The sequence below is a fragment of the Marmota flaviventris genome, chromosome 8 (genome assembly GCF_047511675.1).
Source record: "Marmota flaviventris isolate mMarFla1 chromosome 8, mMarFla1.hap1, whole genome shotgun sequence".
In the NCBI taxonomy this organism is placed as follows: domain Eukaryota; kingdom Metazoa; phylum Chordata; class Mammalia; order Rodentia; family Sciuridae; genus Marmota; species Marmota flaviventris.
The window spans coordinates 112,300,671-112,589,028 of record NC_092505.1 but is presented as its reverse complement, the minus strand read 5'-3'; the positions used below and the strand labels follow the sequence as shown (position 1 = coordinate 112,589,028).

The 288,358-nt window shown below is 42.0% G+C and overlaps 2 protein-coding genes across 3 annotated transcripts; one reads left to right on the top strand and one right to left on the bottom strand.

Annotated features, from left to right (window-relative positions):
* Window positions 1-55,804: 55,804 nt before the first annotated feature.
* Window positions 55,805-266,698, top strand: Veph1 (ventricular zone expressed PH domain containing 1). 2 transcript variants are annotated; one of them, XM_027933954.2, is made up of 13 exons: window positions 55,805-55,942; window positions 80,614-80,829; window positions 92,305-92,479; window positions 119,152-119,318; window positions 128,121-128,330; window positions 152,511-152,731; window positions 172,597-172,806; window positions 179,450-179,847; window positions 209,717-209,856; window positions 212,659-212,793; window positions 244,141-244,258; window positions 260,705-260,841; window positions 266,462-266,698. In XM_027933954.2, the coding sequence occupies exons 1-13, from the start codon at window positions 55,805-55,807 to the stop codon at window positions 266,696-266,698; spliced, it is 2,502 nt and encodes an 833-aa protein (XP_027789755.1). The 2 variants fall into 2 exon arrangements, with proteins under 2 accessions (XP_027789755.1, XP_027789756.1); XM_027933955.2 differs by lacking the exon at window positions 212,659-212,793.
* On the bottom strand, window positions 106,542-111,580 carry Ptx3 (pentraxin 3). Its single transcript, XM_027933957.2, has 3 exons — window positions 111,451-111,580; window positions 110,666-111,028; window positions 106,542-107,152 (listed from the first exon to the last, which is right to left on the bottom strand). The coding sequence occupies exons 1-3, from the start codon at window positions 111,578-111,580 to the stop codon at window positions 106,542-106,544; spliced, it is 1,104 nt and encodes a 367-aa protein (XP_027789758.2).
* Window positions 266,699-288,358: the final 21,660 nt, after the last annotated feature.

Below are 288,358 nucleotides of genomic sequence, written 5' to 3'. Positions count from 1 at the left end.
CTTGCTAGGCCCGGTGAGGGACACATGGATTAACTGGCTACATAAATGAAACATCAATGAATTTAAAATAGGATATACTAGGGATAAGGCTCTTAGAAAACACAAATGAAGGACATCTCAAGATGGTGGAGGCCCAAACCATCTCGCCCCCCATGAATACACAGCTTCAACAATATGTAGAGCAAGTCTCTTTGCAAGAAATCTGGAGACCAGTGAGCAGCCTTTGTACCCCAGGCAAGTGTAAAACCAGTCACACCAAAGCCAGTAGGCAAATCCATGGTGCCCACTGGCCAGAGGCCCTCTCCCCAGCACCATGTCATGTGTAAGAGGAAACTCCCACTCCAGCTTCTCCCCTGGAAAGGAAAGAGAAGACTAAAACAAGTGTCTACCATTCAGACTTCCCAGGCTCTATCTGAGGGACCGAATCCCAGTGCTGATCAGAAAGCACATGGGGTGAGGGCTGCTAAGAACAAAGGTGACCTTTCAAACTAGCATGCACCCACTGCCATTGTCCCTCCTCCACACTCAGCATGAGCAGGAGAAAACTTCAGCTCCTGGTTCTTCCCTGGGAAGAGAAAGAGTTGCAAGTGTGTCTAGTGTTCCAGATTTTCAGAGGCTGCCAGGGAGACCAGTTTCTGTCTTGTCTGACTCAAAGGTTTGATGGATCCCAGCGTACTCCAGGTGACTGAGCCACTGAAAGGGACAAAAGAGCTGGGTGGCTTGTTGCCACTCCAGAAAACCCATGGTTCAACAGACAGAGGTCAGAGATCAAGACAGCTTGCTGACTACTCCCTTGGCAGGCGAAGAGAAAAGTGGAGCATGTATTCAACGTCCCATCTTTCCCAAGGTCTCCCCAAGAGAGTGCTTTCTGTCTCTCCTGACATGGAGCTCTGATTGGTGATGCTGCGTATGGACGAGAGCTGGGCGGCTTATGGCACTTCTAGATAACCTGCAGAACTGCAGACGAGCAGAAGGAGCATGACATTATGAACCCATGATAAAAGAAATTGGAAAGTCCTTTTTAATTGGAAATTTACAAGCCTTGAAATAATCTGATTTTCAAACAGAGTAACTGCTTGTCCCAGCAAACACATATGCTTTTTGAAGTCTTAAGGGAACTGTCACATGGCTGCGCATCATGTACAGCATCTAAACAAATATTAAAGAAACACAAAGAGGAAAAGTGACTCCTAATGAGAAAAATAAATCACTCTCTACAGACACCGAAATGGCAGAGACATTGAAATTAATACCTACCTTCCTGTTACAGATATCTTCCTATGTTCGAGAAGCTACAAGAAAACATGAATACGGTAAAAGATAGAATAGGAGATTTTAAGGAGATTTAGGTAGAATGTCTATAGATAAAAGAAATTACTGTTTGAACTTAACACCAGATGAGCTATTACAGAGGAGACACTACAGGCTATATAAAAGTACAGAGAGAAAAAAAGGATAAAGCCAAAATGAACAGTGCTTCAGTGTCCTATGGAATAATACTGAGTGGTCCAACATAGGTATAACTGTGACTTCAAGTAAAGGGGGGGCGGTGGCAGGGAAGGAGGAGTATCTGAGGAAAAATGGCTAGAGGTATATTATAATTGATTAAAAACATTGTTCCACAGATTCAAGAAGAACATGAAACCTTTACATATGATAAATAAGAAGAAACCATACGTAGCATATTCAGCTCACAGTTTTTTGAAAATGACTGGTAAAAATGACAAAGAGAAAATATTAAAAGCCGTCAGGCAAAAATGAAAGGAAAAGAATACACACTTCACATAGAGAGGAACATTTATAAGAATAACAAGTGACATTATCAGAAACTATGTCAAGTAGAGCCAGGGGAACAATTCTTTTAAGACAAAGGATGATAAAAACCATAAAACAAAAAAAATCCCTTGTCATCATAGAGTTTGATATTAAGTTAAAGCATCAATTAAAAATGGTGAGATGAAGGCATTTAGACCAATGAAAACTGAAATAAATCTTGGCTGGCAGAGCTGCTCTACCAGACATGTTAAAGAAGAGCTTTAAGTTATTGTTTCATTAAAAACTATTTAAATATTACTGGCTGTTTAAAATAAAAAGACCAAACGAGGTAGAGTATAAGCCACACATAGAAATAAAATGTATGACCAATAGTGGCAGAAAGGAGAGGAGACGGGAGACAGCTGTGTTCAGTTTACATAAAAAGTGACGCACATATTATCTACAAGTAGACTACTGTGATTAACTTATGAACTCTGAGACCCTCGAGCAGGGTTTCTCCGCCTCTCCTCTACTGACATTTCCACTGTGTGAGCCCCACAGTGGAGCCACCTGGGCACTGCAGGTGTTCAGCTCTCACCTAGCTTCTGCCCACTAGCTGCCAATGGCACTCTCCCCAAGCTGTTGTGATAACTAAGTACGTCTACGGAGACTGCGAATGCCCAGAGCAAATGGCTGTGAATCTCCCCACTCAGAACCACTAGGAGAACTGAAAAGATTAAATTCCAGAATGAGCCCTGGAAAAACAAATTAAAAACAGCTAATCAACTAATCAGAGGTAACGGTGGAACACCTGACCGACTAATGGACTAGCTAAGGAGCAACTTGAGGACTGAGAAGAAAACCAAAAATAACAACAAAACAAAACTCAATCTAAAAGAAGTCAAAGAAAAGAGAAAACTAGGTAAGCTAAAGAGAAAACAATTAGCAAGATGGTGGGCTTGACCCTGACCAGTGCAGATTCAGGACCCGACCCTCCTCACTCAGTAACTGATGAAACAACTCTGTAAATTCACTCCTCATGGACTAAGGAGTGCTTTGTGTTCCAGATGAACAGCAGGGAACAGAAGGCATAGACCCCGGGGACAGTGGAGGGGAAGGGAGAGAGGGGGACAGCTGGTCCATGGGACCAAGTCACAATTAGACAGGAGAAGTAAACTCTGTATGCTTTTGCCCAGCAGGGTGACTGAAGCTAGTGATAATGCACTTTTTGTTTTAAAAGCTAGGAAGAAAGGATTTTGAATGTTTTTACAACAACAACAAAAGATAAATGTCGACGAAGGTGGATGTTCTTACCATGATTTGAACCTTATGCAATCTGTATGTGTGTTGAAGCATTGCACGGTAGTCCATAAATAATAACAAGTTTGTGTCTCAGTTTGAAAACAAAAAAAGAAAGAAAGAAGGCATGAAGAGTATGATCGAGCAGCTTGACCCTGTTGGCATGTGTAGACCCTTCACCCAACCACAGGGGATACACGCTTTCCAAGTAAACAGACCATTCACCAGCCACCCCGCATTTAATAGGGCATAAACTTTTTTTTTTTGCAAATTTTAAAGTACCAAAATAATTCAGGTTATGTTTTCTGGTCACAACAAAAATAAATTAGAAAAAAATTACAAAAGATATCTGGGATGTTTCTGGCGACTATGGAGTTGGGATTACATTTACCATGATGCTGGAAACTACAAAAATGGACACCATGTATGAAACGATGGCTTTAGGGGCACTGGGCATCAGGCAAGGAAGAAGAGAAACTCTGAGACCAAGGGGGTAAAGCCTGTGACCTCCCAGTGTGACCCTTGGAGGGACTTCAAGATCATGTTATAAGGACAGGATACAGAGAAATCTCCCCAGGAGAAGACATGAGGCTGGGAGATCCAACCTCCAGCCGTACCCTGTACTCTGCACAAGAATTAACTCCAAATGGCTCACAAGCCAGTGTATAATATAAAACCACAGAAGACCAGAAAAACATAGGAGAAAATCTTTGTGGCATTGTACTAGGCAAAGGTTTCTTAAGTTATCAAAAACATGATACATAATAGAAAAAATAAGATACGGATAAGTTGGATTTTATTAAAACCAAGAAAACAGACCCTTTGAAAGACTTTCAAGAGAATAAGTTATTGACTGGGAGAAAACATTTGAAAATAGCTCTACTTAATAAAGGGCTGTGGCAAGAACACAAGTCAATAATAATAATTCTAAAACCCAGTTGGAAAATAAGCCAAAAATGTGGACATTTCACTAAAGAAAATACATAAATGGCAAATGAATGTAAAAAGATGTTCAACATCATTCATTACAGAATTGCACATGAAAACTATGCCTATTAGGTTGTCCCAAATTAAAAAGACCGATTGGAGCCAGACTTGGCGTGTTGTGGAACAGCTGATACTCAGATACTACAAATGGGAGTGAAAAATAGCTCAAACTCTGCAAAAAACATGAAGCTTTAAAATATATATAAAGTTAAGCATACACTTACTTTATTGCCTGACAATTCCATTTGTGGCTATTTAGCCATGAAATGAAAATATGAACCCATCAGGAGTTTGACACAGATGTTCACAGCAGCTGTATTCATAATTGTCAAAATTCAGGAATAAAAATTCAATGGACAACTGGGTAAAAATCGTGGCTGGGTCATACCAGGGAATCTGTTCAGCATGTAAAAAGGAGAAAAATCACTGAACAAAATGGACAAACCTCAAAAGCATGTTGAGTAAAAGAAGTTAGCCACAAAAGAACTCATTTGACTCATAAGGAGTTCTCAAACAGGGAACACCAATTTATGGAGTGAGAAAGCAGATCGGTGGACAGTGGGGTGGGTGCTATAGCTGGTGGTGCGTCTGGGAAGGAGCATGGAGGAAATTTGTGGGTGATGGGAGTGCTCTACATCATGACTGAAGTGGTCATTACGTGGCTGTGCATAAATATCAAATCCTGGATGAATTTTATTGCATGAAAATCATACCTTGGTAAAGTATACATTTTTTTAAAAAATGAGGTAAAACTCACATAACATAAAAGTAACCGTTTTAAAGTTTTCAACTCACTGACTTTCAGAACATTCGTGATGATTGGCAACCACATCCTTTATCGAGTTCCAAAATATTTTCATCTCTCTAAAAAGAAACTCCACGTCCATCAATCAGTTATCTCCTATTCCACACCCTGGCCCCCGACTCTGGCCACTACGGTCTGCTTTCTGTCTCAGTGGATTTGCTTATTCTGGACACTTTATAGAATTAAAGCCAAGTTCTGCGTGACCTCTGTGTTTGGCCTTTTCCACCTGGTGGCCTTCCAGGCTCCTGCCCCATGTAGCCTGCTTCAGGGTGCCATCCCTTTCAATGGGGGGAAGATGCCCACTATCTGCATGCACCACACTGTGCCCAGCCTTTCTTCTGCTGGTGGACATTCGGATTGTCTCCACATTTGGGGTATTGCAAACAGAGCTGCTGTGAACCTGTGTGCACAGGGAGTGTTGAGAAAACCTCTGAGCAGTTCTTCAGCATCTACACCCCAGAGCGGAATTGCCTAGACCTAACTTAAGTCTGTTAATTTGTTGGAGGAACCACTGAACTTTTACCAGTGACTAAATGAGTTTTCATTCCCTCAGAAATACACATGGTTCAATTCTCCTAACATCCTTGTCAACACTTGTTTTCTTTCTTGCTTATTATCCTGGTTGCTGTGAAATCCTCTCTCACTGTGATTTTGATTTACATTTCCCTAATGATTAATGCTGAATATGTTTCCATGTGCTTATTGAACATTAGTATGTTTTCTTTGGAGAAATGTCTGTGACTGGCAAAAATTTTTCTCCCCGTCTGTGGGTTGTCTTTTTTCTTTTTTGATAAAGTCCTTGGATACACAAAGGTCTTTAGTTTTTATAAAGTCCCATTTATTTATTTTTCTCTTCAGTTGCTCGAGTTTCAGGTGTCATATCTAACACTCCATTGCCAATCCAAGGTCCTAAAGTGTGTCCTGGTATTTCCTCCTGAGAAGGTCAAGTCTCTTAGCACTTTCATGGAGGTCACTGGACCATTCTGAACTGATTTTTGAAGTAGGCCTCCAATTTCATTTTTGCATGTGGTTATCCCAGCACCATTGTTGAAAACACCGTTCTTTCCCCATTAAATGGTCTTGGCATCCTTGTCAAAAATCAATTAGCCAACCCACAATAAAAAATTAAAAAAAAAAAAATCAATTAGCCATAGATGTACTGGTTTAATTCCATTTACCTATATGTCTATCCTTATACCTCTACCATGCCATTTTGAGGACCATAGCTTTGAGGTAAGTTTGAAAGTCAGAAAGGTGAGTTCTCCCAATTAATTCTTCTTTTTCAATACTGTCTTGGCTATTTGAAGCCCCTTACAATTCCCTGTGACTTGGAAGATTATCCTTTCCATTTCTGCAAGAAAAGCTGTTGGAATTTTTATAGGGACTGTGTTAAATCTGTAGATCACTGTAGGTAGCATTGCCTCTTAACAATATTAAGTTTTCTAATCCACAAACATGGGGTGGTCTTTCCATTTATTTAGGTCTTCAGTTTGTTTCATAAGTGCTTTGTAGTTTCATGGCTGTGGTTACATTTATTCCTAAGTGTTTTATTCTTTTAGAATACTATTGTAAATGAAATTGCTTTATGACTTCCTATTCAGAGTATTCATTGCTAATGTGTCACAACTGATTTCTGTGGGTTGATCTTTTATCCCCAAACTTTGGGATTCATTGATGAGCTTTGGTTGTTAGATTCTGTAGGATTTTCTGTATCTAGGATGTGTCATCTGAAAATAGAGGTAGTTTGACTTCTTCCTTTTCAATCTGGATGCTTTTGATTTTTTTTCTTGCCTAATTGTCTTGGTCAGGGCTCCCAGTACAATTTGAATAATAGTAGGAAACGGGCATCTTTGCCTTTTTCCTGATCACAGGGGGAGAATTTTCAGTCTTTGCCACTGGGTGTGCTAGCTGAGAGTTTATCATAAATTCCCTTCATCAGGTCAGGGAAGTTCCCTCCTGTTTGTAGTTGTCCAAGTCTTTTCATCATGAAACTGTGTTGGATTATGTCAAATCACTTTTATTTTTCATCATTGCAACTGAGATGATTATGTGGCTTTTTTCCTCTGTTCTATTAATATGGTCTAATACATGATTGATTTTCTTATGTGGACTTGCCCTTGCATTCCTATGACAAATCCCCCTTGTTACGGTACATAATCCTGTTAATTTGCCTTGGTTACATTTTGCTAGTGTTTTGTGAATGACTGTTGCATTCATATTAAGGATATTGGACTCTGGTTTTCTTTTCTTATAGTCTTTGCCTGGCCTTGGTATCGGAGTAATATAGTCCTCACAGGATAAGTTAATTCCTTCCCCTCCTCCTCCTCCTTGAAAAAATGGTGTCAATTTTCTTTAAACATTTGGTAGAATTCACCAGTGAGGCCATTTGGTACTTGACTGTACTTTACTGAGAGGTTTTTTTTTAAATTTCTAACTCAATTTCTGTTCTTTTCTAGATCTATTCAAATTTTCCACTTTTTTCTGAGTCCGTTTTGGTGGACTACATGTTTCCAGGAGTCTGTCCATTTCCTGTAGGTCATCCGCTTTGGTAACTTATGATTGTCTACACCTGCCCATATAACCCTTTGTATTTAATAATGTCTCACTTTCATTTCTGATTTTATTTGCCTCATTTTGCCTTTCAATAAAGTTTTGTCCATTTGTAGGATTTTTCAAAGAATCAACGTTTGATTTGGTTGATTCTATTTTTTTCTATTCTGTATTTTTAATGTTGTGAATGGCATGAGGGACAGAAAAATTAATTCTAAGTCAGGATGTGAGCAGTTATTTTCAAAAGGAATGGGACAGAACTTGGTAAAGAAATCCCTAAAAAAGCTTTAGTTAAAAACTCTCATTTAGACAGATTTGAACTTTTTAAACACTTCAGAATTGTTCTGGAGTAGTATAAAAGCTCACACATCTCACACTGCACGTGCCAATGTCAGTCCAAAACAACCATAAATGTTGTTAGCCAATGAAGCAAATATCTCCAGCATGTATTGGGTGCTAATGTTTCATTTATGTGGCTCTAACACCATTCTGTTGTTAGAAATTCAAGATGCAAATGCGACATCTGTTTGATGTCACTCATATGTGGGTCGGTCCAGTTTTTTAAATGACATCACCATTTACAAAATTCCAGGTAGGTGCCCCACAGGTTGTGTTACGCTGTTGATGCTTTAGGTTACCTTCTAAAAACACTGCTGGCAGCTGAAGTGCTAACTAGGTTTCTATAAATAATCCTGAGTCCCCTCCAGAGTACGTGAAGCCACGACATCAGAACTTTCTTGGAGATTTGAAATGAAATCCAGTCTTCACAGATGTCAATCATCCTAGATTGATCAAAGAGCAATGCAAACACCAGTAAATTTACTGAAGTCACCAAAATTTACCGGAATAATCACTGGAAATTCTGTACCAATTCTCTCTCGTGCTTGAAGAACACAATTTCACTTCTCCAGAGCATATGAGAGCAGTGGATTAAACAGGGCCCCTTGAATAAAAGACCCCAATTAAAGCAAAGTTAGACACATCAAAGAATTTCCATGGCAAAACTGTTTCCGCCCCTAAGTGCTGTTGAAATAGTGAGGGAGCCTTTGCCAGCAGGGGGTTAGACTGAACTCTGTTGTGGCCTGAAAAGCACACATCACACCTCAGGGCCACCTGTGCCTGCTCCGGCCATTCATAGTCATCTGTTCTTTGGTCACTAGTTTGGTCATCTGTTCATATTCACAAGCCACAAGTTGAACAGGCACCTGAGTTTTAGGAAATGCTTGTGAAGGGATCTCTAAACAGGACAGTTCTGCTAGCTCAGTTCCTCTGGGATGTCCACTCTGGCAGGCACTGTGTGGTGCTTTCAGTGTTCAGGGAAGGGACTTTGAGTACTATTGGCCTAGTCACTCCACTGAGGCAGCTTATGACGCATACAACCAGCCCCTCAGCCCTGGAGTGCTGGAAACCTTCCCGCCCGAAGGAGCCAGCTTGAAATCACATCTCCATTCCGTCTAGCCCCACAACTCACGCCCCACTGATGGTAATCAGGTGGGTGCCCCCAACACCTGTGGCATGCACAGCTGGATACAGTGAACATGCATGGGCTCCCACAGTCCCATGCACATACACCTCACGCAGTTGCACACCTACACACTTTTTACTGCATATCATAAAAGCTGGGCTGTTCATGGGAGGCTGAATAACAGCCACTCCGACCCCACTCGAGACGTCCAGATACCTGTGCTGGGAACCTCTGGATGTTACCTCACATGGTAAAGAAGGCTTCTGCAGATGAGCCTAATCTTCAGCGAAAGATTCTAAGACAGCGGATTACTCTGGATTACCCACAAGACCCTAAATGCAATCACATTTAAAAAGGAGGCAGAGAGAGTGTCTCGACTTGGAGGAGAAGAAGGCTGTGTGAGCAGAGGGTGGAGACAGGAGTGATGCAGCCAGGAGCCAAGGTCCCCAGGAACCCAAAGCCAGGAGGGCAGGGAGGCAGCAGGGCCTGAGGCAGGAAGCACCCTCGATTCCTACAGGGTGACTGATTTCAGATCACAGGCTGCAGAATGCAGAACCATGGGAATGAGTCTGTTCTCATTTGCATCTGTCACTACAGGGGCAAGAAACTAACACTTCTCTGGTGACACTTTCACCCTTGGCTCAGCTTGGGGGATCTATGGGATCAGAATTAGGATGGAGCCCTTAATCGCATCCTTGACCCCTGATAGTGAACTGCAGATGGGGCAGGCTGTTTAGAGCACCCCATGCCCACTCTCACTACAGCCTGTGTCCACATGGTCAAGCAATCTCTTTTCTCTCTCCTGTTCAATTTCCATCATTCCATCTCTTCCTTGAGAAATTTCATTAACCTGACTTTTTCTGCCTGGCTCGTGAGAGGCAGAGCTGAGCACAGTCAGGAACCTTGGACCCAGAAGACACTCCTCACACCACTCTGCCAGCTTACTCTCAGCATGCTCTGTCACATGGGGACACCTCTAGCTTTTGGATGGAGCATTTCTTTTACAGTATGACTGTCTTAGCTGTTAAAGGACATTTAGCAACCCTGCCCTTAATCACTAAATTCAAGTAGCACACTGGTACTTGTGACAATCAAGATAATCAAGGTACACGAGGACAGATGATTCCTGTTCCCCTTCCATACAGTGAAGAGGCTGCCTGGCCAGGAACTGCACTTCCCAGTCCCTGCTTCCTTGGAGCCTCTGTTGGGTGGGTGGTTATTCACCATGAGCAAATGTGGTGCATGCAACTTTTTGTTAAAGTGGTTTTAAACTTCCATACCTGCTCATGTCTCCTTTGCTAGCTGGATGTCCGTGCCCAGAACATTCCAGGAAGCCACACACTGCAAATGAAAGAGCGAGGAGTGGATCCTGGGTCTCCATCAGGGAGAACTGCCTAATAGAACTTTTCCTACTGGACTTGGATCAACAAAAAGTTCCATTGCACTTGAGCCATTGTATGTTATTGAGTTTGTTAGGACATTGCCTTAGCTAAACAAGTGTGGCTCTTGTAACTGAATAATGTAAAGCACCAAGGAAATACCTGGTACACAGTGAACAGTCATTAGATGCTGGCTATAATTATAATAATAATTATCATCACATCCCTACATGATTTGGCTCCTGTAGCTCTCGTAGTCAGCATTACATTTGGCAATTACTATACAAGATACTGTCACTCATACTTTACTTGTATGGTGTGCATAGCTTTATTCAGTCAAAAATTATTATCTAGCACCCATTCTATGCCAGGCACTGGAAAAACAGATGAGCAAGGCCTGATCCTTTCCTCCAGGTTTTCACTGAGGGGAAAATTCCACACCTGAGTTGTGTCTGGTGTCATCCACGTTGATCTACTCAGAACCATTCAAAACTCTACCTGCAAGGATGTAGAGGGAGAGGCTTTGGGAAAACAGGGTCACCAGCACAGGAGTTCTACTGGCACTGTGCTTGCCCTGGTATCTCTGTCCTTACTCTTAAGTGTGGAAACTGCCCCAAGAGGAAATGTCACTGCTCCAGGTGCATCGAGAATTTCAAAGACTAAGTTCCCAGCAGGTGGAGGCATTCTCTGTCCTCTGGATATCAGGTGCAATCATGTGTCCTTCCCTGGAAGAACATGCCACCACTGGTCTCTTCTGCAAAAGGATCCAAGGCATTAAACCACAAAGGAGGGAGCAGGCAGGAGGAAGCACGGGTGCAGAAAGTCACCTAGTAGTTGCCTGAGGACTTAGCACGTGGACCACACAAGACAAAAGGAAGTGGAGACACTGTCACTTCTAATTGTCCCCTGGAAAAGCCTCATCCCCAAATGTCCTTCATCCTTTGTGCTATTTGTTGAAGGTTTGCAAAGCTGACTAAGAGTGTTTTATGCTAATTGGCTTTATCTGACATCCTTTATCATTCGAAATTAATAGACAGCCTTGTAGATCTGAGGTTAATGGAATATCTTCTCCACCTCAGATTTGCAGCTTGGCATTTTCCCCAAAACACCACTTTCATCTTTGCCTAAGTGGCCGTGTGCCTTCTGAGAAAGGCATGCTGTCTAATCCCATCAACCCGTCTGTGAGGCCTTCCAGGAGAAAGCGCTCACTGTCATTGCAGAAGGTCTGCTGGCGAGGCTCCTGAATGCCCAATGGCTCTCACATCCTCTTAGCATGGTAGAGACAGCGGCGATGGGCAAGCACCCACGGCTGGCGAGCAGAGAGCTCCTGTTTCCGCAGCCTTCTGCTGCAATGCCACCACGCCCAGCACAGGAAGCTCCCTTGGGCAAAGCCACATTCCACCCTGAGGAGCAGAGGCAAGGGTGTCCTGGGTCCTCTCCACCTGCCTCCATCTTCCTGGGAATACCCCTTGACCTTCATTGGCACTTTGACTATCAGTGTAGGTGAACATCTTGGGTATTTTGTGGCTGTCTATGTTTCCTCTTCTGTAAACTATTTATCTTTTTGTCCTGACTTGCTTTCCCGTTTGGTCTCTTTTTATATCCTGGATGCAAGTCCTTTGTCACTTGCATGTGTTGAAGACACCCCCTCAGCTGGATCATGGTATCCTCTGGTTAACAGCGATTGAAATCACAGCACCATTAAATGGACCAATCGTATTTACAGTTCATGGTTTTTGTTGTAAAGAACACTTTTTAGCCCCAATTCAAAAGGATTGTATCTTCTAAAGATGTTGAAGTTTTCTTTTCTATTCTAATGTTTAACCTAACTGCACATAAATTTTGTTTATTATGTGAGGTGAGGTCACAGTTTCTTTTTCATCTGCCTAATCCCAGCACCATGTGCTGGTTTTGACTTTCCCCCTTGGTCTGCAATGCCAGCTGTAAAATGTACTTTTTCCAAATAGTAACAGGGCCTTTTCTGGTTCTTTTTTCTCTCTTTCACTGATTCCTTTGTCTTGCCTGCCCCAATTATTACAGCTTTAAAATAAATTTTGAAGTGGGTGTATTATTAACAGAAGAATAACCAAGAAAGAAATGGTGGAGGAACCAAAGTTTTCCTGCTTCTCTGTGTACCTGATGACTTTCCATTACGTACCAGACATTTTGAATTTTACCTTTTTGGGTGCTAGATATTTTGGTTTTCCTACAAATATTCTCCAACTTTGTTTGAGAGGCTGTTCAGCCACATTTAAGTAGTTTGAGCTCTCTAGTTTCTTTTTTTTCCCCCCTGCCGGGGGCAGAGGGTACCCAAGATTGAACTCATGGACATTCGACCACTGAGCCACATCCCCAGCCCTACTTTGTATTTTATTTAGAGACAGGGTCTCACTGAGTTGCATAGTGCCTCGTTTTTGCTGAGGCTGCTTTGAACTCAGGATCCTCTTGCCTTGGCCTCCCATGCTGCTAGGATTACCGTTGTGCACCACCACGCCCTACCTCTCCTGTTTTTGATTTTCCAGTTTGTCCGATGGGAGTGGAGCAGTGCTCAGGCAAGGGCTACTTATTTCCTGCTTCTGAGAGAAGACCTCCCAGGTGCTTCTCCAGTGACCAAGGGATCTGGGGTTTTCTCCCTAGTAGTGTGCGCCACCAGGCTCTCTTACCTGCAGTTGTCTCAGGCCTCTCTTTCCTCCATCCGGGCATTTCCTGCAACCTGCATCTGCAGGTGGGTGCTTACCTGTGCACTCCAGGGGCTCTCTGAAGATTTTCCAGGGTACCATCTCTGGGAAGCTCCCTGCTCTCTGGTACCTTATCCTGCATACCCTAGCCTCCCGGTCTCTGGGGACTAGCAGACCCATGTCCTGCATCCACCTGACTCCCCCATGCACCTCTGCACCCTAGTGTAGAAACTCTGGCAGCCAGTCTGGGTGAGCACAGGGCTCGCCTCCTTTACTGTGTCTCTCAGGGACCACAATCCTCAGCTGTCTTATGTCCACTATCATAAATACCAGCATTCCATATTCTTTGTGCATAGTTCTGTTACTTCAGGTATAAGATAAATCTGGTCCCTACTATGCAAGCTTGGCTGGAAGGAATAATCTAGTCAATTCCCATTTTGTCACCATCTATGGAAACTCCAGTTAAGATTTTAATTAGAATTACATTGGATTCATACAATTGACAATATTATGACATTTAGTCTTCTATTCATAAACATGATGCATCTTCAACTTTTCAGGATTTATAGTCTTATATAACTTAATCCACTAAATTAGTCCACATTTTGCTAGATTTGCTATTACTTACATTTATCTGTCCCTACTTTTGTAAAAGCTGTTTCTTAAAAATAAATTTAAAAATATATCTCTATTTTTTTATAATTAGTGTTTTGAAATGTAATTGACTTGTATATGTTGATTTTAAATTTAGCAACCTTGCTAACTGTTTTACAAGCTCTCTATAGAGTCTTTCACTTTTTGGATATAGGTAATTACATCGTCTCTGTGCAATTATACTTTCCCCCTTCTTTCCAATCTTTATATTTTGTCTTCCTCGCTTCCTTCTCCCTCCCTCTCTCCCCCCAATTGACTTTAATCTCCAGTTTAATGATCAATACTGAATACAAGTGGAGATACTAAGTCCTTGTGAGCTGATTTATAATGTTTTTTTCTAACATCTCTCCACTTTGAAGTTTGCTCTAAGTTTTTGTGATATGCTTTATGGGGCTTTCTTTCCCTTAACTTAAATGTTTATTGAACATTCACAACAAGAAAGGCCTTGTGCTAGGTGCCTTAAAGCAGACAAGTACAGACATGGTGCCTTCCTCAGGAAGTCAGCAGGATTATCAGAATTATCAGGGCTTCAGGATGTGAACAAGTACCTGTAACACAAAGCAGATTGAAAGGTGCCAAGTAAAATCTACAAATCAAGAGTTTAGATGTTGCATCGTTTCCCTGAAGGGTGCATCTTAAGTAATATCAAGCATCTAAGGTTAAAAAAAAAAAAAAGCATATATATACACACCCATATGTATACTTTTTATATGCTTAGTATTTCATGTATGCATGTGCATGTGTGTATACACTCAGATACACACATACATACTCCTGTATACATATATACCCACACACATATATACACATCTATATCTATGCACACACACACACACATAGGCCAGAGACAATGAAATCTCTAAAGCCGAACACAAAATGGAAGTGTAGAAGAACGCAAGCTGTAGTTAAGATCTAGAATCAAGAGGACCGGCTGCCCCATGTAAGTTTGGGAAGGGGCGAGGGTAGATATCGGGGTGTCAGCGTATGGGGTTTTGGTCACTGCGCTTGTGTTAGGGCCATCCCAGACCCTGAGGAAACCACACCGTGGGAGGTGTCCGTGCGCTGTCTGTTCTGACCATGGGTTTTCGCGGGGGAGCTGGGAGGCAGGTGGGAGGAGGGTATGGAAGAGGTAGGTGTGAGAGCCATCACACTGCAGGGGCCTTGGGAAGAGTGGGACGCATAGGACTCTGGGCGTAGAAGGACCCCCCATTAGAAGGGGAAGGCTTGGAAAGACTTCCTTCCTCGCGCACCCTGCCCTTCTGTGAGGCGTCCGGCGCCCAGCAGCCTGCGGGGACCCAGCCGCAGCGCTGGGCCTCAGTTCCCCCTCATGTAGCCTCTGGCGGCCTCTCACGTGTTAGTTCTCGACTGCACAAAAAGGCCACTGTGGTGGGCGCCTCTCCCCTCCTTCAGGGTTTGGTGAGAAGTGTCAAGATGGAATTAAACGCAGGCAGGAAGATTTACATCCGAGGGCCAGCCATTCCCCAGTCCTCAGGAACAGTCCAGACTTTGTATTTGGGGCCCTGAGACATAGCAATAACGCAAGCGGAATCCAAATCATCATTCATATTATTAGCAAGCGTTTTTCAGTAATGTTTTGAGTAAGTGCCTAATAAAGTTTAAGAAATAAAAGTAACTCACGTTTATTAAAGAGGAATTACTAGGTTTCCATCCATAAGCTTCAATATCCTGCCTAATGGGTTCCATACCATCTCGCGGAGAAGTCCAGGGGAATGAATTACGGCCCAGCGGACCACAGACAATATATGGTTTCCTTTTCGCTGTCGTTTCCCCTCCGCGTAACAACGAGCGCCGTCTGCACAAGGTCACTTCTGATCCCAGCCCTGGGTGGTTTCCGCCGCTGCAAGGACCGCAGAGCGCGCGGTCGGACGGTGCCCCCTCGTGGCGGCGCGGGGAAGCGCGCTCCTCGCCCCGCAGACCAGGTCGCTGGCCGGGGCAGCGACCCTCAGGAGGAGCGCTGCAGGGAAGGGCACGCCGGGCTCATGGTGCGAGGTTCCAGACCCCTGGTTCATTCAGGAAGACTCAGACTCGCAGAAGCCACCCAGCGAGCTTGCGGACGGTGGAGGAGCCTGCCCCAGAGCTGGGCCCGCCAGCTGTTAATGGCTGCCTGACCCCAGGGGGTCTTGCTGCTCTCGAGCTGCGGACAGAGGACAGGTGCCCGATCCAGCGATGGTCGACGTCTATCAGAGGGCGCAGAGCAAAGGAAACAACCTGCGGGAAGTGACCCAGTGCGGTGACTGATAAAACCACATTGGGATGGGGCACCTGGCCTTCCAACTTCAAAACTGGCTTCCAGAGGAGATGCGCACACCCCTGAGGTCACCCGGCGAGGTCTTGAGGCTGGATTATGCTGAGCCTGGCGGAGGGGCTGCGCTGGAGGAGGAAGCCAGGTTCCACGCGACCCGTGGAGCTGTGTGTGTGTGTGTGTGTGTGTGTGTGTTTGTACACACATGTTCAGGCACATTCGGACTGACTTGTGTTTCATATAGCTGGGGTGAGGGCAGTCAGGGCAGCAGCTGGGCTGGGGTGGTGAGCTGCAGGGGCCCACTCTCTAAGTGACAGGTTACAGCAGAAAGGGCTCAGGGTCCCTGGGACCCCAAAACTGCTCTCCAGGAGGACAGGAGAGAGCACCCTCAGGCGTCACCTCTTGTCCTTGAGCAGGCTCTGCCAGTAGGTAAACAAAAGACGCAGGGTAATTATGGCAAGTTCTCTCAAATGATTAAAAAAGAAAAAATAGTGCTTACCTTCTAATTTCCTCAAATGTGCTGCCAAAAATTCAGGTACTTGAACATTTCAGGAAGCACTGGTATGACCAAGGACTTCAAGCTATCAGGGAGGGAGGTGAGGCCCCTTGTGTTTCCAGTCCCAGGCTTCAGACAGGCCTGCAGTGACGGCTCCCCTCAGAAGGAGGCCTCAAGGACACATGAGTGTCCAGCTCTGCCCACGCCCCATTCAGTGGAGGTTGCCTAATGTGGATTTTAAATGCCACTTTTGTGAAATAGTTATCAGATGGGGAATTCCATTCCAATTAACTAGCACTTGAAGATAGTTACCTTCCTCTCTCTTTAACCACCATAAGAAATAAGTTTCTTGACTTTTCTCAAATCACAAAATGACAGCCCAGTGGGCTTTGAAAATGGCAACGAAGTCAGTGTGAAGACTCTAGTAGACAATCCTGGGCAGCCCTGGGCTTTCCCACCTACAGGCTGTCCTCTGGCTTCACTGGCTGACTACTTGCCTGGGCTTCAGGGTCCCTCTCTTCCCAGTCTCCCTGCAAGCACCACCTCTGGGCCTCCCACACATTCTGTTTTGATCTGTCTGCATCAGGCTGCAAGCATCACTTGGGAGAAAGGATCTCAAAGCCTGGAATCGGGTCCACCATACTCTTGTGCTCTCAAACTTGGATCTGGGACCTGGGAGCCTCCTTCAAACCTTTCTTTCATTCTTCTTTTTGTTCCAGAGTATTATCCACACTGAGCCAGGCAGTGCCTCTGCCCAGGTTCCCAGCCCCAGTGCCCCTGCTTCTTGCTCTGGGAAACTCATTCCCTCCCCTGCTGCAGGACACCTAGGGCAGTTTTTCTTGGCCCTCTTCTGTCCACATGCACTGATGTTTGCTGCTCTGTAAGACATGGTCCAGCATGTGTCCGACCCTTCCTTTCTGCTCTTCTGGGGTCCTGTCCCTCTGAGCCTACTCCAGAAACCTGCCCCAGAGCTCTGCCCCATCAACTGGGCCCCTTCTCTCCCTCTGTGGGTCACTTCCCTGAGGCTTCTTCTCTCTCTGCTTGGTTCCAAAGACAGTCGCCTACTATTCAATTTCTGCTTCTCTTTCAAACATCTTATAACAGAGCTCCATGTTTACCCCCTGTGGCCACTATCTCAGCTGGCCCCTGTTGCTCTATCATAAGCACTTTTGGGGGGGGGGCCACTGGGTCTTTCTTCAGGTCTTACCTTTCAAAACCCCTCTGAAAAGTCTCCTCTGGCCAACGTTTGGTGTTTCTTGACACTCTGTCCTCCCCATCCATGTGATTCTACCCTCTCCAGTGTTTTCTTCCTGCTTTTGCTAGCACTGGTTTTTACATCCTGCCCCCTTCAATCCACTTTCCAGGTGCAGCCAGAGGATTCTATCTACAGTGCAAATCCGAAGGTGTTGCTCCTCAGCCAACAGCATTCAAGCTGCCAGGTTAGGACCCCGCAAACCTTGAATGTGGCCTGAGGTCCTGCCCTCCCCAGCCCCTCTCCCCTTCACTTCCAACCCAACACTCCAGGCATCCTCAATTTTTCCTGTCTGTTTTCTCTAATGAAACCTGGCTTTTCTCACCTTGCTCTCTGTCCCTCACTATCCCCTTGGGCTGGCTGAGTCCTGTGTCTTTCACATGTCAGTTTATTCTCACTTCCTCCTGGAAGCTCCATCGCCTCTCCATGCTGGGGTGGGATGGTTTACAGTATGCCCCTGGGCCTCTCCTGCAGAAGCTCCGGGACCCTCTGTAGGATCTCTGCAGCCTGCCCTCCACAGCCATGGGTTTTGCTCACAGATCCAACCAACCAGGATTCGAAAATATTTGGAAAAAAAAAATCTCATCTGTACTGAACATGTACAGATTTTTCAGACTTTTTTCTTGTTAATGTTTCCTAAAAGTTCAATATAATATCTATTTACATAGAATTTACATTTTATTAGGCTTTATAAGTTGTCCAGAGATGACTTAAAGTTTGTGACAGGGTTACATGCAAATATGATGCTATTTTATACAAGGGATTTGAGCATCTGAGGATTTTGGTATCCCGGGTGGGGACAATGGCTGGAGGGGGGAGTTCTTGGAAGCAATGCCCTAAGAGAACCCAAGGGTGGCTGTATCCCAGAGCATCCTTCTCTCTTTTCTCATCTCTGATCCCACCACTCTGTGTGCTCCTGACAAAATCCTCTGCTGGATTTATTCACAACTGAAGTCCTGGAACCCAAAAATGGCATAGTGTAGGTTTAATAAATATTAGTTAATTATCAGGATGATAAACTAATTGTGCTAAGCAATCCAATAATAACTAATAGTGATACAATTAGCTGACACTTCCACAGCCCTTGTCCTGCACAAGTCCTGGTTTTAAAGTATGTGGGTACAACACACCCCACTCACTGGTTTCCTTCTGATGTCTTCCCAAAGTAGTCACTACCCTGTTTTCCTTTCCACAGAAGAGTTTTAGGATGGTAGAATAATATTCTACACCAAGGTAAACAAATGACTGTCCTTGGTGGAATTCAGCAGATGCCTGATTTTGTGAATATCTTTGGTAAACAGCTGTGGCCACTATTTATGGCATCTTCTACACTGGAACAATTGAGTAGCTGTGACAGAGGACACATGGCCAAAGTAGAGTAAATGTTTATTGCTGGCCCAGTGCAAATTCATATAGTCAACCTGCCCCAAAAGTCTTTGAGAAACACTGAAAAGTCATGTTTAGTGATGCCTCTAATAAGGCAATCCAACTACTCTCAAATGCCACTTTAATTCCTCCTCCTCCTTCTCCTTATTATTATTATTAGTTGTTGTTGTTAAAATAATAAAGCAAAATCTGTCTATAATATAAAATCATTTTCCTTGGTAGATATATTTTAAACCCATCACCTGGCTATTCCTGTTTTATAGACTCTAGAGGTTGAGGTATCTATGGTCATTCCCACCTTTTAAATTACTTTTTTAACATATTTAGAAAATGAATTCTGGAGTCCCTGGTTTATTTTCCAGGAGTCTCCTGAGCGGGTCAAGTGTGGGGCCTAGACAGGAGCCTGCAACCTGGACCTTCTGTGGACGCCCTGGAGGCCCAGCATTCTGCCTCCGCAATGGTGAGGCCCAGGGAGCTTCTCCATCTGAGGCATCACTTGGGAGTCACCGTCTTGAGGTCAGGTAATTTATTTTCCAAAGACACAATTCCTAAGCCCTCAATATCAACAGGATCCAGAAAAGCTGGCCAAGTATTGCCAGTGCCTTTCTGTCTGAGTGAGGCTGGACTCACTCCTTGGCTTCTTTGTTTATCTCATTCATGCCTGGTGTGTGTGTGCGCGCGCTTGTGTGTGCATGCAAGTGTGTACGTATGCACGTGTATGGAGTACTCAGTTTTCATGACTCAACCTTAAGCAAATGAGAAGAATGTCTTAAAGTCTAACTAGGACGAATGCTACTCTAATAAATATTGGTTTTGATAACATCCAAGCCCGAGGGTGCAGAATATGAAATTTCCAAATGGTTATTATTCAGATCAATCAGCAAAGAGCACCTCAGCACCTCAGTGGAGTCGCACAGCTCAATTAGCACACATAACATCTACTCCGCGCTTGGTGAATGCAGCTCACACAGCCCAGGACCCTGCACGAGCAATGCTGTAGTTAAGGATATGTCACCACGGATCAGCAAAATATGCAGTTTGATCAGCTCATCCTGAGAGCAGATCATTAAAATATGCAACCAGATCCCCCAAGTGCATGAAAAATTAACTAACAAGTTTTGTATCTTGATCAGTTTAATGAGCAAGAAGTCGCTGAACAAGAGTGTCAAATTGTACAGTCTGGCAAGGGGGCAGACGACTGTCTGACAGCAGCAGGGAGGGCCAGAGCTAATATTCGTGGTTTTCAAAATACCAATCCTTAAATCAACGGCAGGAAAAGCTGATTAGTATTAAGATGTCGTCCAGCCTGTGTCCAGCCGGAGTGGCGTGATGCGGAGCCTTCTGATGCAAATGCGACATTGATTCTGCGTTTCAGGCTTCACTGGGTCTTAATGGGCTCAGCCATGCGCTGGAAGGCCCTGCCAACGGCGGCGTCACACACATGCGTGGAACTAAGAGGCAGTGGCAGCCTTCTGGAAATATCCAAACCAGCTGACCTTGAAGAATGAGGATGGGGGGGAACCTCTTTCATCAAACTGTATCAGAGATGCCCCATGCCGCTGAGAAAGAAGCCGGACTTTAATAAACAGAGAATGTCCAAGCCGGAGAGTTGGTGGAGAATTTGAGTCAAGTAAGTCCAAGTGGCAGATGATCGCCAGGGAGATGTGTGAATTGGATTGTCACAGAAGACTATGGGGCCGGCTGTCTCCCTGCGATTGGCAGGAGGCTGATGGGGAGGGGACCACTCTCTCTTAACACAGCCGCACACGCCCCAGTGACTTGGCCCGTGTATAAACAGGGCCTGAGCACCAGAACGCGGATTCTGCTCTGCTACTTTATCTTGGTGGACCGGCTGGCCTTGCAGCTGCAGGAATGCTGGTTTCCCAGGGCATAAATTTACCCCTCTTTGATAGGGAGCTGGGCAACGGAAAGATGGCAGTCCCAAATGAAAGAGAGAAAGCAAATTCAAATAGCAAACCTTCTACAGACAAAGAGGGAGATTGGCGGTCTGGCAAGTGCTGGGCCAGAACTGGCTGCGGGTTGCCCTTTCACTGAGCATGTTCTTCTAGAACAACCAGAGAGGGAAGAGGAACAGACTTTGTCTGTCTTTCTAAAATTGATTAGACTTTTCAGAAGTGTAGCACATGAACCTACCAGGACAGGTTGGAGCCCAATGTGGTACCTGAACAGCTTATAAAGATGATGTGATGAATGAATTGACATTCAAAACTGAAGTGAGAGAACATTTTACACTCACCAAATTAGCAAAAATAAAAGAGTCACACAATATTAACTATTGGTGATAATGTAGCCCAATGATGCTTCATCTGTTGTAGAAGAGACTGAGAAACACTTTGGAAAACAATCAAGCATTTCCAGTCAGGTGGAGATGCAGGAATCCTGCCTCACAACTCCATAGCCAGGCCCCCCAGAGACAGGGCCAGGACGAGCAAAGCAGGCTCCATCTAGAACAGCCCAAGAGCAGGCCAGACAGGGACAGAGAAAGGGAAGATGAGGTGGGAGGAAGACATAGAGGGACACTCGCAACTCTAGCCAGCTAGCCACCCCAGTTCTGCATAAGCCACAAAACAGTGCCACAGAGAAACGCAAAGTCTCAGAACAATCTGTGCCACATGATCACATTAGTGTCAATATTTTTAAAACATATGAATGGTTCAGATTAATTATAGGTTATACAACTATAAAAATAAGCAAGGGAATAGTGATAGGCAATTAAACTGCATTGTCTGGAAAGGGAGGGAAATTGAACAGGGGTACCTGTAACTGCTGTAACCCTTCAGCTAAGTGGTACATACATGAGTTTTGATTTTATTATTATCCCTTAAATTAAGTGTATACGCACACATATTACAAACACACACACATATACATTATAGAACTCACAATTTTAAGAATCAATCCAAGCCAGGCACAGTGATGCATGTCTGTAATTTCAGTGACTCAGGAGGCTGAGGCAGGAAGATCACAAGTTTGAGGTCAGCCTTAGCAACTTAGTGAGGCCCTAAGCAACTTAGTGAGATCCTGTCTCTAAATAAAATATTAAAAGGGTTGGGGATGTGGCTCAGTGGTTAAGCACCCCTGGGTTCAATCCCTAAAAAAATAAAAAGTCATCAAACAAGTAACAAATATGCAAATGTTATGCAGGTGCCATTTGATTGGCAGACTAAGGGCCATTCTGTGCCAGAGTGGCTGCAGCATATGCACTGCCCAAGGCTCTGTTAATTCTGTGGGTCACCAGTGCATGCATGAACATGTGGCAGCTGGCACATAATAGCTGTTTATCAAAGTTGGTGAATGAATGGAGGGACGGAGGGAGGGGTGAGAAGAAGCTGGAAGGAAGTAGGAAGAAAGACGAGAAAGAGTGGGGAGGGAAGGAGCCAGCTGCCCTGCGTTTGTGAATAATTGATTCTACACCCTAAATAGAGGCCTTGTTGTTTGGAAAGAGTCCAGTGCTGTCAGGAGGAGGGAAAGCTCCATTCTCGGGTAGATTTTTGCCTACTGCCTCTTCATGTCACTAAAGGCCACACCGACAGCTATGGTACACCGCAGAGACCTGCTTGTCAAACATTCACTAGTACGTATTATAGAATTTTTTTTCCTGATAGTCATTACCATCATTTATGTAGAATGACAGAAGCTGTCTGATAGTATTTAATCAAGTCCAAAAGTGTAAGAAATGGCCCAGCTCTCTGGGACATAGAAAGGACCCAAAGGAATGTTTTTGAAAAGTCAGGACTGGAAGAGACGCACAGCTCACAGCCCCTCTCCACCAGCCAGGACCTCAGCTTTGCCTCCTTGGATTTGGGTTGCAGGTAAATGCTTAACGTGCTGATGCAAACCCGGATCTGCATTTTTTTTAAGGTTAATTTTTAAAAAGTCAAATAGAAACAAAATAATCTTTACAAGATAGTTTTACAATAAGAAATGGTGGCTAAAAACAAAAACATGTTTACATAGTGCACAGCTTTCAAAAAGTAGAACATAATGCCATCTTAGGAGCCTTTCCTATATCATCCATTGTCCCGAGGAAATAATCTTGTTTTATCAGTGCCTAGTTTTTATCTATAGTGTTCCATATTTGGGTGTGCTTGTAAACACTAAATTCTTTTTTGGACACTTTTGAAGTTCATATAAATGCCATTGTTCTGCATGTTCCCACGATGTCTTGGTTGATTTCACCTGGGGCTGTTTTTGAGATTCGTCCACCTTGAGAATGGACAGGTCTCTCGTTCCTTCATTTTGTCGCTCTGCAGAGTCCTGACGTATGAACATCACACCTCACCGCTTTCTCCTGCAGATGAGTATTGAGTGGTTTCCAGGTGCTGTTATTATGACAGTAACATTTTCTGTATGTGTCTCCTTCAGGACTCCACATGGGAGTGAAAGATTGAGCCAGGGAGCATGTATCTCTGCCATTTCACCAGGTAATGAAGGTGTTTGCTAGAGCTGTGTTCTAACGTAGTACCCATCAGCCCTGGCTGAAGGGCCCCACTGCCCAACACTTTCCCAAGTCACTTCTGTGGTAAGCAGTCCTTCTGTCCTCTGAGGTGTGTCCCTCGCCTGGTACTGGGGCTTGAACCCAGAGGTCCTCTGTCACTAAGCTACACCCCAGCCTATTTATTTCATCAGGAGATAGGGTCTCACTGAATTGCCCAGGCTGGCTTCCACTCAGCCTCCCCCCGGAAACTAAGATGACTCCAGCTCGGCCTCCCACTCAGTGCTGTGTCCTCTCATGTCAGATTGTGAAGTCACTGTAGCTATCTATGATTGAGTCACGGTACAAGCCACACACTTGGATTCACACTCACAGTCAGAGGTTCGTGGCCCATTTGAATTGGGTCATGATTCCCCTGGGTATCTATCAAAAAGTGGGGCTTAGAAAGGCAGATAACTACTTTTTTCCAATGAGGTGCTGGTTGATAACTGTAAGGGAAAAATCCTGATGTTAGTAGAAGTGAATACTGTGGTGGTCATGATGGGAAATCACCCACATTATGCAGGTCTCTGCTTTTAACTCCAAGGTACTTGGATAAAAGTGTACTTTCTTTAGGTGACATTTGAATTCATCATCCAAGGGGAAAAGCCTCATAAAAATAACTTACCATTAAATACATCTTACAAAAGAACCATTTAACTTTGCAAAGTATTAATGAAATAAAACACATGGGTTAGATTTCCCCTAAAATACACATTAGAATAAAATGTGCTCCACAAAATGTGCCTTTGCTTTTGCCAAACTAGAACCATCTGAGAATAACCTAAGAGAATTCCTTAAACCATAGCATGTTTCTGGCTTTGTCTACACTTAATTAAGTGCTGCTTTAATAATGAAGCACATTAGGGATGGAGCTGTATCCAGCCCACAAACCATTCTTTAAAACAAAGATAATAATACCAACATGAAAAAAAATATTTAATTTCACGGTGTTACCTCCTTACCACATGTTTCTCATCAACCTTATTAGTCGTTTCCCAAATCCCCACTAGTTAGGAAAGTTACTCATTGTTTGTCCTTGAACTTTTTAGGTGGTGATCTCCAGGGGTGGCTCAAGGACAAAGGAGCCAGGTATGATGTTTCCCTAGAAACCGTAAGATGACTCTAAGGAAGGACCAAGGTTATGCACGCTGGCAAAACAGAACTGGAAATCAGACAGCCTTCAAGGCAAGTTAGGATTTATTCAGAGTCTTCACAATGTAAACTCTCCAACTTTTAAAACCAAGGTTGCAGAAGTGGTACCAAAATATTCATAAATTCCATTGGACAGCAAGTGTCATAAAATTCAGTACAGTCATATCAAAAAACAATGTGCTTTTGAAATAAAAACTTCCCGACTTTAGAATTCCACTTCCAGTAAAAGTGGTCCTGGTTAAAACAGAATGAATGGTTTTGCTGAGGACAATAAAATAAGGGTAAGTTATCTTAAGCGTTTTGGGGAAATTGCTTCAAGGTTTTGAAAATACAAAAAAAAAAGATTGTAAGGTATCAGCAAGTCAGATGTGGAGGAAAGAGAGGCCCCGGACGTGAGCCCAGAGAGCTCTGCTGACTCAGAGGGAGCCTGACATTCCAAGAAGCTGAGAAGCTGAGCCTCGTCTTCATTTGAGTTCAGGACCTACCAAGAACCCTGCAGGGCTGCATCCCAGAGACAGGGCAAACTGGAGATGGAGCACCTGAGCTCAGCCTCAGTGTGTATCAACACCTGAAACTGGGTTGAGACAGCACCAACATCAGTGCCTCCAGGTATCTGCATGAGCAAATACAGATTCTCCTTCAAGGACGTAGCATCCCTGGTCTTAGATTATTCCTACAACACACATTGCAAATACAATGTCCATTCACACACACACACACACACACACACACATTCCTACACACACACACACCACATTATATATATTACACATTATATTCCTCTACACATACACACACACAAATAACACATTTTATATATATATATATATATATATATATATATATATATATACACAAAAACATGGTATACAGATATATATGTCGCATTCTTTGAAAAGTGCTATAAGAATATTAAAAGAGTATACTATTACTGAACTTATTGAGAAAAATTTCCAATCAAAATAAAAGCATAAAAGCTGACAAAAAGAATACTGAAATAGTTGAAACAAACACAAAGATGGTAAACTTAAACCCAAATTTGTAAGTGATGTCATTAAATGAAAATGGTCTGAATTTTTTAAAAGACAACAATGATCAGATTGAGAGAGAGGAAAAAAAACCAACAAACTTTATGATGTAAAAAAGGATCACCTAAAACAAAAGTTGAAGTTGAAATTAAAAGGATGGAATGAGATAGAATGTGCAAATATTAACCAAAAGAAAGATTGTGTGGTTATGGTGACGTCAGGAGGAATAGATGCGGCTGGGAGGATAGGGAGACGGGCCCTGGGTCACTTTCTGGGCAGTAGAGCACAATAAAGCACCTACAGACATTTGCTAAGAAACTTCCAAAAAGGCCATTTTAAAGTCAGGACACACATGACTGGGGTCCATGCCTCTCCAAAGGAGGAAAAATGCCTGATTGATATTTTGATAGGACTGAAGGCAGCATGAACACCTCGTGGACACTGAATGCCTTCCCCAGGGTTGGGCTGGGGCTGACTTCCTTAAACCTCTAGATCTATATAAACCCCCAGACAATAGCCACCCTTCAGCATCTCTCTCGGCACCCCTCCCTCTCTTGGCACCCCTCCCTCTTTGGGAGCTCTGCCTTCTTTCTATGACTGTAGTAAATCCTTTTGCTTTGCTCTCACCCTGTGTCCGTGGATTTCATTCTTCAAATTCATGAGACAAAGAACGCAATCCTACACTCCACGCTATAGTAGTATCATCAGACAATGTTGATTTTAAAAGAAAAACACTGTCATAGGTAAAGGATGCTTCACAGTAATACAACCTTCCAATTCAATTAACTATCTCCAGTTTACCTCAGTACATGATCTGGGTTAAGACAGTCCCATGCAGGGTTGCAGGGAACTGCCTGAGAAAATACAGATCCTCCTTCTATGGTATCCCTAGCCTTAGATTATGTCTACAATGCACATTGCAAATACAAAGTCCATTCACACACAGAGAACCAAGCAGAGACTCAAGAAAAACTGACTCACAATACATATAATTATGAAATAGAATTTCAAAAATTGACAAAGAGAAATGGCCAATTCTTTTTTGTTTGTTTGCTATTTGGTGGTACTGGGGATTGAACTCAGGGGCACTCAACCACTGAGCCACATCCCCAGCCCTATATTGTATTTTATTTAGAGACAGGGTCTCCCTGAGTTGCTTAGCGCCTCACTTTTGCTGAGGCTGGCTGATCCTCCTGCGTCAGCCTCTCTGCCGCTGGGATTACAGGCATGAGCAACCATGCCCAGCAGAAATGGCCAATTCTAAAACATCAGGAAATGCCCGCAATGAAAGATCAGGACTTAACTTTAAAAATCTCCAAATATTTGGAAATCAAACAACAGACTTCTAGGTCAAAAAGGAAGCCACATGAAAAGAGAAGATATTTTAAACTTAATAATAATGAAAATATATCTGAATTTAGGAAGGACAGATAAAGTCACATCTGTAAAGAAATTTGGAGTTTTAAATTCCTGTTCTTACAGCTCTTTCTACTACGAGGAAAGAAGAATGGCTGATAGTCAATAGCCTCCATGTCACACTCAGGAAAGTGGAAAAAGAACCGCAGAGTACATCTAAAGAAAGGAGAAGGGAGTTTTCAAGATGGTGGGCCAGAGGGAGGCAGCATCTGTGTTGCTCTGTGATCCAGATCTCATCTAGTTGGAATCCTGCATCTCTGAGAGTGTTAGAGGACCCCTATCCAGCTACTCTCTGCAGAAATCACCAGCATTGTGGCCCCATGTAGGGCTCTGGGCCTCAGGGTTCGAGCAGGAGCTAAAACTCGAAGTTCTAGCCCACATAAGACTCAGCAAGTGCCTTAGCAGAATCACCTCTCAACACATCTGCAGACCGTCAAGACTTTGCTCTGCTCCCACGCAGGTCACTCAGTTGCTACCTACCCACAGCACAACGCCAAAGCCCAGCTTCCCCTACCTCACCAGACACCTCAGCGCAGAAAGCAGACCGCTGCTATCTTGGCTCCATATTCTCGCCATATTGGGGGGGGGCAATTCCTATCTCCTATCTCCAGGGCCAGTGGATTTTCACAGAAATCACCAGCGCTGTGACCACCCATGCAGAAATCAGAGCCTCTGGGCTCGAGTAAGTCTCCGGACTCCAGACCCAAAGCCCACAGTTCTAGCTCACACAGGGCTCACAAGCGACTTAGCAGAAACACCTAATCAGCACCTCTGCAGAGCTCCAGACTGTGCTCTGCTCCCACGCAGGTCACTCAGCTGCTACCTACCGACAGCACAAGCCATCGCCCAGCACCCCCCACAACACGAGACACCCTGGAGCTGGAAGCAGACCGACTCCATCTTGGAAAACCTTCCTTGCCATTTTGTGATGGGCATGGCTAACAGATGGGATCACCATTTGAACAGGTACCTGATTTCCAATTCCTCCCCCCTCCCCAACATGATTAACTCGGCACAGTGGCCACCCAACACGAGAACAGCTCTCAGTTGGACCAGAGCACAGTGCCAACAGGGTGCCACCCACCTGGTGTAAGCCTGGGGGTGAGAGGTCCCACAGTTGGGAACTGATAAGTGAGAGAGGGAGGGAACTAAAGTCTGGAGCATAACAGAGAGAACAGGATCTGGGAAATCTCCAGGCAAGAGAGGGAGATGATACCTGGGGCTCAAGTCAGACGAGTGGTCACAAAAAAAGACACGTGAGGCGCTATTTCCCTGCTGGGACTGGTGGAGCGTCTGGAAGCGAGGAGTGTCACCCACCAGTACAATTTAAACACAATTGCCTCCCAGGTAGCAGACAAAGCCCACTATAGATGTAGAACCCTCCTTTAAGTCAGTAAGAAGAACTCCATATAAATCCATGAATAGAATATGAATTTGAGCTGGGATTTAAGAGAAGAAATAAATAGCTGGGTATGGTGGCAATACCTATAATCCCATTGACTTAGGAGGATGAGGCAGAAGGATGGCAAGTTCAAGGCCAGCCTCAGCAACTTAGTGTGGCCCTAAGCAACTTAGTGAGACCCTGTCTCAAAATAAAAAAATAAAATAAAAAGGGGTGGGGATGTGGCTTGGTTGTGAAGCACCGTGGATTCAGTCCCCAGTACCAGAAGAAAAGATAGATAAGATAGATAGATAGATAGATAGATAGATAGATAGATAGATAGATAGATAATAAATATATTGAGAATTCAAAATGTTTAATCTCATCACCCATAAGAAAAAGGAAAATTATCACAAAAAAAGATGCCATTTTCATTTGTCAATAGATCAAAATAAGGTATCTTTTTTAAGGTTGCCAGATATTTGGCAAATATACTCACAAAAGTATTTTGGTCAGTATTGTCATTTTGAAGTATAAGTTGTCAGCATTTAATAAAATCAGAAGCTTACACAGCCCTCCCTTCTAAGAGTGGATCTGGGTAAATTTCTGCCTCTGTGCTCATGGAAGCACTCAGGGCTGTGCCTACTGATGAGTGTTCGACAAACACCCATGTGGCTATAGCTACATTCCAGCTATGGTTCTAAGCACTTTACAACTATTGCCTCGTAGAATACTTTAGCAACTTCAGTAGGTAGACATCATTAATATCTCCACTTTACAGGTTAAAAAAAATCTAACTAAAAAAAAAAAAAAGGTGGAGAAGTTTGCCCAAGGTATATGACTAGTAAATGGTAGATGTGAATCCAGGCAGTCAGCCCCACTCCAATGTGCTCTTGCCACCCCATCTCATACTGGCTCAGTAAATTCTTCAAACCAGTTATCACTTCATCTATAGAGAAATGGATGAGTAGACTATGCTATGTCCTTAGGATGAAGTGCTATCAGCCATTGAAAGGATATTCATCCATCCATCCACCATTCATCCATCAATCCACACACACACCATCCATTCATATATAGACATATTATTTGTTTATATATAAGTACTCAAAGCAGAGTAACCATGAATAGAAAAATAAGATATAGACAGTTGTTATGTACCACATGATGCAATTTATGTAAGTTACAAAAACACACACACACAAAAACATGTTTTATGCATACATGAGTGTAAAACTGAACATTTAATGTTACACACCAGAGCTGGGGATATAGCTCAGTTGGTAAAGTGCTTGCCTTGCATCTGCACAAGGCCTTGGGTTCAATCCCCAGAACCACTATATGTGTGTGTGTGTGTGTGTGTATGTTCCTGAACTCATTATGATGTTTGTTTTGGGGTGTGTAAATATTGAGTATATTTGTAATTTATTTTGTAGAACTGAAGCTGATGTGACAAAGTATTCAGTTATTAACTATAGATTGTGAAAATATTTACATTTCTTAAAAGACTTTCAGATATTTAAAAATGTTTCTTCTTCACCTGGTTGGAATATTCTAATGCTCTAATTGCTCTTCAGGGAAATGTGTTCCAAATCTAAATACATTGGTAGAAATCTAATTTCATGGTGTTTTCAAATCAATTTAACCTTTTTTTTTATTACTATATTGGGAAGACAAAAATTCAAATCATTTCAGAATTGTTTTTCTGTAGCTGAGTGTGTCCTAGTAATTATTATATAATTTAGTTTCAGGTTTATTGATGTTAACATATTTTTTCTACTTAAAAATAAAATATCAGTATAGAAAAATCCATAGGTTGAAGGGAAATTAAAATAGAAGAAGGCACTCCTGTGACCTCATCAGAGTGATTATCTACCATTAACACCTGGTGATTAGTTGCTATTTATCTATCATCTATCTATCTATTATCTTTCTGGGTATGGTGGCAATACCTATAATCCCATTGACTCAGGAGGATGAGGCAGAAGGATGGCAATCTACCATCTATCAATCTATTATCTGTCATCTATCCTCTTATCAATCTTTCATCTGTTATCTTTCATCTCTATCTATCCATCTATCTATGTATCCATCATTGACCTATTTGGATATTTATCCTTTGAAAATTTTCCCTGTTGCTCATGCATATATAAACATAAGCACTATAGAGCTGATCTCCTTTTTTCAGGTAAGAGTCACTTGATTCTCTCTCTTAGTTATGCAGTAAAGAATGAAGAGCTTCCTCAGTCCCTGAGAAATTTACAGTGGAAATTTTTCTGATCTTGCAGAAGCTGCTCTTCACAATATCCTTGGTATGCACTCCCGCCGGGCAGGAGATGGCTCAGTTTCTATAAAGAACCAAAATATTCAAGTGATGGAGCATGGTTAAAATGAGAGAACTATGGTATGTTTACAAAGTAGAATGTTTTTATTTATTAAAATGATGACATAGATGAATATTATTGATCTGCAAAGGTGTTTGCAATGCAGCTGAAAACAGAAAGCTATAAAATAATGTATACAGTAGAATCCAATTTTGCTTTTTAAAAGCAGATATAACTAGTAACCTATAGGACCCACTTCACTGTTTGGAGAAACAAATATGATTGTCTCAGTTTCACTTTTCTTATCAGTGTTCACATCCTCACAGTTCTTAATAGCAGGAAACACAGTACTTCCCTTTGACATAAAGCACATCCCTACCTGTCCCCAAATTCTCAGCTTAGGAAATGCCATGGGAGCAAAAGTTGACCCTCCCACTGCTGTCAGCAGTCCCTGAGGCCTGGTCAGCAGCATGCTCTTGTCCAGGCTGCCCGAGGCTTCTGCCCTCAAGATGCTGCCCCTGCTGTGGGTAATTTGCTGGGCCACAGGTCTCAGCAACTTGGGTCATGGCCACATACTCAGTTGCAGTGGTCATGTCCTGAGGGATGGCATTGTTGGCCAGAGCTGGACCTGAGTCCTTAGGATGTGGCCACTGAGCCATCAGGCTAGACTCCTCCGCTGCTCAGGTAACCCTTATTGAAGCCATGCTTGGGGAGCTGACCCTAGACTTGTTCCCTTCCTCTGACTTTGGTCTGGGTAGCAGGATTGAGGCTCAGAACCTTTTCAGTTTTCATTATGGTGAGACATTCATGACACCAAAATGAACATCCCTATGTTCAAGTGCTGGAAGTAGAGTGTCTGGATCAAATGGTACGTATTTTTTTTTTTAAAAGAGAGAGAGAGTGAGAGAGAGTTTTTAATATTTATTTTTTAGTTTTTGGCTGACACAATATCTTTGTTTGTATGTGGTGCTGAGGATCGAACCCGGGCCGCACGCATGCCAGGCGAGCGCACTACTGCTTGAGCCACATCCCCAGCCCCATGATACGTATTTTTTAAGATTTTGATGAATACGCCAAATTGACCTTCAGAGAGGATGTAGTGATTTATACTTAGACCAGTGGTATAAGAACATGCCTTTTCTCAATCTTTGCCTCTGCTGGGCATAATTTCTTAACCACTTTGTTGAGGGATATTAAAGTGCACCCTTTGCCAGGTTTTGACATGTGAAGTCACCCCAGTCACAGGAATGAGCATGCCCTCACCTTCAAACCCTCAACAGTTTCTTCAGGCCCTTGCACTCTGCTTCATACCTCCAAGCACCAGCACCCCAGCACATACAAATGACCGCTGCTGCTCTGTCTATAACTACAGATTAGTTTGCACTTTTCCTGAGTCCTATTTAAACAGGAACATGCAGCAGGACTCTTCTTTTCTTGGCTACTGTCGTATTTCCAGATTCGTCAGTGCTGACAGATCTGAATACTTCAGTCCTTCACATGACTGGATATTGTGCCATCGTAGAGATAAGCACAAGTTATCTGTTCGTCTGCTCATAGGCAACGGGATCTTCTCTTGTTCTGGATATCACAAATGCAGCTTCTTACGTGCACTTGTATGGATACATGCATTCACTTCTCCTGGCTAAAGAGCTGCGTGTAGGAAGCCTGGCTCTGTGTGCATAATTTTTTAAGAAACGGCGAGGGGGATTCTGGGAGGATGGCAGAGAAGAAAAGGCAACTTGCTCTGTGGCCTGAGACCAAGGTAGCAGATACACAGCTTCTCCGTGAGGTGTGGAAGAGATTTCACTGGGATTTAATACTGGACACTCAGAGTAGCTTGGGGACTCACTCAGAAGGTTGGTTACAAAAAAATAAGAAAGAAAGAAAGAAGAAAGCTGTGGGCAGTGGCTGCCAGAGCTCCCCTACCACCAGGAGCAAAGGGCAGTGCCTCCGTGCAGAAAAATCTGAGCTCAAAAAGGCCACCCGAACTTCCCTGAGCCAAGAGGGGCAAACTGTGCGGATCCTTGACATCCACACTTGGGTGGTAAATAAGCACACGCTGTATCCTGACTGTCAGAAGAGAGCTGAAGTGGGAGCCACCATGGGGCAAGTGTGCCCGCCAGGACTCGGAGACCAGAAAACACACACACACACACACACACAGTGCCCCAGCAGCGGCCTAGCCAGGGACCTGGGCGCTGTCTGGCCTAATGTGAGAGAAACAGGCATGCAGTGGACTGTGGAGTGGACTGTAGTGTCACTCAAGTTGCAAGGGAGAAGTGGAGCCTCTGTGCCTGGCCCAAGTGACCAGCCCAGCTGAAGCCAGGATTGGAGCTGGCAGGATGAAAACTCCCAGGAAGGCTGAGCTCCTGGGCTACAGTGAGCGCAGGATCAGCCCCTGCCCCACCACTGGATTTCCTGGGAGGCACCTGAGAACCAACCCACGGAAGCAATGGGCCAAAGTGTATGCCTAGGGGCAGGTCAACCAAGTCTCTCTAAAGAAGGCACCTTTCAACCTAGCTTGATTAGATCCGAGGCCTGAATGGACCTCAGCACCACCTGCAGCGTCCCTTCTCACAGAAGGCTGCCTAAATGGTACCCCAAGAACGCAAGCATCTGGTATGAAGGGTCAAAAGGCAAACCGACTGGACATCTTAATATGTCCCACTTCATTAGTGGCTAGAAGGGAAACTGAGTCTTATATCAAACAGCTTCAATCTAAGCCCATTCCAGCAGGTAACTAGGATGGCACACAATACCAGGAAGGGGTTAACTTCCTCACCCCTCCCTCTCTCTCTCTCTCCGTACTTTGCCCCAGAATAACTGGTCAGAAAGGCTGTTTCACAGGGACATTGACCACCCATTGTGGTCAGGTATTTTGAACACTTCAGTGGAGAAGGGCTGTTCAGTCTCACAAAGAAGTTGGATTTTTTTTTCTTTTTCTTTTTAAAATTTTTTTTAAAAAATACACACACACAGAGATTTTTTTTAATTATTCTTTTTCTTATTCATTCCATGTGTGTATGAGAGAGTGTGTGTGTGAGCATGTAAATTCTGGCTGTCCCAACCCTCTTAGGGACATATATACATACACTTATTTTTCTTGTTTTCTCTTATATTCAGCATTTTTTTCAATGTAATTAATTTCCCTGGCATTGTCTTGTGAGGATGAGGGTTCACTGAATTGTAAGTCTGAGTTTGATTTTGTGTTACTTTCATGTGTTTATTTTTCTTATTTATCCTTCTCCTGCTCTGGGTCTAGTTCTACTGTTCTTTCCCCCTCTCTCCCAGCACTGTGCTTCTTCTGTTTTCCCCCTCCCTCTGTATAAACATCTCCTGCTACTGTTTTTCTGCATTATGTCCGTTTACTTTCTGAAATTGTAAAGTCTTTTCTAACTTCCTAACACATTTCCTTTTCCCCTAATTAATTGTATTTTTACTATCATTTAGAACTAAATGGGCCTCCCCCGCCATTAAGGCTAATACAGTCATTACTGCTGTGGAGGACATAGCTGACACCTGCCATTTGCTTTAAAGCCAGAGCTAGTTAATGATTAATGTTTCCACTGCTGGCAATTGCTGAACCCACCATTCCTGTTTATTGGTGACAATTAATGTTGAAGATGTCATAGTAGGATCTGGGTATTTACTTTAACACTGTGTACTGTTTGTTGTTTGCAATAGCTGTCACTATTGTTTATTTTTCTCCATTCTTTGAGGTACTTGGAACCTACAGGGTCACTAAAAGTTCACAGGCAGAGATTCTGCTGCAGATCCCAACATTCCCTCCCATTAGTTCTACCCAAGAAAGGAGGAGTCAAAAAGTCCCAAACCATGAACAAGAATCCAAGGAGGAACAACCAGAGGTCCCACCCATTGGCATCTACTTCTACATCAAAAACAGAGAAGTCCCAAAACAAACAACATAACTACACACCAAAGGATATGTACAAAAAAAAAAAAAAGAGGCAGAAGAATCCACTTCAATTGATGCACAAGACCAAAACCTCTGGAAACACGAGAAAACAGGCAAACAAATCTCCCCTAAAATATACAATTCCAACAAAGGAACCCCATGATAGTGAGGTGGATGAAAACCAAAAGATTATTAAAAAAACTGATTGTCAAAATGCTCAGTGAACTAAAAGATCTAAGGAAGGAATTAAAAGAGCAATTATAGGAGATAAAATACCATTTTAATAAAGAAATAGAAATAGTGAAAAGAAACCAAGCAGAACTCCTAGAAATTAATGATAAGATCAATCAAAATACAAACTCAATTGAAGGTATCAATAATAGACTAGATAGTGTAGAAAACAGTACCTGAGCCCTTGAAGACAGAACTTCAGGCACTGAAGACAGGCAATACAATCTTGAATACACAGAAGGCAGAAAAGGGAAAAAATTATAGAATATGACCAGAATATACAAGAACTCTGGGACAACTTTAAAAGACCAAACCTGAGAGTCATTGGGATAGAAGAGAACTTGCAGATACAAACTAAAGTCATGAAGAACATTTTCAATGAGATAGTTACAGAAAATTTCTCCCATGTCAAAAATGAGATAGCATCCACATACAGGATGCTTACAGGACCCCAAATAGACCCAGACAAATGAGAAGCTTACTGAGATATATCATAATCAAAATGCCTAACATGGAAAACATGGAAAGAATATTAAAATCTGCAAGAGGCAAACATCAGACATTTAGAGGCAAAGCAATTAGGCTCACTTTGGATCCCAAAATCAAGAAGGGCCTGGAATGAGATATTTCAAACACTAAAAGAAAACAACTGTCAGACAAGGTTACTTTAGCCAGCAAAGCTCAGTTTCAAATCCGAGGGGGGAAATAAAAATATTCCACAACAAGAATAAACTAAAAGAATTCATGAGCACCAAACCACCACTATAAAGAATACTCTAGGATAAACTTCCCACAAAGGAACTAAAAAAAAAAAAAAAATCCAAAGCCCACAAAAAGAAGAAGTTCAATAGAAGAACAATCCACTAAATGAGAATCAATACAGGATAAAAATATAACAAAAAAAGAAGAAGGGGAGGAGGAGGAGGAGGAGAAGGAGGGCTGGGTGTGGTAGCACACACCTCTAATCCCAGCAGCTGGAGAATGAGGAAGGAGAATTGTGAGTTCAAGTTCAGCCTCAGCAACTTAGCAAGGACCTAGGCAACTCAGCAAGACCTTGTTCTAAATAAAATATTAAAAAGGGTTAGGGTTGTGACTCAGAAGTTAAGTGCCCCTGGGTTCAATCCCCAGTATTAAAAAAAAAAAAGAAACTAAAACACACATATATATATACTAATGCTGAATGTTAAAGGTCTCAACTCCCCAATTAAAAGACACAGATTAGCAGAATGGATCAAAAAAACAAAATCCAGCTATATGGTGTTTATAAGAGACCCATCTTACTGGCAAAGACACCCACAGGCTGAAGGTAAAAGGTTGACAAAATATATTTCAGGAATATAGTCAAAGAAAGCATGCAGGAGCAGCTGTTCTCATCAGTGACAAAGCAGATTTCAAGCAAAAATTAGTAAAAAAAAAAAAAGTCATTACATTCTATTAAGGGAACAATCCAACAAGAAGATGTATCAATAGTAAACATTTATGCCCCAAATGGTCAATGCACCCAATTACGTGGAAAAAATACTCCATGACATTAAATCCCATATAGAGCCCAACACAAGATCAGTGGGGGATTTCAATACACTCTTATCATCAAGAGACAGGTCATTCAAACAAACAAACTCCAACTTAAATGACACCATAAATCAAATGAAACCACAGATTATTCCACTCCCAAACAGCTGATTTTACCTTATTCTCAGCTGTATATGTAATTTTTTTCCAAAATAGATCATATTCTAGGCTACAAAGCAAATCTTGGCAAATATAAAAAAACTGACGTAATCTCATCTATCCTATCAGATCATAATGGAATAAAAGTAAAAATCAACAAGAAAAATAATAAAAAACACATAAATGTTTGGATATTGAATAATACTCTCTTAGATGAAGAGTGGATCAAATAATAAATGAGAACAGACATTAAGAAATTTCTTAGAAACAAATGAGAGCAAAGACACAGCATATCAAAATCTCTGGGACACTGAAAGCAGTTCTAAGAGGGAAATCTATAGCACTTAGTGTCTACATTAAAAAATCAGAGGGCTAGGGCTATAGCTCAGTGGTAGAGCACTTGCCTAGCATGTGTGAGGCACTGGGTTTGATTCTCAGCACCATATATAAATAAATAAATGAAATAAAGGTCCATCGACAACTAAAAATATATTAAAAAAACTTAAACGATCCTAAATAAATAAGCATATGCTATACCTCAAGGCCTTAGAAAAAGGTGAACAAATTAACTCCAAAACCATCAGAGGCAGGAAATAATTAAGATCAGAGGTAAAATCGATTAAATTTACAGTAAGAAAATAATACACAAGATCAAAGTAACAAAGTTGGTTCTTTGAAAAGATAAATAAACTTGGGAAATCTTTATCTAAACTAACCAAAAAAGAGTGAAAAGAAGAAAATCAATAAGATCAGAGATGAAAAAGAAGATATCACCAAAGACCCCTCTGAAATCGAGAGGATTATGAGATCCTATTAGATCCTACAAATTTTGAAAATTTGCACTCCAATAAACTGGAAAATCTAAAACACGTGGACAAATTTCTAGACACATATGAGCTGCCCAAGTTGAACCAGGAAGATATAAAAATTCTAAATAGACTAATATCAAGTAGTGAAGTTGAAAGAGCAATTAAAAGCCTTTCCCCAAAAAAGAAAAAGAAAAGCCCTGGTCCTGATGGATCCTCAACATAGTCTTTCTCACTATTCCACAAAATTGAAGAAGAGGGAACACTCCCAAATACTTTTTATGAAGCTAGTATAACCCTGATACTAAAACTAGACAAAGACCCATCAAGAAAAGAAAAGTACAGACCAATATCTCTGATGAACATAGATGCAAAAATCCTAAATACAATATCAGCAAAAACATTCAAAAGCGCATCAAGAAGATAAAACACCATGATCAAGTGGATTTTACTCCAGGGATGCCAGGTTGGTTCAACATATGCAAATCAATAAATGTGATTCGTCACTTAAACAAAATTAAGAACAAAAATCACATGATCATCTCTGTAGAGGCAGAAGAGGCCTTTGATAAAATCCAACACCTATTCACATTAAAAACACTGGAGAAGCTAGGGATTGAAAGAACTTACCTCAATATCATGAAAGCCATTTATGACAAATCCAAAGCCAATATCATATTAAACGTAGAAAAACTAAAAGCATTTCCCCTAAGTTCAGGAAGAAAACATTTGAGAGCCATCTGTGGGGAGTGTGTGGACTACATTGGCATTGTAGCCAGCAAGCAGGTAGATCTGGCATTGGGAACTTCCCAAGACAGTCCCACTGGAATAAATTGCCCAAATGCAAGTGAACTCCCCCTCAGCTCTGCTAAGAAGTCCCACATGCACTGAAAATGCTGCAGCCACACAGCCTCTCAGAGATGGGTATGACCTGCCAAGATGCCAATCAACCTGCTGACTGCAAGACACCATGAAGCAAGACTCCACCCCTGAAACCTTATCTCTGCCTTTGATGTATCCCCTTAAATAAGCCACAGGATCCATTTTCTAATTGTCCAGCTCCAGCTCCTGTGTAGGCTGGGCCCATCAGGAGCTCCAAGCTTCCTTTAAAACTATACTTTCTGATTCTGTGTCTTTTGTTCAACACTAATTATTTCTGTTTTATCTTCTTTGGTGGCTTACACCCTCCACTGGCAGGAAGAAGGACTTCTTAGCAAGGCTCTGGCTGCCTCCCCATACAAGACAAGGCTGTCCACTCTCACTTTTCCTATTTAATATCCTACTTGAAACATTAGCCAGAGCAATCAGGGAAGAAAAGAAAATCAAAGAGATACAAATAGGAAAAGAAGTCAAACTATTTCTGCTGACAATATGTTCCTGTATCTAGAAGATTAAAACAAGCTAACAAACAAACCAAACCTCCAGAAGACTTCTAGAGCTTATAAATGAATTTAGTGAACTAGCATAATACAAGAGCAACACCCACAAATCGATATCTTTCCTATACTCCAACAGTGATTCAGTTGAGAAAGAAATCAGGAAAACCAACCCATTCACAATAACCTTAAAAAAATACTTGGGAATTAATCAAACCAAGGAGGTAAAAGAGCTCTACCATGAAAATATAGAACACTGAAGAAATAAATTGAAGAATTGAAGACCTTAGAAGATGGAAAGACATCTTACGTTCTTGGATAGGCAGAATCAAGTATTGTCAAAATGGCCATGCTACCAGAAGCAATATACAGATTTGATGCAATCCCCATCAAAATACCAGTGATATTCTTCACAGAACTAGAAACAACAATTCTTAAATTCATTTTGGAAGAATAAGAGACCCAGAATAGCAAAAGCTATACTAAGAAAAAAAAAAAGTGAAACATAAGGCATCCCACTACCTGATCTGAAATTATACTACAGAGCTGTAGTAACAAAAATAGCATGGTATTGGCACCAAAATAGACATGAAGAATAGTGGAATAGAATAAAAGACACAAAGAAAATCCACAAACCTATACCTATCTGATATCTGACAAGGGTGCCAAAAATATATCTTGGAGAAATGACAGGCTTTTAAACAATCCATATGTAGAAAAATGAAATTAGACCCCTATTTTCACCCTACACAAAGCTCAAATTGAAGTGGATCAAAGACTTTGGAATTAGACCAGAAACCTTACAACTTCTAGATGAAATCATAGGGTCAACAATCCATCATATATGTGCTGGCACAGAATTCCTTAACAAGACCCCCCAAAACATCAGAAATAAAATCAATAATCAATAAGAGGGAGGCTGTTAAACTAAAAGCTTCTGCACAGCTAAGAAAATGATTAAGAGCATCAAGAGAGAGCCTATAGAAGGGGAGAAAATCTTGGCCAGCTACTGCTCCCACAGGGGATCCATATCCAGAATATACAGAGAATTCAAAAAACTTAACACCCAATATCAAATAACTCAATCAATAAATAGGAAAAAAACTAAACAGAAACTTCTTACTAGAAGAAACACAAAAGGCCAACAAATGGATGGAAAAATGTTTCACATCTCCAGCAATCTGGGAAACACAAATAAAAACTACACTAAGATTTTATCTCACCCAGTCAGAATGGCAATGATCAAGAATACAAACAACAATAAATGCTGGTGAGGTCGTGGGGGGAAAGAAACACTTGTACATTGTTGGTGGGGCAGCAGACTAGTACAACCTACCTGGAAAGCAGTTTGAAGGTTCCTCAAAAACCTAGGGATAAAACCACCATATGACCCAATTATCCCACGCCTGGGTGTTTTTCCAAAATATCTAAAATCAGCATACTACAGAGACACAACTACATCGATGTTTATAGCAGCACACTTCACAATAGCTAATTTATGGAATCAACCCAGATGTCTGTCAATAAATAAATGGATTAAGAAAATGTGAGATACACACACACACACACACACACACACACAATGGAGTTCTACTCAGCCATTAAAAAGAAAGAAATTATGGCATTTGCCAGTAAATGGATGGAACTGGAGAACACCAGGCTACATGAAATTAGCCAAATTCAGAAACTCCCGGTTAAAATGTTTTCTCATGTGAGAAAGCTGGAGTAAAATATATAAAATACATAAAGAACCAATCAGATACAAATTAATAGACAAGTGGAAGGAAATCTAGTAGACCAGAGGAAGGAGAAGGGGAGAGGAGTGGGTGGGAAGGAGAAGGAGGTAATGAACTGATATTGATTTCCATGCATATATGAGTTTGTTGGGACGAACCCAACTACTGGGTATAACCACGAAGCTCTAATTTAAAAAAAAAAAAAAAGGAAACTGCTGAGTAGCTTCTCCAAAGTGCTTGTCCCACTGTGCACCCCAAGGTCTGTGAACAGGGTCCCAGCTGCTCCACAATCTTGCCAAGATGCAGTGTGGGCAGCTCGCTTGTTTGTTTAACTTCAAATGTCTTAGTAGGTTTTTGGAGTAGTAGCTCATTCTGGTTGTAATTTTTTCCCCAAATGGCTAATGATGTGGAGTACATTTTCCTGTGCTTTCTTTCCATTCATATGTCTTCCATGGTGAAGTGAGAGTTCAGACGTGTTGCCCACTTTCTGTTAGGTGCTTGTTTTCCTTTACGTGAGTCGCTGCATTCTTCCTATCCTCTGGCCTAAGTCCCTCTTCTGCTACATGTTCTGCGACTACATTTACCGCGTGTGCACCTTCCTTGCCTTTTCGTGCTCTTCACAGTGTCGAGAGATAACTGTTCACAAACTGTAGGACGAAAGTCATTTTTGATGAAGCCCAATTTATCAACTTTTTAATTTTATGGATCATGTTTTTGGCACCACACATGAAAAACCTTCATTTTACCTAAGGGTAAGAAAATTTTGTGCTTTTTTTTTTTTTTAAGAAAATTTAGTTTTAGCTTTTATTGTTAGGTCTCTGTGGTCTATTTTGAATGAATGGTTGTATCCAGTATGAAATATGAATCCAAGTTCTTTTTTTAGCATCTGGGCATCCAGTTGTCCCAGCACTGTGCCCCAGGGACCATCTTTCTTCACCGAAACATTTTGACAGAGACCAGCTGTATGCGCAGTGTGGGTCTCTTTCTGGGTCCCATCCTCCGGACACTAGCACCGTACTGTCGCATTCTGGTATCAGGTTAGTGGTATCCTCCAGTGAGTTGTGAACAGTAGACTTCCCAAGGGACTCTGTGCACAGTTCATATCCCTCATTCTGGAGTATTTGTAGAATTTACCAGTGAAGCCATCTGGGCCTGAAGTTTTCCTCATGAAAATGTTTTAAACTATGATTTAAATTTTCAAATAAATAAATGTGGAGATATCCTATATCCTATATGGTTTCTCTTGACAAATTTTGTCCTTCAAGGAACTTGCCCATTTCAGTTAAGATGTCAAGTTTCATTAACATGACATTTCCATAATATTCCCTATTAACAGGCTAATCATACATATTAATGAGGTGCATGCACTGGGTGTGCATGCTCCTCATTAATATGTGTGTGTGCTGTGTGCATTGGTCATATCCAGCCACCCATGTCCCCTCCCACCAGCACCCTTCCTGGTCCTCAGGAATCACTACTTTATTTTAGGTTGAGTCCTTCCCCTTCCCCTTTTTACTCCTTCTTTTCTACACATGTAATACTTCTGGGAGCCACAGAACCACAGAGTTTCCCCCCATGTTCTTAGTTTACTTCCCCATCCTCCAGTCCTTTGTTGTTGTGGTGGTGGTGGTGCTGAGGATTGAACCCAGGGCCTTGTGCCTGTGAGGCAAGCACTCTAGCAACTGAGCTATATCCCCAGTGCCCCTTTCCTCCAATTCTGAAGGTTGCCTTCCGTTCCTCTGTGTTGCAACCTGGGCCCTCTACAGGGAGCATTCTCAATGGGTTGGAGCAGCCCCTCCACTGAGCCAAGTTGGGTTCATGAGGCGGCCATGTGCAGAGCCAGTACAGGGCCATGTCTGTGGGGTCCCAGGGATGGGAATATGCAGGGGATTCTGATCCCCAGAGCAGTCCAGGTTCAGACTGGATTTGTGAAATCCTTTTCCAAAGCCAGGCTACTGTTCAGATTTCAGCTACTTATCTAGCAGGCCTTAAGAGCTGTGAAACTTTCCAGTCGTTAACATTGCCAATTCTACACTGATAGAGTTTGCCTGGGCTCTCCTTCACACTTCCCTGCAGAGGGGAAGACGATGCCTTCCCCAGCTGTGGAGCCAGGGTGGCAGGTGCTGGGATATTTTGTTTCTCCTACTGTGCTGTTGTTCCAGGTCTCTGGGTCTTACTAGGTGTCTGTTTTCTCCTGTCGCTGTCCTGTGTTCTCCTATGACCGTCACCTCAAGATGCAGCTGTGCACCTGTTGCTTTGGTCTCTTATTCATTAGAGAGGCAGGTGAGTGTGGGGTGCCTCTGTTTCGCCTTCTTGGAGAACCCCCTTTTCTCTTTTTCCTCTCTATTGAATCTTTAGAATCTTTTATTCCTAATATTGGTAATTTGTGTCTCATCTGTGTTTTTCTTATTGGTCTGCATAGCATTTTTTCAGTAAAGGGATATGCTGCCTTTCTTCCTCTTTGCTAGTAACGAGAAGACTAGAAATTTTATGTTTTTACCAATTGGACAAGAAAAAAATTGTCTCTCAGCCCAAGGGCTTCTTTGCTATCCATCTCTCTTTCTACATAAGAATTAATTTAATCATAGAATTATTTCCATTGATGTTTTCATAAAGGAATTTCTTCACTAGTGTGTGATTTTTAAAAAAAACTGAATTCTTCCCTTGTGCCAATAGCGCTAGAGTTCCTCAGATGAATCAAATCCTGGCTCCTCTGCTTTGAGGGTTTGTAAGTGAGTGGGAGTGAATGAGAGTCATATAGTAGATGTCCACACAATTACCCTGTGGAGACAAAAGGAGAAATGGCAGCCTGACCTTTCCAGAGAGGAAGGAGAAGGACTTTGGTTGGGGTATGTGTTGGCATGTACAGACAGACCAGGGTGCTTCAGAGTGAGGTGCCAGCACGAGTGAGGTGCTTGCAGAAGTGGAGGGAGAATGGGCGGACCCCAGTGTCTGCAGCAGAGGGGTCCAAAGCAAGCGTGTAAGGAGAGGAAGCTGAGGAGTGAGAAGGGAAGCTATTCCCTAGAGGGCTCTGCTGACCCCTGAGTGGACTTTGGCTCTGCACCAGGGTGAGACCAAGGGCCATTCCACTTCAGTGGACAGTCAGTTCTGACTTGTATTTTAACGGGATCATTGGGATGCTCTGTTCAGTCCAGGAGTTATTGTAGTAAGCCAAGCTCCACGAGAGATCATGTTCTGATCGCAGCAAGGGCAGTAAAGAAGGTAAAGGCGTAGGCCTTTGATCGTTATCTGAAGGTGGTGACCTCACTGCATGAGGTTGTATGTAAGTGGTGAGACAAAGATGGGGAGCCATGAAGACCAATTACAAAGATCTTTATGTGTTGAGCAAAAGACTTTAGATTTCATCTTGAGGCCCTGGGGTGCCAGGTATGAATTTTAAGTAAAAAGAGGCACACATCAAGTTTTATTTTAAAAAGCTGATTTAGTGGCAGGGTTGAGAATAATGCTGAAGGGGCATGTTGGAGGCAGAAGGAACTGTTGGGAGACTGTGGTCAATATCCAGACAAGAAGAAATGACAAATTAACAGAAAACAGCTATGGCAGTGTGTGGCTTAAAAGAGCACACAGCATTCAATGGATTTCTGAGAGTTACTTTAGGATCTATTGATCCCCAGTCATAAGGAATGTTAAGGACACAGGATGGATAGTTGAATCTGAGAGACTCCCTGCTGTGGATGGGAAAGGGGCAGAGAGGAAGATAGTATGCCCTGGGCTTTCTTGTTGGTGGATGGTGCAGGCCCTTTGCACAGAAGAAGAAGCTAATTCAAGAAAATATAATGAGTTCTAACTTAGGAGAAAAGATATTACTTCTATTATAAGCCTTTTAATCAAAATAGCTCTATAATAATTTAAAAAACTTGATAAACCTTAGCTATCCATACCTATCCACTTGTTCTTAAAAAGCTTGACTCTTACAGTTCAAGCCACATGCTGTTTTGCAGAGTTAAAAGGGATGTGTCTGTGTTTCTATGCTGTTATAGGACCGTCCCAGAACTGGGAGTCTGACCACAGCCACTGTGCACCTGAAAGAGCACTATTCATAGATATTATTCATAGAAAATGAGATCACTCAGGAGTTCTCAATGCCTGTTTGTAATTCGCCCATTTACAGTTACTTAGTATGCACATATTTTTGGTAAAGGAAATACCTTATGCGGAGAGATGATGTTTTTTTATTTCAAATCCCCCTGAGGGGATAAGGAGTGGGAATTGTGCTGGAGCAGAGGAGGAAAAAAAACCAGAGCATCGCTCTCTAAAACTCATTCCCCAAAGAAATGGGCTTGTGCATGGAGGGCTGGATTCCAGGGCCAGGTTTCTGGAGGCCAAGCAGCACACCCTCAGGTGTCGGAGATGAAAGGCAGGTGTAGGACAGCCACCCGGGCTGGCGGGAAGAACCTGGAGCCCACGCTCAGGCCCTGGGTGACAACTTTGCTTGCCAAGGCTGTCCTGCTTCTGCTGGTTGACTGGGGAAGACTGTGGTGGTCAATGAAGTCACCGATGTCACCAATGGTCCAGTGAGTGTCTTGGTCCCCTTGTTCTTGAAGGCATGCTCCCAGGAGGGTCTTCCCCAAACACGGGTTGGACTGATTCTGTCAGGCAAAACCTTTTCAATGGTGAACAGCAGAAAACCCAACCCAAAATCACTTAAATCTCTAGGAAATCTATCAGGGTACATGGAAGGGTGGATCTTGCCAGCTCGAGGGGCAGCTGGTTTTAAGGGACTTAAATGAAGTCACCAGGTTTCTTGGAGGTGAAATAGCAGGAGCAGCCTAACTGTGTTCCCCTGTCATCAGGCCAGCAGCAAAGGCTTCCCCAACCTCTGTCCAAGGCCAAATATTCATTTTTATCTTGGGCCTGGAAGGGGACCACACAGCTCCCCTAAATGAGTCACTATTATCAGGGGAATGCAAATCACTCTGATTGTCTAAGACCAATTGAGGCCCCTCCTGTATATATAGATGTCAACTCTTCCCCAAAGAACATGGTCACCCCAGAGGGACTTGGGTACAGTTTCGATTAGCAGCATAAGTGAATGTTGGGTGGTAAGCAGAGGAGAGGGCAGCCTTTGCCGCGTCATCCTGGCCTGTAATTCAGCCAGCCAGTCGTTCCCACAGCAGTAGGCTGCCAGCCACCAGGGCTTACGGATCTTTCTAGTTTTACACCTCATATCTTCCTCTCCCCCACTGCGCAGCCCTGATGCACTCGCACAGTCTGACTGGAAGCTCTGGGAGGTGGAGGCTCAGAAATATTTTATTACTTTATGTGCAGGCAAAACCTCAGATCAATAAAGGGAAAAAGTTCGCATCATACCCTTAAGGGGGAGAAGAGCCTCCAGAAGTAACATCCCTCTGGGCACTGCGATTAATTTTCACATCCTGAGGTTTCCAAGGGCATCCATTCCCCTTTAGAGAGAGCTGGAAGGCCTGTTGGGAGTGAGGGTGGGAGTGGGGGGCTGCTTGAAGGAATCCTTGGCAGAGGAAGTCAGCCGGAGGAGCCAGTTCGATAATTGCAAGGTAAAAGCAAGTGAGTTAGCAATTTGGGTGGATGCAGGATGGAGCTGTGCTGGCTTGGAAAAGTCCCTCTGCTGCTAGAAATGCTTGGCCAGTGTGTTCACGGTCTCACTAGCTGTAGCTGCACCCCGGCCGCTTGTCTTGTCTTATGGTATTTTTTTTTCTATCATATTTGACCTAAACATCTTCTCATTCCACTTTTTCTGTCCCCCCAAGCCTTTTCCCTGATGCCATGAAAAGGCCCCACATCTGATATTAACCTAAAACTTAAAGTGAGTTAGTCATTAACAGAACCTAAATTACTGGTTGGTAGGCAAATCTTCTAATTCAAACTACAAATCTGCTCAGAGAAGCTGCTGCAAATCTACTATAGAAGTGAGGGAAGCTTTGGGTCAGTTGTAGGATCTAAACAGAAGTTTGGGAGAGGGAGGAGAAGTTGTTCATTCACCGGATTCTGCACGGTGAGCCTGTGGGGAGTCAAGGCCTCTGCAGGCTTGACCAGTGCTCAGGGAGGAGCTGGAGGCCAACAGCAGGGCAGCAGGACAGGACAGGACAGCACCCCTCTCAGCTTGGTTCTGGGTGCCAGCTGAAGCGCTTAGCAAGCATTTTGGCTTCTATTTCCAATGGTGGCCAGCATCCTGTGCTGAGAGGTATGGCTATCTTCTTTCTTGTCCTTTTGTTAGGCAAAAACAAATACTAATTAAAGTAAGTGACAGAAGCCAGGCAGACAAGGAGTTGGGTTGGGGGAGTGGGACCAGGGACTTCCAAGGGCAGGCTAATTATGCAGATTAGTGGAAGCTGTGTGTCCAGCCTGTAAGCCAGGCTTCCAGATGCACAGGCTGTGCAGTGTTGTCTTACTGGACAATAGTCTAGCTGCATTTCCACAGTACTTTTGTTTACCTCAAGACACATTTTGTAGTAGGCGAAAAGCTGTCTCTGCCCGTGATTTTCATAGAAAACTAAGTGACTTCATTGCAGTCAGTGGGCTTGATGGAGTCACCATGGCTCTTGCTGTTGACATTGGTTTTGCTTTGGTATTACAACTATCTTACAAAGCATAATTGAATATAACCATTGTTTGGTTCTTTTGGATATATGTTTAAATTGGTATGATAATCACCCATGAGTTCAATGTCATTTTACATATATTTTAAAATAAAGAGTAAAAAATACTTAGGATATTATATGAATTGGTCATATAGTTGTAGACTGCATGACTACATTTAAGGGTAAATAAAGATACATTTTAACATTGAGTATTCCTCATACTTTGAGAGTTTGGCCATGTTTTCTGGAAAAATCAACCCATGGAATTTGAACTTGAATTTTTTTTTAAAGCAAACTTTGTATGTTTCAGAGTAAATATGACCTATCATGTTAACTTTTAGAGATGAAAATGGACAAATCATGAAATCATTATGAGAAATCACAGGAATCTGATTTCAGAAAATTTGTTAGGCTTGAAGATAAATTATTCTCTGTGAAGGAAAATGTTTCCTATTTGTGTCAAAAGTTGCAACATGCATTCAAAATTAAATATACATTTTAAGCTCTTGCCTAAATGTATCTCAATTTTCTTTTTGCATGTGCTTATAATAGCCCTGCTAAAATGTAGACTGCATGTGTTGTAGCAAAGAGGGCTGGGCCCTTCAGCACCATTTGCAGTAACCCAGGGTCAGAGGCTTGGTCAGACATGAGGGGTAGCAACCTGCCAGGGCAGAGGAACCCAGGATTCAGGGAACAATGGCCATCTGTGGGGAGGTTGAAATATGTGTAGCCCGTTCCCATGGAAACGCCTGTGTTCTCACACTGTGTGAAAAAGATGCTCCTTGTAAAGAATCTGTAATCCTGTCTTTCAAGGGAAAATCTGAGAACTTTATCCAAAGTTTATAGAACTCAAATGGGTCTAAGTTAGTCAATGAGTGTTTTTAATTCAGGTGAATAAAATGAAAATGTTTCGATGCAGAGCAGTTTTGTCCAAAACATAATGTAAATAAATATTGCTATTCTAGAATTTTCTGAAGTGAGAAAACCAGACATATCCTAGTGTGAGTTGGCAGTTAGAGGCTGAATTCCTCAGAATAAATGGGTTTCCTGAGTTAATTATGTTTCTCAAGATCCACTCCCATGCCCTTAGTAAAGCTTTAATTTTTCCACCAGCACTATTACAACTTGGAGGTATGAAGTCCTCCTGCTCACGTATATTTTCATACAGGAAGATCTACAGATGCATAACAAACGGTTAATGCATTTATTAGTGCATACAGAGTGGCAGTCACCTTGAGAAGTCATAAAGAAAGCGCCGGGTGCTCCACCATTTCCTTCTGTCTAACAATTGTGGGGCAAGTGCTAGCTTACATGTAAAGTGGGCATTTGCTTCTCTCAGTTACAACATAGAGCTATGTTGTGCTCTAGTCTGTTTCAGCTCTGTAAAAGCATTCACTGTTTTGTTCAGCTATCCTGGGGAAGAATCACAGAAAGACTATCTCTCCAGGGAATGAGATAAAGTTGCCAAAAAATCAACAGGGACACATTCCAGATAATGAGATGTACAGGTGACAAATGAACTACCCCCCCCCCCCCGTTTAAGAATGAGGAATGTACAACTGAAATATAAAAATGACAGAAATGGAAAAGACCTACGCAAAGTACACTGAGAACCCAATTTAGTTAGCAGTGCAGTGGTTCATTAGCTTTTAAAAGCTAGGACATGAGGATGTTTTAACAGATGATGCTATTAAGGTCATGGCTGGGGGTTGCTCTATGCCAGGCTCTGGGTTAAACATTCAACACAATCTCATTAAATTTCCAACCACCCAGATCACGATCCTCAAGTGCAAGTGAGGAACCTGAGGCTCAGAGAGGTTAATTAACCTGCTCAGTGCACGCTGCAGATAATGGCAGAGCTGAGACTGGGGCCCAGGACTGTCCAGCTTTCCACAGTCTCATCCCTTTGCTCTTCCTACTGGAGTCTACCCAGTGTCCCATTCTAGACCCCACACCCTTTAGAAAGTGTATGAACATTAGATAGATAAAACCTAGGGGGGAAACCAGTAATCATGAAGAGAGAATGAAGAAGAAAAATCTAAAGAAATCTATAGTCTGTTCCCTTAGAAGAGGAGACTTCAGTAGCAATTGTAAGTTGGAAAATGGCTAAGAAAGAACACACCTTCTTTTGAATGACTAGGTTCTCCTTTTCATAAAGGAACTCTTCATAGGCACTGTACCCTACCTGAGGATTGATCACCAGGTGTCTAGGAAGGTTCATGAGGTTACTGTCCTGGAGCATGTGATCTGGTTTACCTCTGTGGGGTGGCTTTTCTGGAGCACAGTGTCCCATACCTGTGTGATAGGGAAGGTGGATTCACCTAAAGGACACCTGCCTCTATGTTTTGCCACCAGCAATTGATCTGATGGGCAATAGACCTACTCAGAAACAGACAAATAAGAATAGAAAAGAATACAGTTTAAAAATGTGGTTTTGTAATTTGGCTATTGTGGATTGTGCCACGATAAACATGGGTATGCAGGTAGCACTGTGGCATTCCAATTTCCTCAGGTATACACGGAGGAGCAAGGGATAGCTGAGTCATATAGTGGTTCTGTTTTCAAAGAATAAGGGAGGGTTTCGGTGCCCTCTTCTTCTTTGAAGTGCCTATAGATTAGGCAAGCTAAACTCCCCCCCCCCCCCCGCCCCGAGTGTTGCTGCAATGTTCAAGAACGTTAAGTCCAGCATATCTGGTCCGTGTAGATTTAAAAAAAAAAAAAACTTCCCAGCAAATAAAGTTGGAATAGTCAGACGCGTGTCTGTGGAGTAAGAATGTTCGCTGCACTAGCAGTTTCCTGCAGCTCAAACTTTCACCAGCCCTGATCTAGAGGCAGAGCAGGACAGTTTCTCCAGGAACTTGACTCACAACAAGCGCTTGGCGTTTCAGGCACAGCGCGCAGTCTCGGGGGCTCCCTGGGCCGCAGGTCCCGGGCGTGGGGCGCCGCGCGGCCACCCACCCACCTGCGCAGGCCGCCCGGCCCGGCCCCTGCGTTCCCCGCCCCTCTTCCAGGCCAAGGGCAGGTTTTTAGGAACACAGGCGGTTCTGTCTGTGAACAACAGCTCTCCTTACTGGGCAGGCTCGAGTCGCCCCAGCGGCGCTCCGCAGGTCCCGCTGGGGAGGTGCGGGTCACCTGATCGCTTCGCGTTCCTCGCATTCCTCCGCCTGCTGTGCCCGTCCGCCCGCGGAGCCGCCACGCAGGTGCAGGTGCGCCCCGAGCTGCAGGTAAACCGAGTCCGTGCGACCGTGGGACTCCTGGGGAGGGTCCCACCAGGCGCAATCATTCCTCTTTGTCCTTCTTCCTAGGGAAAGCTGACTCCAACCAACACCTGCTTAAAAAGGAGCCAGGAACCCAAACTAAATAGTGAGCAGTGGGCCTCAGATCAGAATCGCTTAAAGTTTAGGGGAAGAAATTATGCATCAGAGAAATTAGAAATGCAGATTAAAAAGGAACTTTATAAGCCCTCCTCCTTTTCTGTAATAAGTATGCGACTTGGACACTGACCCACCTAGACTACAGTGTTGGCTGTGTGTGTCTCCTGGGGCACAGGGGCCCTCTCTCCTCATCAGTAATAATACCCCCCTGAACGGCTGATAGGAGAACTAGGAGGAAAGTGTGTAGCGAAGGGCTTGTATTTGAGTGTGCACGCTCAGGTGTGTTTGCATGTGTATACACGGTGTGTACACGCACGCGAGTCTGTGTCTGCATGCCTCTGGATGAGGACATTCATAGGGTTAAGGAGTTTCTCAAAAAATGAGGCAGAATTTGATCTGCTGTTGCTAAAAAGATCCACAGAAGCAGCCAGACATCTGAGCAAAACATTGGCCAGAGCTGCTGAAAAATAAATATCGTGACTCTCAACTCCTCTTTCAGATAAAGGAAGCATGTGGGGTGCTTCTTAAATGAGGGCTGCTAGGAGGGGACACAGCTCATAACAACCATTGCACATGGTTGTTTATGTGTCTTTACAATTCAGGAGAGGGCTTTGTCCTGGGAAACAAGTGCCTTCAGCCCTAACTCTGCCACTTACTCTCCCCGTGTCTTCAGGCTGTTGGTTGTTTTTCTCTCTGAACTTCAGTTTTCCATCCCATGGAATCTTTAGAATAATTCAGTGACTCAGTACTTGGGAAGCACTCAGAGTAGTGGAAGACATGGTAAACATCCTCTGGATATTGGTTGTTGGTTGTGTAGGAGCAAAATGGATCTCTCCAGCCCATCATAAGGGGTCACAGTCGACTCTCTTACACTAAAAGGTTAATAAGGAAAAGCATAGTGAATTGACTTGATCAATTTTATGTAACACAAAAGGCTTTAAATAGAAGACCCAAAGACCCAAGGGTGAAATGCTCATTTTTTAAGCTTAGGTTCAATGAAGTATGGGCAGCCATGTGGAAATCTGATTGGACAGAGGGGTGTGATCTAATTTTAATGGACTGAGTGGTGAGACCCAGCAAGGCCTGTCTGTTCATATCCTTCCTGGCCTCTCTATGCAGCATTCCTTCCTCCTGGGTGCCAGGCAGCACCCCTCTGAAATGGGGGTCTTTTTCCCCACATTTTCTATTGAGTGCATTATAGTTGTACATACTGGTGGGATTTGTTATTACATATTCATACATGCACACAATATAGCAATATAATTTGACTAATATCACTCCCCAGAACGTCACCCCGTTCTCCCTCCCTCCCATCCCTTGGTCCCTTTCCTCTATTGACCTCCCTTTGATTTTTAGGAGATCTGCCCCCACCTTTGTTTTCCTTTTCCTCCCTAAATTCTGCATATGAGACAAAACATATGACCCTTAATTTTCTGAGTTTGACTTATTTTGCTTAACATGAAGGTCTCTAGTTTCAACCATTTTCCTGCAAATGCCATAATTTCATTTTGTCTTATGGCTGAATAAAATCCCATTGTGTGTGTACATATACCACATTTTCTTTATCCATTTATCCATTGATGAACACCTAGGCTGGTTTCTAGTTTGACTATTATGAATTGTGCTGCTATAAACATAAGTATCCATGTATCACTGTAATGTAATTACTTTAATTCTTTAGGATAAATACTGATGAGTGGGATAGCTTGGTCCTATGGTGGTTCCATGCCTAGTCTTTTGAGGAGCCTCCATGCTGATTTCCGTAGGGGTTGTACTAATTTACAATCCCACCAACAGTGTAAAGGTGTTCCTTTTTCTCCACATCCTCTCCAGCATTTGTTATTACTTGTATTCTTGATGACTCCATTCTGGCTGATATGAGATGAAATCTCAGTGTAGTTTTGATTTGCATTTCCCTAATTGCTAGTGATATTGAACATTTTTTTTCATGTATTTGTTGGCCATTTGTATTTGTTGTTTTAAGAAGTGTCTGTTGAATTGATTTGCCCACTTATAAACTGCCTACTTAATAACAAAAAAGTTACTGATTTTTTTTTGGTGTTGAGATCTTTTTTTTTTTTTTTAGTTCTTGACATATTCTGCATATTAATCCTCTATCAGAAGATTAGCTAGCAAAGAGTTTCTCCCTGGAATGGAGGTCTTTATGATCTACTGTCAGACAGGGTAGGTCAGAGAATTTCTTTATGGCTGATTCCAAGACAGAAAGGCAGAGGAAGATTCAGATTTGTAGGCTTTATGGCTTTGTTTAGAGAAAGGGGTTATAGTTCCTATGTCCAGCCTTGGGCAAGGGAAATGCTAGTTTCTACGCTGTGTTTTGGGCGAGAAAAAAGAGAACGTGAGAGAGTAGTGCAGGAGAAGATCAGAGAAAAACTTTGCTTCTGAGGCTTTCACTAGGGCCTCCACCTTGGTGTATAGTTTTCTGAGCCCCAAGAGTGTCGTTATTTTGCAAAGGACTTGTTTGCACGTGATTAGCTCTGATCTTCAAGAAACTGGTGAGAGAGATTAGACATGCATTAGCATCTTGCATATGAAAAAACTGAGACTCACTGAAGGAAAAGCCTGTACCACAGGCCCCACAGCCACCGAGTGGCCAAGCAGGGCCTGGAATCTCAGTCCTCAGACAAGTTTTGATTTAGTGTGTGCTCAGCACCTGGGCATTGAACAGAATCTGAGAAAATCTTACCTAACCTAAAAGGTGCTGCTCCATAAAGCCCTTCCTTATCATCTTCCCCTAAAACTGACCTCTCTCTCCCTTGTACTTCCCCAAACTTCTTTCTCTAGTGCCCAGATGGCTTTTCTCTCAGTCATTGCATTTTGTAGAATGTGTGGTACTGGCCTCATCCCTCCCAAGCTCCTAGATCTGCGAGTGACTTTAAGCGCAGATCTGCTGGACAGCTTGGTGTTTCTGCTAAGGGTTTTGCATACGGTGGTCACTCCAGAGTAACAGCTGACACAGAAAGCATGAATGTGGCATGCCTCACCTGTGTCACCTAAGCATGGAGAGTGAAGGGTCCTGGGAGAGCTGATGGGTGCCCACCTCCACCAGCATATAGGGTCTGCTCCTTGTCAGAGCTGCTTCCCCTGTATATGTGTGGGGCAGCTGACTCTGCTTCCTGAAGTGACCGATGTGGTCCGACAGGCTGACTGGTTGAGGGAGCTCATTTGCATCCAGTCTATTTTCCTGGATGTCATTTCAGTGAGATTGTCCGCAAATGTCTGAGACTGGAAGAAGAATGTGTTCAGGGGAAATCTAGGAAACACTGTCCTGTTTCTCCTCCTCCTCCTCCTCCTCCTCCTCCTCCTCCTCCTCCTCCCCCTCCTTCTTTTGTAGATATTGTAATTCAATTTTCCACATCTGTCAGGTTGCAGGCTACTTTATGGTACCTTCACTGTGCCCCTCCCCACCCAGAAACCCTCTCCACACCCCCTCCCCTTTTCTTCTTCCTGGGCTTCCCTTTCTCGCTCTCCAATTGGCCTAAATCCCAGATGGGCAAGGATACAGAAGAGAAGAGGTATTAATTTTCTTGCTTTATGACCCCGCCCTCATTCCTAAATGTAAATGTTGCTCTGAGGACCTTTACTCCCAATGGTGGCCTCACATCTACACAGAGTCAATGTATCTTAGTGGTTATGAGGTTGTAGTCGGTACTGGAGTCTGTGGGTCTAAATCCTCATTTTCCACCTTACTATCTGTATGGCCAGAGCAAGTTATTTAACTGCTTTGGGTTCCTCACCAGCAAGTAAGGATGACAAGATACAGGTATCTTGAGGATTAAATAAGTCAGTATTTGCAAAACATCTGTACCTGACATATCAACAAGGGCAGGTGAGCCTTTGGCCTTGTATTTCTAAAGCTGGCAGAGAGAGCAAAAATTACATATAGGCAATAATGCCCCTGAAAGCTCTCAAAAGGTCAATCAATTGCACTGTGTGAAATACTGCAGAGAACTTACAGAGTTAAGTATCTCGTGGAAGTCTGGCTTGTACTTAGAGAACACATTGTATGGAGAGTATGTATCTTGAAACTTGAAAGTTGCCTCGAGTACAGGGATGTGCTCCTACAGTGCCAGCTTGGAGGGAAATCTGAGACAGCACCTGGGAACCAGACTTCCTTCTCTCTTTCCACCTATATTCGCAGGAACACAGAGTAAAACGCTGAGTAGAATCATCTGTTGCTTTTTTTTTAAAGTAACTTACTCTAGACACTTACTATCTGGGCACGTGCCTGCACATATGGGTGATTCCTCTTCACTATAGACCCTGGGGAAGCCTCCTGTCTGCCCCAACTACTTGGGGAAGTTATCCTCCCTCCCAGGCCATTGAAGGATTGCTGAGGTCTCTACCAGTGCAAATGGTCTGGGATTTTGTTTGACTAGGAATGAAGCTGGTGAGAAAAGTCAGGTATCTACTGTGTCATTGGCCTCGTCTCTGTGGACTGGCACTGGGGTGAGAAGTACAGTGGGACTTGATTATTCTAACTGTGGGAACAGAGGAGGTTGTCCGATCTCCGAGCATCCCCTCTTTGGCCTGCACTGCAGTGCTCCCCTTCGGACAGTGTTCTGGTTCAGGGTCATGGTAATGTGCAGTGCAGAGTGACCCCACCCTGTCCTTGCAGACAGAGCCCTTCACATCACAGGTCTTTGACTGGGGGATGCGCGGGGGTAGTGGGAGTCTTGAGGCCACCTCGGAGCAGAGCCTGAGGAGGGCTTCTGTTGCCACAGTCACCAGGCACTCCAGGCAGGAGGACCGCAGGGTGCCTGTGGCCAGGCTGTAGAGGAACAAGCGCCCGGCAGTGGATCTCAAACCCATGTCCCTCTTTCCTTCCACTCTCCCCTCTGTTTGATTTCCATGGAAATCTGTTTGAGAACCAGCTGGCAAGTGCTGGGCATGCGCACTGTTTCCTTGAAGCATAGAAGTAGAAGGATGTAGGAGGGAGAAAAGTGGAGAAAAACGAATGTGGGTTTTGTGCAACCTTTGAAGGTTCAAATTAAGTTCTGGAGAAACGTAATGATTTCGACAACTTTCTAAGACAAAAATAAGGAGAAAACGCATTTGAAGACCATTAACCCAGGGTCTGCGACTCTGTCCGTGTCCGAGTTTCTCTCTGCTATGAGTTCTCTACCTGAGCTCTTGTCATTCCGCCCGTGGTTACGTTGTGTCATTTGTTTTCCTTGCAGAGTGTCCACAAAGACCCCAAAATCTGGAGTGACGTGCCCTGGCGTGGATTACGAAGTCCCTCCGGCCGTGTGTTTTCTCTTGCTGACCTCTGCGCGCCGAGTGTATGGCTCAGGGTCTACGCGGAGGGTCCACTGATCAAACTCCTCATCATGCATCAACTTTTCAGATTGGTTTTGGGACAAAAAGATCTTTCACGAGCCGGGGACCTCTTCTCCTTAGATGACTCTGAGATTGAAGACAGCCTGACAGAAGCTTTGGAGCAGATTAAAATAATTAGCTCATCTTCAGTAAGTAAATTGGCTTGTCGATCAGCTGCCTAAAACGGCCTGTCCTAGAGCCTGGGGACTGGGTATCTCCCTGGGGAAGGAGCTTTGCTGGAGGGAGGTGAAGGACAGTAGCCTTGGTCTCTCTGAACTGTCCTAAGAAATAGCACTTGGTCCACCTTTTGTCCACTCATGGAGACCAGAGTGGGCATTCTCACAAATGCATTGTTTAGGGGCTATTTTTGCATTCTTGAATTGTCGTGGAGGGGAGAGGTAGCAAGTTCAAGGAAAAAGCAAACAAAGTGGGGTGCATCGTGGGGGCTGGACAATGGGGGGAGGCAGATGACACCTCCTGCCTCCCAGGAGACAAGGACGAATATCCTCTGCTGCCTTGAGCTGGATAACTCTGTGTGCCCTGTTGCCTCTATTTTGAATTCTTCCTCTGCTCCATTTTCTACCCTCCATCCCCACTTAATTCAGCTTACCTGTTCCTGATCCCAGGTGTGATATGACAGATTTAAAACCTCCATGGAACGTCCCCTTCCCTCTGTATGCCACTCTGCCATGTCAAGGGTCACCTATTCTGAAAACACTTTCCAGAGAAGGCAGAGGGCAAGTGCCCAGTGCAGTTTGAGGTTGACCTTCTCAGTTGAGCTTGGTCCTCTGTGACACTGATCCCACTCAGAGGCCTGGGCCACCAATCCTCCAGTCATATCCCCACAGTGCATAGAGTCCCCAGTTGGCAAACGTGTGTGTATTTCAGAGATGACAGCTGGTTTCTGTGCAGTAATAAAGAGAAGTGTAACAGGCACACTGGCAGCTAGCATGCACCCTCGGAGCTTGTCAGCATGTCCTCTTGCTGGCTGCCAGTGGTATGCCATGGTTCCCCACTGGCCAGTGAAGTCACTGCCCAAACACTCTTCTTTTCTCAGGTCATGTCTTTGTCAGAAATTTCCTGTCCACATTTTTTTTCCAGGACATTAATCAATTTAGTCTGACTCAAAACATACAGTGATCCTGGTTATATTCCCATTTCTGTGCTGTTCCTGGCCACCCCTCTTCACTCCTCTGGAAACAAGTTGAATGAATAGGCCACTCATTTTTGTCTTTCTAATAGGAAAAGAAACAAAACCCAAAAAGCATCTGAGGTCCCTAAAGCCCATTTCCACCAGAGGTCACTAGTGGCCAATGATTTCTTCTGTTTCTGTCACTAAGTGCTTGGTCTCACAGACATCAAATGCAGGAGTTGAGGACTGGAAGGGCCTGTTATGTGTCCTCACTGGTTAACTGTTAAGGCTGGCAGATCCCTTGTCACCAGGAACATTATGGGGATATCAAGCCCTCTAGTTAGCATCGCACCCGACCAGCAGGTCTGAGGGCAAGGTGACCACTTGTCTTCCTCATCCGCTGTCCTCTTTCACGTTTGTCTTCTGTTTAGCTGTAGCCATGGCAGGGAGAGCAGAAGGATGGTGACTTCTAGTTTACATACATTAAGTGTGGGGTGACAAATGCCACTTGCTCCTGTCTTCCTATCCCAATTAATCCACTGAGCCCTCATGCCCACTCTGTAACTACCTACCCCATGAGCTGCTTGTATCCTCTCTCCTGACCAGGCCAGGATCTTTCTTACTGATCTTTCCTAATGACCCTGGATCTCAGTAGTCATGTCTCAGTTCCTCTTCAGAAATGTGGAACAAGAAGTCACCTCCTAGCTTGCCTTCTCAACCTCCCTTCCAGGGCAGAAATTCTTCCTTGGGATTCCTGACAAGCTTCTCCTGCATGTGCAATGGTGAGGACACTGCAGGTTCTGAAACTTCCTCCTGCCTCAGTTTTCCTCTGATAAAACAGTCTCTTTCCATTGCATGGAGCCGTGATGGGCCTTCCTCACTGATGGTCCCCTGCCCTGTCCCAACCCACACTTGTCAATCAGAATTAGTTCCCATAGGGAGAATTAGTTCTCATTAGGGAAGATGTCAACAGAGGGTGATTTGTCATGGTGGTGCCCCAAGAGGCAGTCCTGGGTTTCCTGCCCCCTGTGGCTGTGGTCACCTTGCTGCCTGCCTCTTCCCAGGCCAGACACTCCAGCTGTTTTATCAGATCCCAGTCTGCCTCTTGTCATTATTATTATTATTATTATTATTATTATCATCATCATTGTCACTTGTTGAATCTGTCCACACTTTTCCTGTTGTTTTTGATCAAAAATTCTAACTGGTAAAGACATTGCTGTTCCGCTGTTGAAAGCTCCAATGGCTGGCTGTGCCCGTTTCAGCTGGATTAAATCTTGCTCTTTGAAATTTCTACTCATTGTTCTTTATTCTGTTCTCTGCCTCCAACAATTGAGAGTCTAACTCTGTTCCTACAAGGAAACGTTTGAACCTTTGAAAATAAGCATCAGGTGTCACCTCTGGCTTCTCTCTTTCCAACTTGACATTCTCAGTGAGCTCGGGTTTTCTGTGACAAAGTAGAGGCCTGTGTCCAGGAAGGCTGTGCCACCTGACCCCATAGACCTTGACCCTCAGGTCTGAAGGTTTAAGTTTGTCAGGATACGTGAAATGCAATCCCACTCGTTCTCTGCAGATGCAAGACTTGGAAGTCAAATGAGAATGCCAATTTGTTGATTGAACTATGAAAATTGTTACTCATATGGGTCAGAATTCTTATCCAAGACTGCTGCTCAGCCTTTCTCTAGAGAAGGAGCACAGTTACTAATTATGTTTCTTCCTCCTCTGTTACTGCCACATTCCAACTTCTGTCCCTGAGACACACCCCTTCATCTATACAGACACCATGTGCAGGGGGTGTCTCAAGCCAGGCTGGTAGAGAGCTAGTTCCACTCTGAAGACTGGACCTTGTTAGTTTAATCCTCCCAGGGTGGTCTTGTGCCAAGCCCATGGAGCACACCCCAAGGTAGCTCCCAGTGCTGCTAGGTCCTCCACATCTGGTCACCTCCCTGGAGTGTCCTGATTTGTTGTCATTATTGATCACTATCAGTACTCACTCAGACCAATTGCTTGGAGCACTGGCTGATAACAGTAACATCACACATTGTCTGCATTTATCCTGTAAAGTGCTAAGATTTTGTGGTTGAATCAAATCTTATAAAAATTTTAAGTGGATTATGTGACATTTTAAACCTTTACAAACATCTTCCTGACTGTTGGTCCTCATTCCAACATGTCTGGACTCTTTAAATATCGTGATTCTTTCTCCTTAATCCAAGCCTCCTCCTTTAGGTTCCCAAGTTAACCAGTATCCTGATTGTAATACTCATTCATGCTTGGTTTTATCTCTTTGTTACATATGCATGGTTCAAAAATTATTCAAGCGTTGTATTTCACGTTTTTAAACTTTATATAAACAATGCCAAAAGGCTTAATACTATGCTTTTGAGATTATGCATTCTGGTTCATATAGTTCCATTTGTTTAATGGGCAGAGTATTCCATTGTATGACACACCACAATTTATTTATCCCTCTTTCTTTTGTTTGGCATTTATTATTTAAACAGAGCTACAAGAAATATTCTTACATTTGTCAATTTTGGCAAATGTGTATTTCTAAGGTACACAGCCAAAAGTGCAGCAACTGGTTCTAGAGTTCTGTGTGTTTCCAATCTTACCATTTACGCCAAATTGCTTTCCCAAGTGATTGTACTAATTTATACCCCCCAACAGCAGCGTATGAGAGTATTGTGGCCTTGTACACTCACCAATGCTTTCTTTTACCAGATTTTGAAATTTCTTTTCAATCTCACTGAAGCAGCATGGAACTGTTGTCTAAGCATTTACCTCCCTTGTTATTAGTGAGGTTCACCATTTTTTCAAACGTTCATTTGTGATTTGTCACTTGGGTTTCCTCTTCAGAGAAGTGCTGTTTATGCTTTTTTGCTTCTTCTGTTGTGGTTTTAAAACATTTTCTTATTAACTTGGAGCATATGACATATTCTTGCAGTAATTCCTTGACCCTTAGGCATCTCTCAGTGTAATTTCTTGTTCCAATGTGTAAGCTTGTCTCTTAACTTTGTAATTCATATTTATATCTGGTAGGACAATATCCACAAACTTCTGCTTAAAATCTGCTTTAATTTGTTTTTGTTCTTTAATAGTTTTATACTGAGCTTCTCAAGTGTTATGAATAATCCTGTTGGTATGTTCGTGAAATTTCATTTGTTAATTGATTAACTTAAAGAAAATCCTTATCCTTGTCAACTGTCTTCTTATCTATAGACATTATATTCCATCCATTTTTCTAAATCTTAAATATCATTAATGATATTTTATAATTTTTAAGGATCTTAAAAATGTTGTAATCCTTTGTTAAAAGTATTTTATAGTTCTATCTGAAATGACAATTGATAATCTTTTTTAAATTATATTTTTCAACTGTTTCTTCGGGTGATTATAACATAAATTCTTGTATAGTGATCCAGCAAACTCACCAACTCTCCTGCTAATGCTAACAATTTGTGTACCTACACTCTTCCATTTTTTCAGCCAGTATTTATTAGGTGCAAACTATGTGGCAGATGCTAATACTGGATGTCAGGGTGCAAACATGGAAAATAGACCAAAAAAAAAAAAAAACTTTGACATAACCCATAAATCGGGATAGACAGAAAATAAAATCAATAAGAAAAATAGGTAATATATTAGCAGGTGATATTTAAGTGTTGCATAAGAACATTATCTGTTTGGTCCTGGGTTTTTCTTGGTTGGTAGGCTTCTGAAGGCGTCTTCTATTTCACTGCTTGAAATTGATCTGTTTAACTTGTGTATATCATCCTGATTCAGTTTGTCCAAATCATATTACTCTAGAAATTTGTCGAAGCCCTCAATATTTTCTATTTTATTGTAGTTTAAATTTTCAAAATAGTTTCTAATTATCTTCCATATTTCTGTAGTGTCCATAGTGATATTTCCTTTTTCATCATAAATGTCAGTAATTTGAGTTTTCTCTCTCCTTCTCTTCATTAGCATGGCTAAGGGTTTATCAATTTTTTTTTCAAAGAACCAACTTTTTGTTTTGTCAATTTTTCAATTGTTTCTTTTGTTTCAATTTCACTGATTTCATTCTGATTTTAATTATTTCCTGTCTTCTACTGCTTTTGGTGTAAATTTGTTCTTCTTTTTCTAGGGCTTTGAGATGTAATGATAGGTCATTTATTTGTTGACGTTTTTTCTTCTTTTAAGGAATGGACTCCATGCGATGAGCTTTCCTCTTAGTATCACCTTCATAGTGTCCCAGAGATTTCGATATGTTGTATCAGTGTTCTCATTCACCTCTAAGAATTTTTTAGCCTCCTCTTTGATGTCTTTTGCAACCCATTATTTATTTAATAGCATATTATTTAAACTCCAGGTGTTAAAGTAGCTTCTATTTTTCATTTTATCACTGATTTTTAATTTCATTCCATTATCATCTGATAGAATACAGAGTAGTATCTCTAGTTTTTTGTATTTTATAAGAGTTGCTTTGTGTCACAAGATATGATCTATTTTAGAGAAGGATCCATGTGCTGCTGAGAAGAAAGTGTATTCACTTATTGATGGATGAAATATTCTATATATGTCTGTTAAGTCTAAGTTATTGATTGTATTATTGTGTTCTAGAGTTTCTTTGTTTAGCTTTTGTTTGGAAGATCTGTCCAGTGGTGAAAGAGGTGTGTTAAAAGTCACCCAGAATGATTGTGTTGTGGTCTATTTGACTCTTGAACCAGAAGAGTTTGTTTGATGAATGTAGATGCTCCATTGTTTGGGGCATATATATTTATAATTGTTATGTCTTGTTGGTGTATGGTTCCCTTAGGCAGTATGAAACGTTCTTCTTTATCCCTTTTGATTAACTTTGGCTTGAAGTTTACTTTATTTGATATGAGGATGGAAACACCTGCTTGTTTCTGCAGTTCATGTGAGTGGTATGTTTTTTCCCAACCTTGCACCTTCAGTTTGTGGATGTGTTTTCCTAAGAGATGAGTCTCTTGAAGGCAGCATATTGTTGAGTCTTTTTTTAAATCCAATCTGCCAGTCTATGTCTTTTGATTGGTCAGTTTAGGCCATTAACATTCAGGGTTATTATTGAAACATGATTTGTATTCCCAGTCATTTTTGTTTCTTTGGGGTATTTAACTTGAATTTGTTTCTCTTTTGATTGGTTTTTCCGTTAGTGTAATAACCTCCCTTTCCTGATTTTCATTGTTATTTTTCGATTCCTCCTCATAGAACATTTTGCGGAGGATGTTCTTTAGTACAGGCTTTCTAGTTGTAAATTCTTTTAACTTTTGTTTATCATGGAAGGGTTTTGTTTCATCATCAAATCTAAAGCTTAATTTTGCTGGATATAAGATTCTTGGTTGGCATCTATTTTCTTTCAGAGGTTGGTATATGTTGTTCCAGGATCTTCTGGCTTTCAGGGTCTGGGTTGAAAAATCTGCAGAGGTCCTAATTAGTTTCTCTCTATATATAATCTGATTCCTATCTTGTGGCTTTTAAAATTCTATCCTTATTGTATATGCTAGACATTTTCATTATAATGTGTCTTGGTGTAGATCTATTGTAATTTTATACATTTGCTGTCCTGTGAGCCTCGTGAACTTGATTTTCCAATTCATTCTTCATGCTTGGTAAATTTTCTGATATTATTTCATTGACAAGATTGTGCATTCCTTTCGTTTGAATCTCTGTGCCTTCCTCTATCCCAATAAATCTTAGATTTGGCCTTTTGATGATGTCCCATAATTCTTGGATGTTCTGTTTATGGTTTCTTACTATCTTCACTGTGTGATCAACTTTGTTTTCAAGAATGTATATTTTGTCTTCATTATCTGATGTTCTGTCTTCCAAGTGATCTAGTCTGTTTCTATTGAGTTTTTAATTTTGTTTATTGTTTTCTTCATTTCAAGGATTTCTGATTTTTTTTCCTAGAGTCACGATCTCTTTCTCGAAGTAGTTTTTTGCTACCTATATTTGCTCCTGTATCTCTTTGTTGGAGGGATCAATTTTGCCTGGATTTGCTCATTTAGGTCAGTCTTTAATTCACAGATCATTTTAATTATGAACCTTCTGAACTCCTTCTCTGACATTTCATCAACTTCACTGTCCATGGGTTCTGTTATTGTAGTGTCCTGGTTTGTTTGGGGCATTTTCCTCCCTTATTTTTTCATGTTGTCTATACGTCTTCCTTTCTTGCAGTGCAAATCTGAGGTATTACAGTTTCTACCCTATAATCTTATAGTGTCCCTGCAGATTATCTGTACCTCACCTTGGTGTTGGGCTTTTAGTCCTCAGCTGGGATCTCACAATAAATGCTACTGCAACTAAAGGTGGTGGTGGTAATAGTGCAGATAACTCAAGTCAGCGGTGGGGTGTCCCAAGATGGATGCAACCCCTTTCAGAGATGGGGTTGAAAGGGTGGGCTTTACAATGGCTTGGGGCTGGCTGCCTGTTCTGAGATGCAGCTGCCTCCAGGCCCTATCTGTTGTCTCAAGGTGGAGGCTACTTTGTGGGGAGAGCTACAGCAATGGCTGTAGTTTTCCAAGATGGAGGTGGGGTAGGCCTGGGTTCCAGTGTGGGTCTGCTGGTATTCTGGGCAGTCTTGGGACTAACCTTGTCCTTGGATCCTGTATGGGTCGGGGCGCAGTCCTGGGCTAGGGCCTGGGCCTTGGCTACTGTGCAGGACTGTGGGGTGGTCCCTTAACATTCTAAATTGTCACCTTTGTTTGCGCAGAATCTTTTTAATTTGATACCACCCCATTTATTAATTGTTGGCATTATTTTCTGAGCTTTAGGTGTTGCATTGAGTAAATCATTGCTTGTGACTGTTTGTTGAAGTGTTGACTCTATATTTTCTTCTAAGGGTTGCATAGATCCTAACTCTTAAGTCTTTGATCCATTTGGAGTTGACTTTAATGCAGACAAGAGATAAGGATCTAATCTCATTCTTCTACATGTTAATGACCAGTTTTCCCGGCACTATTTATTAAAAGGCTGTCTTTGGTCCAGTTTATGTTTTTGGAGCCTTTGTTAAGGATCAGATGACTGACTTTAGCTGGGCTGGTTTGTCCTTGTGTCTTCTATTTTGTGCATTGGTCCACATGTCTGTTTTTATGCCAGCACCATGAAGGTTTTGTTACTATCCACTCTGGGGTATAATTTGAAGTCAGGTATTATGATGCCTCCAGCATTGCTTTTGGGGGGTTAGAAGTACTCTGGTTTTTCTGTATCTTTTAATCTTTCAAATGAGTTGTAGGACCATTTTTTCTTAACTCTGTGAAGAATGTCATTGCTATTTTAAAGGCGTGCATATTGCTTTTGGTAGTATAGCCATTTTAACAATTTTAATTCTGCCAATCCATGAACATGGCAGGTCTTTCCATCTTCCTGTTTTTTCTTCAATTTCTATCTTCAGTGTTCTATAGATTTCACTGTAGAAGTCATTCATACCATTGGTTAAATTTATTCCTAGGTATTTTATTTATTTTTCTTTTTTTATATTTTTATAACTTTACTTTATTTATTTATTTTGTATGTGATGCTGAGAGTCGAACCCAGTGCCTCACCCATGCTAGGCAAGTGCTCTACCACTGAACTACAGCCCCAGCACCTATTTTATTTCTTTTTGAGGTTAGTGTAAATGGAATTGATTTCCTGATTTCTTTCTCTGCAGACACATTATTGATGTATAGGAAAAGTATTTATTTTGTAGGTTGATTTTATAATGAGTTTCTTTACAGAATTTATTAGCTCTAGTAGTCTTTTAGTGGAGCCTTTTGGATATTCTAATTATGGGATCATATCATCTGCAAACACTGATAACTGATTTATTCTGTTCCTATTTTAATCCATTTTATTTCCTTCTCTTGCCTCATTATTCTGGCTAGAATTTCTAGCACTGTATTAAATAGGAGTGGTAAGAATGGACGTCCTTGTCTTGTTCCATATTTTAAAGGAAATGCTTTCAGTTTTTCCTCTTTTAGTATAATGTTGGCTTTGGGTTTTTTTAAAAAAATATATAACCTTTATGATATTGAAGTAGTTTCCTTCTATCTCTAGTTTCTTCAATGTTTTTATCATGAATGTGTACCAAATTTTGTTAAGACTTTCTCTGTATCTATTGAGATAACTGTGTTTTCCATCCTTAATTATATTTGTGTGATGAATTACATTTATTAATTTGCATAGATTAAACCATCCTTACATTCCTGGGATAATACTAACTTGTTCATGATGTACAATGTTCTTAAAATGTTTCTGAATACAATTTGCTAATATTTCATTAAGAATTTTTGCATCTAAGTTCATCAAGGATACTGATGTGCAATTTTATTTCTTTGAGTGTCCTTATCTGTTCTTTTTTTTTAAATTTTTATTGTTGGTTGTTCAAAACATTACATAGTTCTTGATTTATCATATTTCACACTTTGATTCAAGTGGGTTATGAACTCCCATTTTTACCCCGTATACAGATTGCAGAATCACATCGGTCACACATCCACTGATTTACATATTGCCATACTAGTGTCTGTTGTATTCTGCTGCCTTTCCTATCCTCTGCTATCCCACCTCCCCTCCCCTCCCCTCTTCTCTCTACCCCATCTACTGTAATTCATTTCTCCCTCTTGGTTTTTTTTTCCCTTACCCCTCTCTCCCTTTTGTATGTAATTTTGTATAACCCTGAGGGTCTCCTTCCATTTCCATGCAATTTCCCATCTCCCTCCCTTTTCCTCCCACCTCTCATCCCTGTTTAATGTTAATCTTCTTCTCATGCTCTTCCTCCCTACTCTGTTCTTAGTTACTCTCCTTATATCAAAGAAGACATTTGGCATTTGTTTTTTAGGGATTGGCTAGCTTCACTTAGCATAATCTGCTCTAATGCCATCCATTTCCCTGAAAATTCTATGATTTTGTCATTTTTTAGTGCAGAGTAATACTCCATTGTGTATAAATGCCACATTTTTTTTTTATCCATTCGTCTATTGAAGGGCATCTAGGTTGGTTCCACAGTCTTTCTATTGTGAATTGTGCTGCTATGAACATCAATGTAGCAGTGTCCCTGTAGTATGCTCTTTTTAGGTCTTTAGGGAATAGACCGAGAAGGGGAATAGCTGGGTCAAATGGTGGTTCCATTCCCAGCTTTCCAAGAAATCTCCATACTGCTTTCCAAATTGGCTGCACCAATTTGCAGTACCACCAGCAATGTACAAGTGTACCCTTTTCCCCACATCCTCGCCAGCACTTGTTGTTGTTTGACTTCATAATGGCTGCCAATCTTACTGGAGTGAGATGGTATCTTATGGTGGTTTTGATTTGCATTTCTCTGATTGCTAGAGATGGTGAGCATTTTTTCATGTACTTGTTGATTGATTGTATGTACTCCTCTGAGAAGTGTCTGTTCAGGTCCTTGGCCCATTTGTTGATTGGGTTATTTGTTATCTTATTGTTTAATTTTTTGAGTTCTTTGTATACTCTGGATATTAGGGCTTTACCTGAAGTGTGAGGAGTAAAGATTTGTTCCCAGGATGTAGGCTCCCTATTTACCTCTCTTATTGTTTCTTTTGCTGAGAAAAAACTTTTTAGTTTGAGTAAGTCCCATTTGTTGATTCTAGTTATTAACTCTTGTGCTATGGGTGTCCTGTTGAGGAATTTGGAGCCCGACCCCACAGTAAGCAGATCGTAGCCAACTTTTTCTTCTATCAGACGCCGTGTCTCTGATTTGATATCAAGCTCCTTGATCCATTTTGAGTTAACTTTTGTGCATGGTGAGAGAAAGGGATTCAGTTTCATTTTGTTGCATATGGATTTCCAGTTTTCCCAGCACCATTTGTTGAAGATGCTATCCTTCCTCCATTGCATGCTTTTAGCCCCTTTATCAAATATAAGATAGTTGTAATTTTGTGGATTGGTTTCTGTGTCCTCTATTCTGTACCATTGGTCCATCCACCTGTTTTGGTACCAGTACCATGCTGTTTTTGTTACTATTGCTCTGTAGTATACTTTGAAGTCTGGTATCGCTATACCGCCTGATTCACTCTTCCTGCGTAGAGTTGTTTTTGCTATTCTGGGTCTTTTATTTTTCCATATGAATTTCATGATTGCTTTCTCTATTTCTACAAGAAATGCCGTTGGGATTTTGATTGGCATTGCATTAAACCTATAGAGAACTTTTGGTAATATCGCCATTTTGATGATGTTAGTTCTGCCTATCCATGAACAGGGTATATTTTTCCATCTTCTAAGATCTTCTATTTCTTTCTTTAAGGATCTGTAGTTTTCATTGTATAAATCTTTCACCTCTTTTGTTAGGTTGATTCCCAAGTATTTTATTTTATTTTTTTGAGGATATTGTGAATGGAGTGGTTGTCCTCATTTCCATTTTCAGAGGATTTGTCGCTGATAGACAGGAATGCCTTTGATTTATGCGTGTTGATTTTATATCCTGCCACTTTGCTGAATTCATTTATTAGCTCTAATAGTTTCTTTGTAGACCCTTTTGGGTCTGCTAGGTATAGAATCATGTCTCCTGCAAATAGTGATAATTTAAGTTCTTCTTTTCCTATTTTTATGCCTTAAATTTCTTTCATCTATCTAATTGCTCTGGCCAGTGTTTCGAGAACTATGTTGAATAGATGTGGTGAGAGAGGGCATCCATGTCTTGTTCCAGATTTTAGAGGGAATGCCTTCAATTTTTCTCCATTCAGAATGATGCTAGCCTGAGGCTTAGCATAGATTGCTTTTACAATGTCGAGGTAAGTTCCTGTTATCCCTAGTTTTTCTAATGTTTTGAACATAAAGGGATGCTGTACTTTGTCAAATGCTTTTTCTGCATCTATCGAGATGATCATATGGTTCTTATCTTTAAGTCTATTGATGTGGTGAATAACATTTATTGATTTCCATATATTGAACCAGCCTTGCATCCTAGGGATGAATCCTACTTGATCATGGTGCACAATTTTTTTGATATGTTTTTGTATCCGATTCGCCAGAATTTTATTGAGGATTTTTGCATCTAGATTCATTAGAGATATTGGTCTGTAGTTTTCTTTCTTTGAGGTGTCTTTGTCTGGTTTAAGAATCAGGGTGATGTTGGCCTCATAGAATGAATTTGGAAGTTCTCCCTCTTTTTCTATTTCCTGGAATAGCTTGAAAAGTATTGGTATTAATTCTTCTTTAAAGGTTTTGTAAAACTCTGCTGTATACCCATCCGGTCCTGGGCTTTTCTTAGTTGGTAGTCTTTTGATGGCTTCTTCTATTTCCTCAATTGATATTGGTCTGTTTAGGTTGTCTATATCCTCCTGACTCAATCTGGGTAGATCATATGACATAAGAAATTTATCGATGCCTTCACTATCTTCTATTTTATTGGAGTATAAGGATTCAAAATAATTTCTAATTATCTTCTGTATTTCTGAAGTGTCTGTTGTGATATTGCCTTTTTCATCCCATATGCTAGTAATTTGAGTTCTCTCTCTTCTTCTCTTCGTTAGCATGGCTAAAGGTCTGTCGATCTTATTTATTTTTTCAAAGAACCAACTTTTAGTTTTGTCAATTTTTTCAATTGTTTCTTTTGTTTCGATTTCATTAATTTCAGCTCTGATTTTAATTATTTCTTGCCTTCTACTTCTTTTGCTGTTGTTTTGCTCTTCTTTTTCTAGGATTTTGAGATGAAATGTGAGATCATTTATTTGTTGGTTTTTCCTTTTTTTAAGGAATGAATTCCAGGCAATGAATTTTCCTCTTAGAACTGCTTTCATTGTGTCCCATAGATTCCGATATGTTGTGTCTGTTTTCATTTATCTCTAAGAATTTTTTAATTTCCTCCTTGATGTCTTCTATAACCCATTGATCATTCAGTAACCTATTGTTCATTCTCCAAGTGATGCATGATTTTTCCTTCCTTCTTTTATCGTTGATTTCCAGTTTCATTCCATTATGATCAGATAAAATGCATGGTATTATCTCTACTCCTTTATAATGTCTAAGAGTTGCCCTGTGACATAATATATGATCTATTTTTGAGAAGGATCCATGTGCTGCTGAGAAAAAAGTGTAATTACTTGATGTTGGGTGGTGTATTCTATATATGTCAATTAAGTCTAGGTTATTAATTGTATTATTGAGTTCTATAGTTTCTTTATTCAACTTTTGTTTGGAAGATCTGTCCAGTGGTGAGAGAGGTGTGTTGAAGTCTCCCATAATTATTGTATGGTGGTCTATTAGACTCTTGAACTTGAGAAGAGTTTGTTTGATGAACATAGCTGCACCATTGTTTGGAGCATATATATTTATGATTGTTATGTCTTGTTGGTGTATGTTTCCCTTGAGCAGTATGTAGTGTCCCTCTTTATCCCTTTTGATTAACTTTGGCTTGAAATCTATTTTATTTGATATGAGTATGGACACTCCTGCTTGTTTCCGAAGTCCATATGAGTGATATGATTTTTCCCAACCTTTCACCTTCAGCCTATGTATGTCTTTTCCTATCAAATGCGTCTCCTGTAGACAGCATATTGTTGGATATTTTTTTTGATCCATTCTACTAGCCTGTGTCTCTTAATTGGTGAGTTTAAGCCATTAACATTTAGGGTTATTTTTGAGATATGGATTGTTCTTCCAGCCATATTTGTTTATTTATGTTACTTAACATGGTTTGTTTTTCCTCTTTGATTATTTTTTCCCCTTTACTGTACTACCTCCCACTGTTGGTTTTCATTGTTATTTTCCATTTCCTCTTCCTGTAGTGTTTTGCCGAGGACGTTTTGAAGAGATGGTTTTCTAGCTGCAAATTCTTTTAACTTTTGTTTATCGTGGAAGGTTTTAATTTCATCTTCCATCCTGAAGCTTAATTTCGCTGGATACACAATTCTTGGTTGGAACCCATTTTCTTTCAGCATTTGAAATATTTTATTCCAGGATCTTCTAGCTTTCAGAGTGTGTGTTGAAAGATCAGCTGTTATCCTGATTTTTTACCCCTAAATGTAATCTGCTTCCTTTCTCTTGAAGCTTTTAAAATTCTCTCCTTATTCTGTATGTTGGGCATCTTCATTATAATGTGTCTATGTGTGGATTGCTTATGATTTTGCACATTCGGCGTCCTGTAGGCTTCTAGCATTTGGGATTCTGTCTCATTCTTCAAGTCTGGGAAGTTTTCTTGTATTATATCGTTGAACAGATTGCTCATTCCTTTGGTTTGGACCTCTATACCTTCCTGTATCCCAGTGACTCTTTAAGTTTGGTCTCTTTATGTTATCCCATATTTCTTGGATGTTCTGCTCATGGTTTCTTAAGAGTCTTGCTGAGCTGTCTATGTTCTTTTCAAGTTGAAATACTTTGTCTTCATTGTCTGATGTTCTATCTTCTAAGTGTTCTACTCTGCTGGTAGTATTCTCGTTTGAGTTTTTAAATTGGTTTATTGCTTCTTGCATTTCTAGGTTTTCTGTTTGTTTGTTTTTTATAACCTCTATCTCCCTGTATAGTTGATCTTTTGTTTCTTGGATTTGTTTACGTAATTTTTTGTCGAAGTGATCTTTCATTGTCTGATTTTGCTGTCTAATGTCTTCCTTGATACTCCAGATCATCTGAAGCATGTAAATCCTGAATTCTTTTTCTGACATTCCATCTGCTGCAGCTATTACCTCTTCTAAAGTTGAGTTGACCTGCATTGCTTGTGGTCCTTTCTTTCCTTGTCTTTTCATACTGCTCGCGTTTCTTTCTGCTTGGTGAAACTGTTGTGTTTTTGAATTTTCCCCCTATATGTTTATATTGCTCTTGTATAGTTGCAAAGTCTCCCTTGCAGGGGCAGGTGGCGGCTGTGCTCCTCCTCCAATTGGGGTGATCTGTCTATCCCACCGGCGGGCCGCTGATCCCCTTCTCCAGGTCTCGTGGTCTGCCTGCCTTGCGGGCAACGGCTGGGACCCTCCTCAAATAGGGGTGATCTGTCTACCATGCTGGCGGGCCGCTGGGCCTGTTCTCCAGGTTGCATGTCTGCCTACCTTGCAGGCGCGCGCGGCAGCTGTGCCCCTCCTCCAATTGGGGTGATCTTTCAATTAGGCTGGCTGGCCGCTGGGCCCCTTTTCCGGGACGCGTGGTCTGCCTACCTTGCGGGCGGCAGCTGGGCCCTTCCTCCAATTGGGGTGATGTGTGTACCACGCCAGCGGGCCCGCTGGGCCTGTTCTCCCGGTAGGTCACAGGTCTGCCTACCTTGCAGGCGCGGGCGGCAGCTCTGCCCCTCCTCCAATTGGGGTGATGTGTCTACCACGCTGGCAGGCCACTGGGCCTGTTCTGCTGGTCGGTTGCAGGTCTGCCTACCTTGCAGATGCGGGTGGCGGCTCTGCTCTGCCCCTCCTCCAATTGGGGTGACGTGTCTACCACGCTGGTGGGATGCTGGGCCTGTTCTGCCGGTCGGTCACAGGTCTGCCTACCTTGCAGACGCGGGCGGCGGCTCTGCTCTGGCCCTCCTCCAATTGGGGTTATGTGTCTACCACGCCAGCAGCCGCTGGGCCTGTTGTCTCCTTATCTGTTCTTAATAAGAGTGTGATATTGGCTTCAAATGATAAATTTGGAAATGTTTCATCACTTTCTATTTCATGGAATAATTTGAGCAGTATTTTGGAATTAGTTCTTTAAAACTATGATAGAATTTGGCTGAGAATCCAGCTGGTCCTGGACTTTTTTCTTTATAGGAATTGGCTTTTTATTTCTGTGTCTATCTCATTGCTAGTTACTGGTTTGTATAGGTTTTCTATATTCTCTTTATTCAATTTTAGCAGGTCATATGTGTCTAGAAGTGTATCCATTTCTACAAGGCTTTCCCACTTATTGGAATATAAGTTTTCAAAATAGTCCCTTCTAATTCTCTGAATTTCTATGATGTCTGTAGTGATTTCTTCCTTTTCACCAACTTTTGTTTTTTTAAATCTGGGTCTTCTTTCTTTTTCTTTTGGTTAGTTTGTCTACGGGTTTATTAATCTTCTTACTTTTTCAAAAAATGAACTCATAGTTTCATTGATTCTTTACATTTTAAAAATTCTCCATTTTATTGATTATGGCTCTGATCTTAATTATTTACTTATATCTACTAGCTTTGTAATAAGTTTCTTCTTGATTTTTAAGGATCTTGTGAGGCATCACTAGGTTGTTTATTTGGGGTCTTTCTGATTTTCTTAATAGTCACTCATAACTATTGAACCTTCCTCTTAGAACTGCCTTAATACTGTCCTATATGTTCTGGTATCACTATTCTCATTTGATGCTGTTATTTTTAAAGTTTTCCCCTTAGTTAGTCTATCATCCACTCATCATTCAAAAGGGTATTGTTCAATTTCCATGTGTTTATATAATTTCTGTATGTCTTTTTGTTGTTGATTTCTAATTTAATTCTATCAGATAAGATACAAGGAATTATATCAATTCTTTTTTGTATTTGCTAAGAGTTGTTTTGTGTCCTAAAATATAATCTATTTCACTGAAGGTTCATAAACAGCTAAGAGGAAAGTGTATTCAGCTGTTTTGGGATTAAACATTCCATAGATATCTGTTAAGTCCATTTGATTTATAGTACTTTTCAGGTCTGAAAAGACTTTACTGAGTTGATGTCTGGACTGTTTTTGGATTAAACATTCCATAGATATCTGTTAAGTCCATTTGATTTATAGTATTTTTCAGGTCTGAAAAGACTTTACTGAGTTGATATCTGACCTATCTATTGGTGAGAGAGGTTTGTACTATTGTACTGGGGTCTCTCTGCGTGTTTAAGTCCAGTAGTGTCTGCTTTATGTAATTAAGTACACTGATGTTTGGGGCATACATATTACTACCATTATGTCTTTTTGTTGGATTTTTTTTTTTTACCACATGAAGGACTTTCTTTGTCTATTCTGTTAATTTTGTCTTAAAGTCTGCTTCTTTGGCAATGAGAGTAGCTACTCCTGCTTGTTTTGAGGCTCTATTTACAAAGTATATTAATTTCATCCTTTCAATTTCAGCCTATGGTTGTTTCATCTGTAAGATGAGTCTCTTGCAAACAACATATAGTAAGGTCTTGTTTTTTAATCCATTCTGCCAGCCTATGTCATTTAATTGAGGAATTGGAACCATTTACATTTAATATTATTATTGAGAGATGTTTATTTATTTATGCTATTTTTATTTACTTTTAATGTTTAATTTGGTCCCATTTCTCATTTCCTTAGCTCCTCTTCAAATGAGATTTATCCATTTGTGAACTTTGGAGTTTATTGTTTAGTTCTTCTCTGCGTAGTATATCTTCAAATATTTTCTGTAGTACTGGCTTAGTGATCATTAATTCTTTTAGTTTCTTCTTGTCTTTGAAGGTTTTATTTCTTTGATTCTCAAGGATAGCTTTGCTAGATGTAGCAATCTTGGTTGATGGTTATTTTCTTCAGGGCTTGGAATGATGTATTCCTCCTGGAGTTCACTTTGTGCTGAAAAATCAGAAGTTACTTTGATGGGCTTGCCTCTAAATGTGGTGGGACATATTTTTATTGAGGATTTTAAAATTCTATTCTGATTTTTCATTATAATGGTTTATTGAGAGGGTTTTTTTAAATCTTGTTGATATTGGGTTGTGAATGTCTCTTGTATCTTAATGTCCATCTATTCTCAAGGTTTAGAAATTTTTATATTGTTTTCCTAAAGAGGTTATCCGTTCCATTAGGCTGTGTCTCAAAACTCTTTTATAATGCCAACAATTCTTAAATTTGTTGTCTTAATGTTGTCCTAGAGTTCTTATATATTCTGGTTATGATTATTTATTTTTCTGTATTTAATACTGTCTGAATGTTCAAGTCTGGCCATTTTTTCCCCTAGCTCTGACTTTTTGTCTTCCAGCACAGTCTACTTTACTGGAGAAACTTTCAACTAAACATTTTATTTGATTTATTGTGTCTTTCATTTTAAAGTTTTCTGTTAATTTTTTTTTCAGTGTTTCTAATGATTTCTATTTGGTTCTTTTTCAATATTTTTATCTCCTTAGTGAATTTCTGTATTGGCTTTCTTACTTCATTCAGTTATTTTTCTGTGTTCTCTTAGGATACATTGATCACTTTTATAATGATTCTTTGAATTCTTTATCTGATATTTCATCACTTTAATATCTTTGAAGTCAGTTGCTGATCAATTATGAACTTTAGCATGTGTTGTACTCTTTTTTTCATATTTCTTGTATTCCCATTTTGTGTTTTATGCATTTGTTGGGTGACTATCTTTTCTACTCTTATATGTGGGTCTTTTTAAGGTACAGCCTTCTCGTACCAAAGTTACCTAGAGCTATACAGATTGAGACCCCTTGTAGGTGTGGTATGCCCCATCTTTTTGTTAATTATATTTTTGCTGTAGGAGTAGATTTCCATGAGTAGGACCTGTATTCCCTTCCCCTAGATATTTCTACTTGGATCCTGGTCATTAGTCTGAGTTTTTTTCTCTTCTCTTTTTGTATAAAATTATAGCTGAAGTTTGAGCACGGTGAGTTTGTGTGTGAAGCAAGATGCAAACAATATACAGCTTTGAAATAAATGCCTTGTGTCTACTATGATGTCTGCAGTACTAATTACCACAAAAAAAAAAAAAAAAGGAATCGTGGGGTCAGCAATTGCCAACAACAAAAACAATAAGTAGCCATAAAGTAGATCTGGCATTTAAAAAATAGCATGTATCAACTATTCCATGCACAGTATAACAACTGTGTGTGGTGTGGCAGGAGTTCTATAAACCAAATATTTCTAAAAATGGTAAAAAATACACTTCTTTAAGAGAAATGAAAATGTGATATGAAGATAGAAGCAAGTTTGCACTGTTTCAATTGTGATCAAAGAGAGTGCAGAAGAGATGTAGCAAGTGATGGTTATAAGGAAGCAGAAGACAAAATAGAAAAAAGAAGTAAAGGGAGAGAAAACAAGAGAATTTGGATTTTAGAGGGAGAATGAACTTGGGAATGAGAAACAAAACAAAACAAAATCAAAATAAGACCAAACCCCTAACCCTCAAAAGATAAGGAAAGATAACTGTCATTTAAAAATGCTAAAAATGAAAAAAAACAATTATGTATGTGCATATATCCATGAACCAGTCAGCACAGAAATAAACCTCAGAAAATGAAAAAGAAGGAGGAGGAGGAGGAGGAGGAGGAGGAGGAGGAGGAAGAGGAGGAGGAGGAGGAGAAGAAGAAGAAGAAGAAGAAGAAGAAGAAGAAGAAGAAGAAGAAGAAGAAGAAGAAGAAAGAAAGAAAGAAGAAGAAGAAAGATTGAAGATTGTTAATAAAAAATGAAAGAATTATCTCCACTGAGGTGGTCAAAACAATCACTAGGAAGGTCATTGCCTATGTCCATCTGTCCTTCTTTCCATTTCTGCTTGAGAGAACAAGTGCTGGGAGGTGTTATCCCCTTACTTTTTCTGTTGCTTACATAGCTGCCAGTTGGAGTGGCCCCAAACTGCAGCTAGTTGAAATAGCTCTCATCGTCTCTTCTCACCTATATAAGGTAGGAAGGAATGGGAAGTATTGTTGATTGGAGCTTTGTCTGGACAGATGAAATCAATGCACTCCCAGGTGAGGCTGTTGCAGAGGTCTAAGTGGAGGGTTCCTGTGGCTGGGGCTTAGGTGTGATCAGGCCTTAGGGACTTTGTTGGGTGGGAGCTGCTCTGGAAAGATTGGATCAACACACTACTAGGACCCAGCAGATGCCAATCTTTGTTGGGAGTCTGGATCTAAAGATCCTCCCAAGAATTCTCATGGGATGGGGAAGTCGACCCTCCACCCTTTCCTATCCATGAATGCGGCCTTCCCAGCTTAGTCCCTTAGTGTGTTCACACTTGCCTGCTCAGATTCCCAACCCTCTTCAGCTGGTCGTGTGAGTCACCAGGTTCAAAGGAAAAGCAAGCTGGGCTTCCCTTCATATTTCTGACTTGAATCCTCCTGGGTACAATCTTCTCTGTCCCTATTTCATTCACATTCTGCTTAGTACACCCTCGGCCACACAGTAGGTGCTTGATGGGGCAGTGTGACAATGTTTGCTATGACCTCTTAGGTTCCTGCAGCAGCAAGCTACAGCATAACCCCCTCAAGATGGCAGACTTTTCTTGTCCCCACATGGACCAGTTGGATTCAGATTGTCCAGATGGAAGAGTAGCTAAGGACACGAGTGCCTTTGTCCTGGGTGGGGTTTGGACATTTGCCAGTGTCCACTGTAGTAGTCCACCTTGACCATCTGAAATCATTGCATTGCATGGTAAGTCCATTTCATATAGACTCTTGGTAATTCCAATTAAAGCAAACAATTTTGAAGCAAAACCATATCACATATTCAGACCTTGTATATAGGCTACATTTTTTTTTGTTACCGTGATCAATTGCCAGACAAAGCATAGAAATGGATACTTTGAGATAGGAAATCAACTGAGTCAAAATCAATCATTTTTAGCTGAATATCGTGAGAACAAGTTTGCCTACTTATTTGCTAAGGCAGGGTCTTCTGTTCTCAAATGAAGATTTGTGATGTATACATGCAGCCCCATCATGCTTAAATTGTTGATTATGATAAATTATTTGGGAATCAAATGATGCTCAAGTGATACTTTCTTACTTTTGTAAACCCCATTATTAGACATGCTTTTGGCTATTGAGAATCATTGAATAATGTCTACTAAATATTTTTTTTGCAAAGTTATCAATCATTCATTCAATGCAGCATAGGCTGCAAAAGAAATTTTTCAAATGAGAATAAAATGGGAAATTGATGCTAGGCAAATACAAACCAAAAGAAACAGAGATGATGATATTTATATCAAACAGAAAAACATTCATGCTAAAAAGCATTAAATAAAACCAATATGTTAGTCAGCCTTTTTGGTCATTGTGACCAAAAGACCTGACAGGAGTGTGTAGAGGAGGAAAAGTTCATTTTGGCTCACAGTTTGAGAGGTTCAGTCCACAGTTGGCTGACTCCACAGCTCTGGGGCCAAGGTGAGGCAGAACATCATGGCAAAAGGGCTTGGAGGAGGAAAGCAGCTCAGGGCATGACAACCAGGAGCAGACAGAGAGCACTCCACTTATCATGGACAAAATATAAACCCCAAAGGCATGCCTCCAACGACCCACCTCCTCCAGCCACACCCTGCCTGCCTACAGTCACACCCAGTTAGCCCCTATCAGTGGATTAATCCACTGCTTAAGTTAAGGTTCTTGTAATCCAATCATTTTACCTTGAAACTTTGTTGCATTGTCTCATATAGGAGCTTTGGAGGAACACCTCATATCTAAATCATAACTACCTACAAAGGTAATTTTTATGCCAGACAGTTTAGATGACAAGAGTTATGGAATTAATATCCCTGCATCAGAGTATTTAACAACAATGTGCACAAGACAAAAACCATAGGAGATACCAGGAAAAATAGATAGGCACGCTAGTTGCAGAATATTTTAATATGCTATTCTTGGGCCATGATACACTAAGGTTAAAAAAAATTAAGGTATAGAGAGCTTAACTCTTTCCAAATCCTGTTATGAAATTAGAGTAAATGATACAAAACGTGACAGATATAAGGACCAAATATTTATGCAAAATATTTAAATAAATAGTAAAAGCAAAATCCCACAGCACATTAAAAAACTATTCCCAGAATTCAGTAAAACACAGTCCAGCAATGTAAAACTAACTGTTTTTTTTTTTAATTTTAATTTGATATGTATGACAGCAGAATTCATTAAATTCATATTAGACATATAGAGCACAATTTTTCATATATCTGTCTGTATTCAAAGTATATTCCCACCATTCGTGACTTCATATATGTACTTAGGGAAATGATGTCCATCTCATTCCACCATCTTTTATATACTACTTTCCCCCTTCCCTCCCTTCCCTCCCATTTGCCCTATCTAGAGTTTGTCTAATCTGCCCATGTTCCCCCTCCCAACCTCACTATGAATCAGCCTTCTTATATTAGAAAACATTCGGCATTTGCAAAACTAACTGTTTTAAGGAAGTTTGTTTCTAAATTTTGTCATAACGATGGCTCTGAGGACAAAAATAAAATGATGTATCTAGCAATGGTCAAAAGGCATTTAATCACCAATCTTGATTAAGAAATAAACTCAACAAAATAGAGATGGATTGAAACTTCTTTAATATTATAAATTATAATATTAAATCAAATTTATGAACTTTAAAAATAGGAAGAAAGTGGTGCGTCTTGTATGATTTAAAACATTTACTGTATTATCTTGGTTCTGGCCATAGAATTTTATATTTTTAAAATTCTAGACTGGGACTGAGGCTGTAGCTCAGTGGTAGAGCGCTTGCCTAGTATATGTGAGTCATTGGTTTGATCCTTAGCACCACATAAAAATAAACAAATAAAATAAAGGCATGCTGTCCATACACATCTACAAAAAGAAAAAAAAAAGGATGCAAACAAAAACTGATTAAAAGAAATTCCAGACTAAACCAGTGTTCTCTCTCTAATCACTTTTATGTGAAATAGCTTAGGGAATTCTTGACAACATATTAAGCTGTGAGATATATCAAAGGGACAGACCTCAGCAGGCCTGCAAAATACAAAAATCTTCCTAGAAAACCCAAGAGAATAATTTGAAAATTTATCATAATTAAGAATAGTGGAGCTCAACAGCTGGCTACAAAATAAATACAAAAAGCAAAAGGTTCACTTAATCAGCAAGAACTAATTAAAATTCCTGATGAGGGGAAAAACAGATTTTGTTAATAGCAACCACAAAAACACAAAATGTATGTCAGGAATCTGGAGCTGACACAAGGAAGACCCCGAGATCCATGGTGTGGGAGAGCTGAGGACCGGCACAGCAGACTCAAGACAGCCCTGAATCCGTACCCCATGCCCGTGAGTCAATTGCCATGAGATGAGCTTTTTTGCAATGGGAGTGGCAAGATGAGATGAGCTCCTCAAAGAAAAGGCATTCTATGTCCTTCCACAAATACAGAGATGGAAGAACTAAGTGGATGGTTAGGAGACTAATTTCTAAAATAATAAATGGGATCCTTTGTCAGGTTGTTGTTAATCTAGAAAAATAAGGGGCAATTCTTATTAGGACTTTCAGTAAGGAAAACTGGAAGCTTCTGTTGTTGTTGTTGTGTTGTTTTAAGGCATTAAAAGGAGCACACAGGAAGGAAGGCTTATGCACAGGCGATTTCTATGTGCTCCACTTCTGGGGAAGGGAACTGGGAATAGGAGCAGGGCACGGGGAAGCAGGACTTCTTGCTTTTCACAGCAAACCTTCTCTTGGCATCCTTTGAATTTCTCTACCATGTCTATTGAATTCATTGTTAACTCTATGAATAATTTAAGCCCATAAATTTCCAATTGAAAACCAGAAAGGAAAAACAATGAGACCCCCCAAAATGACAGATTTGACTATCCAAAACCTTAAAACACCAGTAAATAGAAGCACAAAGCAAAATTAAGCTGGCAGTAGTGAAATATGCAGGCGTATCCGCGTCTCAATGTCAAGTGTCGACTTGGCATTCTCCATGGAAGGAGAGATTGCACCAGAGGAGGATCAAAGAGCAAAGCAAGTCGTGAGGGTAGATGAACCCGGGACACACACGGGTTCCCAGAGGTGGAAATGGGAACACCAACAAACAGGTGAAATGTCTCCAGCTGGCTTTGGGTCAGGGTACCCTGATTAATATGGCAAAGAAATACTGTTTCTCACCAATCAAAAAGTCAAAAATTAGAAATGCTCTGTTCCTGAAAAAGCACAGAAGGAGACCAGGTTCACCCAGATGACCGAGCACCGAGTAGCAAGACTTTCCCAGAATAGTACATGGACATCTCCTGAGCCTGAAAAGCAATCCCGTCCTGAGACTCAGAAGTCCAATTTCTGTAGAATCTAGGCTACAAGTGATTTGCAGGGAAGAGAGTGATTCACGCAAAGGTGTTTACTGTCCCCTTAGTTATAGTAACAATGAGGAGAACGTTCAGAGCAGAACCTGTCATGGACAGAAAAGCCCATCATCACCTCCTGCATCAAAAGACCTCAACGCTTGGAGACACCACGATGTTGTCAGCTTTGTGAGTCAGCCATATGCAGTTCACAGACTGATTTTCAAATGAATGCCAGCAGCATTTTTTCCACAGTTCGATGCTCTGGGCAGTGGTAATAACTCGGTTGAGTGTGGAATCTGAAAGATGCGAAATGGGAGTGGAGGGCAGTTTGGCCAGGGAAAGCTAAACTGGGTTTGGCAGCTACCTGCATGGAAGAGGGAGAAATGACATGATGTCTACTGTCGTGTCCCCAAAGACAGAGAGAGCTAATGAGGGGAAATTGGAAAGGAGTGTGGAAAACTTCATAAGTGGTCCTGAAATGCCAGGGTAACCCTGCCCTGTGATGGGCTGAGAAACCGAGAGAGCCAGAGACTAAGCCTATGCAAGTGCAGGGTTCAGCTCCTCCGCTCTCTCCATCCTGGCCATTGACTGAGGCCCAGCGGCCCTACTGCCCCATCCTAGCACATCTGCTCCCTGCCTCTCCCACAGGCCTGCCTCTTCCAAGGTGGAAGGACAATGGCCTCATTGTAGACTGTGGTTTGCAGCCTCACCCCTTAGCTGCAGCATGGACTGCCCTTTTCTAAATGACAGTCAGTAGTTGGTCTTTGAAGGATAACTTTCTAGGGTCTTATTCAACATGAAGGTTTTCTTTCCAAACAGGATTACCAAACCAATAACAATGACCAGGCAGTGGTTGAAATCTGTATCACAAGAATCACAACAGCCATCAGAGAGACAGAGTCCATTGAGAAGCACGCCAAGGCCCTTGTGGGGCTCTGGGACTCCTGCCTGGAACACAGCCTGAGACCCTCAGGGAGGGACGAGGACCCGCCTCATGCAAAAATCGCATCTGATATCATGAGCTGCATTTTACAGGTATGTCAGTGTTCAATGGCAAGCTGTTTGACACCAGGCGAGAGCACAATGTCTAACCAAGAGTCAGTTTTTCTGTACCCTTTAGATACTATAAAAGACACCATGATCTATTAGCAGCTGATCCAACAGGCTGGTGATTAAAAAACCAAGAAAGGCCTAGTGGGCCCCTGCTACAAGCAAGACCCCCTGTAGGGAACTCAAAGCAATACCACAGCAAGCCTCTTGTCTACTTGGAGAGATAAGATGTGTGCCTATAAAAAGCTAATAATAAAGCAGTATGTCCAGAGAGATCCAAATGCAGAGCACTGGAAAATTCACAAGGGAACTAACTCTTTCATCCTAGGAGACCAAAGAGGGAGTGAAGACTGAAGGGAGGCCGGGAGCTTAGGCCACATGGGAGGAAAGAGGTAGCTTTAAGAGTATTTCTACCAAGCGCAGTGGCAACATGCCTGTAATCCAAGCAACTCAGGAGGCTGAGGCAGGAGGATCTCAAGTTCAAAGTCAGGCTCAGCAATTTCGTGAGGCACTAAGCAACTTAATGAGACCCTGGGGATATGGCTCAGTGGTTAAGCACCACTGGGTTCAGACCCTGGTACAAAAAAATAAATAAAAAGAGTATTTCTGTATGCGCTGTGAATGCTTCATGATGATATCTGCCTGTTCTGACCCTGTTTAATTCCTTTCTCTGATATAGATATGAATTTGGAATTTGGGCTTAGACACAAACCAGTTGTATGACAAAGAAATGTAGGGCATGTCCCAACTTCCTGAGCCATGGTTTCTTCATCCTAAAATGCAGATTAAAGATCATTGTTTAGGACAAATTTTATGAACCAGTGATGTTGGCATGTGTTTCTTAAAAAGGAAGTCTGTGGCCAGGTATGTTTGGAATGCTGACTTCAAGTTTTCCCCTTCGAGCTGTCAAAATGTTTCATAGCAGATTAAAGACCCTGAAAAGTCCTGCAATTAAAAAGGAAAAAGCAAAACAAACTCTTAATTTTGTTTAGTACAGCATTTGCCAACCTGATTAGTCACAGCACCCCTCTTTCTTCTCCTCGCCTTCAATACAATGTTGATGAACATCCCTCAGAGCCCACTGACTTCCACTGTGCCCAGGTACGGACATTCTGGTCACACTGAAGTCCTCGGCACAATATAGTGGATAGTATTAGTTTCCCTCCTCCTCCTCCTGATCCTCCTCCCTTCCTCCTGCTTCTCCTCCTCCTGTCCCCCCTTCCTCTCCTCCTCCTCCTGTTCCTCCCCCTCCTCTACTCCTACTCCTCCTGCCCTCCTCCTGCTCCCTCTCTTCCCACCCTGCTCTTCCTTTCCCCTCACAGTTGTCCACGCTTTGCTGGCCTACATTCTACTTAGTCTGCTCCATCCAGGGACTTGTCAACTCACAGACCACACATGCCACCATACCGTTTTCCTGGGTAGGAATGGGTGGAAAGGTCATGAGGATTTCAGCAAAATCAGTAGAAGATGACTTCTATTTCTACAGAACAGCAAACACCTATCAGATCTCTTCTTCCTTGATTGTCTTGAGTATATCATTGGTGCACATCAGAAACAGATTATTCACTCCAAAGAGCCACTCTGCAGACATTCAGATAGACACGCACAAATCAGTCCTACTTTCCAGCTCCTTCTGCATTTAAAACCACTGGTGTAGACTTGAAAGCAGAGGTATCCAACGGAAATCTAATGTAAGACACAAAATGTGTCATTTTAAATTTTCTAGTAGCCACCTGCAGAAGTAAACAGAGATGAAACTAATTTGATAACATATTTTTCTTTTTTTAAATTTTTTTTTTGAGAGAGAATTTTAATATTTATTTTTTAGTTTTCGGTGGACACAACATCTTTGTTTGTATGTGGTGCTGAGGATCGAACCCGGGCCGCACGCATGCCAAGCAAGCGCGCTACCGCTTGAGCCACATCCCCAGCCCGATAACATATTTTTCTTAACCCAATATGTGCAAAGTAATACCATATCAACATGTAGTCAATACAACAATTAGTGAATGGTTTGCATTTTAAAATCCTGCCTTATAAATCTGCTTTGTATTTCAGCACCTCTTACTTTGGACTAGTCACATTTCAAGTGCTGATGTGCTTCAAGGGGTTAGTGGTGCCACTGTTAGCATGGGCCTAGAGTCGGGCAGGTTGTCTGGGTGGAGGTCGTGTTGGAAAGGTTTTGAGGAATGAGCAGGAAAGTTACCAGATAGGTGAGCAAGAGGACACTCCGAGCAAGCAAAATGAATACACATGTACTTCAGTAATAAATTTTAAAACCAGCTTGTGCAGAAGTACAGATTTGTGAACTAAGACCCAAGTTGGAGAACTCTTAAGTGGGCTACCCTTCCAAAATGCCCGTAGTTCTAACACAAAGGGATGTTTTATTCTGGGCAAGGTGTTTTTGTGTCTCCTATGTAAAAGGGGGGCATAAAGCAAATGCTTTTGAAAAGTAGAAATGGCCAACTCACTGGTGATCAGAATAAATGGATTTGTAGGATTGTTGAGAACAGGGTTGTGAGGTACGGGACTGCTATTTTGGGAAAGAGAAGAGAGAATGACTAAGAAATTGGCTCTTGATTGAGAGGGACAAAGAAGCCAGCCTGCAGGGATGGGGGTGGGGGGGTGGGGGTGTTGGAGTGACCTTCTTGGGTCCCAGGGGGATGCAGAAGCACTGTAGAGATGGCAGGAAGCTGTAAGGGCACATGTCCTTCAGTGTGTCTCCCAGAACCTCAGCAGGCCATGGTGGTCTCACAGTGAGGATTCAGCCTCCAGCCAATTTTAAGGGGAATTTTTGCAGTAAACATTGAAAACATGATTTTTTAGCACTTGTAATTGAGGTTCTTGTGGGAACCAGGGAGAAATTCAGATGACTCATTTTGCTTTGTTTGTTCAGTGAAATAAAACAGATCAACTTTCAAAAGTCAGGGAGTCCGGATTTTTAGCTTGCTCGAAATGGAGAATAAAAAAGGAATGATTTCCTCTCTACCTGGATTCCCACTTCCCAAGATACAGATCAGCAATCAAGATCATCCTGTCTAACCAGGCAAGGGCCAGGGCAAGGGCAAAGGCAAGGACAAGGGCCAGGGCCAGGGCCAGGGCCAGGGCCCTGGCACTTCCCACACCGTTGACCATTTTGATTTGCTTTTTGCTGACTATTCAATAATTTTAAACTGAATGTGAGCACCTATGGTTTTATACACACACACACACACACACACACACACACACACACGTGTACTTTTTGATCTTTCCTTAACCCCAAATGTCTTGTTTTGGCCCACTGTCAACCCTACTTCAGGTATCCACACTCATTCCTCTTTTAATTGATAATCATATTGAATTCCTTCTTTTCTTGGTTCTAAACTTATGAATTTGCTGCACTGACCTTAAAAATAACTTAAAATTCCAGTCACTTTCTCTTCCTCCCTTGATACAAAATCAGTACATGTGCGCGGCAGGCTCGTGTAAGCTCTGGGTCTGGTCTGGTCTGGTTTCACTTGAGGCTTCTGCTTCTACTAACCCATCCTGTGTTCTCAGACAAGTGTCTGTACCTGTCACCTACAAAACAGCTCACCTGCCAGCTCAGGGGAGAGGCGGAGGTAGAAGAGCAGAGAGCTTCAGAGCTTGAAGCCTGAGAGTCTTAGGGACCTTGTTCTTATGTAGATGTGAGACTGGCACGTTACGTTCTCCAACTCACCGTTTTACCATCTGTACGGCGGGAGGGCATTGCCTACATCCCAGGATGCCTAGGGTTATAGGTGACAGGGAGAGTGACATCCTCCACAGTATAGTAGCTTCCTACTAAGTGCTGCGTCTTGTAGGACAGTGGCATCGAGAGTCCTGTCAGCTCCATGCCATTAAGCTTCTCATTGGGAGTGGTGCATGAGAGGGGTGCCCTTTCCTACAGAAGGCTCTCCATTTGGGTCCAGACAGGACACAGAAACACCTGGTCCAAACTACAGCTTCTCTCCAGCTAAGAGCTTCCTCTGGAGGAAGGTTACCTCGTGGAGTCGGCTGCTGTCCCCACAAGGCACACTACTTCTAAGCCATAGACAGACTTGGAGAGGGTTGATGAAGATTAAAATGTGCCTCAGGGATGTTGTGATTATGGACACAGTTGATGTACTGGAGCGAAACCGTAGCAACCAATAGACGGGCCATGATGGAGTCTGAGAGCCGTTGCTGGGTGGACCCCTGATGTCTAGTTCAGGTTCAGCCTCTTCCCAGCCACACTGCTTAGCCCAGCTGTTCCCAGGTGTTGAAGCAGCTCTGCGTCACCTCTTTCCCCATCTCTGCCACCTCTGTGGATGACTGTGTGAAGACGAGGATCACCCAAGAGGGTTGTTGGAGATGGGGTGCTAGGAAAAGCCTCAAGTCCAGTTGGAAAACCAGGAGCCTCTATTTCCCTCCTTTAGAAGGATCCTGGGTCCGTTCTCCTCCATTCCAGGATTTGGTCATCTCAGTCTGAGTCCCCCAGTCAGTGCTGTGTGAAGACACACGTGCTGCCCCTGGCTGGGTCTACCAGGTGTCTTGGATGACCGAGTGTCTCCTCCAGGGCTCTTGGAGGAGGGACTGCTGTGTCAGGGTAGAAGTTTATTCCAGCCAGTCCCAGCTCTCCCATGGACCCATGGTGTAAGCTTGGGCAAATGGACCCTTCTGTGCCTCTATTTCTTGGTCTATAAAATCCACATGATAGGAGTAGCTGCCTCGTGAGTTCTTTGGAGAAGCAAACAAACAGTAAATAAAGACAGAATGTGTAGGACAGGGAAGCACTGCGTGAGTTTCAACTCTGGCTGATCCCGTCATCATCCGCAGGACACTCTAAAATAGCTCTCAACACTTTATAAGAGGCTACTGATTTAATAATTTAGTCTAGCCGTTGTTTACTGCTTATTCCCACCCTGTCCAAGTTGTAGGCTCTGTTTATTCGTGGAATTAGTACCAGCACCTAGAATAGTGTGTGGCACATAGTAGGTGCTCAAATAACATTACCTGAATGATCGATTGAATAAATGGTCTCAGGAAAGGTGCCTGCTCTCTGGCTTCCTACCAGCTACCCTTGTCCCTCACGAGGTGTGAAACCCCAGTCCTTAGACCATGGTGGTCTGAACTGGAAGGAGACTGGGGTGACCACCTGGCTCAGGTTCCTAACACCTGCTGCTTACCACCTGTCAGAAAATCCACTGGGAAGACTTAGGCATGTGTCAATTAAATTTTACATATAACTAAACTGGTAAGAATCTAGCATTTTAGATGGAAATCCAAATCAGTACAATTGTCTGATTGATAATGAATGACCAAGGAGTGAAGTTTATTATTTTTTGAGTTCCATCGTTTTTATGGCTCTTTAGTTGAAGTCTAGACCTGAGCGTCATTTAGCTGCCAAACCTCAGATAATGCCTCTGCTTAGCTTATTCTATTCCATCCTAAAACACTGGGAAATGTTCCCAAAGTGCATTTTCAGGAGGAAAATCTCCACCCACAGCTCCAGCTGGTGCTGATCTAGTTGAGAGATACGATGCTCGATGCTTGGCGGCGTCTGCGGAACAAAGCCCTCTTGTGTCACCTCTGTGGCTGGACGTTGCTGTCCCCACGAGCAAGTCTTTGTGTCCACACTGCCCTTCACTGTGTTCACCCTGAGCACAGAACTGAGAAAGAGGAGACTCAAACCAAGCACTCGCCTCTGCGATGAGGGCACGTCTGTCAGGCTCGGCCATTACCAGCTGCCGCTGAACTTGGACGCCAACCCCAGGACTTCCTCTGCCCCTGAGCCACATCATTCTAGATAAAATAATTTGTGGTTGGACATCTGCTGCAGCAGCAGCTCCTTTTGCTGTCTTTTAAATGAAGCTCAGCCGTGGAAGGCGCTGTTGGTCACCTGTCAGGGGTCCCCTCCTCTTGCTCCCAACCTCTTGCTCATGCCCTGTTGGTGTCAGCAGTGGCTGTGGCTCCTTGATAGGCTAAGAACTGTCGGGGCCCTGTTTGGACCCTGATAGACTTTGCTGTTTACGTGAACTATTTGCTTTTTGCTTAATCTGTCACTGTTTGTGTTACTCAAGAGATCCCCAAATATCATGTGGGTAGAAAAACAGGAAAAAAAAAATGAATGTGTTAAAGTTTGCTTTTTAAAACAATAGCATTATGCATTTGGGGAGAGTTTTATACATTTCACTTGGAACCACACATCAGAAACTTTGTTAGCTGGTCACTATTTTTCTCCAGAACATCTAGAGTTTTCTAAAAAGGACAGCCCAATCTTTCACTGGTGCTGGGAAATGCTCGCTCTTTCTGAGGTTTAAAAACGTCAGTTGCTGGAAACACTCATTTCCATTGATCTCTCCCCATTTCTGTCTGTGTTCACAGGTAGCAGGGAACACTTTCCAATGCCATGATCTTTGGTTTTTCAAGTCACATAGCAGTGCGCTTGAAGATGTGTTCCTCTAGGGGAACTTGTTCTACTGCAAATGGTTTTTGGCAAAAGACTCGGAGTAGATGAAGTAAACTTGGGCATGGAGTTCTTGGTTGGAAAGCACTAAAGACTATGTGATTGTGTTTCACCCTTGAGGCCAGAGTGATGACCCATCACTATGGGGACAAGGGTATGCTGTATTAAAGTTCACCCATCAAAGGCCTCCATGTAATGGACAGACTGGCTGCCTAAAGGAGTGACCCAAATGAGACTGTGGGGTTTGGGAACATCCAGTGCTCTAACTGAAGTGACTTGAATGTAGCCTCAAGGTATAGGATGGGGGCAAATTGAGAAACTGGCCAAGTCAATTACCCTTGTTAAACACCACCTCTGCAGAGTGTGGGAGCACTGGTTTGGCAAGTTTACTCAGCACTGAGGGGTAGGGAGATGGTATGTGGGAGATAGAATGGACTCGATGGATAGAAAGTTGCAGTTAGCAAAGGGGGAGATTCTGCTTAGGACTGGCGTGTTATTAGAATCAGGTTTCACCGAGGTCCTGGATGAAACGTCCCTCAGTATCTCTCTGGTCTGGTCTGCCTTTGTGCCCCCTTTGTGCCTTTGTGTAAATACTCTGGGTCCTGGTCTGGCTCCTTGGTATCCTGAGAACGAGAAAGCAATGCCCAGGGCCTGACCTCGGGAAGTCTCCCTCTGTGGGTGAATCCACTGGATGACTGAGATGCACCAGCTTGAAGTTCTTTGGTGTGAGTTGGATCAAAGAGTTGGCAGATCCAAACATTCTGTGTGGCCTGACCCAGCATCTGCCCAGGCTTCTGAGGCTGAGAGCAGCCCTCCAGGGGTTGGGGGTGGGGGGGAGCAGCCAGTCTCCCAGGGAGGCCTCCTGACTCAGCAGTAGTGACCAATCCAATCAGGCCCACTTTAATTCACCAGAAAAAAGAGAAAATCCAAAGACATTCAGAAGAGTCTGGCTGTAGGCCATGCTCCTGATACTTGGGTGGTGTTAGGAGATGTGAGATGATCTACTGAGTAGAGCTGCAGTCTAGATACATGTTCTGTCACAGAGCCTAGAGTCAGAGGTGGCTTCATGATGGGATACCAAGCTCGGCTGGTAAGGACTCCTTTTTTCTGCCTAGAGGTCAGAGGGACCCATGGGTCTGGAAAATGGATGGAAGTACAGGAATGGATTAAAGATTGTCCAGATGTAGTTTTGTTTCTAGTGACAAGAAGGGAGGGGGAGCTCAAGCACAGGAGATTTGATTGGCTCATTTAGAAAACCACAGCCTCAGCACAGCCACAGCATGGAGCTGAAAGGCATGTCCAGGTCTGGCCCAACTTGTCTCTCAGGGACATCCAAATTTCCTTGAGTTTCATAAGGGTCCCTAGCAGTGAGGTCACAGAGGGTGGCAGCTACTCTGGATCTTTCCCTCTCACCTCCTTGAATCCAGCAGAAGAAAGCCTTTTACACAGCCCTTCTGTGGGTTCTTAATTCTGGTTTTTGTGTCCGAGCCCTCAATACCTCAGATAGAAATGCCACTGTGAGCATCTGGGATGGTTCTTCAAAGGGGAATAAGGGTGGAGTATCAGAGGGAGGATGAATGGACGTCTAAGGAGGTTGAGGTTTGAAGGTGGAAGAAAACCAGAGCAATGACATTTTCTTTGATGTCAGGAAGTATTTATGAACTGGACACCAAGATTGAGTAGTACAACGTCATCCCCCTCAAGATGACCAACACTTGTAGGAGCACACATTGGACTGTCTCAGCCATCCCATAATATGTGCTCAGCATAAGTTAGGGAGTCATCTTCCTGACACTGTCACCACTGTATTATATTCCTGGCTGCATTGGACTTGCCACTGTTGGTCACTGTCATTCATAAGCCCTACAGGAGGTGTTTAGGTATGCTTAAATATTCAGGCCTGCATTTATGCTAACTTTTGAGCTCACTTAAAAAATACATGAAATCTGAATTTACGTGACTGCACCTCTTTTTCAGAAAAGAGGTCATATCACATCTTAATGATTCTCACTAAACACAGCCATATAATCAGAACCCAGACCTAAATTAATAATTAATGCAATTGAGAGAATTTTTGTGTTTGGTCCACTTTGATATCTTCTTGTGTAACATATCTGTTTAAATCCTCTAGTTTTTTATTTGGTTGTGTCTTATCGATTTGGATTTTTTTTTGTGTGTATTCTGGGTGCTAGTAGACCTTTGTTGGATGAATTATTACAAATATTTTCTCCATCTTTGGACCATCTTTTCACTTTCCTAGAGATATCACAGAATGATTAGAAGTTCTTCCTTTTATCCACATTGTGATGTTTCCTGCATTGTTAAGTTTTTGAGCAGGCGGTGGGGAGCCTTTGTCTACCTGAGGATGTTAGGATGTTTCCTGTGCTTTCTTCTCATCTGTAGATATGCATCTGTCTGGAGCTGAATCTCATTATGGCTGGTGTGATGGTTGGTACAAATATCCAGTGGCCCCACCTGCCTCGTTTCTAAGATGACATCCGGTTGCTCAGGGATCCCATGTATCAGTGACAATCCTTGCCTCATGTCCTTCCTGTTATCCTTTTTGTATAATTCCATGTGCAAAAATTGAATTATACATTTTATAATATTAGGATATATAACGTTCCCTTTAAGCTTAGGGGAAAGTTTAAGAGTAAAGTCTGGCTTTACATTGTATTAGTCAGGACGCAGGTTTGGCTGCTGTAATGAAGACCTATGACAGAGGACTGAACAGCACAGGACTTGAATTGTCTCCCATGAAACAACTCAAGAGTGTCATTCTTAATGGTGGCTCGATGGCGGCTCCAACCCAGGCTCCTTCTGTCTATCTTCTTTGCATTAGCTGTGCATGGTTTCTAACTCCTGGTCTCCAGCCCAAGCCCCTTCTATCTTCTCTGCCTTACCCATGCATGTTTTCTAACTTATGATCTAGGATGACTATTTCCATCTTTGTTACCATAGCTCTGTTCCAACCAGCACCTAAGGGAGAGAAGGAAGGAGAAGCTAGAAGTGAATACCTTAATGCCATTCCTATCCCATCGCCCAAGACTTTGCACAACGCCACATCTGATAGCAAAGAAGACTAAAAAAGGCTATCTTTAGCCATGAGCCCCTGTCCCATCATAATTCAGGAATTTATTGCTAAATAAAAAAGGAATGAGTCATTATTGTTTGTAATAATATTCTTGTCCACTCTTCTAGGTTTCCCCCTCAGTGTTCTGAATCTGATCACAATTTACCTGGTATTGATGGCCTGAGTGTGAACCTCTATTAGCACAGTAATCCTGAGTTGGTCCTCTTTACAAGCAAGAGAATGGTCCCTTAGTAGCCTACCATCTTCCTGTGCCAGGCAGTTTATGCCATTACTGCTTTGGGGTCTATTTATCAAACACTGTTTGGTTGGTAATTGCTTTTACTAGTGAGACCTAGAGTTGGGCCACACCTCCATGATCACCCACCAGGATGGGGGTAGACAGACTAGGATCCAGAGGCTGTTCTTCCATCGGTGCCTTCCCCTGCATTACGTCCCAGTGACAACTGTCACCTTACATCAACATTGGCTTTATCAGTTATTCAACTAACCAGGTGTTTATTGAGGACTTCTCATAAACCCAGAATTATGGGAGGAGCTAGAGGACCCTCCAAACAACCACCTTTCTGTTGTGATATCATAATATGAACTCCTTTCCCAAACAGAGAGGTGAAGTTGATGATACTAATGTGTGTCATTCATTTTTAAGAAAACAACTTGTGTCTTCCAAATATTATTTCCTAATTAGGTAACTACATGCCAATAGAAGTATTTTATATGCAAGGGTATTTATGTTCAGTTACAAAATCAATCAAGAAGAGAATTTTTTAGGGTACAGAATGCCTTATGTTTTTAGTCAAAGGTTCAGTATTTGTTCCTTCTGAATCTCAGCTGAAACTTTAGTTTCTTGGGTTTTTTTTGGTTGACACATGACCTTGTACATCTTTGTAGGGCAGGGGGTGATTTTGACACCTGTGCATAACATGCAATGGGCGAATTAGAGCAGGTAGCGTTTCCCTCCCTTTAAAGTCTTGTTATTTCTTTGAGTTGTGTCAGGAAGCTTTACACCCCCCTCTCAGAGCCTTTATAAACTGTATAATAAATCACTGGGAACTAAGCCACCTGCTGTGTTGAGCACAATAGGTACTCTTCCCTCCAGAATGTGCTTTGGTTCTCTGACAGTCCAGCCTCTAGTGGCCACTATTCCACTCTCTACTTTTATGAAATCACCTCTTTTAGCTCCCTCTTTCTGTGCCTGATGTATTTTACTTACCAGAATGGCCTCCAGTTCCCTCCACGTCACAGATGACAGGATGCGCTCTTTGTTATGGCTGGGTGATATTCCATTGTGTGTCTCTGCCGCGTCTTCTTTCCGCGTTCCTCTTGGATTGACTGCACAGAGCTGCAGTTTTTAAGTTACAGTCAGAAAGTGACTTCTTCAATTTTCCTTTGGTTGTATTCTCTGAGGAGTGTTCCTCTCCCAGGGACTCCTGGCTGCCATGGAGATTAATCCCCTTTCTTCCTGGTGCCTCTGTGTGCGGCTCCATCCTCCTGGCTTCCCCACACCCACCCACCCATCCATCTGCAGCTATTTCCATCTCCCCACCCAGGGCACCAAGGGCTCCTCACCTGTGCCTCCACAGGGTTCTTCCTGTGTCCACAGCTTTCCTATCCATAACCAGCCATCTCCTGTGCACCTCTCAGGTCCCAGCCAAGATGTCGCCTCCTCCAGGAAGTGTTATTGACCCTTCTTGATGCCCCTTCTTTGCTCCCTGGGCACCCTGCATTCTGCTTCTTCTGTCAACAGCCTGTCAAATTCTCCCCAAAAAGACCGAGAGTTCCCAGGTGCCACGTAGGTGGGGCAGAGCCTGCGTTTCCACAGGTGCATTCTGGGAGCTTGGCCCAGGCAATATTTGGGATGGTTAAGTACATGAGTGAACAGTGAGTCGCTGTCATTTGTTGCTTTCTTGTGTTTCCCCAGAATTACAACCGGCCCCCTGTGATGGCACTAGCCATCCCCATTGCCGTGAAGTTCCTCCACAGAGGCAGCAGGGAGCTGCGCAGGAGCCTGTCTAACTACCTGTGTCTGGCTGCCATCGCCAAGGCGGAGCTCCTGGCCGAGCACACCGAGGTGATAGTCAGGAGCATACTTCAAGGTACAGTGTGAAGGCCAAGCTCAGGTGCATGTCTCTGGGGTTGTCTAGAGGTGTCTTCCTAAGTGCTTATGGTTTGTGGAGGGAGATCTGGAGGTGAGGACCCCTGGTCTTCGGCCCTGCTTCTAAGTGACTTGTGAGCATACATAAAGTCTCTAGGTCTGGCTGAGGCTTCTGTCCATCTGATGAGTTGCCTGGACACATTGGACAAGTGGTAGGCGCCCCTCCAATTCTGCATATCCCAGTCCAGGGGGCTGTTTCCCACCACCCTGGCCGCCTGCTCCAACTCCAGCTCTAGAGGGTGTCTCTGTGATGGTGGGGTAGGCCCCACTGCTGGCGGTACTGAGAACCTCTTCTTCCCATGGTTTCCAAAAGTAAAAAATGCACTTGATTAGATGAAATACACCAGAGTGTTTAATGTCTTCTTCAATGTGATCATAACTTGGTAGTGACTTAAAAGAGAGAGGCCACAAAAAAATCAAACCAGGGCCTCTCTCTTAATTGTTCCAACTTTGGAAGTACAGACAAGGTCAAATTACTCCACACAAAATATTCACCTTGTCTTCTCTTTTTCTTTTGGCTTCAGATCCCAAACTTTTTTTGTAAAATTTGGGATCAGATAACAAGAGATAATATAAGTGATATGTATTCAAATGCCCCCAGTCTCATTTAAAAAACAAACAAACAAACAAACAAACCTGTGAAATTCACAAGTTACTTACCCCTTATTTCACGGACACACCCCACACGCCCAGGTGGAGCTTCCACACTGTGAAGTGCTCCCAGTCCAACTGATGAGATAAAAACTAGCAGTCCGGTTCCATCCAGCCTCAGAATTACCAGTTAATTAGTCCCTTAGTTCCACCCAGCCCTTAGGATTAACAACAAACCAGTCCTCCAGTTCTGCCTAGCGCTTGGGATGCCAGCTCAGTCCTCCTATTCCCAGCACCAGCTTACTGTAGACCTCCTAAGGAGGGTTCTCTGCACCCCTAGACCTCTGAGTGGGTCCTCCCAGTGTCTGCTGATGCTCAGATATATCTGAGGCAAGCTGAATGGTAAGGTCTCTCTCTCGACCTTGTACTCGCCTGTGAAGAGTTGTCATTAATAACCCCAGTCAGGATTTTTATTTCTAATTTCCTTTGGCTATAGAATTTAAATGCTAATTTCACTTTATATGTGATATTGAATTTGCTAAAAGTCCAGAAAAACAATTATACTTTTTCACCTCCTTGGAAACACTATTGGAACAAATTCATAGGACTTGCAAACATTGAAACACACAAGCATTTCAAGACCGTGGTAGTCCAACGTGCTACTAACAGATTTATGAAAAAAAATTGAATGATATCTTTACAGCCGCCAAGAATTTAGCTCATCCATTTGAGATTTTTTAAAATATGGTTTCAGTGACAAAGAAATCTTTGAAACACAAAGTATACTTTCTAAATTCACTGCAAGCATTTGAAATAAACAAATGATTTGGTTTATTTGATTTGGCACCATGAAAATTACCATGAAATGAATGGTAACTCGAGCTACAAAAGATTGGGACTGCGTGTTTCAGGATTTAGATTTTCAGGATCAATGTGACAGTAAAAGTCCCCCATGGCCCACATGAGTAGCAACACGGAAGGAATTTTGCTGTCTCTGAGTAGCAGATTTTCTGCTCTTCAAATCTTTGTCTAGTCCTGCCGAACAGCTCTAGGAGGCATGTTGGGACTTCATTCTTCATTACTGTAGTTTTTCTTGCCTCTAGACTGTCAACTTTGACCTGTAGTATCCTAATTTTCATATTTCTTCTTCTGAATGGCCAACCACTTGACCAAAATTATTATAATGACGTTAATAATAATTACAATGGCTGAAGTTTACTGCATGCATTCTTTATGACATTAATCCATTTGTACCCACTGTATCATGTAATGCCCACAAGAACCCCAAACTGAGGTACTATTCTTATCCTATTTTATAGTTGGTAGTATTTTGAGTAGTAAAAGCCCCAGGTATAAATGGTTTGACGAAGGAGAAAAGGAGGAGGAACAACTCCTCTTTGGCACATGACCGAAGAAGTCCACTAGTAAGTATATCAGATTTCTCCAGTGGCTCAGTGGTTGTACTGAAGGTCATTGCACAGTTCTGCTCCCTGCGGCTGGGTTTACTTGTGTGTTCCACTGTGGGCCGCCACAGCTCCTTGTCCATGACATCACAAATACTGGCTGTACCCCAGGCCATCCAGCCTCATGTCTGCTTGCCCTGACATGGGCCACAGACCATTTCTGAACCAGCCCATCATCACTGCCAGGGCACACTGTACATCCTTGGCCAGGCTTAGGTCACGAGCCAGCCTGACAGCAGAACCACCCAGATGGGAAGTGTAGAAAGAACGGACCCCAAAAGAAACCCAGGCTATTCAATAAAAGAGAATAAAATTATGGCATTTGCAGGTACATGGATGGAGTTAGAGAATATCATGCTAAGCGAAGTAAGCCAATCCTGAGAAACCAAAGGCCGAATGTTTTCTCTGATAAGTGGATGTTAATCACTTATCAGAGGGAGGGAGCATAGGATGAGTGGAGGAACTTTGGATAGGGAAAAGGGGAGAAGAGAGGGGAGGGGTATGGGGATAGGAAAGATGGTGGAATAAGACGGACATCATTACCCTAGGTACATGTATGACTGCATGAATGGTGGGACCCTACTTCGGATACAACCAGAGAAATAAAAAATCGTGTTCCATTTGTGTACAATGAATCAAAGAGCATTCTGCTGTCATGTATAACTGATTAGAACAAATAAATTTAAAAAACAAAAAAGAAAGCCAGGCTGATGCCAGCAGTAGTGTGAGTACATACAGGATCCCACAACCCCACAAATACCTACCATTGCACTTTGTACACTGGCAAGCTGATGCTCTGGGAGGTTACCAGGGGGATCGGCCCTGGCCATGTCACACTGCAGCCCACCCCCACAGCTGAATCTCAGTTCCACCCAACACTTGAATTCTTATCTTTCTGGGCAGAACCCAGCTCCCCATAAATATTAGCCAGGATGTTGAAGCCAATCATGACTGCCTCCCTATATTTCAATCCCTTGGGGACCAGGGAACTTGCCATTTCCTGTGAGGACACATGTCGTCTCTAGACAAATCCAAGTGCTCAGCTTTTCTTCCACAGGCTGAATTAAAAGTTCTCTCTCTGGGGCTTCCCACTTTGGGCTTAGGCTATTGTCCTGTTGGGCCATCAACCCCTATTGCTCTTCATAATCAAGCTTCTAGATGTGGGGACACACGGTGACACCTCCCACTCCTTCCTGCGCTGGCTTTCCTCCTCTGATGTAACCACCATGGCTTCCTCCCAGTTCCTTCAACTCAGCAGATGATGAGTTGATTCTACATTCATTTGCATTTGCGGGGTGTACCCCAGTCCCTCTGCATGGCCACCCTCTTGTTCCCTGTTGTCATCATGGGCAATCCATGCTGCCCCTGATGCTCCAGGCTCCGTCGGGTGCATTTTGAGGACTCAAATGGACCCCCCCCCCTTCCCAGAGGCCATGAGTCAGATTCACTTTCTGTCCACCACACAAGCTCACTTTTGACTCCCGGTGAAGTTATTGTCCATTAAGTCTCCACATATACATATAGTTATTGTTTTGGGATATTATATGTGTATGTATGCATGTGTATACAACTTGATTTAACAAACATGTACATCTTTATATATACATCATATATGCAAACATTTATGTGTATATGCACAATATATATAATGTGTGTATACGTACAGTTGTTTGAGCATATTCATCAGTCTCCACTGCATTCTGGTGTTTAGCTGGTTTTTTAATCCTCATGTAAGGACTTACTTATCCTTAATTCTTTATGCTTTTTTTTCTCATGAGATTTCAGCTTATTGCTTTGCCATGTCAAGATCTTATTGGAGATTATATCTTTCATCTCAATATATCTAGCAGTTCTTCCAAGGTTCTTGTCATCTGTATGCACACTGGCACTCTGGTCTCCATTTTGGAGCCTTAGTTAAAGCATGGGTCAGATAGAGCAGGAGAGCCTGGTGGTGTGGCAGTGGTGTCTGCCCCTTAGCTTCAGTTGGTATCATTTCATTAACAATGTTTTTTACAATTTATTATAATATGTCTGTCCCTGATTTCAAACCAAAGGCTTTGTGTATGTTTATAAATTTTACCCCTGAAGGTAATTATTTCAATAGTTCCAAGTCAATTTTTTTCAGTTTTCATTATTAATGGTTATATAGGTAATGTTTACTTTTACATTAAATGTAAATACAAATTTATTTTATTCAAATTGTGCAGACTCCATTTGTTTGCTTTGTATCCTCTGAATTCTCAGTGAGAGGAAACTATAAAAGGCCTTTTCATAAACTACAAAAGGAGGGTTACAGACATAAACAGAATTATATTGAGTCACACTTGAGTTATATTGGGTCACACATGAATGTTACAAATAAAGTAGACAATTGCACCAGCATTGTAGAGTCAATGCACAACAAATCTTTTCTTAATTTAAAAAAATCCCGTCCCATTTAGTTTTGTGGGCAAAGTTTAATAAATATGCAAGAAATAAAAAATTATAATTTTATGTAAACTTTTCCAGATAAAAAGAAGTACTTTCTCTAGCTAAATAATGCTTGTATGTCCATGATACTATCAGACAAGAATGGTGTAAGAAAAGGAAATGCAAGTCCATCTTTATCTGAACATAGATGCATAAATCATAAGCTTTTAGCAGCATGACTCTAGCAGTACTTGGAACAGGTGATGATTAGCATTTGTTGAGTGTGTGCTATATCCCAGCCACTGATCTTTTACTCACATAACTCTCCCCTGGTAGTTTACGAGGAGAAACTGCATTATCCCATTTTATAAAATGCATAGTGACCAAGTTGGATCTACCCCAGGAAGGCAAGGATGGCTTAACCTGCAAAATGTACTTCCCTACAGTAAGACTAACAGGGTAATCAGTGGTCAGTAGGAGTGTCTTGAAAAGTTCTGGACCCACTCATGGAAAACAATTGCAAACTAGGAATTTTGGAGAACTCCCTTAATGTGATTTAGAGGATATTTATATATTTAATGGTGAAACAGCAGAAGCATTACCTTGAAGCCAGGGATGAAACAAGGATTTTACTACATTGAAGTAGATGTATTTACTGTGGCACTATAAACCCTAGATGAGAAAAATAAATGAACATTGGAAGAATCAGAAAGGAAATGGCAAAAAAAATTATCTAAAAATATGATTGTTTGTAGTATAATATATAAATATTCTCTAGTCAATTTTAGACACAATGACAGAAAGTTTAGTGATTCAATTTGTAGAAACCATTTGTTTGTCTATGTGTCAGTAATATACATTGGAAATAAATTAGTTAAAATTATTATTTAAAGTAGAAAAATACATGATATCTAGAGGGAAAATGCATGTGACTCTTGAGTAAAAATTATAAAACCTTTTTGAAAGCAATGAAAAGATAAGCAAGTTGATCAATATACTATTGATGCTCATGGATGGGAGAACTTGAGGTAGCAAAGATGTCAACTTTCAATAAATGCAGTGACATTTTAATAAAATACCTACAGAGATTTTTATTAAAGATAACAAGCTTGTTTTAAAATGCACAAAAGAGTAAGTGGAACAGATAGCCAAAACTATTTTGTAGAAGGAGAAGACGGGAGCAGTGGGGGAGGAGGAGGTGGTAATTTCCCTACTTGTGAAGTCATAGTAACTAAGAGGGTACAGTACTAGTCCTAGAGTAGATAAAAGCCCATGTGACAATGGGCAGGCCAAAGACAATCCCCTGCACACATGAAAATTGGACATATGGCAGGGAAGACTTTGCAGTGGAGAAGAGTGGACTATTCAATAAATGGTTCTAAGACAGCCATCTGCAGAACAGTACATATGAATTAATTTCAAGTATAATAAAGACCTAAATATAAGAAGGAAAAATTTATCTCTGTTAGTTAAATTCAAAGTATGTTCATAATAAAAGCAAACTAGCAACTTCATTTTTCTAGCAAAGGGTACCAAGACCTCAAACTAAAATCATACCTTTGATTTTATCAAAGCCAAGAATATCACTTTGGGCAATGAACTTATTTTCTGCTTAAGCCATATTGGAGGTAACTTGGTATTTCATAACATCAGAACCCTTTTAGAGAGACTGTTGTTTAGTGTTCCTGAGTAATTCTCCACATTCACTTTCTGCCATATGAAGACAGATATCCTTCTGACCAGCACTGGGAAATAAAAGCATGACCAATGTGTAGGCTGCTCTAGTTGCCACATGGCTCACCCAGGAGGCTGACAGTACTATTGTGGTTTTGAGATCGTCTCCAAAATCTATGGGGTTTGGAGAGCTCATAGGGAGCGTTCTCCAAATTTTGATTTGGAGCTCTATGATGCAAAGCACAGTCTGTCATCAAACTCAGAAGCAGTGCTGTCCCTTCCTCTGCATTTCTGGGTCAGTAGCCCCAACCAGGAACCATGCCTTTCCATCAACATGCATTTTACGTGGTCCTCTGGCACAAGGCAAAAGATGACCTCAAATGATTTGAAACCTAAGCAGAAGGTTGGAAAGAAAATATAATATTGTCTCAGCAAGAGTCCAAATTCCTTTCTGACTTTACTGGCAACAGCCCGCAGAAGACTGTCTAGTTAATTATGATAAATTCACCTCATTTCTTTCCCTGTGTGAGACAAAATTCAAACCACTGATTGGTGAGTCGCTTCAGAAAAATGAAGATAGGAAATTGACTCCCCATTTATTATGGAAGTAATAATATGCCCCAGGTAGGGTGGATGAGCATCTATGCTCTGTACAGCACTCAGCCCATAGTTCCTCTCCTTCTTATTGTCGTCAGCATTGTTGCTGCTGTTCTCTCTCTAGTCATGTATTTGCTATGTACCATCCCATGTTAAAATGTTAGAGGCAGAGCCATGTCCATTCATGGAGTTTCATCTTCTCCAGGGAGATGCTAAGCTATTGAACATTCATGATACAATTATTATTAAAAGATCTTCAGTTTCACCATATTTCAGGTTGCTAGGAAAGAGTTTATTGATCAAATATTCTAGGCAACAAGTTATTCAACTTACTAGGAATATTTTAAATGAATGTTAATACACATGGGGAAATTTTAAATATAATACTGGGAAAGCCAATCGAAAGATGAATAAAGGAATAAAGACACATCTTGTAAGAGAAAAGTATTTCTTTGGAGTTGTTAGCCAAGGCCTGGATCTGATGTAAGCCAGAGTTTGCACCTTGATGACTTCACCAGCAGATGCAGCTGTCGAGTACAGGAGGCCTCACAGACAGGAACCCACATGCTGGACTCTGAGACCACTCTGCACAGTATGGCAGGGGGAGCCTCACAGACAAGGCATCCATGTGCTGAACTTGGGCACTGTTTTAGTCAGTTTTTGTGTTGCTCTGACCAAAAGACCTGACAAGGACAACTTAGAGAAGGTTAAATTTGCTTCGGCTCATGGTTTCAGAGTTCCAGTCTGTGGTTGGCTGAGTCCAGAGCTATGGGCCTGAGGTGAGGAAGAACATGGCAGAAGGGTATGGTGGAGGAAAGCAGCTCAGAATATCAGATCCAGGAAGCAGAGAGAGGTCAGCTCACCAGGGACAAAATCTAAACCCTAAAGGCAAGTTCCTAGTGGCCTACCTCCTCCAGCTGCACCATGCCTGCCTACAGTTACCACTCAGTTAATCCATTCAAGCGGATTCATACACTGATGAGGTTACAGATCTCCTAATCCAACAATTCACCTTTGAACATTCCTGCATTGTCCCACACACGAGCTTTTGGGCAACATCACATATTCGAACAATAACATTCCTCCCCGGCTCCCACCAAGCTCATATCCATCTCACAAGGCAAAATACATCCAGTCCATTTCCAAAAGTCCCCATAATCTTAACAGTTACAGCATTGTCAAAAATCCAAGTCCAAAATCTCGTCTGAGACTCAAGGTAAACTCTTAGCTCTGAATCGCCATGAAGATCAAAACAAAATTGCATGTCCAATATATAATGGCACAGAGTAAACGGCACAAAGGGGAACAGAGGGGCATAGAAAGAAGTGATAGGAACCAAGTAAGACCAAAATCCAGCTGGGCAAATGAGTCCTGTAGCTCCATGTCCAGCATCTGGGGCACATGGCATTATGATCTTTTCTTCAAAGGGCTTGTGCAGCTCTGCCCCATGACCTTGCTGGTATAACCCCCATGGCCGCTCTCCTTTCTGTATGAAACAAAATCCAAACCACTGATTGGTGAGTTGCTTTAGAAAAATGGAGACAGCAAATTGACTCCCCATTTATTATGTCCCATGTACAATGGTAGAGGCTTAAAGAGAGCATCTAATGTGGAAGAGCATCTAATGGGAAACTGCAGGAATCCACTTGTCTCTGTTTAATTCTTGTAGCTTTTCTGGGCAGACATTTCTGGCATGTCTTAAACTTGAGGGTCTTCACTGCAGCTTTGGCTTCCTTGTCATATCTTCATGCATCACCCTTTCAGGGGCTGCCTGCAAGGATTCAAACCCTGATGCCCCCTGCCTGGGTTCCCAGGCCTTCTTTTGAAATCTCACTGGAATCCTCCATGACCCCCTAAGTCTAGCCACCTGCATTTCTGCAGAACCAGCACCACACGGTTAATCCCAAGCTCTGCTATCCTCTCAAGAAATAGTCCAGCCTCCTGGGACCATGGCTGGAGTGGCCTCTGAGTGCCTGGGTGGCTAAGTGTGGTGAAACAACTTCCAAAGGTCTCCCTGTGCAAGCAGAGTGTCTTCTCAAAGAAATGTTTACTTTTACAACCTTTAACTGAGATAGGTGCGATCTTGCCAATTCCTGAGATGCTCTTAAGCCATCTTTCCTGTTGTTTCTGAGTAAAGTACTTAGCATCTCTTTAGTGGATATACTCCCTTTAGCAACCACAACTATCTTAGCCCCAGCTGCACTCACACTTTTCTAGAAAAATTGCAAGTTTTTAGAATCGTTCTGCTTTCTGCTTCTGATTATTATGGTAAACTTGGCTGAAAACCATGAGCAATATTAATGCCACACCCTTAATGCTGTGCTGTCTAGAAATTTCCTCCAACCAGATTAATTAGGCCATTGTATTTAAATTCAGCTTCACAGAATGTCTCCAGACATGGGCATAATGTGAAGAACTTCTTTGCCAGAATGTGACATGAATTGCCTCTTGTCCAGTTTCCAATAGTGTGCTACTTCTCCTCTGAAACTTGGTGGTCCCAGTCTACTGTCCACAGTCCTGTTGGCATTCTGGTATTATAAGCTCCCACCTGAATCACCAGTTAAGCAAAATGTACAACACTCTATAGCTTTTCCAGCTTGCATATTTAACCTTTTCAAAATTCCTGCCCCAGTTTCTGAACCACTTGGTCAGGTTAGTCACAGCAACAACCCTACTCCTGGTACCAGTTTCTATTTTAGTAAGTTTTTGTGTGACCAAAAGACCTGATAAGAACAACTTCAAGGAGGGAAACTTGGTTTTAGTTCACAGTTTCAAAGAGAGGAGAATATACTGTAGTGTATTCATTTATGTGCATAGCATAAATGAATACACCACAATGAATTTCACCTTCATGTATATCTACAAAGCACTAATTTTTAAAAAGAAAAAAACATTTTTAAGATATACATTTCATTTCAAATGTTATTTCATCTTTCAGAGAGGAGAGATATGGGGAGATGGCCAGCGTCTCGGGTGTTCTTCCTGACGAGGAGGTGTAAGCCACCTGAGAAATTAAAGTCTAGAATAATTAGTAAAGAACCAAAAACAAGTAATCAGAAAGATATTTTCAAAAGTGGAGCCCTTGATAGGGTTAGTCCACATGGGTGGAGCTGGACAAAACATGGCAGTTTATTTAAGGGGGTACATTAAAAGGCAGAGATAAGGTTTCAAGGGCAGAGTCTTGCTTGTGATGTCTTGCAGCCAGCAGGTTGATTGGCATCTTGGCAGGTCACACCCATCTCCAGTGCTGTGTGGGACATGGCAGAGTGGCATAGGAATTCACAATGTCTCTGGGCAGTCTTACACGGAGGAAACGTCCACTGGAAGTTCCCAGACACCAGATGTTCCTATTCACTAGGCTGCGATGCTGACAAAGTCCACACATAGCTCAAGGACGGCTCACAATACAGAGAAAGAGAGAGCACACTCTGCTCACCAGAGACAAAATCTAAACCCCAGGGTCATGCCCCAGTGACCTACTTTCTCTAGCCACACCCTGCCTGCCTATAGTTACCCCCACCTGTTCTGTTCAAGTAGATCCAACAGCTGATTCATCTCACAATCTAATCTTTCGCCTCTGAAGATTCTTTAGTCTTTTCACACATGAGCTTTTGTGGACACTTCATATTCAAATCATAACAGGCACCTTTCTCCACAATGTGGTTAAGAATGCTTCACAATGTCCACGGTCTGGACTATGAGTCCACTCACCATAATGTAGAAGAATCCTAACATCATTTATTAGTTTGTATATTTGTTTCTTTCTTTATTCATATTTTAATCTTTCTTTATTCATATTTTAATTGGGAACAACTTGGAAATTATGGAACATAAATAAATGAATGCCACAATGAATTTCACCTTCGTGTATATCTACAAAGCACTAATTTTAAAAAAGGGAAAACGTTTTTAAGATATACATTTCATTTCAAATGTTATTTCATAGTTTTGATAGCACTTTTATGTTCAATATCTCCTTGAAAAATCTTTATCAAGGTAGGCAAGTTTTGTTAATAAGTTAATAGGTAATGGTGCCAGGTTTGGATGTTGGATTTCTGACCCAAAAGCCACCATGCTTTTTTCTACACTCCAGATTGATCAAACTGAATGCAAAAGTCAGTAATATGAATTTCCATGTTCATGGAATCCAGAAATACATGGGCATACATAATTAAAGTAACTAAGACTTTTAACTTTAGGAGTGCTCTTTCTTTGAGCACTGAAAGAGAAGATGAAAGAATGATCTGAGAATCATCTACAAAACAAATTCTAGGATCATTGGCCTTAGTAACCTTCTCAAAGATGAGCTACTAATGTAAGATTTTACAAGAAATGAAATAGAAATCAATTATAATTATTTTTATAATTCTAATTCTTTAGTGAATTCAAGTCAATTAAGTGCAAGTTATAAATAGCAAACTCTAAAATTGTATGATATATGCTTAGTTGTCTAGTATCCTGAACATATCTTAGAAGAATTAATACTTAAAAGCCAATGTATAGACAAAGAACACACATCAACTGTTTTATTCACATATTATCTCTGTTGAAGAGTTGTTTCACTAGACACACCTACACATGTGCTAGTGACTGGTATCCCAGTTTCCCAGGGACTCAGGGATTCATGGGACATGAGGACTTTGATAAAGCTGGAACAGCCCCAAGAAAACCAGGACAGTTGGTCCCCCTACTCCACACAAGTGATGCTTTACATGTATGATGTATTACCTATTAGTCACACACACATTATTTCCTCCTAATAGTCTGGTCCTGAAGAATTATTTCACTATGCTATGATAGGGCGATGGCTCCAGTAACTAACCAGGAATGAAATTGTGTGCCAGTGTGTAAACTAAGCTAGTGAGCTGATATTTCTTTTTAGATATTTTTTCTCAGGTTTACAAAATTCTTTACTTCTTCCTTTTGCTGACACCTCTGAATTCTAAATTCATTTAGTGCTAATAGTTAAGAAAATAAAAGTCCTGTATCCAACTTCCTGAAAATTACAATGTATCTTTTGAGTGTAGGCTGTGGATATTACAGAGAGATTAAGATGCATGGTCTTTTTAATTTAAAAAGTTACTGATCAGGATTAGATGGGGTAATATACTAAATGGATTAAGAAGATAAAAGTGTGTTTTTCTCTTATGTAAAGAAGTCAGGGGTAGATGGCCCAGGACAGGCTAGCTGGCTTCATGATCATGAGAAACCCAGGCTTCTGTATTGTTCTATGAAGTCTCATGGTCTGAAATGGTTACTGAAATTCCAGCCATCATTACTACATTCTAATCAGACAGAAGGAAGAAGAAGAAAATCATATGTAGCATTCAAGAATGGTCAGAACTTAGACATATCCATATCCAGCTACAGGTAATGCTGGAAAATGTTGACTTGACTTTAGTGGCCATATGTGCCACTAAAACTAGAATTCTATTACTTAGGAAAAGAGGTAAATTGGGTATCAGAGAACAATGAGAAGTCCTGGGCGCATATTTCCAGACTCGATGCTATAGCAGTTTCTGTTTTCATGACTCAAGGATTACTTTATTTTCTTCTTTGCCCCAAACATACAGTTACTATAAGAAGTTAAAAGGCCCTTGCTTTTACTTTTGTTAGCCTACGAGTGCACATTTGTCTGGTCCACATCAACTGGGGTCTCTTAATAAACAGGTCTGTCTAATCCAGGAGGAAATGTGTAAGGGAGTTGCAGCCGAGCCCAACTCTGCCTGAATCTGGGTGGGTTTCATTCTCCCCGCTGAGAGCTCAGGTCATACAGACAATAGCAAGACAGGGCCTCAAGTGGCAGGGCCTACGTCAATGATGTGATTTCCCAGGGTCTGAGACTGGCCTCTCAGCTCATAACTGCAAGTAATTTTCTTAGAGACTCATCAGCCTGGTTTTGTGAGTCTCAAGAGCGAAATGAAACTGTAATGATATCATGAACATCCTCAAAAATAATTAGATTTGAGGGAGTTTCATTGCCTAAAGGCACAAAGAGTCCAACCCCCACCCCCTTTCCTGAGAAGGTCCAGGAGAGATAGGTAACTTGTCAGAGGACACTCAGCTAGTTATAAAATTACCTCTGGCCTTATTTGCAAATCTACATGCAGGAAATGATCTGCATCTGTTCCAGCCTCATCTTTAGAAGAACACATCAGGCCTGTGGTTCACCTACTTCAGGAGCAGCTTTTTAACACTAGCCCCTGCATGGGTCCACAGGAAGATACCAGTGCCCCTGGATGGGACCAGGTTGGGCCAACCTCTCCCTTGGGCACTGGAATTATTGCTCGGTTCCCAGATTTCTAGTTCTCCCCAGTGACCACAGCTTGCAGGTACACGCTGTCTCTGGGGAACTCAGATAATGCATGTTTGTTCTGTGTTTAAACAGTGGGAAAATTGTATATGCTCATGGAATCATCAAATTGGAAGAGACCTTGAGATCATGTTTCCTCAATTCCTTGACTTCTCAGGGGAGAAAACTAACCTCCAGCAAGATGAGGACCTTGACTCAGCCAAGATCCTGTTTCTTACTTAGGATTTAGGGGAAACCCAAATTAATTAATAATTGCTATTTACATAATCAGTCTCTGAAAACTAATTGCCTACTTTAGATGAAAAGGGAAAAGTGAGGTTCTTCAAAGCCTGCCTCACACTTAGAATCAGAGGCCAGAAGCTAGTTTTACAAAACATTTTATTAACAGCAGAGCTTTACAAAAATAAAATTAATACAAACCATTTTACAATATAATTTACACAACTATCCTCTTGAAAAAGGGATGTTTGACCATAACACATAAACTACATTCGTATTCGTTAAGTCACTTTGTGGTATAAATACGTTTTTATCATAATTTTCTGTAGCAAAAGTACATACCAAGAAGAATGAACAGTGGACAACAAATCCTGTTTTGTAATTCTTCCAATGCAAAATTCGTCTCTGGCCAAAAATAAATTAACCAAAGCAAAGCAGAACAGTCGTCCCTCTGTTCAACATGCACAGTTCTTTTCAATTATTTGGAGTTTATCTGACAGCGACGCCGCATTAATCTGAAACCGCGTGGCACCGAGTCTGGTAACAGAACCCCGAAGCCTTCTCCAGTGTCTCCCTTCCGCTGTTTACTCTGGATTGTGCCAAGGTAAATACGGGCCCCAAATGACTCTGGCAGTCGTGGGTCTCAAGTGTCCTCGTTGTGCACCGAACTTTGGAGCCTCCTGGAGGCTAGCGGCGTGTCAGCCAGGATGACCTTGGCTCCAGAGCCTGCGCAAGGCCTAGGAGACGTACTGCGCCCCGCCATGCGGCTGGACCTCGGTGACGCCCCACCCGACCACGTTACCCCGGCGGCTGCAGGACTCGGGCCCCGCGGCCTCGGCCACCTCCTCCGGGCGCAGCGCGCGGTCCCACAAGTTCAAGGCCGTCACTCTGCCCGCGAAGGCCCGGGCCTCGTCGAAGCCGCCGGCACAGCAGCCGTTCTTCTCCTGGCCCAGCTGCAGCGCGCCGCCCTCGGGGACCACGTGGCCCCTGGCCTTCCCCGCCGCAGCTGCCACCAGCTCGCCGTCCACCCACAGTGACGCGCGTCCATCTGCGGAAGTCCAGGTGCCGCACAGGTGGGTCCACCTGCCCGGGGAGACCGCGGTGTCGGCCACCAGCGTGTTCTCCTCTCCGCCCACCACAAACGCTGTGGACCCAGGGCTGAGGTACAGCTGGATCTCGTAGGGACTCCTCTTGGTGCCGTAGGAGAACAGCACGGTCTTGTTCAGTACCTCTGTGGCTTTGACCCAGATGCACACACTGAGGGACTCGAGCGTCATGGGTCTCACGGGGTGCACGCTTCCAAAGATCTTCTTGGAACGCATGGGGAATAAAAGCGCCGTTTCACAGCCTAGAGCAGCAAGAAGTTAGGAATAAGGAAAAAAAAACAAAAACAAAAAACCTCAGAACTAGGCTGCATTTAGTTATTTTAACACAGGCACGTTAATAACTATAATTGACAACTATATGCAGTGTTATATTATCACTTAAGGGGCCTCCCGTCTAATCTCTGTAGAGCAAAGAAAATGAAAAGAAAGTCATCTGTCTTACTCAATGAAGCATCTGGATAGAGAAGTGAACACCCGGATAGGCCACCCAGTCCAAACCCAGTAATATCGATCTCCCCTCCCACTTAACTTTTTTTTTTACTGTTGAATCACCATGAGCCAACTTCAGACAGTGAGCCTATAATTCCCAGGGGTTCAGAGCTCAACTGACTTCCCTCTTCTTGACTTCTCTAGCCTCCTAAAATAATAAACTCGTGAAACCCAGTGGACCTGCCTCATTATATGTGGCTGTTCTCCACGTCTTTTCCAACAAAATTGTAGCACAATGATGTTATTGGAGAATACATTTTAATATACCATATGTTCTCAGATGTTTGAAGTTGTGAACTTTTAAAAGTTTTCAGAAAAATAATCTTTGAAAGCAACAATGTATAATAATGATGACTAATCAGTATTCATTCTGGGCACCAGATACTGTGCTAATCCATTGGTGTGTTATTTTAATCCGTCCTCACACCAACCCTAAAAAATAGACTTTTTATTCCCATTTTACATATGAGAAAATGAGGCAAAAAGAACTTGTCTGTGCTTCCATAGTTGATACATTTTAAAACTGGAATTTTAACTTAGGCAGTCTGGTTAGAGAAGCCACACCTTAAACATACTGCTTCCAAATAATAAAATCCTTGGTTTGGGCTAGGAAGCTGGAATTCAATTTATTTTGCTGCTCATGAGTACTATGCAGCTTTTGATGAGTCCCATCATCTCCGCAGGCCTCACTGTTATCTATAAAAAGCCCTTCTATTTCCCAAGTCTGTAAGCCACAAGTAGACAGCACTCAAGAAGAACTGGGTAGTCCAAGGACATGCTTAAAAATTCCTACTTTGTTCACATCCTTATAAATATTAGTTGAGTGGTAACAGAAAAGCTTAAGAGGAATTAATTCTTCCAAGGGTCCTGGTTTGAGAACATATTTCTGCTAAGGAAGACTTCTGAGGAGAGGACTTTCAAACTTGGGGTGAGAGTTCATGAACTCCCACCTCTGTCCTTCTCAAGGCCACAGGAGCATCCAGGAGCTGGGGATGCTACAGGGAAGACCTTCCAGGGTCTTTTGGAAATGATGATATTGAAATTTTAACAGGTGGGCTCTCTGTGTGAAAAAGAATTTTTTAAAAACTAAATTAGAGCCAGACATTCACTTTATAACAAGCTAAAGGTGTGCTCTAAGATGGTTTTGAAAGTAGACTCCCAGAACATTTCAACACTAACTGGTGAATAGGAAGAACTTGCAGGAACCAAACACCCATGCAAGGGGTTGTAAACTGTGCTCAACTCCTACAAATGGCTGTGAGCTGGCTTTGTCCTGAAAAGATTAAGCACATGTGGACTTAAACTTTTTGTGATGGTCAAAAGAAAGCCTGAAGTTCAGGAAATCATATAAAAGTAACTACAATATTAATTCACAAAACTGATTCTGGTACTCTGGAAAATGCAATCTGTTCCCTGAAAAAGTTAATGCCAAGGTTTTAAAAATTAATTTTTAAAATGAAATTACTAAGTCTGAATTTTTTCTAGATGCAGGCATTAATTAAAAAATAAAGTTCATAGAACAAAAGATTACCCTATCCCAGGGCATGGGAGATATTCTGGTCTGTTAAATTTTAGTCAAGTGGTGTTCAAGAGAGTGCCTACTGCAATCTAATTAACTGACTTCCTGTTTAAATAAGCCCAGGCGGTCAGGATCGCATTCCAGAGCATTCCTGGCTGTGTCTGGGAGACCCTGCTTCTCTCTAGGCTGTGCTGCTATATGCCTTCATAGAGTGGAGCTATGTGTTGGCTTTTTTTTTTTTTTTTTTTTTTTTTTTTTTTTTTTTTTGGTGGGCTTCCTTTAGGGGCCAGTGACTGAGGTTCTTTATGCCTCTTTAAAATGTCAGAAACTCTCTCATGAAATGGCTTTTAACTAAGATGTTTTCCTAATTATATTAACAAAGACCAAACAAAATTAAAACCAGCTTCTTAGAAAGCTGACAACAGAAAGATTAGGAATCCCTTAGGATCTGAACTGGCAGGAGACCAGAGGACAAATTAAAGCTTTTGGGTAAAAGTATTATTGAATGTAGTAAGAATTGACATTTAGAATTCATAAGTATATCCCTCTTCTGCTGTAACTAATATGCAAAAGTGAAGAAGAAAATTAGGGCAGCTCTTCTGTTTTTTGGGTACATTTTGTGTACACTGGCTTTATGTGGTTTGCAAAGCACAGAAATTTCATGCATTAACATAGAGAAATTATCATTTGTCTCCTCTCACATGAAGGCTGTATTTTATATTCAACTCTATGTTTTGTCTCCTCTGAAGCCCTATTTAATATTTAAGAAAATATGCCCTGTACTGCTAAACAGTCCTCTGATACTTGGCAAAGATCTACATTCTGGCATGGTTTCCAAGAGTTTAAAGGAACCACGCTCTCACACATGCTATAACTCCTTGCCTTATCTGCTAGAAGTTGTTTTATTGGAAATGATGGGAAGGATGGCATTGTTTGTTTTTGTTTCTGGAGATTCTTATAAAAAGTTTGATATATTTTCTGACATGACACGAATTTTCTGAAACAATCCCAAATGATTATTACCTCACCATTTCTTAGAAATTTTGACTAAGAGTATTACTTAGCTCCAAGTCTTTTTTTCTCTTTCTTTGACCAACTTCAAAACGCATTATATTATTATAACCCAAGTCTGTTGGGAGGTTCATGGATGTCACGGGGTCTGTTCCCACAGGTTGCACCTAGTGGGGACTGTCTTTCTTCGCGGCCCTGATCCTCTGGGTCGGGCAGGACCGCCTGCACCTAACTCTGGCAGGTCTCGCACACCCTCCTTCTTCCACGGTCCAACCAATCCCACAGACCCTGAGCGCTGGCGGGGGAGGAGGAGCCCTGGGGGAACTGCTGACCCTTTGGGAGATCATATTCTGCCAAGTCTCCGGCTGGGAATAGGCCCGGAGGAGGAGCCGGCGGGGCCCCTGAAATAGCGCGGGAAACCGGAGCTCCAGCAGAGAGCGGAGCAGGACAAAATTAGAAGACGTGGAAATCCCTAACCGAGGGAAGCTGAGCCGCGCGGGTCCCGGTCACAACCGGCCAATGGAGCCCCTGCAGCGCCTGGCGGGATAGGGTGTCAGCGGCCTTTGACTGATGGCCAAGCCCCAGCCTTCCTCTGGGCGGCCCAGGCTGGGGATGATTCTAAGGGCAGGCTCCGCCTCGCGTGCAGCTCTGTGCCCGTGGCCCGGCTTGCAGCAGCAGAGCTCCGTGGTGGTTTCTGCTGCAGAGGAGCCGCGTCTCGTACCCGCGCCGTGCTTACCTGCCGGCAGCCAGCGCCCGGCCGCCCAGCCCTGCAGGGCGCGCAGCTCGGCCTGCGTCCGCCGCAGCTCCTCCAGCAGTGCGCCCGGCGCCTCTGCGCCCTCCAGGCGCGCCAGCCTGCGGCCCGCGTCGCGGCTCGCCTGTAGCAGCTCATCCAGCGCGCCCTCCAGCCGGGCCTCCGCGGGGCACGGCCGCGCCAGGCCTCCGGCCAGCCGGCCCAGCTCCGCGCGCAGCCTCTGCAGCTCGCCGCGCAGCAAGTCGTCGGTGGCCTGCAGCAGCATGCCCTCGCGCATCTGCGAGTTCTCCAGCATGATGAACAGCTTGTCCCACTCCGAGTGCTCCCGGCTGCAGTCGCACGGCGTGGCTAGAGCGGGACACACAGGTTACCGCCAGGTCTCCGTTGGGAGTGCTCGGCGAAAGCCGACCTCCCTAGGTGGTCCCCGGGCACAGCCTGGTCCCACCCAGCACCCCGCTTCCTTTTGAGGACCGTAAAACAGCACGTAAATATCTCAAAAATGAAGGAAACCAGTCCCAGAGAGTTTAGGTTGAACTCTAGGAAATTGCCGTTTTTGCAGCTAGAGTTAGCCAAATGTCCAACTCACGATGTGTCTGCTGCAGAAAAAAACTTTCGAAACCTCCCGCTTTCCTCAAGTATCTCTCCCTTTTGCAAAAGCAAACAATCATCTTTAGCTTGTTCCCTTAGCTACAAAGTATATGTACCTTATTTAGACCAAAAGGAGCGCGATAGGTAATTGGGGTTAGCAGAGAAAGTTGAAAGAAACTTACGGTCCTCAGTGGGGTGGAGTCCGTTGAATATTTCGTTCTCCATGTTCACATACATGAGATCATAATCATCCGAGTTCTCGGCCAACGCTGCAGCGCAGACGGCGCAAAGCAGAACCACAGGGAGATGCATTGCGGGAGGAGACCAGTTCTTCCCTGGCTGGCGGGAGGGGAGCAGGCAGGGGCTCCGGTGAGGGAGAGCGGGGAGTGAGAAGGAGAGCCTGCGCCAGAGCTTAATAAACCCTGCGAAGCCTGAATGGGGATGAGTAATGCCGGTGGCACCGCACCACACCAGAGTTCCCCTGGATTTGGGGGAGGGGGCTGGATGGGAGGGCGAGGGGGACGTGGAAGTTGCGCAACATTAAGCCACAAAGTTTACACTGCAGTCAGAGGAGGGTCAGAGGGGAAAGAAGGGAGAAACCCGGCTTGACAGTCCCCCTGAGGATTCCCTGTTGTAACTTGAATTGTTAGCACCAGGGATGAGGGGGCGGGGGAGAGACGTAACTCAGCGGGAATGGAGGTGTGAATGCAAATAATCATTTCGGCATTTGGTGTGAGTTTTTATTATTTCACAACCATTTACAGAAAACTTTTTTTTTCACTTGTCCTTTGGACACTTTTCCGCTATGAAAATGGCTCTCTGATTCCAAGATAAACCAACCCAAAGAATTTCTCTGACTCTAGAAGCCAAGTTGCTTCTGAGTTATCTTGTCTTTAATCCTTTAGGAGTTGAAACTATACTTTTACAAACACATTTTAGATAGCAGGCACAGTACAAATGGGTAAGCCTAAAATGGAACGGAGCTGGGGGAGAGGGTATATTATAAATGGCTTTAGGCATGTTTCTTTTCATAACTTAGTATTACATGGACGTTATGTTATTCTGTGAGGCTTAGAGGAAAGGATCATATGATAAAAGTAAATTTAGTAACTCCTTCTGACAAAATATGGAGAACTATGACAACTGAAAAGCCTCCTGTAAAAACATCTAGCAACAAATTTTAAAAATCTAGAAATGTGTTTACATTATAATAATATTAATAAAAATTTAAAACATTTAGATGGGTTCCAAAGCCAGATGGGTGTTACACTACACGCCTGTAATCCCAGAGACTCAGGAGGCTGAGCAGAAGGATCACAAGGTCAAGGTCAGCCTGGACCATTTAGCAAGACCCTATTTCAAAGAGAGGGGGGTGGGGGCTGAGGATGTAGCTCAGTGGTAAAGTGCTCAATAAAGTAAGAAAACTATCCAGTACCAGAAGGGCAGGGGCAGGGTCAAGGAGGATGGGTCATCAGCCCTAAGCAAGTGTAGATGACTATGTGGGAACAGAGCTGGGGCAGAGGATGGGTTGTTAGATGTGAGACCTTCCTAGGGCCAGGACCCTCAGAGGTCTACAGATTAGACTTCAAGGGTAAAACCCCACTCTGCCCAAGCATATGAAAACAGGAATCAAGTGTGGCTCTCTTCCACTGAACTCTACAAGACACCTAAGGGTTGATGACTTTGAGCCTCAAATGTTTGGATTGCAGAGGCATACCATCTGCCACAGTAAAAAATGATGCACAATCATGGATATTTCAACATGTGGGGGAATGAACCATCATACCTGAGAAATCAACAGAGCCAAAACAGTAAAACACCTCTCCTAATAACTTCATTTATTTAAAATCTCAGCTCAAAACTAGAAAATAAGTTTAAAATTATTCCAAGAACTAAAAGAAGGAAGTAGGAATATGAGAAGGAATAAGATATTGTCACACTGATTGACGCACACCTGTAATCCCAGCAGATCCTGAGGCTGAGGCAGGAGGATCCTAAGTTCAAAGCCACCTTCAGCAATTTAGTGAGGCCCTAAGCAATTTAGCGAGACCCTGTGTCTAAATAAAAAGTGGCTGGGAAGGTGGCTCTGTGGTTAAGCACCCTTGGGTTCAATTCCCGGTACCAAAAAAAGTAAAAGACTAGGTAGGTTTTCTTAATAATTAAATATAACTTCTAAAACTTAATAAACTAATAGAAAATGTTAAAAGTGTGCAGAATTGATTAAAAGGCAAATTGGTCAAAGCTAAAGAGAGTATTAATGACCTGGAAGACAGACATAAGAAAATAAACCAAAATACACTCATTTTTCTGTTTGGTTTCTGAAATCCTTTCAATGTTTGTTTAGGGGTATGATTTATTAAAAAGTTAATTTTTTCTTTGCTCAAGACTGTTTGTTGTAATTTTTAGGACAACCTCCAAAACCAAAAAGAAATAGATGTCCAAATACAAAGAATAGAGATAATTAAAAACAAACAAAAACAACCCCAAACCTCTTTGATCTATTTAATAGAACATTAGAGGAAAGAAAGGCTCAGAAAAATCAAGATCCACAAAAAGCACAATAGGATGTGGCTAAAAACAAGTCCAAATAGAACGATAATCACCACAAATGAAACATTTTTTTCCTTAAGAGACAAAGGTCATCAGATAGGAATATTTTGAAAATTCAACTATATGTCACTGTCACTTCTGATAGAGACCAACATCTAAGACATAAAAGAAATGTTGAAAGTTAAAAAATAAAATAAAATGGAAAGGAATGAAGGTAACCTATGAGGCAAAAAGAAAAAAAGAACTGTTCAAAACACCAGTACAGCTGTGTTACTATCTGGTAAAACAGATATCTAGGGTAGTGGCACAATTGAAAACAAGGATAGTCTCAAAGGATAATTAAATAAAATTATGATTAACAAAACACTTCACACTTGGAAGTATCTAGTAACATTTCAGAAAATATATACCAGAAATTGACAGAATTATAAAAGAAATTAACAAATCGCTGATCATAGAGGGAGAAGTTAACAAAATTGGTGAATTCATCTGTGGCTATAGGACACAGAAACTTCAACCATAAATTTAGAAGTTGTTGTAATAAAGTATACAGTGCCTGACAGTTTGATAGGCAATTTCTACCAAATATGCAAGGGACACATAATCCCCATCTTATTCTAAGTGCTTCTGATAAGAGAATGTGCAGGAATGTGCTAAATTCATCTCATATGTCTTAGTACTTTTTTTTGTGTGTGTGTGGTGCTGGGGATTGAACCCAGGGCCTTGTGCATGTGAGGCAAGCACTCTGTCAACTGAGTTATATCCCCAGGCTTAATAATTATGATATAATTAGTATAATTATAATACCCAAAAGAGAATGGACATTATTATAGAGGGATAGTGAGGTGATCTCATTTAAAAACATAGATATTGATACTATATATAAAGAATATCCAAACAAACACAGAAATGTATGCATAAAATACATCATAACTAAGTTGAGTTTAATCTGAGATTGCAAGATGATTAATCTTAGACCATCTATGAGTTTATTACATTAGCTGCTTCAATAAGAATCATATGATCATGTCAACAGATGGGAAAAAGCATTTGATAAAATTCAGCCCTCAAATCAAACTAGAAAACAGATGGGAACTTACTTAGACAGATAAAAATACCAAAACTGTTAGGTTCCCATCAATGGGACATAATACTTGAGAAAAATCAACTCAGTAGAGGAAAGATTTATTTTTGCTCACGAACTCAGAGGTCTGGGTCCTTGGTCACTGTGCACTGTTGCTTATGGGCCCTCAGTGAGGCAGAACATCATGGTGGGGAGGGTGTGGTAGAGCAAAGCTGCTGACCTCGTGGCAGAGAGGAGGCAGAGATAGAGAAAGGGGCAAGGGACAAGATATGCCCTTCAAGGACATGCTTCTATGACCTACTTCTCCAACCAGGCCCCACCTCCTGAAGCACCTATCACCTCCCAGTACCACCACAGGCAGACAAACAAGCCTTTAGTACATGGCCTTTGGGGGGACATTTTAGATTCAAACTGTAACAAAGACCAACACAAACAGATACAAATAGGACTGTAAATTATAAAAGTATGCTTCCTTGGAAAGGTATTTGTTAAAAACAGGAATAACATAAGGGTGCTCAGGGATGTGGCTCTACTCATTGGAGAATAAGAGATTCCAGCCAGTGAGATAGGACGTCAGGACGTGAGATGAAAGAACATAAAGATGGAAAGAAAGAACCTCTCATCAATCATCACGCGTTGATTACCCACACGCAGAAAACCCATAAGACTTAAAAGACATTATTAATAAAAGAATTGAGCAAGCTTTGCTAGATGGAAGAGCAACATACAAAAAAATCTATTGCTTTCTTAATACTAGCAGATAAATTGAAAATATCCTTTGGTGGAGAAAGCATCCATTTATAGTAGCAGCAACATATGTAGGATACCTCTGCATCAATTTAATAAAAGATACATAAGGCAGAGCCAATATTACAGCCCTTTCTTGAAAGACATAAAAAATATCTACACAGATGGAAAGATAAATCATATTCTTGAATGGAAAGACTTAGTGTCATGAAGATGTCAATTATACCAGTCTATATATTCAATATGGAAAAAGAATCCAAGCCTATTTTTGAAGGAAGTTGATAAACTGTTGCTAAAATGTTTATATAAGTCATCCAAGAGGAATTTAAAGAAGTAGAAGGTGAGGAAATTTCCCCTATCATGATTTATTATAAGGTTATTGTAATTAAGAAAATGTGGAATTGATGAGTGGTAGAATAGCCCAGAAACAGACCCAGCAAGTATGCAAAACCTGGCATATCAAAGAAGTGCTGCAGATCAGAAAAGCAATGCTGGCCACTCTGTAAGAGGTGCTGGACAACTGTTCTTACACAAAGAAAAAACTAGAATCAGGTTCTTTCCTCATATGTACAAAAGCAAATTCCAAATAGATTAAAGGGTTAAAAAATGCTTTTAGGAGAAAATATTTTTGTGAACCTGAAAAAGCTTTCTCATTAACTACACAACAAAAACCCCTCATAAACCATGAAATTAAAAATTGAAAAACAAACCAATTTAAGATTGCTACTTCAAATTGATAAACCAACAAATAATTATCTCCCAAATAAGTAAAAATTTTTCTAAAAATTCATAAGAAAAACACAAACATTCCAATAGAAAGTACAGAAAGGATATGAATGGCTAAATCACAGGAGAGGAAATGACTGGTAAATACACTTTAAAAGGGTGCACAACTCACAAACCATTAAGATGAACACCAAAAACATGAGATATGATCTTGCACCCCCATCAGATTAGCAAAAGCCAGGGAAAGCCAGTGGCCATCAAGATCAAATGCTGGGAAGGAAACAGAGCCACAGAAACACCAGTGCTGCTGGTTGGAATGGAAATTCCCATAATCCTGGTAGTAGGCAGAATAATGCCCCCCAGAATGTGCACATTTCATCCCTGCAACCTGTACACATTAGACAGAATTGGTATGTAAAACCATCCAGATTATCCAGGCGGGCTCAATGTAATCGCAGGGGTCCTTAAAAGTGAAAGAGGGAGCCAGATGGGGTGGCTCATGCCTGTAATCCTAGTGGCCCGATAGTCTGAGGCAGTAGAATAAAAAATTCGAAGTCAGCCTCAGCAATTTAACCAGGCCCTAAGCAACTTAGTGAGACCCTGTCTCAAAACAAAAAAATAAGAAGGGCTGGGGATATGGTTTAGTGGTTAAGTGCCCCTGGGTACAAAAAATATATATGGTGGGGGGGGGGTGGGCTGGAGACGAACACAGGTATGTGCTCAGTGTCTCAGGATCCACAAGGAACCAAGCCTTGCCTGCAGTTGGTCTTCACCTGGTGAAACTCATGTCAGACATCTGAACTCCATCGTCACTCTAGTTTCTTACACAACTATAGAAAACTAACACCATGGCTTTACAAAAGAAATTCAGGAACATCTATAAACTGACATTCCAGGGGCACACCACCATCTTGCTGCTGAATTATGTGGTCCAGGGGACTGTGAACTTCACCTGAGAACATTCTAGAAATTCAGAAATGCTTCCTGATTAAAAAGAAAGTGTTAATTTGTGAGTAAAATTTATAGGATCTCTATATCTAGCTGTCTTCATCAGTCTGGTCCAGAAAAGGTCTTCTGCATTGATTTTTGTATTATTTGATTAAAATTGAAGTCAGCTGAAATGACTAATCTCGGGATTTCCCCTTCAACACTCCCCGGGCCTTTAGCCAGCACTATACCAAAAGCCATGGCAGTTTCCCGTCCTGCAGTCCAGCTGCAGTCCATTCAACATGACCTCACTCATCAGTTGATCAGAGTATATACACAAGTGCATTCTAGGACCTGATGTGTTCCGTACAGATGGTGTACTGCATTAAAACTTCCTGACCCTTTAAAGAGAAGCTCTTAGTAAAAACAAACAGCAAACAAACAAAATAAGTTATTTAAAATCACAATGTTGAAACTAGACTCTGATAAACACAACTTCTTTTAAAGAGAGAGAGAGAGAGAGAGAGAGAGAGAGAAGGAAGGAAGGAAGGAGACTGAGTATTTCTACTCACCTGTACTGTGGCCATGTTTGAGATTAATTCTATGAAGTGCATATGGAAAAAGCAGCTCTTGTTATTTTTTTATACATTTGGTTTTATCCAGAGTTACCCTTTCACTGAATGTAAATATTGATATTCTGAAAATCCTAGCCATCTTTCCTTAATGCTTGTAACTAAATGTCTCTTATATGTAAGGTTGTTCCCAGTACCTAATGAAGGGCTGTATGTTTCATTTCTGCTGATCTGAGTCTTTCTGGGTAGGTCTCCTATACACAAAGCCAAGTTTAAAGTAAAAGTAAACAGAGCCAAGACAACTCTTGTTCAAGAGATCCCTAGAAACCAATCCCCCAAGACACTTAAGTACTTGAGAGGATTTTGAAAAACAAAAAATCCATACCATAAAGCGATAAGCAGATGTTTCCCATGTGTCGTTTGCAGATCAGTCCCTGCAGCTTATATGACCTTTTTCTCTTGAAATTTTGCCATTTTAAATGCAGTTATCTTGTATGTCTTTGAGGCAAAACACATGTGACAAACAAGCTGAATCTAAACTGCTCTTGAAATCGTGCAGAAATTGGGGATTTAAATTTGCAAGGCTACTTTCTAACCTCTCCAGGGCATAGTTTCCAGATCATTCTTCTGATGCTTCACCTTTGTGGCTCAGGAATGTGGGCACATTCCTCTGCACGCCTTTTTGGTTCAGTTTCACAGAGTTTCCCAGGTTCCCTCTGTGACCCTGCTGGCTTTTCACTTCAACATCAAGGATTCTTGATCAGAGCCGTTTCCTTCTCAAGGATGTGGTCTGTGACTGTCCCTCAGGTGGCATGACTTGGGGAAACTGTTCATAAGGTAATAATGCTGATTATATCACAAGGTGTTTCCTTTTAGGGTATCAGTTTAAATCAAGCTTTAAGTGATTTTTGAGAACAAGATGCTTTGTGATTTTGTGTGTTTGTTTTTATGCCAGGGATGGAATCCAGGGGCGCTTAACCACTGAGCCCCATCCCCAGCCCTATTTATTTGTTTGTTTGTTTGTTTGTTTGTTTTGGAGACAGGTTTATCTAGGGCCTCCAACTTGCTGAGGCTAACTTTGAACATGCGATCCTCCTGCCTCAGCCTCCCAAGTTGCTGGGATCGCAGGCGTGTGGCGATGCTGTGTGTTTTCAACAGAAGTGGTGGCTGGGGTCTGTACTATTGCGTGTGTGAGTACAGAGGAGTTGCTTTGGCAATGTGGCATTTCTGTGGTTGTGAGCTGGTGACATCGCCACTCCCTTGTGTCTCCTCCACAGGAAACACCATGTTGCTGAGGGTGCTGCCTGCCGTGTGTGAAGAGCAGCCTCAGCCCATCCACCGACACCTGACAGGGCTCCTGGCCTTGATGCCTCAGCTGGAGCAACCAGAGCAGTACCATCTCCTGCGGCTTCTGCACGTGGCAGCAAGGAGGCGACAAGTGGAGGTAAGAAGTGTGTTCAGACACCGTGGTCCACACAACCTGCACGGTTCCGGATGGTGGGACAGGATGTGAGCGCAGTGTTCCCTCACCCATCTCCAAAGGAAGGCCTTCACCTCCTTTTACGAGCACATGTAAGTATACACACACGTGTATTTGGTGAGGAACTGGCTCATGCAGTAATGAGGCCAAGCTGTCCCATCTGTTGTCTTAAAGATGGAGACCCAGGAAAGACAGTGACGCAGTTCAAGTGCACACTCCTGAGAACTGGAGGACCAATGGTGTCCAGCCCTGTCTGGGGGCAGCTGAACACCAGTGTTCCTGCTCAAGCAACAAGGCAGAGCCACTCTCCCTTCCTGCAGCTTTTTGTTCTGTTTAGGTCCCCAACCATTGGATGGTGCCCTCCTTCGATGGAAGGGCAATCTGCTTGAGTCAGTCTACCCATTAAAGTGCTGATCATGTCCCAAAATATTTTCACAGGCCTTTCGGAAATAGCGTTTATGCAAATATCAGAGCACCTGAGACCCAGTCAAGTGGACACATAGTTAACCACCACAGGTAGTAAAAGTCACCAAGTGCAAACTTGTAGCCATTGTAGGATGACTTTCCTGTCAGTCTAACAGGGCTACATAGGATGCCTCTTTTACCCCTGGAGCTACTGCTGACCTGGAGGACACCCAGAGAGGAGCTAGAGGGTGCCAGGAAGGAGGAAGTGGAATTGGATTCTGAAGGAATCCAACACGCATGCTTAGCCAAGATGGATGGTGAACCCCAGGCTATATCAATTACGGTGGCACCTGTGCTCCCTCCCCCTAGAGTGTCAATATTTGGCTTCAGGGGATGGGTGGGTGCAGGCAGTCATTTACCGTGGACAGCATATGGAAGGGACGCTTAGGAAATGACCATGTGAGTATAGGCTGCCAATTCAAAAAGGGCAGAGAAAACCAGGAGAGTTAAAAAAAAAATACACACACACACACACACACACAGTAAGAATAAAGAAATGGAAGGTGTGTAAAGAAATATTAGAAAGGACAGAGTGCTGGAGGAAGCTAGGGAAAGTGTTCCAGGGTGCAAGTGGAGAAGTAGGTTTCAGAAAGGATTAAGGATGAAAGGAAGGTTGAAGGTACAGTGTGGGTGAGGAGTGGCCTGGAGGGTCACTGGTCCCCTCAAGGGAGGCCACTGAGTGGACTCCCAGGGGAGGTGCATTCATCAGCTACTGGAGCTATGATAAAGCACACCAACTTAGTGGTTTAAAGCAACACGAGTTTTTATCTTTAGAACTCCGCAGGTCAGGATCAGCGGGGCTGATTCCCTCTGGGGATCTGGGCATCTGTTGTCCTTTCTGACTTCCAGATGTGGCTGGTGTTCCATGGCTTGTGCCTTCAACTCTCATCCCTGCTCTTCTCATCCTGTCTCCATCTCTGCCTCTGGTACCCTCTTCTCCCTCCCTCCTAGGAGGATGCTTTTGGCCACACGGGGGCTGTCCACATACTTCAGGCTAATCTGCCCATCTCAAGATCCTTAACTTTATCCCATCTACAGAGTTCCTTTGGCCACACAAAGTAACACACATGCAAGTTCTGGGGACTGAAACATGGATATCTTTGGGGGACCATTATTCTGTCTGCCACAGGAGGAGCCTGGGGAACAGGTGATATGGGGAGAAGGGACGAGTGACCCAAAGTCCAAACGTGGCTTCACAGACACAACTGGTGTGCCATTCTATCTGTGCATTGAGAGCAGGAGCAAAGCACACATCGTGGGGTGGGGGGGGGGGGGTGGGGTTCAGGAGAAGTTCCAGAGGGATCTGAGGAGCGGATCATAATTCAAGTTGTTTCCCAGGGGTAAAGGCTGGATATGAAGGTAAATGAAGCCAAAAGGAGGCTCACTTAAAGGATGAGGAGGGAAAAGGGCTGGGGGCCACCCACCCAATATGGTGGGATGCAAGAGAGAGAGAGGACACCCCCCACCATGGTACTCTAGGAGCTTCCATCCAAACGCTGTGCTGCCCAGAGGCCCAGGGAGGGCTTATGAGCCCTGTCCTCACAACCTCCAGAAGGTTGTCCTGGATGAACTCTCAGGCCACTGAGCCTTAACATCCATGCTTGCTACTCTTTCCTAGCTGTTCCAGTCCTTTAGATGGCAGCTAAAACATGCCGTGACTCTTCTCTGGCTCCTTTCTCCCTCCGTTCCCACCATAGCAGAGTTTCACATTGTAGTGAAGTTGTCTGTACTGACCCCTCTCCTCTGGGCCACCTTGACCCAGGCAGGTGCTTTAGACATGAGAACCTCCTGATCATCCCACATCCCCAGGGCTGGTACTGCACCTGGGGTGGACACAGAAGTCCTTTCATGGCTATTTGCTACATGGATGAGTTAGTATTAGTGCCTAAATCTGTGGGGAACTTGATCATTTTCAAGGCCTTTTTATTTACATTTAATATCTCATTAAATCCTGCAAATAACTCTGTGATGTGTTATTTGCCCCCCTGTTTTTTGTTGGTCAAAATGGATCCTCTGCAAAATAAACTTGCCCCTCGTCACCTGTGTAGTAAGCATTGAGACAGGTCCAGGGCTTTGAAGCCAGACCCTCTGGCTCCAGCTCCCTCCTCTCCTGGCCTAGGGAGGTCACTGAATCCCTTCCACTTGAGAAGCTGCGAGGGGGTTCTCTCAGCGCTGGCCCCAGCCGACAAAGGGCACTGATAGTGGCTGAGCTCATGCCATGTACCAGGCCCTGTGTGGGTGTTCTGCAGACATTACCTCATCCATTCCCCACAACAAGCTTTTTATTTTACACACGGAAAAGCCGGAGTTTGGAGAGATTACCAACAGCGGTGGAGACAGGGAGTGGCTTGGCGAGGTGGCTTTTCACACATGCCTCAGTCTTATCAGCCGGACCAGTTTTTATCTGGGTGATTCCATGTCTTTCTCCAGTCAGAATAGCCTCCCCAAAACCACCCCCTACAGACAATCGGAGTCTGACGCTAGTGAGGTGACTCCCAGAGCCAGATAGGTGAGGCCCAGTGACAGCATAACCTAGTCTGGTTCCAGCCAATGGAATCTCTCAACACTAAAAGGTTGAGGGGTCGGGCTGCAACGTATGGAGCAGGTGGGTGTTCCAGGGAAGTTGGTAGAAGGCGCAGGGCAGTGACAGTCCGAGGGCAGGCTAGACAAGAGGAGGAGGAGAGCTGAAGGCAAGAGGAAAGGGTGAGTACAGACTTGGGTGGGCATTGTGGGTGCTGAGTGTGAGTCCCGGGACCAGGAGGCCAGGGTTTGGAGGCCCCTGCGGTGACATGTGGGGACTCTGCTGTTCAGCATCCTTATAGGTGCAAGAGTCGCAAAGGGAAATAACGGCCCTGCTGGTCTCCTGTGGGCCTTCCCTTCACATGCAGGCTGCCCTCACCTGCCCCTTAGCCCTTCTGCAACTCTCTGGGCCTAAGCTGCCACAGGCCGTGAGATGCAGGAGTGGCCGGTTCAGCTCCTCTCCCCTCTGTCCTTAATTAGACAGTGGGCAAGGGGACAGGAGGAACTGTGGAGGCAGGGCTCGCTGAGAGAAGAAAGTGAGTGAGTGGTAATAATCAGAAACACAGACTGCAGCCAGGCACAGTGGCCACACCTGGAATCCCAGTAACTCAGGAGGCTGAGGCAGGAGGATTCGAGTTCCAGGACATCCTCAGCCACTTAGTGAAGCCCTAAGCAACTTAACAAGACCCTGTCTCAAAACAAAACACACACACAAAAAGAACTGGAGAGTTAGCTCAGTGGTCAAGCACCCCTGGGTTCAATGGCAAAATCCCCAGTACCTAAAAAAGAAAAAGAAAAGAAAGAAAAAATAATGCAGACTGCTGCTCTCAACTTAAATCCAGTTAATTTCACTTCAGGCAAAATAAGCAGCTAAACAGGGAAGGCTTTGACCCTGTGAGACTGTGATTAAAGTGGAACCTTGATTTCCGAGTAAGACAACTACCGACTCTCAGAGGTAGATGGTGTGGGCCTGTAGATGGGAAATGTGCAGGTTATTTCCTGTTTCCTTTTGGCCCTTCACACCACCCACCCTCTGACAAGAAGAAGACAGCCCTCTAGGTCTGGAGGGTCAAGAGTAGACCCTGGAAAGATGTTCTTTACGTAAGCTGGTGGGAGAGCTTCAGCACCCCCCCCCCCATGTTGAACTCTGGGCTGTGGTTGGCTGGGCAGGGGGACCCCATTCTTCATCTTGGCCTCTGGGCCCTTCTTTTCAAGAAACTATTCTTCCCATGAAGAGAGGCTTCCCTGCTCATGAATTATGGTTGATAACTCCAGAGAACCCTCGGGATCCATTTCTGGGAAAAGGCTGGGCAGTCAGTTTTCCAAGTGGCCCTGATGAGAATCAACGCTGTCTGTTCTTGGCCGTCACAGCCCTGCCACAGTCTAGCCAGCAAAAGGAACAGCCTCTAGCATGTGTGTGCACCTCTGTTTTCCTCAGGATGTGACCCTCTGAAGGGTGGTGCAGCCCCCTGTGGAGTGACGCTCAGACCCAGAGGAGCTGCGGGGGTGGCTGCGGGGGTGGGGGGTGGCTCCCTGCAGAGAGAGGCTTCTCACCAGGCAGCTAGAAAATTCCTCCACGCACGCCCAGTTCTGCAGCTCCTAACCGCGCTGCGGGCTCAGGTCAGCCTGGGTGTTTATTTAAAGTGAGAATTCATCCACGGAACCTCAAGAAGAAGGAGCCATGGAGTACATGGACCTCTCTCAAACAGCCCTTGGAGCCGAGCCCTGGTTGTCAATGACATGTTTTTTCATTGTGGTGGGAATGACTCATAAAGGAAAGGGTGGCAATCATTTTGTAGATTTCTTGAGATTAATGAATTTAATGCCAGTCAAACTGATTGAGAGAGAAAGTTTGGCTTCAGGGTTAATTTAAGAGGCAGTGTGAGAGTGCCCACTTGTCTCCCTTTTACTCTACACACAGGAATATAAATGTCTTTCACTGCCAATTAAGTTATGGCATGGTCTTCAGAGGACCCTGTCCTTAAGGTGCCCAAGGCCTGGAGAGATGAATCCACAAAACTTGAACTCAATGACTGAACACTAAGCTCATGAACAGCCTCATGTAGAAGCACAGAAAAGTGGGCCATGATCATAGCCGTCCAGGCTGGGGCCCTGTCCACTAGCTGTGGAGGGCTCTGGTCTGCCCTCCCTCTCATGCCCCATCCCTACCCACTCACTGACTCCAGATGTCACAGTTGGAATCTGGAATGTCCCCCAAAGGCTCGTCCCCAGTGCAACAAAGGTTCGAGCTGGGGTTTTGAGGAGTGATTGGATCATGAGGGCTCCGACCTCATTGGTGGATCAATCCATTGGTGGATCAATAGTTTGATGACATTATTGGAGGTGGTAGAAATTTTAGGAGGTGGGACCAAGTTGGAATAGGTCACTGGGGACATGCCCTGGTGACTTGTTCCTGGCCCCTTTTCTCTCTTCTTCTCCTTTTCTCCTTCTTCCCAGCTCTCCTCCACCACACCCTTCCACCATGATGCTCTGCCTCACCTCAGGCCCACAGCAGTGGAGATGCCAAGCATGGCCTGAGACCTCTGAGACCATGAGTCCTCATAAACTTTCCTCCTTCAAGTGGTTCACATCAGGTGTTTTGGTTACATCGAGGCAGTGCTGACTGACACACAGCTGGCCGTAGCCCTGGACTGTTCCTGGACAACACAGGCCTGCTTTCATCAGTCATATAGGCCTGGGTGCTCAGGCCTGTCCAGAGGGCCTTCAGAGGACAAGCCATTCCAGCAATGTGACCTGTATTTCTGAGGGGTGGCTTAGGTGACCTTCATGTGTGAACCAGGATGTTCGAAAAGACAAAAGTAGGAAGAGAGGGGCAGGGGCAAGGTAGGCAGGGTCAGAGGCTGAGGACCAGTGCTCCATACCCTCTGCAGAGCCCCAGATTACACTTCAGACCAAACAGCCCAACGGTTTCACTGCAGGTTTGCCAGTTTTGTGGAGCAGGGAAGCATTTGGGCATGTGATATGCACCTCTAGTGGGAGTCCAGCCCAGGTCCTGAGGGGGTGGGTGGACCAGAGGGAAGATGGAATTTGGAATTATGGTATATCTGTGTTCAGGCACTGTGGTGCCAGTGCCTTGCAGTGGGGCCTCGGGGAAAGGCAGAATAAGTACCCGCTGGTAAACATGCTACATGGCTGTGACCTTGCTGGATCGACCTTGGGCCATGAGAGAGCTTTGAGGTCTCTCAGGGAGGTCATGGGATCAGATTGGGGTTTTAGAATAGTTCCCTGATGGCACTGAGGAGAATAGAAGGCACAGGCTTGGGGCAGGAGGCCAGCGTGGGAGCTCCTTCCACGACTCAGGAAGGGGCCCTGTGCCATGCCAGCTGCCTTCTCAGCCATCTATGTCTCAGTGGCAGCTCTGTCTGCAGCAATATGGGGCCCTCTCTGATTCATGCAGCCAGCTCCCCGGGAGGCCATACTGAAGACCCAGCCCACGGACGTGCCAGGTGTTTGGAAAATAAAGTCCTCCTAATCTAGGAATAATCTCTCTAAAGCCCAAAGCACCACTTTTCTTTCATGTGTGTGATAAACTAAAAGCATCCATCTTTTTTACCACCATCTTAATTGAACGTTGGACTATTAGGAATTCAAAGCAAAATAATCAACTTCTGGTTTTTGGTAAAATTGTTATTGCTTTGTTTATAAAATTCAGAACTTCTCTTCTGTGTCCAGCTGTCTGTCTGTATATGCCCTGTGTGTGTGCCCCCTTTCCTTTCTTCTTTTCTCCTTTTTAAAAAAAAAAAAATTCTTTTTTAGTTGTAGGTGGATACAATACCTTTATTTTATTTATATATTCTTTAATGTGGTGCTGAGGCTCAAAGCCAGGGCCTCACATGTGCTAGGAGAGTGCGCTCCACTGAGCCACAACCCCAGCCCCCCTCCTTCCTTCCTCTTTGACTCTATGAGGCTACAGACACATCCGACTCTTGTGAGGTTTGTGATAGATGGGCTGAAGTTTAAATTAAAAAATGAAGTTAGCGAGGTTACAAACGCGTGTCGCAGAGCCCTCTGTTCCAGGAATAAGTACTCTCTGTTCCAGGGGTGAGGGATGGGAGATGGAACTTTTGGGGAGGGGCCAGGAAATGTGTGAGCATTTTCCATTCCTGAAGGCCTCGGTTAGGTATATTGCCTGACCTGCAGCAGCTGGCTGACACTTGTGCCCTGTGTGCCCAGGTGGTGTCTCTGCCGGACACAGGCCCTCCCAGATGCACAGGCAACGTTTAGAGGTCACTTGTGCTCCTCACCAGGAACTCGCCCTCTCCTTTCCTCCAAAGTGCTGGATATGACAGGAAGTTTCCATCTACACTCAGGGTCCTAGTTATCCAAGAACTGTCTTTGTCATGCCCTGTAATGTTACATGTGACTCATGACAGCAACTGTGTTTAATTAACATTTCAACAGCTCTGGATGGGAGTGATATTCTATTCAATGCTATCCAGAAAATTAGATTTGCCTTCCTTTGATTTTTTTTTTCCCCTCAAATATTTACCAACCCACCTTCTGGCCAGGCTGTGCGCTGGGCATTGTAACCACTGGCAGAGCTAACTAGTGGTCTAGACCTGCAATGAGAGGCAGGTGTGAGAAGGACCTGGGCAGAGCCTCAGAGGGCACAGCAGAGCTTCTTCAGGGCCCTAGACTGAGAGGCAAGAGGTTCTGAGGAAGCAGCACTTAATCGAAGGCCTCAAGAATGATCAGGAGTTGATCCAGCAGATAGGGACAACAAGCGTTCCAGATAGAGCAAGCCACAGGGGTAAAACCCCCAAACAAGAACAAGCACAGCCGGTCTGGAAAGTGGCCTTGGCAATTCAGCACAGTGGAAGTGTGATCTGTGATGGGAGCAGAATGCCAGAGGGAGGAACGGTGGGCCAGGAGTTGAGTGAAAAGTAGAGTAGGAGTCACTTCAGAAAAGCCATGTTAAGCTTCCGTCTTGACAGCAAGGTCAAGTAGACAGACTTTAAGAAATGAAGGGAGAGCCTGGCACAGTGGTCACTCTTGAAATCTCAGCGACTTGGAGGCTGAGGCAGGAGGAGCACAAGTTTCAGGCCAGCCTCAGCAATTTAGCAAGGCCCCAAGCAACTTAAAATAAAAAATAAAAAGGTCTGAGGATGTGGCTCAGTAGTTAAGCACCCCAAGTTCAATCCTCGGTACCTAAAAAATTTTCAAAGGGTCACATTTTCGAATATAAATTATTTCATCCTTATATTAATAAAAGCACTGAGAACCAAGAAAGGGCAGTGGTAATATGGTGGAAATCATTTTGCTTTAATAATTTCATCTTCTTGTTTCAAAATGGAAAATTGAAGAAAATGTGGAGCTCTTTCCTCCTTCCTTATTTTTATTATTAATGTTTCTAAGCAGTATGTTGCCAGTTTGAAGGCTTTGAGTAAAGTCACCAAGGACCTCTTTCATACTTACATTAAGTCCTCTGAACTGCAGCTCCCCCAGTTGTTTCAGGGGATGTAACTTTGCTGGGACACAACACATCAAAACTAGATTGACAAGTAGCTGCATCTCAGCATTTTATAAACTGCTCTCTGCAACACAAGGCTCAGATTAAAAGAAGAAGCAAACAACAGGCCTAGAGATTTTATTGTGAATGTTAGGTTCCGAAGTGTAGAGGTTTGCTTCTGTCCCAGCGAGAGTGACAATCCCAGGTGTGCTGAGTTCTGTTTTAATACTCCACATACTTGCTTTGGAAGTTGATTGGGCTTTACTGCTTTTCTCGTTTCTTCACTCGTCCCTCCTCTCGTCTCTCTGTAGGTGGTTCAGAAGTGTGTTCCTTTCCTAATCAGGCATTTGAAGGATGCAACCCACAATGACGTCATCCTAAACATCCTCACAGAGATCTCGGGCTATGAGCCAGCGGCGCTGGACAGCTTCCTTCCGAGGCTGAAGGAGATCGGGGAAAGGTTCCCTTGCCTCATCGGACAGCTGGCCAGGATTTATGGAGCTGTTGGGCTTGTGGATGAAGTAAGTTGGGCTTTTCTCTCCATTTCCCTGAATCCTTCTGGCACTTAAACCATTGGAGCTCCAGAGCCTCCACTTTGTCCTGGGACTTCTGGGTTCCCGTTTCTCTTTCAAACCTTTTAGAGGAACAGTGACCTCTGATTTGAACCTTGTTGGTTATGGGGACAGTTCAGGATGTAAGGACTTCCTTGCCTGGCCATCACCTGAGGAAGAAGGGGGGTTAGGATGGAGAGGGCACAAGGACAGACTCAAATCGCTTAACAGCAGTGGCTCATAAAAGGTTTTATTCCATTTCTAGTAGCAGCTCCACTTAACCTGGGGGACCCTCCATAAGTACAAGATGGGGCTCAGAAACCACCTGCTCCCCACAGCCCATAGCTGTCATGTTAGTGAGGCCTGGCTCAGCATGCTTTGAGCCCTCTGGATGATGTCACTTGGGAGAGTGAAATAAATGTTTGTGGATGTTTAAAAAATCTAGCCTAAATATTTACATAGTGGAATGTTTCAGCGGGGACAAGAGAAGGCCATCAAAGTTTGTGGGGATTAAGTGAGGAAGAAAGTTTCTAGAAATTCAGGTTCTGAGGGTGTGCATGCACATGCACACACAAAATGTGTCTCTCGGATGGTTTTTATATTAGGATTTTGAATTTTTATACCCTTAAGTGCAAATATATCATTGACTGAAGTTTTCATTTAATTCACTTGTGCATAATTAGCTATTAGATAAACACGAAATCATCCAACTTTTAAAAGGAATTTCGTGGTTCATCAAGTTCAATCCCTTGATTCTGTACAAGATAAAAAAATTAGAAACAGAAAGATTATATGACTTACCCACACGTAGACTGAGGCAGTCAATGACCCAGTTGGAGTCAGCTCTTTGATATCCTTAATATTTCTTTTCAAATGTTGTCTTAAAAATGAATCTTTAGTGCCATTCTGTTTTATTTCTGCTGAGAGTTGTGGGAAGCTCATGAGTCCTGGGCTTCCTTCTGATTCAGAACCCCTCTCCAGCCTCCCAGAAGGGGATCACTCGCCCGAGCAGCCCACTCGTGCCATGTGAGATGTCCTGGACAGGGTCCCCTGGTGTGGACTTGCTGCTTAGTGTAATCCCCCCGCTGCTATTGGGATTGTCCTGCACCTAACACCCTCTGCCTTCCGGTGCACTTGCCCTGCCTGGCACCCTGGGACTTGCTGGTGCCAGGAGGACTTGCTGCTGTGTGTTTTGGGGATGCCTCAGCTGTCCTCTGCTTGACAGACTCTGCTGACCTTGCAGATCTTTGCAAGGACCAAAAATGCAACCTCTGAGATTGAGACCCTAGAACCTTAAAAAAAAAAAAGCACCTCAATAGCAGTTCTTTTAGTCGCAAACAATCTATGATGCATTAATATGTAGCAATGCATATTGGAGGGGACTACAGCTCCCATGAAAATTGTAATTTAAAAATCTAAAACAGCATTACCTACGTGCAGCCCACGACATGCAGTCATGCTGCCGTAGGGGTATCTCAGTGGAGGCTAGCCTGAGAGTGTTCTGGTGGTCACATTCGTGTGACGCTCAGTGGGTGCAGGGAAGGGCAGAGGTACCAAGTTACCTGAGGATATCTGTTCCCTGGGCATCCTTGGGAGAGGGTCCCAGGACCTAAGGAGAACTCTGCAGACTCTCATGTCCTTGTGTAAAATGGCACAGTATTTGCCTAAAGTCCTCATACATCTTCCTGTGTGTTCTACACCCTCTCTATACGACTTATGATACTGACTGTAGTATAAATCATCATCCTATATTGTTTAGGGAATAATAATTTTTTGAAAATCTTCACATATTAAGTATAGGCAAAATTTTTTCCAAATATTTATCCATAGTTGGTCAAATACCATGAATGCAGAACCCACAAACACCAAAGGAGGAGAGTGATTTATATCAGAATTCAATCCTGTTTGCTTTTCGCCCTCCAAACAAAATTTTCTGGAAGTTCTGATTGCCTCAACAATCAGCAGAGAACAATTATCCATCAAATAATTGTCAAATATAACTATGTACCAGGATTACATGGGGGAGATTTTAAGTAAGTCTTGGCCCCATAGAATAGCCACTAAATCAAAATCTCCAGGAAAGGGGCCCAGGAATCTGGATTTATGGGAATATCTGCCAGGGCAATTCTGCCATAGCTATTTGTAGATCATTCCTTGGGAACTCCCGACATAGATGGTTTAAAGGGATAGACTCAGAATCATGCCTTACCCATCACCCATCCTGCCCTCCTCCAGCGAGCTACTATGAATCAATTTAATAATTTTCTAGATGACTGATATAGCAATGTAGACTAGGTTTGATAGAGAATAACAGAAAAAGCCAACAACAGTGAGTTAAATAGAAACAGGCACCCATTTCTCACACACAATATCCAAGCAGCCATCTGTTTTGAGATCCACATTTCAAAAGCACAGCTTCCTGCCTTCTTAGGCTGCTCTCCCTGAGAACACCTAGGGCACATGGCTTCCAACTCATGGTCCAGGAGGGTACTGTCTCCACCCATAGAATCAGAACCTTAGCGGCAGGAAGGGGACAGGAGGGAGGGACTCTTCCTGACAAATACAACCTTGAGTTCCCACCCCACAGGCTGAGTGTCACATGCACACGAGGGAGGCTGGAACACAGCCTGGATGCAGGAGCTGCATGCCCAGGTTGTGGACAGAAGGGCAGAAGCACTAGTGAAGGATGAGCAGAGGTCTCTGCAGCTGGTCCAGTCATTTAGTTTCTCTGGGTCTATTTTCTATCCTCAAAAACAACAGCATCACCCTGGAATACCTCCCTTCCACCCGGCATTCTTTGATCAAATTAATCCATCTCGTTTAAGACCAGGCTGATAGAATCACCCACAAATGTCAGGGAGCCCCCTTGCTCAGAAATAACACCTGTCTCATTTATTTCTAAGGCCTGCCTTCCTACCATGTGAATGTCCTTTCAAAGCTCAGATGTCCCAAGAATAAATCTAGTTGTCTGAGAAGCTAGTACCTGCTTACCTGAAGTAAAATTTGTTAAACTTTATAAAGAAAAACCTGTGGAGCAATATCCCTAAAGAGCAAATTCAACAGGCGAATCGTACCTGTGTGAGTGTTTCCTATCCAGGTTCTTTGAAAAATCAATAGAAAGTTATGGAGGTACATGGAGAGGTGGGCGTGAAGACAGAAGTCCAGTATGGGGTCCCAGACTCCTATGGGAGAGGAATTTCAACAAAGAGAAAGGCAAAAACTCTTCCCTGAAAACCCCACTACCTTCTGTGTGGAGAGCGTGGGTCGTGGGGAGAGAACGGGCCGTGGGAGTACCTGAGGTGCCAGGTGTTTGGGGATTTCATGAGACAGAGAACCTGAGTGAGCTCTGGTCCCAGGAGCACTGGTCTCATTTTCAAATGTACTCAATTTGAATTTTTTCTCTTTGACACTCTAGTAAAAACGCTTTAGTTGTGAATAGGGGTTCAAAGTAGCAAGTCATTTGTCTGCTGGGATTTAAAAATTTTAGAAATACAGGAAAGTCTTGCCCAACTGTTGAAATGTACAGTTTGGGGCTCATTGGAACCTACTTTGAGACCCCTCCTTTGCTGCCTGGTTTCCAGAAAACTCCCTGGTTTGATCGTTAGGGAGGTCTGCTTAAAGTATGCAATTGCCAATCCAGAGATGGCTGTGGGGTGGGTGGGGTCGGCCGGAGCCATGCAAGTTACATTACCCAGGGCCTGTGTCTCATGCTTTGTGCTTGCATGAAGCCAGATGCAAGAACTGCAGGGCTGGCCACTAGGAGCCTGACCAGACGTGCTTGTCTTTCCAATCAGAGCCCATCTGGGTGGGCAGACTATTCCCAACAGCTTGATAGCAGCATCATAATTTTCCCATCTGTATTACCCAGCCCAGAAAATTGCATATAAAAAACAAAAGGCAAACTCCTATTTTTCTCTAACCCCCAAATTAACCAAGAGATCTTTTTTGCCCAAGTTTAAACAAAGCTGGGTTTAATGGCTCTGTAGTGTTTGTGTCGCTGTGGGAGACCATGTAATGACTCACAGACCGTCTCCAAGTTTGTGCTTGTACCAAGAACACATCTATTAAATGCAGAGTTCAAGTGAAAGGACCACAGGGCAGAGGCCTGTGCTTCTGGGGCAGCTGAAGTGTTGCCCTTGAGGTGCACCTTTCTGCCTGGTTAAGGTCATGTTTAGCTCTCTATCACCCCTGGACTTGCCCTGCTCCTGTGCCAGACTCAGTTGAAGCAAAATCATAAACAAGAAACAGCATTTTTTGGATATGTCCTAGACATAGCAAAACCACATGGGTCCTTTCGTCTTTCTCAAATGAGGATATTTTAACAGATACCGCTTGAACATCAGAAATGACTTCTTTGTAGCTCCTGAGAGTCCTCCCCAAACAACTGATCGGAGACATCTTGCACAGGGGCCGGCATATGGCGCATGCTCAATGAACTTCGACTAACAACAGAACAGCAACATGGATATAATAACCCTGCCCTGCTGGAGAGAGCAGCAAGGGAAGAGTGGGCTTCTTCCTGAACCATTGCATATTTATAGTTGCCAGTTTTCTTCCTAAAAATACAGGTGCAATCCCACTTCCACTTGTGAAGTCTTCTGTGGGCTCGCCTACCACCTCCATGACACTATGGGATGCCCAGGGTTGGCACAGCCCCTCCAGTTTCCCCCCCTCTTCCCTGCCTAGGCTACTCCATGCCCTGCCTTCTGTCCCCTGAGCATCTTGTGCTCTTCCCTGACACACTGTGCTACCTTCAGGGACAGCCCCGACCAGCTCCGCCTCCTTTCCTTGGAACCCTGCCTCCTGTGTGAGTCTTCCTGGTTTCCTCAGGCAAGGTGCATCACCCTTGTCTCTCCCCCAATGCTGGGTTGCACCCCGTGATGTTTCAGCTTCTCTGTGTTATAATTTGTGGATTCCCATCTGTTTTTCCTCCATGAGTCTCTGAGCTTCTAGAGGAAAGAAATCCCACCATATCCATCGAATTCACTTGTGGCCGACAGAATGGGGCAGAACTCAAGGACACAGTTAACTAAGCACTGGAAGGCTGGACTCTCGCTGGAAACTTTCATTAGATCAAGTCACCATATAGTTCTTCCAGGGGATGCAACTGAAGAGGAATCAAAACGTGAATTCTACGTCATATATGCACAAGCATTGTGTGTCCATGACAGGGACAGGGTGGACAATTCCAGAGCCCAGGCAGCTCACCCTCATATCTAACAGGTGACAGATGACAGAGAGGGGAGCACAGGGTGAACATCCAGGAAGCATGCCAGAGGCCTGGCCATAGACGATACGGAAAGATCCTGGCTCCTTGGTAAGTGCCCCAGGTGAAAGACGATTCTGAGTGGACCATGAGAAGAGGTTTCCATGCATGGACTCAAAGGAGGCAGCAGACTGGCTCAAGTGCAGCTCCCAAGAGGAGTGTCCATCATTGGTTATAGCCTAGGGTGTGTCCCCATTCATCATGGGAGCCTGAGCACTGAATGCCACCTAGGGTTGGTCCCTGAACGAATTCATCCCATGAATAAGTTTTACTGGGGTGGGGTGGGGGGGGTGGGGGGGAGCGTCCACACAGCATTCCATGGTGACTGAGAGTGTGGGCGGGAGTCAGCCCACCTGTTTCAATTCTGACTCAGCCACATACCAGCTCTGTGGCCTGGGGCAAGTCAATTCACCTCTGTTGACTCAGTTTTCTCAACTATCAAGTGACCTAGCGATATTTACCTCTTAAGTCTGTTCTGAGGGCTTAGTGAGTCAACCTGTGTAGAGCAGTGTCCAACAAGCAGTAAGCATCAATTAATGTACTTTATTGCTGTGGCCCAGGCCTTTCATTGCCTGAGAAATATGTGCCCTCAAACTTGAACCTGACAGGCTGAAATTAATGTCCCGTCCTACATATGTCCCAGGTAACTGAACTGAAGCCAGGTTGGTTTGTGCTGGGCTCTCCTCAGGGCCTGGGCTACAGAAGGCAGACAGCAGCAGGTACCGGGTTCTCCCTTGCCATGTTTTGAGCCCATGCAGGCCCACAAGGCAGCAGATGTAGCGGTGGAGCGGAAATGAGATGCTTTTGAACGCTTTTGCAATGATCTCATAGCGCGTGGAGAGGTGCTATGGCTACTTGTTTTTCCTTAGCTGGAGACGGCTAGCCTGCACCTGTGGGGAGTCGAGTGGCATCCCCCAGTCCAGCCGTGCCATCATGGGTGTTAAATCCTGTGCCCTCCCCCTCGATCCTCTAACTGGTTGGAATGTGCTGGCCTGGCCCCAGGACGTGTTAATTACATCCTCTCTGGGCTCAGAGTTGTGGACACTTTTCAAATAAAGAAGTGACCCACATTTTGCCCAGGTCGCATTTCTGTGGCATCCGGCAGGCCTACAAAAACACTTTGGGGAGGAAAAGGAAAAGAATGAATAAGGCAACTGACAAGCAGAGCTCTGAGCATCCTGCGGCTGGAAAACATCCTGTGTAAGGGGAGCTCAGGGACAGTTCCCACCTTACCTTGCAAATCAAGACTAAAGAATCCGGGGTCACTCCTCAAGGGCAAGGAACTGTGCTTGGACTACAATTTCCCCAAAGATGAGGAATTGAGTTAAAACTTCAATAGGCTCAATGGCCAGGGACTCATTTTCCTAGCTGGCTGGCACTTAAAATACTACAAAATTATCATCAATTGGGGACGTTATTCTTTTTCTAAAATGAAGATAATTTGTATTTTCTATAACATAAAAATATTCCATGCTAACTATTAATAATACTAACACTTAGCTGGGTGCATTGGTGCACACCTATAATCCCAGCGGCTTGGGAGGCTGAGACAGGAGAATCATGAGTTCAAAGCCAGCCTCAACAAAAGCGAGGCGCTAAGCAAGTCAGTGAGATCCTGTCTCTAAATAAAATACAAACTAGGACTAGGGATGTGGCTCAGTGGTTGAGTGCCCTAAGTTCAGTCCCTGGTACCCCCTCCAAAAAAAAATAGATAAATAACAACAATACTAACACTAAATCTCTAACAAAGTGTGAAGAAAACAAAATGACTCCAAGTATATATAAAATGTACTTTCAGATAAGAGTGCCCTTATTCCTGATCCTCCCTCCCTCAATTATATAGGGCTGAGTTGTTGATTCTTTCTGGGTTCCAGACCTAGCGCTGGTAATCGGCACACAAAGAAGAGCAAGATGGGACCCCTGACCTAGAGGAGCTCCCAGGGAATGGGGGTGAGGAAGATGTACAGACATTAGAATTTAACTCAGCACTTGCTATTTCTGAATTGTGAACTGGAACAAGGAAGAAGGAACTAGTTCTGCATGGGGTTGGGGGTGTTATAAGTGGGGCTTGTAGGGTAATAGGAGCCTGTTGGGGAAGAAGGGGAGGGGATCTGGAGAAAGCACCTCATTTAGAGGAGCCATCCCCTGGGAAGGTGTTGGGTCTTCTGCAGACCTGAGGAATACTTAGAGCATAGCATAAATGGTGGCAGGAGGAGAGAGGTGGACAGGTTGCAGGCTGGGGCCAATCACGGAGTATCACATTCATTAGCAGATAGTTCCTGTTTGCTTCCTTCTCTCTCTACTTTAAGTGGTCTTGGAAAAAATTTTTTTTCTTCATAGTGCAGATATGTTAATGTGATCCCATGTACCCCAGAGTTCCCCAAAAACCCAAGAGCCTGTGAAAGGACAAACAGTCCTCTCCAACAATTGAAACTGCAGAATAGTAAGTAATGGTTACCAAAGTTTTATGTTGCAACAATTTTCAACAAAGCCTGTAATTATCAACTCTGCTTGGGCCCAGTTGACCCAGTCCACAAAGGGCCCTGCTTCCCCTATGACTGTGAGCTTGGCAAGCCCCAGGAGGCTGCAGAGCAGGTTGAAGGGTGTTTGCCTGATCAGTCTCTCCTGACATTGAGCCCCAAATGGGCAGCCTGGTCCCTGCACCTTTGTAGAGTAGCCCCCTGGATGGTCTTTTCAGAGGGGACCATCTGGCTTTCTTACACTGGTGTCAGTGAGGGAAGTTGGCGTGTGCCACCCCCAAAGAGAACAGAAAGTGCCTTTAAAAATCAGTGGGTTCTCTTCTGAGCCATGAGCCAAAAGTGAATTAACCCAGAGAGGAGACAGCATTGACAGCAGCTGGGGTGAAGAGGGTGAGGTAGTTGCTCATTCCAGCTCAGATCCTGCTGCTGTCTTGAGACAGCAGTCCTAGCCCTGCCCCCAGCCCGCAGACCTACATCGCTCCACTATTTCCAACTGCCAGCATCTGTACCTCCCTGCCTCATGGCCTTCCCCAGCTCCTCAAGCTGTTATGCACATGTGAAGAATTACTTCTCCACTCTTTGCCTTTAGCCCCCTGCAACCAGTGTGGGAGTTGGGGCATCAATACCTCCACTCCCTCATCCCTCAAATGAGATAAACTTCCCACTGAATTTCTTAGGGAACAGAAAGTTCTGCTTCCCTCCTTTCCCCACTCTTCCATTCCCTTACTGGTTCTCTGCTGTTTCCAAATAAATGCCCAACCCAAGACAAAGGCATTTCAGCAGCCGCCACAGGCCATTGTGATCTGCCCAGGTCTGAACATTCCAGAGTGTACATCTGCAGCAGTGTAGCACGTATTGGTCTTCTGGAACATTCGCTTTCCATTTGTTTAGAAAGTGAATATGCCCACTCCCAGCCAGTGAGCACTCTGAAGGAAGGACCTCCTCAGGTCCCTAGCATTGCCTGTCCAAGGACTGGGCCATAGCAGGTGGCCCACAGATACTGGCCACTCCATACATAGAGACTGGAACTTGGCTGCACACCCAGGCCTTGCACCAGTAGATGCCATCTCATGACATGGCAGGCTGTATGTGAGGAGGGACAGGACGATCACAGACACTGGGTTCCAGTCCTCAGCTGTGGCTACTGGTTTCCAGGTTTTGTTGCTCTGTCTCCTATGTGGTGCCCAAAGTGTGGTCCTCAGACCAGTAGCACTGTGTGTCACCCAAGAACTAGGATGAGAATCTGCAAGGTGACAAGCTCCCTGCGTGGTGTGCAGGCATGTGGTTGTGAAGGATGTGATGCTCCCTGGGATCCAGCCCACGGTCCTCATCTGGAGAGCCGGACGAGGCCACACCTGTGCAACCACGTGCGATGACATGCATTTGGTCTGCAACCACACTCTCATAGCTTTCTCTGAAAGATCCATTTGTCGCAAAGCAAATAATCAATACACTTTATAAATTATCAGCTTTGGCAGTGCTAGGGTAAATAGGAGCCCAGGAAACATCAGTCTTTACTTATTTAGAGAGTATATGAGCATTTATCTCACACCTGCTGTGTGCAAGGTACTGCAGGGATGCTGAGCTTAATGAATCCTTTCTGTTGTTGAGCAGGGCTTTATTGTTTATTCTCTTGGAAATGCCCCACCCTGGGCAAGATGTGTTAATTCCTGTGGGCACACTTAGCACCCCTCTCTCCATCCGCCCTGTGGAGGGGTGCTTCTAATCCACAGTTTCACACAGATATCAGAGGGAGTACGTACAAGACTCACCTACTGCTCGAGCTTTGATTTGTAGATTCAGATTTACTTGGTTTATTGTGAGGATCTGGAAGCAATCCCAACACCCTGCGGGGTCCCACAGAGAAGTGTCACCACGATACGAGGTTCTACTACCTTTGTACTCTTAAAAACTAGGAAGAGAGCATGTGAAAGCTGAAGAACCTTGGTGCAAGGCCAGCACTGTGCTGTTTCCTACTGATACTTGCATTTCAGCTTCTTCATTATTTATCATAAATTTTAAGCCTTAATTTATTTTATACTGAGTTAAGAGCTTAGTATTGCTTTGTGGGGTCTGAACTACAGTCCCACAGGAAAAGACATACTTACAGTTGGCTAAGCAGCAGGCGGGGACCATCACACTGAAATGTTCACATTATAGCTCCTGGTGTTGGCCAGAGGGCCTGTGAAAACACACAGGGAACATGTAAGAAATTACACTGAGAAAAATACCTTGATGTCCACTGGCTTCTTTTAAGAAACAAGTCAATCTAAAGTCAATGAAGACACAGTGGTTATTTGAGATTAGTAAACTGAGCTGAGCAACCCTTAGAGTTTCCTTGCTAACATCTATATTTTCTAAGTGTGGCTGTTGTTCATTCAAGTCTCTGGGTCAGACTACTCTGTCCACACTCCCCGTGGCCTTTCCTTCCTCCTCCTTCTCCTGCGGTGATTGACCCTGTCTCATCCAGCTTCCCTTTCCTCATGCAAATGTGTCCCAGAGCCCACCATCTATGCAGCAGCTGCCCACCCGAAACCAAGTATCACAGACTGCATGATTTGTAATGATCAGAAATTACTGACTGGCAGTTCTAAGGCCAGGAAGCCCAAGATCAATGGACCTGCATCCAACAAGACCTCTTGTTGCATCATCCCACAGTGAAAGGACAAGAGAGGGTAAGAGGTAGACAAATGGGTCCAAACCCATCCTTTCAAAAGGAACCCACTCTTGAGAGAAGGGCCCCAATCCAGTCATGAGGGCCGAGCCCCCATAGCCTAATGGTATCTTGAAGGTCCCCTGTATTAATACTGTTACCATGGCAACTACATTTCAGCATGACTTTGGCAGGAGACAGACATACAAACCACAGAAGCTCCTGACCATCAGGACTAGTAGATACAGTCATACTGGAGGGGTCGGCAGTTACAAAATTACAAAGCTCCCTGCCTAGTATAATCTGCCTTCCTCATCTCAGGGAGCAAGATGATCTCAAATGCAAGACACGTGGACTCCGTCTCCCTCACAGAGGACATATCGATAGGTGGCTGTGCTGCTTGATTGATTTCACTCACTCATTTATTCATCTTCCTTTCAGAAAACAGTTAAAGCCATTCACAATGAAACACAGTTGCTACAGGACAACCCTGCCAAAAAAACGAAAAAGAAATCCAGGAAGTAAGGAAGGGAGAGTTGTAGGAATCAGTGGGAAGGAACTAGGTTTATACTTTGCAAAATGCATTTTCCATTTAATTCTCCCCTGCAAGTAATAAAATAATACCCAAATATTTCTGTCTAACTCATAATTTAGGAGTTATATTTCAACTACCACGAGTAAAACATTCTGGCTCGTTCTTTTGAAAATAAGTAGGTAACTTGCATCTAATTATGTAATGAGTAAATAATGTCATGTAATAAGAAAATTGTGGAAAGTCCAATTGTAGCTGATATACAGTTCAGCTGAGTTAAATTTTAGCATAGTGCTCCTTTTTCCATGGAACCAAAGAGATGGGTACTTATTTTTTTTCCTGGCCAAAGTTTTAAATACAACCATCCTTCTCTCTCTCTCTCTCTCTCTCTCTCTCTCTCTCTCTCTCTCTCTCTCTCTCTCCCTTCTTTCTGTCTTTCTTCCTCCTCTCCATCTTTTCTTTCTGTTTGGACCAACAACAACATCTTTCCTCAAAACAGTTCTATGATTGGCCTAGAAGGGGCTGTGGTTCCTCTTTTCTCTCACTCAGTGATTACAACACGTTTGCTAAACAAATATTGGGTAATTAAAGATGGGCTACTCTGAGTTCTCTAGAAGTTTTTCAATGCTAAGTCTTCAGTGGTCTTTCAAAAAGTTTCTTTAATTGATGCAAAGGAAATAGTGGGACCATTGTTTGGCATAATCAATGAGAGGTCATTTACACGAAGGGCCCATGCGCGGTGGGAGAAGAAATTCTGGCTCAATTTGATTCATTCTGGGTCCCTTGAGCGTACACAAAAGATTTACCTTTAAGAGGCTATGTTCCCAAGCTCCTAGTTTTTAGAAAGTAAATCTGAACTATAGAACCTCTAAATCTTTTCTCAATCCACAAAGCGACACCATTTCCAAGTTCAAATTAGATGGGCTTTAAGATGTGTAAGTATTGGGGCGGGGGTCAATGTAATGAAAAGATGCTGGAAAATAAACTCAGCACAAATAGAGAGAGGGATTTCCGTTTTGAAACATCAGCTGCTCACATTGAATGCTCTTTGGTGAAAGGTAATTTTAAATCAGGAAAATTTATTTGACATCAGACCATGTCCAGAGTTTTTCCCTTTAAAAAAAAAAAATCAATCCAAGGGAAGACACACTGTACTTGGTTTCCTTATTGTTGCAGGTAGCATGGGCATAGAGTTAATGCAGCTTCCATGCTCCGGTTTCCTATTCATATCCTCAATTTCATTCAAACATCTTTAAAAAAAGACATAACAAGTTCCCCATTAAGTAAGTCTGAGCCCCAATTGCTCTAAAAACACAGCACTGTCCCCCCAGAGCTTCCCACACCCGGGGCACTCACATCAGCATCTGCCAAATGCTTAGAACTGAACAAGGTTCAATTCATGTTTAATTTTTGCCATGTTACAAAATTTGAAGTTCATGCAAAACAAAGGATACATCTGTTTCCATCAGCTGTTTCTTATTTTTATTACTGGATATATTTTTTAAAAATGGTTTTGCCCAGACAGCAGTTTTCACTGGCATGATTTATTGCTCTCCAAGTGCCCGTAGAGACTGTTCCCAGGCATGCAAACAGAATCACAAATAATAAAGGGTGGAGGTGTCTTCCTTTCACATTTCCCTAAATGGCCATTTAGGATATGTAAACATGTTGCCATTCTAATGCAATTTATATCATCAATGGGTAGAAAAAAATATGTTCAATTACCCCAACATGACATTGGAAACATTGAGCAGGACCAAGTGATGAGAGAAATAGGCTATTGAGACATCTTAATAATCAGCTCCCAATTGGAGGATTATTTACCTAAGAGAGAGAGTAGCAAAGCTTCTGTTAACTTATTCTCTACTTTGTTACACACACACAAACACACACACACACACACACAAAGCATTTTAGTAGTTGACATCTTGCGACTCTGTTTAAAAACATTTTCTTTTCTTCGCTTTTGAATAATGAACTAACATTTGATGTCTACCTTATTTGCAAGCATTATATATATATTTTATGATAATATTTTAATGTCAGAAGAGCATAAAAATGCAATTTATTAATTGCAGAATTATTTTGGAATTCATAGGTTACTGGACAGTTTGGCCCTTGCTGTCTTGCCTTTTTGGCTTTAATAACAGCAACTTTTTGCAGAATTAAAATTGTTATAATATCATTTTTTTTACTTCCAAAACAGAAATAGATTGAAAAAGACTAGAAATTGTTGCAAGGAGAAAACAATTGAAATATCTGTAGTTAATGATCTGGGTATCTGTAGTTAATGATTTAAAACTGAGTTCAGGTTACTAAGAAAACAAGCTTGTATATTTTGATTCAATCAAGGAATTTTTTTTTTTAAGGAAACTGCCTTTCTTGGTAAATTGTTGAGATTTTTCATTTCCAGGAAAGTGTATTTTCGGGTTACTATGACACCGATCCCCAGGTGCTTATGCTGCATTGGGTTTGGGTTGGGGCATTTCTAGGACTAAGTCACAAAGTGAAAGAACTGAGAAAAACGAAGGGACACAGGGCTTCCAAGATGGCTGGGTTTAGTTTTCCTGATAACTCACGGACTTCCCCATTAGGACTTTTGACTTGAGTCATGACAGCTGGATTTGTCTAGCATGTCACTGCCAGGCATCATCCCCGGTGCTTCATGCTCTGTCCCACTGAGTCCTCACAGCCACTCTGAGGCAGGCACTGCTCAGACACTGCTTTGAGGCATGGAGGATGAAGTCACCTGTTCTGGTTCTGTGACTGGTCACCAGATCCAAGTCAGGGAGAACATCTGAGCTGCGCTGTGAGCTGCCACAGTGCAGCCGTGCACTTCCTGTCTGCTGTGGCCTCTCGGCTCCCTGAAGGTAGAATTGTTGGGCTGATATTTACTCAAAGAAAATTTTTACAGTGGACTCCTACCTCCTTTGCTTCCAGTTCTACTTTGCTGAGGGGAGCCGCATGTGTCCAGTGTAGGTGTGGTTCAGGGAGGCCTTGGTGTGGCTGGGATGGTGCCACCTGACACCCGGCTCAGGAGAACAGGGCCAGGGTGTTTAGTGACCTCGTGGTTCTGCGTTTTCTAAGGAAAGTGACTCTAACCCCACAGTCAGTGAGACTATTTGAAATGTCATTTGAAAGGTTAACATCTTATACTCTGCACAGAGGTACCAAAAGCCTTTCTGTACCAGGTGCAGTGGTGCACGCCTGTAAACCCAGTGGCCTGGGAGGCTGAGGCAGGAGGATCTCTAGTTCAAAGCCAGCCTCAGTAACGTTGAGGCACTAAGCAACTCAGTGAGACCCTGTCTCTAAAGAAAATACAAAATAGGGCTGGGGATGTGGCTCAGTGGTCGAGTGCCCCTGAGTTCAATCCCGGATATCTTGCCCCTCCAACCATGGCCCAAAAAAAAAAAAAAATCCTTCTGGTATAATAGAACCAAGAACCACATGCCTTTGGTAGGTAGACTTCTACCTCTTCCAGAGCAAGGCCCACTAGTTAAAAATGGCTTTTAAAACTGAAAGTTGGTGTCACTGAAGGGAGCTCTCTGGGGGAAGGGAAGTGGGGAAGGAGGTGCTCACAGATGCCTTCCATGCCATTGAGAATTTTCTGTTTCCATACTTACAGACATTTTTACATATTCCTTCATATGTAGCACACATGTTCTAATGTGAAAAAAATCATTGAAATTTTAAAATGTATTTCCTATGTGCCAGATAACACGCCTGGCAATGAAGACAATAATCTTTATAATAAAACACTCAGGCTTTATCAAATAACTTATTTTTTCCCTTCATTGATATTTCTGGGATCATCAGATCCTATTGAAATAATGCTTATACTATGATTGGTTGCTGCCATTTTCACTTGTGTTTTTATTAGTGCATTTGATCAGGCATAACATGGGGTTCCCTCTGATATGTTTGTGCTTGCATATAACCTAGTTTGCTGCATTTGGTTCCCCAATACTTCCATTCTTGATTACCACCATTTTTAATCAATGGCTCCAAGCCAGGTCCTTCATAGGTATCATTTCCTTATTCCTCACATCATGATAGATTCTGGTAACAGCAGGAGGAGTATTATCACCTCCTATCCCGACAGGCCTGTAAGACAGGGTGGTCCAAAGCTTGCTGGGAGTGCCACACATCATGAAGGACCCTTGGTGACAAGGCTCTCTCCCTCCCTCTCTGCCATCCTCAGTATATCTGACTTGGCTTCCTGACATTGCCCCTCATGCCTGCACAATGGCCACCCCAGACCCAGGCAGTATGTTCAGATGCAGCAAGTCTACTTGAAGAAAAGAGGCACGTCCTATTTCCTTTTGTCTGGGTTGCGGTATTTTCTAGCAATCTCCCACCCCAGAAAGCTTCACCTCAGGTCCACTCATCCAGGATTAGGTCATAAACTCAGCCCCTCCTTCAGGAGTTGGGTAGCTATCATTTTCTCTTTATGGCAGGGTGGGGTTCTTCTGATAAGGCAGATGTGACAGAGTGAGATGCAACTGCAAACAGGTGATCTGAAGTATCCGCCACTGGACTGCTAGCTCCAATTTACCAATGCAGAAACTGAGGCCCAAAGTGGTTAAAGAAGATGCTGATAATTATACAACCAATAAAGACCAGGGGTAGAAATCATCCCAAGTTTGTCTCACCATAAAGCCGGCCATGCCAAAAATTAAAATCAAATAAATCCACCTGTGCAGCCACCCTCAAAAGGAAGTAGAGAAGTAAAAAGTGCTATTTTTCTGAAGGGCATCAGGCTTTCCCACCCTCAGTTCCAGAGCTCTGTGCAGGAGAGGTAGGGGGTGATCTTCCATAATAAATATTGCCATATGCCAGGAAGTATACTGGCACTGTGGGTCCAAAGACGAGTCTGGTGTGGTGCAGACTTTGCAAAGCACAGTGGGAAATGAAGCTCACCTGGCACATATATTGCAGGTGGGCATGTCAGGGCTACAGTGAGGGTAGGGCCAGAGGCTGAGGGGCACAGGCATGGGGGCAACCAACTTTGGCTGGAGGAGTCAGGGAGAACTTCACTAAAGAGGCGACATTTGAATTAGTTTGCAAAAGTACGCAGGAGTTCTTTTCGGGTTCTCTAGAGAAACAGACCAATAGGACAAGTAGATGTAGCTATTTAGGAGGAGATTTACTATGGCAATTGACTCGCGCTACTATGGAAGCTGAGAAGTCCCACAGCATGGGACAACTGGACAACCAAGAAAGCCATTGGTGCTGTTCAGGCCTAGTTCCAAGGCCTGAGAGCCAGAGAGCGGAGCTGAGGGCTGCTGAGGTTAAGTTTGGGAGTCCAGAGGTTCAAAAACTAGGACCTTCTGTATCAAGAGCAAGAGAAGAAGGACATCTCAGCTCAAAGAGAAGGAGAGAGAATTCTCCCTTCTTCTGTCCTTTTGTTCTATTCATGTGGTCCCAACAGATGGGATGATGCCAGCCCGCACTGGCAATGGTGGATCCTTTTTATCCCATTGATGATTCAAATGCTAACCTTTTCCAGAAGCACTCTCAGAGACACACCCAGAAAGCATGCTTTACCAGCTATCTGGGCATCCCTTAGCTCAATCAGGTCGATGTGTCAAATCAACCATTACAAGGGTGCAAGAGGAGGAGGAAGGGAGGAAAGGCCCGTAGCCAAAGGCCTGCCCTGCGGGAAAGCAGCCGCTCCTAATGGAAGTTGAGTCGTTAATTCAGGTAATGAAGCAAAAAGACCTCAGGGGCCTCCTTTATGGAGTGGTCACAGATAACAACCAAGACACAGCCAGCTCCAAAACTAAAACATATCTTAATGGTTTTATCCAGAGATATCTGGATCTGTTATAAAAGGTAAGCAGATTGGGCTGGGGATGTGGCTCAAGCGGTAGCGCGCTCGCCTGGCATGCGTGCGGCCCGGGTTCGATCCTCAGCACCACATTACAAACAAAGATGTTGTGCCGTCGATAACTAAAAAATAAATATTAAAAAAAAAATTCTCTCTGCCTCTCTCTCTCTTTTAAAAAAAAAAAAGATAAGCAGATAATTTTCTCCTTTGACTTTCTCATGATGATGCTTCATTCAGGGATGGTGTCTGTCTTAGTCCATTTTGTGTGGCTGTAACAAAATACCTGAGACTGGTTTATTTAGCTCACAGATCTGGAGGCAAGGAAGTTCAAGATGGAGCAGCTGCATCTGGAAAGAGCCTCTTACTGGGCCAATATGGCAGGTGGCATCACGTATTGATAGAAATGGGAACAAAGGAGGTCAAATATGTGGGGCGGTCTCACTTTGTAGCAACTCAGTCCTACTGCAACCAATCCAGTCTTATAAGACCTAACCCACTCTTGAGACCTGCGCTAATCCATTCTGAAGGTCGGGCCCTGTGACCTAATCACTTCCCACTGGGCCCCGTGTCTTACAGGCTCCATCGCCTCTCAGTACAGTCTCTTTGAAGACCACAGTTCTGGCACATGAATCTTTGTGGGACAAACCACATCCACACTAGAGCAGTTCTGTAATTTTACTGTCTCAAACCAAATGGATTCTTTCTTTTCAAAATGACATTATTCAAGTGTCTTTTTTATTGTCCTTTATTGGGAGAATCAAGAAAGAAAAAGAAAAATATTTCAATATGTTAATGCCACTCACAGATTTCTTATTCTGCTATACAGAGTGAAAGCAAGTGTCTGTTCCCCATCTTCAACCTGTGCATCTGCGTTGGGTCACATCACACACAATATGTAATGCAGAGAATTAAAATGTGGGTAGGAAACAGCCAGAGGTCTTGTGATTTGAATATATGGTAGTTTACCAATGAAACATCAGTCCAATTAGTGTAAAGGCAATAAGAAAATCTACCCACAGCGGAAAGTAGGAGATGAACTGGAAGACATATAGGAGACTTAAACTCAGAATTTTTACCTGCTCTGAATTAAGCTGATAAATCAGACTGAACTTGTATTTCTCTTGGATGGTTTCAGTGGCTTCATAGAAAGTCACATCTTAACAGGTGGGATGTCTTTCCTTTTATAGGAGAACCACAAAGATCTCAGATTTGTCCATCAATTGGTCTGCCTACCCACCTATTCATTTATATCTATCTACAATCTATAATCTGTCTGTCTGTCTATCTATCTTCTACCTGCCTCAGTGATTTCATATTTGCAAATTCACCTGCTCACTGAGTCGTCTGTAACCTTGAGTCAACACTATGATGCTTCCATGGTCCCTCACAGACAGGAGCAGAGTGGGCAAGGATTTTCCCAGCTACAGATAGACAAGGTGACGTGCTACGTGCTGTCCCCCCTGGTACTGAAGAAAGCCAACTCTTTCTGTGGCCTCAGCACCACTTTCTCTTCTCTGTATCTTTCCTTTTCTTGGTGACTTTGCTATTTGAAGGGCCACCCATGTGTACTGCTGAAGTGCTCTTTCGTGTTCCTGAGTGCAAGAGGGCTGCCAGGGCCCCTAGGGAACGTCCATGATAGATGAGCTTCATGCTTCACGTAAGGTGCACTGCTGGGAACTCAATTTAATCCTCAGCATGCACTGGACAAGAAGCCCTTACACAGAAGCATAAGATGAGGTTATGACCAGAGGCTTGCAGAACCTCACTCTGTGCTTCCCTGAGAAGCAGCGCTTCATTACCCCCTCCTACAGTGTGACAGTGACAAATAGCTATGTGTGTGATATGTGTGGTATGTATATAAGCACACATGTGCACACATACACACACATTTTTTCCATGACTAAAGAGAGAGGTATATAAAGTGTTGTATCCTCAGTTCACCTGCCATGAGTCTATTACACAGATTTCCCAGAGCTGAAGTAATTTAGTATCACCCCACAGTCGTGCTTTGCCCACCCCATGATTGATAAATGTGTTAGTCAGTTTTCCATTGCTACAAGAAAATGCCTAACATAATTAGCTTATAAAGAGGAAAGGTTCGTTTTGGCTCACAGTATGTCCACGATCACTTGGCTCCATTGCCTAGGGCCTGTGGAGAGCCAGTCCGTCATGGCCATGGAGTGCAGCAAAGCAAAACCATTTACATCATGAGCCAGGAAGCTAAGAGAGAGATTCAGGGGGCTGAAGTCCCATGATAGCCTTTGAGGGCAAACCCCGAATGACCCCAAGCCCTACCTCCTAACAGTCCCACTACCCCTCACCCTTGATGACCAAGCCCTTAACACCTAGACCTTTGGGGACACAAACCATAGTGATGGGGTTCCCATGACAAGGGACTTTCAAGATTAAAATCCAGAAAAATCTCAGCTACATGAAAGAGTTCGTCTCTCAAAACCAAAGAAGAACTAGGATGAGAGGAGGGACCAGTGTCCACCCTCCCAGCTCTGGGTGGTGTCATGGAGAGGCACACTCCTGGAAAAACACCCTCAAGGAGGTTAGTACCCTGGGCTTCTAAAGATCCTATGCAGAGCCCAGGTGCCCTGGCCCAGGCCCACTGAGAAAGCGTGTTTGTTTTATACTTCTAACCGCACCTACTACTGCCTCTTTGGAGTTAGTGGGGACTTCAAAGAGTTGAGCAGGGAAGAAAGAAAATGTTTAAACAAAGAGTAGCAGACCCAGAAACTAAGACATTCTTTATTCAGGCAACCAAACGTATTAAAAATACTTTTTATTACTCTTTTATAAACTGATTGAAGACAGAGGAGAGAAAAGTATGAATTATGGGGACAAATCCACATTTCCTAAAATGAAAAATTCTCAAATTTTCAGAGATTTAGGACGCTACTTGGATTAGTGGTTTTCAACCCTTCTGCACATGAGAATTATCAGAGAGATTTAAAAATTCCTGTGCCTGGACCCCACCCACATCAGGGCAATTGAACAGGGATCAGGAAGGGAGTTCTCGACTTAGTCTTACAGCCAGGTCTGAGAACCACCCACAGGGGGTGGTGCAGGGAAAGGAAGCAGGGGCCCCCAGACTCCATGGGAACAAGCACGGTGATCAGTGATCAGTCGGGACACAGGCAGGAAGAACAGGAGGCCACAGAACACAAGACTCTGCTAGGGGTCATCTCAGCTCCAGAAAGGGAAACACTTGACTGTGCTTTGGCTGTGCCACGCACTGATTGTATGGCTATGTTTGTCCCAGTGTTTAAAGACTTTCCTGACAAGATGAGTTGTGATATCAATGAGCAAAGTGCGTTCACATTTGGGAGACACACCCAACTTGGTGAACCATGATTTTGCCAAATGACCAATGTGGTCAATGTTGGTTAATTTTACAAAAGCATGCACAGAAAAAAAAAAAAAAAAGATTCATACAAAATGCAAGATAGACAGTGACTTTTAATGTAAGATGAGGAAAAAAGTTAATCAATGTTGTACATAGCAACTAACCTTCAAGAAAACTACCACTAATTGAGTTTGGTTGTAATACTTGCAAAAAAATGTATAGGTATATCATTGCTCTAATTTCTTGTATGGAAAAATGTTATTTTTCTTGAAACATGTCATGTGTTTAACATGCACTAGGTTTCTTGTCTGATAATTCTTTTAATATTTCAATTAGAATTTCATGTATGGTAAGTATCAGTGGATATAACCCAGATAACCCCTTTGGAGGCTTCAATAAGTTTGAAGAAGGTAAAAGGGTCCTTAAACTAGAAGGCTTAAAAACTGCTGACCTATTTTGTGTTTCCAGAGTATTTATGATGCTTATGTAAGTAAATCACACATATACATAAAAAGGACTGCAAAACTGTGATGATGAAGGAGACATAGCACACAGGAGTGGACTGATTTGTGCATGAGTAGATTTGGGTTTGTGGGAAGGGCTGGTGGCATGCCAGCTGGGGTATAGCTTCAGAGACAGAAAGGGAATCTGTGACCTGGCAAGTTAGCTTTCTATTTGAGCCCGATTCCAAAGTGGCAGTGATGGTAGTGCTTTGTACCAGGGTTGCATGCAGGAGTAGCTATCTTAAAAGCTTGTAGAATGAGCTTGGCCCTTGGACACACTGCTCTCTGTGGGTCAGCTGTTATAATTTTAATAATTTTAATAATTTTGAGTAAGGCATGTACGTCAATAGGGAGAGAGTCTGGCCACAGTGAAAGCATGCAGGTGCTGCCTGACCCCTGGGGACAACTGAAAGCAGAAGAATGCAGCCCTGGCCCCAGATACCACAGGCATTGGGGGAGGGAAAGGAATGGGAATCTCCTAAACCCCTTCTTGCCCTACTTTTTAATCCCAAACCACACCTGTTGCCCCTGTGAGGGGCGTGAATATGCTCCAAACTCTCAGAACAGACAATATGAAGTTGGCTTGCCTGCCTAGTTATATTTTTTTCTTGTTCCTGCAGTCTGATTCATGTTCCCTGCAGCTCCATTTGGCTGCCAGAGAGGATCATTCAAAATTATGTTGATTTCAGCAAATAAGCAGCCACCCTCGCCTTGAGGAGGAACTACTGATTTTATAGTGAGAAAGACTCTCAATGAAATTAAAGGAATATATATATATATATGATCAACAAAATGAAATGATGGTGGAATGTCTGTTAAAAATACGAAAGAAGTATCTGATTCCAAAGCTGAGGAAGTTACCTGAAATGTGATATCACATTCTCAGTAGGACAAACAGCAAATAAAATGTCACTTCTCCTGTGTCCCTACCTCCTCTTACCTCCCTGTATCAGCAGGATTTTTGCAATTGTTTTGCAAACTTACAGAGAATGTTGGGCTTCAATTCTCAAACCTTGTTGGGCTCTATGTCACCTCTCTGGGTGTTCCTGATGACACTGGTTAACCCTAACTCCCCTTGTGTCCCCTCCAGCTTTGCTTGTCTTTGAGGACCTCTTCTCCAGCCAGCACGCTCTGTATTTCACAAAGGTGTTTAGCCTGTTCTCTGTCTGCTTCATTCAGACAGTGGACTTTTTGTTCTTGTTCTTCAGTGCTGTTTTCCTAACTTCTAGAATGGGCCTGATATATGACAGAGACCCCCATATCCCACTTTTACATTTAAATAGAAAAAGTCCCTGGGATGTGTTGCATACCATGACTTCACATGGTATGCAAAAAAATGTCTTGCAAAAATCTATTAGACCCAGGAGCATTCAAGGATCATCCTGCAAAACCTGACAACTATGTGAGCTCAAGTATGAAACGGGCTGTCAGGAACTTATTCCAAGGACCTTTATTTTTTAGTTACCTAATGCTGTTGTCCTTTAGTAAACAGATTTCTGTTCAGCTAGCTGCCCAGCTTGTGAAAGCACAAACCTTTGTATCACACACCAGTATGGGGTATTGTGCCCTAACAGGGCTCAAAAAATAATTTTAAAAGATTGACTGGCAGATATATCTCACTTCCCCAAGAGCTGTGCACCTGTGCAATCATACATGAAATCTTTGAAAATCAAATTAATCAATTTGTCCCGCAGTAAATATTTCTTGGAAAGCACAGAATTCCTTGGCAGCTGCTAAACTTCTTTTGAAGGTCACATTTTGTCACACAAGGCTTGCTTAAATCAGTGAACTGAGACAGACACACACTGGGTGTTGAATCTCCGGGCCCACTTCTGTGCCAGGCTAATGACTGCTGAATGAGAAGCAGTCTCTTTAGGAGACTGGACAGGCACAGCAGCCCAAGTTACTGGTGAAAGGAGGCACCTTGAGCCCCTCAAGGCCAGGACGGCTTACTCACCCATCTCACCCAGCGCCCAGCCCAGGCAGGTCACAGGCCTGCAGCATCTGGCTGGTGAGTAAAGCAAGAGGAAGCCAGGGATCACATGCAATCAGTCACTGAACAAGGTCCTGCAGTGAGAACATGGACACCAAGGGTCACTAGGGACACTTAGGGAGGAGGCGGGACAGGAGGTCTACTCTGAAGGAAATTAAAACTTTATTTAAAGTTTCTTTGCAAGAACAAAGGGTAAAAGGAAATTCCAAATGGAAGAATGATTTAGACCTGTGCACCCATCCATTAGAAGGATTTTGAGTCTCAACCTCCAAAATATATTTATTTGTAGTTATGTATGTTCTGATTCACCAGCAAACCTCCAAAATATATTTATTTATAGTTATGTATGTTCTGATTCACCAGCATTATGAATTTTAAAAATATACACAAAGACTGAGATTTTAAAAGTGAACTGAAAGATAAAAATAAGCCATCCTTTGAATCATTTTTATTTACTTATTAATGATATATTGTTATTTCTGTTAAACACAGACTACATTTCAAATTATCTTTTTGATAATTTTGAATTATTTTGGCTACATTCTTGTCATGTGGAATCAGATCACGTTGGCTGATGAGTTTGAAAAGATGTGTCTCTGGGCTGGGGATGTGGCTCAAGCGGTAGCGCACTCGCCTGGCATGCGTGCGGCCCAGGTTCGATCCTAAGCACCACATACAAAGATGTTGTGTCCGCCGATAACTAAAAAAAATAAATATTAAAATTCTCTCTCTCTCCCTCTCTCTTAAAAAAAAAAAAAGACTGTCTCAAAATTAAAAATAAAAAGGACTGGGGATGTGACTCAGTGGTAAAGTACCCTGGGTTCAATCTAAGGTACCCCCCCCAAAAAAAGAAAAAGTATAAAAAAAGAAAAGATGTGTCTCCTAATTGGCATTTTTGTTTGCTTTGCTTTTCATCTGTGCTATTAGAATTGCCTTTATTTCTTTGAAGGAACTTATTTCAGTTACTTGTGGGAGTTACTCAGTTAAAGATAGGTAATATAATCTACTCATCCAATCAAGCATTTAAGAACTGTAGGAGGCTGAAAGACACTTACATAAACAGATGTGTGATAACACACTGTGGAAGGAGGCAGACCCTGCCCAACAGGGGTGTGTGGCTGACTCCTGACTTGTGAGTAGATGAGAGTGCCAGGGTCAAGGTTCATCTTGAGACCACTATCAGTGCCTCCTCCATGCAGGTGGAATAGCCAGTCCACCTGGGAGGGGTAGATGTGTGGGGTCAGATCATTAATGAGCTTGAGAGGTTTGACCTGGTGAGGGAGGCTAATAAGAATATTTGCATATTTTTTTAAGAAAAGAGCAACTGGGGCAAAGTTTTATTTTTTAAAAAAAAAATTTTCCTGGAAATTAGCAGGGGAAATGTAAAATCTCCAAGAAACTAATTCAGAGGAGCTGTGAATAGAATTTATTGATCTGTAGCTAGCTCCTTCCTATGGCTTTCTGTAGAATTGTCACCTGCTATCCATGAGATTCCAATTTTCTTTTAAATTAGAAGCTCCCTTCCTCATTGCTCTTGGCAGGAGAGAGCCAGGAGCTGCCTGCTGTACCTGGTGAGCCAGCTGGCCAGCCCGGAGCATTCGTCCCACCACGTCCTGCTGTTGGAGATCAGGCGCATCACTGAGGCCTTCTCCGGCATCCTGGGCCCTCAGAGCAGAGACATCTTCCGCATGAGCAACAGCTTCGCCACCATTGCTGGGCTCCTTTCCCAACAGCTAGAAACCTCCAGGGCCGGGAGTGGCAGGTGAGTGGGCTCCTGAATGCCCATCCCATGGGTTCCGGGGACCTCTGAGGGGGAGCTTAGAGGAAGGCACTTTCTTTGGGATTTCTGAGGCTTCCAAAGAAAGCCAAGCCCAGGTCTCAGGAGAGTCACTTCTAAGTAGATTAGGGCACTGGCCAGATTTTTCCTATCTTTGGAAACCAAATATAACAAAAAGATTTTAAGAGGTTTTCAAAATACAGTAAAGGAATAAGAATGTACTACAAATAATAATGTCATGTATCCCCCTCACTTGTTTATTCAACAAGCATTCTATAATGACCTACTTTGTAGCAGAAACAAGACAAACATAAAGAGACAGAGCTTGTTGCTTATGCCCACCACATTCACTGTCTGGTAGAGGAAATAAATATTTAAATAACTATAGGATGCAACTAGAGAGAATTGGAAGATTGTGCTAATTTAGGTGGATTCAAAGAATGTGGGGAGCATCGAGATGTGGGAAGCACTGATTTCTGCGTGGAAGAAAGAAGGGTGGAAGTTGAGCTCAGGAAAGGTTTCCAGAGAGGTAAAATTTTGAACTGAGCCTTAAAAGACAATCAGATTGTAGGAGGTTGTCTTTTGGGCAGCATGTGAGAAAGCATGGAACTTTCTAGAAACAGGCATCATTTTCGTATGACTGAGGTGTATGTTACAAGAACAGCAACATTTGGAGATGCTGATGAAGAGGCAAGCAGGGGCCAGGGGATGGTGGGCTGGACGTTACTTCCCCAGAAACTTGAATTTTATCATGTTGGCAATGAGGAGTCATTGTGGGGTTTGATGTGTGGCAGGATATGGTCAGAATTCATTTCAGGAAGCTCACTCTGGCCTCATACAGAGAAAATCTCAGGAAGAAGGAGACAGGAATCAGATCAAATGAGGGAAGGGCAGGAAAGTGTCCAGGGGTGCTGGCCAAGACAAAATTATTGATGATGGTGGTGAATGAGCTGTTAGTGATATGGCCGGGCTAGAGACAGCCTGCCTGGTATTTTAGAGTGGAAGATAATATGATGCCCAGGACCAGACTTTCAAGATTGCCTTTGAAAAAATAAGGAAGATCTTGTTCAGAAGAGGAAGTAGTTTTATATTGTTATGCTAAACTTTGAAGAAAGAAAGATTTGAAAATAACAAATATGCTATTTCATTAGATCTTCATGACCACCTTACAAAGCAAGAAGGGCAGATATCATTATTCCTATTTCATAGAAGAAGAAACAGGGCTCAGGGACAGGTTAAACATCTTCTCAATATTACATACTGACTAGCTGACGGAGGGACTTCAGATGCTGTGCACTGGGAAGGTATTCAGTACTGGAGCAGAGGCAAGGTCCCTCTGAGACTAGCACCAAATATGTGAGGTTCCAGAATAATGAATAAAGCATTTCTAGCATGAAACAAGGATTTCAAAACCATGAGAAGCATTTTCACAAAATAGTGCATGTTTAGTCAAAAGAATGCAGTTTATAGCCACATGGTAAAGAGCCTGGAAATCCTAAGTGACACAAGATGTCATTTCTGCCCTCCAGGGGTTCACAAAATGAACAGAATTGGGGCAGAAGTGCATGTAGCAGGGTGTGGAGCAAGAGAGATGTGCTCACTCACCAGCAGCTGGGAAATTGGAGTATGTTTCACACCCCACCCCACCCCCAGAAAAAAGAAGAAGAAGAAAGTGAAATTTAAGTTCATTTTCTATTTCTTGAGTATCTTCCAGGTGCCAGGCATTTCTTTAGGCACTAGATTAAGTTGTGCAGGATGAATGAGAATTCCCTGGATAAGGGGAGAAATGGTGCTACAAGTACAGAGCACAGCCCATGCCAAAGCACGAGGGCTTCAAGAGAACCAAGTAGAAGTGGGAGGAGGGCAACTTGGACTCTGGTGTTCCTCCCTGGCTCCCCAGCAGCCAAAGTCATGAGTTCCCAGGAAACACAGGAGCTCTGGAGTCTCTCACGTCCCTCATCATCGAAAAGCATCAGTGGAGGGGATCCAAGATGGCAGGCTGCATTTCCAGTGGTTTGACTCGAATTCAAGCAATAGGAGTACTGCTCTTCAGCAGGTTGGGGAAAAGGGGAATTCACCGAAACTCAATATTGGACAATCAGAGTCTCATAGATACTCAGAAAGTTGGGTTCATTGAACAAAGAACAAGAAAGAGTACACTGGAGCTGAGACAGCAGTAGCAGATCCCGTTCACTGCAGAGGGGAGGGAGAACCCAAACAGAGAAATGCAACAGACAAATCTGGAAGGGGAAAACCTGTAGAACAGAAAAGCAGCCTGAATGTAGCTGATCCAGAGGCTACACAGCAAATTGGCATTTGAAAAGTGCTCTGTTTCTCAGCTGGCAGTGGAGAGCTGAGGTGTGAGCTATCTTGAGGAAACCATGCTGCAGCTTGCTGTTGTTGGAGCCTGTGACATCATAGCAAATAATTGCAATACTGTCCTGGCAAGAACCTAGGGTGTACCTAGCAGAATGTGAGCAAAAAAAAAGACACAGCTATTGTACGTAGGGGTATTTAAGTCAGAGATACTGAAAGGAGTGCAACTTGCTTTCACTTTGAGTCTGGTGACAAACATGACCAGCTGAAGAGGGTCAGGAAACTGAATAGGCAGCCATGATTGCACTCAGGGACAGAGCCCAAGAAGACTGTATTTGTGGGCATTAGATCAAGGGAGACTTGTGGAGGGTTGGCTCCCTGGTCCTATGGTCAGAATTTTCAGGAGTCATCTGAGATCCAGACTCTCAGCAAAGATCAGCATCTGCCCAGCCCTAGGGGGTGTTGTTCTAATCTCTTCAGAGCAGATACCATCCACCAAAATCTCTCAAGCCTGATTAGACCTAAGTCCTAGCTGCTGGAATTCCACACATAGAACTCTGCAACAGCCCTACCTGGGAATGCATTGATCTTGTTTGTGCAGACAACATTCCAATCTACAGTACTTCCCATTCCATCCTGCCTTTATACTGGTGAGAGGGAAGCATGAAGCTATTTCAACCAACTTCAGTCTTAGGTCATTCCAACTAGCAGCTAGGTGAGCAAAAAAAAAAAAGGTATAACACCCCCCAGCCCTCACTGTCTCAAAGGGGTGCATAACCCAAGAAGAAAAAGAAAAGGTCGTAACCATCCATCCTCCTTGAAGTTGTGACCACCTCAGTGGAAACAATTCTTTCATTAAGACTTTTTTCTCTTTTTAATTTTTTGTTCTCTCTGTATGGACTCAAAGAGGGAATAAAAACTTTCCAAGATAAGCAGAAATTAAAAGAATTCATGACTACTAATTGGTTTCTCCAATTAGAAAAACATAAGCTAGAAGAATGGATTAAAAAACAATATCCAGCCAGGTGTAGTAATGCATGCCTGTAATCTCAGTGGCTTGGGAGGCTGAGGCAGGAGGATAGTGAGTTCAAAGCCAGCCTCAGCAAAAGCAAGGTGTTAAGCAACTCAATGAGATCCTGTCTCTAAATAAAATACATAAAAGGGCTGGGGATGTGGCTTCAGTGGTCAAGTGCCACTGAGTTCAATCCCTGGTACCATAAATAAATAAATAAATAAACCCACCAATGTCCAAGTATATGTTGTTTGCAAGAGACTTCCCTTACAGGCATAGATAGCCAAAAGCTGAAAGTGAAAGGATGGAAATTTATATACCATGCAAATAGAGCCTGAAAAGAAGCAGGAGTAGCTACTCTCATTTTTGACAAAGCAGATTTCAAACCAAAAGTAATCATAAGTGACAAAGAAAGTCACTTCATAAAATTCAACCAGAAAATATGACAGTAGTAAATATTTATGCCCCAAATGTTAGTGCACCTAATTACATAAAATATACACTACTTGAATTTAAGGTTTAGATAGAACCCAGCACAGAATAATGGGTGATCTCATCACATCTCTCTCACCAATAAATAGATAATTCAGACATAAACTCAGTAAAGACTCCTACAAACTAAAAAATTTATAAATCAAATGGACTTAATAGACATCTATAAAATATTTCATTCAATGATAGATGAATTCATTTTCTTCTCACCTGCTCATGAAAACTTCTCCAACATAGAATATATTTTATGTCAGAAAGAAATTCTTATCAAATACAAAAAAAAGATATAATAAACATACAATTCCATGTATCTTATCTGATCATAATAGGATGAAGTTAGGAATCATCATCAACAACAGAAATCTATAGAAACTATAACAAATGGAGATTGAATGATACACTTTTGAATGATGAGTGGGTGATAGAAGAAATCGGGTAAGAATTAAAAATTAATAGAATCAAATGAGAAGAGTAATACAATATAGAAGAACCTCTGGGACAATAGTAAGTCAGTTGTAAGAGGAAAATTCAATAACTATAAGGGCCCACATAAGAAAATCAGATCCCAAAAAAATGACATAATGAAGTATCTCAGTACCCTTGAAAAACAAAAACAAACAAATTACAAAACCAGTAATAGGAAAGAAATAAGATCAGAACTTATATCAATAAAATAGAGAATAAAAAATATAAAGGATCAATAAAATGAAGAATTTGGTTCTTTGAAAAGGTAAACAAGTTTGATAAACCACTGGACAAACTAACCAAGACAAGAGAAGACCCAAATTGATAAAAATAGGAGAAATCACCACAGAAAGACATCACAGAGATCATTTGGGACTGTGTGAAAACAATAAATTAGAAAATCTAGAAGAAATGGGCACATTTGTAGACACATATGACATGCTGATATTGAATCAAATGGACATAGAAAACCTAAACAGACCCATAACTAGCAATGAGATGGAGACAGTAATAGAAACCACTTCCAACAAAGGAAAGCCCAGGACCAGATAGATTCTCAGCAGAGCTCACCAGACATTTAAAGAAGAGTTAATGCCAATACTTCTCAAATTATTCTATGAAATAGGAAGGAATGAAACACTTCCAAATTCATTCTATGAAGCCAGTATCAAGAACACATCAAGGAAAGAAAACTACATTCCAATATCCCTGATGAACTCAGATGCAAAAATTCTTAATAAAACAATAGCAAATCATGTTTAACAACATATTAAGAAGAGTGTAAGTCATGACCAAGTTGGTTTTATCCCAGTGTTAAGGATTGTTTAACCTATGCAAATCAATAAAGGCAATTCACCACATAAATAGAGTTAAGGACAAAAATCACAAGTCATCTCAATAAATGCAGATAAAACCTTCAACAAAATTTAGTACCTTTTCATGATGATGATGATGATGATGAAGAAGAAGAAGAGGAAGAAGAAGAAGAAACAACAACAACTAGGGATAGAAGGAACCTACCTCAGCATCATAAAGGATCTAACAAACCCAAAAACAAAATCATAGTGAATGAGAAAAAATTAAAGTATTTCCTTTAAAGAAGGAACAAGACAAGGATTTCTCTCTTACCACTTCTTTTCAATATAGTACTAGATTTCTATCCAGAGCAATCAGGCAAGAGAAGGAAATAGAAAGAATAAAAGTGGGAAAGAAAGGAGTCAACTGCTTTTAGATGATATGGTCCTATACTTAGAAGATCCAAAAAGAGCCACCAGAAAACTACTAATAAACAAATTCAGCAAAGTAGCAGGTTATGAAATCAACATACAATAACACTAGTAATGAATCTTCAGAGGAAAAAAAACCCATTCACAATATCCTCAAAAAATATAATATAAAATGAGGTACTTAGAAATAAATCTAATCATGGAGGTAAAAGGCCTCTGCAATGAAAACTTAGAACACTGCAGAAAGAAATTAGAGAAAATAAAAGAAGATGGAAAGGCCTCCCATGTTCATGGACAGGAAGAATTAATATTGTTAAAATGGCCATACTATCAAAAGCAATATACAGATTCAATACAATCCTCATCAAAATACTGATGACATTCTTCGCAGAACTAGGGGGGAAAAAACAGTCTTAAAATTCATTGGGCAAAATAAAAGACTCAGAATAGCCAAAACAATTCTAGGACAAAAAAGCAATGTCGGAGGCATCAATTCAAATTCTACTAAAGAGCTATAGTAACAAAAACTGCTGCAGACACATAGACCAATGGTACAGAATAGAAGAAATAGAGGCAAACCACACAAATGTAGTCATCTGATCCTTAGCAAAGTTTACAAACATACTCTGGATAAAATACAGCCTCTTTAACAAACAAATGGTTCTGGCACAACTGGTTCTCCATATGTAGAAGAATGAGACTAGACCCTTATCTCTTATCCTGCACAAAAATAAACTCAAAATGGATCAAAGACTTTGGAATTAGACCAGAAACTATGCAACTTCTAGTAGAAAACATAGGGTCAACACTACAGCAAATAGGCACAGGGAACAACTTTCTCAATAGAACCTATAGGAAATAATGCCAAGAGTTAACAAGTAGGATGGCATCAAATTGAAAATCTTCTGAACAGCAAAGGAAACAATTAGAAATGTGAAGAGAGAACCCACAAAACGGGATAAAATCTTTACTAGCTACTCTTCTGATAGAGGATTAATATCCAGAATATAAAAAGAACTCAAAAAATCACCAAAAATCCAAATTACCTAATTAATAAATGGGCAAATGAACTAAACAGACACTTCTCAAGAAGAAATACATTTAGCCAACAGATATATGGAAAAAATGTCAACATCATTAGCAATTAGGGAACTGCTAATCACAACTACACTGAGATTTTATCTCACTCTGCTCAGAATGACAGCCATCAAGAATGCAAACCATAATACATCCTGGAGAGGACGTGAAGAAAAAGGAGCAATTTTACACTGTTGATAGCACTGTAAATTAATATAATCACTATGGCAAATCAATATGGAACTTCCTCCAAAGAGTAGGAATGGAACCATTCTATGACCCAGGTATCTGCTCTTCAGTATTTATCCTAAAGAACTGAAGTCAGCTTGCTACAGTGATCCACGCACACCCATGTTTATAGCAGCACAATTCAAACAGTGAAACTATGGAACCAACCATTCATCCAATCAATGAAAATGAGACACACACACACAGAGAGACACACAATGGAGTTTTATTCATAAAGAAGAGTGAAATTATGTCATTTGAAGGAACATATGTTAAGGAAAATAAGCCAAACTCAGAAAGTCAAGGTTAGTTTGTTTTCTCCCATATGTGGAAACTAGTGAGGAAAAAAGAAAGTTGGGAGAGCATGTCTCATGAAAATCAAAGGGAGATCAGTAGAGTAGAGAGAGGGAAGGGACTATGGGAGACAGGAGAGGAGGAACTGGGAAGTATGAGTGAACAATATTGGCCAAATTACACATTATACGCATGTGTGACTATATATCCAGAAATCCCACCATTATGTATAATTATAATATAGCAACAAGATACATTGAAAAAATACAAGGTTTGAGTATGTGACCCAGACTAAGGAAGAATAATTTGTTTCAATGTGGCTGAAGCAAGTCCCTCGGGGCAATCAGGGGTACGCTGGGAGAATAAACCGAAAATTAGGTCAGAAGCAGATTATCACAGCTTATGCGCTGTCAGAAGCAAGGGGCTCACTCTCTAGGCCACGTGGAGGCTTGGAAAAATTCTAATCCAGGGAATGCTGACAGCTCCGGCCACAGTAATTAGCAGATAGGACACATTTAATAAGTACTTCTTTACCAAAGAAACCGGTGACTGGGGAGTGAGTCCCACCGGGGAGCACGCAGTGGACCTGGCTGGAGCAGCAGGCCACGAGGCAGATGCCAGGATGTCGGGGCTGCAGCCTCCACAGGCCCCGAGGGAGGCCTGGGCAGAGTTGGTGGCGGGAGCCTCAGAAGTCGGACAGGTCACTGCCGTGAGAAAGCACCGCATCCTGAGGAAGCCATCACCCAGGGAGGTAGTGAAGCCAAGGGGAGCAAAAGGGAGCAAAACCCAGAGGTCTCGGAAGAGGATGCCCGAGAGGAGGGGAGCCATGTGGCAGAGCCTGGCTGCCCCTGAGCACTGCGTGTTGTCTGAAAAAAAGGCTGCAGTGGGTCATCGCCATTGGCCAGGAGAAGACAAGCTGCCCTGTCTCCTTCTCTCAACAGCATAGTATGGATGGAGCATGTATAAATTCATCGTCACCTGGTTCCATGTATAGATGCCCATATGCTGGGGTTTCTCCATCTTGGTGCCATCGATACTCAGACTAGATAATCCGTGGTGGTGGGGCTGCCCTCTGCATTGTGGAACATCTACCAGCAATGCTGGCCTCTACCCATTAGATGCTGGTAGCAGCAGCCACTCTCAGTTGTGACATTGCCACATGTCCTATACAAGAAAAACTATCCCCAAGTGAAGAACTACTTCTGTCTATACCTACACCATTAAAAAATGGCATTTTCACAGATCCACAGTGTACCTAGTAACAAGCAAAGCCTGCCAGTGTCCGAGAGTCTGTATCAACCACGAAGGCCCTGATGCGATTGCTGAACTATGGCGCCATCTGCGCAGCTGGGGGAGGGGGGCATGTATTGTGTGCACAGTCCAATAAGCCTGCCTCCTTCCACCGGCTGGCACCAGTCAGGGAGGGCTCCAGCTCATATCCTGACCACTGGGCCATCTGTTCTCACAAACACAAGGCTCTGAATGGGCAACACATTATCTCTTAGATTGTGTGTGTGTGTGTGTGTGTGTGTGTGTGTGTGTGTCGTGTGTGCGTGTAAAAGGTTTATACAAATGAAAAATATGTGAGAGAAGGATGTGACATTAGGCTACTGTCAGGAAAATTGATCCTTATTAGCCCCAATCCAATCAGCAACAGTCGATTTTCTCATGGAAAGAATGTAGGAGATAAGTGGATAAAAGCAAAACATTTCACTATCAGAATTTGAGTCTGCATGTATGAGATCACATTTAAGTTCTCCTTCCTTTGCTATTTTTTGGAGAGTGGGGGGAGAAAGAGCAAAAAGCTGAGGTCACCACCACAGTCACCTCAGCCTCTCCATTTAGAGTTCTTCTCTGGGCAGCGCTCACTGTCAATCTCCTTCTGATGGATTGTAATTATTCTGTGGGAACCTCGAAATGCCAGTGTGGACAGCCAGCCTTTTGTGTCAACTGCTCATCCTCTCTGGGATGGTTGCTAAGGCTTCTATCCCAACATCTCTTCCCTGAAAAGCCTTCATTGTGACCACGTAACTCCAGTCACTTTAATCTGTGCCCCCAAAGCAGAAAGGTCTAAGCTTTTGTCTCAAGCATACAGCACAATCTGAGCCTTACAATTAAAGGGAAAATGAATAAGTAAAGAGAGCCAGAAAGAAAATTAAAGATGATAAAATTCAAAACAGATGTCATCTAATTTACAAATCTGACACACAGCTCAGCAGGCCAGATTTTGGACTTCAGGCCAAAACTACAAGACTATCAAAAGAAAAACAATTAGCATCCTAGAGAGAATGAAAACCTAAGCCGAAGAGATTTTCTTGTGCCAAATGATCCTGAATAAACTGAGGGAGTTTTATAAGATGTGCCAGGTGAGAGCACTTGCCTTTCCTCTGTTCTCTGCTATAAAAGAATCTGTATATCTAAATAAAACCAACAGAGGCTAAAGGACAGGATGTTGTCAAGGGAAGCATTTACAATTTGAAATTAATTCAGGAGAATTAAAAGGGGTACAACAGCAATGTGACTTGATAAGAAGGTGCTGGGACAGGAAGAGATTTGCTCCTTTTGAAACTGGGAAAGCCCTATTTTGCCTGCTGGGCAGGACTTAGCCATTCTTAATCACTGGGCTGGTTGTCTGCCAGGATCCCCGGAAGCTGGGGAAGGAGAGGGTGAGCTCCTGGCAATGGTGTGACTGGTGGTTACTCAGTCAAGTGACCATTCGCTAGAAGACACCTTTTCCAAATGGATGTGGGGCCAGGGATGCTGCTCTAATCAGGCACCCTCAGAAGGGGACACTGTGCCTCAGGTCTCTCAGGAGGAGGTCAGGACCAGGCCCCACATGGGATAGGAACTTTGAGGGATTGAAATTGTGGGGAAGAAAGCAGAGTTAGGGAAATAGAATAAAAGAATCCAGAAAAGACAGGGAGAGAGGAGGAACTACAGAGGAGAAGAGGAAAGGTCCCTGAATGCAGCCCCCAGGCCCAGTCCTGGTGCCGGGGCGAGGGCAGGGGTGACAACTCTCTCATTTCTAGCTTTCAGACCCTGAACAAAGACATAGAGGGGAAAAAAATTCCTTACTAGAAAACCTTAAGATAAACCTTTCACTGGTTTAGGTTGGATTAGGTAGGTGATAGGTCTTCTGCAGTTTTAGTGGCAAGGAAGATCATGATGGTGGGATTGTTTCTGAGAATCATGCCTGAAAAGAAAAAAAATGGAAGATAAATTTAGAGTCAAAACCAATATGGTAGACGTAAAACTGACTTCAGTACAATTGAAGGAGATGACACAGGGAAGGAAAGAAACCAAACAGAGTGTGGGGGGAGAAGGAAGGGAAATGGAACAAGATTAAAATGTGCATGGGAGAATGATCTCAGGAATCTTTCCTCCTTGGAAAGCTCCGTAGTTTTGGTCTTTCCCAAATTGCATGCAATGAACATCAAAAATGGATCCCATGGAGAGCCAGGGATTTGATTCAGTGTGTGGTCCTACTGTGTGGTTTATAAAAACCCTTTCTTAGAAAAGTTCTATGAGACCTTTGTAACCCATCATTCCAGGATTTCCCTCTTGACATCCTGGAAATCACATTAGAACACAACCTGCCTTGACACAGTCCCCAAGACACAGCCACAGAGCTGGAGAGTGGTGGCTCTTCCCTGCGGCCAAGACAGAAATCAAGAGGACAGTAGATCACCTTGTCTTCAGCTTTGCAAAGAAGATTGCTGTAGGTCTGACTGAACTCAAAGCAGCCTCCACCCCAAGGCAGATCCTGTGGAAGGGACCTCGCCCACATTCTCCCTAACCCTCACAATGATAGTCCTTGAACACCCTTCAAGATTGTAGAGGCTTTGCATTAAAGCAAAGCAAAGTAACTAGTAGAAAGGCAGGCACAGTAATGTTCTCTGCCCAAGCCCCACTCGATTTCTATGCCCGTGGCAATTTCTGGAGACTCAATGGCTAAATACCCAGGCATGAATTCCTTCCATTTCTTCCTTGAGCCTGGTCCACTGGATCTCAAATTTTCACATGGATGAGAGTCACAGTGTTCACAGAGCTTCGTGTACACTCCAGAGTGGCCTTTGCCTATTCCTACCAAAAACAGGACCCTGCTAACCTTTTCCATTACCTTCTAGAAGGCCCTCTTCACCGCTGTCTTCCCATGGGAGGCTGCGACTCTCCACAGCTTCAGTGGGTACCACTTGCCCTGAGGCCTCCCTACCCCCATTCTTGCCCCTGGTCCTCCTTCCCTCTGGACCTGCTCCTGCAATCCCACCCAAAGCACTAAGTATCTTTGTGCTGTCTACTCTCTCTGCACTTGGAGAGCTGGTCTTCAGAGGACATGCAGTCTCTAAAGTGCTTATAAGAACTGACACTCTTTAAAGCAAAATGTGTTTATACAAAGAGCCCGTTGAGGGTGTGAGAATGAGTGTCGGCTCAGGGAATATGCGCAGGTTGCTCGGGATCATTGTTTACAGCATGTGATGCTCTGGTCAACAGTGCCCCCTCTTAGGAAAATATTGAATGTCATTTGGTCCCACCAAGGTAACTTTTCAGAATGAAATCAGAGTTTTAATAAGAAACCAGTATATCCTCTCAATCTAGACAGGTGGTCACTTGTATGAAAAGAAAACCCTGACCAGAGAGAAAACCCTGGCAGCAGAGAGGCTGTTGTCAGTGCCCAGAGCATGGGGAAGGGTGAGCCAGCTCTGGTGCCTGCTTCTTCCCCAAGAGATTAAGTGTGACATGTGGTACCACTTATGTTCCATCTGTTGTCCTTCCTTATCAGCATTCAGGGTGATGGGAGGTCTTGAGAGGTATTTCAGGAATTCCTTGATCAGGACCATGTGGGTGGGAGACATCATTATCAGCTTTGGAGACAGCGGAGCCCCAGGAGCCCCTTAGGAGCAGCCAGCGACAGGAGGGAGGGGTGGCCCTGTGGAGAGCAGTGTATTGCGGCTTCCCCAGAGCTGCAGGCCCCTTGTGCGGAGTGCAGCAGTGTCCAAGGCGCAGGACAATACAGAAAAGGAACACAAGCTTTGTCAGGCTCCCATGGCCATCTGTCATAGTGACCACATTCATGTCATTTCCTGAGTTTTGATCATCCCTTCAGTCTGATCTAAAAGAAGGTGCCAAAATTCATTTTCTAATCAACGTGAAGGTGTTCCACAGGTTGTTGCTCGGACATAGTAGGGTGCAAGAATTCTATTACCAGTCCTGTAATATGTGCTTCTTATTCTTGAGGTAGATTAAGATGCAGCCTGGGAGCCACCCCTTCTGAGAGGCAATGTGGGTGAGATCCCTGGAGCTCTGGGACCCTTGCTTTTGATGCTGGGTTGACTAGTGACCCTCAGGAAGTTGCTCCACACCTCTGTACCTGTTTTCTCATCTGTGAATGGAATAGTAATAGGCCTGCCTTGCTCGATTGTGTGAGAAGTAATTTGTGTGCAGTAGACCCCCTTATCTGCAGAAGATATGTTCCAAAACCTCCAGTGCAGGCCTAAAACACTAGATAGTACTTAAACTATGTTTTTTATTATATACATATCTATGATAAACTTTAATCAATAAATTAAGTGCAGTAGAAAATTAATAATTAATAACAAAATAGAATACAGAAATACTGTATTAACAGTATACTGTAACAAACGTTATATGAATGTGGTTTCTCTCTCTCCCCCTATCAGAATATTTTATTTTACTTTTTCATGTAAAAGAAGTCCTTTATGGCAAATCAAAATTGCCAACATCACTCTTTGGCTTATTCAAATTGCCAGCATCACTATTCTTTGTGCTTTGGAACCATTGTTAGGTTAAAAACACGGTTATTAAACACAAGAGCTGAGATACACAATGATTGGTCTGGTAATCAGACAGCTACTAAGTAACCACCAGGCGAGTAGTATATATAACATGGACACTCTGGACACAGGGATGATTCCTGCCCTGTGTGGAATGGAGCAGGATAGTGCACGATTTCTTCATGCTGCTCAGATCATACTCCATTTAATACTTATGGATACTTTGTTTCTGGAATTTTACATTTAATATTGCAGAAAACTTAAACCTTAGAAATCACTGAAGATGAGGGAATACTAATGCACTGGATTTAGAACATTGCCTGAGCAGAGAAAGCCCACAGTAAATATTAACTATGGACATTAGTTCTCTTTTCCAGGTGGATATTATAATAAATGAGTATACTTAGGCCAGAACTATCCATAGCTCAGTGCCCTTCTGAAACCAACATCTTACCAGGCTGCGACTACATTATTACAGAAATTGGAAACAAGAGAATAAGAGCTTAGAACTTTTATATAGAATGATGTTGCTACAATACCCAAGTGTATGACCAGTACACATTCCATATCTTGTTCTATTCATCTCTGGAAATTTATTTTTACTGGTCTTTACAAAAATATTGGTCTTTGAAATATGAAAATTTAAAAAAAAATAATTGTTTACCACAGGCATTAGATCCTACACACAGTTTAGCCTGGACAAATCTAGAATGCTCTCCTATCTAACATTTCACTCCAAACTTTGCCTTGAGACCTAAAGGAAAGAGGTGTAATAAATAAAAGGTGAGGAACACACCCCATCTCAGCCATGCATAAAGTGTTGGAGGCAAGAGTTCCTAATATTCTTCATATTTATCAGAAGGCAAAGGTGGCTTTTTATGAAGACAGTGAATAGCCTTTTCTACAGGTAAATGCTGAGTTCTGGGTGGACTGGGAATAGGATCACAGGGTTTCCTGTGGGCTCTCTTTCCCACTCGGGCCCTGGTGTGTTTGTGATAACTTACATCCCTCCATTTCTGGGTCCCTGTTTCTACCTCCTGAAAGTGGTTATAGGGGCCATATTGGAGGTGAGCACTGTGAGAGGGAGTGTCTAAAAGGAAAGGGACTATTTCCCTGTTCCTCTGGTGTCTCTTGCAGAAACCGATGATGCTTTGATTGCTGTCTCCTCACTGCCAGCCCCTCACCTGCCCCTGTTCCCTGGCAATGGAGTGAGTGGGCCTTGACCAAGAAGCACACGCAGCCTGTGCAGTTCCCACCTCGACTCAAGGTGTGTGGTGACATCACCACCCACTTTTTCATAGTTTACAAAATGCTTTTGCAACTTGTGCCATACCCTGATGGTGTTTTGTTAGAATGGGACAGCCTTCTGTAAGGGCCGCCACTCACCCGAGTGCTCATTGTAGACTCAGGGATCTTGGCTAAAGATTTGGGTGCACCTGCTAAAGCCTTGGGTGCATTTATCAGTAGCAAAAATCAAAAAGGTCCCTTTTCCTGGGGATTTATAGAAGCCCTGAAGCCCACCAACTCCAAATAATGCCCATTTGCTTTAAGTCGCCTCTCCCCAGAGTTCCTGACATTCTCGCAGCCTTGCCTCTGGAAAGGGACATGCCTCTGCCCTGCTGCACTTCAGACTGATCTTCCCTTGTCTGAATCGGTGTTTCTGGAGCTTGAATGTGCCCCTGGTCACCTGGGGATTGTGCTGAAATGCACATGTGATTGATTCGTAGGCCTGGGGTGGAGCCGAGATTCTGTGTTTCCAATGAGGGCACAGCGGATCTGCGGCTGCCAGCCCAGTGATCCCACTTGGCACAGCAGGGCTGTGGGCTTTGCACTTTTTCTCGTGTCCCTTTCCCTCCCATGTTGGTTAGATGACTGAAGAGTAAGCACTGATCCTCTGCATTAGAGGTGCAACTTCCTTGTATTGAGGCTCATGCTTCTAATTTCAGGAAATCCTCTCTCCATGTCTGCAGCGGCTCAGACTCATAGTTCAAGTTCAGAGATCCTTCAAAGCAACCATTTCTTTATCCCTCCTCTTGTCCCATGCATGGAGGCTCCCTCTCCTTCAGTACCACACTCCTGGCCCTGGGTAGGAAAAGCTTCTCTTCCAGGTGGGAGACACCTGCACAGCCCCCTTCTGTGTACCAAATGTCCACAAGTGCAGTCACCCAGGGCTTTATCACTTGAATTTTTCACACCCATTCTATCAGGCTATCCTGTCAAATCCATTATCTTGTATAATGGTTTCGGCAACCTGGTGATGTAGTATCATTAATCCCCTTTATATATAACAAGAAGTGAGTCTTAAGAGTCATAAAGAGATTTGCCACATGGCTAACAAGCAGGAAACATGGCCCTCTGTGACCACGATCAGTCCATTTTCCCACAATTCTCTCCTTTTGAAATCTTTTTGGAAAATCTATGCACATGAAATAAACTGTGCAGACATTTCTTTTCAGTGAAGTTCTGCCATAGACATGATCCCATGTAACTGGGCACCTGCCACTGAGCAGGTCAGGGAAAGAGCAGAGCAGCCAGAATCTGGACTTAGCATTGTCCCTTCCCTGTGTGTCCAGCATGCCTGTTCCTGAAGCTCTATGCATTGCAGTCCCACAACAGATGATAGGACCAGGGAGCTGGGAGATCTTCTCTGTCACTCTTAGGATGACCGATGACCCAAGAAACTGCTGAAGAGCAAGGAAAATAACATCCTAAGAATTTAGGCCTGCAGTGTGGATTCGGTCCATTGTGTTCTCCTACTTCTCTAACAAGCTCAGCTCTGCAGGAGTGCACATCCTGGACATGGATCATAAGCCAAGATTGTCAAACATTAACTAATATTATTTTTCTTTGATTAAAGGAGCCAGGAAGAGAGGCTGCCAATCTCTCCACCCCTGCCAGCTTTTTAGTCTCATCTCCCTGCTTAGTGAGAGCAGCGAGCTGCCCAAGGGCCAATTTGTTTCTTAGGGGAGTCGAAGCTCACACAAGAGGGAGGTAATTAGGCCTCCCCCTGGGCATCCCTAGAGGTACTTTTAAAAACTTTACTTTGGCAAGAGAGACTGAAAACTGTTCAGACTGGAAATCATCGGAGCCTCTTGTAATGTGGCGTGTTGAGTTAAGGCCAAGTTAATATTTAAGGGATTATAGAATGCTGGCAACGATTTCTGTAAAATTACTTCTGAAGTTAAAAGTGACAAATGGAAAAGAAATAACAACCCCCTGCATAAGCCCCACCTTCAGGCCCTGGGCTCCCAAGCCAGTACCCGCAGGGCAGGGATCCAGCAACACAGGCACCTTCACGTCCAGTTTTGCGCTGCATGTTTGTTTAGCTCCAAGGAAGGCCTTTGTTTTTTGAAGAAATTCTCCTTTCCTTTATTTTTATATTATATATTAAAAGGGAGAAGGAAGGAGCTGGAAATGTTTATTATGAGCCCAATTCTTTTATCCAACATTTCCTGACCTTCCAACCTACTGGCATCAAAATGTGTCCTACCTCCCCGCTGCAAAGCCCTGGGCCAGGCCCTAGTGGATTAAGGGTCTGTGGCAAAAAGTCCTCCTCAACCATCTTGCCTGGGCCACTCCTCAGTACCACCCCTTTTCCTGGCCTCTGGGCACCACAGACTCTGCATGACCACCGCAGGACGGTGTGTGTAGGAGAGCCCTGTGCCAGCCCTGCCCAAAGGCACCCAGCTCCAGGCAGAGGTTGCTTCTCACACTTTACAGCTCTTTCTCCTTTTTCTTATTTGCTCCCTTGCAGATTCCTCTCCCCTCCTCCTACTTATCTCATTTTATATTTACCAGAATATAGTGTGCTGCCCTTCATCCCAGATAGGCCAAGAGAGGTGGCCCAAGCCTTCAGGCATCTGGTAGACCCCAGGAGGCAGGGCATCTGGTAGACCTCAGCAAATGTGGCTTCAGATGCCTTACTCCACAAACATTCAGGTGGCTAGCTGTGTGTGGCAAGCACTGTGCAGAGACTAGTAGACACAATGAGTAGCACAGGGCTCTGCCCACCAGGTCCCAAGGGTTTTCTTCAGTATGGCACTGCCAGATTTAATAAATATATAGAGAGCACACCTGAATTTCAGATAAAGAATAAATAATTTTTTAAGAATATTTTAGTAAAGTATAATGATTTTAGTATAGTATATTTTAGTATGTTTTAAAATATTAATATTAATAAACCATAAAATGCATATATACATATAAATATGACAAAAGTATTAAGATACATGTATTTTTATTTTACAAAAATAAATATAAATAAATAGATACAGTAATACATACAATAAATATTTTAAGATGAAGAAATATATTTAAGCATATTTGTTCTTTGCCTGATGCCCAGAGGTGACTATGTGTTTTGTATTTCACTCTAGCTGTACTCTGGAGGCAACCCCCTGTCCCTCAAGGGGTCAGTGTGTGCCTAGAGATAACCTATAACTTCTCTGGTGCCCCAAATCTGCTCAGGAGGAAGCTAACAGGCAATTGAGGATGAAGGGAGGCTGCTCCCAGCTACTAGCATCTGACTAGCGTAGGCTCCAGCTCTTGGTAACCAGCACCTGATAAGAAGAGATGCAGGCAGGGAAGGGGACCCAGTGACATTCTCCCCAAAGCCTCATGCAGGCATTTTCCAGGGTCATCAGTTCCCTCCCAGGTATGGAGTCACACCTGTTGGGGACTACTGATGTTTTCTGCTCATATTAACACATGACTTATGAAGTTCTTGAGGGTCTGATGTCATAAAAACAGCCAACAACAGTGTTAAAATCCATCCCAGGCATGTTGTGTGCCTCATGCTGACCCAGCATTTGATATTCCCAGCAGCCTCTGGGTCAAGTACAGGTGATCATTACCCCATTTCACAGGTGGTGAAATTGTTATGGATAAAAAGCACTAGAGACTGAACCCAAGGCCTCATGAGTGCCAAGCATGTGCTCTACCCCAAGTTACATCCTCTGTGCAGAAACTTTTTAAAATTTTGTTAAAAGATTATAAAATTAAATTATATTGGGACATTTACTATAATCATACAAAATTTGAAATTTTTTGGAAGACAATGAAATTATTATAACTGTTGTTATAGCCCAGAGCTTTATGGATAAAGAAAAGGATCATAAATTCATGAGAAATTATTGCTCTAAAAATTTATGCGTTTTGAAATGAAATATAGTATGTAAAATCATGTATATTATTATACCACAGATCATATAATGCTTAATATCTGACATAGAACCATTAAGATATACTGTGTGCTTTACAAATTTTTCAGTTTTAATGATCATAGCTAAGGAATCTCTTTTCATTTTGAAATAACTTCCTAGGAATCAGAAAAATATATTTGGTGACTATTTATGGACTAACATATACAAAAAATAAATAACTTGCTCCCAAATTTCTTAAGAGGATTCATTGACCTTTTAAAAATCAGCCTAGGTAATCACCATGGTTTGTACCATACCATCCACAGATGGCACTGCCTTGGTTTCATTTACAGTAGGAGTAGAGGTCCAGCTCCTGGAAGCCTCTGGGCAGAAGCTCTCAGAACTTTCCATCTGCCATGTGTCTTCTGCTTTAGCTTTCCCTAATCAGCAGTGCTGTTAAAAAAAAAAAAAAAAAGTTTCTTTCTCACCTCACAGGTACTATGCCAGGTGTACTTTGCCCTTAGGAAAAAAAATAACCATATTTGAAAAAGTTAGGATATCTCTATAATTCTGGGGTCCTTTTTTCTCAACATCTAGGAAAAGTACTAGAGAATCAAATAAATGCAAACAGACAAACCAAGGAAGACTTCAGGCCATCTTGCTGAATGCATTGCTAGGGTTTATTATGTGAAAAATTAAACAAATGTCTGGTCTTTGTCTCGGGATCACTACTCCTAAGACGCCTGTACTCTCTGAAGCAATGCTTCTGTGTGCCCTGAGAGCACTGGTGGCTGCAGCCCTGGGCACTTCTATAGCAGGTGACCTCACAGGCCAGGCAGGACTTCAGGTGGGCACTATCAGCCCACCTCTGGGCTCTGCATATGTGGTGTCAGAGGTGTGGAGAACAAAGGCTGCTGACTTGACCCTTGCTCTTGTAAGGAAAGAATGAACTCATGTGTTCTGATTGACAGTTGATCCTTCAATAAAACTTGAAGCAGCTCCAGGCCACAGCTCCAGGCAGGCTCAATGTTAAGAGACAGGTAAAAGGGTTAGTGCTGCTCAGAGCAGCAGAGAGCAGAGACTTGTTTCTGTAGCTAGTTCGCAGGCTCTTTCTGTCCAGCTAAGGTGTGTTTAGCCCTCAGAGGGCTCCAAGTCACACACATGTGACCCCGCTTCAAGGAGGCAATTTTAATGACCCACAGAGTGGTTTATGAACTCTGCTGTAAGACGCATTTGGAACTGTTAATGTCATCATGGGAAAATCCCCATTTCTTCACATCATAAAATCCAGAGAGACTTTTCTAGCTTAGAAGGTGAAAGAGTTACATTACTTTCCAGAAGATTAACAAAGCCGTGAGTTTAAGGAGCCTAGATGAAATTTTCTCATTCTACCAATTTTAGTACAAACATGTTGGCACATGGGAATTTCCGCGACAATTCCTGGCATGAATTTCATACAAAAGCCTTACTTTGGGAGAATTTCTATTCATGGGAGATGCCCATTAAAAAAAACAAAAAACAAAAAAAACTGCATTTTGTTCTCTGAATCCTTCAAGAAGCATTTCTAATACAGAGTTGACACCATCACTGATGTTTCTAAACTTCCTGAAGAATAAGCTCTCTAGAAGCAATTTCAAAGACCTAGAACCATAATAGGAATTTAATAAATATTTGATAAATGACTAATGAAAAAAAAATCATCCAGCAAAGTTTTCAGTTCTGAATAAGAGGCCGTTAGACAGAGGGGATCACTGTTGGGAAGGGCACAGCTGACCAACATCTAATGCAATGGTTTCTGTTCCTTTAGCAGAAAAACCAGCACTGAAAATGGGTTCCCTGAGAAACCCGGAGAAGCCAAGCTCATGGGACCTGGAAACGAAGACCAGGACAAACTCCAAGTTAAAATCCAGGCTTTTGAAGACAAAAAGCTTGCTGAAGGTAGTGCCCTTGGCTCCATCAGAAGACACAGTTTGGGCCAAGTTTCTAAGGAAGAAAGAAAAAACATCAGATTTAATAGGTAAAAATTTCATTTGGTTAGTTTCTAAGTGTACACCTCATGTTTGGTATGGGTTACCTCTTTATGCTGTTCGGGGTACTTTTATGTCTCTTTGACCTATAGCCACACAAAGTTCTGTCCTCTCACGAATGCATATTATCCACAGTGGCCTCAGTATTCAGGAGGCTCACTATTTTAATTGAGCAAAATCAATGGAAGAAAAACCTATGGTTTGTTTATTTTTATAGTTGAATTTTTTAATTAATTTTTTTAATTTATATATGACAGCGGAATGCATTACAATTCTTATTACACATATAGAGCACAAATTTATTATATCTCAGGTTGAATACAAAGTATATTCAAACTAATTCATGTCTTCATACATGTACATTGGATAATGATGTCCATCATATTCCACCATCATTTCTAATCCCATGCCTCCTCCCTTCCCCTCCCAACCCTCTATCCTATCTAAAGTTCGTCTATTCCTCCCATGCTCCCCCTCTCTACCCCACTTTGAATCGGCCTCCTTATATCAGAGAAAACATTCTGCATTTGATTTTTTAGGGTTGGCTAACTTCACTTAGCATTATCTTCTCTACCTCCATCCATTTACCTGCAAATGCCATGATTTTCTTCTCTTTTATTGCTGAGTAATATTCCATTGTGTATATATGCCACATTTTTTATCCATTCATCTACTGAAGGGCATCTAGGTTGGTCCCACAGTTTAGCTATTGTGAATTGTGCTGCTATAAACATTGATGTGGCTGTGTCCCTGTAGTATGCTGTTTTTAAGTTCTTTGGGTATAGACCAGGGAGAGGAACAGCTGGATCAAATGGTGGTTCTGTTCCCAATTTTCCAAGGAATCTCTATGGAAAATGCCGTTCTGACTGGTGTGAGATGAAATTTTAGAGTGGTTTTGATTTGCATTTCTCTAATTGCTAGTGATGATGAACATTTTTTCATATATTGTTGATTGATTGTATGTGCTCTTCTGAGAAATGTCTGTTCAGGTCCTTGGCCCATTTATTGATTGGGTTATTTGGTTTGTTTTTTGTTTTTTGGGGTTTTTTAGTATTTAGCTTTTTGAGTTCTTTATATACCTAGAGATTAATGCTCTATCTGATGTGTGAGGGGTAAAAAATTGCTCCCAAGATGTAGGCTCTCCATTCACCTCACAGATTGTTTCTTTTACTGAGAAGAAACTTTTTAGTTTGAATCCATCCCATTTATTGATTCTTGATTTTAATTTTTGTGCAAAAGAGTCTTTAAGGAAGTTGGGGCCTAATCCCACATGATGGAGATTAGGGCCTACTTTTTCTTCTATAGAAGCAGTGTCTCTGGTTTTATTTCTAGATCATTGATCTATTTTGAGTTGAGTTTTGTGCATGGTGAGAGATAGGGGTTTAATTTCTCTTTGTTGCATATGGATTTCCAGTTTTCTAAGCACCATTTGTTAAAGAGGCTATCTTTTCTCCAATGCATGTTTTTGGCACCTTTGTCTAATATAAGATAATTGTAGGGGCTGGGGATGTGGCTCAAGCAGTAGCATGCTCGCCTCACATGCGTGTGGCCCGGGTTCGATCCTCAGCACCACATACAAACAAAGATGTTGTGTACGCCAAAAACTGAAAAATAAATATTGAAATTCTCTCTCTCTCTCTCTCTCTCTCTCTCTCTCTCTCTCTCTCTCTCCCTCTCTCTCTGTCTAAAAAAAAAAAAAAAGATGTATTTTTAAAAAAAAGATAATTGCAATTTTGTGGGTTAGTCTCTGTGTCCTCTATTCTGTACCATTGGTCTACCAGTCTGCTTTGGTGCCAATACCATGCTGTTTTTGTTATTATTGCTCTGTAGTATAGTTTAAGGTCTGGTATAGTGATGCCACCTACTTCACTCTTCATGCTAAGGATTGCTTTAGCTATTCTGGGTCTCTTATTTTTACAGATGAACTTCATGACTGCCTTTTCTATTTCTATGAGGAATGTCATTGGGATTTTGATCAGAATTGCATTAAATCTGTATAGTGCTTTTGGTAGATTGGTCATTTTGATAATATTATTTCTGCCTATCCAAGAGCAAGGTAGATCTTTCCATCTTCTAAGGTCTTCTTTGATTTCTTTCTTTAAGGTTCTGTAGTTTTCATTATATAGATCTTTCACCTCTTTTATTAAGTTGATTCCCAAGTATTTTATTTATTTATTTTTAATTTTTGCAGCTGTTGTAAATGGGGTAGTTTTCCTCATTTCTCTATCTGAGGATTTGTCACTGATATATAGAAATGCATTTGATTTAGGGTAATAATTTTATTTCCTGCTACATTGCTGAATTCATTTGCTAATTCTAGAAGTTTTCTGGTGGAACTTTTTTGGTCTTTTAGGTATAGAATCATATCATCAGCAAATAGTGCCAATTTGAGTTCTTCTTTTCTTATGTGTATCCCTTTAATTTCTTTTTGTCTGTCTAATTGCTCTGGCCAGTTTTTCAAGAACTATGATAAATAGAAGTGGTGAAAGAGTGCATCCCTGGCTTGTTCCAGTTTTTTTTAGAGGGAATGCCTTCAATATTTCTCCATTTAGAATGATGTTGGCCTGGGGCTTAGCATAAGTAACCTTTATGATGTTGAGGTATGTTCCTGTTATCCCTAGTCTTTCTAGTGTTTTGAACATGAAGGGGTGCTGTATTTTGTCAAATGCTTTTTCTGCATCTATTGAGATGATCATATAATTCTTATCTTTAAGTCTACTTATGTGATGAATTACATTTATTGATTTCCATATGTTGAACCAAACTTGCATCCCTGGGATGAATCCCACTTGATCATGGTGCATGATCTTTTTGATATCTTTTTATATTCTATTTGCCAGAATTTTATTGAGAATTTTTGCATTTATGTTCATTAGAGATATTGGCCTGAAGTTTTCTTTCTTTGATGTATCTTTGCCTGGTTTGGGAATCAGGGTGATATTGGCCTCATAGAATTAGTTTGGAAGTGCTGCCTCTTTTTCTATTTCCTGAAATAAATTGAAGAGAATTGATATTAGTTCTTCTTTAAATGTCTTGTAGAACTCAGCTGTGTATCCATCTGATCCTGGGCTTTTCTTGGTTGATGGGCTTCTGATGATGTCTTCTATTTCCTTGCTTGAAATTGATCTGTTTAAATTGTGTATATCATCCTGATTCAATTTGGGCATATCATGACTCTAGAAATTTGTCAATGCCTTCAATATTTTCTATTTTATTGGAATACAGTTTTCAAAATAATTTCCAATTATCTTCTGTATTTCTGTAATGTCTGACATGATATTTCCTTTTTCATCCCATATGTTAGTAATTTGAGTTTTCTCTCTCCTCTTCATTACCATGACTAAAGGTTTGTCAATTTTATTTATTTTCAAAGAACCAACTTTTTGTTTTATCAATTTTTTCAATTTTATTGATCTCAGCTCTGATTTTGATTATTTCCTTTCTTCTGCTTTTGGTATAGATTTGTTCTTCTTTTTCTAAGGCTTTGAGATGTAATGTTAAGTCATTTATTTGTTGACTTTTTCTGCTTTTAAGGAATGAACTCCATGCAATGAACTTTCCTCTTAGAACTACCTTCATAGTTTCCCAGAGATTTCAATAAGTTGTATCTGGTTTCTCATTCACCTCAAAAATTTTTTAATCACCTCCTTGATGTCTTCTGCAAACCCTTGTTCATTCAGTAGCATATCATTTAGTCTCCAGGTGTTAGAGTAGCTTTTTTTAAAGTATTTTTTACTTGTAGTTGGACACAAAATCTTTATTTATTTTTATGTGGTGCTGAGGATCAAACCCAGTGCCTCATACGTGTAAGGAGGGCGCTCTACCACTGAGCTACAGCCCCAGCCCTAGGGTAGCTTTTATTTCTTATTTTATCATTGATTTCTTATTTTATTCCATTTTCATCTGATAGAATGTAGGATAGTATCTCTACTTTTTGTATTTGCTAAGAGCTACTTTGTGGCATAGTATATGGTCTATTTTAGAGAAGGATCCATGTGCTGCTGAGAAGAAAGTGTATTTGCTCATTGAAGGATGAAACATTCTATATATGTCAGTTAAGTCAAAGTTATTGATTGTATTATTGTGTTCTATAGTTTCTTTGTTCAGCTTTTGTTTGGAAGATCTATTCAGTGGTGAAAGAGGTGTGTTAAAGTCACTCAAAATTATTGTGTTGTGGTCTATTTGACTCTTGAACTTGAGAAGAGTTTGTTTGATGAACATAGATGCTCCATTGTTTGGGGTATATATATTTATAATTGTTAAGTCTTGTTGGTGTATGGTTCCCTTGAGCAGTATGTAGTGTTCTTCTTTATCCTTTTTGATTAATTTTAGCTTGAAGTGTACTTTATTTGATATAAGGATGGAAACCCCTGCTTGCTTTCACAGTCCATATGAGTGGTATGATTTTTCCCTTCAATCTATGGATGTCTTTTCCTATGAGATGAGTCTCTTTGAGACAGAATATTGTTGTGTCTCTCTCTTTTTTTTTTTTTTTTTTTTTTTTTTGATCCAATCTGCTAATCTATGTTTTTTGATTGCTAAGTTTAGGCCATTAACATTTAGGGTTATTATTGAGACACGATTTGTATTCCCAGCCATTTCTGTTTATTTTTGGTATATAACATGACTTGGGTTCTTCTATGATTAGATTTTTTAGTGTAATCCCGCCCTCTGCTGATTTTGATCATTGTTTTTCATTCCCTTTTCATGGAATATTTTGCTGAGGATGTTCTGTAGTGCAGACTTTCTAGTTGTAAATTCTTTTAACTTTTGTTGATCATGGAAGGTTTTTATTTCATCATCAAATCTAAAGCTTAATTTTGCTGGATATAAGATTCTTTGTTGGCATCAATTTTCTTTCAGAGCTCGGTATATGTTGTTCCATGATCTTCTGGCCTTGAGGGTCTGGGTTGAAAAATCTGCTGAGATATGAATTTATCTCCCCCTATATGTGATCTGATTCCCCTCTCTTGCAGCTTTTAAGATTCTATCCTTATTCTGTATGCTAGGCATTTTCATTATAATGTGCCTTGGTGTAGATCTGTTGTAATTTTGTATATTGGTGTCCTGTAAGTTTCTTGTATTTGGTTTTCCAATTCATTCTTCATGGTTGGGAAATTTTATGCTATTATCTCATTGAAGAGATTGTACATTCCTTTGGTTTGAATCTCTGTGCCTTTCTCTACCTTAATAACTCTTGGATTTGGTTTTTTGATGCTGTCCCATAATTCTTGGATGTTCTGTTCATAGTTTCTAACTATCTTCACTGTGTGATCAACTTTATTTTCCAGATTATATACTTTGTCTTCATTATCTGACGTTCTTTCTTCCAAGTGATCTAGTCTGTTGGTTATGCTTTCTATTGAGTTTTTTATTTGATTTATTGTATCCTTCATTTCAAGGATTTCTGGGGGTTTTTTTGGTTTTTTTTAGAGTCTCTATCTCTTTCTTGAAGTAATCTTTTGCTACCTGTATTTGCTCTCTTATCTCATTGTTGGAATGATCAGTTTTTGCCTGTATTTGCTCATTTGGGTCATTCTTTAAGTCACAGATCATTTTAATTATGAACCCTCTGAACTCCTTCTCTGACATTTCATCAACGTCACTGTCCATGGGTTCTGTTATTGTAGTGTCCTGTTTTGTTTGGGGCACTTTCCTCCCTTGTTTTTTCATGTTGTCTATGTGCCTTCCTTTCTTGTAGCATGGATCTGAGATATTACAGTTTCTACCCTATATTCTTGTAATACCTGTGCCAATTGTCTGTACCTCACCTTGATGTTGGGCTTCCAGGTCCTGCTGGTGTCCCTCAGTGTATGCTACTGCTACTAAAGGTGGTGGCAGCAATAGCTGAGGTAACTCGAGATAATAGTTAAGGTGCCCCAAGATGGAAGCAATGTCTTACAGAGATGTGGCTGAAAGGGTGGGCCTCACAGTACCTTTGGGATGCCTGCTCTGAGATGCAGCTGCTTCCAGGCCCTGTCGTCAAAAAGTTAGGGGCTACTGTGTGGGGAAGGCTATGGCAATGACTGCAGTGTCCCACGATGGAAGTGGGTTAGGCTTGGGCTCCCAGGTGTGTGTGTAGGGGGGGAGGGGGGGGGGAACGACGAACTTGGACCTACCCTGGACCTGGGTCCCATGCAAGTCAGTGAGGACATATCTGGTCCAGGTCTGACCTCCTACGGTAGTCTGCTGGTCAGAAGAGGCAGTCCTGGTGCTGGAGGCTGGGCTCCAGTGGGTGTCTGCCGGTGGTGGGGAGGACCCTGGCCTACTGTGCCTATGGTTTATCTTCTTAAAACACTTTTTAATATAGATTTGCCACACTGAGAACAGCTGTCAGTGGCTTCTCTTGATTTCTGGTGAAAAATCAAAAGTGACAGTAGAGATGAATAAAAGCATGAAAGTCCACCATTTTCCACCCACTTTTGCCATGAAATTGATTTTTAAACCTTAGTGTTTGGAGCTAGCTTAGATTTTCAGAGGCAAAATTGATTACATAACCTGATGCCTGTGGTTTTCCAAGCCTGTTCACTGTCCACACTCCAGAGGGCGCTACTTTTTGCCCCAGAGTTGTTCTTTACCTTGCCCAAGAGTGGCAACTCAACTTCTTTGACCATTTTAACTTTTATATCCTAGATCAAAAAGCTTGGCTTTCCACACTGCGCTCACCAGGGGTGTGAGTTCAGATGACGGGGAAGGAGAGGAGCCTGCAGGGATGCTCAGCAGCCTCTCCCTTTCAGAAATAGCCCCCTTCAGCCATGAATGTGGCAGGTCACCCCCGAAGATGGACACCGTCGGGTCACAGCCAAGAAATTCCTCAGCTTCACACCCAAGTATTATACACATAGCACCTGAGGATTTGCCAGAAATGGTTAAGGAGGACTTCCAGGAGGAGACTTCAGAGACAACCAGGAGTCCTGAGGAATACCAAGACAAGCTCTACCTGCATCTGAAGGAGAACCTGGGTAAAGTGAAGGCCTACGCCACAGAAATCGCAAGAAAGATTCCAGTCCCTGACCAGTGCACCATAGAAGGTGAGTGCTCTGAACTGCCCAAACCTCAGAAAGGTCAGGAGTCACTGGAAAGCAGACAGAAACCTCCAATCGCACAAATTGCCAGAGCCTTTTATGGGTTTTCTGCAAAATTGATCATTTGGAAAACTCCTTTCATTGTTTTAATTACTTTTTTCCATCTTGTTGATTCCCATTTGAACCTACATAGATACAACTTTTTGCATATCTTTGTGACACATTGTGTGTGGCTTCCTGTTCCCAGCGTACAGAAAAACCCTATGAAAGAGTCTATGGCCTTAAAGCAGGCTCTGGGTAGGGCCGGGCTGCAGAATCCCACGTTGTGGGTGCAGGGAAGCTGTGCACAGCCCTGAGCATGAGCTCCAGATCTTCCTTGCATTTCCTTCATTCATCTACTACTCAAGACACCGAATAGAAACCATCCTCATGAGCTCTTGGAGATCAGAGTGAAGATGGTTAAAGGGGATCTCAGGGTAAGGGCTTGTGAGTGGGTGTGAGCTGACCGGGAATCACAGGGCAGAGTAGACTGGGACCTGGGGCCATACCTCCCTCAGAAGCACAATGAATAACTCCACTGTGGTTCATTTTGTTCTGCAGATGATCTGTGTATCTAACACACACTCTGGGGATAATAGAGTGAGGTGCATTTCCATTGACTAGTTATGTGTTGAAGTTCAACCTAAAGTGTGAAAGTTTTTCTACAGTGAGTTTTAACCCACAGAAGGTGGAAGAAACCTTTCAGAGTTACTGCAAGCCCTGGGTGATCAAAAGCACACTTTCCTATGGCCTTGAATCATTTGAGGAGTTAAAATTAGTCTTAAAAGTCAACTAAGTGACTTGGATTTTTTTTTCCAAAATATTGAGCGAATCCATCCTCTTAAAGGGAAAAGTGGGATGTTTTCTTTTGATGGCGATGTTTTCCTTCAGGGATGACCTGGAACTGAGTGTGTATTGTTTCAAATTGATAGTTTGGAATTCATTCATGCTTCTGCAATTTCCTGGGAAATTCCTTGCACAGGGATATGTGTGAGGGATGGAAGATTTATATGACTCACTGCTAATATATCCACCAAGAAAGGACCCTGCTGATTGCAGGGGACAGGTTGTTATTGTTTCAGAGATTGTGTAAACCACTCAGCAGTCACCAGCAGCCATCTGGCTGATATAGTTTTGCTGGCTGTTCTAAGATCATTTGGTACAACAATATTGCATTTCTGTCCTTAAAAAATTACAAAACAAAAAATCAGGCTTAGAAATGTTTATGCTAAACAATAGAAAAGAAATCTACTTAACCTTTTTTTCATGACTTATGCAAAGGAATCAAGAAACAAAATGAAAAAAGTATAAAAACCACTTCTACAACATTTAAAGTTAAACCAATAGCCAGCAGAAAATGATAACACAGAAGAATAATTTTGAATCTGGGTTCCTAAGCCCATTCCCTAAGAATGTAAGAAAAAAAAATCTTTTAAAGAAATTCTTTTGGCATTAGTTTGATTCATATGAAAAAAACTGATATTTGATTTTTTGATTTATAAAAACATCAATTTTGTATGTTTCAACCTAATACTTCAGTAATAAATGATGTTGAAAGACTAGGAACCTCACGGGTCTCCATAGCAGAATTCAGTATGATGTGGACCAAGGCCACAAATAGCTTTCTTAACCCCAGTCAGCCATCTGTTGTTGCCTGATATTGATCGAGCTGGGGACAGACAGTGGGTCAGTGCATATCCATCATCTTGCTTGGAGAGGATGTCAAGCCCCAGGCCTCACTGAGCTGGGGTCAGCAATAGCATTTGGGGGTATGAAAGAGCCTGTGTTTCCCGGGTCAGAACCCCAGTTCTGAGCCTGGGGAGACTGTGGGTGCAGGTCACCAACCACTGAGAGTCAGGTGTTCATAAGCAAACCATGGTCTAATGATATATTTATATACGAGACTGGAAGAATTGAGTTCATCTGTCATTGGCATTTGAATTAGGTATTCACTTATGTGAACAAAATATTTTCTAAAAAATCCACATGATATTAAAATAAGTCTTTGAAAATCTGGCCCATTGCTGGAGCTCTGTAAAGGGTGATATAAAATCTTATAAGAACCCATCCATGTTACTTTGGTTTGCTTTGAAGTATTTCTTGATGGGGTGAAAATACATCCCATCTGTTCAGGGGATCAGCAAGCCTCACTTGCATAAGCTAACTTTTAAGCTAGGAAGCTGGTCCTTGTTCTAATCCAGTCATGTGAACTGATTTTTCTTAAAATAAGATACAATTTGTTAAAAATATCAAGAACTGTTTTCATGCTTAATTACAAATGAAGCTCCCATTTTGAAAATTTGTGTGTGGTTGAGTCCCCGTCAGTTCTGGGATGGCAAAGGGGCATTACCCACCTGGTCCCTGCATCCTATGGTACAGCTGGTCTGATCTGGGGATGATCATGTTGCTTGTCCACTTAATGGTTCCAGAGAGGTTTATTTTTTAGTGTATTAATTTAATCACAGAATTAAGATCAGTTCTCTATGAAGAAAGTTACAAAATTTGAAGCCGGAGAAGAATTTGACAGCTTTCTCACAGAATTTTAGAGGGGAAAAATAGCCAATAAGAAGAAGTTATAATTTCCCCAGAGCCCCGTTTCTTTGAGGCGATCCACTGGGCCCTTTTTGAATGACACTCAATTGGGGAAATTTTTTTTCCAGAAAAGTCTTCTTGGTGCTTTGGAGCTTTTCTCAGATTAGATTACTCCCTAGTTCCCATTTCTCTGAAGAGCAGGTTTTAGTTAAAGGGGGTAAGATATCATGGTGCAGAGTTTTCTTTGCTTATTTGTTCAAAGAAAATCAAACTTTATTTTCAATTTTAAGAAGGTACTTTTGAAAGTATAATTAATGGGTAATAAAGTTATCTGATGTCTTGTATTGGAACTCTGTGACGTGTTAAGTTGTGGATTTAAATGCATTCCATCCTTATCAGTGATTTGTGGTCACGTGCCTGACCCTGCACCTACTCTTGCCTGAGACCCCAGAGGGCAGTAATCTGATATTAACTCATTAGAGGAATTTATAGAGTTCTTTTCAAAAGGATCTGGAGAGTTCTATTAGCCATGGCAACTGGATGTCTCTCACAGGCCACTTGCAGATACCTGGCACCTGAATATGTGTGGTAGGAAAAAAGCAGATGAGGGAAGCTCATTGTAAGTCACCTGATACGTACTTACCAGTGAGCTGAACACCTAGGACACATCCCAAAATCAAGTCGGTGAGCACAGGTACACTCAGGCACCCTGTGTGAAAATCCAGGAGGGGCTGTCCTCCTCCAGCTCATGCAAGGAGGCATCAAAACCTTGAAGTGGTCAGTTCTTCTAAAGCAGTATCTGCCTTGACTATGCCTCTGCTACCTAAAGGGACCTTGCTAACAGAGGGTGAGAGGCCAAAAGAAATACATAAATGGAGCAGAAGCATAAAGGGGTGATTTCTAAGATGTCTTACCCTGAAGATAGCCACACTGAAAGAAGGAGAAGGAGGGGCTTGCCAGAACGGGGTGGATTGCTATGCCGTACTTCATATTCTTAGCACTCTTCTAAATGAATTAAAATTAAAGGTCTTGTGGTGAGACACTCTCCTAACTGGAGTCAGTATTTTTGTCCACTGTAGGAAGCTCACACAGATTGTCGTCAGTCATTCCTTGTTCTCGTCCGCTCCACAGCACACCGTGATCCCCAGCCACTGAGGTCCTTGTTGCCACAGGCTGTGGCCCGGTGAAGTGAAGTTTCCATTTCCTTCCATTATGAGATGCAGCACAGGCCCTAGGGAACCAAAATAGCCACGGTCTCTGCTCCCAGCACTGGGAGGCTGAGGCAGAAGAATCCCAAGTTCAAGAACAGGCTCAGCAACTGAGCAAGGCCCTAAGCAATTTAGTGAGATCATGTCTCAAAATCAAAAAATAAAACAGTCTGGGGAGGTAGCTCAGTGGTTAAGTGCTCCTGGGTTCAATCCCTGGTACAAAAGGGGAAAAAAAAGCAGTTGCAAAAGCTGGTATCTCAGAAGCTCTGAGCATGTGGTTCCATTTCTCAATTATAAGCTTAAGTAGAAATGACTTTTCACAGATGATCACTTAAGTTTTGATGTTTGAAAAAACACTGATCTAGGAAGTGATTTCTCCCCTGCATTGGTAGTGACAGTAGCAGGTGACTGTGTCCCCTAAAAGACTCCGGGGTCTCAAGGCCCAAGGGCCTTGTCTTCAGTTCCTCTAGCACCTGCACACACAGGCCCTGGCGAGGGTGGACAGGCAAGGCTCCACCTGCCCCCCGAAGGGCCCTGCCTCCTCAAAACTAAGGACCTGGTGAGTGAAGGCTCCTTTTGATATCCTCTAGGTGTGCTCTGGAGACCTATTTGTGATGATGGAAGTTGTGTCATGCTCATTTACATGCTGAGAATCTGGTGTGACCCAGGCACTGTGCTGTGGGCCAGGGAGGTGGCTGTCCACAAAGTAGCATGGTCTCTGCTTTCATGGAGCTGACCCTGTGGAGCAAGGCATGAGTCACCACAGCACAAGATGCGTAGTTACAAAGATCAGTTATCCACAGGGATGGGGTGCGGTTCCATGAGGGCACATCCCATGGGATCTGACCTACACATGGCAGTCAGGGAGAACAGACCTTCCCCAGAGCAGGGGCATGAATCATAGGGAGAGGTGTAGGGCAGAGCCCTGGGTCAGAGAAGAGCCTTGCACAGGTCCCATAAATAGGAAGGGCACAGCGCATCCAGGAACTGAAAGCTGGCCCCCAAGGAGCACTTGAAACTCATTCTGTGGGATGAGAAGAACCAAGAATAAGAGAAGAAAATGCACAGCACAGTGTCAAATAGTGGAGGGGTTACAAAAGAGAACAGCCAGGGACAGAGGGATGGCGGGGGTGGGACAGCTGGCCAGGCGAGTAGCTGGGGAAGGGCTCTCCACCAAGACAATCTGGCAGTGAGGACCAGGATGAGAAGGGCCAAAAGGAACGGCAGGTACAAAGCCATGAGGCATGGCAATGGACCTGACCCAGGTGGCTGGGCTGGAGACAGTGACCCAGTGAGAAGTGTTCTGTCTGGTCCATTTCCAAGAAAAGCTGTCAGCAGTGCTGGGGGCCCAATGTGCTCACCAAGGGTGGAAGCCTCCCTACAGAGACAGCTCCAACTAGAGAGAGAACGTACAGAGACAGAAACCAAGAGTTTGGTTCTAGACACAGATTCTGAGATAACCATTCTCTTTTAAAAAAAATATATATTTCTTTAATTTTAGGTGGACACAATATCTTTATTTTATTTTTACGTGGTGCTGAGAATCGAACCCAGTGCCTCACGCATGCCAGGTGGGCATGCTACCACTTGAGCCACATCCCCAGCCCACCATTCTCCTTTTGAAGTAATAAACTTTATTTTTATTTAGTTTCGGAGCAAAACTGACTGGAAAGCACAGAGAATTCCCATTTACACCCTCTCCCCCACATAGACAAGCGCCCCACCATCAATCTCCCCACACAACAGACATTTGTCCAGCCAACAAAACCGCATCAGCACATCACTGTCACTCCAAGTCCACAGGCTACCTTGGGGTTCTCACTCGCCATCGTACCTCCTTTGGGTTTGGTCAAAAATGTCATGATGCATGTTCACTGCTGTAGTACACAGAATGGTGTCACTGCCTAGAAATCTCTGTGTTCCGCCTCCCGACTGCTCAGAGCCATCACTCATTCATTTTCCAAGGACTTTTGAGAGTCTAGACGTGCCGGCACCCTTCTAGGTACTCGGGAAACTCCAGTGATGAAAACAGACTCTTCACCCTGCTTCAGGGTTGGGAGAGACATAGAATGAATATGTAGGTGAATGTTAGAAAGTATTAGGTGCTATGATCAAAGAAAAAGCCAGCGAAGAAGAGTGTGTATGTGTGTGTGTGTGTGTGTGTGTGTGTGTGTATGTGTGTGAGAGAGAGAGAGAGATTTGAACCAAGGAAAGTTCTAGAAGGACACACATTAAACTACTACCATTGTTTTTCTGCAAAAAAAAAAAAAAATCAGGTTGCGGTGCCAGGGAGGAGAAAAAGAGAGGGAAGGGGAAACCAGGAAACCTGTACACTTTAATGTCTACATTTTCTGCAAGGTTTGGAATTTCCTAATGGGAATAATTGGCTTCGGTCATAGAGATTCCGGCAATCTGAACCCAGGTGGTAACTCCACACTCCCCAGCATCCTGTCTAAATTGGATTCCAGACCCAGCTCTGCTGTAGGGCAATTCTGACTCCTTGAACGGTTACTTCATCTCCTTGGGCCACCACCTCCTCACCTTTCTCCCAAGAGTATTAAGGGTCTGTGGGTTTTCAAGCTGTGCTCCTTTCAAAGCCCCAGGGAGCCCTTCGAAGGAGCTCCAGGTGGCCTTTCTCCCTCCATCTCCTGCCTGCTGCATAGCAGCTCTGATCTAGCTGGCTCCTCCATGGACCTTCTGCATAGGTACTTACTCCAAGAATCCACAGGGCTTTTACACTTTTTAAGACCTTGTGTTTTAAATACAATTAATTCTAAATATTATATGCCAGAGCTGGCATAAATATCAAACTATTGTTACTTGGCCAAATTTTTCATCAGCCTCAAGCAAACTTACTTCTAATTTTATATTTCTAGTATAAAAATTTCTAAAACATATACATATACACAACCCACCCCTGCAAACATTTCTTTCCTAATAGTTTCCTGTCCTTCCCCAGACATCTGCATCCATCATTTTGCTCCCATTGGGAGGAAACTGGTGGGAGTATTCAATACCTTAGAGGCTTGTCTCACTATTTCCTTAGGTTCATTAATTAATACGTATCAAACAGCAAATAACCAGCCCTGACAAGCAAATTAATGCATGTGTCTGCCCTCACTTTTTCTATTCTAATAGTTTTGTTTACCTTGCTCAAGAGAAACCAATCTCATTTCAAACAGTGTATGAGGTGGCATACAAAATATAAAACAAAATAAAATCAATGTGAGGGGAGAATAAACAGGGAAATGAAATGAATCCAGTAGTTGAGTTATTTTTCAGAAATTTATTCCTGAAAATTTTCACAGTTCCGAAATGTGGTTTGCAACCTTACTTCTGAGCATCCCAGTGGTCATAATGAAGAGGGAAATGATATCAGCTATGGAATTAATACTTAGGGTACACTAATTGTCCAGGGGAGGGTAGAAAGAAAGTGATTTTGCTAAGCCAGTTTATTGAAAGAGGTGTTTACATGAGGCAACAAATATCTAACTATTACATAAAACAACAGAGCAATGATTTTAAACCAGGGACAATCCCCCCCCCAACCACCACCACCACCAGTTTGGTAATGTCTCAGGGTCAGAGGATGTCTGGCATCTTAGTGGGTAAAACCGGTGATGCTGCTAAATATCTTACAGTGCACAGAACTGTCCTCCCCAAACAAGGAATTATCCAGCCGAAAATATCAGCAAAGGTTGAAAGACACAGCAACAGAGCCTTGCTTCTCAAAGCTTGGTCCATGGACCAGCGACAACATTCTGGTGCTTGTTAGAAACTCCATTTCTTAGGGCTTCCTTGACTTATTGAATCAGCATCTACAGCTTAACAAGATCCCCTGATGACTTATAGCACCTTAAAGTTTGAGATATACTATGTACTGGAGGAGTGAGAAGTCCCACAAAATTCCAGTTGTAAGGAAAGAATTTCCTTCTGCACAATAAATTCATGGTTTAATTTATTGACTCCTCATTTAATGATCACCTCTTTAACTGAGAAGATGATTTTTTTTTCCTCAATGACAATTGAAGATGCCAGTTTTGGTCATCTGTTGGGGGCACAGAATTTGTGTTCCAGTCACCTCTGACTCTTCCCACAGGATGTAGGCTTTAAGAAAAGGCTTAGAAGCCAGGGGATCCTTCTCCTGAGTCTCTGTTTGAATTTATGTTGTGCATCCTTCTGACTTTTTTATGAACATAGCAAGTATTTCCTCATGGAAGATAGTTTTAAAAATCTTGCCAGGCATGTTGGTGCATGCCCATAATGCCAGCAGCTCAGGAGGCTGAGGCAGGAGGATCACAAGTTCAAAGTCAGCCTCAGCAACATCGAGGCACTAAGCAACTCAGTGAAACCCTGTCTCTAAATAAAGTACAAAAATAGGGCTGAGGATGTGGCTTAGTGGTCAAGTGCCCCTGAGATCAATCCCCAGTACCACCCCCCCTCAAAAAAAATCTCAAAATATCTTGAATATCAACTGTGTCTTCAGTGGCATTTAGTTAAGTGTAAATGAGGAAGAAACGTGGATTACATTTCCCTTAAAATGTGCAAACAATTAAAATAGAGTGAGCACGTGTTGTAGGTGATACATGTTCCCCAGACTCCAAACACTGAAAGTGGTTAGAGTCCAGTGACGGGGTCAGCTCACCCACTGGGGTGGCTGGTCGAGCCTTTTGCCCTTCCTCTTTATGGGCTCTGACATCCTTGTACTCTGGATTGTCTTTTGTCTACTAAATCTGCATGATTTTTTTAATGGGTTCATTTATAAATAATCTTGACTATACTTAAATATAATGTAAATGTGAAAATTAAGTCTAATCCTACATCCCTGTCATATCTTTCTATTGAATTTTTATTTTATGTTCACATCAGTTCATAAATACAATTACACCATGGGTTTTTTTATTTGCTAATTTGCTTGTGTTTTTGTTTTTGTTTTGACAAAATCTTCAACCTTGTACCAATAGTTGAGTCTACTGTAAAAGAATCAAGACCAACATAGATATCTTTTTTATTCTTACAGTATTGATATTGTACAGCTGCTCAGTAATTCAAATGTCAAATGTACATCAAACACTTAGAATCTTTGTTATTATTTTTTGGAATTTCTTCATGTTTGACTTTGAATTCCTTGACCTAATGTATATTTTGAATTTATGTGCAACAGCGAGAAGAATTACTCTATTTCTTTAAGTTATTCAGTAACCATAAAAATAAAAGGGTCTAATTGAGAATTTAAACCACTAAAATATGAGGAAATTCCCAAAGCAAAAAATTAAAATAGTGTATTGTCATTATGTCGGAATACTTTAATGTAAATGATAATGCCCTAATGGAGAAGGAGACCCACCTAAACTCAAAACTGACTTTTTAAACATTTGGGGCTTAAGAGATTCCCAAATGCTCTTAGTCAAGCATTACTATTATTAATTTTTGAACTCAAGCACATTTTTTAAGGAAATGTCATCCATGTGTTTTGAATTCACTTTCGCTTTATCAGTCCAGCTGGGAAGTCTCTCCTGACCCCCACGAAGTGTTCTACTAATAACACAGACATCAGGGAACTGATGCACTGGTGCTAAGAAGAGACTGTGCCCAGACTGATGGGCCTGCTCACTTCTGAAGAAAAAAGAATCTTTTCCAGTTTTGATCACAGTCCTTTCCATCCTTCTCAGAGATCAGAAAACAACAACAATAATAAAAATAACTTGCCATAAAATGAGCTGTTGTGGGCAAGATTCATGCAGGGACACTGGCCTCCTTCCTGTCAGAAAGACTGGCTTAGAATATCACTGCAATACAATATGAAGGGTGAGGTACAATAAGCCAGTTACAGAGTTGAGAAAAATCCCCCTCTCTTTTTAAATCCAGATTGTACACCCCATCACCTGAGATCGTTTCTGTGGCAGTGCATTCTTTGAATCTCCAATGGTCATCTCTTCCCCCAGACAGAAGGGGCTGACAGTCTCCAGAGGGATGAGGGTCCAAAGACACAGGAGAGTAAGGAGAGTCCTGGTGAATGGCCAGTATCCATGGGAGTCCCAGCTGCCTCTTCCTGCTCTCCCAAGGCAGGGTCCAGCACTTGTCCCCAGCCCTGGAGCTAGACAGAATGCAAACCTTGGAACAGGGCAGAGACGGGTGCAGGCATGAATCCAGCCTGGGTCAGGCCTTACGCCAGTATAGGCCTCCCAGGTTGCAAGTCACTGCCTTCACAGATGAATGACCTTCCCCAGACATCTTCTCGTCCTACAGAAGAGGCTTCCTGGAGCCTCCCACTACCTGTACGGGGTTCCCAAGCAGAAGCAAGCAAGCACGCAGGGTCTCCTCAGCCCCTGGGGACTTGACCAAGCCCAAGATGGATGTGAAGAGATCTGTTGGCCCTCAGGCAGAATTCAAGCTGTCACATTTAGGTTTCCAGCAGCCTCAGCTTCTGAGATTCTATCCCAACCCAGCTGTCTAACACCTGCCCCTCAATGCCTTGAGGGATACCTGCTGAGTGTCAGAGTCCCCCAGGGCCCAGCCACAGGGGGCTTCCTGACTACAGAACCTACCATGTGAGTGGGCATGCCAGAGCTGTCAGGGTGGGGTCTAGACCTCCTCCCTCTTCAGGGCCTGGGGCTGGGCAGAGAGCAATGCTCTTGCCTGAGTTCAATGCAGAAAGAGGGAAGGAGCCCTAGCCGATGATGTGCCTGTCACTGATGTGCAGCTTTGGGCTTGCCACGGAATCGGTCTCTCTGTGGGCTCTGACGTTGCAGGAGACCTTTCCCTTGTGGTTAAGGCAGTAGCCTGTGTAATCAGGAAAGGAAAGGAAAAGTTAATTGCCCTGTGACGCACTAGGAAAGTGTGGGCATCCACAGAGCTGCCACAAAGAGACTGTATCTCAAGCTCAGCATGGAAAACAAAACGAAAACCAGGAAGATGAGGATATTAACCATTTGGGGGGAATATGTGCACATACTCTTCTAATATTTCATATATTGAAGAAAACAGAATTCCTGGAAACTGAAGACAACTCAGCCATTTCTGAATAGATGAGCTTCATGATGGTTATTCATAGAAGTGGGAGACAGTGCAAGAGCGAGGCTGTAGGGTAGAGTGCATGGTTCCAGCAGCTAGGGTGGGGGCAGAGGCCTCTGCTCAGAGTACTCCCCTGCATCCCAGTAGCCTCTTCTGCAAAGACAGCGAATGCATTCATACTTGAGAAGTCAATGCGGGAAGCACCAGAAAATACTGCTTCTAAAGTCTCTCAGGGCTTTTACCCCTAAATTCAACCAATACTCATGTCACAAACCCTACCCCTCACTTGTTACACATGGTTTTTTATCTGTAGGAAAACATCAGTGAGGGGCGCTGTGTGACCTGTCCCCCTCTTTGCTGACCCACATCTAAGAAAGCTTGAGGTAGTGCAGGGGACTTGATAATGACTTCTCCAGGACAGTGCTGTGTGACGTGCTTCTCCAGAATGGGAGATAAATTGCCAATTTTTCTACAACCAATGATTTTCATGTACAGTTCTTAGTATTCTGAGTATTTTGACCTATGAGCCTAGTCTCACCTGAAATCATTTTATGAATGAAATAAACCTAGTTGATTCCATATCCCTAGAAGTCTACCCACTGGGATAATAACTGTCACAGGTTAATGGAATCTATTATAACAGTGTAGCCCAAGTCTGATCCATTTTCTGGTGGAAACAAAATCCTAGTGAAGGGATTTTCTTTTTACAGTTATGAAAGTATATCTGTTTACTGGAAAATAGATAAAGAGCTAAAGAAAATCATCTTTTTAATCCTACCATCTAACTACTGTTAGAAATCGTAGGTATGTCCTTCTAGGATTTTTTCCATGGTGGAAAATACTTTGGCAGTATGGTGAAGAACTGCTTTTCAAAGATGTTTTATGTTCAATCTTGGTGGTGAAAATTTCCATTTGGAAAACATGGAATAATTAGAAAGCACAATGTAAAGACCTAATGAGCCAACAATGAGCAATGTAGCTGCCTTTGCATCTTTAGCAGGGTGATCTTTGCAGTGGAACATTGTATTAAAGCACCAGAAACAAAAGCCTTGCTCAATGACATTTCCTTGACTTAATCTGCAAAGAAGTCAGATTTCTCTCATGCATATATTTATCTCCCTGCTAGAGAGGGTACAACTCACATCTAGATTGGTATCTCTTACCCATAGCATTCTCTTTGACACTGAAACTAAATAATTTAAAACCTTCAATGCTATTGAAATAAGTTTAAAATACAGAAAAGTGTTTATATGATACCTTATAATATTATTCATCATTATCGGCATGCATTGTAGACCAGGTTTGGCAGTCTTCTTATCTGTAAAAGGCCAGGTAGTATATATTTTGGGGCAGAGAAAGGACATGAGAATTTCAGTGAGCTTGGCTGTTTGAACTCACATATCTATCTCATTGTCACCAAAGTAGCACTTAAATAGTAACAAAGGAGTTAAAAGACATAAGGTTAGGAGAACAGAGGAGAAGACACTAGACAAAGTGACAACACAGACAGAGTAAAGCAGATGCCAGTGCCTTCCTGAATATTGAATGAAAGAATACATAAATAATTTATTTAATCCTAATAAAACAGCTTGTAGTGTAGTCGTAAGTAACTGTCCTCATTTTATGAATGGGAAAATACATTTGGAAAGTCCATTCCTTATGCAAGGTGAGGTAGCCAGTAGGTGGCTGAAGAAGGACTTGACCCTGGATGCAGGACCGGCCACCACCTGTCCCACACTGCCTTTGTGGACACATCCTCGCCCACCACCGTGCCTCTGCCCAGGTAGCTGTGCCCCAGGCTGCGTTCATCTAGGCCCACCACTCATCAAGGCTGGATCAAGCTGATCTCCTCTGCTGGCTCCCAGGACTCTTCATTTAGCACTTGACCTTGCATTACTCTTTTTTCTTCTATTTCTGTATTTCTAATATTTCTTTTTTAAATCATAAGACTCTCATGAGTCTTTTTATAGTCTCAGAACCCAGCCAAATGCCCCATTTTTGGTAAATCTCTCAAGTATTTGCTAACAGAGGTGATGCTATTATTAGACCTTTCCCGGGTGCAGAAAAACAACTGTCATCAGGCCTCCTCCAGTTCAAGGGCCCCACCCACGTGGTTACAGTAGCTGGAGCACTCAGAGGGAACCTGCGATGTGTTTCAGGACTTGAGCTCTGAGAATGCAGTCGACTCCCTGCAATACCATCCTCAGAAGTTGCCTCAGACCTGGCTGAATCGACCGTTCCTTATGCCCTCAGATTGACTTCCAAGTTCATGGCCTACCCCTACCCCTACTGACCCATGAGTAGTTGCTTTCTATGCAATGACACCTCATTGAGCATCCTTGAGTGAAACAAGATGCCTCCTAGATTTCTAATGTCAGCCGCATGATTATGAAATCAACCGAGGGTGGTGGCTGGACATCCTGGGGAAGCCATGCTTGGTTAGGACTTGCTGAAGAAGATCAGCCTGATCTAGAGCTTCAAAGGGTTTGAGGCAGTAGCTATGCACTACGTGCCCCACCTCCCTGCACTCTGAACCCACCCACCCGACATAACCAGTGCTGGAAAAGACACACCCCTCTCCCTAGAGTGTTCCCCGGGCCATTGGGTGGCAGCCAGGCCAGAAGATCTGAATTCAAAACTGCTGCCAAATGGAGAGAGCATTGCGATGGATGAGTCACATGTAGATCATCTTAGGCTCGTCCTTCCTTCCTCAGATAAAAAATGTAAACATTCCATTTTAGTGGAATTTAATAATAAAATTTCCTAAAATTCTCTGTCCCCCAATGTGGTTACCGTTATGCGTTTTGCAGAATTGCAAAGTAATTGGTAGCACATGGAATGGTACCTGCAAGGGACACAACTGGCCTGCCTTATTTGCCTCTGTACAACTTTGGTAAATCTCTGCCTGGTAGAGCCAAATGTTCATTTGTAACATATGGGCTTCCACCGACTCAGAGTGACCACAAAGAGATTCTGTATCATTGCCAGAAATCAACCACATTAGCACTGTGCAAAAAAAAGTGTGCATTTGATTTAAAATTCATATAAATTCCAAAATCATTTTCATGTCTACTAACTGTGCTAGCTTCTATGAAAATATCCCAGATTTATTTCTGATTGTGCTGATATTGACTCCTTTGTATCCTTACTGTTTGGACATCCAGCTTGTATTTGGTGAGCATCAAGGAATATCTGATGGAATTCTTCCCAGTGATCTTCCCCCAAGGGTTTTGTGATAGGATAAGTACAATATCAACTCCTCTTCTAAGAGTGGGGTCAGACTTACTTTTTTTCCAGAGGCTACCAAAGATTCACTAGAGAAGCGAAAACAGCAAAATATATTATTTAAAGAGAAGTTCAATTTTAAGTAAAGTTTCCCAATTTGTATTTTCAATATACCTACTTTGGGGGATTATGGGCTAAATTCCTGGTAGTATTAGAAGCAACATTGAAATTAATATAAAAATACAAACAGTGTTACCACAATCACCCTTTTCTGTAATTACAGAAATTATCCTGATTTGAGTACACTTTGTAAGGGCTGTTTCACATCTGGAGACTAGGAAAGTGACTTCAGATGTCATTGTTCAGATATACACCCTCTTCACAATTAATATGACAGCTTTATTTTTAAATTTGGACATTTAAAGAATAAGGCAATAATTATTTGAAAATATATGGCCATTCCTCAACAAGTTACACATGGAATTGCCATATGACCCAGCAATTCCATTCTTAAGTATATAATTACCCCCAAAGAACTGAAAACAAATGTTCAAACAAAAAATATGCACATAAATGTTCTTAGCAGGGCTAGTCACAGTAACCCAAAGTGGAAACAACTTACATGTCCATCTATGGATAACAATATGTAGTATGTCCATACAATGGAATACTAGTCAGCCACAAAAAGCAATTAATTGCTGATCCATGCTACCACATGGATGAACCTTGAAAACGTTATGCCACATGAAAGGAGCCAGACACAAAAGGTCAATTATTATGATTCCATTTATATGAAATATCCAGAATAAGCAAATGTACAGAGACAAAATGCAGATTTGTGATTATCAGCTCCAAAGTACAAAAAGTGGAAAGTGAAATATAAAAAACAAAAATTGCCAAAGATGGCATAACTAGCAGGTAGAAGAATACAACTTGAACCCAGCTGCTAGCAACAGGGCCCGTGCCACTGCCTGCTGGGCTGCGAGGTGAGCTGGCCCTGTCTCTGAGTGGAAGGCGGATGTGTAAGGGCAATGCCCTCAACCTCTCGGAACAGTGTTGACAGCTCCAGTTCTTAAAGATCAGACTGCTTTTATGCAAATCTGCAAAGTACACACATTCCTATCTCCTTTCTTGTCTCTGCCTAATTACCATTGAATATACACATGCCACCAAAGGACTGCTGGAGTGTGCTCAGGTCCCCGCCCAGGGCAATTCACTGTGCCACGCAGGGCGGGTGCCTGTGGTCAGAGGTGTCCTGTGGCCCTCTGCACTTGTATTCTGTTGGAACAAGAGTCACACCCGGTCTCTCAGCCCTGTCTCTGCCTCCCTGTCCTGCGGTTCCAGGGCTCGACCCAGTAAGTGAGGTTGGTTGAATCATAAGTTTGGGGGGGGTGGAAGCAGGGGGGAGGAATATGCAAAGCCCAAGAGTATGGGTAAGAAGTGGTGGGTGGGAACAGAAGGCCAGTCTCCCCCATAGGCACACTGGTCCTGAGTCACACTATCCTGGGAGTGCCGCTCACATGTATTGGGTGCCCAGAGTCCTGTACTGCTCGGCTGCAGAGGGCACCCTTGGCGCTGTGACCTGTGGGAATGACACCTGTCCCAGACACTGGCTGTACACAGGGGCCCTGTAGATGGGGCCCAGGGTCTTATCTAGAGAGATGGAGTTCACAGCTCAGCAAGAACACCTGGACGGAGCAGTGCTTGGCCACACAACTATGCTGATGTTCCCAGGAGGTCCACCTGGTGGACGCAGAGAGACCCACAGAGAGGGCAGGGCAGTCTCCAGTGGTAGGCACCAGCAGGGCACCAGCAGCAGCTAGGCAGGAGTCAGAGCTGGCTCGCACTCAGCAGGGACCTGGCAAGTGCCACCGGTGGGGAGCGTGAGGAAGCAGCTTCTCCTGCACGCATCTCTCTCACCTCCATCGACACCCAGCCCAACCACTTCCAGCCCAGTCCACCCGTGGCCTCAGAGCTCCTGGCTGCCACAGGGCTGCTTCACCTGATTCTGGATGTGGCTGAGGCAAAGCCTGCCATGGGAGATTGTAGTTCTTTAAAGGTGACCAGGGCTGGGCGCAGTGGCATACAGCACAGTGGCACATGCCTGTAATCCCAGTGGCTCAGGAGGCAGAGGTAGGAGGATCACAAGTTCAAAGCCAACCTCAGCAATGGCCAGGCTCTAAGCAACTAAGACCCTGTGTCTAAATAAAATACAAATAGAGCTGGGGAGGTGGCTCAGTGGTTGAGTGCCCCTGAGTTCAATCCCCGCTACCAAAAAAAAAAGGAACCAGGGCCAGATAACAAGAGCAGGTTTCCTACACTTGGAGCACGTGGATACCTTGGTCTCCTCCTAGTGATCCTGGAACCTAGCACTTCAGCTCCATGCTTATCACCATGTATCCAAATTCTTGGGAAGACCCTGCACAGCTACCCATCGCTGCCAGGAGTTCAGCCAGGACTCGCCATAAGGAGTTCTGTCCTCACAGAGCTTTCCATGCAGAGCCTTAGCAGACGGTGGTTGCAGGGAGGACAGGGAGCCCACAGTTTCTGCAGAGCACCTCCTTTTGGCAAGAAGCTATTTTACAGTGTGGGAGGTTTAAGTATCTCAGCACTTTTCCAGCAGACCCTGGGTCATAAATGCCACCTTCTTCTTCTTCTTCTTCTTTTTTTTTTTTTTTAGCAGAGAATTAATTTTTTTTAACAGTAACCCAAACATTTATTCATTTTCATGACACAATGGCTGTTGATTAGGCAGTTTTGCTGATGTGAGCTGGGCTTGCTTGTCCATCTGCAATCAGTGGGCAGTTAGGCTGGGGCCCCCCAGGTCTAGGAAAACTCCCAGTGCCACCCTTTTGACTGGCCCCCAGACTCCACTTCTTGGTGAGGCTGGAAAGTTTATAATAGAGGCTTTGCTAAACATGTTAAATTTTATTAAATTTCAAAATGAAGCCATTATGATCTAAAGACATAAGGAAAGTTGAATTGTGAGTCTTTGTGCTTTCAAGTATTTCAAGTCTCAAGATTTTAAAGAAAAGAACAACTTTCTAAGCAGATCCATCGCAATCTCGCACCCTAACTTTATGGTTTTGAACTAGCATTTGGCATCAGATTTGTCCTGAAAGGCAAATTTCTGAAATGATGGAGTCTTTGAGGGGAAGGCACCATTCCTACAACCTCTGCTGAGTGAAGGTTGTCTTCTCACCCCAAAGTTTGTGCTGCCCCCTGGACCACTAGGAAATAGCCTCTAAGCCAGGGATAATTCAAGTCTATTAAATTTTCACTTTAATTCTTCAATAAATCTTTCTATCTCCTTCTATAGAACAACAAAAATATATATATATATATATATATATATATATATACCAGCTCTTTCAGATTTACAACTAAAAGGCTGAGTTTCTGGAAGCTGAATAACACTGCTACTCTAGCCTATGTTACGTTTTCTCTGGGCAGCAGTAAGAAATGAAGGTATAAATAATTAACTAGAAACAGTAAAGCACCAAGTCTGCTTAATGTTAATTATCATGATGAATGTCATCTCACTAGAATTAGGTCACACAAGAATGAAGCATTACACATAAATGCATCCCCCCAAAAGTAATGGGTGGACCTCAGACTTTAAGATACATTGACCTCTGTCATGTGAACATTCATTTATAGAAAAATGAATTCATTTGTAGAAAAAAAAATTTGCAACTGCCTTAGATGTTCTGGTTTCCAAGGCTAACCGGACCGAGGGGGGGAACTTATTTCTTGATTTATTTCCTTGAGGCTTGATGCCTTCGCTCCAGAGGGTTCCTACCTGGAACAACAGTCCCACAGATGGGATGTTGAGGTCCATCACCTGGGCTTTCTTCAAGAGCAGTGTAAGCAGGGATGTAAGGAATGCACCTTGTAACTCATTCAGCAACACTATAAAAATCAAAGCGGCCGTTAAAACCAAAAATAAATGATCAGCAAATCTGTAAAGACGGTGAAAAATGAAAGCCATACATAATTGATACGACTTAAATAATGTAAAATATTTAGCTGTAGTTTAAATCTCCCTTTGGCTCAGACTACTCACCGCTGTTTTAGCTAAGCATAACCCTCTATGGGTTGCAGAGCAGAGCGGGCACTGGGTCCCACAGCCTGGGTTCATCTTAATGGCCACTGGTCAACCACCCAAACCTGGGGAAGTGACATCCCTGACCTCAGATGGCTCTTGGAAACTGGCAGTGTGTCCATCATTCTTGTGGGAATTAAGTGGTGATATACTTATAGAGACATACATAAAACAGAGCCCAGCGCACAAAAATTCAATCAATAGGCAGCTATTTCCCCCTTATTCTTCTACATACACACACACACACACACACACACACACATCTTCCTTTCACTCTTTTACTTATGATTCTTTGAATACAACAAGACATCAAGGCTTTCTTTGGGGCTTTCCTGCCACATTTCTGTCTCCTGAGCCCCCAAAGCCTCCCCTGAGCATAGCTGAGAGTCTGAAATGCTGAAAGATCCCAGGGATCAAGCAGTGGCCCCGGCACCGTCACAAGATCTTCCTTCTCTCTAGGTCCTCTGGTCACACCCCCAGAGAGGTCTCGGCTCTATAGAACTGTATTTCAGCCTGTACTTCAGCATTAACTCTGTAGTAAATTCTTTTTTAAAAGAAGCAAGGAGGTAAGGGTTTCTGGCCATGAAGCACCTGGATTTCAAGAGTCATCCTGCAGTTCTTTTTCTCTGACTAAAGCAGCATGTGACAATACTGAACCACTTCCACCAGGCTAAGGGGACATTTGTGCTTTTTCCAGATACAATAGCAGTAGAGGTGCTGGACTTAATAAGGAAAGCAGACATTATTAAACACTTGCTCTGTGTCAAGGACGTGTCTTCTGAGAGCCTCATGTGAATTAACTCGTTTCTTGCTCATGTTAGCTAGGTGACCAACACATCCCAGTGTGCCTGGCACCCTCCTGACTCCTAATGTTGGAAGGCTTGAGTCCCAGAAACCACCAGGATGGCTGGCCTCCCAGAGCACCCTCAGAAATAGGTGGCATTGGTCCAACTGAGTCATAGAGAAGTTGTGTCACTGCCTGAAGACAGGTGGCTAACAGGTATGAAGGTCTGGCCACTTCACCACCTGAGAACCACCTGAGAAAAGGGGTCAGGGATGCCAGTCATAAGGGTCCCTCTCTCAGGGCAGAAACTGGTCATGGGAGCACCCCGGGCTCTCCATTGCCTGGTGTGAGGTAGGTAGTGGCGAGTCCCACTCTGGTGACACTGCATGCCATCGTGGGTGATTTCAGCCCTCACATGCAAACTGTCTAATGACCTTTGTCTTCTGACCCCCCACCCCACCTGACTCTTACAAGCATGCCTAAAACTCCCTAATTTTTTATTAGGACAAGATTTCTTTCTCCTCCAAAGTCTCTTGTTCACTGTCATTTTTATGCTACACTTATTGTAAGATTGCAAGATTTTTTTTATATTACATCTCAGATTTATAGAGAAAATGTGCCATTGTTTTGTCTAGAGTTAAGTAGGGTTGTAAACCAACCACTGGCTACTGAGAGGAGATATTAATTTAGAGTCCCTCCTGCAGTATCTCCCATCTGATCATTTGAATGGTACTTTCAGAAGAAAACCTTTCATTAAATTAAAGTGCACTTCCTCTCAGTCCCCCACGTATGTCTCCCTAAGGTGGCACCAGGGCCCTGCTTCCTCATGGTGGATGGCAAGTGACAATGCTGGGGTAGTAGCAAGGAGTGTCTTGTACCTAAAGAATAATGTCCTTTGCTTTCTGCGTCACCTTTTCTACATCAGCAGACACAGCTAAGTCCAGGATGCTACCACTCACCCCCTGGGCTGGCCATGGGTCTACCTGGCCATCTGACCCACCTTAGCTCCCACTCTTGGCCCCTCTGAATCCTGGTTTAGACAATTCTCTCTGCAGACCAGTGGGTAGAGCCACACCTACCTTCTCACTATCATGATTTCTCAGAAGAGCTCTCGAAGAAAAGCCTCAGCCACTCCAGTTCCTGGTTACTCCGGAACAGGGGCGAAGGTGGTGCCTGAAAGCTGAACCTCAGGGGATCCTTCTACTGGGCTCACGAGCAGTGCTTTTAGTTAGGTTGGCTGCCCTGCATTGGTACTGAGGGCTACCAGGGAATGGATGTCCTCTCAAAGGGCCATCTTTGCCCCTGGTGTTACCATAACTAAACTGACATACTCCCAGGCCCAGGCTGAAAGATGAGGAAAGTTGAGACCCACTTGTGATGTCCTTCTCCCCGCCAGTGCCCTGACAGAATTTCTCTTTTGCTTCTGCATTATATCCTCCTCCCTGCCAATCAAAGTACTGACCTGGCTGTCCCTCTTCAAACCAGCCCTATAACACCAGGCCTCCAGAGGTTGGCAGACTCCAGGGTAGTAAAGAGATTTGGAAAATCCTTCCTCAAGAATAGTCCACTTTGGGCAGTTAAAAAGTGGACTCTACCCTTCCTTCTTCTTTGTTCTCTAACACCTGCCCATAGTCACTCCCACGCACACGCGGTGAGGGTTCAGGTGGACTAGAACAAAGGCTATGAGCTCAGGCAGAAGAGAAAAAAACACTCAACCATTACCTGTTACTGAGATGGCCTCTAAATTACTTAACAAATTTCGAACAAATTTTCATTGTATATGTTTTTTTCCTTTTTAAATTATACAGATAAAACTACAAGAAAGAATTAAAACAACACAAAAGTAAATCGTGAGTCACTCAATGACAGGGATAAGTTCTGAGGATAATGTGATGTAAAAACATCACAAAGTGACTGACAGGAAATAAGTGTGATGGCCTGTTGTTCCCAAGGCCATGACGAACAAGCAACATGAAATCAGATCAAACACAGGAGACAGAATGCAGCGAGAGATGCAGGATACAGGAGATGTACTGCACGTGGAACAGGCCCACTGTCCACAGTGAATGTCCTTAAGTAGGAGGACACTCTACGATAAAGATAAAAAGTATGGAAATGCTTAAAAGAAGAGCGAGCTGCGAGCTGCCGTTAGCCAACGTGGTGCACTGTACACTGGATGCTGCCCACTTGCACGACTGGCAGCGGAGCAGCTGTGCTCCCATCAGCACCACCACAAACATGGCGCTAAGACGTTATGATGGCTGTGGGCAAGAGGAACTTCTTGGCTCCCTTTTAATATTATGGGACTGGGACCACCGTTGTATGTGGTCTGGCACTAATTGCAGTGACGTTCTGCGGTGCCTAACCACACACAACGTAAAACTGCACCCTGTCCGCCCGGTTCCTGCTTCCCATCCAGAAGGGACCTCCTCCATGGCTGGTGTCCAGCTTCATAGGCCTTCCTTCCATCATTCATCTAAAAATATGTGCTTGCACGCTGTACGTAATATTGAATTATTTTCCCAACAGGTCAAGAGCAGGATTTTATCCACCAGTGGTTTGTACATTTCTGAATATATGATTACCAAATGTGTGTCATGGTATGCTGATGACTTTATATCATTGTCCAGATGATCTAAGCAAAGGCATCAGTGTGCTTGTGTGAAAATTGGCAGGAATTTCTGCACAAGGGGGAGAATGAGCAGAGCGTTTTTACTGTGGGTGGGAGATTAAAGAAATGGCGAGTGTCCAGTGGAAGGAGAAAGCCTACTCCAGCAGATGCTGCCGCCATCCCTCCTGTCTTGAGCACCCAGAGCCAGCCCCGCAGACCCAACCAAAAGTCCCACCCTGCTCTGGACAATCATCACGCATGTTTCTTCACCAGCTCAAATCATGGGCTTTGGAGGTAGCACATTCATCCCACACTGAACCCAAGTTGCGAATTGTCACACTGTTCCCCCAAAACGTGTACAATTATTATGTGTCAGTTACAAAGAAAAGAGGTGGACTGGTGATGTGGCTCAGTGGTAGAGCATTTGCCTAGTGTGCAGCAAGTCCTGGATTTCTGAACATAACAAGAAGAAAACACAGAAAGAAACTCATTCTAATATGACTTTTTCTCAAAAAACTAATCACATGATCCAACAATCCCACTTCTGGGTACACATAAAAAAATTTAAATCAGAGCCTCAAGGAATATTTGTATACTCATGTCCAAAGCAGCATCATTCACAGTTGACAAAAGGTATAAACAACCCCAGTGTCCATGGACAAATGAATAAGTGAAACATAGTACATGCAATGGAAAGGCACTCATCCTTAAAAAGAAATGAAATTCTGGAACATGCTACCACATGCATGAAGCTTGACAACACTGTGCTAAGTGAAATAGGCCAGGCATGTGTGCAAGATTTTATTGACATCAAGAACCTGGAACAGTGAGTTAGAAAATGGAATTGTGGTCTCCAGGGGCCGACAGGAGGGAGGATGGGCAAGGTGTTGTTTAATGGGAACAGGGTTTTTTGGGGGGAAGAATGAAAACATTATGTAGAGGGGTGGTAGTTGGTTGCATAACAATGAGAAAGTAGTTAATATTAGTGAACTATATACATAACAATCATTAAAAAGATACTTTTACTTTTTATGTTTTACATAATTTAACACAATTTAAAAATCCTTAGCTTCATGGAGATTATAATCCTGGAGAAAGAGAATAAAACAAATACAAAAATAAAAGTTTTTTAATAGATCAGTTTTGTTTTTTTATTCTAGATCAGCTTTTAGTCGACCCCATTTTACAGATAAGAAACCAGAAGATAGAGAGGAAAAGTACACAGTTCACCCACTAAGACCCTGACTGTCGGACTCCAGGGGCAGTGAACTTTCCATCAACTTCTGCTTCCTTTGGGGGATTCTTCCATTGTCTCTATTTCATCTGACCCACTCAAAACATGTACTGGGTTCAAATTTTAGCCGAACTGCTCCCTAGAAGGCTCTATGGAGATAGCAGAGCCTATTCGGGAGGGTTAAATGTAATTTGTTCCACTTCCACGTTGGTGCAGAGCAAGGAGTCTGTGGAAACTAGCTCCCTCCCTGGTCCCTCAAAATGCCTTCCCTGCGTTTGTTTATATATAAGCCATGAGTACTTTCAGCCTAGCAATGTCAGCAAACATATTCCTGTGCTTAAGTTTTTGTAAATCATTCTAGAAATAAAGTTTAGATGTGAAGAAGACTGGCTCATTTAAAATCCTGGGAAACAAGCCAGTGACACATGCATGACCCTTCTGTCGCTGGGAGGGAACTCTAAAATGTACATTGAATAAAGCATTCAACATAAAAGCTAACTCATTCTTTTTTCCAAAAGCAAAGCCAACTCTAATATATTTCTACCAGCTCTTTTAAAAAAAATCAAAGCCATGTTTCATTTTTATTCTTAAAAGTCCCTTACCTCTAAACAAAACTACATGATGGCATAGATCACATCTAAGTGACCATTCTAGGCGATGGGTTGGCAGGGTCTAGTCTCCCAAGAAGAATCCAAAATAGGAATTGATAAAAAATGGACACCACTATGAATGGACAGCAGAGCAGCGCTGGCCCTCCTCTCCCTAATTCCACAACTCCCTGCCCCTGAGGAGCCTGGTCATTTTGACTGTTCCCTATGGGTTCGAACCCTCGCCTACTCCCTCCTGTCATTTTTGAGGATTAAAGAAAGATTGTTTCCATTTTGCACAGGCCTTGTAAGGACTTCTCTTTATAAATTTGCCAAATATCTTTGGTTTTATGAAAGAATTTGTCCTTTTCCTAGGTTAGAAGTTGTGTTTAAAAATAATAATGGCATAGAAATTGATGCCTTTGGCTATATTTCTAGGGATGGACATCTTGTGTTGGATTGCCCATCCTGTCCCTAGAGAAGTTGTCCCACAGTTCAGCTGGAGAAGCAGATGCGAGTGACCCAGGCAAGTGACTTTGAAGGAGGAGGTGTATACAAACTCAGGCCTTGCATTTCAGTGAGCATGGGTCCAAATTGTGGCTCTTCATCTTACTAATGAAGTCATTGACTCTCACCCTCTTAATGATGATAATTAATAGTTATGAAAAATAAATGATAATTAAAATGTCTAAAAATGAAATTGCTACAAAAGTAGATACTAACAGCTTGTTCTAATATTTTAAGTGATTTCGCATAATGTACCGACACAAACTAAAATCTGATTTTTATTTTTTATTATTATTTTTCTTGATTTAGAATTTTCATTAAACTTTTAAATACTATTACAGATTATAATAATAACTTCTTTCTGAAACTTCATGATACCGTTTAACACGATTTGTAATTCTAAAATGTTCCCCAAGATGTTAGTTGATATGCTTAATAAATTTCTAAATTCTTAAACATTTTACAAACTATAAAACAAAAAATTTCTTTACAAAGATGCACAATTCCTGGTATCTGGAATATTGCTAAAATTTTCCAAGTGGCTGAACTAAGGCAGAATGTTCACACTAATCAATATTTATGACTTTAATCCTACGTAGATGACAATGTAGACCGTTTAGCTAAAATTGTAGATAAAATGAACTTTGTAATATTACTATTATAATTTTTCCTGATTTCCGTGGGAACACCCTGTTGGTCTCATCTTTGTGATTCAGAAGAAACCAGGAACCATGTGATCAAGTGTCAGCCTGGAATACTAAACTTTTATTGAACATGTCTGTGTGCCAGGCACCATGGTAGGTGGAATACACAAAGATAGAGAAAAGAGAAAGGGGAGGGATACAAGAAGGAAGGAGAAAGAGAAACAGAGAGAGAGATGGGTCAGAGATAAAAACACCAGCTGAGCAGGAGCAGGCTGCTTGCTGCTAGGTGGGAGTTCTAAAGTAAGCAAAGGGAAGGAGCTGGAATGAGTGACATGGTTGTGATTACCAGTGTAGGTGCACGTTCAGCTTCACATGGTCACGTATGGAGGTGCTCATACACTGGGGCTGTTAGGCACACCACCTCCACGCTCTGCCAGCAGAAAGGCCAAGGAGCAGCTACACCCCAGAGCAACAAGCAGTTTACCACCATAAAAAACAACAACAACAAAAAAAAAAAAAAACCAGAGATCCTGGGTAAAAGGCTGATTTTAGATCTGAAGTGGGAAATACACAAAATAAGCCTGGAGCATATTTTAGTAGGAAAGAGTATGGGAGTTCTCACCAAAACACAGACACACACACACACACACACACACACACACACAATTATGGGGGTCATAGGAACCAGCTGAAAGAATCGTCAGTGGTCAAAATAGAAACATTTGGGCAACAAAAAATAAATTAGTACTGAATTATAACCCAAGGTATGAAATAAATATCCTCGGGTACATACTGATATAATGATTAACTCTATTTATCATTAAGACTAAAAAAATAATTGAGTGTATAATGAATCGAAGAGCACTCTGCTGTCATGTATAACTGATTAGAACCAAAAAAAAATCGAATAAATGGTTTAAATGAAATAAGTGGGGGAAGAATAAACAAACCTTCTATGCAGACGAATTCCAAATAGTTTATGCAACTATTTCACCCTCGAGGAGGAGAAGCTGAGTCCCTGGTCCTTGAGCAAGGGCTATCCGTAGCCAACTCCTCCCCAAGAGCACACCAAGGAGGTACAAAATAAGTGGATTTATGGCAGAGAAACCTCAAAACCACCATGTCAGTGAAATGCTCCAGGCAACCCTAACGGGCAAAATCCAGCTGATCCTACGCAGCCCTCACCTGTGACAATGGCATTTGGCCTCTGTGCTGTTTGCCTTGGAACCCTGAAGTCGCAATGTAAGCATAAGGAAAACGGACACATCCCAAAGGGACGTTGCACAAAGTACCCAGCAAGAGCACTTCTCAAAACTGTGGAAGTCATCAAAAACAAGGAAGGTCTAAGAAATGGTCACCGTCAAAAAGAGGCCAAAGCTCACCTGATAAATACACACCAGGGAGTATCCAGGATGGGATTCTGGAGCAGGAAAAGGACGTTAGGTGAAAACAAAGGGAAGCCGAGCAAACCATGGACTTAGCTTATAATAATGCACTGATATTGTTCCATTTCCCCCAACAGATGTGCCATTCTAAACTCAATATTAGTTGGAGGGAAACAGAGTGTAGTATGTGTGGATTTCCCTGCTACATTCCCAGTGTTCCTGTATATCAGAAGTATCTAAAATAAGTTTATTCAATAATAGTGACAGAAAAATTTTATAAGGTGTAGTGACACCATGTAGCAATGAAGAAATATGAACAGCACTTTGGGGGCAGGAGACAGAATGAATTCCAAAGTGAGTTTTTGAAGATTTCAGCTCCCCAAAACTAAGCACTCTTGTATTTGGGTACCATGTCTAAATTTATCCATCTGTATGAAGTATGTACTTTGAGCATTGCAGCAAACATTATATTTTACAATTATTAATGATCATATCAACTTCAGTCTTTATAAATCTTTTTATTTTTAGAAAAAGAAGCTTCATTCTATCAAAAGTAAAGAAATAACAATCATCTGGGCATGTGGTATAGGCCTGTAATCCCAACAACTCGGGAGGCTGAGGCAAGAGGATCATACGTTAGAGGCTAGCCTCAACATCTTAGTAAGGCCCTAAGCAACTTAACAAGAACCTATCTCAAAATAAAAAATGAAAAAGGACTAGGGATGTGATTCAGTGGTTAAGCACTTCCAGGTTAAATCCCCAGTATCAAAAAAAAAAAGAATGAAAGAGAGGAAGAAGAAGAAGGAGGAGGAGGAGAGGAGAAAGAAAGAAAAGAAATAAAAACAATCATGTTTGGTGGAATATGGAAGCATTCTGCATTTAAAAAAGCATGACCTCCTCTTTATTCAACCTTTAGTCTAGAAAAATCAGTAACCATTCAGGCATCCCCTTGCAACTAAAAAACATTTAATGATCCAGATATACCAAGCATACTCCCTGGAAGTTCCCTGAACATTTATGGCACATGTGATTTTTTTCAGGGTCGAGGTTTCCTACATTCAAAGTGCTTTTTCTAAGTTCAAAATGCATTTTTTCAAGGTCCACCTCAGACATCTTCTCCCCGCTCCCCATTCAGAAAGCCTTACTCATTTTTCTGAGCAGCCGTAGTTACATGGCCCCCTACTATCTGATGCCATCTATCTACAGGTGTCTCCCATTTGGATATCAGCTTTTTTCTTTCTTTCTTTTTTTTTTTTTTAATTGTACCAGGGATTGAACCAGTGGCACTTAACCATGAAACCACATCCCTAGTCCTTTTTATTTTTCATTTTGAGACAGGGTCTTCCTGAGTTGCTGAGGCTGGCTTTGAATTTGTGATTCTCCTTCCTCAGCCTTCTGAGTTGCTGGGATTACCTGACAGGCATTCATTCACACCATGCCTGGCAAATAAATCTTTCTTCCTTTTTTTTTTTTTTTTTAATTTGGATCGAACCCAGAGCCTTGAGCATGCTAGGCAAATGTTTTACCACTGAGTTGTTTCTCCATCCCTGGTTATCAGCTTCTTAATAGCAAGATGGACATCTTGGCTCCAATTGCTCTCAGTACAGAATCTGACATTCATTCATTCATCCAACGTCCATTTATGACATGCCCACCATTTGGTTCCATGGAATGAACTGCAGGGGGGAAATTACAGACAAAGGTTAACAACTGAATCTTAATATTGTGGAAAATTTTTTCAAGCTAGGAAAGCTCTGAGAAAAAATGAGAAGGATATTGATATAGACCAGATGTACTGAAAGCATTAACAGAGGACTTATACCACAAGACTGATTTATTTTAAAAGCCAGTGTATATGTTCCTAAGTGAGGGTTTCTCTCTTCTACCACTTTGACCATTTTCTGTGATCTGAAACCCCTACTGCTTGTGTATAAAAGGGTGAGTGAAATAAATCAATCAATGTTTATTTTCAAATAAAACACAAATGAGCAGTAAGAATTTAGGGTAAGGGAAAAGACACTGTTTTGTGGCAAATGCCTGAGGTACAACTTATAACCTTCATGATTAGTACATGGATTCTTAAAAGAGAATTTGCTTCCTTTTGAAACTTTCTATTGAAGCAAAATACATTGCTATCTCAGTGTAGACATCATACTTAGACTTATGTCAAATACCATTTTTGTGTGTGCTCTTGCAAAATATTTGTTTTCCTGTTTCTTTAGCACAGATTAATTTAAATTCAATATTTCAAATCATTAGTGTCAATTTTTTAAAAACTATCATTGTACTAGTCAGCTTTTCACCACATAACAAAATGCCTGAGATAACCAACTTTAATATGTTGTCTTAGGGATTAACTGATTCTGTGACCCTTACTGAGATCCCATCAATGCTGAAGAAATTCTCGTCCATGTCCACTTTAAAGGGTAGAGCATAATGAATGCATTAATTTTCAAAACATTCATTTAAAACTCAGATTAGTTCTGAAACAATTTAGATTCCCCATGAGCTATCCACAGGACTACACAATCTACAAGACCCTAGTGCGGTAGACCCTAAAGCACCCCATCAGCTCACTGAGTTCAAATCCTGGCCCCACCATAGGATCAGCTCTGAGCAACTTCTTCTTGGTCCCTGGGCATTCCTCATCATTCATCCATCTAGACACCACTTAGTTTCGTTCTTACTCATCCTCAGAGTGTCAAGATTATAATGTCAAGTTTACAGTGAGCAAGACAGGCTCGGTGGCTGACTTTCTAGTGGGTGAATTTACAATAGAAATAACAATAGCCATCATGTATGGTTGTAAATATCAAATGGAAGCAAGCATGTGAGGCATGTGGGAGTCACTCAGTGATGGCTGTGGTTATCCAATCCTCAACACAGTGCCACACACATGGTCTCAGCCTGAATGTACTCCATCCATTCTTTATTCATTATCGACAGTCTTTACATATGGCTCCTCACCTCCACTATTCTACACAAACATCCACCATTTCTTATCCCTCAAGGATGAGCTCATTAGGCCTCCTTGCTGAAGAGCTTCAAGATGAGATGATTTTTAAACCAGACCAGGCTCGTTCATGATGGCCACATCTCTGGCAAGAGTTATACTGGAAACTCTCTGTGGATTCTGCGCAGACACAGCTCACAGCCTCCCGCCCACATCTGTGCAGGCGGTGGGAATGGGGTCTCCCTCAGTGGAATGGGCTGGCTGAGAAATAAAAGCTAGGAGAAATAAAACAGTGAAAAAAACCACAAAACACAGAAAGTAGTTTCAAAAGCGGGGGCAGAACGGGCAAGCTGATCAGACGGATGGAGCTTCTAGACAAAATGGGGCCCACGCCTGCTTTATTTATATTGGGAAACATCAAATAGATTCTATAGAATGTTCTTCTCCAAAAAAGGTTAAAGGTGGCTCTTCAGTTCTTAACGGGTTACACCCATCTCCAGAGCTAATATGAGGAGCCTTCCTAGCAGAGCAGAGGGAAAGGTTACATGCCTTGGGCAATCTATTGCCCATGGAAAGTTCCCAATGCCAGGCCTGTCTCTCCCTGGACACCATGCTGAGAGAAGAGCCTAGTGTATTTCACGGATGGCTTCCCGCAATGGCCCATACCCACTGCCTAGGAAATGCCTGAGCTTCCTGCAGCCGCCATATTCTTCCCCGGTTATCACTTGGAGGTATCCAGTCAGATGATCATGATGTGGTATCTCCCTCTTTGTTGGTGAGAGGGTTTTCTTCCTTGGAAGTTTCTCAGAAATTCTTCACATATTACTAATTAAATTAAGAGAAAGATGAGTAGAATAACCGTTTAAGACACCTTCCTTTCAGTCTGCCTTCCATGAAATAGGCCCACTCCTAATGCACGGTTGTTTGGAGTGATTGATTATCTGTCTGAAAACTGAAGAGTGGCTTCTAAATGTGTTTACTTGTTGAAGCATGAAAAGCAACCCTGGGCAGAAAGGAGTGTGTGATGCTACGTGTGTTTGTTTCTAGACACTGTGAGAAGTTGTGTGGCGAAGCTGTTCTTCACCTGTTCCCTCAAGGGTCATTACTGCCTGTACAGCAAGTCCAGCTTCATCCTCATCAGCCAAGAGCCTCAGCGGTGGATCCAGATCATGCTTCTGTTTCAGCAGGTGTGTGCAATTCATGTTCATTGGGCTCTTCAACAAGCAGGTTGGATATGAGCTCCTGTCATCCCATTGAATTATTTATTCTTTGTCCAGAGTTGATATGTAAATAACAGCAACACATCATCATTTCTTTTTCTCTATTTTAAGATAGTTTCCTTGTAAAGGAACCTGGATTATAAATCAGAAGGTCAAAGCTACTATTAAAACAGAGATCGAACCTGGGGTCATTTAACCACTGAGCAACATCTCCAGCCCTTTTTATTTTTTATTTTGAGATGGGGTATCCCTGAGTTGCTTAGGACCTTGATAAGTTGCTGAGGCTGGCTTTGAACTTGCAATCCTCCTGTCTCATCCTCTGGAGTTGCTGGGATTATAGGTGTTGCCCTTGCACCCGATCAAAGCTATTCTTATCTTGAATATCCTTAGCTTTACAATAGAAGAATGCCACAGAAAATATTCTTTTAAACAACAGCAACAATAAAAATATCTTAGTTGGGGAAATAGCTTATCTTTTGTAGAGCTAGCCTTGGTTTCCCCAGTTTTCTAAACTCTAGTTGATTTTAGTGTAAGTGCATTCTTTCTGGCATTATCACACAGGAATGCCACTTTTTTCTATCAAATACATGTATATAGATGAAATTACCTAAAGAGCATCTTTAAACTTAACAGTGAAGAATGTCATGCAAAAATGTCGAAGTACCTTAGATGCACAGAAAATGCAAACGTAGACTATAAAATGTTTGTAATAAAGGAGATCTCAGATATCATCTTTACAGATAAGAAAACTCAAGGGCAAGCTCAGATCATCAGCCATCTTCCCATTTTTGCACATGTGTTGAAAACTAACATGGGGAGATGAAGGTAAGAGAATGCAGGACAGAGTCAGGAAAAAAGAGAGTACAGACGTTAAATAGGGTTGAAACTTAAGCCAAGTGATAAGATAGATTTTCACTTCAGTTAATAAAATATTTCTATAACTCCTACAAAACTCACCAACCAGAGAGTCATATTTCTTTATAAAATCAAGATTTTTGAGAAAAATGGATTTTCATGCTGAATACATCTTAATTACCATATAACTATGGTTGGATGTGGCTCAGAGATGCCATTTTCCCCTGTGTTAGTTTTAAGAACACTTACCGTCTCCTACAGAACACTCAGATTTTGATGTGAACCACATTGTATGTGAACATAAAATAACATTGATTCTTCTTCCTATTCCTGAAATAATGATCATAGTTTTCTTCTACTTAGATTTTTCAAATAGTTTTCATAAGCGTCTCTGTATCTGGTTTCATTGGCTTTGTTCTTAACAGTTGTCAGTTTTCTAAGAACAAATCAAGAAAATCTGCTTTTTTTTTGCCCCTTCAGCCTTATTTTATTGACCTACTCTGATCTTTTTTTTTCTCTTTAAGCACAATGACTAAAAAAGCATCTTTTTATGATTTTCCTTTGTGTTCATTTTACAATAATGGCTCCTTTCTTTTTCCACACCTTTGATCTTATGTAATCTTCTGGGAAAATTATGGCTTTAGGGTAAGTGAAAAATAAAACTTTCACTGGGTAATTACCAACCCAACCCCAGTGGTGGGTGCTGAGCCAGACTCTCGCTTTTCTGACAACCTTGCACAGTCATGAATGCTTCATTAGATCAGATTTAGCACGTCTCTAGACGAGACATCCATCGTGCATAACCTTCTATTAGCATAAAGAAATCCACAAATGTTTCCACGTGAGAAGCTGAATAATCAGAAACTTCTTAATTATACCAACCATTTACTTGGGGTTTGATATCCTCCTCCTTTTCCTGCTCAATACCAGCTCATTTTCATTGATGATAATGAGATTTTTCTGGGAAAAAAAATGTGTATTAATCCTTATTCACTAAATAGAAGCTTTGCACACACCTTAAAGTTTCATTGTGCAACACCTGGACAATCATTGTCATAGCCAATAAGACCTTACAAGCAATTCTCCTTATCATACCCTTCATCATTCATATGGAATAATATTTCTACTATTTTGTATGAGTAAATGATATTTTATACTCTTTATTGACATTCCACATATTTTTGAAAATCATCCCCTTGAGTTGAAAGGCCTCTTACATTCACAGGTATGGTAAAAGGGTATTAAATACCTTGTTAGTAAATATATAAACAAGTTTAACTCTTCCTTTGAAGAGCTTATTTTCACTGGATTGAATGAAGTACATGTAAATATAATTCTCTTTACTTTAACAACATATTGCCCAACACTTAAAGAAATTATCTTAAAGTTTGAAGAATATCTGCCCATGATTCACTTATCATTAAAAGTGGTTTTGTTTCCCACATGTACCTGCTCAAACTGCTAATGTTTACATAATTATGTTATGGATTCTTGGTTGTTTTTTTATTCTTCATAATCTACTCTGTACAAACAGACTTGATATTTGTACTGTAGTTTTGATTTTAGGCCTTAATTCACAGATCTTTGATAAAATAAATTTGAATATTTGCATTAGCCACTTTTTAAAGCAACATTCTTGGGAAATCATCAAGATAAACATTATGTTACATCGTTGAGGCATATTTGTGCAGATCCATATCAAGTGCCTTGAAAATTCTATTAAATAATTTATATGTTCTGTTAAAAAAAACAAAAAGCCTGAAATCTATGTCCGTTCTCCAAGATGGAGTTCCTCATTATCCATAAATCTAAACAGTGGTAAGTTCCGGCCAAGCCTACACAGGCCTTGGAACCCATGGAACGTCTCTGTTGGACCCAGAAGTAATGCTGTCTCTTCCCTTCACACCCACTCAGAGCCTGTTTCCTGAGCCCCTGTCCATACAGAGCCGCTCCGTGCAGTTCCTCAGAGCGCTGTGGGAGAAGACCCAGGCAGGAGCCACCCACAGCTTCGAAACAGCCATGACAGAGTCCACGTTTCCTCAGCAGAAGGTAAATGCTTCTCTCCCTGGGCGTGATGTTTAAAAGCAGGATTCAAGATGGCCTTCAGTTTGCCTTTCTCTTAACCATTTGGTTGTTTCCTCCTTTCCTTGCCCCTCTCTTATTATCAGAAAACATGCACTAAGGAAGGACTTTCAGGCCGTGCCACACTGGACTCACACAGTGGCATCCTAGACAGAGCCTCTGTCCTTGTGGGCCCACAGGATGACATGGCTCGGCCCACTCACACCACACAAAACCTGCACACATCCTGTGGAATTGAGGCACTTTATGGAAGCAGATTGTGGGCTCAAGGACTGAAAAGGAAAGAGCCCAGGAAAGTGGGCTGGAGGGTCTTTGGTGCTTCCATTCCTTCCATCTTTACCACCTCTCATTCCTTTGTCATTGGCCGTCACCACAGAACAAGAAAACGAGGGTAAACCGGACAGGAAGAGAGAGCGGTCAGGGTAGGAAGCTCTTTGGAGGCAGGCACTGTGGCGGGAGATACAAAACCTTCCAGGAGCATGGAAGCAGGGCATGGCCCTCAGACACAGCCAGCTGAGACCTGAGCAGACCGCTGTGCTGGGGAAGTCCCCTGTAGAGAACCAGACCCAGCCCCTCGATAGGGGGAACCTGGCCATGGAGGACACTGGTGTGCTCAGAGTTTCCTATGAGAAAAGTCAGGACCAAGGCACCGCGGGCAATGATGAGAGGAAGCCCTTCTAGAATAAGAAGGCATCTGAAGAAAACTTCATTTCTTCTCGGGAAATGAAGGCGCCAAGGTTGGAAGGCGCCAAATTTGGGAACTTAAACCCAACTTCATACTCTATGGCAGTATTAAGCGTGGAACATTTGAAAACTGTTCAAGTCAGGAAGGTGAAACCCTCGTGGGTGGGATTAATGGCTTTGTAGAAATGCTAGGAGGAACCAGCTAGGCCCTTTTGCCCTTCTGCCTTCTACCGGGTAAGGAAGCAGCATCCAAAGCACCGTATTGGAAACGGACACCAAGCTCTCACCAGATTCCAGTCCAGCCTGTGCCCTAGTACTGGACCTTCCAGCCTCCAGAACTATGAGAAATGAATTTTTTTTTTCTTTTGGTTAAAAAGACTAAGATAGAAGGTCTGAACTGAAGATGGAAGTTGTAAAAAAAAAAAAAAAATGACTAGAAGAGCTATTAAGAAAGTCAAACCTACAAGACATGGTATCTGATAATGAAAAAGGAAGGTTCCAGGGACACTCCAGGTGCATCATTTGGCCAAAGAGGTGATGGCACTGCCCTGAAAGAAAGACCACAAAGGAAGCTGGTGGAGGTGTGGAAAACACAAGGCCTTCTGGTTGTGTTAGTCAGCCCCCTAACACTTGAGAAAATGCCTGAGATAAACAAACTTATAGGGAGGAAAGGTTTATTTTGGCTCATGATTTCAGAGGTTTCAGTCCATGGTCAGTAGGCCTTGGTGCTTCAGGCCAGTGATGAGGTTATACCTCCTGGTGGGAGCATGAAGAGAAAGAAACTTCACCTTGAGGTAGCAGGGAGGTAAAGAAAGAGAGGTGGGGGCTGGGTTCCCCATACTCCCCCAAGGTCCTATCCCCATCATCTAACTTCCTTCCATCCACTAAGCTCCACCTCCTGAAGGTCCCACCACCTCCCCGTAGCACCCCAGGCTGATGACCAAGCCTTCAACACAGGGTCTCTGGGTGACATTTCAGATCTGAACTCGAGCACTGGTTTACCCATTTTGGTTGAAATGACAGTGTGGGTCTCACAAAGACCCAGACTGGAGATGTGGCCTCGGGAGCCATGAGTACAAGTTGTTGCCATACGTTAGGCTGGACCCCTCTAGGGGAGCAGGTTTGTGAATGGAGGATGGCATTGGGCTCTCCTGGCAGATACTGGCAGCTTCTCTCTTTAAGCTCTTTCCAGACTCTGAGATTCTGGTTACCCTAATTTTGCTTTCAAGAAAGCCAGTAATAAATAGTGGGTGCCTACTGGGAAAGCCAGAGGTCCTGAGAGTATACAATCAGGGTCTCTGTCCTAATTCTACTTTTCTTCTTGTGGTTGATACATAAAAATTGTACAAAAATGTGGAATACTGGGGCATTTCAATGCATGTGGACATTGTGTAATGTTCAAATCATGGCAAGCATATCTATCTCTTCAAATATTATTGTCACTATCTATAGTCACCTAACTCTGCAATGGAACACCAGAACCTCTATCTCTTATCTAACTATAAATTGGTACCAGTTGACTAATCTTCCTCTCCCCCTCCCCCCCCCATTTTATTATTGAGAAGGAAAACAACCACTCCAATATTCAATTCGAAATTAGCAAATTAATTAATCAAAACCTGTTATATTGTGATACAAACTCAACATCTCGTAAGTGGTGAATGATTGCAGCAGGATGTGAAATGGATGTGATTAATCAGATGTTTATTTATAAGGGTCTGTAAGACACTAAAGACAAAGCGGGCTGTGGCACTGCTCATTTTTTTTGGCTTTGGTTTAAGAGTTTGACATTCGGAGTTCAAGATACAGGAAATGCCACGATGGCATCAGCATAAAGTAAGATGGAATTCTTCCCACATTTCATTCAAATTTTCAATTGTTGCATCATGTTCAAAGACAATGTCTCAAATTCTCATAAATTTTTCATTGTGAGCTGCATTTTAACTAGAGGCAACCAGTAAATTAAAACTTGGCCGGCTGCTTCAAGTCCTAAGAGATTAAACTAAAAATCTTGGCAAACAGTTTTGTACTTGCTTACAAGTGTGCTTATTCATATTTCTTTTATTTCACACAAATAAATATTCCTCTAGGGGAAAATTAACTGTAAACCAAATTTTTGAAATATTTGAAGTTTCAACATTTGTTTTATTCATGAGTAATAGAAAAACTTGATATCTGGAATGTACATTATGGGGTAAACTTATCTGCCCAGGAATTTCTCAATCCAGTTGACTTTCTCCTGTCTTTCCTGAAGCATTCTGCATACTAGATTCAAAATAGCTGTGAGGATTGTGCAGAGTTTGCTCTATTTTCACAGTGTATGCTGACATGTGCACCCCCCTTATTTGGTAGTGGTGGACATATGTGCATCTGCTGCTCTGATGGAGTTGGTCATGTGTCTTGCTTCAACTACAGACTGTGAGAGGGTTGTGTACTGTTCCAGGCAGCTTCCAAAGGCAGTGTGCCAGTTTTTGTCCCTCTTTTTTCCACCATAGTGACTGGGAAGGCCAGTATAGATGTTGGAGTCCAGGGAGGGGATACTGCCTGGAATTCTGAGCCTCATGTGGAGGTCTGCTGCTCTGAGAGCCAGATCTTCCCATCACACCCTTTGCCTGAGCAAGAAACAATCTTTGCTTTGTTATAAACTGAAGCTTTGCCATTAATTATGACAGCATAACCTACAGTTCTTGATTCATACACATACCAGAGTAGCTAAGCATGTAGCTCTGAAGTCAGATTACCTGGGTTTAAAATCTGACCCTGCCACCAACCAGTACTGTGGCCTTTGTCTCTGTGCCCCAGTTTTATTATCTGAACAATGGATATTTTACTAGTGCCCCATTAGTTACCTCATAGATCTGCTTTGAGGATTGAATGAGTTAACACATGTACAGCTCTTAGAAAAGTGACCGTACACTTTTATCTTCCAATAAATCTTTCTAATATTTTAATTCCTAGATAGTGCTTTTCTGTCTTTCTCTAAAATAATACAAATTAAAATCTGTCTTAGATACACTAAGAGGTTCAGAGTGGAGATAGAAAGATAACCTGAAGAATAAGCTCATAAGTTATTAAACTTTTCTAATTTGATTAGACCAACATTATCAGATAACATTCTCCAAGTTTCGAACATGAATTTTCATTATAAAACTCAATCAAATTATCATTTGCAAACTATCAGTTTCATATAGGAATTGAAGTGTGGACATTCGTATATATAAGAAAAAATTAATAATAGTACAACACATAAGTTCAAGGATTCAAATAAAACCTTATCATCCCTAGGTACTTAAATAGCCTTTGATAAAATCCTACACCACTTTAAATAATCACACGGTTTGCATAAAAATTTTATTAATGTCTGTTTCCCTAATTAAACTTTTTTTCATGAGAATACATGCATATAATTGTACACCCAACACCAAGAGCATCATCAGGCACATGAGAGGCAATCAGCGATATGCACTGACTGAATCAAATGAAAGAACATGGCTACTTACTATGCTTAGTGGTAAACAAGGGAAGATGTTTCACTTTATACTATACTTAAAAAGTCAAATGAATTTTTTAGAACTTAAAAAGGAGAATAGATATCAAAATCCTAGGGGCAATTTATACATATAGAAAAACTTAGAGATCTTTTGCTATAATTAGAAATTAAACTCGCTCAACATTCAACCTATTACAGAGGGTCCTATCCAAGGTAGGACAATAAAAATGCTGATAAAAGCAATTATTGAAAGAGAAAAAATTAGGGAGAGAAATACAAAAAAAGGTACCAAGAGAAAGAAATTATTTGTGGATTGTAAGATATTTGTATAGAAAAAAATAAAGAGAACCTAATATTTAGAATTTGTGCAGAAGATTCTGAAGTTATTTGATAAAAGATGAATGTCTAAAATCAATAATAATCCACACATAAATAATAACTAATTAGAAAATACAGTAAAAAGATGCCACTTACCATAGCTATAAAATCTATAGAGGACATATGATTAAGTATAAGATGGGAAGCTCTTTAATAAAGAAATTTTTGTACAGAATGCAAAATAAGACCTGGTCTCGTTTTTTCTACAAATGGGTAAAATGTTTTCTGAGCACCACTTAAAAAGCTGTCTTTTCTTCAATGTAAGTTTGGGGCACTTTTGTCAAGGATCAGATGACTATCTGAGTGAGTTTGTCTCTGAGTCTTCTACTCTGTACCATTGGTCTATTTGTCTATTTCTGTGCCAGTACCATGCAGCTTTTGTTACTATAATTTGGTCAGCATTGCTCTTTTAGCTTAGAATTTCTTTTGCTATTCTGGGTCTTTTATTCTTCCAAATGAATTCTAAGACTGTTTTTTCTAGCTCTGTGAAGAATGTCATTGTAATTTTGATGGGAATTGCATTGAGTGTATACATTGCCTTTGGTAGTATGGCCATTCTAACATTATTAATTCCACCTCTCCATGAACATGGAGCTCTTTCCATTTTCTTGTATATTATTAAATATCTTTCTTCAGTGTTCTAAGCTTTCATTTTAGAGATCTTTTGCCTTCTTGGCTAGATTTATTCCTGGGTATTTTTTTTCCTTTTTCTTTTGAGGTTATTGTTAAATGGGATTGTCTTCATGATCTTTCTCTGCAGATTTACTATTGATGTATATAAAATCTATCAATTATTATATGTTGATCTTATAACCTGCTACTTTTCTGAATTTGTTCACCAGCTCTAGAAGTTTACTGGTGAAGTTCTTTTGGGTTTCTAAATATAGGCTCATGTCATCATCAAACAAAGATAATTTGACTTATTCTTGTCCTATTTTTATGCCTTTTATTTCCTTCTTTTTTCTAATTTATCTGGCTAGAGTATCGAGAACTATATTGAATAGGATGGGGAGAATGTCTTGTTCTGGATTTTAAAGGAAATGCTTTCAGTTTTTCCCCATTACCTCTGATGTTGACTTTGGATTTGTTGTATACAGCTATTACAATATTGAGTTAAGTTCTTCTATCCCAAGTTTCTTCGGTGTTTTTTATCATGAATGGGTACTGAATTTTGTTGAAGGCTTTCTCTGCATCTATTGAGATAACCATGATTCTTGCCCTTAATTTTATTTGTGCAGTGAATTACATTTATTGATTTGTATATGTTAAGCTATTTTTACAATTTGGTCATGATGTACAATCTTCTTAATAAGTTGTTGAATATGATCTGCTAATATTTTATTAAGGATTTTTGCAACTAAAGTCATCAGGGATATTGGTTTGTAGTTCTCTTTTCTTGATGTGTCCTCATCTGGTTTTGGTATCAAGGTGATACTGGTTCATAGAACGAACTTGAAAATGTTCCATCCCTTTCTATTTCTTGGAATAATTTGAGAAGTACTGGCATTACTTCTTTTTTAAATGCCTGGTAGAATTTGACTGAGAATCCATCTGCTCCTGAGCTTTTCCTTTTTTGGAAGACTTTCTATTGCTCCTTCTATCTCATTGCTAGTTATTGGTCTGTTTAGGTCTTCTATGTCATCTTGATTCAATTTTGGCAGGTCATATATGTCTAAAAATGTATCATTTCTTCTAAGTTTTCTAATTTATTGGAGTAAAATTTTTTAAAATAGTCCCTAAAGAGGCTCCAAATTTCTGTGATGTCTGTGGTAATTTTTCCTTTTTTATCTGTAATTTTATTAATTTGGGTCTTCTCTCAAAAGAGAGAAGAAAAGCTTTTGGTTAGTTTGGATAATAGTTTATTAATCTTTTTTATATTTTCATAAAACAAATATGTTGTTTCATTGATCTTTTGTATTTTTCATGCTCTTATTTTATTGATTTCAGGTCTAATCTCAATTATTTCCTTCCTTCTACTGAATTGGTTAGTTTCTGTTTCTCAAGGGCCTAGATGTATCATTAGGTTACTTATTTGGGGTCTTTCTGGTTTTCTTATGTAGGCACTCATACTTATAAATTTACCTCTTAAAACTTTCACAGTGACCAAGTTTTGCTGTGTTGTATCACTATTCTCATTTGATTTTGAGAATTTTAAAATTTCTCTCCTGAATTTATCTATCACCCATTAATCATTCAAAAGTATATTGCTCAATCTCCATCTGTGGGGTTTTTTTGGAGTGTATTTCTAATTTAACTACATTATGATCAAATAAGATGCAAGAAATTATATTCTTTTTTATATATTTGCTAAGAGTTTATTTTTAATCTAAAGTGTGTTCTATTTTGAAGGAGTTTCCAATAGCAGTTGAGAAGAAAGCGTATTCAGCTATTGCTGGATGAAATGTTTACAGATGTCTGTTAAAGACCTTTTGATTTTTTTTTTTTTAGGTTTGAAGAATCTTTACTGAGTTTATGTCTGGATTAGTTGTGAGAGAAGTGTGTGGAAATCACACAGTATTATTGTACTGGGGCTATCCGAGGCTTTAATTTAAGTAGTGTCTGTTTTATGTAAATAGATGCACCAATATTTGGGGCATAAATATTTACTATTATCAATTCTTGTGGAATTATTCCCGATACGAGTTGAAGTGTCCTTCTTTGTCTCTTCTGATTAATTTTCACTTGAAGACTGCTTTTTGGGATATGAGAGTAGTAGGTTCCCCATTTGCACTGTGTATCAGCTTCCATCCTTTCACTTTCAGCCTGTGACTATCCTCGCCTGTAAGGTGAGTCTCTTGGAAACAACACATAGCTGGATCTTATTTTTTAATCCATTCTCCCAGCCTATGTCTTTTAATTGGAGAATTGAGGCCATTTATTAATATTTATTAATTCCTGTCATTTTGATTTATTTATAATGTTTGCTTTGGTTATGATTCTTATTGCTCAGCTACTCTTCAAATAAGATTTGTCCACTTGTGAACTCTGGGGTTTGTTTTTGACTGTTCTGTATAGTATTTCTTTAAGTGTTTCTATAGTGCTGACTTAGAATGCATGAGTTTTTTTAGTTTCTGCTTTTCTTGGAAGGTTTTTATTTCTGCTTCAACTCTGAAGCATAGCTTTGCTCTTTTCTGGTTGATGCTTATTTACTTTGAGGGTGTGGAACACATCATTTCAAACTCTCCTGGATTTTATTATTTGTACTGAAAAATCAGAAGTAATTTTCATTGTTTTATCTCTAAATTGTAACCTGATATTTTTCTCTTAAAGTGTTTAAACTTCTATCCTTGTTCTGTGTGTTAAGCATTATAATTAAATATGTCATAAAGAGATTCTTTTTCAATTTTTATATTTGGCTTTATGAAAGCCTGCTGTAATTGAAATTCATCTCATTCTCAAGGTTTGGAAATTTTTCTGTTATTATTTCCCAAAAGAAGTTATCCATGACATTAGCCTGCATCTCACAACTCTCTTCAATTCCAATAAGTCTTAAATTTTTTCTCTTAATATTGTCCCAGAGTTCTTATATATTCTGGACATGGTTATTTATTTTCTTTAATACAATCTGAATGTTCATGGCCAGCCACTTTGTCTTCCAGCTCTGAGATTTTGTCTTCAGCATGATCTACTCTATTAAATTTTCAACTGAAATTTTTATTTGATTTATTATGTCTTTTGTTTCCAAGATTTCTGTTTGGCTCTTTTTCAATATATTTAAATCCTTATTGAATTTTCATTCATATTGTATACTGATTTTCTTAATTCATCCAGTTGTTTTTCTGTGTTTTCTTTAAATTCATTGATTATTTTTATATCCAGTCTTTTAAATTATTTATCTACTTTAATATCTTTGGAGGCAGTTGCTGGTGAATTAAAAAACTTTGAGAAGCATCATGTTACCTTGTGTTTTCCTATTTCTTATATTTCTGTGTTGGGTTTTTATGCATCTGTTGGGATTCATCATATGTATATATCTTTAGGACACAGCCTTCTCTTGCCAAAGTGTTCTAGAATAATCTAGATTGAGATTAAGACTCCTCATAGTTGTGATGCCCACAGCCTTTGTGTTTATTCTGTTTTTGCTGTAGGAGTGGATGTCCATTAGTGCACTGGACCTGAGAACCACCCCTAATTGTTCCTGCTTGGGATTTGGTTGTTATTTGGGGTATTTTGTCTCTTCCCTTTTTTTGTATTAAAGGACCACTGATGTTTGAGTGCCATTAATTTGTGTGTGGAACAAGGTACACTGTCTCTTGACTGGCTTGAGTTCAGTAGCAGAGTCTTTACCTTGTGAACTTGCAGTGTCCCATTAGATCGCCAGCACCTCAAAAAAAATGCGGAAACAAACAATAGCAACAACAGAAGCAAACAACATATAGCATTAAAATAAATATCAAGTACCTATTATGACATCTACAACACTAATCATCACACACACACACACACACACACACACACACACACACGGAATGGTGGGGTCAACAGTTGCCAAAAGCAAAAACAATAAATAGCCATGAATTAGATCTGTCATTAAAGTAAACTATAGGTGTCAACAATGACATGCATTGTGCTAACAACTGCAACTATATGAATGGTGGGGGCAGGTGTTACATAAACCAGATAATCCTAAATGATGATGAAAAAATACATTTATTTACAAATATGAGGAAATGGTCAACATTCCTAGCAATCAGAGAAATGCAAATCAAAACTACACTGAGATTACATCTTATTCTAGTCAGAATGTCAATTATTAAGAATAAAAAAATAATAAATACTAGTTAGGATGTGGAGGGAAAGGTACACCCATGCATTGTTCATAAGAATGAAAATTAATATGACCACTCTGGAAAGCAGTATGGAGTTTCCTCAAAAAACTAGGAATGTAACCAAAATATGATACAGCTATCCCAGTCCTCAGTATTTATCTATAAAAACTAAAATCAGCATACTATAGTGGTACAGCCACATCAATGTTTATAGTAGCACAACCTACAATAGACAAACTATGGAACTAGCCCAGTCACCCATCAATAAATAAATGGATTAAGCAAATCTGGTATATATACACAATGGAGATTTACTGAGCCATAAAGAAGAATGAAAGTATGTCATTTGCTGGTAAATGGATGGAACTGGAGAACATCATGCTAAGTGAAATAAGCCAGACTCAGAAATTCAAGAGGTCAATGTTTTCTCTCATATTCAGAAATTAGAACAACTTAAGTGGGGAAAAGTGGAGTCAGATATAATAAAGATAGAGTGAAGATCAGGGGAGTAGAAGAAGGAGATTGAGAAGGAGGGATTGAAAAGGAGAGGAAATGTGAAATGAATCTGACAAAATTACACTATGTGCATATATGAATATACCACAGTGATGTCTTAGCACCAATTAAAAATAAATAAGAAAATGAGTGGAAGGTAGACCAGAAGAATACAGAAAGGTGCATAGGGGGAGGAAAGAGAGGAGGGAGTGGGGGAAAGGGACTGAAATGGAGTAAATTAAATTCCATGCATGTATGATCATGTCAAAATGAACTCAACTATTATGTACAAGTATAATGCACTAATAAACAACAAAAAAATTAAATACTGTTCATTAAGAGATAAGAAAATGTGACCACAAGGTAGAAAAAAGTTTAGAATATTCTAAATGTGGACACAGACAAAGGAGAAGAGATGGAGCAAGTGATGGCTATAAAGAGAGAAATAAATTTTTAAAAAAAGTAATGAGAGAAAAAGAGAACAAGAGAATTTGGCTATTAGAAGGAGGGGAAAGGAAAGAATGAGCAATAAAAGGAACAAACAAAAACAAAATAAACATACCAAAATCCTTACCTCCCTGTGATAAGAAAATACAACAACCATTAAAAAATGCTACAAATTAGGGGGAAAAAAACAAAAAATGCTAAAAATTAGGAAAAAAATACATATGTGTATGTATACCCATGAATGAATTAACACAGCACAAATTTAAAAAATGAGAGAGAGAAAAAGAAAAAGAGGAGAAGGAAAAAAGATTTTTAATGAAAAATAAAATAATTGCCTCCACTGAGGTAGTCAAAACTGTCAGGATGGTCACTTTCTCTGCTCAACTGTCCTTTCATTTCTTCTTGGGCGAGAGAGATAAAGAGAGAGAAAGAGAGAGAGAGAGAACACAAGGGTGAGGGAACACAAGGACCCTTCCTCTTTTCGTGTTCTCACTAACTGCCAGCTGGAGTAGCCTAAAACTGAAGCTGGTTGAAAAACTGAAGTTCCCACTCACCAGGGTCAGGTAAGAATGGACAGTACTGGCAATTGGAGTTTTATCTGGTCAGACCAGATCAATTCACTCCCAGGGCGGGACTGCCACATAGTTCTAAGTGGGAAGTTCCAGCAAATAGGGCTTAGCTCTAAATGGTCCTCAAGGACTTAGTTGGTTGCTATCTGCACTGGAAATATTGGATCACCACAACCCTAAGATTCTGCAGTTGCCAATATCTCCTGAGAGTTTGGATCTCAGGATCCTCGGAGACTCTACTCATGGGTCAGGGAAGCCAGTCCTCCACACGTCTCACACACTCACTGCCCACAAACACAGCCTTCCCAGGCTTAATTCCTGAGAGTAATCATACCCACCCTCTTCAGTTTCCCTGAACCTCTTCGACTGGTCACTTGAGCCACTAGCAGGCTCTTTGGCTTGGAATTCAAGCAGCAGCAAAATTTGTTCCTAGTGAGGTGGGTGAAAGAAGAAATTCACCAAAATTCAATACAGGACAGTCGAGTCTCTTTGAGACTCAGAAAGTCAGGTACATTGAACCAAGAACAATAAAGATTACATTGGAACCAATCTAGTTGTGGCGGTGGCAGTGGTGCCAGTTCACCACAGAGAGGAGGGATAAAACACAGAGAAAACAAATACAACAGACGAATTTGACACAAAAACACCTATTGAACAGAAAGGCAGCCTGAATGTAGCTGACCTGGAGGCTGCACACTGAGCTGGTGTCTGAAAAGTGCTGTGTTTCTCAACTGGGCAAGTGGAGAGATAAATCAGGAGCCTCCTCCGGGAGGCCACACTGTATGTAGCTTGCTGCTGTGGGGCCCTGGGAGATCACAGCAAACATTGCCAGACTGTCCTGGCAAGCTCCTACCATATGGCCCAGGGTGTACCCAGCAGAACGTGAGGGAAGACACAGAGAAGGTTGTGCCCAAGGGGATTTTAGAAAGCAGCTCACCAGTGCAGATCAAGAGTCTTGCTCTAACCTATCCTCTAACACAGTGGTCACATTTCTAGGACACTGTTCTAAAGAAATATCCGGAAGCATGTACAAAATTCAAGATACACACCCATAAAGTTAGAATTGTGGAATGATTTGTAAATAGCCTAAATGTCTAAAAATGAAAGAATAAGATCATACATATGTCAAATAATATCAAATAATATCAAAATCATGTTTATAAGAAATGTTTAATAACATGAGACATAATTATGGTAAGCACCACATTTCAGAATGCAAAATAATTTATAGGAAGAATATATCTAGGCCAGGCATGGTGGGGCATGCCTGTGACCAGCAACTCAAGAAGTGAGATAGGAGGATCACAAATCCAAGGCCAGCCTAGGCAATTTAACAAGACCCTTGGCAACTTAGTGAAATCCTGGCTCAAAAAAAATTTTTTTTTTTTTAATTTAAGGGCTGGGGATGTAACTCAGTGGTAAAGAATCCCTAGGTTCAATCCTTGGTTCAAAACCACACGCACATACACACACACAAAAAAGGATATGATTTAGGGGATTATTCATTAAAACAACCAAAAGGAATGTACAAAAATGTTAACAATTGCTAACTTCACTTGATGAGATTACCACTTCCTAAATTTTCTCTAGGTGTTTCTTTAACAGCAAGAAAAATATTGCTTTAAGTTATATTGCTTGATGCAAGTAAACATTAATAAGAAGTTTAACTTAAAGAAAATTTCATTCTAAGATAATCAATTTCCATCATAAAACAGGGATTTCAGAAAGAGGATAGAAAACTAATTGATATTTTGAAGAAATGAGAGGACCCATGGAGCAAAGAGTACTATGAACAATGCCTCTCCAGGGCCAATTGTGCTGCCCAGCACTTCACATGGAGTGGAGTTCTTACTATTAGAGGACCAGAGAGTTGGAGGATTACTGCTGGGCCAGAATCCAAGAAAGGGCCTTTATTGACACGCATGCTCCAGTTCCCAAAGCACAGGGAAATTCCATACGCCATTGAAATTAGGTCTCACAATTATGCCCCTTATGGAAACAAAAAAAAAATTAAATTTACTGCTGAAATAAGATGTGCCCCATCTGGCTACCATTTGGAGATTTGTTTTCAGGCCACATTGCTACAAACACACTTGACAGTTCCCAGGGTGATGGGCCAGGGTGTTGAAGCATAAATAAAATTAAAGTACTGATTCTGGGTGGAACAAAAGGAGGCCTTCTGATGCTCCCAAAGGCTTAGATGTAGTGTTTTGAGTTAAGGTGTTAATGTGCTTGAATAAATAAATGCACAAGTATGTAAATAAAGACTGGGTTTCTTATGTATAAGAATAATGATTTAAGTCTTATGAGAAATTTAAGTCCACAAGTGTAATGCAGATGACAAGTATGGTAGGTAGAAAGAACAGTGTGCATCAGCGTGTGCAAGAGATTAGCTATGCTAAACCCCTTTCAGAGCAAGCTAGTGGGAAATGTGAGGATTTCAGAAGCCTAGTTTGGCTTCTCTAAGCTCAAGACCAGGAAAATCTGATAGGCAGTATCTCCAAAGCAAAGAGGTGAAGAGGTAAAAGGAACATCAAGGAAAGAAAACTACAGACCTATATCGCTGGTGAAGATAGATGAAAAAATTCTTAATAAAATATTAACAAAGCACATTCAAGACCACTTTAAGAAAATAGTACAACACGATCATGTGGATTTCATCCCAGGGATGCAAGGTTGGTTCAACATGTGCAAATCAATACATGTAACTCACCTCATACATAGAATTAAGGACAAGAATCGTATGATCATTTCAATAGATACAGAAAAGACTTTTGACAAATTCCATCACTCATTCATGTTGAAAACAGTGGAGAAACTAGGGATAGAGGGAACTTAACCTCAATGTTACAAAGGCTATATACAATAAACCCAAAGCCAACATACAATAAACCAATATTTTCAGAGAAAAACTGAAAATATTTCCTCTAAAATCAGGAACAAGACAAAGATGTTCATTCTCACAAATGCTATTCAACATAGTTCTTGAAACTCTAGCCAGAGGGTCAGGCAAAAGATGGAAATGAAAGGGATATAAATAGGAAAAGAAGAAGTCAAATTATCTCTGATGATGACATGATCCTTTATTCAGAAGACTCCACCACCACCACCATCAACACACCAAAAAAAAAAAAGAAAAGAAAATAACCACCACCAGAGTACTTCTAGAGCTGATAAGTTCAGCAAAGTGGCAGAATACAAAGTGAACATTCATAAATCAATAGATTTTCTAGACTTCGATAGTGAATCTTCAGAGAAAGAAATGAGGAAAACTATCCCATCCACAATAACATCAAAAACCAAAATAAGATATTTGGAAATAAATCTAACCAAAGAGGTGAAAGACCTCTACAGTGAAAACTATAGAACACGGAAGACAGACACCGAAGACCTTAGAAGGTGGAGAACCTCCCATGTTCATGGATAGGCTTCCCCCTCACTTTGCTCCAGCAGCTCCAGCTCCACAGCACATGAACATAGAAGGGACATTGGTGGAGTAAAGAAAGGCAGTAGAGGGGGAGAAAGGAGGGACAGGAGAAGGGAGAAATGCAGTATACGGTTAACCAAGTTGTTCTATGTACTTATATGAATGTACCACAGTGAATCCCACCTTTATGTTTATCTATAAAGCACCAATTTTTAGAAAACAATAAATAAATAGAGGAAGACCAGTAGAATAGAGGAAGGGAAACAGGAGGAGGAGGAGGGGAACGAAAGGGGAAGGACTAGGAACTGAATGGAGCAAACTCTATCCCATGTATCATGTGTAATTATGTCAAAGTAAGACCCACTATTATGTATAATTATAATACACTAATAAGAAACATTTAAATTTTTAAAGATTACAAAAAGAAGGAGAAGGGAATACCCAAAGAAACTCATGGAGGAGTTGAGCCAGTGACTCAGGAATGAACTAATTTGCAGCCACAAAGAAGGAACACAGGGGGAGGTGGAATGTGGACACTAATGCAAAGGTCTGGCACACTCCTCTGAGGGAGCTGGTTGGGAAGGGAAGGGACATTAAAATTACAGAGCCAGAGTATTTTTTTAAAAATACATAAATAAAATAGTTCTATGTAGGAGGAATGACATGAGCAATAACAGAAGAGAATATATATATATATATATATATATATATATATATACACACACACACACACACACACACATATATCACAGTGAAATCCTAATAAACATGCCTCAAGTTCATTCATTCAGAGATGCTTTTTGCAAAGACCTATGCTAGGCAGAGACTACAGATGATAATCATGGTCCCTTCCCGGATGTAGGCAAGCAACATGTTAGCAAATGAACACACAGTTCTACATAGATTCTGTAAAAATGAAAATGCCTGAATAAAGTGAGGATTTGTTGAATGGTCAGGGAAGGCTTCTCTAAGCAGATGTCAAATAAATTCTCCTAATGAAGATTAATTTGCACAAAGGCCTAAAACCAAACATCAACAACAAAGGAAACATAAGGAAAAGCCTTAGAGTATTAGAGCATGCTCATCCAAATTTAAATCACACATCCCATCAGAAAAATATTTTTGAGCAAGCACATTCAATATGTATACACTTATGCACTTTTGAACTACGTGTCGATATTATTTTGCATCCTTGTTATTCATTATAAAACATTCAAAACCAGAAATTTTAAAGGATAAGATGGAGAATAATGAAAAGTGAGCCTGTGTGATATTGTTGGCCATCAGGGAAATGCAAGTTCAAAGTGTAACGAGATAGCTGCTCACTTCAGTTAAAACAGCTGCTGTCAAAAGGACGAAACTAACAAATGATGCTGAAAATATGGAGAAAAGGGGACTCTGAGACAGCATTGGTGGAATGTAGATTATAGAGAGGAGAATAAAGATCCCTCAAAGATTCAATATGTATCTATCATAAGATCCAGCTCTCCCACTTGTGGATATACATATCCAAACAAAATGAAATCAGCACACCTAAGACATGCCCTTGTTTATTGTGGTACTATTCACAATGGCTAAGATACGGAATCAACCGAGGTGTCCAAAATGTGGCACACAGACACAGCGGCCCGTTATTCAGCCATTAAGGAGAATGAAATCTGACATTTGCAGCAAAATGGAGGGAACTGAAGGAAAATGAAAAAGCCAGACACAGAAAGACAAATCACATGTTCTCTAGTGATTACTAAAGGCGGAGAAGAGGAGGCAGGAGGGAGCACAGGAAGGATGGATGATGGGCACCAAAACACAGCTCCATAGATGGAATGAGCCCCAGTTCCACAGCACAGAGGGATGGCTGGCCCATCACATAGTTCAGAAAGATCTAAAAGAAAGCCGTTCAATGCCTCTAAACATGAAGAAACAATCAGGAGGCTAATTACTCTAATTTGATCACTGCATCCTGTATGCATGTGTAAACATATCATATTGTACCCCATTAATATATATATAATGAAGACATGTTAATCAAAAATGCCTTTAAAAAATAAATAAAAGTTGTTATTTTCTTCTTTCTACATCACAGTGGATTGTCTTGCCCACCCTGAAAGCACAATTCCCTTCCACAGCATTGCAAGAAATGAAAGGACCAGGTAGGAGCCAGTGAGCAAAGGAAGGGTGGACACCTCAGAGAGGGGTGAACACCAAAGAGGGAGGGTAGACACTGGAGAGTGAGCCTGAGCCTTGTAGACCACATCAAGGAGCCTGGATTTTATTGTAGCCTGTGGAATACCCTCATGGCTGCTGAAACAAGCTGTCATATGTGGTGGCTTATAGCAACACACATTCATTTCTCACCATTCCAGAGGCTAGGAAATCCAAGATCAAGGCAGATTCAGTGTCCAGTGAGGGCCCACTGTGTGGCTCATAGACCTTCTAACAGTGTTCTCCCCTGGCAGAAGGGTCAAGGTAGCTTTCTGGTGCCTGTGTTACAAGTGAACTAATGCAGACTGACAAGGCAGTTCCCAGAAAGGTGACTGCACTCCAACCACATCCATTAGATTTGATGGTAGAAAATAAGTGACTTCTTTCTCTCCCCATCCTCTCTCTCTCCGTGGCTTCTCAACTTTATCAGTGAAATAAGATATGAGATCATCAGCTGAAAGTGGTGTCCGGGGAAGGGGTAGAACTCAGGAGATCTGAAGAAAGGGGTCAGAAATGTAAGTCTTTGTGAAAGAGCCACATGCTTCCTAGTGACACACTCCCCAGCTTCTCAGGCATCAGGCAGCACCATTTGGAGCCTGAGCTATGGATTCTGGATAAGACAGAGGTCTGGTGTTCTCCAGCCATGAGCAGGAGCTGGGATGGAGCTCACCCAGGCTTGGGTCCTTGGTGTGAGTGGTTTCACATGGTGAAAAGTCTCCAATAGGGGAGATGTCTTTGAGAAGATGGAGGGTAAAGATGCGGCCAAGAAGGAAGCATCTACCTACCCAGAGGAAAGCCAACTTGGGAAACAGAAACATGGTCTTTAGAGCCCAGAAAAAGACATGGTTATGTTCTGAGATAAGAAGATGGTGGATTTGTGCTGAGTTTCTTTTCCTGAGAGCCTTCTGTTTGTCCTTCTGGCCTCCTCCCCTTGCAAGCAGCAGCACAAGCCCATGCATCCTGCAGTGGGCCCAGGTTAGGGAGACAGACCACAGCCACAGAGGCCCATGTACACCTTGCTCTGAGCATAGGGTTTGCAATGCTAGGTGATGCCAGGAGACTTGTAACTTAGCTTGAATTTTTATCACAGTCTTTGCAGTGTTGGTAGACTCCTCTGCCATAGCCTCAAGATGTTTCTTCTGGGATTCACATGACTGACAAAGGAAGAGAGGTTTGAAGTGACAAGTTCTTGGGAGGAATAACTTGGCCCTTAGAGACCTCTACAGCATGGCTTTTATTGATGGCCTGGGACCACAGAGTTTGGGAATTTAGCCAAATGACAAACACGGCCTCCCTCAACACTATCCCTGCCTTCATGAGGATGCATTTGTTTCCCTCAGCAACCATCTATCAGGGATCCTCATTTAAACTCTTCCACACACACGATCCATTCTGTTAAGTGCACATGATTTTCTAAACACTTGAACCTGACTGAAGTGACCGTTCTATTCATCATTTAAAAACAGACTTCTTTTCCTTGGTCTGTTGTTTTATAGCCCTTGTTTTTGAATACTCTTATCCCCCTTGGAAAATTATCATGCTTACACTGGGCTAATAAATAGATACTATTCATACCTCCCTAACCACTGTCCACGTATACAATCCTTATGTTGTACATATGCTTTTTTAAAACAATTTAAATTGGCAGAGGAGTATTTTCTCAGCTCAGTTGAAACCCTGGTTTATCACCTGTATTGTATTTCCTCCATGTTCATGAGCCAGACTATCCTATAATGAAGCATGTCAATTTTACTACTGTCATGAACATTCCTACACAGTCAGCCAGATGTTCTTCATCAGTCAAGGAAATTAAAAGAGAGTGAGAGAGAGAGAATGTTTTAGAAAATAGTTAACAAAATAACTCTATTCCTAGGGGAACCAAAGTATGCATTCCCTCTGGAATGTCTCTTCTGATCCAATAGTGGTTTAGGCTGTTTTAAACAGCACACAAGTGAAATCTTTGTCCCCCTTGCTGCTATCATGGATATTGTGTGAATGCCAACAAATACTGGGCTTGAAGCTGCTAGAATAAACAGTACCGCTTTTCATGCATCATCGAAGAATGGCAGTTAAAAATGGGCTGGGCTTGATCCTGCCTCTGCCACTTGCTTACCCCCTCTCTTACCTAATACCCCTGTGCCTGGCTCCTTTACCTGCAAAATGCAGAAAATCACAGGACCTACTTTCACAGAGAGGTTAAATTCATGCAAAATCCTTGGAACAGTGACTGCCTTCTAGTAAAAACTCAATAAAGTAAGTCCCTCAGAAGAAAATGAATGACTCCCCTCAGCCATGTCCCCATAACCTCCCATGTCAGTAATGCAGCCAATATACTGCAGAATCATTTGATTTCAGTATCTCTGTGCCTTCCATAATCTGTGGGGTCAAGGAGTTCCTATTCATGTCTGTCCCTCAACACTGCCATGGCCTAAGGCCGAAGCAGCTACTCAATAAATACTTGTGAATATACAGTCTCAGTCATGACAAAAGTTTCACCTTTTGGGAATGACTTTTATTTTCACAAATAACCCCAAATTTATCTGGGCCCAAGTGTATTATTAAAATAGACTACTCAAACAGAATATAGGTTCCCACATTAAAAACTGGGTTCATGAAAGTAATGAAACCTGGTTCTTATATTTGCTTGCATTGTGGCAAATGTACTCCCCAAAAATTTCAACTGAGACCTCTAGACTTCTAAAAAGGTTTTGAGCAGAGGTTGTGTCACTTAAATGTGAGTAAGCATTCAAGATTAATGCTCATTTTAAAACATAAATTCTAGTCTTTACCTTAAAATCATAGCAATTTAGGTATCTCAATACTGGATATATAGAGGACAATTGTTTGGCTTTATTTATGCTTTAGAACTCTTGAAAGTTCCATGGGGATTGGCAGACTTTGGGTTCTAAGAACACATTGCCCTCTTCCCTAGGAACAAACAGGAATAGGGTATAATCCCCATTTTATTTGACTTCTGTACACAAATATTTCCTAGAATCTACTTCTTTTCAATACATTTTTCCATTTTGATACTATTTTTCAATATTATTTTGGGCTTCTATTGAATACCAGTCCTAAAAAAAAAAAGATCATTTTTTAAAAACCTCTCTGTTAAATGAAGGTCTATAAAACCACTTGATGCCTCATTCCAGGGGCTAGTAATTCCTTCTGCCAATAGACAGTCCTCTTTGTAACAAATCTAAATTCTTCATGCCATATGTAAGCCCCTTTTCTGTGCTCTGTGGCCAGCATTAGATTACTACCCACTCAAGCCCTGGTTTCTCTAAGTAGTTCCCAGACCTCAGTGCCTGCAAGAGTCTCTGGGGAGCTCATTTAAAATACCAGTTTCTGTTTTTATGCCAGTATTGTGCTGTTTTTGTTATTATGGCTCTGTCTGTAATTCAAAATCAAGTATTGTGATGCCTACAGCATTGCTCTTTTTGCTCAGGATTGCTTTCCATTCTGGGTCTTTTGTTTTTCCATGTGAATTTTAGGAGTGTTGTTTCTAATTCTGTAAAACATATCATTGGCATTTTGATGGCGATTGCACTGAATCTGTAGATCACTTTTGACAATATGGTCACTTTAACATTACTAATTCTGCCTTTCCATGAACATGGGAGGCTTTCCACTTTCTAGTATCTATTTTGATCTCTTTCTTCAGTATTTTATAATTTTTATTGTAGAAGTCTTTTACCTCCTTGCTTTGGTTTATTCCAAGATTTTTATGAAGCTATTGTAAATGAAACTATTTTCCTAATTTCTTTCTCTGCAAATTCATTATTGGTGTATATAGAAAAGCTAGAAATTTTTGTACGTTGATTTTGCATTCCTCCTACTTGACAAGGGTGCCAAAAACATGGTAGAGAAAAGACAGCCTCCTTAACAAGTGGTGCTGAGAAAACTGGATATCCATATGCAGAAGAATTAAACTAAATCCCTATCTCTCACCCTGCACAAAAGCCAACTCAAAATTTATCAATGATCTAAGTATAAGACCATAAACTTTGCAACTGTTAGGGAAAACACTTTAGCATATAGGTGCAGACAAAAACTTCCTGAATAGAGCTCCTATAACTCAGGAAAGAAGAGTATGAATCAATAAATGGGACGGCATCAAATTTAAAAAGCTTCTGCACAGCAAAAAAAAAAAAAAAAACAATTAAGAATGTGAAGAGAGAACCTACAGAATGGGACAAAATTCTTGCCAGCTGTTGCTCTTTTGACAGAGGCTTAATATCCAGAATAAGAAACTAAAAAAATCTCAACACTAAACAAAATAACCCAAACAATAAATGTGCAAATTAACTGAACAAACACTTCTCAAAAGAAGAAATACAAATGGTCAACAACTGTGTGGAAAAAATGTTTAACATTTTTAGACATCAGGGAAATGCAAATCAAAAACCACACTAAAATCCTATCTCACTTCAGTCAGAATGGCAGCCATCAAGTATACAAACATCAATAAATGCTGGTGAGAAAACAGGGGGATAGGAACTCTTAAACACTGTTGGTAGGAATATAAGTTAGTAGAGCCACTGTGGAAATCTCTATGGAGGATCCTTTAAAAGCTACAAAAAGAGCTACCATATGATCCAACTCTACACTTCTTGGTATTTATCCAAAAGATCTAAAGTCAATATACTATAGGGGTGTATATAAACATGTGCCCATGTTTATCACAGGACAATTCACAGTAGCCAGGATATGGAACCAGCCTCAGTGTCCATCAATAGACAAATGGATAAAAGAATGTGGTAACCACGGAGTTTTACTCAGCCATAAAGAAGAATGAAGTTGTCATTTGCAGGAAAATGAATGGAACTGGAGATCATAAATTTGAGCAAAATAAGTGAAACTCAGAAAGAAAAGTATCCTATGATTTCTCTCTTTTGTGGAACCTGAAAGGAGAGGCGGTGGGGGGGCGGGTATCATGAAAGCAGAAGAGAGACGATTATGGTAGAGAAGGGGCCCAGGGGGCAGAGGGCTTTGGGAATGAAATTGACCAAATTACACTTCGATGCATATAGGAATAGGCCACAGCGAGTGTATGCATCACAATGAGTTTAATACGTATCAATTAAAAACGGCCAGTTCCTGAGGCTTCTGCAAGTCTTGCAAATAGTACTTGCTGGGGTGGGTTTTCAACTCTACACCTTTGACAAGTGATCCTGGTAGTTCTGGAGCAGTCCCGTAGCCGTCTCTTAAAAAGCACCAGAAGAGAGAGAGAGAAAGGTTCCTGGAGCCCACTGACTTGGCTCAAGCCCCATCTGCACCACCAACACGCTCTGCAGGTTCGCCTCAGCGCTTCTCCTGGTGCCCCCGCTCACAGGGCTGTTAGAGAGGCGAAAGCAGATGGTGCAAACACCCACAGAGCGCCTGGCACAGAGCAAACGCCCCACAGACGGCGGCCACCGAGTGGGCGCTGGCGAACCTCGCGGCCGTGCTTCAGTGCGCTCTTCTGGATCCAAGCGTCTGTGGCTCACTCTGAGTTCTTCTCTGTGCTGCTCAGTAAGAACCAAATGCCAAGGTCCGTGGCTCCCAGAACCGGGCCCCTCATTACCACCCCACATGGGCGCCTAATTACTCCCTCCCTGCACCCTTTCATTTCGGCGCCTCATTAGAGCCGCGCGGGCCACCCGGTTATTTCCATCCCTTCACCAACATCTCTTTTTTCTGCACCTCTTTTCAGTCCTCACATCTTTTTGTGCCCGTTTCTTTATTCATCATATCAAATCTTTCCTTTCATGCCGTCATTATCCCCTCCTCCCTCCCGGTTCAGCACACCCCTCCATCTGTGCGCTTCGGGGCCGTCCCATCGGCCTCATTACTCTCTCAGCCTGCGCACGGAGCAGGAGCAGCTCCTCCATCCGGGCATCCTATTGCAGGCTTTCTCTCCGCTTCTTGTCATAACCTGCCCTTTCTACCCTCCCGTTTATGAATCACATTACACCCCCAGCGCCTTTGTCCATTGCACTCATCCATTTATGCATCTCGTTACACCACGGCCCATGCACATTTCTGTTGCGTTTCTATTTGTCCGTCTCATTATGGCCCCATCAAGCATGTGCATGTCATTACTTCCCTTTGAAATGCTCCGCGGTGCAGTACACCCTTCTGTTTGCATCTCATTACCTCCCAGGTCTGACAACAGCCTAACAAAAAGAGACAGAGAAGCATGTCCCTTTCTTTTAGAAAACTAACTATGTTTCTCAGGCACCTAACACCTAACACAGTGTTTTTTCAACATGTCATCCATTTCAGAAACGTTGACATACATTTATCAAGCTAAATGGGCAAAAGACATTGTATTTTATAAGCGTAAAAAAGGGGCTTCTTGGCTTACTTTTTCAAGTCATCCTCACTTTCGCCACATTTTATTATTTCTCTAGTTTACAAAGTAGCGTAATTATCCATGAATTGATGATGGTGGCTACAACTTGCTGGAGTTTAGGGAGCACAGTCATTTTGCAGTTTCAGAAGCACACTGGAAACTGAGCTATTTTTCCCAAGAAGTGCTAATGAATGGCAACAGCAAGGACCAAATTCCCATCTGACTCCAAAACCCACAATTGGCAGGGGGAAAAAAATCTTATTTTTAAGTGTCACCTCTGTCATTTAACCAATTCTGTAATGTTCCCTAATTTAGAACTTGGTGTCAGCATGCCTTAAATTTGTTTTGTTTTCTAAAACAAAATAGAGCGTATTTCAAACTCTTTCACACCTATTTCTTCATCTCCATGGTTGAAGAGCTAGGGTAAAGAACTTTACCATGGAGCCCTCTGACAAAGATAGGTGCAAAAATCACAAGAAAGAAGTGGTCCTCGAGATGCTCCAGCCACCAAGACCAGCCTCCCCTGGAGACATCAAGAGACCCTTCTATGGATGCCCTGAGGGGTGCCACACAAGCCCCACTCACCTAGCCCCACTCACCTACCTGTCTTCCTCAGTCTCTGCTCTCTGCCTCACTTTTACTCTTTCTTAAATTATGAAATAGCACATAAATTCAGAGTGTAGAAATATGAAACCCATTTCCACCACAAGTTAGAAGGTGAGTTTCCATTTCTTCCATATTTGCTTCAACTATCTCCCTTTACAAAAGAAACTGAGACAAACACTCTCCTGAGGTTTGTGTGTTCGATTTCCATGAGTGTTTTTGGATTATTGTTCTAAAATTTTACTGATCTATTTTCATGTTGCATGTATCTTTAGCAATGTGCTTTCTGCCCTAAACATTATATTTTTAAAATATACAGATATATCTGTATACATGTAGAGCTTACTCATTCATTTTAGCGTCTGTAAAATTTTCCACTGTGTAAGTAGACTTTAGTGATCCATTTCTCTGCTGAGGGGCAGTTAAGTTACTGACCACATCTGCCTCTCTCACTGTTCTCTCACCAGCACTTAGAGTTTATCTTAGTCTGTTGAATAGCTAAGTGGAGATATTTAATATTCCAACATCATGGGGAGCCATGCTTTCTCTCCAAATCCAAGACAGAGTCCATTTTCTCCTCTTCCACTACTTCAAGTAGAAAACACAGCAACAAAATGATAGTTCTTAAAACAAGACTAGATTCTGACCAAATGTTGACGTGTGTTAGAGGATTAAAATAACTGCATCTAACAATGCTGGTCTGATTCCCAGTAGCTGGAATATTTCAGAAAAGGACAATGAAGGCAAAGAAAATTACAATGACTTCTATAGAAGCCTGATTAGTTTTTCCCATGATTTAACAAGCAATCATTTAAGAAGTCACTAGAGACTCTTACAAGCACCCAATGCAAAAGTTGGTCTGTAAAAGTCTGGCCTAATTCAGACATGAGGAAAGATCTGAGATGATGATTCTTCTAGAAAATTCAGAGCTTAGAAAGTCTTACTGTTGTGATGTGGAAAAAGAAATTGTGCTGTGCTGGTGGGAATATAAACTGGGCATTCATTCTGGAAGGCATCTGGAAGGACCTAGTGAAGTTAAAGATACACATAAGGTTAATTTTTAACATTTCGTGCAAACAGTATTTCTGGGGCAAAGTAGATTAATACTTTCTTACAGCAAATAAGCTTGCCAGTTCCCTTTGCCTCTGTGCTTAGCCTAGAAGCAGTCTCCACACACTAGGAACTCTGAGGTTCTTATTAGGGACTTCACATAGAGGAGGGAGAGCCCCCTTCCTCGTCACCTACTGGAAGGAGGGTGGGGGGAACCTTAGCTCCAGGGAAGGGCTCTGGCTCTTACTTTCACCCTTTGGAAGGTGAATGATTCTCTCCAGGAAGAAGATAAGACCAATGTCTCCAGCTTGCCCACCAGGACACCTCCAGGACCCAGGGCCTCGCCTTGACATGCACACATGCCTCTGGGAAAATAAACCTCTCAAGGTTGTCTCTCGCTTTCCTGCCAGACATAAATTCACTACTACACTTTGCTCTTTTAGCCCAGCTCCCAGGTTTCAGTAAAATTTATCCAGAAAGCCCTAACTGCATAGAAACACAAAAGTACCTTCTCTACAGTCCCACACTGATACCCTGTGACCCAGCAATTTCACTGTGGAGTGACCATCCTGGAAACCCTCACTCACTAGAGGGTGACACGTGATGATGTGCCTTGTTGCACAGTTGGCGTGGGAGCAAAGGTGGAGGCCCTGTGGTGGCCACAGCCAAGGAAACGGCTGGATGAGGTGGGGTGGATGTGAGCGTGCACTAGGACTCACTCACAGCACCAGTGAACTCTTGAGGGAAACAAGAAACAGAATGAGGCCCAGGGCCTGACGTCCTGTGTAAAAACAAAAAATAATACCTGACACTGCTCTTTTTCAAGAACACATGCCTGTTCCAAGACATCAAACCAAAAGGTGAGCAACCATGCAGATGGCCCAATGCACAATGGTTTCACAATTTTTCGACTTGAAGATGTCATGAAAGCAGTACACATTCAATAGACGCCCTTCTTCAAATGTCATCTCTAGTGGTTGTGGGTGATGCTCGTGGGTTGCTGAGTAGCCCCAGTAGCCCCAAGACCAGGGTGAACATCCACACGGGACACATGTGACTCTGCTGTGAACTGCTGCTTATGTTCAGGGGGTTGGGTGTTTTAAATGTATCTTCAGCTAGTGATGCTTTATCAATTTACCATGGCTCATGAACAAGTAACCCCATAGTAAGTCGAGGATCATCTGCCTAAAGAGGAGGTGGGCATGAGTGGTATCAGGGCACAGGGGAAAAATTAAAAGGACAAGAGAAAGACCTTGTCCCCAGCCTCCTGGTTTCCAAGGGAGAAGAGGTAGACCATTCCAAAAAGCCATTCTGTATCCACAGTAGCTGCTCACTGTATATCTGTAGATGGAAATCACCAGTTAGAAAAATCATGTCAATTCTTTGTTTCCCAATATGAAAGGAGAACATATAAACACTCATCCTTATTGCCAAAAATTCTAATGCTGACACCACTGTAAAAATGCCAGTTTTCTTGACATTTTGACTATTTTCAAAGACTTCTGCCCTGGCTTTCATATTGATAAAAATATTTTGCTAGTTTTAATGGGCTTAAGTTTAAAATAAATTGGATTTCTTGAAAACAAATTAATTGTGGGTATATCAAATATGGACAAATCTTGTTAGATAACATCACTCAGGTTGCCACTGTATTTTCTAATAGAGCCATACTCTAGATTTGCTTTTCTATATTTAACTTCTTGTTGTGTTATCTGCCAACATTCTCTTAGGAGAGTGTAAAAATATGACTTTTTGAACCACATCAAATATTCAATTGTACCCTCCTGTGTTTGTTAGTTCTTACGTGAAAGTATCATTCAGAACTTCTGTCTGATGTGAGTCAAATATGAATGCTTTCTTCCAGCCACTGGGAGCCAGGGCCCATGGTCAGAACTTCCAGGAAGGGATTCAGTTCCCAGGTCTGGAAGGATAGAAAGAACAGCGAGTCTGGTGGTGATCTACAGTTGGACAGATGGGGATTACACAGTCATGTACACCTAGAGCTCCTTACTCATCCAGGATAGAAAAGTAAGAGTCTATGGCACATGGCACATATGTGACATCCATGTTGAAGACTGAAACATATTGATTCCCGTGTCCTTGTTGGCTCCTGTGCCGCCTCTGCTTAGCATCTGCCTCCTGCCTATTGCCCCCTCCCTCCACAGCCTCTGCCAAATTTCAAACTAAGCCCAACAGTCATCACATCTCACATCTTCCTTCCATATTGCACAACTTGGAATAATAACATCTCTAATTTTTTAAGAATAAAAATGGTGTTCTTGTGACCAGACCATATATTGTATTTTGTCTTATGAAACCAAATATTGTGGGAAAGTATGAGCATATGCACATGGAAGCTGAAAAATGCCTCAAATACCACCTGATAGACCTGGTCAGCATCCACACCTCTCCTCCACAGGACTGGGGGGAATTTCCCTCAGTACATCAGAACCACTTGGGGAGCTAGTATAACATGCAGGTGCCACTGGGTGTGATGGCACATGCCTGCAATCCCAGCAGTTTGGGAGGCTGAGACAGGAGGATGGCTTGAGCCCAGGAGTTTGAGGGCAAACTAGGCAATGTAACAAAACCCTATCTCTTAAGAAAAATCAAAAATAAATATTTTGAAAAACTTAATGGTCATAATTGAATAGAAATGAAAATAGAAACCCTAATTGCCATAATTGATATAGAGATGAGATCTACAGGCCTCAATCAGTAAGAGTTCATAACACTTTGTTGAATACCTCTATTGGCAAAATGCTATTCTAGTTTCAGAAGTTACAAAATAAGATAGAAACCAGTTTCCATGCCAAGCAGATATAATCTAGTTGAGGGCCATGAGTCCAACTAGAAGCAGCTTCATAACCATCACCACATTCAGATGAAAGCCTATTCCAGCCCTGCTCTGTGAGGAAAACTGCACCAACCCAAGGGCCCTCTCCCTTCCTTGGAGTGCAGGACAGTGTCTCTTTGGCTCTGTATCATCTTTTCTGACACCAAGTGCAATAAGTACTAAGTGTTATCAACTGAATTCAATACTATTTTTCAGAAGTTGAAGTGTGTAAGAAGATTAAATTATAGAACAGATGTGCTTCAAAGTCTCTTTTGCCAAGTTATCCATTCAATACACCAAGTTGCCTACAAGACACTATGTCTATACCATGCAGAACAATATCCATTTGAGTTGCCACTGTGTCCCCTGGACTCCATACAATTAAAGTGTGTGCACTAGAAATAACTACAAAGACAGGGAGTCCTTGTTGTTATGTGGAAATGCTAGGATTTCGGTTTTGGATTTGCACTTCTTAAGGTATGCATGAACTGTGTCTGGAGTTGGTGCAACTGTTCCCAGAGGCATGCAGAGCTCAGGAGGAAAGCCTGTGTTTTCCATGTTGTCCAAATAGCTTTAGGCCAGTGGGAATGTGCCAGAACCCACTGTTCTTGCAGATGCCTGCTTTTGCTGATCTCTGGAGTCCCCCAGGCAGCATGTGGGCCACACTGAGAGACCCAGAGGCCACTGCACACTTTCTTAGGAGTCACTGTGGGGATTCACACTGTCGTGTCCAGCAGAACAATGTTGAAAATATCCCCTCCACTTTCCAAGTTGACTGGTTCATTTCTTCCCTAAAAAGCTCTGCAAGAGACTTATATAGTTTTCCAAATTCCTGTTCTTGTTAATGACTTTCTCCTAAAATTGGAGGAAAAAACTCATCTAACCAACCATTCACTTTAAAACATCATTTTCTCTTCAGTGACTTTTTATCTTTTTGAATTAAGTGGTGTTTGTCAGGAAAATCCTTCTTAGTGCATGCTTCCTATGATTATTATATCTTTTTTTGGGGGGGTGTACCAGGGATTGAACTCAGGATCACTTTATTGCTGAGCCACATCCCCAGACATTTTTTATGTTTTATTTAGGAACAGGGTCTCACTAAGTTGCTGAAGCTGGCTCTGAACTCACAATCCTCCTGCCTCAGCCCCCCAAGCCACTGGGATTATAGGCATATGCCATATTGTACCTAACAGGACTTGATTTCTTACTAGCTATCAGAAGCTTGCCATAGTTCTCTGAAGCTTATAATATGGCAACTTGCTTCTTCAGAACCAGCAGGAGTCTCCCCATGCATGAGTGAGCTAGCAGGACCACAACCATGCTTGGGTATGTGTGTGTGATAGTGTGATAGATGACAGCCCATCACCTTTGCTTATTCTTGGTTAGAAGCGAGTGGCAGAACCTGCCAACACACAGGGGAGGGGATCATACAGATGGAGGAATCCCAGGAGGTGGAAATTACTGGGGAGTCACCCAAGGCTCCCTCTGCCATAATCCCATCAGAACTGAAGTACTCAGAGGATGACTTAGAGTTGGAGGTGAATTTTTTTATCACTCTTCTGGAGTCTAGTTGTCTTAAAGGACATTCGTAATTCTCTAACTCAATTTTAGTTCTCTTACCTTTAAATATCAAGAAATAGAAGGCCATGTAACAATTCTTGGGCAAGGCCCAGGAAAGCTACAGGACCCAGAAGTGTGAGAAAGACAAATGGTACTCAAAATGTACTCAAGTATATTTAAGTAGTCAAAACCCCCAAACTCAGCTATCACTGGTTTGTCTTTGCTTGTTGTGTGATTTGTCTTACTTTGATCTTCCACAAATATTTGAAATTGCACATATTTCTCCTGTCTCTGTTTAACGTTGGCTCTTGTTGCCGACCTCAGTAGTTCAGAGGATTACCATTCATCTTCTTCCCTCAGTTCCCTTTGTAGAACACCTGAATCCTCTGAAGAGTTAAGCCTGCTTTGGGCTTCAGAACTTGAATGCGGGGACGTAACTTACCATCTGTCTTAAACTTTGTAAGTAACTTTTTGCCAAGACAAATGTGGATTATAGGCAACAACCTGGGACTTTCCTGGTCTCAGAACAGGAAAAATAAAAGAACCCCAAAGTATTATTTTAAGTACTTTGTTTGCTAGTAGTGTTTGTGGTGAATGAAAAATTGATCCTTAATTGTGTGAGAAACAGAGAAGCGATATGCATGCCAATGGCCAAGCACAGACTTCAGAGAGTTAGCAGTTTTGAAACTGATATTTATGAACATCTGCTTTTTCCCCATAAATTTTAATATGGATTTCATCCTTTGAAACCTACAAAACTCCCAGGTGCTTCTTTAGTCTTTATCTTGTGGAACATTCTTTTATTTAAAAAAAAAAAAAAGAAAGAAAGTCTCCTTTTTTCCAGTGAACACATTCTAAATCGCTCTTGTTAAAACGACATTCCTATATATACAGTGCCTGTCGGAATGCCTGTAAGAACCATGAAATATTAGCAACCCCAAATACTCAGCACATTGAGCCTCCAAAACGTCCAGTCCCAGAACACAAGCAGTAGCGGCCTTCACAGAGAATTCTGGAAAGGATCCATTCCAGTCCCAGTCTGCCTCTCACTACCCTGGCATTCACTTGGGGCTTGCCATGTGACAAGCTCTCCAGGTGCTGAGGTCACGGTGGCCAACACAATAGACAAAATCCCTGTCCTCCTCGTGCTTACGTTCTAGTGAGAACATTCTCTGAGAAGAATTCCTCTTACATTCCATAACGCCTCTCCTATAGTTCACTGGGAAATGGACTTTGCCCTGGGCCTGCAAACCAGTGATGTTACTCCATTCCTGGTGCCAGACTAGAGTTGGAGGTTGAAACTGGGAACCAGTAGGCACATTCTGCTCTCAAGAATCTCATGGTCTGGTGTTCTATATCACCTGTGTCAAGAAATCAGGAGGTGGAAATCAGGAGCTTTGGACAGAATCCAGATAGCTGATCTCTACTTAGACCAGGACAAGCAAATATCATCTACATTGCCCAGCTCTGGGGAAATGAAGAATTTGTTACCATAGGTGGAGAGAGGAGAATGTGCAGGCCACAGGGGAGGAGGAGAAAGCCCAGCTCAAGCCAAGACAAACACAGAAGTGCACTGGGCTCATGCACGGCCAGGGAGAACATCAATATCCCTCTGAGGAGGAGCAACCTTTGAAGCATGCAGCCCTGGCCACGGTGGGAAAAAGAGACTAGTATCCCATAATAGCAAGGCCTTAGGAAGACAGTAGAGCAATTTAATTTGGTTAGGCTAATAGTTCTCCATCCATTACAGTCTAATGGAAATTCTCCTCAGCCTCTTCAACAGGAGCACATTGTCAGGGCGCCACAGAGCCCCAAAACAGGACGATCCTCTGGTGCATCAAATTCTACTCCACCATTCAGAGGAAAACCGTTAACTGATTTACTGATAAATAACAAGACATAATTTTCCATTAAAACCAATAGAGTGATCTTATGGTATAGAATGCAAATTTGCATATGCTTTTAAGATAAGCCATGAGACTAAGAGAGTGCTGGGGCCCAGGGCTAACGATTAGGTTCATCCCCAGATTTTCCATCAGCCCCTGCAAAGGCAGCCTTGCGAAAACAATATTTATGAGAATACTATCATGCACTATTTTATATAAAATGTAAATAAAAAAGAAGTCATTCAACAACATTTCCTTCAACGACACTGCCACTTGGATGTCCCTCCTTTTTAGAAATTCTGGAGCTGCTCCTGGATGCAGAGAATTCTGGGCCACTCCAGGTTCTGACACCCAGCCCCCAGGCCTGTTCCCTCTCTGCACCTGAGAGCTCTCCCATGGTGGAGTCTGAGCTGACTGTTCCGTCCACCACTGGCCAACAGCAGCCTTGCCAATGCCCCTCTTGGTCCCTAGCACAGAGACTGAGCATTGGCTATGCTGATTGCATGTCCCCTTTCCCTGTCTCAGGATGCCGTGTAGCAGCAGGTCACCTGTATTCTTTGTGCTCTGTGTTCCTGCAACAGGACCTGGACCAGGTACAGCTCCATCTGGAGGAGGTGAGGTTCTTTGACGTGTTTGGCTTCAGTGAAGCGGCCGGAGCGTGGCAGTGCTTCATGTGCAACAACCCCGAACGAGCCAGCGGTGAGAGGCCCCACCTGCACCCAGAACCCTGGGTCCTTTGGGCTCACTGGGTCTACTAGCCCTGCTGCCTGGTTGGCTTTCCTCCGCCTAAACGTCCCAATTTGTAAGAATGCAGTTGTGCCTGATCCCTGCTTCATGCTGAGAAAAGCATCTCACCAAAGTGGCCTTGAGGAAAGGGAAGATGTTGGGAGGAGAGAAGTGCAGACCAGAAGTGAGCACCAGAAACAATGCCTTACCCCTCTGTGGTTTTGAGAGCAGCATCAGGCTAGGGCCGGGGCCAGGGCTTGGGCTGGGGCTGAGTGGTAAAGTGCTTATCTAGCTAGTGTTAAGGCCCTGGGTTCCATCCCCAGTGCAGGGAGGAAGGAGAGGAACGGAGGAAGGGAGGAAGGGAAGAAAGGGAGGGGGGGAGGAAGTGTCAGCCATTTATCCCTGAGAGCATCCTTCATTTCAACTCACAGTCCTGAGGGTTAGAGAAAAACAAGCACCTGTGGGGGTATGTTCCCGAGACTCATAGAAGTAGAATCAGTGAGTGTGCACACAGCTTATCTAGAGTGACCCCTTCCAGGGCAGCTTGATGACTGACTGTGTAAACAGCAGAATATTGAAAGAGTGAGGGATTATTTGGAATAACCCATGTCTGGTTATTTACCCTTCCTCTTTGTTTTCTGCTGCCCAAGGAATTTGGTCTACTGACCTTTCATAAAAATAATAATCATTAGTGAATATGATCAAAGCCCTGTGCTACACACCATCATTTCATCAACACTCACAACAATCTTATGAGGTAAGTACTGATGTTATCTGTGGGGAAACTGAGGCACAGAGAGGTTGGCAACTGTCCATGGTCACAAAGTATTTGAACTCAGTCTGAATCCAGAACCCATGATCTTAAGCATTTTGCCATTCTCCCTCCTGGTTAAACTTGACCCGATGTGACCACTGGAAAGAGGTTGATCATAAGCCTATGCTAAAAAATCTTGCTGTCCTTGGAAGTGGAACACTTCATGACTAATTTCCCTTCTGAGAGGAGAGTTCACAATGCTGGCACAGCTCAGGAACTGCAATTGAGACCAAGGGAGCAGCATTGAAATGCCGCAGAACACGAGGACACTTAATACACAAGCCACCCTCCAGAAAGCTACCGGTTATGCCACCTGTACGGATCCTTTAACTGCAGGATTCTGTGCATCTTGAAGATTTCCCATTGTGGCAAGTCTATTCTCTTGTCACTGCCAAGATGTTGAGGCTGAATCAGAAAAGTGTGTTCATATGGCCAGATGGAGACGTAAGGCACTCACAGAGAGGCACCAATTAAAATGCATTACCCCACGAAAAAGGTACAGATGAAGAGCGGCAGTGAGGACGCCAGCCCCTTTGAGGCACAGATTGCTGGCTGATTGCAGACACTGGATCCAGCCCATGCCACAGTGAACACCCCAATTTTTTAAAAAGTTAATTCAAGCAAGTAAGGAATTGGGGAATTGAATGCCTCCTTATAAAACTTTCTAATCAGACCCTATTTCACATGTGAAAAAAGAGCATGAAAGAAACTTTCTCTGAGACACGGTAAAGTGAAGTGCCATTGTAGGTGGCCCGAGAGCCCCGAGAGGGCTCCCTCAGAGGAAGCTGAGTCTTTGGTCAACAAGTATTTAATCGCATCTGGCTAAAGGAGGCCTCAGAAAAGGGGCTGAAACTTGGAAGCACAAAGCGCTCCTGTAGTGTGTGTTTTCTCAAGTTCACGGCCATGCTCTTGGAAAGCACACTTCACACATTTGCTCTTCCTTATCTCTTATCAATTTCTCTCTGCTAAATAGAGACTGAGAACATATAGCAATAAAAATTCAAACAAGGCCAAATATTTTATAACAGAACATATTGAATCAAAATGTTTGGCCCTGAAAACTTGAGTATATATGGATTTCTTTGCTTATTTCCTTTTGCTACATGAAAGGGTCTTTGAATTGGAGAGAAATACTATTTTAAGCTGTTATTTTCACCAAAAAGCCTAGACCCCCTGAAGAGTATATATAGGCTGTTGATTTCATCTCTTATTTTTATCTAAGCATGTAAATCATATATTTAATTTAAGTGAAAGTTCTAACATGAGGCTGCTGCCAAGCATACTCATAGAGGTAGTATTAAGCATCCACATTCTGCTTAAGTTCCAAGTTTAAAGATGCTGAGGCCATAGGAGTGAACCTCTTATTATTTGCCATGCACAGCCAGCTCAGCACTTGCACCCCACTTTAACGCAGCACATGCTTGCTGCACTGGTTGGGCGTCTTCTACAGGCTGACCCTTGGGATAGGAGTATGAATAAGGTACCACATCTCTGCCCTGAAAGGGATTCTAATTCAGCCAGAATCCAAAGATGGACATGAGAAAATCTAGCATAATCTTTTGTGAGTTGTCACCATGGAATAAATATTTGTTGAGTGAGTGAACAGATGTATAATATTTAGAAATGGCAAAGTCAAACATGTCTTGAATGTTCACATGTGATGCTTCAGGATTGTGATTCTGGGTGAACTATGCCAAATACAGCACCACCCACATGCCAGGCATTCTGAACCTGGAGAGTGGAGGTCAGTGCTATTTCCTCCTTGAGAGAAGGAGCCACATGAAACCAAAGGGCTGCTCCCCTGCCTGTCTTGGTGCCCGATTCTGTTGTGTCCACGATGCAGGTGCACGGCTCTGGGCTCCACTAGTATCTCTACCAAGGCTAGGGCCCCTGCCAGCCTTGGGGAGAAGCAGTCTAAGGAAGTAGGATCAGACTCTAATTCAAAAGCCTGAATCAACTGGATTTTTGGTATTCTTTAAGGGGACCAACCAATGACAGAATAATTGTTCTCACATACTCAGTTTTCCAATATTTTTCAAAATGCTGGCCAGCACTTCCTTAAATGAGGAGAATATTTGATGCAATTAGGCATCTAGACATCAGGAAAGACGTCCTGAAATGTAAAATGTTTCTTACAACGTGTAGACTAAGCCATGGCGTCCTTCAGAAAGCACATCAGTCAACCCACATGTCCCCTCTATGGGTAAATTCTCACCACCTCCCCACTGACTTCTACACCAACACATGGAAATTCCCTGGAGTTTAATATTTAATGATCAATATTTTTATTCAATTAAGTGTATATTAAGCCAGAGGAAACAAAATGCTAGAGTTATCATAGAGGTCCAGGAATGATTATAATTGCTAGCATTTATCATTCTAACGACTATATACTAGGTTTTACATACATTTTTGTAATTTTTGTGACCATTATTTACTCTGTTTTACAAATGAGAAAACCCAAATTAAGCAATTTCCCCAAGGTCACACATCTACCCAGTTGTAGAACCAAGATTTTAATCCAGACAGGCTGATTCCAGAACCCACAATGTCAACCTCTAAGGCAAGTCTAAGTTAAAGGCATAAAAGTTAAAAAATTGCAATAATAATCATTCCTTAATGTTATAATATATTGAGAAAACTCAGAGGATGTCTAATATTTTAGAAATCGTCTTCTCCTGGGTGACATTTTATAAGAAGAGCAAGAACTTTGGTATGGTAGTGTGGGGGAGATTATTACATGCACTAAATAAGTATTGAGAAACTGTTTTCAGTTCCTCCAATTGTTGATTCAGTTTTGATAACCACTTTTTTAAAGTACAGAGTAGAATTTTTTAAAATCGCAGAAATAACTCCGTAATCCTGGAAGACTTACTGGTGGGGTTTATGCAGAGATTGAGCAAGTGGACTTAACAGAACAGCACTTGTTTCTGGAAAACCATACAGTCCCCTTGACCAGCTGCCCCTGTGTCCTGGAACTGCACAGGATGTGTAACGGTAAGAGTTAGTCAGTGGACTGTCCTGGGACACATCTGGCTCTCTATTCAGTCCCATGTTTTAAAAGTAGGAGGAAGAACTAGGTCATGACTTTCACTCTTGCTTCTCAAGACACGTGGGATGCCTTTGTTCTTACACAGAAAACAGCCTAGAGTTTTGGCAGTCATATTCCCCTCTATAAATCTGGGCTGTCCCCAGCGGGATCACTCTGAATCACTAGACATTGAGAATTTGAAAGTGATTGTCAGTGGGAGGTCTCCTCCAGTTCTAAAAGAAAATGGGCAAATTCTTTTCAGACGACCTTCTATCATGATTCCTCTACAGAACTGAGTTCAAATATTTGTGTTATAAGAATGTGGTGTTAATTATATCACATGGAAAAACAGAGATGGTTTTGGAATGAAATCAGTATGAAACAAGCCTCCTCTGTAAGGAGACTTTCTTCAGACACTAGAAACAACTGGTACCTACAGCCATGGCTCTCCTTTGACTGATCTCCCTCTCGCTGGTGACTGGACTTTCTGCTTCAAATGTCCACGACAAAATGGGCCGAACGAGATCCGAGAACCCAACTCCTAATGCCACCAATAGCTTAAGAGTCCATCAGTATCCATTTCGCCATTTAGTGTCAATGCCAACTCTCATAGGCTTTTAAAAGTTATGAAAGGAACCCCATTTGGGATGTATGCGACGGCTCGGTTTGTCTTTGGTCTTTCCTCCTGCCACGCGGGCTAAAACAGTCCTTTGTGCTAAATGTTGCTAGAGTGCCAAAAACGGGGCCAGGCCTGTCACACATAACTGTGTGTGTCCACATCTGCATTCTGTCAGAACTACTGAAGATATGCTGATCACATAAGACAGCCCCAGCTTGTTCAAAGATACTTTGGCATATCCATGACAAATCAAATCCATACTTAATTAACCAACTCAGATATGAAACTTTTCTCCTTTCCCCCATCCTCCACTCCATCTTCCTGCTCCAGGTTTCTGTGTCCTGGGCCTTCCTCTCCCTGTTAAATCTCCCATATGCTCTCATTCTCTTGCTCACTTGCTCTCTCACATGCACACACACACACACACACACACACACACACTCTCCCAGAGCAAAAGAAACTCCTCTCCCCTCTGTCCTTCCTGTCCCCTGCCCACTTCTGCACTGTGCAGGGCATGCTGTCTGCCCTTAGTCTCCTACTAGACAGTAACCGTAAGAGGAAGAGCCACGTACTCATCTTTGTATGGCCTGGCACACGGTAGTGCTTAATAAGCACTCGGCAAATGGATAATGAATTTGTTAATCATGTCAGTGATAAGACAACTATGGGAAAAACAGGATTTGTTTTGAAATGCCGTCTTAAAGTCTAACTTAAGGAAATTTAACACTCTATCAAAAATTTTTATAAGCTAACAAAAAGTGTGCACGCCTGTAATCCCAGTAGCTCAGGAGGCTAAGGCAGGAGGATAGTGAGTTCAAAACCAGCTTCAGCAATTTAGGGAGAGCCTAAGCAATTTAATGAGATCCTGTCTCTAAATAAAATACACAAAGGGCTGAGGATGTTGCTCAGTGGTTAAGCACCCCTGGCTTCAATCCCTGATTATCCCTGCCCCCCAAAAGTGTGCACTGTGGTGTGCCCCTGTGGTCCCACTGTTAGGGAGGCTGAGGCAGGAAAATCTCTTAAGCCCAGGAGTTTAAGACCAGCCTGGGCAAAATGGTGAGAGCCCAACTCAGAAACAAAGAAAAAAGGAACCTAACCGAATTGAAGCTTTGAAATAGAACTTTTGGAAAATAAGCCTTTTGTAGGAAGAAAAGTTGCTGTGTACAAGACTTCAGAAGGTTAGGCAAGCCCAACTGCTGTGTCGTATTCAAATGCCTCCTACACACGTGTGCACAGAGCCCCTTACAGACTTGCTGGTAACTGGTGAGCCTGGGTGGGAGACAAGCCAAGCCCAGTGACCCAGCACCCTCTAGGTGAACCTCCCTGTTTCAGCTGACACCACTTTCCAACTCCGTCTGCCTTTGCATGTTGGTCAACAGTCTCATCCTGATGAAGGAGAAAGCACGTGGTAAGTCTCAGTTGCCACGAGGCACTAGTCACACTGATTATCCACAAACGAATCACCAGCACAGAAATGTATCCTTGGGAAGTGCTTCCCTGAAGCAGTGGATTTGAGCTGTAATCGGAGGGCTAAGGTCCAGTTAAGCAGGTGAAGAGGGCAGAAGGAGGGTCCAGGAGAAAGCACAGACACAGAAGCCTGGTGGCTGGAAATGGCATAGTGAGTGTGCGGAATGGGGAGGACTTCTCCCCAGCAAAGTGGAGCACAAGGTCCAGACCAAGCTGAGCAGCAGAGACCAGTCCATGTAAGATCCTGAAAGGGCAGTCTCTGAGCTAAGAGCATGGGAAGCTATGTGAGATGTCAGGCAACAGATGTCACTATTGATTTCTGCTTTGAAGAGATCATCCTGGCCACTGTGTGAGAGGCAGACTGGAAGGGGCCGGAGTCGTTCTATGAGGGGCTATTGCTGTTATTTTAGGTAAGAGGTGAGGACATCTCATACTAGGGCTGTGGAGAGAGGCACACAGACTTGATCACAACTGAGAAAATGGATCCTCAATATTGCGGTGGTGGACTGGACAGGGTGACAGGACAGTGGGTCTCAGCCTGGTGCAGCCGGACCAACTGAGTAGGGTTTTGTTTACCGAGTTTAGGGAATCCTGGAAGAAAAACAAGCATGGGGGCGGGGGACAGTAGTGAATTTTAATTTAAATGAACTCAGTTTGAGGTGCCTGACATTGTGTAGATAGTGGGAGGTGAAAACCTAGAGTTCTGAGAAGCAGCCTGTGTGCGTTTGGAAATGGGTCTCAGAAGTGGTCACTGAACTGTAGAACCAGCAAAGCCTGGTTAGGGAGAGTTCAGAATGGAGAGGAGAAAATTCCCCAGGAAACAACTGAACAGGAGGCCGAGAAGGAGTGTCTAGAGGGCTGGAGGAGCAGGAAGTGCTGTGTCCCACAAACTGAAAGATGAGAAGGTTTTAAGGAGGACTCAGTGAACAGGATTGAATGCTGCTCAGAGGACAGTATCATGAGGACTGACTGTGTGCACTGATGGGTGTCCTGTAGCCATCAGAGACCACACAGAGGTAATGGATTAGAGGGTGTTCAGGGGAGAAGGAGGCAAGGGAGTGGAGAGAAAGACAGTTCTGACATAAGGAAGAGATGAGAAATAAGGCAGTCAGTGGAGAAGAAGCAGAGGTGAAGCCCCTGAGTGTGGTGAGGAGTCCATGGGAGGCTTCTCTTGGGTGGGAGAAATTGAGGAAGTGGGGAGATGATGATCTTTACCATTAGATTCTGAGAAGATGAGGGATGAAATCCTAGGCAGGATAAGACCACCATCCTGAGATGTTTGGTGACTTCGTTCTATGTGTTTGCTAAAAAGCACCACTGAATCTTTTCAACAGGTGAGTTTGTAAGTGAAAACAAAGCTTCATTCCTAAAATATTTATAAGTAAATTAAAAATTGTGATTATTCTGAAAACTGATACACAAGGCTCTTTTGAATACACTCAATGGTTTTTCAGAGAAGCCTCTGCAACCCTGGCTAACATTCCCCACAGTAACACTGGTTACGGCTGCCATCCTGTTGCTCATCATGGGTGAGCCTATTTCTTCCACTGAACAATAAGTTCTATGAAGTGGTTCCTCCTCATGCACCCATTCTCAGTCCCTAGTACACAAAAGATGCTCAGAAAACATTTACCAAATTAATGAATCACCAAAGTTTGTATCTTGAAAGATTTTCTTTTTTTTTTAATTTTTATGGTTGGTTGTTCAAAACATTACATAGTTCTTGACATATCATATTTCACACTTTGATTCAAGTGGGTTATGAACTCCCATTTTTACCCCGTATACAGATTGCAGAATCACATCGGTTACACATCCACTGATTTACATATTGCCATACTAGTGTCTGTTGTATTCTGCTGCCTTTCCTATCCTCTACTATCCCCCCTCCCCTCCCCTCCCCTCCCCTCTTCTCTCTCTACCCCATCTACTGTAATTCATTTCTCCCCCTTGTTTTTTTTTTCCTTTCCCCTCACTTCCTCTTGTATGTAATTTTGGAAGATTTTCAGTAGTAAAATTTTTCTTAGTCAAAAAAACAAGTTGATGAACTCACAGCAGATTCATTTTAGGAGAAAAAGGGTAGACCTTCATACAATGATATTTGCAGTGTCTCTTTCCTGCAAAATATATTCATTGTGTAAACAATCTTCCAAGACAAGTTCTTTCAAAGGTATTGTGATAAGTAGATCATCTTATTTAACAGAATGCATGAAGTATTTATAGATATATATTAAAAATGTACATATGTGTGTTCACATGCACATGCACATGTAAATACATATGCATGGGTGTGTATGTAAGACATCTCACTGAAGCTCCTAAAGCAAGACTTGTAAACTCCTACTCACTGCCAAAAGGTTTGGGGGCCAAGTGCTGAAGACGGCAGATGGAGTTTGTGTTAGGAACTCCACAAAGGCCCTGCAGGTGACTCCGTAAAGTGTTCTAGAATCCCAGGGCTGCAGAGACAGCTGGGACAGTGGTTGACGTGTGCTCAACTTGCACAACCCAAATTCTCCTGGTCACCAAGGCGTGAGCAGATGGGATCTCTTTTTCCCAGCACCCAGCAAGCTCTGTAATGTCAGTGCACGGGCAAGTGTTCAGTGTTTCAAACCATCCAAAGTCCTATGGCCAGGTGTACCAGTGGTATCTGTCCATGAGATCTTATTAAGTGAGACCAACACAGAATATGTGAAACTCATATTAAAATTTTATCCTAAAATGAATGATCATCTATCTCCCTTCAGTTCTACCTTCCTGATCTTCTCCCATTGGTCCCTATTAGTCATCACTTGGAATTTTAGGCCAATCTTCTTCGGGTCATAAAGGCACAAAGGTGACCACACATGCCCCTCAGAACTACCAAACAGGTCATCTTCTTGGAAGCACCCTTAGAATTTTGTCTCACTGACAAGACAATAAAATCAAATTATTCAAACAATGATCTGAGCCTTTTCTCTAGAATCTTCTCAGCTGAAGGAAGCCAAGACTATGAATATGATCTTGCACTTCTGTGCTATCCTTTTATTTCATGGAAAGGCCACACAAATTTCTTTCTGCTGTTGGTTTTTCAGTTTTACTCTTCTGTATGTTAGAGGACCTGCCACTGTCATCTATCACGAGGATGCTAATAATCTCCTAGAAGTTCTTGGACTACAAAGAATCACCTGGGGACCTTGTTAAAAACTCAGGAGAGACCACTTCATAGAACTTACTATTTGGTGGAAGAAATAGTCAATTAAAAATAGGCCCCTCACCCCACCCCGAATTTGGATTCAGTGGCTTTGGGATAATGCTTGGAAGTGTGCCTTTAACAAGTCAGTGGACAATTGTGACAGAGGTGGTTCTCAGAGCACAGCTTGGGAAACAGCTTTGATGGCATATAAAGTGGTAGTTCTGCTCAGTACTCAGCTCATGGTCAGAGAAGCCCTGAAAGCATGCTGTTTGATTTAAACCATTGAGCAAGTGGCACACACCCGCACCCTCTAAGGGATGCTGTAGGGCCTACCTTCTCTGTCCTGTTTGGTCCCCAAAGGATCTTGTGGGGCCTTACAAAATCCATGCTCTCATGCCTCCTTGTTCCCATGGCTGACGAGGAAACATGGCCTCTAAAATCCCGTGGGGTATTTATAAGAAACACACCAGCTCTTGTGGTCCTAAGTGACTTCAAAAGCCACAGACATGCGGTCTACTAGATGTGGCTCCCTGGCCTCTGTGCTCGCATGCACCTCTGTAAGCCCACCCTCTGCTTTATTAGAACTGGCGTGTGCACGCACAGACATGCAAAATCAGTAAACCAGGGAAAGGGATGGGAGTAAATTTGAGACTCTCAGTACATACAAAGAAATCCCCTACGGACTGGGTAGGAGCCATAATTCCCAGAAGCCGTGATTTCAGAAGGTGGTGTATTACATATTTTTTCTCATCTCTAACTTAAAAAGTAAGCATTTGGAGTTTATGTATTTTCTTCCAAAATATGACTACTTTTGAAGGCATATACCTTTAACAATCAAGAAAGACTATTTAAATTTCAAGTATAAATTAAACTCATGAGAGTCTCAAGTATAGGGTACGCAATGCAATGTTTTGGAGACAAAATTGGCAAATGCCGAAAAGTACACAAGATAAGGAATTCGAGTCTGGCTGGAGAGTACTGTCTCCTGTCACTTTTCTAGCTTAGCACAAGGACCAGGGGTGGCCCAGAAACAAAAGGGAGCAACCACACACAACGTGGGGAATGCTCCCAGGGCAGCCAGTCCATTATGGAGTTGACCCGAGAATAGCAGTCCTAATGAGCAAGTGAATCAGTTTCTCCAAAGCTATAGTTCACCTTCATTTTGTGATCCTGAAGTGCATTTTCATTAAAGCATCAGGCTTTGAACCTTAAAAGGACTCCCTTTCTCACTCTGACTTTGTTCCCTATCCCTAACACTTTTTTTATAGGTCCCATTACACTCTTAATTAGAGGAAGGAAGGAGTTTTCTATCCTAAAGCAATGGGGATGTGCTATTTCTAAAACCATCTATACATCATCACAATAAAAGGATGATGATAATCATTTTTGTTTAGCATAATTATGATGTTGGTAGCTGCTGGTTATTGATCCTTACTATGATCAGGTCTTGGTTAAGCAAAGCCACTGTGAACCTTCATGCCACTTTTACGTACCTTTATTTATGGTAGATGTAGGGCACTCTGGGGTGTATGGCTTGACTAGTGAATTCAGGTTGGATTTCAGCTCCCCTCACCACCTTGGCCAAGTGCCCTTGTGCAGTCAACAACCTGCATGGCCATACATGTCAACGTCACCCTGTTGGTAAGCATAACAACTCTAGAGGGGAGAAACCTGAAGCTCACTTAGGTTAAATAACTTACCCAAGACCAACCAGCTTCAGAAAGGACAGCATCCTTACCCCACAAATGATAGGCCAAATCAGAGAAAGTCCACACAGTCCTATGTGATCTAGTACATAAGGAGTAAATATATGACATTCAGCACACCATATTTAGTTAAAATTAGTTAAAACATTCAGAACTGCTGTGTACTTTAAAATCAGATGTAGGCTTTAAATTGTGAAATTCTTGTGCTAAAACGAAAGGGGTCATATGCCTTCAAATGTTGCCTTTCATTGCATTACAAAGCATCAGAGTCCAGCTTGCATGAAGGCCGCGGGTCCCTGGGACTGGCCTCTCCTTGGATTCTGCTCATGGTTCCCAGAATGCATCTCAACCCTCTCCCTCAGCTTTGTTTCTCTTCTGGTTTGGTTTGGTTTGGTTTCGATCAACCTTCCTGCTCTTGTCCCTGAGAATTCAGTTCAGACAATATCTGCTCCAGGAAGCTTCCCCGCTTCCTCTGCCACAGTTTATCCCAAGTGCCCTCTGACGTGCTCCCATGAGACCCTATGCACACGTCTGTCCTGTGCCCCGCCTCTGTGCTGGGACTGACTCTGCACCAGCCTCTCCTGCCTTCTTCTATCTCAGAGACAGACTGCCCTGTTCGTCCTTGCGTCCCCCTTCCCTGGCGTGTGCCTGCGTGGTACCTTCAATTAAGGCATTTGGAATAAAACAGTGGGGAGAATTAGTGAATGGCCAAAGGTGTTGATAAAAAGTGGAACTCGGTGTTCCCTGACAAGGGTTAACTGTTGAGCCATCTCATTAACCTGGAGGCAGCTACATTAACCCAGAGGCAGCTACGCAGCCCTTCCTTTCCTTCTAAGGCATCAAAAGATGTTTCTCTATATTTTGCTGCACTTTGCTCCTTCCTGCGCTTCCTCCAGAACAGGCAGTCCCCAGCTGTTAGTGCACAGGCTACAGCGGGATGGGGTACAAACTACCTGTGAATAAGCACATCTTAGATACCAATTCCGACTTCTGGCTCCTTAGAGTTCAGCACCAGCAGGTGTCGCCGTGGAGGAGTGAGGCCAGGGGTTTCAGGCAGATCTGCTTGGCCCCAGTGGGCTCACTGGGTCCTCCAGTCTGGGCCACAGCTCCCACCAGGGGCAGGTCTCCCTCAGGGTCCTAACTGACCTCTCCCCTTTTCTCTTTAGGCAGAGGGGTGTTGGGCCTGCAAGGCCACTGGCCCCAGAGTGCTAAGATGCCTGTCCACACCTTGCCCACACCTGTGTAAACTGTCCCTTTATTAACTCCTAAGCTACCCAGCTGGAGGCCACCTGCTTCCTGCAGGGACCTGCGTGGTACATTACTGACCCCAGCTGGGGAATACGAGGCCTTCTGAGAACTGGTTGGGATCACGGGCTCCAGGCCCCTCACTTGTCCTTTCTAGCAGGGCTTTAGAGGAACATCCCAAAAAAGTCCACATGGGGCTCCCGTGACTGACACCCAGTCTCTTTCCTGACTTACACCTTGGAACTGTGGATGGACTTGTCCTCTCACCCCCAACCATGGCTTCCCCCAGAGCCTTGGGAGCTGCCTCTGTTCCCTGCATTCTTAGGTTCTCCTGCATGTTTTCCCTTACACGCCTCCTCTGCACCCATCTTCCCCTTCTTCATCAGTGGCCGGCTCTTCCCAATCAGAAATGGAATGTCCTTTTTTGGGGTAACACTTAGCTTCTACTTCTCCAGTGGCACTAGCCAAGCTGGACACTGAGCTGTCCAGTTGGTAAAATGCTCTACCTGCTCACCAGATAATAAAGTTAAGCTCCCCGTGAGCCAGGTATTGTAACCCCTCAGATCTGACCACCATGTCTTTTGGCTTTTCTGTGCTCAGACATGTGGGTGAGGGATGGCTGAGGGATTGACAGATGAGTATTTGTCATCTTACTCCTCCTACAGTGGGGTGCTCAGCTTTAAGGAGTCTATTATTATCTCACTTTTACTCATCAACTTCACCTTGAGTAGCACCTTCAAAATTCATTTTTTGTCAATAAATATTATCAACTCTTCATGCACAAAAGGGTTACAATTGATGTATAAATATTTGTATTAGCATTCTGAAAAACAAAAATGGACAAATGTGGTAACAGATTTCCAACTGCACTAGAAAATTCAGTTCAATATCCCATGTCTTTTTCAGCCAGTTGATAATTAAAGAAAGGAACAGACCCCAGCTAGGGAAAATTTTTTTCTGGAGGTGAGGTGTTTGGAATGAAAAGATGTATTAACAAGAAAGTGAGAGAGGGCTTGAATATCCTATATGTGTTACATTGTAAACAAGATTGTTTTAGATACATGATCTTGCCCTCCTTGAATCATTCCACATCTTATTTTTCAAGTGGAATATGATAATCCTTAGAAAAAAAATAATTTTCTTTTTTTACTTTAGCTGTACAGAGGCTGTGGTATCTTATGAGAACTATTGCTTACAAGGACATGCTATAGGTGATAAACTCTTTAAAATAACACTGCCCGGTCGTGCATATGCTGGACATAATAGAAAAAAAAAATACAGGTATAGGAGAACAATTAGGAAAATTTTTAAGTCAGTCTCTCTCTCTCTCTCTCTCTCTCTCTCTCTCTCTCTCTCTCTCTCTCTTCTCTCTCTCGCCTTTTAAAACTATTTTAAAATTAATCTTACAGCTACAAATAGCCTGGCTTTTACTGAATCTTCTGGAGCTGACCAATACCTAAATTTTCAGCTACTTCAAGGGTCTGCTGACCCTTCCTTCCCAAGACCCCTCCCTGGACATTTTTCTCTTAGTGCAATGAACGCAGCAGCACGTTTCTGAGGTCCTTTGCCCCTCAGTCCCTGGCAAGCCTCCTATTCGGTCTTGAGTCTCTATCACAGGTAGTGTGGGCATGAAACCCAGCTCACCCCACGCCTCTAAGGATCCTTCAACTATCTGGCCAAGTGCTTCTTATAAACCTATGTCACGTACAGTGTGCGAGTGAAGCATCTGGATCTACCTTGAGGAGAAACAGAAGTGAATCCCCTGCACCAGACCCAGAGGTGAATCCCCTGCACCAGACCCAGAGTGTGCTCAGATATTACCAAAGTCAGTCACGACTCCAAATCATCTTAGGTGTTTTAACTATTTCAAATATTTCCATGGGTAAATAGGAGACACTGATAAACAAGAAATGTACCCTTATTAAATGATGTTACATTAAATTGCCTTACCATTAAAAACCGTGGCAAGAAAGCAGTGTGATTAAAGACTGGAATAAAACCTTTACTGAAATGGGGGAGGGGAGTGGGCTACCTGCTTTGCCATTGACCCCAAGTCCTCACACACACCTCTTTACTTTAGTTTTTGACCTCTCAGCTTCCCTTTGAGCAGAAGGGGGCTGCTGTTATTTCAAGTCTGAACCTTCGGAATTCATATTCAAAATCCTTGAACATTATAATTAGACTATTTTTTTCTAATTTGAAAACATGGCAAATGTTTTCAAGGTGTTTTAAAAAACATGTTTTTTTTTTTTTTTTTTTTTTTTTTTAATTTTTAATCTTATTCTTGCCATGGGATTTTTTGGTAGTGATGGTTTTCATTTTTTTTTTTTTTTTTTAATTTTTGTTGTTGTTTTCCTCTTGAATCTTGAAACTTTCTTCCTCCAGCAGCTCACACTGGGACTCTATTGTATGGTGTGAATAAACACCTACTGAACCCCCAGTCCAGACAGACCCCCAGGCTGCTCCTGCTGTTTCCTGACTCCTAAAGATATGCATACTACTCTCCCTGGTCTACCTTGATCATAGCCCTTATCACTACCTATTAATATACTTGATACATATTTCCCATTGTTACCCTTAATTTGAAGTTGACAAGAGAACAGCCAATTGAATAATAGTCATGAGACAAGGAGAAAAAGTCAAACTATCCCTAATAGAACTTTGCTGATGAAAACTGAACTTTTCATTATTCTTATCCCAAAAGTGTTCTGTCAGGATAGACAATCCACCTGTCTGAGGTCGTTATTTGGCCTACATTAGGAAAAATATATATGATAGTGTGAAAGACAGAGTTGTTCTCATGTGGTCAAAAAGGCTCCATCCAGAGTTTTTCCAAAGCAGTGAAACAAATTTCATTACTTTCAAAGTGCTATGAAAACTAAGCATACGTGTGTATAAGTAAATGTCTCCCTGCTCTGAATGCAGCTTTCACTGTCTGTCCCCACTGAAACCACAGGCTTTCACATAAATTTAATGAGTTAATCTTATATCATTGGTCAAAGGAATGAAATCCTTTGGTATGTCAGCTTCTGACACTGTAATGGATCTTCTGGATTCCGTGATTGTGCGTAATCACACTCTGCGTCAATGTAAGATGCATTCAGGGAACAGACTCCCTCACTGGGCCAGGTGCTGAATTAGACACCTGGTAACTGAGCAAGCCCCTGCACCTGTGGAGCTTCAGCTGAATGGGGCATAAAGCCATTAGTCAGACAAATGCCAGTGGCCATCACAAATGCAGACAATTGATAAGAAGAAATGTGCTATGAGAGCATGTATACCAGAAGCTGCTCCAGCCTAGGTGTGGGAAAGGTGTCTTGAAGGAAGCATTTTAAACAGAGAGAAGTGGTCAGTTGTTGACTAAGGGAAAATGGAAGTACGGAGAGGAGAATGTTTAAATGTTTCAGAGACTGGCAATATGGACAAGAGATTTGGGGATGTTTGCCTTACAGCTTAGTGTAACGGCTTTAAAAAACTTGTCTTTTGGAGTATTGCATTGACTTTTGCTGCCAAATATTTAAATATACTTGGTTTATGATTATTTATTAAGCTATATTTCTGAGCAGTTCATGTGTCATAAAGCATGGAAACTTGCATTTTATTATCTAGGTATTGGAAAAATCAATAGTAGGAAATGAGCTTATGGCATTTTAACTATTTTGGGCCAACATTTCACACTTGTTATATACTGATTTGGTCATTTTGACCTAAGGAACAGAATGACATGAAACAAAGAGGCCAAAAAGTGCAGGGAGTTGTGTGTCTGATGAACCCAGAACCCCTGAGCCAGAGGCTCCTTTGTGAGCTAATTCCCTTATTTTTTTAATTTATTTTTTTTATTTATTTGTTCTAATCAGTTATACATGACAGCAGAATGCTCTTTGATTCGTTGTACACAAATGGAGCACAATTTTTCACTTCTCGGTTGTACACGAAGTAGGGTCACACCGTTTATGCAATCATATATGCACCTAGGGTAATGGTATCTATCTCATTCCACTGTCTTTCCCATCCCCAATCCCCCTTGCCTCTCCTCCCTCCCCTTTGGCCCATCCGAAGTTCCTCTACTCATCCCATGCATCCCCTCATTATTGATTATCATCCACTTATCAGAGAAAACATTTGGCCTTTGGTTTTTTGGCAGAGCTCATTTCTTTTGAAGATCTCAGTACATTTTCATCATTCTGTCGGAAGTGTGCATCCTTTTAGGGACAAAGGAGGAAACGTTAACCAAATTCACAATTTATTAGCCCACTTTTCAGGTATGCTTACTGAGTTCTGGTTCATTATACAGTTCTGACTCTTGATCACTTGCCAAATCAATAATGGAAAATGAATGGCTTGATCGCTCTGTTACCTCAACAGTTATAAACCAAGATGGGCAGCCTCTCATCGAAGGGAAACTGAAGGAGAAGCAAGTCAGATGGAAGTTCATCAAAAGGTGGAAAACTCGTTACTTTACACTGGCTGGAAATCAACTTCTGTTTCAAAAAGGAAAGTCAGTAAGTTCTTCCATCAACTTTCATGCTTGTATTTTTAAAGTCTTGACCTCCACCTGCTGCTTAGTTAAACTTTCGATAATTTATAATCCTACATACAGTATTATTTTGTTGCAGATGTCCTTTTTTTCTTTTTTTAATATTTATTTTTAGTTGTAGGTGGATACAATATCTTTATTTCATTTTTATGTGGTGCTGAGGTTTGAACCTGGTGCCTCCAGTGTGCTAGGCAAGCACTCTACCACTGAGCCACAACCCCAGCGCCCAGATGTCCCTTTTTCTACTCCAATCCCCATATTAGTTGGCTCATAGTCCCCCTTCAGTTTACTATGGAAGCTTTTTTTTTTTTTTAGTTGACTTAAGCTTTAGAAATTGAACTAAAGAGCAATTGACTCAAACATGGTGCTGTAAATTTTCTTATGTACCACCTACAGAAATTTATGGCTTATGATATTGACTCTGGTTTTTAAGAGAGCTATAGGTTATATGTGGAGGGCCAAGGAAGGGGAATGGTAGGCAGGAAGGAAGAAATAAAAGTTGATTTAAGTATCTTTTATATTAACAAAGTTTAATTTTTATGTTATTTATTTATTTGCTTATTTATTTATTTTTGGTACTGGAGATTGAACCCAGAGGCACTTATCCTCAGCCCCTGCCTCCCCCCCCTTTTTTTTTAGTGGTGCTAGGGATTGAACCCAGGGCCTTGTGCATCTGAGGCAAGCACTCTACCAACTGAACTATATCCCCAGTCCCTCTCCATCCCTTTTTATTCTTTAATTTGAGACAGTCTTGCTAAGTTACTGAGGCTGGCTTTGAACTTGCGATGCTCTTACATCAGCCTCTTGAGTCCACCAGGATTACAGGCCTGCTTCACCATGCCCAGCTAACAAAGTTCAATTCTGATTAGGAAAAAGATTACTATCTTTCATTCACTTGACATTTAGTTTATGAATAGAATAGAATACTAACAGAATTAATAAATATTAATGTAATTTAAAATCTGAGACAGGATGCTCAGTAAATACCTGGATTCTATACTTTCAGTGAAAGTCCTCTGAAATAGTATCCTATCTCAGTCAAGAGGTACAGGTATCCTCTTTCTTTCTTTTTATGACAGTTTCATTCATTATTAAACTCTACTTATTCAGGATTGGAGCATGGAATCTTGAACTACTTCTTGGCTGTTTTGAAACCTAATCATAATAGCAACTATTCAGTGTCTGCCATGCGCCCCACTGCACAGCCTCACACAGCCTCAGAACAGTGCTCCAAGGCCAGCACTACTATTACAGTCACATTGCCAATGAGGACTGTGAGACTCCAAGGGCAGCACTGATAGAGTGAGGGAGAGTGACACTGGATTCCAGCTCAGGCTGTGGCACCAGAGAATGTTCTTAAATGAGGGTACACGCTGCTTCCCATGCACACTTAAAACATGCAGCCAGGGATGTATTATTAGTCAGCAGCCTCCAAAGACACAGAACAATGGCATCGAGAGACACACAGAGGGGATTGACTGTAGAAATCAGCTCACATAATTATGCAGACTGAGACGTTCCACAAGATGTATCTGCAAGTTAGAGCACCAGAAAACTGACAGTATAACTGAGCCCAAGACCTAAGGCCTGGGAAACAAGGGAACAATGGTGTAATCCCAGACTGAGGCCAGGGGCCTAGAACTGGGGGTGAAAACAAGAGAGGGACGGCTTAAGTACCAGTGTCCAAAAAGGTCCAAGAACAGGAACTCTGCTATCTGGGGTCAGGAGATGGATGTCTCAGCTCAAGAAGAGAGAGCAAACTAGCCCTCCCTCACTTCTTTTATCTTTTTGGATTGGATTAGATAATGCCCACCCATATTGGTGAGGGTAAGTCTCCTTTACTCATTCAAATCTCTTCTGGAAACACCCCCACAGATGCACTCAGAAATCATATTTTTTTTTTAATTTTTATTTTTTAGTTATCAGCGGACACAACATCTCTGTTTTGTATGTGGTGCTGAGGATCGAACCCGGGCCGCAGGCATGCCAGGCGAGCACGCTACCGCTTGAGCCACATCCCCAGCCCAAGAAATCATATTTTAACAACTAGCTGGGTATCCACTAGCCCAGTCAAGTGGACACATACACTTAACCACCACAGAAATCAAAAGATGCCTAATTAATTAATGAAAGACGTTAAATTAGTTAAAAATCACAATTCACTCTGGATATATGCATCATATATTTATAGTTCTCATTACAACTTTATTTGAAAATTTTACCCAATAGAAATTAAGTATGGTGCATCACAAATTCCAATCTATGCTCTTTAAATTAATAAGACTTTTTGCTAGGTTTTTAAAATATTTTTGCAACACTTTTAACTCACATTACTTCCTTAATCTGTACTGTAACATTCCAAGGGGAGTTTTTCTGTGACTGAAGATCTTTTTTTTTTATTTTTTTTTTGTTTTAGGTGGACACAATATCTTTATTTATTTTTATGTGGTGCTGAGGATCAAACCCAGTGCCTCGCGCCATGCCAGGCCAGCATGCTACCACTTGAGCCATATCCCCAGCCCCAGATCTTTTTGAAATTAAAGTATAATGGCAACTTCAACTTAAATGAATTTTGGAGGTTTGAAGAAAAATCCTTTTAGCCAGGTTCACATTGAAGCATTTTTAAAGTACTTAAAATGATCATCTGAATTTCCTGCATTTGTTCAAGAAATCTGGAGATGTAATGATTTCTCCTTAAGAGAAATCAGAGTTAGTCTATAAGGATATTTTTCTAGAACACAAATAATGACATATACTTTTAAACTCAGGACTCTGTTTTGGGGGTTTTTTGTTTTGTTTTTGCTTTTAAACAGGGATTGAATCTGAGGGAACTTAACCACTGAGCACTGAGCTGCATCCTACTTTTTATTTTATGGTTCCCCCCACCCCCCCCCCAAAGACAAGTCTCTCTAAGTGTTTAGGGCCTTGCTAAATTGCTGAGGCGGGATTTGAACTTGTAATCCTCCTACCTCAGCCTCCCAAGCCACTGGAATAATAGGTATGCACACAGTGCTTGGCTTAACTCAGACTTTTAAGTAAAGTTTAAAGAATAAGGTATTTTTATTTAAGGTTTTGGGATTGGTTTGATCTGGGATTATTGTGTTATTTTGTTTTGTTTTGTTTAGCCCAGGTAGTAAATTTATAGATCTTATGTTAAACTAAAAAAGAAGAAGAAGAAAAGAATAAGCTATTTTACAATCAGTAACTTGTTTGACATCTTGTCAGGGAATAATGGTTTGGTATTCCAAAAATCTGACAGAACATGTGGCTCAAATTGTAGGAAATAATGTGATACAGCATCAAGACCACAGCAAAATACCTCTAATCTCCAGGGATACAATCTGCCAGTGGTCATCAGCTGAAACTTCAGCCACATCATTAAAAAAAGTCATTCTTTTATGAGGGAAATGTGTGTTTTTTAATTAAAACTGAGGCTGAAAGATCATAGTGCAATTTTTTTTTACTTTTGCATCCTTAGGGTCTTGATTTCCACCAACCAGCTCAGCTACAGTGTCCTTTACTTTCTGTTTATTCCTATTTTAATTGATTCACTGTTCCTCCTCAGGTTACTATGGTAATTTTTAAATTTCCTCATCAGTTCCCCCATGTATCAATTTCTCTACCTCAGACTAATTGGAAGAAATATAATTTTATTACTTTAATTTAAACCAAATTCAACTAACAAAGCATTGTCTAGAGTATGCATCTTCAGACTTTCTCCTGCGAATACCCTAAAGTGATTTTGAAAAATTTGTGCAATACCTTGCAGCATTTTCAGTTGCATCAACACCTTCATCATATGTTTTAGCAGATGCACAGACTGTAATTTCCATTGTATTATAAATATCGACACTTAAAAATAAAATGACCCTACAGGGTGTGTAATCCCAACAGCTTGGGAGGCTAAGGCAGGAGGATGGAGAGTTCAAAGCCAGCCTCAGCAATGGCCAGGCACTACACAACTCAGTAAGACCCTGTCTCTAAATAAAATACAAAATGGGCCTGGGGATGAGGTTCAATGGTTGAGGGCCCCTGAGTTCAATCCCCAGTCCTTGAAAATAAAAAATTTTTTAAAAATTCCTCTCTCTCCTTTAAATATACTTATTAGAATAAAATATCACAACACATTGGAATCTGACATCATCCATTAATTTTTAAAAATAATATAAATTAATATCTTCATAGAGATATTTACATTGCTTCTTTTTTTCCTTGAAATAATATTTCTGTTGTATTTCCCCACAGAATTTACCCCAATTGCCCTATAATTTTCACTATAATGAAACTATATATAAATTGAAATTTAATTGTTTTAACTCCTTGCGATCATCAGTCTCTAGATATTAATATATTCTGATTAAGTTATTTTTCTTAGAGTTTACATCAGTTACGAAAATTCATAAGTCTAAAGCCAAATTTAATAAGCAATTATTAGACATTAGAAAGGAAAATGTTATGTCTTGATGAAGTGGGTGGAGAGCGGCTGCTTGGTTGACAGCTATTTCCGGGCCACCAGTATGTTAAATTGATTTTTTGTGTGCCGCACCTGAGATTTATCCAAGTGGAACAACACACCATGAGGAGGCTGTGAGGGCCGGGAAGGGTGCCTTTTCATGGCAAAGTGAAAGAAGGGTACTTGGAAAGGGGGGATGGAGAGGAGAATGGACAAGATTCTCAACCACTGATAACTCACCAGTAGACAAAATGTATTCAGGAAGCTTGAAGACCTGAAATTGCTTTCCAGAAATATTTAATTGCCTTCAGACAATTGTGCTAGCCCAGTGTGAGGATCCTGGAGTTGCAGAGAACCTTAAGCCTCTGTTTTCATTAAAGACAAATGCTGCTTCATTCAATATTCTTTCATCTAGTGTATATAGGCAATACATGTTTCCAAAAGTTTGCAGGAGGTTTGGAAAAGTTTCATCTACTCAAACATTGGACCCCTGTTTGTTTATTCCATTACAGTCTCATCCATCCCTTCCTCAGAGGTAGCACAAAGGAAATTTCAATGTTGTGCCTCCTAAACTCTCTGAAATTCAGAGTTAGTAGAACTCCAAATTGGACTGCTGTGTTCACTAGAAAATGACAGAAAATCAAAGCACTCTCCCCCCTCCCACATGATAATGACATTCTATAGATTGCTATCTTGTGTCAACTTAATGGATTCTACAACAAGGTCCCAATTGCCTACTCCCTTGGTTTTCTACTGGCTCTTCAAGGCTTTCATATCCCAAATAGCAAAGGTCTTGGGTCACAGGAAGTGAAAGGGTCAGCCCTCCTTTAAAAATCCCCTGGCAGCCAGGCACTGTGATGCACACCTACAATCCCAGCAGCTCAGGAGCCTGAGGCAGGAGGATCGTGAGTTCAAAGCCAGCCTCAGCAATGTATGGAGGCACTAAGCAACTCAGGGAAACCCTGTCTTTAAATAAAATATTTTAAAAAGCTGGGGGTGTGGCTCAGTGGTAAAGCGCCCCTGGTATTCAACTCCTGGTACCAAAAAATAAATAAAATAAACCCCCTTGGAAGCCAGAGGCTTAGCCTATAGCAGCAGCCAGCTCATCTTCTCTCCTCCCCATGCATTTCAGAAAGATGATCCCGAAGATGCCCCATTAGAGCTCAGCAAGGTACAGAGTGTGAAAGCCGTGGCCAAGAAACGCAGGGACCGCTCTCTCCCCCGGGCTTTTGAAATCTTCACAGACAATAAAACCTATGTTTTCAAGGCCAAGGATGAGAAGAATGCAGAAGAGTGGCTGCAGTGCCTCAGTGTGGCAGTTGCCCAAGCCAAAGAGAGGGAAAACAGAGAAGTGACCACGTATCTGTAGGGACTTCCACTCCAGCCTCCCAGGAGCATGCCCAGTGGGCCTTGCCAGGGCAAGGAAAGGAGAGAAATGCACCAGGTCAGGCTGTGTCCTGCTGAATGCTGTGGGGTAGTCCTCCCTAAGAAGAAGCGCCTGCAGGGGCAGAGTTCTCAGTAGGCATCACACCCTAAGCCTGCTGTCAGGACTTCTGTCTGAAGCCAGGAGCAGCAGGAGCCACAGAGCACCCCCTCAGGGCTGTGGGCTAGGAAGGCAGAGTCCCCAATGCAGGAACTCCTGTAGAAATGCCTTTGAAACTATGAAAACAACTTCCAGTGAGGCTGAACTACCTGAGGAAGATTGGTGCTTCATGAAAACCAGTCTGTCAAAGGTATTAAGAGAAAAAAAGCTATTAGAAAAAAATAATAAAAAATTATTATTGAAATAATAAAAATAGCTTTTTTTTTAATTAGGAAAAGTGGAAGTAATGTACACTGAAGAAAATCATTCAACTTACTACAGACACCTAACCACATTTATCCTCTCTGTATGAAGGAGGCTAAACATGGTAAAAACGGTTCTCAAAGTAAGCCACTTATGAAAGTAAATGTCTGTCTTTCAGAACTACTTATTTAATTATCCCTTGGTTCTTATAATCTAAAGTTTAGAGACTTGGGCCCATCTCCTGCCCAAGGCAGTCAGAGAAGATGAAGAAAGCATAGGAAACTATTTTCTCCATCTTTCAACTATGTGCCATCTCCAGTGAACTCAAAGATGTTAAATTAAAGTTCTGTACTTTTCTTTGTTGTATTCAGCCTGGCAGCATCTCCAGATGACAAACATTTATTGGTTTTCACATATATGCTTTTTTTCTTTATAATTAAGTGGTGGAAGGCAGAATTCTAGGATGACTTCCAGTGCCCCATGCCCTGGTATAACACTCCACCACTTGAGCATGGGTGGGACCTGAAACTGGTTTCTAATAAAAAAAAAAAATGATAAAAGCAATGGAATATTCTCTCCCAAGATAATGTCATATTATGGCAAAAGTGAAGAGCGTTTTGCAGACGTAATTAAGGTCCTTAATAAGCTGGTTTTGAATGAATCAAACATGTATTTTCCTGGGCAGGCTTGACTGAGTCAGGTTAAGTTCTTTAAGACAGAGTGAGCCCGTCCACAGCCTTCCTCCTGGCCTTGAATAAGCATGCTGCTGTGAGTCCAACTGCTGCAAGGAAATAAAGTTTACCATCAACCACTTGATCTTTGAAGAAGATTTTTAGCCTGAGAAGAGAGCCTAGCGCCAGGTCACCACCTCGACTGCAACTTCATGGGACACTCATCAGAGGACTAAGCCATGCTTGGACTCCTGGCCCACAGCAACTTTAAGATGACAAATGTATGCTGCTTTAAACAGCTAATCTGTGGTGATTTGTTATGCAGTGATAATTAATACTTCTAGAAGCTCATTTGGAATATACAGAGGATAACTCTCTTTATTTGAAATTTATTTATTATGTAATCTAGAAGCCTGGAGGAAGATTATAGTCAGTACCCTGACTCTACTGCTAATTCACCAGAATGGGAAACACAAAAGTAATCATGTTTGGGGCTGAGGTTGTGGCTCAGGGGTAGAACGCTTGCCTAGCATGTGTGAGGCATTGAGATCGATCCCCCACACCATATAAAACTAAAAAAAAAAAAATGAAATAAAATAAAATAAAGGTATTGTGTCCATCTACAACTAAAAAAAATTTTAAAGTAATTATGTTTGACAAAGAAACTTAATTTTAACTTGTAAAATTTGAATATATTGTAAGATATAGAAGTTATTATGCATTGGAAATAGAGTTCTAGAGGTCAAATTCTGGCTTCACTGGGTATACAGATAGTTGCTAAAGATGTAGAACTAAATGAAATTATGCAAGGAGAATAAAAAAGAAATAATAATTAATAAGGACCCCTTAGGACACCAGCATTTAAGCAAAGGCAAGCTGGATTCACTGGCTAGCATTCAGAGATGATGTAGGCCAGGGCACAGAGAGCCACAGAAGCCCAATTAATGATTTCCAGAAGAAGGGAGGGACCAACAATCTGAAATGCTGAAGAGTAGTCACTCAAGATAAAACTACACTTTCTTTGGAAGCAATTGATGTCATTGGGAAAAATAATGTCACCGTTGTGCACGGTGGCAGACACCTGTAATCCCAGCATCTTGGGAGGCTGAGGTAGGAGGATCACAAATTCAAAGCCAGCCTCAGCAACAGTGAGGCGCTAAGCAACTCAGTGAGACCCTGTCTCTAAATAAAACACACAATAAGGCTGGGGATGTGGCCTAGTGGCCAAGTGTCCCTGAGTTCAATCCCTGATACCCACCCCACCAAAAAAAGAACAATGTCCCTGGAGTGAACTGAAGAATTGCTGGGAGTCAGGAATTTAAAGTTACAATTGAACTAATCTTTCAAAACAGTGGTCTAAGATACTAAGACACTAGGGAAACACAGAAAGTGCTTCTGTGTTTGACTTGAAACCCAGAATACCTCCCTCACTGTTTCCCAGTGGTGGTAGGGGATGAGCTAGACCAAAAGAACTGTTAGGAACCTTTTGGGCAAGCAAGGAGCAAAGGATCAGTAGAGGGAACAATTCTATGAAGGTAACAGAGAGAGAAAAACATGCTCCATTTGCAAAGTGGCCAATTCTTAAGATGATAAAGGACCATTCAAAGATTTTAAGCAGGTTTGCATTTAGAAATATGTCCCTGGGCTGGGAATATAGCTCAATTGGGAGTGTAGAGTGTAGAGTGCTTGCCTTGCATGCACATGGCCCTGTGTTCAATCCCCAGCACCACAAAAAAAAAAAAAAAAAACTGGAAGAAAAAGAAAAAGATAACTCTGACAGTTGTATGAAAATGGATTGTATGGCTATTAAAATTTGTTTCAGGGAGACCACTTTTTTCAATGAATGTGGAGACTTTGAGGTAGAGGCTCCGGGAGCGGTGTCACAGCAGAGGAACTAGAAATGGTGCTGTAGTTTGGATGTGGTTTGAGTGTGTCCCTCAAGGGCTCATAATTGGATCTTGGTCCTCCATAGGCAGTGTTGGGAGGTGGTGTGGAACCTCTAAGAAATCGGGCCTAGTGGGAAGTAATTAGATCATGAAGGGCAGTGCCTTGGAAAAAGATGATGTAGTTCTCTGGAAACCCTAGTTAGTTCTGTAGAAAGGGTTGTTATAAAAAAAAAAAAAAACAAGCCTGACACTTCTCCAGCCATTCTGGCTTCCTGTCTTGCTATGTGATTAGTTCCTCTTACCACTGAAATGCCATCTGCCATAGGTCCTGATTAAAGTCAAGCCAAGGCCAATGCCCCATGCCCTTGAACCTCCTAAACTATGCACTAAATAAACCTCTTTTCTTTACAAAGTTCTCAGCCTCAGATATTTCATTATAGTAAAGGACAAGGGACTCATAGAAATGGAGAGTCAGGGAAATTGAATTGGTAAAAATGGACGGGACAGGTGATGGGATGGAGCTGTAGTCATAGGAATGGAAAGGAGTCTGCTGACTCCGGAGGGCTTGCTTGTGAAGCTGGGTGGTTGGTGGTGGCACTCACTCATAGAAAATTCAGAAGCAACGGTTGGAGACATAAAGCAGATGGTAGATTTAATTTTTTTCTTCCTTTTTTTAACTTTTCTTATGTTTCTTTCTAAAAGAGACTGATGTTTTTCATTAAATTAAACTTGCTTTAACTGGCACACAAATCTTGTACATATTAATGGGGCATCCTGTGATGTTTTGATCCATGTATAAATTGAATAATCAGGTTAAATGTATCCATCAATTTAAACATTTATCACTAATTCATTGCAAAACATTCAAAACTCTTTCTTCTAGTTTATTTTTGTTGGGTTTTTTTTTTTAAATATGCAGTGCAAAAATCATTATCTATAGTCACCTTACTGTGCAACTGCACATCAGAACTTCTTACTCTTAGGTAACTGCAACTTAATACCCTTTGGTCAACCTTTCCCCATGAATTTAGTTTTGATGTGTACATTCAGAGTATAGACAGGCAACTCACCTTGGACTAGGGGGACATCTCCTGCATGAAGTTGGGAGAGACAAGGTTGAGAACAGGTGTAGTTGCAAATGATTCTCTAAATGTTGTTTTTAAATCTACCGCTCTGAAGAGTTAGTGAATAACCCCAGCTATTCTAATAAATTATGAAACCTAGTTACAGACAAATAGTCACAAAGTGGGATGGGTCTGCATTAGTTATTAACAATTTGGATACCAACAACGTGCTCAAACCTTGCATGGTGAGGGTTGTGGTCAACAGTGGCAATGTGCTGCCCCTTTCCTCAATGAATATATGGTCTGAGAAAGAGGAAGGTGGTTCTGCCAGTTTAATTGGGAGGAAGAATTACTTCTACTACTTATCACAAAGTCCTGGTGATTTAGTTAACCGTGCTCTACTTTAGAACACAACTCTCAGTGCCCTCGAACAGATCTAAAAAGAAGTAAATGTGTGAAGTACAAATAACAATTTCACTTCATGATGCAGACATTCCAAATGCAAGCAAATTCTCCTGGGCTCATAATCAAACGAGGATTTTCAAAACCATCATCTTCCCATGGATATTTCTGGCACTTTAGTGACCACAGGCTTACCACAAACCAGCCTTCCCCAAGAGAACTGCCATTGCTGACCTGATCTAAACAAAACCATTTTTCTAAAAATGTTGAAACCTCAAAAAAAAAAAATGTTGGTATGAATAAAATGATATTTGTGGAAGGAAGTTCAAGTGGTTTCATTTTTATTTCATTTTGATTCTTCTCCTCTCCCAGATAGCCTTGGTAAACCTGTTAAGTATTTCATCCAGTTATTTCTTGAGAACTTAGAGTTCAGTGAAAATAAATGCTCAATACTTTTCTAATATTGAGATTTCTGGAAAATACTTGGTTGTCAAAGCTGAGGAGCATTTCCTGGGTCATCTTCAATTCACCTCCTTCCAATAGGCACAGTCAGGTCTATTTGCAGTGCTGACTTGTTCTCTGGCATAAATAAAAATCACACAAGTAAGGAGGCATTTCCCAATCTCAGAAGGAATTCAAGGTGTATTACAGAGAAGTCAACACCACGGCCTAAATGCCCTGAAAAGGATCTCCAGTCCCCCAAACCTAAAGTTTTTAGGTGGAAAACCAAGAATAACCTAAGATATCTTATTCCATAACGAAGCTAGTATGCGGAGCCCTTAGCACCACTTCTCCCCAAACACGTCCTGAGCGACAGAGGGGTTGGAACACCAGGAAGATGTCTCTGAAGCAGTGCAGTCGGGAAACTGGCACGGGCTTGGGTGTGGACACGAGATTCTAAAACTAGATCATTAAGCTGAGCAAGTTATCCATCTTTCATCACTAGAATGGGCTTAACCATATCTGCAGATCAGAACCAGTGAGAGACACATGTCATGTAAAAGCATAGAGCAGAGAATCTTTAACTTAGTGGGTGCTTGAAAGAGTCACTCCACTTTTTTTTTTTTTTTTTTTTTGTATCCAGGACTAAACCCAGGGGTGCTTAACCACTGAGCAACATCCCCAGCGCCCCCCCACCACCACCGCTTTTTGTGTTTTTTTTAATAGGGTATCATTAAATTGCTGAGGCTAGCCTCAAACTTGTAATCCTCCTACCTAAGCCTCCCAAATTGCTGGGATTACAGGTGTGCACCACCATGCCCAGCTCCATATATATATATATATAAAATTTACCATTAAGGACAAAATCTTCCTAAAGAAACTATGATGCAAGTCTTAATGATAATTCTGAGTAGTGTTGTTACTTCAAACATCATATACATATTCTGAGGGATTTGGCAGTTACTCCCACTTTAGGTACATGAGTTGGTATGAGATAGGTAACTATTTTGTGTCAATTTCAGCAAGAAAATGAAACATGTTTTTATCTCCCAGTGAGTGTCTTCCTTAGGTAAAACATTTGGTTGTTTCTTTGCAAGACCATTTGGAACTCTGTCCCTCCTCCAATGGTGGCTCATTGGCTTGCTAATATCACATTTAATCTCCGCTTCTGTGTTTCAAAATCAAATGGCTTTTGATTTTGAAATCAAATCATACTGCAACTCATTAAAGATCTACTAAACAGCAATTAACACATACAATGTCAACCATCCACATAACTTAATGGAAATGACTTCAAAAGGTAATGGGTTAATGGTTAAAAATCCATCTATATACAATCATTTTCAAAAGTATGAGATCAGCCATTCCTGTGCTGCTTGCCTTCTCTTCCAAAAGGAATAAGCACACAGACCATACTTCTGGTACCTATATATCCCCTTCCTGGGCTTTTCTTCATCCAACCCCCTTCCCTGTTAGGAAAGCTGGGTAGGGAATGGGCCAAGATGGCAGAGGTGGTACATCCTTCTGTTACCAGGTTTTGCAAGGCCCTTCAGCCATGTACTTGGCACAACAGCAACTGGCTCTGGTGGAAGACTTCACTCCCAGAGACTGCCAGGAGAACCCAGCCTTGGCACACACATTCCATATTGGCATTTTTCTCATTCCCATTCCAGCCCCAGTACATATTGAATTTGTTTATTTCCAAGAAATTTTTTGGGGGGGTATGAGGAGGAAAAGCTAGAAATCCTGGGACTTTCTTGCACAATTATCTATAAAATGATAAACAGACACATTGTGTTTACATAGCTCCTTTATGTCTTTTTGAACAAAACTTTTTTTTTGTACCAGGGATTGAACCAAGAGCACTTAACCACTGAGCTACATCCCCAGCCATATATATATATATTTCTTTTTTTTTTTAAGAGACAGGTTTGGCTGAGTTACTTAGGGCCTCTCTAAGTTGCTGAGGCTGGCTTTCAACTCAAGATCCTCCTGCCTCAGCCTCCCAAGCTGTTGGGATTACAGGCATGGGCCACTATGACCAGCTAGACCAAACTTTTTAAAGCTTACATCAAATAAAAACGGATTCCTCTGCCTTTCAATCAATAAAATAATTAGAATTCACTTTAGTATAGAGAATCTGGAGGAGTTATAAAAGTACTCAAACAATGTAACAATTGTGAAGTAATCAAATAAATAGCAGGCTCATTCATTCACAGGAATCACAGTGCTCCAGGAGACCTCATTAGAAACTAAGGGCAAAGGAGGTTAGCAACTATAAATTCTAATTTTTCTTTTCTTTTTTTTTTTTTTATTCTTTTGGAATTCTTTGTTACCTTATTTTTTTACTTGTTAATCAGTCCGCTCATGTTAGTAGAATATCCATAGTACACATCCCACACATACACTTTGACACAGGTATTATGATACAATAATTATTTTCACATGCATTTTGTAGACATCAATCTTACTGTTCATTATCTCCTATTAGATTTATGTCTCTATTCTCTCTATTTCCTCTTGGCTGGAATTTCATGTAATCAGAAGAAACTCTATGTGTGTTGCTCAGTGCTTAGCAGAGATTCACTTTCTACACACCAGATTTCCTTTGGGAATATTCTATTCCCTCTTAATTCAGAGCTATAATAATATGGAGGAAATTATCTAAATGTCTTTTCTCTCACAAGAGAAAAACAATGATTCTGTTTGCCAAGCTAGCTCATAAACCCAAAGATCAGAATGAGTCCCATCTTTTTAATTTAGCAAAAACCAGCTTGGAAAATTCTATCCTGGAAAATTATAATGCTGAGGGTATGTGCATCTTAAGAGCTGATTTGAGGGCTGGAGTTGTGGCTCAGTGGTAGAACACTTGTCTAGCACACGTGAGGTACTGGGTTCAATCCCTGGTGCCACATAAAAATAAAACAAACATATTGTGTTCATCTATAACTAAAAAATATTTTTTAAAAAGAGCTGATTTAAGAGTATTTTAACCAGGACTCAATCAGATAGTTCATAGAGGAATATCTCATGATTTTCTGTGGGAATTCTGTGTTTGGTATTGGGGTCTACAAACTTTGTGATTGTGACATACTTGGTGACTAGGAAGCTTCTGTGCAGACACAGAATGCCTGGCTGCTAGGAGATACCTAGCTAGTGGGAAACTCCTACACAAAAGCATAGGGTCCCTGGCTGCCATATCATTGTCCTTCATAAGCTTACTCTGCTGCCCAGACCTGGGGTGCACAGGCTCCTCCCTCCGAGGTAATAAGACAACTCTGAAGGCGCTCTCTGGTCTCCATGGTGATGCCCTGGAGAATGGGGGCCCCTGTTTGTTCTAACCTGGACCTTATCTCAGTTAGCTAGCACTCAGGGTTAAAGAAATACTAATCAGAATGTAGTCATGGTAATGGGAGGTAGATGTTCTTTGAGTTAATCAACTCCCAGGCAGGGAGGGGCCGACACTTCACTTCCACACTTCTTCTTCACCACTTCACTCCTCTCCTCTCCACTCTTCCTGTCTATATGCTTGTGCTTTGGGTGTCTGTGTCTGTTCTTTGTGTGCCTCCTCGCAGGGATTCCTCCAAGTTTTGGGCCCCACTACATATTGTTGCCTCCTGAAATCCTACCATTGCATCAACCTCAGGTGGATACAAATCAGATTCTGCCACCGCCAGTGCTGCCACAGTCCGGCTCCAGTGCAAGAAGTCACTGGCAGAATGCAAGGCAGCCGAGCGAACTAGGCCAAGCTCTTCTAAGAAACTTACCATTCACTCAACACAGGCCAGGCTGTTGGAGTTGGAAGAATCATAGCTTGCTGAGTCCCACCTCCTCCCCCTGTGATGGCGCCCTCTTGTCTTCATGGCAAGTATTGTTTCCAGCTACTCAAGTCCTTCTAGGGACAGAGAGCCCATTATTTTATCCTCAGTCCACATCTTTTTAAAATGTTTTTTGATTATAAAAACAATATTATAGAAAATTCAGAAAACACACAAAAACTATTAACTTATAATAGAAATTACTCATAATCAATCAGAGAACCCAGAAATACTCCACAGAAGGGTTCAAATATGGTTCTTATTGGGTTACTCAGCATTTATATTTGTTTTCTAGAAAACTCTGCCTTTCCATAATTTCTCCCTTCAACCTGGTTCTCTGTCCTGCAGCCACACATGGCTTCTGCTCCCTTCACCGAGGCATTCATTTAACAAGCTGAGCATTCAGCATATGCCAGTCACTGGAACTCAAGGATGATCAATAAATTGTCCATGCCATTAAGAAACTTAGCAAATGAATGCTACAGTCTGAATGTTTGTGTCCTCCCACCCTATACCCACCCCCAAATATGTTAAAAACCTAAACCCTAATGTGGAGGCACAAAGAGGCAGGGCCTTTGGGTGATTGATTCTGAGGGCTTATCCTCATGGATAGGATGAATGCCTTTATAAAAGAGATCCAGGAGCTTGCTGGCCCCTTCTGCCACAAGAGACACAGCAGAAAGTTGCCATCTATGAGGAAGATATACGGGCACTTTGATCTTGAAGTTTTGAACCTCCAGTGAGAAATACATGACTGTTTTATGTTAAAAAGCCTAAGATATTTTGTTGTAGCAACCCAAACAGAGACCATAGTATATTTTATTTAGTAAGTAAATTAATACATAAAGGATTTCTGCTGTGTATTAGAAATGCTGAAGTGATCAATCTCCATGAAATGTATATTCTAATAGAAGAAAAAGACATTGAAGTCTTAATTTAGTATAGAATTGCCTTGTGACCTACTCTACAAAGAAGCTGATAACGAGGTTGTGAAGCAAGATGTCTGACCTCGTTAGGAATCAGGGTCAGCTTCCTGGAGGAAGAAGCAGTGCCTGAGAACTAAAACATGAACAGGAATTAAATACTGAAGGCAGAAAGAGAAGACAATGTGCGAAGACATTGAGAAGAAAAGGCACAGAGCACATTAGAGGAACTCAAACAGCCAGAATGACTGATGAGGGAAGGCTGAGAGGTGGACAAGCTATGTAAGTTATGCAGGCCCTGAGGGTTAGCAGGTTTAAAACAGGGATGGAACGATTAGATCTGCATTTTTATAAGATTACTCTAGCTGCTGCAGCCTGGAGAATAAGTTGTTGGGAATGCAAGAATAAAAACTAGGAAAGACAGAAGAATGCTATTACATTATTCCAGGCAAGAGAGATAATGAGAGTGTGAAGGACGTTGCAGCACTGGAAATGGGGGTAAAGGGGGGTTAGAGAGATGTTTTAGCAATAATTATTACAGGCCTCGCTGACTGATTGGAACCAACCCCAAGAATTCTGGTGTCAGTGGATCAGTGACAGCACCGTTTCTGACAAAGAATATTGAGAAAGTCCACGGTGAGAGGCAGTCTGGTCTGTGAGGGAGGCAGACATGTAAAGCGATCACACCACTGGGATGCGTGGCACTACAGAGACAGAGAAGTCAGCAAAGCCTCCACTGAAGAGGCAATAATGGGCTGGGTCTTGAAGAAGAGACGGATTTTTTTTCTCTTTTAGACCTCTCCTTTCACACTCTCTTAGTCAAAGAAATGACATATGCAAAGACCAGGATCAAAGATGAGATAAAGAAGTGGGCAAAGATGAGAACTAGGGTCATCTCCTTGAATTATGTACTTAATTTATGCCCTTGTTCCAAAAATTAATCATTATTTTGAAAAATATATGCTAGATTTGTTCAAACGTGGTGGGCACTGAGGCAGGCATTACCAAGACCCCCTTCCATGGAGGATGCAGTACTCCAGTGCTGATGGAGACAGCCTCCACCTGGCATTGCCTTCAGGGTGATAGTCTCAGCTGCAGGAGCCACCTGACTGCAGTCATGCCAATGGAATATGCAAAGCATGTGACTTCAGTGTTCCCTCAGCTGGGAAGGCTGCTCCCACAACTCCCGGAATTGGGTGTGACCCACTGGGAACTGGACAGCTCACCTCCTACCTTATTTGGTGAAGAACATTCTGAAGACAGCCTTTGAAGTTCCCCCATAGAAATAAAATGCGGACTCCCAGGCTCTCTTTCCAGCATGGAAGTTGGACCCCTAAGGTCGTAGAGCCACCCTGTCTCCGCTTTTCAAAATTACTTCCAAGTCGTGTGGGTTTTGTTCTTTGCTTTTTTGGTTTTTTTGCTTTTTCCCGTCTTCTTTTCTTAGCTTTATTTCACAGCCAGCCCACTTCACACAGAGGAACCCCAAATTCCATCACCTGCGCAGGACATGGGCGAGATCCTACTTCTTTTTAAACCTCTAAAAACCCTACTGTCTCCAAGTATTATCTCTGTTGCATGTTGCTGAAATGCAAATGCTTACAATGTAGAGTTACTTCCCTCCTATTTCCTTTCAACATCCCCTTTCTGAAGCAGTATATTCCTCCTGCATAGTTTGAATTAATAGATAGGAAGAGGAGAGGTGGAAAAGGTACATCAACAGGTAAAATGAATAATGAGAAAATTTTAAAAACATATTAATTAATAAATGATCATTTTTGGTTTTTTATATTTTGGGGTCTTGTTTCCTTGTTTTGCACTAGAGATTGAACTCAGGGGTGCCTTGCCACTGAGCTATATCCCCAGCTTTTAACTTTTTATTTAAGTTAAAAATAAATAATGTGGCTTAGGACCTCACTAAGTTGGTGAGACTGGCCTGGAACTTGTAATCCTCCTGACTCAGTTTCCCATGTCACTGGGATTGCAGGTGTGTACTATCGTGCCCAGCAATTATTATCCTTTAAAAAAATAGCATTCCTCAATGAAAACCAGAGGATAACACTAGTATATAGAACAAATAAAAATAATTGGAGCAGCAACTCAAAATTATGAGGCCCAGACAGACAGCATCTGGGAAGTTCCAAGTCAGGAATGAAGAGACTGTTCAAATTTCAAACATCCTTTCTCTAGGCTCATTCAAGTCGAATCAGAATTCTCCATTATTTATTTATATAATATTTACATATTTAGGATATCTGCTTCTAAAAGCAAAACAAGGCTTCATAAAGATGTCTGTTTGGTAAATAAAATTCCCTGAAAAAAATGTGAAGTTGTCCCTCAAAAAAAATGGCAAAGTTCTTATGGAAATTATGTTTGTTTTAGGCTCTGCCACCACTAACTAAGCTGAAGCCCAGCCAGTCTCTTTTACATCTTAAACCACTAGAAAGAACAGGCCTGGGAGGGATGTGTGGAAGTTCAGAGGCTCTGGAGACGAGCAAAGGATTTACACACTTCAATGTCAAAGTTCAAGAGGGCATGGCGGCCCCTAAAGATGGCACTGAAATAGCAGATACGCACAGAGTTCTGTCGGCCGAGAATGCCAAAACATGGAGAAACCTCATAGATGGCTTGACATGCAGCCCCAATGGGAAAGGACACAGGGAAATTTGAGATGTTTCCTGTAACTGAAAATGGATGATTTAGAGGTCATCTTAAACCATCTGAACAATGAGTTTTGGTCATCGTTATATCTAAGGCAAACAAAGAGAGCCATATAGTAGAATGTTTTTGGTGTTATTAAGGAAAATCACACTGTAACTGTGAAATTAGTCCCTGACTTATTACCGACATATTAGTGTTTCAATACTACTAGATCGCCCATGTGGGTGCTTAATTTCACAAACATTTGAAAGAATCTGATTAAGATAGGCTATTATGGGCTGGGGATGTGGCTCAAGCGGTAGCGTGCTCGCCTGGCATGCGCGGGGCGCTGGGGTCGACCCTCAGCACCACATAAAAGTGAAATGGAGATGTTGTGTCCACCAAAAAACTAAAAAATAAATATTAAAAAATTCTCTCTCTCTTTCTCTCTCTCTCTCTCTCTCTCTCTCTCTCTCTCTCTCTCTTAAAAAAAAAAAAGATAGGCTATTACTATAAAATTCTTCAGGACAGAAAAAGCTATAATGTATAAAAGAATGCACTGAATCCCTTATAACCACCCCAGAGCTTAATAAAGCACTATTAGAAACTATATGGGAATGGTGGTACACACCTGTAATCCCAGCAACTTGAGAAACTAAGGCAGAAGAATGACAAGTTTGAGGCCAGCCTGGGAAACCTAGTGAGACTCAGTCTCAAAAAATAAAAAGGACTGGAGATGTACCTCAGTGATAAAGCATCCCTGGGTTCAAGCTCCAGGACCAAAACATTAGCAAACAAAACAAAATACCAATGATAATCTTCACAGAACTAGAAAAAACAGTTCTAAAATTCATTTGAAAGGATAAAAGACCTAGAATAGCCAAAGCAATTCTAAGCAAAAAAAAAAAAAAAAAAGGAAGAAAGAAAAGAAACAATGCTGGAGGCACCACAATCAATACCTGACTTCAAATTACACTACAGAGCTGTAGAAACAAAACCTGCATGGTACTGGCATAAAAACAGACACACACAGACCAAAGAAACAGCCAGAGACAAACTCACACAGATGCAGTCAACTAATCCTTGATAAAGTTTCCAAAAACACACACTGGAAAAAAGACAGCCTTTTTAACAAATGGTGCTGGGAAAAGTGGTCATCCACATGTGGAAGAATGAGTCTAGACCCTGTCTATCACCCTGCACAAAGGTCAACTCAAAATGGATCAAAGACTTAGGAAACTAGGCACATCCTAGAGGAAACATGGGGTCAACTCTCCAACATACAGACACAGGCAGTGACTTTCTCAACAGGACTTCTAAAGCTCAGGAAATAATGCCAAGAGTTAAGAAGTGGGATGGCATCAAATTAAAAAGCTTCTGCACTGCAGAGGAAACAAGAATGTGGAGAGAGAACATACAGAATAGAATAAGGTCTTTGCTAGCTACTTTTCTGACAGAGGGTTAATATCTAGAATATACAAAGAACTCAAAAAACTCAACACCAAAAATACAAATAACCCAATTAATAGCCAAATGAACTAAATAGACACTTCTCAAATGCAAATGGCCAAAAATATATGGGGAAAAATGTTCAACATCATTAGCAATTAGAGAAATGCAAATCAAACCTACTCTGAGGGCTGGTGATGTGGCTCAGGCGGTAGTGCACTCACCTGGCATGCGTGCGGCCCGGGTTCCATCCTCAGCACCACATACAAACAAAAATGCTATGTCCACCGAAAACTAAAAAAATAAATATTAAAATTCTCTCTCTCTCTCTCTCTCTCTCTCTCTCTCTCTCTCTCTCTCTCTTAAAAAAAAAAAGACTATTTATTTAAAAAAAAAAAAAAAAAACCTACCCTGAGATTTCATCTCACTCGAGTTAGAATGGCAGCCATCAAGAATACAAACAATAATAAATGCACTCAAGGGCTGGGGTTGTGGCTCAGAGGTAGAGCACTTGCCTGGCATGTACAAGGCACCTGGTTCCATCCTCAGCACCACATAAAGTAAAATAAAGACATTGTGTCCATCTATAACTAAAAAAATAAATATTAAAATTTTTTTTAAAAAGGCTGGGGCTGTAGCTCAGTGGTAGAGTGCTTGTCTAGCATGCATGAGGCACTAGGTTCGATCCTTAGCACCACATAAAAATAAACAAATAAAATAAAGGCATTCTGTCCATCTACAACTACAAAAATTTCTTTAAATAAATGCTTGAGAGAATGTGGAGAGAAAGGAAAACTTTTATACTGCTGTTCAGATTGTAAATTAATACAAGTACAGAAATCAGTATGGAGGTTCCTCAAGACTAGGAATGAAATCATCATATGACCCGGCTGTCCCACTCAGTAGTATTTATCCTAAAGCACTGAAGTCAGTGTGCTATAGCAATTCATGCACACCCCTGTTTATGGCATCACAATTCACACAAGACAAGTAATGGAACCAGCCCAGTGTCAGTCAACAGATAAGTTAACTTTTAAAAATGTGATATTTATACACAATGGAGTTTTACTTGGCCATAAAAAAATAACAAAATTATGTCATTTGCTGGTGAATGAATGGAACTGGAGAACACCATGCTAAGTAAAATAAGCCTGACTCAAAGTCAAGGATGATGTTTTCTTCCACATATGGAAGTTAGACAGGGAAAAAAAAAGATAAAGATGAGGAGCACAGGGATCTCATGAAAATAGAAGGGAGACCAGTCTGAGGGAGAGGACCAGGGGGAAGGAGGAGGGGAGGGAAAGGAAAAACACTGGGGAACTTGACCAAATTACACCATTATATTGTGTGCTTGTACAGGTATGTAACAATGAATCCCACTGTTGTGTATGATTATAATTCACAAATTAAGGGGGTGAAGAAAACTTTACAAGTGCAATTGAAGATCTCTGTGTATCTGCTCCCCAAAGATAACTGCTTCCTGACCTCACACAGGTAATTACTATTTTGAAATTGTTAAGTATAATTCCAATGCATTTGTAGGCATGTTTATGATACATTTCTAAAATCTACATGAATGGTCCAAAATGCATGAATCTTTATTCCTATCTCATAAATATCATCTTGACATTTTGTGTATGTTTAAGTAGGTAAAATAAGTATGTTTAACTAAGCTGATGTGTGTGTTACAGTTGAAAAGAACATGTAACTGCATGGGGGGAATCCTGGCCCAAGTATTCATTCTTTGAGCAGATAAGTACTGATGCTGACCGCCTGTCAGAAGGCCCGGACTAGACACCCAATGGCAAAGAGGTCCGCGTTCCAGGATCTGCTTGCAGGTGCTACTGCAGCCACACCAACCTTGACCCATCGACCTCCAGTCCCTCCAGTTCTCTCTCCACTGTCCTCCCAGCCAGGCCCTGCCTCGGTGCATTCTAGGAAGGAGGCCTGGGTGCAGGGTCCACGTGTGTGAGGTCCAGCGAGCTCCACCTTGCAGTCCCATCCTTGGCTCCACCTTGCTCCTCCCATCCTTGGCTCCTGCAGCTTTCAAGTCCCCGGGCCCCACAGCTGTGTGACCTCCATATAATCCACATCTCCACAGTGCAGCCCTCGCAGGGCAGCAGCATAGACGGGCCTGTGGGCCATTGGAACCTGCCAGAGCCGGGCATCGTGCACGGGGAATACAACGCTGGTGCTTCCACTTTGAGTTTGTCCTAGTAGCAGACCAGCTCCTGCTGCACACCCTCAAAGGCCTGCGAACTTCAACCGCTTCCAAGTCCCATGCACAGCCCTTGTGCATGCCTGGCCTGCGGCCTCCCGCTTCCTCCACAGCACCCTAATGTATTTCTCTCTAGTTAATGTTCAGTGAGCATTCTCATTCAATTGCATACCATTACATTTTTTATCCACTTTCTGGAGGACAGTTGTTTCTGACCTGTGCAATGACAGAAATGTTGCTGTGAAAACATTAGTTCTACTCTGCTGGCACCTGATCTCAGACTTCCCCAGGCCACAGAACAGTGAGAAAAACATGTCTGTGGTTTAAGTGACCCAAACTATGATACTTTTGTTATAGCAGTCCAGACTAAGATATCAGGCGAAGATAATACAAATATCTTTCCAAGAACTTAAAATATTTCACAGAGGGGTTGAGGCTGTAGCTCAATGGTGAAGTACTTGTCTTGCATGCGTGAGGCACTGGGTTCAATCCTCAGCACTACATAAAAATAAATAAAGATACTGTGTGTTCATTTACAACTAAATAAATATTTTTAAAAATATATATTTCAGGGGACTTTTAGTTGTAGTTTCAGGTGTGCTGAAATTATTAGCACAAATCTCATTGAAGTTAGTTATAATGCCCCATGAACTATCCTAAGGAGGAATGCAAAGTAGTATTTGAAAAGCATACTTGTTCTTGAGATATGGAAACATTAGTGCATGCTTTTTCTAATGAAAGAGCTTCTCAGAGAATTTTTGAAAGCTTGTTGAATGCTTTTTCCTATTTAATTAAAAATAAAGTTTTATCTGAAATGGAAAAAAAAGAAAACACTAGTTTTGGTCTGCAAAGTCAAATATTTCTTTTTTTTTTAAGAGAGAGAGAGAGAGAATTTTAATATTTATTATTTAGTTTTCGGCGGACACAACATCTTTGTTTGTATGTGGTGCTGAGGATCGAACTTGGGCCGCACGCATGTCAGGCGAGCGCACTACCGCTTGAGCCACATCCCCAGCCCTCAAATATTTCTTTAACCAACAATTCTCAAATTTTTTTATACTATTCATTTATTTCCATATTCTTTTTTAAAAGCAGAGACAATCTTTTTTATTAATTTTTCATTTGTTTTAATTAGTTATACATGACAGTAGAATGCATTTATGCATTTTGATATACATAGATGGGATATAATTTCTCATTTTTCTGAGTGTACATGTTGCAGAATCATATTGGTCATGTAGTCACATATGTACATAAAGTAATATCTGTTTTATTCTTCTACCTTTCCTATTCCCACATGCCCCCCCTCCCCTCCCATCACTTCCCTCTACCTAAAATAATGCTATTCTTCTCTATTCCCCCTGCCTTATTGTGAATTAGCATCTGCATATTAGAGAAAACATTTGGCCTTTGGTTTTGTGGGACTGGCTTATTTTACTTAGCATGATATTTTCTAATCCATCCATTTATTGGCCAATGCCATAATTTCACTCTTCTTTAAAGCTGAGTAATATTCTATTGAGTATATATACCATCTATTGAGGGACATCTAGGTTGGTTCCATAGTTTAGCTATTGTGAATTGAGCTGCTATAAACATTGATGTGGCTGCATTACTTATGCTGATGTTAAGTCCTTTGGGTATATGCAAAAGAGTGGGATAGCTGGGTCAAATGGTGGTTCCATTCCCAGTTTTCTGAGGAATCTCCATACTGCTTTCCACAATGGTTGCACCAACTGCAGTCCCACCAGCAGTGTGAGTGTACCTTTTCCCCCATGTCCTTGCCAACATTCATTGTTTCCTGTGTTCTTTTTATTATTATTATTATTAGTTGTAAATGAACACACAATATCTTTATTTTATTTTTATGTGGTGCTGAGAATTGAACCCAGTGCCTCACACATGCAAGGGAAGCATTTTACCACTGAACTACAACCCCTGCCCTGTTTCCTGTATTCTTGATGATTGCCATTCTGATAGGAGTGAGATGAAATCTTGTGCAGTTTTGATTTGAATTTCTCTAATTGCTAGAGATGTTGAACACTTTTTCATATATTTGTTGATTGATCGTATTTCTTCTTCTGTGAAGTGTCTGTTCAGTTCCTTGGTCCATTTATTGATTGGGTTATTTTTTTTTTTTTTTTGGTGTTGAGTTTTTTGAGTTCTTTATATATCCTAGACATGTTATATTATCTGACATGCATATGGTAAGGAATGTGTTCTACAGACCTCTGGTGGGCCCAAGAGCCTTTGCAGCAATCTCTGAGGCCAAAACAATTTCAGAATAAAAAAATGCTGTTTAACTTTTCCCAATGTTGACATTTACTCTGATGTCACAAAAGCAATAGTAGGTTAAACTGCTATTACTTTAGCAGGAATCAAGGGAATATCATTGAGGTATGCTAGTAAGCATTGCATTCATCACCCCTATGCACTGGTGACTTAAAAAATCTCCAAATAATATTAATTTTATTAAATTTTGTCTGTTACATAGATCTATTTAATATTCTGTATGTTGAAGTGGGAAGTGAGCCCAAAGTATTTCCGTTACTTGCCAAAGTGCAATGGTTTTCTTAAGAAACAGCCCCTCTATAATTGTTTCATATGTAATATGAACCACCACTTTGTTTCATGGAACATCATTTTTACTTGAATAATGACTGCAAAATGTGATTATTAAGCTGTTAGGTATTTGGCAGAGATTTCTTTTTCCCAAAAATGATTGATGTGAGCCTGCAGTTCAAAAAAAAAAAAAAAACTGACAGTTTTGTTGTTGATGATAAAATTTGAGCTTTCGAGAAAAATTAGAATTTTTGAAAACTTGAAATTAATACTGTGAGCTTTACAGTTCTTCAGTGCTTTATGATTTCTCTGATGAGATTGATGGTAATTTTTTTATATTACATAATATAAATATATTGACATTTTGAAAATACGTATAACTCAGTAAACCAACATTTTCCAAATGACTAGTGCAAAAAATATTACAAAATTATTCATGGGTAAAAAGTCTGTTAAAGTTGCAAAATAAACTACAGATTTTAATTTGACAGAATACAAAAGTTCATTGATATGGCTTCAAACTAACCTTTAAGAAACTACCACTTGTAAGTTTTGGGAACAGCATCAAGGAAGAATATCCATAGTTATCTGAGAAAGGTTATTAAACACTCCTTTTTCAAATTTTGTAGCTATGGGACTCTGCATTCTTCTACTTCAATCAAAACAACATACTAAAATAGATAATGCAGAAACTTAATCCTGCTGGCTTCTATGAAGCCAAACATATTTACAAAAACACAAAATAATACCACTCTTCTCACTAAAATTTTGTGTGTGTGTGTGGTGCTGGGGATTGAACCCAGGGCCCTGTGCTTGTGAGGCAAGCACTTTACCAACTGAGCTATATCCCCCAACCCCCTCACTAAAATTTTGTTTTGGAAAATCTGACTTTTGTGAAATGTGTTATTTATATTAACATGGATCTTTTATTGATCTTTAAATGACAATATCTTGTATTTTTAATTTCTCAATTTTGTTTTCTAATATGGTAAATATCAATAGATAACACCCCTCACCTCTTTGTTATTCTTAATAAAGTTTAAAAGTATTCTGATACCAAATGTTTAAGAACTGCTGACCTAGACTATGTCCAAGAGTGAAATTGCTAAGCTATAACTTGTCTTTACTAAATATTTCCAAATTATTATCTAAAATGATTGTATCTCTCTAAACTCTCCTTTGCAGTATATGAAAATGCCTGTTGTTCAAATCCTCATCAGCATTTTGGAATTTTTCAGACTTAAATTTTTTTTATATTCAAGAGGTGTCAAAGTGGTGGTATTTTAGTTTGTGTTCCTCTGATTATGTATTTATTATGCATGAGATCATGTACTTTCCATGCATTTATTGCCCTTACAAATTTTCTCTTCCTTGAAATTCCCATTAAAATTTTTACACGTTTCTCTAATAAGTAGCTGTCTTCTTGCATTAGTTTTTGGCACTTTAGATTTTCCATGCAAGTACGCTTGGTTGATTTTGCCCCTTTTTTCACTTTTTAATTATTGATTTGGGGAGTGGTATAATTTACCTGCAATAAAATTTACATATCACACATGTTCAAATCATGAATTATAACAATTGTATAAACCCATGTTATCAAAACCCAAAGCAGGATATAGAATATTACTATCATCCCAGAAGTTTCTTGTGCCCCTGCCCAGAAACAACCATTCTAGATTAGATTGGCCTATCCTGTTACATAACATAAATAGGAACATAAGACATGTATTCCTTTGTGTCTCACTTCTTTCTCTCCTTGCAAGAAACTTTTAAGATTTATCTTTGCAGTTATATATATTAGTAGTTTTCTTCTGGTTGTTGCTGAGTACAATTTCCATTGTAAGACTATACCAAGGTTTATTTGCTCCCCAGCAGATAGACATGTGAGTTGTTTCTAGCTTTTGACTATCATGAATATGGCCACTGTGAATATTCTGATGCAACTTTTTTGTAATATATGGTTTTATTTGTTTGGGGTAAAATACCTAGGAATGGAATGAAACACCCCCCAAATGTATATTTGACCAATACATCTTACCTTCCATGTGTTTTGTCTGCCCTTGATTTTTTCATCTCTTTGTATAACCCTCTACACAACTGCTTAGTTCTTTCAATTAACTCATTCTCTCTCTAATTGTGTCTGAATTTATCTCATACACCAAGTTTTTCATTTCAGTGGTTATATTTTCATTTCTAAGATTCCTATTTGGTTTCTTTCTTTTTCCTCTTAATCATTTAGGTATTTTTAATAGAATCGTTCTTCTTTCTTTTGTGCATGTTTGCTACTCTAATTATTTAAAATGAAAAACCTTGTGCTCAATATTTTTACTTTCTGAATTTTGGGAGGCTTTAAACACATTGCTTTTGGTTTGCGTGACTCTTATTCTTCATAGATTTTTTCCTTATGAGTTTATAATTTTGTGAGTTCATGTCAGTGAGGTTTATCTATTAAATTTCCGCTATGAGGGTGGTTTTTTTAAATGATAATTTTTTTGTAAACTTATTTCCTCCCACCTCATTCTGGATCTGTGGATAAAGAGTGAGGCTTAGATCCTTGCACAAGGAAGGTCTTAATCTGGGAGAAATCATTTCTCTCCAAAATACTTTGAAGTAATAATTCATAATAAGTCACAGACTAGGTGTTTGAACCTAGTCTGTACTTAACTGGGCAAGGTTATGATGCTTTCTTCTTGGCATTCTACCTTCTGACTTGCAGTCTTTCTTGTAGTGGCTCTCTTTGGTGCCTTCCTCACATACTGCCTCATGCTCTCACCCACCCACCATACGCCCTTGCCTCACACACAGGAATAGTCAGTCTGCCCTCCTGTCAGGCAGAGTGGATGGATGATGTGGGGTGATTATCTGGGAAGCACCAACGGCTACAACAGGAAGCAAGTGGAGGACCACATCGGGAGGGTCCCAGATGAAAGAGAAGGAAAATCTTGGAAGGTAGATAGTTCTACAGCAAAATGGTAGCCCCACTTAAAAATGGTGGATTCTGATGCTCTGGTTCCTTAGGAGAGTTGCAAGTGAGGGAAACTTGCAGGACCCCAGTTCAAAAGACAGCATTACAGAGAAAAAGGACCCCTTCTACACTGTTGGTAGGAAAATGAAATAGTATAGTCACTGTCGAAAACTGCAGGGAAATTCCTTGAAAAATGGAATTAACATG

What these genes read in the sequence shown, in the direction of transcription:
- Veph1 (XM_027933954.2), top strand. Translation starts at nt 55,805, where the DNA reads ATGCATCAACTTTTCAGATTGGTTTTGGGACAAAAAGATCTTTCACGA. An exon ending in CCACGTTTCCTCAGCAGAAG is followed by an intron (nt 212,794 to 244,140) that starts GTAAATGCTTCT and finishes TTCCTGCAACAG; the next exon opens with GACCTGGACCAGGTACAGCT. An exon ending in TGTTTCAAAAAGGAAAGTCA is followed by an intron (nt 260,842 to 266,461) that starts GTAAGTTCTTCC and finishes CATGCATTTCAG; the next exon opens with AAAGATGATCCCGAAGATGC.
- Ptx3 (XM_027933957.2), bottom strand. Translation starts at nt 111,580, where the DNA reads ATGCATCTCCCTGTGGTTCTGCTTTGCGCCGTCTGCGCTGCAGCGTTG. An exon ending in ACTCCACCCCACTGAGGACC is followed by an intron (nt 111,029 to 111,450) that starts GTAAGTTTCTTT and finishes GTCCCGCTCTAG; the next exon opens with CCACGCCGTGCGACTGCAGC. An exon ending in CGGGCGCTGGCTGCCGGCAG is followed by an intron (nt 107,153 to 110,665) that starts GTAAGCACGGCG and finishes TTGCTGCTCTAG; the next exon opens with GCTGTGAAACGGCGCTTTTA.